Source organism: Phaseolus vulgaris, chromosome 2 (genome assembly GCF_051622355.1).
Source record: "Phaseolus vulgaris cultivar YP4 chromosome 2, ASM5162235v1, whole genome shotgun sequence".
Taxonomy (NCBI): domain Eukaryota; kingdom Viridiplantae; phylum Streptophyta; class Magnoliopsida; order Fabales; family Fabaceae; genus Phaseolus; species Phaseolus vulgaris.
In genome coordinates this window covers 4912718-5137185 of record NC_143499.1, presented here as the reverse complement: position 1 = coordinate 5137185, position 224468 = coordinate 4912718, and the positions used below count along the sequence as shown (strand labels likewise).

General features: G+C 34.3%; 32 protein-coding genes, 1 long non-coding RNA gene and 1 pseudogene across 75 annotated transcripts; 15 read left to right on the top strand and 19 right to left on the bottom strand.

The window, feature by feature from the left end:
- Positions 1–8460: 8460 nt before the first annotated feature.
- On the bottom strand, positions 8461–9033 carry LOC137809881 (uncharacterized). The gene has a single exon (XM_068610942.1). It carries the CDS (start codon positions 9031–9033, stop codon positions 8461–8463), a length of 573 nt encoding a protein of 190 aa, XP_068467043.1.
- Positions 9034–9715: 682 nt separating this feature from the next.
- On the bottom strand, positions 9716–10147 carry LOC137809880 (uncharacterized). Its single transcript, XM_068610941.1, has one exon. The coding sequence runs from the start codon at positions 10145–10147 to the stop codon at positions 9716–9718; it is 432 nt and encodes a 143-aa protein (XP_068467042.1).
- A 1496-nt stretch (positions 10148–11643) lies between these two features.
- Positions 11644–13754, top strand: LOC137810456 (Calcium-dependent lipid-binding (CaLB domain) family protein). Of its 4 annotated transcripts, none has more exons than XM_068611713.2 (6): positions 11644–12038; positions 12129–12360; positions 12434–12505; positions 12572–12623; positions 12715–13084; positions 13215–13754. In XM_068611713.2, exons 1-6 carry the CDS (start codon positions 11996–11998, stop codon positions 13238–13240), a joined length of 795 nt encoding a protein of 264 aa, XP_068467814.1. In that variant the 5' UTR covers positions 11644–11995; the 3' UTR covers positions 13241–13754. The 4 variants fall into 4 exon arrangements, with proteins under 4 accessions (XP_068467814.1, XP_068467817.1, XP_068467815.1 ...); XM_068611716.2 differs by having other exon boundaries at positions 11805–12038; positions 12718–13072; XM_068611714.2 differs by having other exon boundaries at positions 11805–12038; positions 12718–13084.
- A 1847-nt stretch (positions 13755–15601) lies between these two features.
- LOC137810455 (Spc97 / Spc98 family of spindle pole body (SBP) component) lies at positions 15602–31057 on the bottom strand. Of its 3 annotated transcripts, XM_068611712.2 has the most exons (14): positions 30790–31057; positions 29909–30604; positions 29096–29302; positions 28683–28994; positions 27163–27287; positions 25851–26993; positions 24597–24738; positions 24315–24474; positions 23675–23838; positions 23188–23270; positions 22609–22708; positions 20996–21057; positions 17388–17547; positions 15602–16137 (listed from the first exon to the last, which is right to left on the bottom strand). In XM_068611712.2, exons 1-14 carry the CDS (start codon positions 30964–30966, stop codon positions 15970–15972), a joined length of 3699 nt encoding a protein of 1232 aa, XP_068467813.1. In that variant the 5' UTR covers positions 30967–31057; the 3' UTR covers positions 15602–15969. The 3 variants fall into 3 exon arrangements, 2 of the variants coding, with proteins under 2 accessions (XP_068467813.1, XP_090155498.1); XR_011080905.2 differs by lacking the exon at positions 23675–23838; XM_090299372.1 differs by lacking the exons at positions 28683–28994; positions 29096–29302; positions 29909–30604; positions 30790–31057 and having other exon boundaries at positions 25851–27003; positions 27163–27275.
- Positions 31058–32019: 962 nt separating this feature from the next.
- LOC137810454 (Pseudouridine synthase family protein) lies at positions 32020–36402 on the bottom strand. 3 transcript variants are annotated; one of them, XR_016519016.1, is made up of 8 exons: positions 35915–36402; positions 35571–35618; positions 35413–35493; positions 34482–34595; positions 34260–34353; positions 33442–33553; positions 32773–32819; positions 32020–32654 (listed from the first exon to the last, which is right to left on the bottom strand). XR_016519016.1 is itself a non-coding variant. In XM_068611711.1 (8 exons), exons 1-8 carry the CDS (start codon positions 36353–36355, stop codon positions 32298–32300), a joined length of 1299 nt encoding a protein of 432 aa, XP_068467812.1. In that variant the 5' UTR covers positions 36356–36402; the 3' UTR covers positions 32020–32297. The 3 variants fall into 3 exon arrangements, 1 of the variants encoding a protein (XP_068467812.1); XR_016519017.1 differs by having other exon boundaries at positions 34280–34353; XM_068611711.1 differs by having other exon boundaries at positions 34255–34353.
- A 4755-nt stretch (positions 36403–41157) lies between these two features.
- LOC150028959 (uncharacterized) lies at positions 41158–44403 on the bottom strand. Its single transcript, XR_016519015.1, has 3 exons — positions 43088–44403; positions 42321–42497; positions 41158–41544 (listed from the first exon to the last, which is right to left on the bottom strand). It is a non-coding gene; the product is annotated as an uncharacterized LOC150028959 (long non-coding RNA).
- Positions 44404–44673: 270 nt separating this feature from the next.
- Positions 44674–47557, bottom strand: LOC137810453 (uncharacterized). The gene has a single exon (XM_068611710.2). It carries the CDS (start codon positions 47448–47450, stop codon positions 44982–44984), a length of 2469 nt encoding a protein of 822 aa, XP_068467811.1. The 5' UTR covers positions 47451–47557; the 3' UTR covers positions 44674–44981.
- A 2715-nt stretch (positions 47558–50272) lies between these two features.
- On the bottom strand, positions 50273–62067 carry REV1 (DNA-directed DNA polymerase). 14 transcript variants are annotated; one of them, XM_068611701.2, is made up of 25 exons: positions 61747–62067; positions 61473–61617; positions 61156–61271; positions 60992–61068; positions 60222–60739; positions 59292–59435; positions 59051–59183; positions 58868–58956; positions 58682–58732; positions 58399–58602; positions 57610–57729; positions 57306–57398; positions 56558–56617; positions 56377–56463; positions 56107–56190; positions 55915–55987; positions 54962–55030; positions 54643–54726; positions 54139–54429; positions 53985–54055; positions 52941–53530; positions 52219–52279; positions 51436–51612; positions 50547–50656; positions 50273–50454 (listed from the first exon to the last, which is right to left on the bottom strand). In XM_068611701.2, exons 1-23 carry the CDS (start codon positions 61947–61949, stop codon positions 51565–51567), a joined length of 3411 nt encoding a protein of 1136 aa, XP_068467802.1. In that variant the 5' UTR covers positions 61950–62067; the 3' UTR covers positions 50273–50454; positions 50547–50656; positions 51436–51564. The 14 variants fall into 14 exon arrangements, with proteins under 14 accessions (XP_068467802.1, XP_090155497.1, XP_090155495.1 ...); XM_090299371.1 differs by having other exon boundaries at positions 54962–55097; positions 61747–62061; XM_090299369.1 differs by having other exon boundaries at positions 54643–54717; positions 54962–55097; positions 61747–62057.
- Positions 62068–69778: 7711 nt separating this feature from the next.
- On the bottom strand, positions 69779–70284 carry LOC137810446 (complex 1 protein, LYR family protein). Its single transcript, XM_068611692.2, has 2 exons — positions 70099–70284; positions 69779–70008 (listed from the first exon to the last, which is right to left on the bottom strand). The coding sequence occupies exons 1-2, from the start codon at positions 70282–70284 to the stop codon at positions 69955–69957; spliced, it is 240 nt and encodes a 79-aa protein (XP_068467793.1). The 3' UTR covers positions 69779–69954.
- A 96-nt stretch (positions 70285–70380) lies between these two features.
- LOC137810443 (alpha-L-fucosidase 2) lies at positions 70381–76784 on the top strand. The gene is made up of 10 exons (XM_090298148.1): positions 70381–70993; positions 71081–71229; positions 71377–72287; positions 72528–72660; positions 73707–73865; positions 74279–74503; positions 74582–74683; positions 74784–74919; positions 75583–75778; positions 76329–76784. Exons 1-10 carry the CDS (start codon positions 70858–70860, stop codon positions 76657–76659), a joined length of 2478 nt encoding a protein of 825 aa, XP_090154274.1. The 5' UTR covers positions 70381–70857; the 3' UTR covers positions 76660–76784.
- An 8536-nt stretch (positions 76785–85320) lies between these two features.
- LOC137810441 (pumilio homolog 12) lies at positions 85321–88822 on the top strand. The gene is made up of 5 exons (XM_068611688.2): positions 85321–85850; positions 85922–86084; positions 87552–87715; positions 88052–88310; positions 88408–88822. Exons 1-5 carry the CDS (start codon positions 85345–85347, stop codon positions 88558–88560), a joined length of 1245 nt encoding a protein of 414 aa, XP_068467789.1. The 5' UTR covers positions 85321–85344; the 3' UTR covers positions 88561–88822.
- A 61-nt stretch (positions 88823–88883) lies between these two features.
- On the bottom strand, positions 88884–90388 carry AGP9 (arabinogalactan protein 9). The gene is made up of 2 exons (XM_068611689.1): positions 89650–90388; positions 88884–89132 (listed from the first exon to the last, which is right to left on the bottom strand). Exons 1-2 carry the CDS (start codon positions 90217–90219, stop codon positions 89061–89063), a joined length of 642 nt encoding a protein of 213 aa, XP_068467790.1. The 5' UTR covers positions 90220–90388; the 3' UTR covers positions 88884–89060.
- Positions 90389–103483: 13095 nt separating this feature from the next.
- Positions 103484–104414, top strand: LOC137810440 (SWIB/MDM2 domain superfamily protein). Its single transcript, XM_068611687.1, has 2 exons — positions 103484–103872; positions 104088–104414. Exons 1-2 carry the CDS (start codon positions 103573–103575, stop codon positions 104214–104216), a joined length of 429 nt encoding a protein of 142 aa, XP_068467788.1. The 5' UTR covers positions 103484–103572; the 3' UTR covers positions 104217–104414.
- Positions 104415–109389: 4975 nt separating this feature from the next.
- LOC137810439 (somatic embryogenesis receptor kinase 2) lies at positions 109390–111399 on the top strand. Its single transcript, XM_068611686.2, has 7 exons — positions 109390–109518; positions 110134–110266; positions 110349–110420; positions 110503–110646; positions 110753–110821; positions 110950–111006; positions 111226–111399. The coding sequence occupies exons 1-6, from the start codon at positions 109407–109409 to the stop codon at positions 111002–111004; spliced, it is 585 nt and encodes a 194-aa protein (XP_068467787.1). The 5' UTR covers positions 109390–109406; the 3' UTR covers positions 111005–111006; positions 111226–111399.
- A 3630-nt stretch (positions 111400–115029) lies between these two features.
- On the top strand, positions 115030–117024 carry LOC150028958 (leucine-rich repeat protein 2-like). The gene is made up of 6 exons (XM_090299392.1): positions 115030–115135; positions 115230–115362; positions 115456–115527; positions 116122–116265; positions 116369–116437; positions 116973–117024. The coding sequence occupies exons 1-6, from the start codon at positions 115060–115062 to the stop codon at positions 117022–117024; spliced, it is 546 nt and encodes a 181-aa protein (XP_090155518.1). The 5' UTR covers positions 115030–115059.
- Positions 117025–117373: 349 nt separating this feature from the next.
- PUT5 (Amino acid permease family protein) lies at positions 117374–119306 on the bottom strand. The gene is made up of 2 exons (XM_068611685.2): positions 118112–119306; positions 117374–117956 (listed from the first exon to the last, which is right to left on the bottom strand). Exons 1-2 carry the CDS (start codon positions 119068–119070, stop codon positions 117506–117508), a joined length of 1410 nt encoding a protein of 469 aa, XP_068467786.1. The 5' UTR covers positions 119071–119306; the 3' UTR covers positions 117374–117505.
- A 1628-nt stretch (positions 119307–120934) lies between these two features.
- Positions 120935–121771, bottom strand: LOC137810437 (histone deacetylase-like protein). The gene is made up of 3 exons (XM_068611684.2): positions 121692–121771; positions 121343–121614; positions 120935–121258 (listed from the first exon to the last, which is right to left on the bottom strand). Exons 1-3 carry the CDS (start codon positions 121713–121715, stop codon positions 121102–121104), a joined length of 453 nt encoding a protein of 150 aa, XP_068467785.1. The 5' UTR covers positions 121716–121771; the 3' UTR covers positions 120935–121101.
- Positions 121772–123049: 1278 nt separating this feature from the next.
- On the top strand, positions 123050–124523 carry LOC137810450 (small ribosomal subunit protein uS14z/uS14y/uS14x). The gene is made up of 3 exons (XM_068611697.2): positions 123050–123188; positions 124141–124240; positions 124332–124523. Exons 1-3 carry the CDS (start codon positions 123127–123129, stop codon positions 124338–124340), a joined length of 171 nt encoding a protein of 56 aa, XP_068467798.1. The 5' UTR covers positions 123050–123126; the 3' UTR covers positions 124341–124523.
- Positions 124524–125996: 1473 nt separating this feature from the next.
- Positions 125997–127573, top strand: LOC137810449 (uncharacterized). Its single transcript, XM_090299361.1, is given in 6 exon segments — positions 125997–126562; positions 126704–126904; positions 127002–127079; positions 127154–127219; positions 127342–127413; positions 127416–127573. Coding segments are annotated over 6 exon segments (879 nt in total). The 5' UTR covers positions 125997–126142; the 3' UTR covers positions 127458–127573.
- A 3769-nt stretch (positions 127574–131342) lies between these two features.
- On the bottom strand, positions 131343–135986 carry LOC137810448 (vacuolar-sorting receptor 1). Its single transcript, XM_068611695.1, has 12 exons — positions 135066–135986; positions 134074–134766; positions 133903–133991; positions 133753–133822; positions 133602–133685; positions 133426–133502; positions 133255–133336; positions 132973–133055; positions 132780–132846; positions 132083–132211; positions 131880–131989; positions 131343–131685 (listed from the first exon to the last, which is right to left on the bottom strand). Exons 1-12 carry the CDS (start codon positions 135361–135363, stop codon positions 131587–131589), a joined length of 1881 nt encoding a protein of 626 aa, XP_068467796.1. The 5' UTR covers positions 135364–135986; the 3' UTR covers positions 131343–131586.
- Positions 135987–138063: 2077 nt separating this feature from the next.
- On the top strand, positions 138064–138955 carry LOC150028957 (uncharacterized; annotated as a pseudogene). Its single transcript, XR_016519026.1, has 3 exons — positions 138064–138094; positions 138143–138481; positions 138573–138955. The product of XR_016519026.1 is annotated as an uncharacterized LOC150028957 (transcript).
- A 7605-nt stretch (positions 138956–146560) lies between these two features.
- On the top strand, positions 146561–149002 carry LOC137810436 (Radical SAM superfamily protein). Of its 2 annotated transcripts, none has more exons than XR_016518392.1 (7): positions 146561–146939; positions 147017–147127; positions 147205–147339; positions 147418–147522; positions 147872–147980; positions 148078–148177; positions 148454–149002. XR_016518392.1 is itself a non-coding variant. In XM_068611682.2 (7 exons), exons 1-7 carry the CDS (start codon positions 146655–146657, stop codon positions 148691–148693), a joined length of 1146 nt encoding a protein of 381 aa, XP_068467783.1. In that variant the 5' UTR covers positions 146561–146654; the 3' UTR covers positions 148694–149002. The 2 variants fall into 2 exon arrangements, 1 of the variants encoding a protein (XP_068467783.1); XM_068611682.2 differs by having other exon boundaries at positions 147811–147980.
- Positions 149003–149415: 413 nt separating this feature from the next.
- LOC137810434 (uncharacterized) lies at positions 149416–152394 on the bottom strand. 2 transcript variants are annotated; one of them, XM_068611678.2, is made up of 4 exons: positions 152244–152394; positions 151839–152019; positions 150887–150947; positions 149416–150559 (listed from the first exon to the last, which is right to left on the bottom strand). In XM_068611678.2, exons 1-4 carry the CDS (start codon positions 152300–152302, stop codon positions 149973–149975), a joined length of 888 nt encoding a protein of 295 aa, XP_068467779.2. In that variant the 5' UTR covers positions 152303–152394; the 3' UTR covers positions 149416–149972. The 2 variants fall into 2 exon arrangements, with proteins under 2 accessions (XP_068467779.2, XP_068467780.2); XM_068611679.2 differs by having other exon boundaries at positions 150887–150944; positions 152244–152393.
- A 1132-nt stretch (positions 152395–153526) lies between these two features.
- LOC137810433 (DNA/RNA polymerases superfamily protein) lies at positions 153527–158439 on the bottom strand. 4 transcript variants are annotated; one of them, XR_016519013.1, is made up of 14 exons: positions 158220–158439; positions 157919–158091; positions 157606–157779; positions 157358–157481; positions 157176–157276; positions 157010–157096; positions 156310–156405; positions 156033–156153; positions 155626–155754; positions 155261–155352; positions 154906–155017; positions 154482–154823; positions 154056–154366; positions 153527–153915 (listed from the first exon to the last, which is right to left on the bottom strand). XR_016519013.1 is itself a non-coding variant. In XM_068611676.2 (14 exons), the coding sequence occupies exons 1-14, from the start codon at positions 158311–158313 to the stop codon at positions 153807–153809; spliced, it is 2001 nt and encodes a 666-aa protein (XP_068467777.2). In that variant the 5' UTR covers positions 158314–158439; the 3' UTR covers positions 153527–153806. The 4 variants fall into 4 exon arrangements, 2 of the variants coding, with proteins under 2 accessions (XP_068467777.2, XP_068467778.2); XR_016519014.1 differs by having other exon boundaries at positions 153527–153912; XM_068611676.2 differs by having other exon boundaries at positions 154482–154759.
- A 942-nt stretch (positions 158440–159381) lies between these two features.
- On the bottom strand, positions 159382–168469 carry MEE13 (myosin heavy chain-like protein). Of its 15 annotated transcripts, none has more exons than XR_011080904.2 (18): positions 168090–168421; positions 167467–167525; positions 167193–167286; positions 166978–167086; positions 166862–166900; positions 166436–166519; positions 166276–166337; positions 165564–165666; positions 165172–165312; positions 164857–164925; positions 164708–164764; positions 164416–164628; positions 163572–163655; positions 163326–163436; positions 161737–161807; positions 160541–160765; positions 160073–160204; positions 159382–159891 (listed from the first exon to the last, which is right to left on the bottom strand). XR_011080904.2 is itself a non-coding variant. In XM_090299354.1 (18 exons), exons 8-18 carry the CDS (start codon positions 165588–165590, stop codon positions 159577–159579), a joined length of 1407 nt encoding a protein of 468 aa, XP_090155480.1. In that variant the 5' UTR covers positions 165591–165608; positions 166276–166337; positions 166436–166519; positions 166862–166900; positions 166978–167086; positions 167193–167286; positions 167467–167525; positions 168090–168469; the 3' UTR covers positions 159382–159576. The 15 variants fall into 15 exon arrangements, 13 of the variants coding, with proteins under 13 accessions (XP_090155480.1, XP_090155483.1, XP_090155486.1 ...); XR_016519012.1 differs by having other exon boundaries at positions 166978–167081; positions 167467–167570; positions 168090–168331; XM_090299354.1 differs by having other exon boundaries at positions 160073–160166; positions 165564–165608; positions 168090–168469.
- Positions 168470–176834: 8365 nt separating this feature from the next.
- On the top strand, positions 176835–178323 carry LOC137810428 (protein SOB FIVE-LIKE 5). The gene is made up of 4 exons (XM_068611670.2): positions 176835–177513; positions 177634–177717; positions 177792–177865; positions 177971–178323. Exons 1-4 carry the CDS (start codon positions 177145–177147, stop codon positions 178002–178004), a joined length of 561 nt encoding a protein of 186 aa, XP_068467771.2. The 5' UTR covers positions 176835–177144; the 3' UTR covers positions 178005–178323.
- Positions 178324–183322: 4999 nt separating this feature from the next.
- Positions 183323–186621, bottom strand: MGT4 (magnesium transporter 4). The gene is made up of 5 exons (XM_068611672.2): positions 185985–186621; positions 185766–185894; positions 185555–185700; positions 185286–185475; positions 183323–183801 (listed from the first exon to the last, which is right to left on the bottom strand). The coding sequence occupies exons 1-5, from the start codon at positions 186477–186479 to the stop codon at positions 183514–183516; spliced, it is 1248 nt and encodes a 415-aa protein (XP_068467773.1). The 5' UTR covers positions 186480–186621; the 3' UTR covers positions 183323–183513.
- Positions 186622–188630: 2009 nt separating this feature from the next.
- Positions 188631–190142, bottom strand: LOC137810429 (small ribosomal subunit protein uS10y). The gene is made up of 4 exons (XM_068611671.2): positions 190064–190142; positions 189850–189980; positions 189654–189767; positions 188631–188945 (listed from the first exon to the last, which is right to left on the bottom strand). The coding sequence occupies exons 2-4, from the start codon at positions 189959–189961 to the stop codon at positions 188803–188805; spliced, it is 369 nt and encodes a 122-aa protein (XP_068467772.1). The 5' UTR covers positions 189962–189980; positions 190064–190142; the 3' UTR covers positions 188631–188802.
- A 1838-nt stretch (positions 190143–191980) lies between these two features.
- Positions 191981–192385, bottom strand: LOC137809598 (uncharacterized). Its single transcript, XM_068610711.2, has one exon. The coding sequence runs from the start codon at positions 192228–192230 to the stop codon at positions 192063–192065; it is 168 nt and encodes a 55-aa protein (XP_068466812.1). The 5' UTR covers positions 192231–192385; the 3' UTR covers positions 191981–192062.
- Positions 192386–199971: 7586 nt separating this feature from the next.
- Positions 199972–200675, bottom strand: LOC137810427 (thymocyte nuclear-like protein). Its single transcript, XM_068611669.2, has one exon. The coding sequence runs from the start codon at positions 200529–200531 to the stop codon at positions 200076–200078; it is 456 nt and encodes a 151-aa protein (XP_068467770.1). The 5' UTR covers positions 200532–200675; the 3' UTR covers positions 199972–200075.
- A 1463-nt stretch (positions 200676–202138) lies between these two features.
- On the top strand, positions 202139–204023 carry LOC137810447 (uncharacterized). The gene is made up of 3 exons (XM_068611693.2): positions 202139–203030; positions 203240–203336; positions 203435–204023. The coding sequence occupies exons 1-3, from the start codon at positions 202563–202565 to the stop codon at positions 203887–203889; spliced, it is 1020 nt and encodes a 339-aa protein (XP_068467794.1). The 5' UTR covers positions 202139–202562; the 3' UTR covers positions 203890–204023.
- A 3840-nt stretch (positions 204024–207863) lies between these two features.
- Positions 207864–211795, top strand: EGY3 (ethylene-dependent gravitropism-deficient and yellow-green-like 3). Of its 2 annotated transcripts, XM_068611668.2 has the most exons (6): positions 207864–208545; positions 208764–208961; positions 209127–209351; positions 210076–210314; positions 210639–210793; positions 211308–211795. In XM_068611668.2, exons 1-6 carry the CDS (start codon positions 208015–208017, stop codon positions 211661–211663), a joined length of 1704 nt encoding a protein of 567 aa, XP_068467769.1. In that variant the 5' UTR covers positions 207864–208014; the 3' UTR covers positions 211664–211795. The 2 variants fall into 2 exon arrangements, 1 of the variants encoding a protein (XP_068467769.1); XR_016519011.1 differs by lacking the exon at positions 210076–210314 and having other exon boundaries at positions 207868–208545.
- An 895-nt stretch (positions 211796–212690) lies between these two features.
- Positions 212691–214959, top strand: LOC137810425 (ATP phosphoribosyltransferase regulatory subunit). Its single transcript, XM_068611667.1, has 4 exons — positions 212691–212942; positions 213012–213203; positions 213291–213356; positions 214396–214959. Exons 1-4 carry the CDS (start codon positions 212790–212792, stop codon positions 214546–214548), a joined length of 564 nt encoding a protein of 187 aa, XP_068467768.1. The 5' UTR covers positions 212691–212789; the 3' UTR covers positions 214549–214959.
- An 827-nt stretch (positions 214960–215786) lies between these two features.
- On the top strand, positions 215787–218183 carry LOC137810424 (Nucleic acid-binding, OB-fold-like protein). 2 transcript variants are annotated; one of them, XM_068611666.2, is made up of 4 exons: positions 215815–215925; positions 216933–217049; positions 217221–217300; positions 217611–218183. In XM_068611666.2, exon 4 carries the CDS (start codon positions 217639–217641, stop codon positions 218050–218052), a length of 414 nt encoding a protein of 137 aa, XP_068467767.1. In that variant the 5' UTR covers positions 215815–215925; positions 216933–217049; positions 217221–217300; positions 217611–217638; the 3' UTR covers positions 218053–218183. The 2 variants fall into 2 exon arrangements, with proteins under 2 accessions (XP_068467766.1, XP_068467767.1); XM_068611665.2 differs by lacking the exon at positions 216933–217049 and having other exon boundaries at positions 215787–215925.
- Positions 218184–224468: the final 6285 nt, after the last annotated feature.

Sequence of the window (224468 nt, the reverse complement as noted above, 5' to 3'; positions counted from 1 at the left end):
TGATGGGTTTAAAATCTTTCTGGGGGATTTTCTTTTACATCCAAAATAAATTTTGGATAATAGAAACAAACTCTGAAATTAAAGATTTGGAGTATGAGAATACAAATTTTGACTCTATTAAACCCTTAGTTGTTGTTTAACCTCACAACTCTGATAACATAATTGTTAATGACCCTATAAGTTTGATAGGGATTCACACACAATGATTGTCATAAAAGCGTTCTTTAACAAAAGATCCAACACTTAAAAGAACATCCATTGGTTGTAAAACGAGTCGAGCAGAGGACAACGTAACTTTACCCGACACTTCAACTTTTAAAAAATCTCACAAATCCAGAATAATACAATTATGTCTGACAATTATTTAGTACAATTAAGTCTGACAACTATTTAGTACAATTTTTCTGACAGTTATTTAAGGACTCAAAACAAAAAATGGAACAAGTAATGCATCGTTGACCATATACTAATATTATTGACCAAGTTATTACAAATATTATTCGTCTTCCTACAAATGCCCTTAAAATGACAATTTCTGCAAAGTGATGCATATCCGAAGCGGAAAAAGATAAGGAAATAAAACCTTGGGTTTCTAATAGAAAGACTTCAAGATACTATATTGACGTCAAAAATAGATTCAGAAAGTGGGTCCAAATTCGTCATCAAATATCCCATTTCTCGGGTTTACCATAAGTTAAGAATGGGGTTTAGTAAATTCTCTAAAAGTTTATTTCAACACTTATTAATCATTAATAAATATATTCAATCAAATTATTTAAAATCTTAATTAAAATTAGAAAAAAATACATATTTACAATTAAAATCTTAACTAATTGAAAATCTCTAGTCGATGTAGAATTTCCAACACATCCTCACGTCGGGAGTGATAACTTGTAGGATCGAAATGACTTTGATACCATATTACTAAGTATACTTTAAGCTTAAGTCTACCCATAAAACTGATTGAGGTTTGCACCCACTTATATACAATGAAATGTCATCATCTCTAGTCAATGTGATCTCCAACATTACAAACTTTAAATATTAAATAATATTAATTATTATTTTAAAAATTATAAAATACATTTCTTACATTTAGTTTGAATGTTCTGATTTGATGTTATTTAAATTTTTATCTAAAACAATGATACTCATTGTGGGAATAGATAAATGAAAATATATACTTTAATAATTAGTTAAGATTTAGAGATAGATAATTAACTAAAATTTATAAATTATTATGAGAATAAGATATGAAGAAGATACTCAACTTGAAAATTGTGATTCTGAGACCATCTTTAAGACCTGTTCCTGCTAGGGAGATGAGACCTAGAGAACTATTGAAGTCTTCTTCTCCTTCCTTCGGTCGGGTAGGTGATTGGATGATGAACTGTGATTCTTCTCGTCCCCTTCCTTATCCTTCGGTACTCGGCGCTCGGTCGTCGGGCGAATCACCGGATGGTGGGGGTACCTGCGAAGGCACTCCGACGCTCAAGTCAGTAAAGCGGGTGGTCAGCTCTCGGGTAGGTGAACAGTAATAAATGACATACCTTACTCCTTGGAATGCGTGCTATTTATATTATTCTAATGGGCCTACCTTGTTGGGCCCGTTTATCGAGGTGGATACCGCTTAGGGTTGCATTATCTAATTCTTGATGATGGATTAGCTTCACTGATCTCGGTTTGAGCGTTAATTGTAATGGGGTTCGGCCATCGGCCCAATTCTCATGGTGAGGGTCGGCCATCGGCCAAATACCTATGGTCTTCGGCTGTCTCAGTTAAGTCTTCTAAGGTCTTGGTCTCTCGGCCAAGTCTCCAAAGGTCTTGGCCTCTCGGTCTCTCGGCCAAGTTTCCAAAGGTCTCGACCTCTCGATCGCTCGGCCAAGTCTCCAAAGGTCTCGACCTCTCGGTCTGTCGGCCAAGTCTCCAAAGGTCTTGGCCTCTCGGTCTCTCGGTCAGGTTGACTAGGCATCGGGCAGCCAGGTGGGTCCCAGCCTCGCCTAGTACCGGTACACTTGCCCCCCAGGCTCAAGGGCAGATGCGTAAGTTATGTCCGATGAGTCTTTAATGATGGGAGTTGGTCGGCCTCCCTTGGACGTGCGGACGTTTCATTTCTCGAGGTATGACTTGACTAGGCGGCGTGACATGACCTCAAACGGCGCGACGTGACGTGCATTGATGAGGGGTTTTTTGGGCGGGGGAGTTTATGGACCGTTAGATCTACAAGATCCAACGGTTGAGATTGGTTTGATGTTTCGCATTCTGAGGCCCATGGGCCCTATATATAGGGGTCCACCAGTGTCACACTCTTGTATTTTCTATTGGAGTGAGCGAACTGGTAGCCGAGTGATCTCTCGCCCTCATCATGTCGAGCCGGTCTCGGCCTACATCCTCTTCTTCCGCCCATCCCATGTGTCTTATTGGTCATCCGATTTCCCCCTTCCGATTTCTTCTTCTTCTTCTTCTTCTTCTTCTTCTTCTTCTTCTTCTTCTTCTTCTTCTTCTTCTTCTTCTTCTTCTTCTTCTTCTTCTGACGGTTGCGTCGACGTTGTGCCTTGTGGGCCAACCGAGAGAGTGTGCATAGGGCGACCGGGCGACGGTCCCCCTTTCTTCTAATATGTATACTTGTTTCTTTTCCGACCTCCACGTGTCCTTGCCCTTTGATACGTTCACGATGGGCGTCCTTCGGGCGCTCAACGTGGCGCCCACCCAGGTTCATCCGAACACCTGGGTGTCCCTTTAGGCCTTCCGCCTGTTGTGCGACGTAATGCGCCTTCACCCTTCTCCCTCTTGCTTTCTCTGTTATTATGCCTCTCACCCTGCTAAGAAGGCCTCGTGGCATTCGTTGGTTGGGCGGACGGGTAATGTGTTGTTCGGCCTCTTTGTCGGTTCATATAAGAGGTTTAAGGAGCGCTTTGTAAAAGTGATCATTCGGCCAGAGGCGACGACCATTTTTTTCGACAAGTCCGGTGGATCGAGGTTCCCTCTCTACTGGACTCGCAAGCCTTGCGGGTTCAAAGAATGGCCGAGGCCGACAGAGGGTGCCGATGAGCTGGAGATTCTCTCGCTCTTTGACGCCCTCCCGAGGAGGCTTCCATGTCGGACGCTGATCGGGGCTTACGCTAAGCCTGGGCATTGGGCGGCCGTTCGGGGTATGGGGTTTTTTTTTTTTATCGTGTTTAGTCGGTTGGTGGGTCGTCCGTCATTACTTTGTTTTTTAACTTGTGTTTTATTTTTTCTCGCAGAAACCATGGTGAACGAGCGTCCAAATGCCGTTAGTGTCCTCGACAAACATCGGCAAAAAGCGGCCGAGCGTAAGGGCCGTCACAGCTTGGAGGTGATGCCTCCGACCGACGATGTGGCGGCCAAGTCCAAAGATAGGGCCGGCCCTTCCCAAAAGTCCAAGAAACGGTCGAGGGAGGGTAGCAACATTGCTACGACCACCCGATCGCCCGGCTCGATGCCGACGCCTCCTCCTCCTCGTCGAGAAGTGGTCGAGGTGGTGTAGCCTTCACCCCGCTCCCGCTCGGGTTCTTCCGACGCCGTGGCGAGATCCACGCCCACTCCTTTCGATCTTATGGGGCGTGGCCATCAATTTACGCGAAGGGTGCGTGTGGCGCTTCCTGACGAGTCTCGGGAGACGCTTCGAGACGTCCCCCCCATGGACCTCCTGAGGAGCGGCCTCGAGCTCATGTGCCGCTCGGTTGTTCTCATGCAGCACGGTCTCCAGGGGCGAGACCGACATGAGGAGGTCGTGTCGCAGCTGGAGCATCAGCTCTTGGAGGCCACCCAGTCTTTGAAGCAATCTATGGCCGCCAATGCTGACCTCTCAGCCAAGATTGCTAAGGAAGCGGCCGAGCGGGAATTGGCGCAATCTGAGGTCGTTGAAGTGAAGCGCCAGCTGGAGGCTGAGCGGAGGAGGGCGGCCACTGAGATCGCCCAATTGAAAAAAGTGGCCGAGGAGAGGGGTGAGAAACTAGCCGCCTCGGTTGCTGAGATGACCGCCCTTCAAGCGGCTAAAGACAAGGTCGAGGCCGAGTTGGATGAGAATTATGAGGAGGCTGAGGAGCTGCTGAAGCAATGTTTTGAACGAGCCGTGCGTCAAGCGCATGTGCTATATGGCGGGCCGCCGGCCACTGGTGAGTTTGACCTTGACTGTGAGGTCTACCAAGGTCGATTAATGCCAAGTGCTGAAGTGGTCGCCTTAACTGCTCAGGAAACTGAATCGGTCGGGACCGAGAAGGGGGAGGCCGAGGTTCGGGGTAAGGAGGTCGAGGCTGAGGAGGGTGAGTGCGTTAACATCCAGGATTAGGTTCATCTTTGGCCGGGTTGTGGCCTTTTCCTTTTTTTTTAGCATCCTCCGAGGCCGGGGCGTGACCTTCTTATTCTGTGTTTTGATGTATCACCCGATGCTTCTTGTTTATCAATATATCGTCCAACTTTTCCTTTATCAATTTTGGCATGAAAATTGACAAGTTAACCAATCGGTCTCCCATTGACTCGGGCGGTCGGTCGTGACTGCGAATGTTTAAAATATGAGTTAGTAAGACATGGGCGATCGACCATTAATTGCGAGCGTTAAATTTGAGCAAGTAAAATATGGGCGATCGGCCATTAATTACGAATGTTAAATGCGAGCAAGTAAAATATGGGCGAACGACCATCAATTGCGAATGTTAAATTCGAGCAAGTAAAATATGGGCGATCGGCCATCAATTGCGAATGTTAAATTCGAGCAAGTAAAATATGGGTGATCGTCCATCAATTGCGAATGTTAAATTCGAGCAAGTAAAATATGGGTGATCGGCCATCAATTGCGAATGTTAATTTCGAGCAAGTAAAATATGGGCGATCGGCCATCAATTGCGAATGTTAAATTCGAGCAAGTAAAATATGGGCGATCCGCCATCAATTGCGAATGTTAAATTCGAGCAAGTAAAATATGGGCGATCCGCCATCAATTGCGAATGTTAAATTCGAGCAAGTAAAATATGGCGGTCGGCCAATACTTGCGATGTTGATCGAGCAAGTTTGGCGAGCGGGCGGCCAGCACTTGCGATGTTAATCGAGCAAGTGGGCGGTCGGCCAATACTTGCGATGTTGATCGAGCAAGTTTGACGAGCAGTCGGCCGACACTTGCGATGTTAATTGAGCAAGTGGGCAGTCGGTCGGCGCTTGTTCGGTGGAATATTTTCAACAGGTGGTGGCAAAATATTTCCAATATTTTGATAAGAACGCCTCGTTAAAACCTCCCTGGTTGGGTGAGGAAAGAGTGCACGATTTTATTAATTTTTAGCTGTAATAGAACTTGAGGTGCATGGCATTCCACGTCCTCGGTACAATTTTCCCTGAAAGCCATTCTAGATGATAAGCTCCTCCTTGTGCGACTTCCCGGACTCGGAACGGTCCCTCCCAGTTGGATGAGAACTTCCCTTCATTTTTTCTTGCGTCACTGCGCATTCTCCAGACAATATCGCACTTTCTGGAAACCTCTCGGTCGGACTTTGGTGTTGTACCGTCTGGTCGCCCGGGCTTTGCAGGCGGCCTCCCAAATCTTGCTTTTGTCATGGAGCTCACTTATCAGGTCGAGGTTGACCGCTAGACTTTCCTCGTTTAGGGTGAGATCGAACATTTGCCGTCGCATGGTAGGCTCGGCCACCTCAACTGGGATCATGGCCTCTGTCCCGTATGTCAGGCTATAGGGTGTCTCCTGCGTGGTAGTTTGGGGTGCACCTGTACTCCCAAAGTACCTCGATCAGTTCATCGGTCCATCGGCCCTTTGCTTTGCCCAACCGCTTTTTGAGCTCGTTGAGTATGACTTTGTTGGCGGCCTCGGCCTGTTCATTGATTTGCGGGTGTTCCACCGAGGCTGTGATGGACTTGATGCCCAGGTCGTCATAGAAGGACTGTAGGCCTCGGTCAATGAACTGTCAGCCATTATCAGTTATTATCGTGTGCGGGATGCCGAATCGGCAGACCATGCTCCTCCATACGAAGTTCTGCACATTCTTCGCCGAGATGGAGGCGAGGGGTTCGGCCTCGATCCATTTTGTGAAGTAGTCGACTCCCACCAGGAGGAACTTGGTTTGCCCTTTCCCTGGGGAGAACGGACCGATAATGTCCATCCCCCATATGGCAAACGGCCATGGGGAGATGATGTTGTGCAGTTCTTCCGCCCTGGTGTGGTGGAGGGGGCCGAACTCTTGGCACTTGGCGCATTTCTTTACGTACTCGGCACAGTCGCCCTGTATGGTCGGTCAGTAGTAGCCGGCCCTTAGAACCTTGGCGGCCATCGTCCTCGCCCTGGCGTGGTTTCCACAGACCCCCTCATGGATCTCGGCCAGAATGTATTCGGCCCGTGTGTTTGTGATGCATTTTAGCAGGGGGGTCGAGTACCCTCTCCAGTATAGATCTTCGTTGATCATGGTGTATCGGGCGCATTGTTGCTTCATCGCCTTTTCTTGGCCGGCCTTGAATGTGTCGTCCGTTAGGTACTGAATTACGGGTGTCATCCAGTTCTCGGCCTCGGCCTCTTCCTCTTCTATAGCCAGGCACTCGGCCTCGGCCTCCGTCACACTTGGGTGTCTCAGCCATATTTGTATGACTGACCTCTGATGGCTTTTCTTTTTTGTGACCGAGAGCTTGGACAGGATGTCGGCCCTTTTATTGTCCTCCCTCGGTATGTGTTGCAAGGGTGCTTTGCTGAAGCGGGCGATACTGTTTTTGGCCGCATGATAGTACCGCTGCAGCAAAGGCTCTTTAACCTCGAAATCTCCGTTGACTTGGCCAACCATCACCATGTCGTAGGCTAGGTTCAGCCTGGCCAGCAAGGCCTCGTACTCGGCCTGGTTGTTGGTCGCCCGGAATCCGAACTAGAGGACTTGTTCCAAAAAAAGGTCGCCCGGCCCCTCCAAGACGACTCCTGCTCCACAAGCTGTTTTGTTTGAGGAGCCGTCCACATAGAGCGTCCACCCGCCCGAGAGGGTGGGTAATGGTGTCAACTCGGCTGAGAAGTCGGCCAGGCACTGAAAGTTGGTGGCGCCCCTCGGTTCATAGCGTATGTCAAATTCGGAGAGTTCGACTGACCATCCTATCATCCTCCCTGCAAGGTCTGGCTTAGACAAAATTTTAAAAATAGGGTAGTCGGTTCTTACAGTTATGAAGTGATTTTGGAAGTAGGGGCGCATCCATCTTGCCGTGAGGACCAGTGCGAGAGCCACCTTCTCAATCATCTGGTATCGGGTCTCGGCCGAGTGGAGGGTTCGGCTGACGAAGTATACGGGTCGCTCCTCGCCCTCCGTTTCTTGTACCAGGGCAGCGCTGACTGCCTCTTCCGAGACTGCCAGGTACACTAGGATTGGGTGGTCAGGCCTCGGCTTCTGGATGAGGGCCGGGGATGTGAGGAACTCCTTGAATTGCTTGAAGATTTCCTCGCATTGGTCGTCCCATGCGAACTTTTTGCCCTTCCGGAGGAGCTGGACGATCGGCCTCGTCCTCTCGGCCAGGCAGGGGACGAACCGGGAGAGGGCGGTCAGCCGCCCTAGGAGCTGTTGTACCTCCTTTACGCTGTTCGGGCTTCTCATGTTGAGTATTGCTTGACACTTGTCGGGGTTGGCCTCTATCCCCCGGTGGGTGAGCATGAAGCCTAGGAACTTCCCTCCCTCGACCCCGAAGGTACATTTTTCGGGGTTGAGCTTCATGTTGACTCCCCTTAAGGCCTTGAAGACCTCATCCAGGTCTTTCAGGTGTTGATCGAATGAGTCGGACTTCACGATTATGTCGTCCACGTACACCTCTACCGCCCGACCGATGAGGTCTTTAAAGACTTTGTCCATGAGGCGTTGGTAGGTCGTCCCTACGTTCTTGAGACCGAACGGCATGACCTCGTAGTAGTAGTTGACATCGGCCGTCATGAAGGCCGTTTTCTGCTTGTCCCTCGGGTGCATGCTTATCTGGTTATAGCCGGAGTAAGCATCCAGGAAGCTCATAATTTTGTGGCCGGCCGCCCCCTCCACCAGTCTGTCAATGTTCGGGAGGGGGTAGGTGTCTTTTGGACATACGCTGTTGATGTTTCTGTAGTCAACGCACATCCTCCAATTACCGTTCGGCTTGGTGACCATGACGACGTTGGCCAGCCATGTCGTGTATCGGACCTCTCTTATGAATCCGGCCGACAGGAGCTTGCCGGCCTCCTCCTTCGCCGCGAGTCGCTTTTCGTTGCCCAAGTCCCTATTCTTTTGGGAGATCGGGCGGGCTTCCTTGAATATTGACAATCGATGGGTGATGACATCCGGGCTTACCCCCGGCATGTCGGTCGGCGTCCATGCGAACATGTCGACATTCTTTTTCAGCGCGGCGTGCATGATCTCGGCCTCGGCCGCTGCAAAGGCTGTTCCTACAACCGTGCTGTGTTCTTCGTCGAGGAGGGGGACTCTCTTCAGCTCTTCTCTTGCCTACAGTCTATCCTCGGTCGTCCGGGGATCGAGGTCCACCAACGCCACGGTTGGCCTGATCTCCCTCGGTCGGTGGTCTGTCCTTCCTGGGGGAGCGGTCTTTTCGGGAGGACTTCCTCACTGTGATGGGAGAGGCGTCGGCCCTTAAAGGTTCCACCCGAAGGCTCTCGGCGTAGCACTCTCGTGCTTCTTTTTGGTCTACATGGACCGTGAGAATGTCCCCTGTTCTTGAAGGGAACTTCATTGCGAGGTGAGGGGTTGATACTATGGCCATCAGCCGGTTGATGGATGGTCGGCCGAGGAGGATGTTGTAGGAGGTGTTGGCGTCAATGACCAGATATCGGATTTTGATGGTCCTGGTGTTCTTCCCCTCTCCGAAGGTGGTGTACAAATCGATATACCCCTTGGTACCCACCCTTTCGCCCGAGAATCCTACCACGTGGTCGTCGTATGACATCATCTCAGCCTCGGTCATCCTCATGGCCTTTAAAGTTTTCCAGTAAAGGATATCTACCGAACTTCCTTGGTCCACGAGGGTCTTCCGTATGGTGAATCGGTCTATGTCGACCGCTATCACCATCGGGTCGTCTTGCTGGCGGTAGTCTACGCCCTTGAAGTCCTCGTCCGTGAAGGTGATGGGTGGCATCCTCGGCCGGAATGCCACCGCGTTCACCTGATGTACCGCCCGGAGGTGTTTCTTCCGGGCGTTGTTTGTGCTTCCTTCCCCGGCGAAGCCGCCGACTATAGTGTTGATAACCTCTCGGTTACCCCTCCTATCGGCCTCCCTGGGGGGATCGTCTCTTCGAGGGGGGTCGGCCCTGACGGGTTGTCGGTCGCCTCTGTTATCTCGGTCATTTCGGCCGCGTTGAGGAGACCTCGTCCGCCTGGGTGGATCCGCCCGGCCGGGTGGGTCTCGGCCATTCCTGACGAAGCGACGGAGATGCCCAGCCTGGATAAGTTCCTCGATCTTATCCTTAAGGGCCTGACACTCGTCAGTTGAGTGTCCGGTGTTTTGGTGGTACCGACACTGCTTCCTCCGATCGGCATTATTTGGGCTGGCCACCTTCCTTGGGGGAGGGATTAATTCGACATTGAGGGCCTCGTCCTAAATCCTCCCCCTCTCGATCGTCAGGGGTGTGTATCTTGAGAACCGGATCGGTCGGTCTCGGTTGTCCCGGCGTCGGTCGTTCCTTTGACTCGGCCGCCCCTGGCGGTCCTTTTCTTCCTTGTTTTTCTCCCCACCGGCCTCGACACGGGCCTGGTTACGGAATTCTCGTAGCTCTTCCAGCTGCATGTATTTGGCAGCTCTCTTCCTCAGCTCGTCCAAGCTGTCGGCCGGCTGCATGCACAGGTTGTCGGCGAAGAAGGGCCGTCAGCATGTGGTGCATGGCAACGTCCGGGCTCAGATTCCGGATGCTCATTGCCACCTTGCTGAACCTATCCACGAAGGTTCTCAGTGACTCTCCTTTTTCCTGGCGGATGCCTACCAGGGCGATGAAGGTCAGGTGGTGTGGCCGGCTGGTCGCGAACTGAGTTTCAAACTTTGCGACGAGCGTGGCAAAGCTATCGATGGAGTTGGGTGAGAGCTTGGTGAACCAACTAAGGGCTGCACCCTTCAAGGATGTGGAGAACACTCGACACAAGACGGCATCGTCCGAGGTGTACAGACTCATATGGGTGGTGTAGGCGTCCATATGCTCGTCCGGGTCGGTCGACCCGTCGTATCAGTCTCGGTTGAAACCCTTCCACTTCTCAGGAAGTGGGACTTCGATGATGTTGTTTGTAAAGGGATGTCGGCGGTTCGGGTCGGCCGTCAGGGTCGTCCGGGTGGACCTGATTAGGCACGACTCGTCGCCCATCTCAGTCTCTCGGGGAGGGGGTCGGCCTCTCGTCGGGCGCCAATTGTTCCTGCTAGGGAGATGGGACCTAGAGAACTATTGAAGTCTTCTTCTCCTTCCTTCGGTCGGGTAGGTGACTGGATGATGAACTATGATTCTTCTCGTCCCCTTCCTTATCCTTCGGTACTCGGCGCTCGGTCGTCAGGCGAATCACCGGATGGTGGGGGTACCTGCGAAGGCACTCCGACGCTCAAGTCAGTAAAGCGGGTGGTCAGCTCTCAGGTAGGTGAACAGTAATAAATGACATACCTTACTCCTTGGAATGCGTGCTATTTATATTATTCTAATGGGCCTACCTTGTTGGGTCCGTTTATCGAGGTGGATACCGCTTAGGGTTGCATTACCTAATTCTTGATGATGGATTAGCTTCACTGATCTCGGTTTGAGCGTTAATTGTAATGGGGTTCGGCCATCGGCCCAATTCTCATGGTGAGGGTCGGCCATCGGCCAAATACCTGTGGTCTTCGGCTGTCTCAGTTAAGTCTTCTAAGGTCTTGGTCTCTCGGCCAAGTCTCCAAAGGTCTTGGCCTCTCGGTCTGTCGGCCAAGTTTCCAAAGGTCTCGACCTCTCGGTTGCTCAGTCAAGTCTCCAAAGGTCTCGACCTCTCGGTCTGTCGGCCAAATCTCCAAAGGTCTTGGCCTCTCGATCTCTCGGTCAGGTTGACTAGGCATCGGGCAGCCAGGTGGGTCCCAGCCTCGCCTAGTACCGGTACGAGACCATCTAAACTACGAGGAGAATTTGATATTTCGACAACTTTTTATAACCTACCATTTTTTATAGTACAACATTAATAAATAGAAAGTAACAAAACGGAAAAAATGTTCCTTTTTCTTTCCATTCTCTCCCTTCTTTTTTTTAAAAGTTAAACCTCAAAAGCTATGGCAACATTAATTGAAAAAGTTAGCCCAAAGTTCAAAAATTAAATAAAAGCTGAAAAAGTAGTTTAGGATTTATTTCAGGAACTTCTTTATAAGTTCTTATAACAACATATAAGAGTAATAAAAAAATTGAAATTATTAATTTTTTCATACATCAAAGGTAATTTGTACGAATTGTTTTGTTATTTTTCTGTTATTTTAGACTTATACTTAAATTAATTTTAATTTATAAAAAAATCAGTTTTTCTTCTTTAGAAAAGCTGAAGCTCTTTCAAATAATCGAAAGTTGGTAACGGAGATTGGTTAGATTAGCTATTAAATTAAAAATGTTTGATAAAATTATCTACTAAATAACAAACCGATATAAATAAAACAATGTTTTATATATGTATTTTGAAATATTTGTAATTTTAGTTTCCTTTTTTTAATTTTTATTGGCTTATCAATCGTTCTAATAGTTTTTTATTTTTAATTATTATATTTTTCATATTATTCGATGCATTCTACTGTTTATCTTAAATGATATTTTAAGTGGATATAGAAATTATTAAAATATAGCATAACAATTAAAAAATATTAAGAAAATAATGTTTTGAAATATTTAAGAGACTTGTCCTAACAAACGTGGAGAAGCCAAAGACGAAGACGAAGACTTTGTATGTGATGCTGTAACGAATAATCAATATGACAGTGGAAAGGGGTTTCTGAAGGAGGCGTTGAATTCAACGATTGTGTTTGGAATTGCAATTGCAACTTCATCTTCCTCATGTCGATTTCGGGCATCCAGGGGCAGCCTCTTGAGGTTACGGGTAAGCAAATCCCTTCCATCAAATCGATTCCGTTGAATTAATTTCGGTCTGCGAAGTGAAAAAAGTGTTTTTGAGAATTGAAAATGGCAGTTGTGTCGTGCTCCAAGCTGAAGGACACAGAATGGATTTCAAGGCAAGATCCCTACGTTTGTGTTGAGTATGGCAGCACCAAGTTCCGCACCAGAACCTGCACAGACGGCGGCAAAAACCCCGTCTTCCAGGAAAAGTTCGTCTTTCCCCTCATCGAAGGCCTTCGGGAGATCAACGTTGTTGTTTGGAACAGCAACACTCTCACCTTCGACGATTTCATCGGAAGCGGAAAGTCTGTAAATGCTCTCTCCCTTCCTCTTCTCTCTCCTCTCATTCCTCTCATTCCTCTTTTCTTCCTTCTTCAGGATTCAGCTCCACAAGGTTCTCTCTCAAGGCTTCGACGACTCTGCTTGGCCCCTTCAGACCAAATCTGGCAGGTAACACCACCAACACCCCATTCTGTACGTCTTCTTATTTTCCATTTTTCACATTTCCTTTTGCAGATATTCTGGTGAAGTGAAAGTCATACTGCATTACGTAATTGCGAATCAAAGGGTATGTATGTCACTGCGTTTTCATTGCTTTTCTAGAATTATTAGGTTATTGATGTGTGTAGACTAGAGTGATGAATATGGGATTATTGCAGCAGAAATCAGGGTCAAGCCATGCTCCTTCTGCACCTCCCTATGGGTCAACACCAACTCCTCCTTACCCTTCTTATTCTAATCCTTCTGCTACTTCCTACCCACCTCCTTCTACTTCCTCATATCCACCACATTCCTATCCAAATCCTTACCATACAAATGGATCATACCCACCGGTGGCATCCACAGCCTCATACCCACCACCTCCTGCACCTTACTCACCATATCCCTCACATTCATCTCCCTATCCACAGCCCTCATACCCTCCATCATCTACCTATCCACCCTCCACATATCCTCCTCCCTCCTCCTATCCGCCTGCTTCAGCTTATCCACCACCTTCGTATCCACCGCCTGCAGGTTATCCTCCTGGTAACTAACTATTTTTCTTCTCCTAATTCATGTCCACTGCTTAGTTACTGATGCTATGCTCTTTCTGCCACCATTTTTTCTTCTTGTCATGTTTTTCTCCCTCCTGACTGCAAACTGGATTTTTATTCAGGAATATACCCTCCACCGCCTTACTGACAGGGATCTTCTACCCTACATTCGCAACCAAGGAAGCAACATAACGTGGCTTGTATATCACTTTATAACCCTTTCCCAGCTTTACTTGTTCTCAGAAACCCTGTTTTTGTTTTGTTTCTTATATTTTTCTTTAAGTAGTTTTTATTCAATACGTTTATTTAGTCACGAGTTTATCATATCTATAATTCTAGCCAAGGTTTGTCATTTGTGATGCTCCATATCCAACGCTGTTGCATGTGAGTTTCTCTTCAATTGCTACCAATATAAGGGATCATGCCAAAAAGGGATCATAGACGGATTTGGGGAACAAAACTTTGATGCAACAGTACACCTAACAGAGTATTTGTTTTTCATTTACTTTACTGCTTATCCCTGTTCAATGCACTTTGAAATATTATGCCAAAAGGGGCGTCGAAGTTCTTTTCCATGCTTGTTCAATTCAAACAGCCTGTAAAGAGTCATTAGTGTACATTTTGTTTCTAGTAAAATAAGAAAAAATATTTTAAAGAAAAAACTTTAATTTCGTAGTTTTGAGTTAAGTTCGTTCGTTAGTGAATGATGTAATTGGTCACGTATTTGCTATTTTTAACTGTTGCCATGTGTGTTTACACAATTAAGGTTTATTTCATTTTATATCAGACAAGGGCTTATATAAAGTTATTCCGATGTTTTGGATAAAATCCAGGCTAACGAGATTAATTTCGCGCGTAAATTAGAGCTCGGAGTTGATGCAGTTCGACAGGCTCCTGTAGTGGGGAACTTGAATAGTCCCTATGCACAGGTCACTGCGTTTTATGGATATTGGTAGGGTTTTGTACTGTGATGGAGATTTTTGTTGGGTGGATGAGTATGATGTTATAGCAGGGTCGAACTGGAAGTCAAGGCCGCTGGTGAGGAGGAAGGCGAGAAGGGAGGATAATGATACTATGAGGAGGTTGGGGGATTTTGTGAAGAAGAGGGTGTATAGGAGTGTGGAGATGTAGAGGAAGAATAGGTTCATGTCGTATGAAGAGCCTGATTGGCCTGAGGTTGAGGGGAGGAGGAGGTGGTAGTGGAGGAGAAGAAGAATAATGATAAGGAGCTTCCACCATTTTTTCTTCTACCCATAATCATGAGAATTCTTCTGTTGTTTCCTCTTCTCTTTCACATGTCTTCAACACGCATATCTGTTTAAATTCACTGGGCACAACTTTCTAATAAGGCAACAACAAGTGCGGCTACAACTATTCAAATTCTTGGAAACCATGACTATACTCTTCTTGATATCATCAATCAAGAATATCTCGAGTATAAGCAAAGACCAACTCTCAGTTGCTTGGCTTTTTGCTTCTATGTTTCTATGGACTTGTTCATTCTCACTCAAATGGCTACCCTCTTCTTACCAAATCTTGAATAGATTGCATGATTTCATGTTTCTCAATAAAGAGCCAGTGTTTCTCAATCAAGAGCCAGAGCGAAGAAATTAAAGATTCAATTATGTACACCTAAAAAAGGATAGAAATGTTACAACTTATCTTATCTTCTAGATATCAAGAAGATTACCTATTACCACAAAATTAAGTTGAAGTCAGCTTGGATGGTTTTCTAAAAGTTTTGAACATGAAATGTGTTCTAAAAATATCCTTTTGGAACAAGTTTTTTTGCAACATGTTCTCTTTTCTTCTTCCTGTGAAATGTTCTCCCTCTCTTCTTCCAACAACAATAGTGGTGATGTGTAGTGAGGAAGGATACTTTAGTTTTTGTCTATTTGTAATAGAGGTGCAATTAATAATAATGGGAATGGAGGAAGCAAAAGCCATATTGTGATGAGTATGTGTGTTTTAATTACATGATGGCTAATGTAAGTTGGACTCTCCAGTTGAGATGGGGGGACAAGTTAATGTGTCTAACAATATACAACTCCTCTTTCTCGCGTATCATTATAAAGATATGGTAAATATTAAATCTTAAATATGTAGCATGTTTACAGAAAAAATATATATTATATGCCAATGGAAATATCAGTAATTATTTAGTGAATATTACAAATATTATTTTTATAAATTGTGAAATAATTATGTATAAATAAGAAATAAATGATGTGTCAGTTGTCCTACTACAGTTCATAGGTGATTGGATCTGCTTTACAAATCAAGTCTTCCAATATTCGAGCGCAAAAATGCGTTCCTAAAATAATTAAATTTAAAGTTGATTATACATTTCGATTTGGATTCGTTTGCTGGTTTAAAATCGAATTAATTTTAAAGTTCACTAAATTATAACTGCAATTATTATATAGAAGATATATATAGTGAAAAAGACTTCATAAATGTTAGTTATGTAATTAATTATATATCAACGATTAAAAGGAAAATTCCGTAGTTATATAAACATATTTTTAATATTGATCATTCAACTATAATTTAAAATTACAACTATAATAAATATGAAGTAAAGAAGCTAGCACTCAACATCTCTCTCTCTCTCTCTCTTCTTTTATATCGTAACATTGTATCCATGGGAAAGAAACATATACAGTTGGCATGAAATATACAATAGATTATGATATTCCTCACAACCATGAATTGGCAAAGGCACCCACCAGCCACTTCTACCACATATCCAGTTGTCATTCTAAACTAATACGATCCAATCAAAGAATACTCAGTCACAGAGGAATGTTGACCTCTCAAACCTGGCCCTCAAGCTATATGCATTAAACTCTAATTCATCGTCAAAAATGGCATATTTCAGACAGCATAATACCCCATTTCATTGCTGACATTTGAATAATATTCGTTATAGGTGAGATAATCCCAAAAACGAGAAAGCCCGAAATTCCCATGTTTAGGTCCCTTAATATAACGTATGTGCAGTTCTTTTAGACTTCTATCAAACTTCTGCTTTATAGAAAGCACCTGCAAATAAATTCAAACTGCAGGTCAGCACATTTTACTAAGGAGTTTAAGACCATCTTATCAAGAGGATGATACTCTTTGGGTGTCGTATCAAAGAGATGTTGAATGTCATAAACAAAAATATCTTGGTCCTTCTTCCAAAAATGCCTTGAATGATCTTAGTATCAATTAAGACATTAGACTCAACTTATTGCCATAGAACAACACAGCTGGAAGTCAAGCCTTTGCCACAGATTTATTTTTTCAGCAGGAATAGCACTAGCTTCCTTCGCCAAATGATCATAGTATCCTTGATCAAGGAATCAAAACTCCACTGACATACCAAAATAATTTTTGCGGTTGTAACGGTATGAATACAAGAAAAAGGGAAAACAACACTTGTGGAGGCCAATTCAAGGGCACGAAACATACTATTTTAGGGAGAAAAAATGTCTAAACTTCAAGTCGATCAAAACAGAACCAAGAGGGTAAATGAGCCCAAAAGAAGCCAACAAAGCTATAGATCCAGAGAAGATCGACGCTTGAGGGCACATGCCTTAGTATTTGGTCAAACGACTTCTTAGGTTGGGTTGAGTTCCTCAAGACGCACTTACGGGAAAAAAGAAGAAGCAAAAGGAGGTGGCGAACAATGTCATACAGAAGACAGCAGGATCTTACCCACTTTGCTACAAACTTGAATTTAAAGGATGGCGGAAATCAGTGGGTATTGTCTTAGCTATTGCATTCTATAATGTTGTAAATCCTAAATTGACTAGATATATAACTAAATTATAAGGCGATTTTATGAAATTGAGTTATAATTAAAATTAAAATTGAGTTATTAAAACATATCTTAACGAGGTTTGTTGGATGTATTGGATCATTCATAAATATCTAATTTCATGCTTAAGATGTATGGCCCTCAATGTGAGTATATACAATGATTAGAAATATGACCAAACTATAGTATATAAGTAATCACACCTTACAGACTGATTTTTGTAAGGTTTCGAGTAAGAATTAAAATATACTTTCTAAAATAATATATATATATATATAGGTAGATATAAGAAAAAGGTGAGAACAAGTACAATCAAAGGAAAAGGCTACAACCTATGACCCTTAACGCTTAAACTAGATACAGCTGTACAACAAATAATAAACAACTATTTAACAAAGTAAACAGCCTATATTTTCGTTCAATTTTGTTTTCAAAAGCATAAATGTACCAGATAAGTGATGCAGTGATTCTAGAAAGTTGCCTGGTTTACCTGGGATATATTGATTCTAGAAAGTTTGCCTAACAAATCTTCTGGGTCACTTCCAGAATCCCAAGCACCAAGTGTAATACAGGACCGGAAATCGAGAGCACATTGCAGAATGCTCTCAATAATGCTGCCAACTCCCTTTGTTTCATCAGAGAGGAAACATCTGAAACATATATACACAAAAACATAAAATGAAACACCAACTGTCAGAGTCAGATGTGTTTTACTGTCTAAACTTAAGGGTTATAAGTATCAGCAACTTAATAAAAGTTTGAAACACTACACTAAGAGTTATGCAAGTTTCAAACGAATGAATTTCATGCAAGTTTCGTGAGAAAAAAAACCTTTTTGGTGGAACCTGCATGACGCTCACCCAATGATAAAGAATGCATTGTTAACATTTTTTTGCTTACAATGGGAATAGACACCTTATTATGATTTACTAATTCATCATGAATTTGATCACTCCCCAAATATTAAAGCCATGGTGAAAGTTTATAACAGATCATATCGAAAATCCTAAAAATCCTTTATAAAGTTATAACGGATATCATAACAGGTTATGTTTAGAATATTACTGGGTTACTGCATTCTAATAATAATATTATGTTTAGAATATTAATAGGTTACTGTGTTGTGTATAAAATGTTATTAGGTTAACTTATAATATTTTAATTGGGTCGGGTATGACATGGCCGAATTTATTTTAGAAGATTTTATGCAGTTATTAGATGTTGAAGAGGTCTTTCAAAAAGCACAACTCAAATCTTGGTTGTGGTTAAAACACAAGGTACCCCATTATGACTATTCTTTCGTAGATTGGGTTCTGAACCCACTTCCCTGCATTAGAAGCCTCAGATAATTTTATTAATGGGTGGTAGGCTGTATGGCCTTGTATTGAGGTGAGGAAGGGGTGGTAACTAATGGGAAGCTATGGTGGAAGCTCTGAAGGGTCTGTTAACAAGCTGTTGCAGCAAATAGGCTGCCTAGTTATGGTCTATTTGGTGCTCAGGACAGTAGAGTGAAAGTGTGGTCTGCTCTGGGGGCCAAAGTTGGTGTTATGAAGTAGGCTGATGGTGCTGTGGTGGAGTTATCTCTCTTTGTTGGTTACGGGTGGAGTAGGTTCATGGCATTCCTGCAGCTTTTAAGGGAGTTCGACACTCTTATTCGGTATATGGTTACTTATGTATGTGCTGATAAATCTTTTGCTGCGTTGCTGGTGATGTTTGTGTCAAACCCAGACTAGCAGTAACTGAAGCATTTCGCTATTAGCTACAATGTACTCTAAGTTCTAAAGTTTTCAAGGTTATGATCCTTGAAAGGAAGGGTGGTAGTTGCATTTGATATCTAGTTCTTCTTTAATTTCCCCTGTTGCCTGGTTGGAATAGACAGGATGTCTTGTGATGCTGCAAAATAGGGAAGTTGCTTTTGACCTCATGCTTGGTGGCACTGTTGTAATGACTATGTTTAGCTCTAAAGAAAGAGGATCAGGTTGGTTTGGCTTAGTTGTTGACCATGAGAAGTAGTGGTTTGGGTTTGTGCAGTTACTTTATGTATGCTGGAGTGGAATTTCTCTTTAAGGGGTGGTGAAAGAGGGGTGGAACTTCTCTAGCAGCTGTACTAGTCCCTCTGTTGCTTTTTGGGGAAGTGCGTGGTATGCGGTTGTGAAGGCTTGGGATTTGGGGCTGTTGATGTTGTCATTAGGAAAAACAGCAGCTGATCAGTTTCTTTGTGGATGGGCTTGTTCTGTTGCAGTTTTTTCCTTTTTGAGACAACAAATCCTTCACCAGTTATGTTGATTACTGTCATTTCGACAAGCAGCAGGATGTTTTGTTGAATCAGGGAGAGTATTATGGCCGTCTAAGTGCTTTAAGTTCTCTCTGGGCACCAAGACCACGAGGGTAACATTTTCTCTTGCTTTTAAGGATCAGTAATATATATATATATATATATATATATATATATTCTTTGGCTTGGATGGAGCTGGAATATTGGTGTAATTTGCTGCTTGGCAAAGTAATTGCTGCATTGTGCTGCTGTATATGTTATTTGGTTTGGTTGCTGCCGCAAAATCTTTCTTATTCATTTTAAGCTTCTATGATGCTGGTGCTCTCTAAGGATGTCCCATGTGGCTCTAGTTACACCCTTTGCTCCTCCAACAGGTTGTACTGCAGATTGGGGGTAGGTGTTAGCTTTGTGCTGATATAGGTATATGAAATCAACTTTGGATTTGTAATGATGTAGATTAAGTCATATAATGGTTTGTATTCTAAGCTGAGTAACATTGTGGTTTTTTATAAGGGTTGGGATACCCTATCCCTTTTAATTTAATTTATTCATTGTTGATAAAAAAAAATTAGATGTGTTTTATATAAAATATTATTAGCTTAACTTATAATATTTTAATTGGGCTGGGTATGACCTGGTCCAATTTAATTTAGGGTTTTTTTTCACTTATCAGGACAGCAATTGCTTGCTGTGATTAGGTTAACTTATAATATTTTAATTGGGCCGGGTATGGGCCCAATTCATTTAAGGTCAGCTTTGTTGTTAGGGATCCTCACTCACACAGAATCACGGCCGCCGCCGCACACACCGTCATCGGAACCTTGCGCCGTCGCAGCAAGCCTCATTCTTTCCGCCTTTTTCGCTTTCTCCGTTACCCGTTAGCATCCCGTGATGCAAAAAGCGGCCGCCATGAAAAACCCGCATCGCCACCGTCATGGTGTGGCGGTGACCAGAAAATCCGCCACCGCTTTCCGCCATGGCGACGCCATAACCGTTATTGATAACACTAAGATGCTATAATAAAATCACAACTACTGGTATTAGAAAGCAATTCATCACAGTTGAAATATTTTCAAGAAATGAGAAAGCAGCACAACTCCCCTGTATTTGGATGCCTTAGTAGGTGAAATTCTTTTAATACTTTTATAAAAAAACTCTTGATTTAGTTATGGAGGCAACAACAGATAACTCGACCATCATGCCAATATTATAGTCTACTAATAGGCATTAGGAAGTGGCACGTGGCAAATACATATTCAATCTTACAGACGAAGCTTCTAGTGTATAGAGAAGAGCAAACATTAACAATGAAACATGCTTAGGGATAAGTTTATAGGAAAGCAGTTTCACTTTAAATAAAAATATGTAGAATTTATTATCCATCTGTTTTAACACACAATACGAATAGGCCTATAATGATTCTTGAAAGTTAAGGATAAAATCAGTGGGTTCAAGTTACTCCACTGATGCACATATTTTATATACATTTGAGACTGAAAAACCTAGACATCTCTAGATACAATAATAAGCAGCTTTATAAGAGCTGTCTCAGTAGATAATAAACAACTATCTTAACAATGATCAAGCATTCGACCACACATCAAGTTCCACTATCCAGACGTTCCATGAAGTACCAAGATGTGTATCAATGACTTTGATAATATTAACTTCGTAGAAATTTAACATAGAAGAGGACTTAACAGAATTAATAATTGAAAATTTACCTTATTTATTCACTATTTGCACAAAATAAATGCACCTAAATTGACTTTTTTTAATAACTGACCCTATAGTTTTAATCAACAAATAAATGTAAAACTCACATGCATAATGAATCAGCAAGATATTCCATGTGCACTGATTCAAGATCCATCATATCTTTCACCTGCATAATAAATAGCAGGAATACCCAATAGGTTATAAAGAAATTGAATTCAAGGTCATGTAGACAAAATCTAGCCATCAAAGTAATAGTCCAAGTATCATGATTCGACTGTGACTTAGCCTACTTACCCTTCACCACGGGACAATTGATGCACCATGCAACAATTTCCCTTCAAAATTTGTGTACTAAATCAAATTCTTTGATTGTGACTTAGTCCACCTAGACTACACCTCAAGATAATTGTGCAACCTGTAATTGTCCCACTAGGAATCTAACCAGTAACCTTGACTCCAATGCCAATTGTTGAATTGAGCGTTTACTACTAGCCCAAAAACTATAACTAATATATAATCAAGGTATAACTCTTTCTAGTTAAGAGCGTAACAGTCCACGTGTCACGATTCATCACGATTCAATTGTGATTTGGCATACCTCATCTCGGGATAATTGATGCACCATGCAACAAATATGTGGTGCAATTTTTTTTGTATTTCTATAACATTTAAAAACTATAATGCAGATGCAGCTAAGATAACTCCAAAATTTGTTTATAAGTTCCCTACACGAGAATCTTAAAAGCATCCTACATAAACAAAATATTTCCAAATTTCCTCGTATGTCTCATGCTATGTATTAGCATTAAGCCTGTCACAAACTAAAGAAAATATGACAGATAGAAGATATATGAAGGAAATTGTTGGTGGAAAAAAAATCTACACAACAAAGGAGACAAGTCTCTCCTACAAGGTGCCCCGTAAAAAGAATTTATCCTTTCACACACAAACTATTATATTCACAAAATGACTCCCTCTAATCTGGTTTCCCCTATTTAGAACCAACCGCTTCTAACTAATTTAGTAAAAAACAGCTGCCCTTATTTAGCTCTAATTACAGTCATTAACCAATGCTGGATCTGCTGGACATCCTTGTTCAATAGAACCCTAATGAAATCAGAAATGTACAGGCATACAGCAAAGACAAAAATCAAGTCACCAAACTCAGCATGAGTTCTACCCTATGATCGTTATTAGATTTCTGATTTTAGAAATATACACGAGAATTACCATCACAAAGGTCAAAGGACTTCGAAATAATGAAAAATGGTATGATTTTGATTTATGGGCTTTACAATAAAAGATATTGACAAACTCACACCTCACAAAGAAAGAAGGGTGAATGGATTGAATTAAATAGAAAAAAAATGAAATTTGAGAAAAAGATGGGAAAACCCCTAAATTTACCTAAAAAAACTCTTTTATTTTGAAAAAACAAAGACCTATCTAATACATATGGCATACCTAACTATAATTCAAGTTGTGCTTAATTGTATCAGTCATAACTCATGCAATTTTTAAAAAAAATTAACTTTGATAATTTCCCAAGTCCAAGTGTCTCAATTTGTACCACCAGTACCCCTAAGAAGTAATTTTCTACAAAACAGAATGCATGAGCAATAACAAAACAAATTGTACTTTTAATTGAATAAAAAGATGCCCAGAGAATGATAACTAAATAAAATAGCTATACCAATTAGAAGAATTTGTCTCAAACCTTATGCTCAAGGGAATGAAGAAACCTGCACCATGATACATGAGATAATTGTGACTCTACATACTGCTGCAAAGTAGATACAAAATGATTTATCTGGTGCCTGTCATTGAAAGTGGAACAAGGACGCTTAGAGTTACAAATATCAAATCAAAAGTTCATCTTCAATATTTAAACTGTGCTCATTAAGTATCCCTTTATACTAAGTGGGAAAAAAATTGATAATTATTATCACTTAGAACCTACCCAGACCATACCATCTGAACCTCCAACATGCCTCCATCCATGAGAATAGTAACAAAATATAGTTGAAAGCTAAATAACTATTTTATTGATATCAATCACACCAAATTACATTCTCATCATTACTATTTCTAATCCAAAACCTTTAAAAAAAGGAAATAAATATATGTTGAAATAAATAGGAAGATTCTAAAGATATTTTTTCCTAATTATTATAAAGATATTGAGAATATTTTTCGTCCTAATAATTTGCTATTTACAACAGAATCTGAGAAAGGCCCCTGATATCAAATATTAACAATGTGTCCATGTATTTAGAAAAAGAACAACTTTCAGTACCTCATCTTAATCAATATATTAAGATGCCCTGTCTCAAGTTGTAGTTCAGAATTTCGATCTTTGTTGGTTGGATCCGTCAAATCCTGTTCACCAAAATTGAAAGAAAATAAGTTCCATTAGAATTTACACAATGAGAAGTCCTTGAATTCTTTTGGAAATCCTGAATGTAGGCAATTACGAGAAATAGAAGCAAATTGGGACACCAGACTATATTATAGTGTAACCTAAGTGCAGACTTTCTAACTTGGCGGCTCTCAAACATTTTAATAAATCTTAACTGTGATCAAGTATGAAGAAACATACCATGCAATATGCAAGTAAATACGAATATAATAATATACTTTTAGGGGGTAAATTGAAAAAATAAACTTCTTGATTCAAATATTCCCATTTAGAAAAATTAAGGCTTGTTTGTAAGATAACAAATGCATGTTTGTAACAATGACCACAAGGAAAAGAAAAAAGGAAAAACTCCAAGAAATGACACCTTTAATGAGCGCCATACATCTGTCAATGAAAAAATAGCAAGCTTCACTTGTATCAAAAAGCTGAATATATCAGCATATATTTTCAATGCAGCAGGTGTTAAAACAATACTGAGTGGCCAGTGCACACGGTAACCCAGCCCTAAGAAATCAAAAGAACGAACCCCTGCCAATATTTACAAATTCATTAATTGATGCCAAAGTGAGGATAATTGGTGGACGTGCTTATCAAACAAGCAATGAAACTAAAAAAAATAACAATAACTACTGCTATCAATAAAAGTACAAAAACCAAAAGCTAATCAAAAGTTGTTCTTAGTAAATTATTTTTGTGGCAATTGTTATTTATACAGGAAATGAGTACAGTAATATGCCATGGAGGCACTCAAATGGAAACTGAAAACCCTTTCTTATTTAATTATATAAAATGGCTGGACAACTTTTTAAAATTTAAAAATCAAATGAAAATTGTCTAAATCAGGAATATGTAATAGAAAAGTATCATTAAAAATATAGTTGCCGTTTGTAGTTAACTTGAATAATGTCCTTTCCATTGTAATGAAAATAGAATACTTGGTCTTTAGGAAAAGTAAAAATTGGTTATCAACTGGGGAATCCCCTTTCATAGTAGTATGGATGTACCAATAGCAGATGCGGAAAGAGGCAATTTCCCAAGTCCTTTCATGTAAACAAACAACATATCCTTGTGAGAATCTTGTTCACAAGAAGACTTCTGAATTGACGACTCAAGTAGACCTTGAATTTCCGAAAGTCTCTCATTTGCTTCAGTAACAGACCACTTCTGTAATTTCAAGTTAACCAAAGAATGAGTAAACATAACAATATTTAAGAACAACAGTCAGACTGCAGATATAAATCTATGAAATATTATAAAAGTCATTCAGAATCAGAATTTAGAAATACATGATGCCAAAGAGACATGATAAACAAATCTGCCCAATCTGCTAACTCCATAAAATGATACCGCCGCAGTGCCAAAAGATGATCTTGCAACTTAAATGCTTCCTCGAGCACACTGATGGTAAGCTTGCTGACATAATTGTATCTGACATCTATAAGGACAAGCAGCACTGGTACAGAGTGCTTACCTAAAAGCATTATATTGAGCATCTCAACTCATTTCAACTGTGGAATAAGGACCAAAAATGAAAAAAGATGAATCCCGAAAATATATCATCTGAGAAATTATTAATAAAGATCTTGCTAACCAATGCCCAGCATTTGTTGAAATTAAAAAAAAAATTGGAAATTATACAGGTGCATTGGAAATCATGGTGAGAGTACACTAATAACACTGTTTAATACAAAAATCTTTAATTGTAAGTCCTTTATCAATGTATTTATGGCACTTTACCTATTAATAAAATGTGTTAATATTCAACAAACTTGCATCTTAAAAACATAACTGTCATAAAAAACTTTCAAACTAATTTATCATGTACTTATATGTTACCCCACATACCATCACCATCTGTAATTATAACAACTGACAGTATAGCAAATTAGCAATTACTCCATTTCTCAATTTTTACACATAAAACCCTTCACATGGTCATGAAATTAGCATTATCCACTTCAACATATCATATTTTAAACAAGTTAGCTGCATAAATTGCATCTTGGTATGACAATAATACTTGAAACACATTAACTTTTATAGAGCAGAAATTTCAAATGCCATCAAATTGGTTTGAAATAGCATGTCCCACCTTAGGTACAAGGTTTGTTTGTTTTGGTTGAAGAAATATTGAAGTACCATAATCAAGCCTTCTCATATTTTAAAACACTCAAATAAAATACTAACATATAGAGATCCTTCATGGTTTTTCGCTTCTTGATCAGACAATTTTGAAACCCATTCCGACAGGTTACATCATCAAAACAATAAAAATTCCTTATAAGTCCATTGTGTTCCAGTTTTGCTATGTATTACGGCATCATAAGGAAGCCAATTGAGGTCGCATTGATCCATTACAAACACTGATACTACTGAGAAATAGTAAGATGGGATTGGAATGACCAGATTTAGACTTCACTGAACTGGGTATTCACGATAAATTCATACTAGTTTAATCTAAAGTACATCCAGAGAAATGGAAGCAATATACATAAACATAATCAGTCAATTTACCAGAATAAACATAAAGAAAAGGATACTGAAGCATGATTTCCTGCAGTAAGCACTTGTCAATTATAATATCAAGTGGCATCTCAAATGTTGATGACAAACTTTGTTTTCGAGTATCATCACAATTGACAGTTTCTCCAAAACTACTCAGCAATCTTTCCCAGCTGCTCCCACCAGACACAACATTTAAATGTTTATGGTCCATCAAGTCCGGTGAAGAACATAATTTTGGAACATCAACTAATCCATTCTCTCTAGCACAGCCAATTTCTCCTTGTTCATTATTCTCAGAATTACAAGGTGACACATTACTATGTAGTGTAAATGAATATGCACTACTACATCTACAGTTGGTGGGTATCTTGTCTGTATAAACCTTACACGGGTCCTCTACAGTAGAAAAGTTGAAGTAAGGCAAAGGCTGTTCATGTTTAGCCTTGTATTTTTCCCCATTCCCACTCCTCAGGTGAAGAACTGAATTTCTTGTCAACATAGGATTCACACTAAGGGGATTAATACCAGGATAATTACCCTGATGGCAATATTTCGATGGTTGGAAATCATACAAATGTGAAACGAGTGTACTATTGTCAGGTTGATCCCCATTCGTGGCCTCCCCACTCAAAGTATCACTAACAGGAATAACATCATGGCATAGCATAGAATATCTCAGGGATCCCAGGTACTTTTCAGTTACCTTTGGCTCAACAGCTCCAACATTATCAAATGACTTTTTCAAAAAGTCACCCACTGCAGAACAATGGACAATCAAACTCTCTCTATATTGAATACTGGACTTACATGAGCAGCTTGAATTCCCTGGTTTTAGAGAATTAGACAGGTGACTCAATATCACTTCCTCATGGGAGGACTTCACCAAGTGATCAGTAGCATCCCTTTTATCACAGAGTTCATGCGAATCACTGCCTGAGTTTTCATGATGACAGGAGTTTTGTATTGAATTATTTAAGGTAGCACTCTTCAAGAAGCTTAAAGCAGATAAATGATTTTGTTGCCCAACTACCGGACAAGACCAGCCACTAAGCTGATCACAATCCAATTGCTCCTCAGAGCTGGTTAAGGATGAACTTTCAGATAAATCACACATATCTTCCAGCAAGGTGAACTCATCTACTGTACTCGAGACATCAGAGCCCAAATCACCAATGCCCCTGCAAAAATCTATAAAACATCAATGAAGCAATAACAAAGGGAAATAAAGTTGTCAGGGAAAAAACTATGATGTCAAGCAGCAAATAAACAGAAGCATGCTACTCAGTACTTGTATCTTCATGCTCACAGGGAAGGGGGGATTGTCAGATGAGGGGAGTAGGAGATTACATATTTAAACTTCTTTTATCTGCTATAGTCCAACCGACAGAATTGTTTTCTGACATGATCTGGCCTAGTTTGTCTAAGGTACCTCCACCATTATCAAAAGAAGGTACTAAAGCATGCATAGCTACCTGCAAAAGAAAAATGTTTCCATGTAAGGAAAAAATGTAAAGAAATAAGCACCTGCCCAAAATGAAGTAGTCTGCTGTCTTAATCCCGCATCTATCTTATTTTATACTTCCTATGCTCCTTTTTTTGAAGTTGCTCATTCAAAAACTTATTGGCGATCAAAACACAGATATAAAAACATCACAGATGCAAATGGATAATGATGAAAAATAACTGCTATAACAGCCGCCTAAGCATTTTGGTGTGTTTTGGCAAATCAAATGAGACATTGTATTTGCAAGTAACAACAAATAAAACAATTACAAGAAAATGACACTCTATTTCAGCACTAGACTACATATCATCATGATGAAAAGAATCAAGATTTTAAGAAGGTTAAAGAAATACACAGTAATTTATAGCAGAAAGTAAAAATATAAAACAAAATTATAATTGTATCTGCAGAGCAGCAATAGTATGTGTGGTGTTAAAGATGTATAATTCTCTCCTAAATCATAGCAGGCATTATGAAAACAAGAATACCACACATTTTGAGCAATTCCACTTGATTATATTATATCAATGACTAACTCCCCTAAAAGTTTACCACTATTGGGTGAAGTGAAGGATCGTCATTGGCTTTATTACATATCCAAAACATGGCCAAATGCAAGAGCTCTGTAGGCTTGAAACATGGACAATGCACCTACCCATTTACCTGTGTTCAATTTCAACTTTTATTTAAAGAATTAGTGAAATGAGAATCATATTTCTGACCATTTGGTCATAAAGACTTAGTCAAGATCCAACTCTTGCCAAAAGCACAAGGCACTAGGTAATGGTACAAGACAGATTGTAATATCTCCTAACATACTAGAAGCAGAAAGCTCGACCGATAATTTATACAAAATTAAGCAGGGAAATATCTTACCAGAGGTGTGATTTAACAAAAGCAATAATTTGATTGCCTGAAAATGATCCAAGAATTTTTTTCCTTGATTATGGTGTTCAACTAATATGTTTAAGCAGGTTTCCTGCATTTTTTTTATTGGTGGTTGCACGAGATCATCTTAGAGGTTGGTTAGTTTGAGAATGTTTTCTATTTTCACCTTTAATTACAAAATATCACCTAGTTTTCATTTTATTTCTTCTTCAAAGGTTTATATAGAATTAGCAAAAAACAAAATACTATTGTTTTCATTATTTTCTGTACCAACTATTAAAACAAGAATAAAATGAAAACAAGGCAGATTTTGTAATTAAAATTAAAAACAAAAAATGAAAATAGAAACATCTTTTCAAACCAAAAAACTTAAACTTCTGGCCAGTTAACCCTTTGCTTCTATTATGCAAGTAAGCTATTTTGTTATTGCAAAATAATTCATATACGTTGAACCAAAACTATGGAGTATGACCACCTGCGCATTTCTAACTTCTAAACTGCTCAAAAGGCTTCCAATTTTCTCGTTCATCCTTTTATAATAATTTTCTCTTGCAAGCACCGTAGCTTCTATAACATCTTTGCTGAAAGCCAATGGAGATGAACGAGACAGACCACTGCTCGAAAAGCCACTCCAGCAGGGTACAAAGTCATCACAACTGTGTTCTCCAGAAGCAACATGAATGCACATTTCAAGCAATTTCAACAGTACTTGAAGCTGCTGACCAGCTCTAACAAGTGGGACCAATAAATCTTTGAGAAATCCAGGAATGGGAACTTCATCTCGCACCTGATGTTAGAAGTCCCCACCATGAGAATAAATAATATAACAATGTAATATAAGGTTATGATTCATTCGAAAACTGGTAGAAGCTAGCAGGAAAGAATTACCTTCACACTTGCTAATGGAAAGTCAATAGAATTGCCAACTTTATCATGTGACTTAGGAGGTAAACATTCTATATTTTCTACAATAAACTCCTTATATGGGTCATGAATTTCTGCTTTGAAAATCCATGATCTAATGAACCCACAATATGGTTCACATGTTTGAAGGAAGAGAAACTTGAGCAGAGTGCAGTGAGCAGGATCAGCAACCTAAATTGCAGAAAGCCGAATATATTATAAGATTTTTCAATAAAGAAAAGTTATTTTAAACGGAAATATCTTTTGTAGATGTAATGCAATTGTTCCGTTGCAACAAATATGTAAAATATTGAGTAGGTAAGCTCCTCATGACAATTATATGCTTTACTAGCCTGTCATTTCTCCAATTTAAATTTGTATTGATTATAATCTCTCTGCATGCTACAACTCTTATTGACCAATATCCCCCTTTGACACTAGAAAAAAAAAAGTAACAATAAAATCCAATAATCTTCCTACCATAATCTATTTTGTAATCCATTACTTATAGTGATGTCCCAAACTCATCTTTGTTTGTCCCCTTCTAAAATGATAATTAAGGGATTCGCCAAAGGATAAGTATATGTGGGTATATGCTGTGAAGTATCGATTTAATGGCGCCCTTGATTGATACTCCACAGCGTATGAATAAAATAATAACTAAGAGATAATAAGGAAAACAAGGAAAAGGGAAACAAATTCGAAGAGATAATTTAAAATATTACAAGATATAATCGAAGAGACTGTTTGATATTTTCCATATATTCTAACAATAGGTTCACATTCAAATAAGCAAACCTGTAATTGTGAAAACAAAAATGTCAATAGATTTCCCCCTCTGCAGAAATTACGAAATTCAGAAGTAGCTTGGGTAACCAGGTCCTCGAAAGCAGTATCTGAAAAGCAAAGGGCCCACTTTTGAAGGTTACATACACTGGCAAGCGCTTCAATCTGAGTCCTTAGTTCTTTTGTGTGCAGATAAAACTCAAGTAGTGTAATTTCAGAATGCACTACATTCTTTAAACACCCCGGCACAGTCAAATCCACATTTTTCGACGAACGCCTCAAGATTACAGATGTATGAATTGTGTCCAATCCACAGATGTACCCTTCCAAGACTTTTCCCACAGCAACAGCAAAGGCTTGATTAACAAGTGTAAATGGAGGCACCTGTTGTGCTCCCACTGTGTCCCCTTGGCTTTGGGAAACATCAGAATTACGATGATTGTGTCCAAAAGTGAGGTCCACATTCATATTTGTATAATAATCCACAAACGCACGAAGAAGAAAGACCAGAGAGGCGGTGCAACCAATGGATTTAAGTATATTCCCCAAAGAACGAGTGCTGGAAGCACGATTCCAGAGGTTGGGAATGTGGAGGAAGGTCCTGTCAGCTGGATCAGAACAAAAGATGGCAGATATCCTTTGAATGCTAACAAGGGATGATTTCGCACCTTGCATCGCATTCATGGCCAGCCTCACCAAACTCGATTCCTGGGAGCAAAGATGTCGATTCAATTAAGTTCAAAATGCATAGATAGATATACAGATAGATAGTGAGTGTTGCTAAGTGTTGCAAATTGAGTAGGTTTTCTGACGGTAAAAGGCATTGCAATGCAGTGGAAAGCAGAATGAAGGCGAATAGAATAGGTTAGTTTGAGAGAGGAAGAGGAACTTACGGAGAGAGTGGAGAGATGAGAGAGAGGTTGATGAGAAGAAGATGAAGATGAAGAAGAAGATGAAGAAGAGTGCAGTCCACTCTCAGAAGCTATGGACTCCCACGTGTTTGGGGGAAGCCATGGATCTTCTACCTTCAAATTCTGCAAAAACCGCGCAAATTTGGCATCAACCGTCATCGCTTCGCTTCGCTTCTCTTGGAGCGATGAAGTAACAAAGGAATTTCAAAATGGATTCAGATCGTATCTCTTCTCAATCAAATCCCTCCCCGCGGCTACTTTTTAAATAATATATATAATCAATATTTACTTTTTTAACGAATTTAGAACAATATTATAAAAATATATAAAATCAAATTCGTTTGTATCAAATTCCTCAAATTTTTACTTTAAACATGTTTGTAGTCATGTAGAAGATTTATTTTACGTGAATGATATAGTTGAAGAAAAAGAAGAAGAATGGCATAAAAATTTAACTTGGTAATAAATAAATAAATAAATCTAAAACAAAACATTACATTACATTATCTCAAGCTACGATGGACTGCGTCGTCTTTTCATTTTATTAAAATAAATATTTTTTAATAAAATAAACATTTGAAAAGATAATAACTTTTAAAAATAAATATGTTTCAATTTATTTAATTAAAATACAAAGCAAAGATCATGAACAGGTGATTTTACGAATTTACCATGAGGAGGAAGTTAAATTTATACAATTATAACATAGTATAAAATCAACTAATTTAAATTTTGATATTTTAAGGACGTTTTATTTTAAACTGTTTCGTGTTAAAAAAATTACTTGTACTAACATATTATAATGTTTTTTTCATTTTAATGGTAATTTTATTTCAACTTCAATTTTATTTTTTAAAAATATGTTTTTACATTTCATACATTAAAATAGATGATAATAGACAAGAGAGTTTAACCCTTCAAAGATACTAGCTATTAAAACGTCTCTTAATATTCAATTCAATTTGATTTTTAATACAAGAACAATTTAGTCCTTTTATAAATATATTAATTAAAATTATTTTTATTATATTAATTAAACTATTCTTAAAAAAATTCCAAACAACTTTATCTTTTTTTTTCTCTTTTTCCTTTCTTTTTTTTTTCGTTCTTCTTTCTAGTTTACCCTTCTGGGTCCAAACAAAACATTAATTTTTTTCTCAAAAGTAACTCATAAATCTTGATCTCACCATTTCTAAACCACTAACACAAATATAATAAAGATTCCTTATTAAAATATATGTTTAATTAATGGGTAATAACATATTTCTATAGCTTGGACAGCAAAAATATACTACTTATCATAATGTGGCTATGATGGACAAAATAATCGGATAAAAGGAACTGTTACAAAGTTAATTCAATGACACTGCTATGTAGAGTAGCACTGCTTAATGGTTAGGAAAAATGCAATGCCAAATGTGAGACAACAAACTCAAACCAAAATCGGGTGAATAAGAATTTTGAAAGGCTGAGACATATAAACCATTAACTCAATAACTTGTGATATCCCAACTTCTTTGCATGTATGGAGGCAAATCCGCGACCAACTGAAGCCCTTCCACTTGTGAAAGATCACAATTGGAAAATGATTGCACATTTTGCAGTGCTTCAGATATATTGGGTAAGACTATTTTCTTGCAATGAAGATGTAAACGAGGACGATTCTCGGAGATGCTCCCATTGTTCAAATTAAGGCCAAAGGGGAGTGTTTCTTCCTTGAGATGCTCTTCACAGGAATCCTCCACATTAGACAAATCAAAATTTCCCCACTTCCTGTGAGCTTGCCATCCATACTTGTAGTCCCCAACTATTGGTGTACCTAACACCTCAGCACAGTGCACTCGAAGCTGTGGCACCAGTACACACACTTAGAATAGAAATTGTGGTGAGCCATATTAAATGATTTTAACAGTTTATGTTCTTAGTAACACAAATATCAAATGATTCTTCCCTAGGTTTTGTTACCTGGTGTTTTCTACCAGTTAAAGGGGACAACTCCAACCATGTGTAACCTGCACTATTTGAGATGGCATAAATTGGGGGTTGCAGATAAGAAGAGCTGAGGAGAAGAACTTAGCAGGAAAATTCATGCCAGAGAGGGTGAAGAAAAATACACATAAATTTTTCTAAAAAATGTTGGCTCAAATACTGGAAAACCAGAAGTTGAGATAAAAATCAGACATCCCCTCCAGCTGGTGCGATTACTTATTTTGGCAGACTGTAAATTCTATTTCCCAAACATGAAATTAAGTTGAAATCATATTTGTTATGTGACCATTAGCTCTTTTTGTCAGGGACTCTCTGCCTTTCTAGTATCAAGTGAAAATGTTGAACACTATCTAATAAAACAATTTGTAAACTAAAATAGTTTGGAAGCATGCATATTTTGACATTGCAATAAACTTTATAAGCAGTGTTGTTAATAATTGTTTCTAGCTAGAACACTAATGTCATTTAATGACCCCAACCCATTAACAATTAGTGAGAAAGAGAGTGGCTGAAACTAGGGTCCTGACGAGTTTAAAATATCACAAAAACATGTAATACGGGGAAATTAATGGAATTTGTTCTTATCACTCTCAAAGGATTTGATGAAATTTAATCTTGGAATTAAAAGTAAGTTTCATTACCAACCTTGTGATGATGATGCAATCACTCGGTACTCTGTAATGGCATGCTGTGATGACAATGATGTAGAATTGTCAACTACAGTTATTCGATCAGATTTCCCATTGTCAACTACCACCTGAAAACAAATGAAGGGCAACAAGTTCACGACATTATAAAGCAAGAATAAGGAGCTTTCTATAGCTACTCAAATCAATGTCCATTTATTTTAATGCTAGATGTTAATTTAGGTTAAGAGCTATTGCATTGTAACTGTAAGGCCTAAGCTTTCATGTCATGCATTGCCAGATAGTTGGCGGCATCCATGAGTGTTGCATTTTATGGATTTTGCATTAAAGGAACTATTGGCTATTGCATTTTATGGATACTAACAAGTTTGTTTTGAACTTGCTTCTAAAGCATTAAAGGAACCACCGTGACTAAAACAAGGATTTATCAGAAAATCAGCTACCCATAAGAAGATAAAAGGATTAAAGGACTAAGGCAAATTCCTCATACATAACACTCCCCACCATTTGAGGAAAATGATTGTTCAAACTTCCTTTAACAGTGAAAGGCATGATAAATTTAGTAATTACTGACAGCATATACTACTGTACTGGTTGTTTAAAATGTTTGATAGTTCAGTTTTAAGACAAAGCTGTAATTCAGTGCAAAACTTTTTCGTTTATGCACATTATATACAAGTTATTGTTTTATAAGTTTGACATATCTGGTATGAAATGGATGAAGCATGCACAAAGCATAACATTCCAGGAATAAGATTGACCAGCTGAAAGCTCCTAGTAAATAGTTAACAAGCAACAATATGGATACAACCTTACCCAGTGAAGCAGTGACCAACCCCTTTGAACATCTAGGACGTCCAAGGACAAGTGCCCAATACCTTCTTTGTAGTATTCTCTTCTCTTCTTCAGTCTATTTAAGATCAAACAGCACAAAATTAAAAAAAGCAATGAAATGGACATAGACCCTAACAGACTACTATTCTGAACGTTTTAGCATGCATGAAGCATTTGATGTAAAAGAACAATTATTTTACTCACATCATCTAATGCCCTAGATGTTTTCTCGCGAAAGATGGAATGCAGGACTGTAGTACTTGTCTGTGTTCTTCCCATCACCAGAATGCCTGAACAGTCTCTGTCTAGTCTATGCACCTAAAAACAATCTTGTTCATGTATCAGACCAATATCTAGTTCATGCTTCATACATCCAAACAACCATCAATCACATTGGCACGGGACGAAAAGACAAGGCAAACAATCCCGCTAATTTCATGAAAGTAAGTTCAAGCTTTGCTTAATGATAACAGATGAAACGGTCTTTGATAGAAGAAGAATAAATAATAATGTTTACCACTTTCTGTTACGAAGATACCACTTGAATTTTAGTAACCCTAGAGTCTTGAGAATAAGAACAATTAAAGTTTATCTAATGACAAATTTAGAAAGAAAAAAATATCATTTCCTGCCCTTTTTATTTGATGTATCGTTTACAATTGCAAGCATCTCCTGATACTCCTAAAAGGGCTCCTAAAAGGGCATAAAAAATAAATATCTGTAATTAAACACTGGTGCAGGAAACCATATATTGCTTCGCAGAGGAAAAAGGCTTCATCATGCCATGGGTTCTTATATTCTTGTTATTATCACAAAATCAATGCAAAATTTGAGCAGTAAGTTGAGTGCATGATTATCTCGAGCTCTTTCCTCCCAGGACACAAACAGCTAGAGCCAGATTTTGATGTGAAATTATTAGCAAAAGAACAATAACTTGAAAAACAGATTGCATTTGCCAAACACTGTATTTAACCCTTTTTTATCATCATAATCTAGATTAAATAACAGGGTGAGGAAGAAACAAGGATAAATAATGCATTTGTAAATAGCTTGGTACTAGAGAAGGCATAAGAAAACGAATAATAAAAAAGAGATTGCACAGATACTGATATGAGAAAGATAAGAAAGAGCTCACCAGACGAGGAGGTTCAGAGTACTCATAATTTAAACATGCAGCAGCTACTACATCTAAGCTGTGTTTGATATTAATGCCACCCTAATGAGAGACATCGAAAGAATGTGTAAGAATTAAATGATGAGTATGGCATCCCAAATGAGAGAGGAGGCGCATACCTGCACAGGCATTCCTGGAGGTTTGTTGAGGACGAGAATGGCAGGATCCTAAGCACATTACAAAGATTGATCCTCTTAAATGGCGTTTCACATTCGTCCAAATAGTGAAGTGTAAATATTTGTTTGATTTCTGACAATTAGGTTCTAACACAATCTTAAAAATTTAAAAACTCAAACTTATTGTATAAATCCTTTTCAACTTTATACACATAAATCTTTATTATCAATTTATATAATTCATAATAATTATATATATGTTCATATGTCTGTGTGAATGTGTATGCTACATGAGAGGAAGATATGAAACAGGGAAAAGAAAAAAGAAAGGAGTTAACGTTGAAAACCTTGTGTATAACAAGAGTGCGGATGAAGTTGATTTGTTGGGGAGTGAGAGAAGAATGAGGTTTGCGTGTAGGCGTTGGTTTTTGTTGAACAGATTGAGGAAGTAAAATGCGATCTCCAGAGTTCAAGGTGTCCTTCGCTGCGACCCTTTTCAGTGTTTCCGTGTGAGGAGGAGAGAGAACTCGAACCTGTCTTAGACGGAAAAGCTTGTGCAGAAGGGATATGGGGGCGCTTGGGCAGCACCGAACAATCCATTTCAGGGCGGTGGTGGGAGTGGAGGAGACTTCGTTTCCCTTTCCCTTCGTCTTTCCCTTCACCTCCACACTCCCACTCGCCGCCACCGGAGGCAGCGTAAGCCATTTCTCCTCCCATTTCCTTGCCATCGACATCTGCCGCCGACCACTCCTCAACGCTCTGAACATCCATTCTGCTTGTGCCGCCATCGCCAATGGCAGCTTTTCAATTTACAAAACAGAGCAAATAATAACACGGAGAAAGTTATTTAAATTGGTTTTCTTAAGCGAGTAATTGGTAAAACAGTTATTTTGATTATTTAAGTTTTAAGAATGAAAAATAATATTTAAATTTACTCATTCTTATTTTATTATTGGTTATTGATAAATAGTTACTTTCGTGACAAGGAGAAACTAATATTTAATACAAGAAAACTAATATATACTGATCAAATTTCAACTGCTAATTAATTTTTTAATAGTGATATTATACATATATATATATATATATTATTTAAAAAAATTATAAATAAAAAAATTGACTTACATACAAATACAAATCGTGTTAACCTAACATAAGTTTAGTTTAAAATATTAAATAGAAATTGTCTAAGGATAAAATGAATCTATTGTAACTTACTTTAAATTAAAATTATATTACCTAAATACGACTTTATTTTAAAAAATTATTAATTAAAATTGTGTTATGTATACTTAATATCAAAATCGTATTATTTTAATATGTCTAAAATCATATCAATATGATGATATTACTTTTTTTCAATAAAGTCATGATACATTATCATGACTAAATAAACTCTAAATTTGTAAACCATAAACCCTAAATATATTAGTATGACTTACTATAAGTAATAATTATAAAAATAACTCAATTCTTTTTTTCTTTCCATCTAATCTATATTGTATGCTCTTAATTAAGTCTTTGTGATTTGTCCTTTTTTTTTATCTTCGGAATTTAATAACTTGTCGAGGGGTTTCTACATTTTTTGTTAGGCATACAATGGAACGTGTATTTTGGTAGTGCAACTATAATTATTAAAGAATAAAGACAAATATAATGATACAATTTGGGACAGGTGAAATCTCTTTATGTAGAAAATATTAGTTTATAGACATAACATATTACAAATTTATATTTTTTTAGAATATATGATGATACTGCTCATGAATTACATTAGATTGGTCAGTGTATCAGTGTATTTTTCTTTCTTTTTTGTTATTTCAAATTTGATGTTTAATCATGTTTTTAATAGTTTAATCCTAGATTAATTATGCAACATGAATGTATTGATGCCTCAATCGTGATTTAAAGATGATTATATAATATCAATTTTTACCAATAAAGTAATCAATAATTTGAAATTATATATATATATACTTTTTTTCTTTATACTTTTTCAATGACATTGAATTACTATATTGACTTAACCTTAATTGAAACATTGTTAGTTCAACTAAGAATGAAACATTTTCAACTTCACATCATTTTTTTCAGTTGAAGTTGGTAGAATTTATTTTTTCTAGCAAAATTCGAATATGGTTATTTTTGTATAGTTAAAGTTATTATTTAGTTTATGTAAGTTCGTGTTATACCTGAGTTTACAATATTTAGATTTTTTTTTGGCTAACAACATCATCATTGTTTTCCATTTTTTTTAATTGATATCAAGTAGGTTTAATATTATTTGGTCTAATATTATTTTTATAACAAGGTTTTTTTCGCTTGATATCTATCAAACTTATTTTTTGATTAACAAAATTATTTTTTATTAATGTTATAAAGATTTTTTTTTCTATTTGCATCACATATGTTATTTATTTTTTTCAAAGTTGATCAATATTTTTTTTTTTAATATCAAGTTTGAGCCAGAATTGATAGAATGTTCAACGGATGGGGGTGGTAGAAATTAAATTGCATTATATTTAATTAAAATTAACCCTTAAACACTTAAATTTTAATAATAAAAAAAACTAAGATTATGATTGCGATTAATAAAGAATAATCGTTCTATATTAATATATCATTTATCCTATCACGTCAATATTGTACATCAAATACACAACAAATTGTTCCATCTATTATTGAGGTTTTATTAACGTTTATGTAAAGAATATTTTCAATAATAAAAGAATAATATAGTTTTTTGTTGGGAAATAATGAATAGAAAAATCCATTAATCTATTTCTATTTATTAAAAATTCATTTATAAAGTCAAACTCTTTCATGATCTATTAATAAAAGTCCATCTAATTCATTCATTAATGTTTTTATAATTCTTCAAAAATACTCTTTTTGTCCACAGAAATATTTTAAAAAAATAACCATTTGTGATAAATTGTAAAAAAAATAATTGTTATTAAAATTTAAACTATCCTGATATACAGAGTATTATTTAGATGATCGATGCGTTTTTTGAAAATAAGATAAATAAAATTGTTGTTGGTTCATTCATTTAATTACATGGTACATATTACATGATTTAAATTACTAAAAAAAAAAGAATTGGATTGAATTTGACGTGAATGAATGATATAAATGAAGTATGTGAGAAAGAGAGTTAAAAATTGAGAGTGAAGAAAGAAGATTTAACATTAAAAGAGAAAGAAAGAATATAAAAATAGTAATAAAGCATTGAAGAGTTGTTGTTCAGTGACCGCGTCCTCTGTGGCTTGGGCCGGAATATGCTTTCTCCATTATTACAGTGAATAACGAATCATCTTTAAGCTCTCTCACTCCTTCAACGTTCATGGAGAACGAGGCCAACACCAAAAACATCATCATATAGTAACAATAACAATAATAAGCCCTCTTCATTTTCTTTCAGTTCTGAATCATGATGCTGTGCATGTACGTGTATATATATATATATATATATATATATATATATATATATATATATATATATATATATATATATGCATAAACACTTTGGTTGTTTGACTTTGGTCCTTGTGGTGTGGGTGGTGCTTTGAATTTTGAGGTTTGAGTGGTGAAAGAAAATGGTGGTTTTTAGAAGAAGTGAGAGTAAGAGTAGAAGACATTGTTGACTGTTGAAGGATTTATGGCTTCTACACTACAATCTCCTATTTCATAACCTAACCTACCCACTTCTTCAAGGAAGCTGTATTTTTTGGACTCAACTTCCTTTTCCATTATTGCATTACTAAAAAAATTATTAAATAAAAAATATTTTTTAAAGATTAAAAATAATTGATTTTTAAATTAATTTTTATCATTGAGAAATAATTTTTAAATTAATATTTAATTAGCTAATAAAGTTTTAACTACTAATTATTTAAAGTTTAACTACTTAAATTTTAAATAATTTTAACTATCCTAAATTTTAAATGTATAATTTTTAAATTTTTTAAAATAATATCTAATTTAATTAATATAACAAGTTTATGAACAAATTATTATTTTCAATATTTGACATCATCTTAGCTTTACACGTTTCTACCAAATCTTGCAAAAGCCTACCAACCTAACAACAATATCTCTGACCAAATTAGAATAAGTTATTTTTCATAACTTACTTTTCTTGTTTTCATATATTAGGAACTGAATCGGGTTTCAGTTAAATGGTCTTATTATTCCTCACCTTTTTATTTTTAATAATTCCAACTACTGCTAAAGTCAAACACTTTTACCTATAATAAGATATCAGAAAAGGTAGTTATCAATCATGTTAATATAGCACAGATAAAACTCGTGCCACTACATTAACTTCATTCTCTTTTTTTGTTTGGATGTAATTGAAAAGCTGATGTCGATTTATACTCCTATATTTTTTAATTAAGTTAGATCGGGCAAAACTTATATTGTTTATAATATCTGTAAATGATCAAATTTTGATTTTGATTCTCGATTTTTTTTTTTGATTTCTTTAAAATTAAAATTACTATTTCTTTAATTTCTAATATTGTATAATACTAATTAATAAATTATGCATAAAAATAAGTCAAATCTTCATTTCAAGTAACACATAATAGTATTGTGATATAAAATCGACATATAATACTTAAAAAACAAAATTATTTAAAATCTCTCAAATAAATTTTATTTCTCTAGCTTAAGATAAATATTAATAATTAAAAGTGGTATTTTAATAATTTAGAAGGATGAAAATTAAAAGCAAATAAAATTAAAATTTACACATTTTATAAGAATTAAAAAATAGCGATTTCAAACTTCGTAAACACAAGAAACAAAGAAAAAACTGTGACGATCAAAATAAAAAACTGAAAACATATCCATTTAAGATGAAAATTTTGTTGTTAGGACTTTCTTTTTTTTTTGGATAAATTGTTTAAAAAATTCGCAAAATCTGTAGATTTTAAATAAGTTATGAGATACAAACAAATAAAAATTGATAAACAGACAAAAATGGAATCTTAACTTCATTTTGTTAAAACGTTTTTTCTAAAGAAAGAAAAACAAAGATTTTATTGTTTTAAATTTATGGTAAGAAAAGTTTGAAGAGAAGGAATTGTTTTTCTTTCAGTGTCTAAGCCACAGATGTTAGGAATGTTTTATAATAATACTAGTAACTTATATATCAGAAAGTAGTTAGCTACTAATTAAACTTTTTCTTACTACTGTGAAAGAGTCAGTTTTGAGTTTAAAATGTTATGAAGCTAAAACATAAAAAGAGATGCAAAACTACTTATACTATACTCTGTTTCACTTAAGATAAGAAGTGAAACAGAGCATGCGTAGTTCTGCAGAAGTCAACAATCTCCCAATCACATTCTTCACATAAACAATTCTTCAAAGCAAAAAACTAATAAGCAAATTCGTCTTTTACTACCAATAGTTAAACAGCCGCTCTTAGAAGAATGAATTTGGTGGATCAAATTTCTCCGCTTCACGCTTCTTCCAACCTGATGCAACGGACACACCACTATTCACTTGCAAATTTTAAAAACAAAAACATACTTTGCCACCCTTTTTTAATAATAAAATATACAATAAAACACAAATCAAATTATTCAATAAAAGGTTACTGATCATATAAGAAATAATAAGATTTTTCACATATCATAACCCTTTTCTTCCTCTCTTACCATTACATCACATCTATTACATACTCTTTTTCTCTCTTTACCTTTTCTTTTTCCTCCCAGAGACTCTTTCTTCCATCTCAATCCACTCCCAAACGGAATGGTGGATGTTTATATTTCCCCAATAGTTGGTGCCAAGAAAACTAATCTTCCAAGAGAAGTCTGGGATTTGGTGTTAATACCCAGTGGTTGCCATCAAGTTACGTGTAATTTGACGGCAAAAAGACGGTCCCCAATCCCCCATATACCTTTAATTGCAGAAAATGCCTTTTCAAGTAGACTGAGCTACAGTCTTTCAATTTCAGCGTGACACCCTGTCCATATCCAAAGATAACCCAAATCTGTTAAAAACTATTGATGATTAATGCATAAAAATGACATTTGAGTACTGGACACATGTACAGCGGCTTGATCCTTCAGCATTTACACAGATCTATCAAAACTCACATCACCTAAGTAACCAAGAAGACTCACTAATATTTTCAATTCATGTTCAGTGACTGCAGGCCATAAATCCCAAGTTATACAGGAGAGGGATAACTAACTACACAATTTCAATCATAATTGTAAAAGATGACTGCATCCATAGAATTATCAATGTTAGATCGTTTGTGATGTGAATCACTATAATTTTCTTTTACAATCTTTTACCAATTTTAATTCCCAAATTAATTGCATTCAGTTTTCTGAATTGAAATAGTTTTAAAAGAACTTAGAAAGGGTAAATCTTTTGAAAAAGTTTTTAAAATCGATTCACCTCCACTCTTGGTTTATTAAAGCCATCTAATCTTTTCTAACAATTAAAACCAGTATAACTCACAAATTAGGATAGATGGACATTCAAACCAGTAAAACTCACAACTTAGGATATTTGAAGTTCAACATCACAAATAGGTCCTTTAAAATCAATAGAAGACAAAAGAACAATTCATACGTGTTGAACAGAAAGTACGAGGCAGACAATGGAACATAAAAATAAATTTTATCAACTAGTTCGATGTTTAATTAACTGGTTAGAAATGCAAGATTCATTAAGATGGGCACATATGCTGAAGAAAATGTTTAGGTATCAGATTAAAGTCGGACATACTCTGCAGCACATCAGTGGTGAATAGCAGCTTTTGAATTGGACCTGACCTCATTCGCTTATGCGGTTATACCAGTGAATTTTGCTCAAGTTTACAATAGCAAGGTAAGAATTTTATAAGTTTGAGTGCTACTATGATGGTAAAAGTAAAGTCCCTCCATAATTGACATCAACAGTTGCCTACAAAATTTGAACCAGGGTACTTTATTAATAGAGAAAAAAGGAAGAAGCATATGCTGAAAAACATGTGTTTCAACTACACAAACTCCTAATTAATATAAAATGGCGTAATAAACCAATGTTTCAACCCATATATAAAACTCTGTTTATACACACAAACAACTCTTTGGCACATTACTTAATTTGGAATAAGATTAAACATTTGTCCTTTCTTTAGCGTAAAGCACCTATTCCTAACACATTTTGTGGGCTTAGGTTCTTTCCATTGATTTTCTTTTTCTTGATTCATTTCTTTTTTGTAGTGTTATTTAGGAGTTTATCTGTTTGTAATGTTTTACGTTCAGTTGATCAGCCAAATAAATTTCATTATTTTATAAAGAAACACACTACTTTTGAAATTGTAATTTCAGTATTTAAAAGATTTTAACCAAGACTAACAAATACTAGTTTCCATAAATTATGTTTTGTTAAGTACGAACTGGTCTACATACAACCCTGTGCTCTGCCTGCTTTAGCCCTCATTTTAAAAAGTGTTGTTTGATTGATAGACAGCAGATGATGGTAAAAGAGAAAGTAGGCTGAATGCATACCTGAAGGTAAGGATATATACACTATTATATACTTGTAGGAAAAATTGGGACTTAACTGCAAACCTGAAAACAAATTATGTTTTACTCCACAGACTGTCACAGAACAATCTATAAAATCTAGTAAGTAAAATGACTTAGAAATATTACCACAGCTTTCACATTCCTTTTAATAGCTAATTGAAACGGGTTAGCTATATGAGAGGAAAAAAATCTTTATTGAATTGATTAAATTTAAAAACAATAAATGAGCATGCATACATATAGAGAACTCTGCCCCCTGAAGTGATGACTACTAAGATCTCTAATATCTATCTTTCAGTACCATACTCATAATTACAACATCATCTTGTAACTAAACAAAATATTTTCTCCTAATTCAATAGTAATGTAATTGTCATTAATCAAATTCAAAATATAACAGAATTCTAAGGAATTTACAAAAACTCCAAGCTCACATGACTTCACTGGATATGAGGAATTTACCGAAAGATGGTTGCTGGTACATACACACAGAAAGACAGTATGCTACCAATCAACTAACCTCTTTTTTAATCCATTCCAGCCTCTATGTCTAGTTTAGCACAATCTCCATTAACACTAAAGGACTAAATCTAGCAAACAAACTGAATAAAAAAATGTGGGAAGAATAAGGATAAAAGCACATGATTATGTATGAAAAAAATAATAAACAGAAGGGTGCCATACTAACTTTCAACATTAACATACCTTTTCAGAAGTCGAAAACAAATATAACTCTCTTCAATATCTCTTTCTATCCTCAATTTGATATACTCCCTCAGTAGGTCACACATAATGTTAACAGTTTCATCAGAAAACTGCTGGGCCAGATTTAGCTCACAGAATTCAGATATATTTTGGTGCAAAACTGAAGATAATGTGCTTGCCAACCCTGATCTGAAATACATTTTTGCAAGTTTCTTTAAAATTAAGCAACTGCTACCTTTGAACTTCCCAACCCAATTTGGAGGATTTCCAACCCATAGACTGTCATTATAACTAGATATAGGAGAATTATCAGAAATTTCAACACCTACTGACAACGAATTGTTTTCAATAGGAGGGATCACAACACTGGAGCAAATCTCTGTCCTTCTGTGTGCAGGAAGCTGCTCAAGAATGTCAGCTTTCAAATCCTCAGGCAATTGTTGAAACACTGAACCATCAACTTGACTCAAAGAAGAAGGCAATAAATCATTGTTTTCAAAACTAGAATGGTGTATAACCTTGAAATTGGGTCCACACGCTGAATATGGCATAGCTTCGTCTTCACTAGTGCCCGACACATACTGCTTTGCCTATTAGTAAACAGATGACATATGTTGCCAAATAAAACATTTTTAGAAAAACAGAGCAATAGATACAAATAAAAGTGCTAATATTTCTTCCAGTTTAATGACAAATTGCAGTACAAAATGCAAAACCATCAAAATAAAGGTAGTTACATAAATTGATATTATAAGGTATAAACAAGGAAATCGGGTCAATTCAGCCTTATAATTTGATTAACTGTGCATGGAAGTGGAAAACTTACAGATTTAGTTAGGGAAGACGAAAATAAGAGAATATAAATAAATAATATCTCGTGTATTACAATTTACAACGTGATACAAGATTCAAAGCTCTAAATAATATCTCTTACTATTCCTAAATTTCCATCTTTCTATACAACCAACTACACCTGCAAGCATCGATGAGGAGACATACTGCTACCTTTTTCAGCAGATAAACCCCATTAAAGGATCACCGTCATTTAGAGCTACACGCGGTGAATCCCAACCCCATACTCAATATTATATAACATATCAACCAAGGAGGAAGAAGAGACTAAGGGCATGGCATCCTAAATTTCGGAATAGGAGAGTCATGAAAAAACTTATGGCCACATTTTTACTATTCTCTCAAGTAACCTACTTTCCTCCTCCTTAGAAACATGTGGGTCAAGATCACGAAGGCTTTTAATAAAACTGTTGGCCTCATCCCGACGGTTGAGCTTACAATACCAATCAACAATGGAGTTATAAGTATTCTGGTCTGGTTTACATCCCTGCTTGATCATGTATCGAACTACATCAATAGCTTCAGCAAACATCGAGTCAGCAGCATAAGTTGCAATAAATGTGTTGAAAGTTACAACATCAGGAAGAAGTGCAGAGTCTTTCATTTCAGAAAATATTCGCGAAGCGTCCTTCATCCTACCATTTCTGCAATATGCATAAATAACAGTATTGTATGAAATTCTATCAGGTTTCATACCTTTCTCCAGAACTTCCCTCAAGATTTCTTCTGATTTTTGAAAGTTTTCAGAACGGCTGTGCATATACATCAAACTATTATATGTAGTCAAACTCGGAGAAAATCCCCTGTCATGCATGAAGTTCAAAATCTCGTTGGCTTTGGCCACCATCTGCTTCCTCCCATATATCGAAAGCATTGCATTCAGAGTAGTAATGTCAACCGAAACTCCTCTTGTCCTTAATTCCAAAAAGGCACGTTCTGTATCCATCAAGAGATCACTCTTGCTGTTTACTAGAACAAGGGTCTTCAAAAGAACAGGATGTGTTTCAATGGAGCCGGAGTATATCTCCTCGGCAAAAGCATTCATCCTTTCAATCTCCTTACCATTGGCATAAGCATGAAGCAAAGACGAATATGACATCTCACTAGGTTTACACCGTCCGTCCTTCATTTCAGCAAGGACTTTCTCAGATTGTTCCCAAAGCCCTCCTCGGGCCAATGCTGCTAAAACAGCATTGTAGGTAGAAAGATCCGGCACCACTCCAGCTTCGAGCATGCTCTTGTAAACGGCCATTGCCTGGTCAAAGGAACCACACCTGCTGTAGGCACTGATCAGAGTGTTGAAAGTATCCCTCTCGGGCACAAACCCTGCTCTCTTCATTTCTTTAAATATTCCAGACACCTGGGAGTGCATTCCATTTTGTCCAAACACAGCCAGAAGGGTGTTCCAAGTAACAATATCAGGGGAACAATTGCACACCCTGATCTCGTCAAAAACTTTCATCATTTCGGCAAACTTTCCTCGGTTGCCATGCATCTTAATAAGGGCATTGAAGGTACAAATATTAGGCTTGCATCCCACCGATCTCATTTCTTCAAAAACTTGGATGGCAAACTCATCTTTTCCGGCCTTCTCAAATCCAGACAAAAGGGTGGTGTAGGTAAAGACGTCAGGCTGAATCCCCTTGTCCAGCATTTGGGTTTTAAGCTGGAGTGCCTCCTCCAACAAACCACCTTTAGCACAAGCAGATATCAGGGAATTGTAAGTAACAATGGTGGGAGAAAAGGCATTGGCTTCCATCTCTCTGAGGACCTGCATAGCCTCTTTGGGGCGTCTGGACTTGCCAAAAACATCCAACAACGCATTATAGGTAACCTTGTCAGGGGCGAAACCCTCCAGCTTCATCTGCTCAAAGAGGTGAACAGCTTCTTCGTAGAGAGAACCGCGGCGACAGCAACTAATAAGCGTGTTGTAAGTGTAGAGATCAGGAGCAACCCCACGAGACTTCATGGAGTCAACAAGGGCCGTGACGTTAGACCAAGGCATGCCCATTTTGCCGTACACATTGAGAACGACGTTGTAGGTGATGAGAGTGGGATTGCAGCCGTCTTGTTGCATCTTGTTGAAGAGGTTGACGGCGTCCCTGTACCTGCCGCTGCTGGAATACGCATTTATCAAACAGGTGTAGGCATAGACGTCAATGTGAACGCCGTCGCTTTGGAGAGCGAGAAGCAGGGAGGCGGCGGAGGAGACCCGCCCCGCTTTTCCGAGAATTTTGATGATAACGGTGATTGCAGAAGTGGTGAAAAGTGGAACGGAATGGTGGGTGGTTCGAACCCATTGGAAGACGGCGAAGGCAAGGTCGTATTTGTTGCTAAAGCCTAAGGCCTTGATTATTCCCAATATATCGGAAGCGGGATTTGGTTGGTCCAGCAGAGGACGCAGAATATTATCTAAGTCAGTGGAAATGGCATTCGAATCGGAATGAATTAAGGTGCGCAGAATTTGCTGACCTGAAGGAGAAAGGCCGTGAGGAGACCATGGCTTGCCGCGGTTAGGGTCGAAGGACTTCCCCAGAGCTACGCGGTGTCGGGAACGAGAGCGAGAACTTGAATTGCTATTAAGGTCATGGATAAGGGTGCTCATTGGCGGTGCTGAGGTTGGAGTAGCAGGAGTAGGAGTAGGGGTAGTGCTAGGACTAGGGCTAGGGGTCATCACTGCAACAGAATTGGGTTTGGAAGAAGGGGACGACGGCGACGGTGACGGTGGTGGTGGTGGTGGGTTTGGGAGGAGCAGCGGAAGAGCCACCTTTTCTACCATCCCCATGTTCTCGCTACCTTGTTTGTGTGACGCTGTGTGGAATTGGCATGCGAAGCTGGGATATTTTATTCAAAACTTTTCCTCAACACGTGTCCCTCGTAGCTTCACACTCATACCATATCTTGCCAATTTCTTCTTCCACCGTATTAATTCTAACCTCCATCCTATTATTTTTCGAAATTTCCAAAATTACTCTTATTCCAAATTTAAAAATTCGAAAAAGTAAATATAATTCAAAAATAAAAAAATACATTTTTTTATAAAAAAATCTAGAATACAAAATTAAAAAATATATTCTGCATAAAAATTTCCAAAATTTAAAAATGTGTTTTGGATATCTAAATCAGAATATTTCCGGATAAAAGGTTCCAAAAATATATTTTATTTACACCCTTCTTTTTAAGGTTATTTTCGTCATTTTAAAAGTAATTTTTTGTCATTTTCTGTAATAGGTTAAATGCATGTTGAAATTATATGGTGCAGGAAGCATTTGTCCATATCTTGCCGCCTAGTAATGCACACAGGCCCAATAACCCAAAAAATGAAGCCCAATAGAGTCTGAGTTCTAAACTGTTACTTAACCAGACACCATTATCTGTAACTGGAGTTTTGTTCCCTGAACACTTGTCATCACATTCTCCACCAACCTCAATTCCAGTTTCCATAGTAGATTTTAGTTCACACTATATCACATTACGTGGACATTTATCTAAAAAGTCAATTCAAAATGTTTGGGACAACTCTGTAATAGTATCAATCAGTTTGAGTTTGGGTTGTTTCACTCCACTTTTATTTGGGTTGTTTCCATCCACTTTTAAAATTAGATTTTTAAATTCCGAATGCAAATTTTTGTTATGGATTGGTGGATCCGGAAAGTTTTTTTTGAATGATGAAAATGTGAAATGCATATTTTGAATTATGGATTGGTGGATCCGAAATTTTATTGGAAGTGCCAATCCAAAAAATTTCCGGATTCCATAATCCATAATGCAAAAAATAAATACAATTCAAGTGCATTTTAGGGTTTTTAAAAAATAATAGGGACAATTTAATCTTTGCATAACATTATGGGGGTGCAGGAGGAAAAATGTAGGGGTGCAGGAAGAAACTGCCCCACTTTTATTTGGGTTAAAAGCTGGGCAAGTCCTACTAAACTATGCTAAGGCAGTTTCTTCCTGCACCCCTACATTTTTCTTCCTGCACCCCCACAATGTAATACGAAGACAATAATATCTCTACTACTTTTTAAAAACCCCAAAATACACATAAAACCCACACTACTCTTTCTTCTTCCGGACAATACAATTCGGTAATTTTACAGAATGAGAAATCCGCATTTATTTTTTTGCATTCTAGATTGGAAAATCCATAAATATTCCAAATTGATGAATACGGTAATCTTCTGGATCCATCAATCCGTAACAAAAATTAGACTTCCGGATTCAGCAATCCGGAAATCAACAAGTTGCTTTCGAAACAAGGTAAAGGTCAGTTTTGGAATTTATAAATATGTGGGGGTGCAGGAAGAAAAACGTAGGGGTGCAGGAAGAAGAAGCTCTATGCTAATAACTTTTTTTCTTCTAATAATGAAGCGTGCATTACATAATTCAAGTTAGAATCCAGGCTGTTTGCAGTTACGATGAGGGCCGTGTGAAAATTTGTATGATGATGATAATAATAATAATATGGTATTGTAAATATAATTTCAATTAGTCTGAAGATCGGAAGATTTCTTATGTTTTTAAACCTAAAAGGATCGTCATGCATTGAACTAATGGCCATAAGAATACTGTACAAAACACTGATAAAGAAAAACATTAGCAAATACAAAAACTGTTTTAGTAATTACACAAAAAGTGTAGTGTAGTGGACGGTTTCTTCCTCAACCGTGGACCTAAAACGGAAAGTTCAGTTTGATTCAAAGGTTGCTGCAATAAATAGTACTGTGAAGAATGAAGTGAATCATAATTCAAACGTTAATATGATCTAGTAATTCAAAATGTGGGGGGCTAAAGCTGTATAATAGTAACTTAATCTAATTTCAACCGTAACTGTTATTCTTTCTTTGTTTCAAGAGTGTTATTTACAGAGAAATTGATATGAAAAAAATAGAGGCACATGATGTTGAAAGTAGTTGTGATAAGTTCATTGATCACAGTGCTACTCGTTTACCAGTTCGTGAAGCCCTTTACCAGTTATTATTAGATGATGATCGAATCGTTCAAATTTTGAATGCTGGTAAAATATAATTATTAGATCAAATATAATTCCTCGAAATTTCACCAAATGAAGAAGCAAAGCTTCATCTAAAGTATAAGCTTTAAACCGCGTTGAAATTACATTTTGAAATGGGGAGGAGACCATGCAATCAACCATGCAGTCATGATGCAACTGCATGATCTTACACATGATATTAACTCCAAAATTATTTCTAAAACACGAGAACAAGTCATAAAAAGGATGAAATAAGGATAAACTTCCAACGAGTGCAAAAAAAAAAAACATTTATAAATGGGTTGATTGATAATTGTGACACAATGCAGGTCCAGTTACATCTTTTATGGCCCTTGAGTTCTTTGAGGAGGCACTGTATCAAGTCAATCATTGCCACCAAAATACAAACCACAAATTCACCATGAATTTTAATATTAATCATGGAACACTTTTCTATATTATATAATTTAATTATTCTCTTTAAATAAAAATAATTTTACAAATTATTTTTCAATGAAAACATTTACAATTAAGAGAAAATTGCGAACACATGGAACTAATAAAGAAGTAGATATAGAAAATTGCAGAATTATAAATGGGCACAGAGAAAGATGTTGATAGCTCAAAACAATTATATAAAACAAAAATATTCTCAGTTCAACAACTGTAGAGTGTGATAATTAACTTGACTAAATGCCATAAAAATTCTTAAAATTCTTCAAACAATGAAATCATCCCCACGATAACATCACTAATGGCAGAAACCAAAACGGTTGGGGACGCTCATTCAGCGATACTGCAACCCAAAAAGACAAAGTGGTTATGAAAACCTGTGCAGAAATAATTCGGAAAATTTGAAATTCACACAGATGGTTAAAAAATATTTACCTTAATGATGCCAATTTTCTTCGCATTGCTGCGGAAACACTGCCTGCAGCACATAAGCCCATACTTCCTAATCAGTCCATGAGGGTTCCATAAGCCCAATACAGACGCGGCTGCATAAACAAGAAAACACATTCTCAATCAATCAACAAATCTCATCAGAAAATAAAGACAACAAACCATATCAAGTACCACCAATTCACAAACAGTATTATAATCTAAAACTTAAGAGAGACTAAAACTAGACAAACAATATCTATCAAAATTCACATCACCTAAGTGAACCAAGAAGACTTACTAATATTTTCAATTCATGTTCAGTGACTGCAGGTCATAAATCCCAAGTTATACAGGAGAGGGATAACTAACTACACAATTTCAATCATAATTGTAAAAGATGACTGCATCCATAGAATTATCAATGTAAGATCGTTTGTGATGTGAATCACTATAAATTTCTTTTACAATCTTTTATCAATTTTAATTCCCAAATTAATTGCATTCAGTTTTTTGAATTGAAATAGTTTTTAAAGAACTTAAAGAAAGGGTAAGTCTTTTGAAAAAGTTTTTAAAATCAATTCACCTCCACTCTTGGTTTATTAAAGCCATCTATTATTTTCTAACAATTAAAACCAGTATAACTCACAAATTAGGATAGATGGACATTCAAACCAGTCAAACTCACAACTTCGGACGTTTGAAGTTCAACATCACAAATAGATGGAAGACAAAAGAACAATTCATACGTGTTAAAGAGGCAGACAATGGAACATAAAAATCAATTTTATCAACTAGTTTGATGTTTAATTAACTGGTTAGAAATGCAAGATTCATTAAGATGGGCACATATGCTGAAGAAAATGTTTAGGTATCAGATTAAAGTCGGACATACTCTGCAGCACATCAGTGGTGAATAGCAGCTTTTGAATTGGATCTGACCTCATTCGCTTATGCGGTTATACCAGTGAATTTTGCTCAAGTTTAGCATAGCAAGGTAAGAATTTTATAAGTTTGAGTGCTACTATGATGGTAAAAGTAAAGTCCCTCCATAATTGTCCTCAACAGCTGCCTACAAAATTTGAACCAGGGTACTGTATTAATAGAGAAAAAAAGGAAGAAGCATATCCTGAAAACTATGTGTTAAAACTACACAAACTCCTTATTAATATAAAATGACGTAATAAACCAAGTGTTTCAACCCATATATAAAACTCTGTTTATACGCACAACTCTTTGGCACATTACTTAATTTGGAATAAGATTAGACATTTGTCCTTTATTTGGCGTAAAGCACATGACCTATTCCTAACACATATTTTGGGGGATTAGGATCATTCCATTGATTTTCTTTTTCTTGATTCATTTCCATTTTGTAGTGTTATTTAGGAGTTTATCCTTCTGTTTGTAATGTTTTACGTTCAGTTGATAAGCCAAATAAATTTCATTATTTTATAAATAAACACCACTTTTTTTAACTTTGAAATTGTAATTTCAGTATTTAAAAGGTTTTAACTAAGACTAACAAATACTAGTTCCCATAAATTATGTTTTGTTAAGTACGAACTGGTCTACATACAACCCTGTGCTCTGCATGCTTTGGCCCCCATTTTAAAAAGTGTTTTTTGATTGATAAACAGAAGATGATGGTAAAAGAGAAAGTAGGCTGAATGCATACCTGAAGGTAAGGATACACACTATTATATACCTGTAGGAAAAATTGGGACATAGCTGCAAACCTGAAAACAAATTATGTTTTACTCAACAGACTGTCACCAAACAATCTATAAAATCTAGTAAGTAAAATGACTTTGAAATATTAGCACAGCTTTCACAATACTTTAAATAGCTACACTTGAAAAGGGTTAGCCATATGAGAGGAAAAAAATCTTTATTGAATTGATTGAATTTAAAAACAGTAAATGACCATCCATACATATAGAGAACTCTACCCCCTGGAGTAATGATTACAAAGATCTCTAATATCTCAGTATCACACTCATAATGATTACAACATCGTCTTGTAACTCAACAAAATATTTTCTCCTAGTTCAATACTTATGTAATTGTCATTAATCAAATTCAAAATATAACAGAATTCTAAGGAATTTACAAAAACTCCAACCTTACATGACTTCACTGGATATGAGGAATTTACCGAAAGATGGTTGCTGGTACATACACACAGAAAACAGCATGCTACCAATCAACTAACCTCTTTTTTAATCCACTCCAGCCTCTATGCCTAGTTTAGCACAATCTCCATTAACATTAAAGGACTAAATCTAGCAAACAAACTGAATAAAAAAATATGGGAAGAACAAGGATAAAAGCACATGATTATGTACGAAAACAATGATAAACAGAAGGGTGCCATACTAACTTGCAACATTAACATACCTTTTCAGAAGCCGAAAACAAATATAAATCTCTTCAATATCTCTTTCTATCTTCACTTTGATATACTGCCTCAGTAGCTCACACATAATGTTAACAGTTTCATCAGAAAACTGCTGGGCCAGATTTAGCTCACAGAATTCAGATATATTTTGGTGCAAAACTGAAGATAATGTGCTTTCCAACCCTGATCTGAAATACATTTCTGCAAGTTTCTTTAAAATTAAGCAACTGCTACCTTTGAACTTCCCAACCCAATTTGGAGGATTTCCAACCCATAGACTGTCATTATAACTAGATATAGGAGAATTATCAGAAATTTCAACGCCTACTGACAACAAATTGTTTTCAAGAGGAGGGATCACAACATTGGAGCATATCTCTGGCCTTCTGTGTGCAGGAAGCTGCTCAACAATGTCAGCTTTCAAATCCTCAGGCAATTGTTGAAACACTGAACCATCAACTTGACTCAAAGAAGAAGGCAATAAATCATTGTTTTCAAAACTAGAATGGTGTGTGACCTTGAAACTGGGTCCACACACTGAATATGTTATATCTTCGCCTTCACTAGTGCCCGACACATACTGCTTTGCCTATTAGTAAACAGATGACATATGTTGCCAAATAAAACATTTTTAGAAAAATAGAGCAATAGATACAAATAAAAGTGCTAATATTTCTTCCAGTTTAATGACTAATTGCAGTACAAAATGCTAAACCATCAAAATAAAGGTAGTTACATAAAATGATATAATAAGGTATAACAAGGAAGACGGGTCAATTCAGCCTTATAATTTGATTAACTGTACATAGAAGTGGAAAGCTTACAGATTTAGTTAGGGAAGAAGAAAATAAGAGAATATAAATAAATAATATCTCTTGTGTATTACAATTTACAATGTGATACAAGATTCAAAGCTGTAACCCTATTTATGCCACTAGTTAAGAATCTTTAACAAAATCAAATAAGGAAAAAATTGTAACAAAATATGAAAGTCAGTTCTAAGAGATCATCCAAGATATAATAAAATAGGGAAAATTAATTACCTTATTTTTTGATAATAAATTGCTTTGAGGAATCGGCCCAGAATAGGAAAGTTCCTCTTCATTGTTTATTGCTGCCAACAAAAACAAATTGAAAGCATGTGTTGCAAGTTTGAGTAGAGTATATAGCTTACACTAATGAAACAGACAAACTTACCTTTTTGCTCCAAGAATGAGTTTCCTGAAGGGCTAGAACTCTCACTTGTGTCTTTCCAGTTGGCAATATAATCAATTAACTTCCCTCTGTAAATTTCATTTAATTCTGAAAATACTTCTGGGGGAAGATTCCTTATAACTTCCATGTCAAGGTTACATAAAGGAGGGGGTGTTGAAATTGGGTCAGTACTAGCTTCATTATTTGGTATTTTATTGTCCATTTCCACCGAAGACTCTGGCAGATTTACAGATGCATGACGGGAAGTGTTATCCCTGCTTTGCTTGTCATGACCTGAAGAAAGAGAAACCAAAAAAGTTTTTGTATTAATTCCATCATTCATAAAACCTCAAAATAAACAAAAAAAATGAAAATTCACATAAGTCTAACCAAAAATTATCCAAACAATAACAAGTATTGTCCATTACCCATAGAATAAAACAACAACAAAAGCCTTATTCACTAGATGAGGAAATTTAAGTGTGAACAAATAGGGGGTGCCATTACCTATAGGATATTTCTGATTTCCAACACTAGCACATCCAGAAGTGAGCCATGATTTCAAAGTATATTTTGTTGTACCTTCATGAACTAAATAACATTATACAACTATAGAGAAATTACATAAAAAAAAGAAAAGAAAAGCTCAAAACTAAGAAAAAGCAGTAAAAAGATTCTACAACACTAAATAGAAGAATGGAAAGATGAAAAACAAGGTAGCATATCTCAGCAACAGGCATTACAGATAAATTTAATTATGTGCACAACCAAATAATATGTTATTCCAACACAACTCCTTAAGATTCACTTTGAATAATACAGATACCTTGTTTAGAAGCTTCTGCACTTTCAAGTCTGGAAACTTGCAAACCAATACCTCGAATCTCCTTGACATCTACATGAAATCAAAAAAAGGAGAAGACAAACGTGAAGATATACGGATTCCCTTACAGAAGTCCAGGCTGAAACACAAATTAACACGAAAAAAATACCATCACAACATTAAAATATGAAGTCCAAAGACATAATCACGAACCAGCTTCACCATGCAAGCATTTATTTTGAAAAATAATACACATATGCAGCCTGAAGCCGTTAACCTAAGTGTCTAATGAAACTTTCCGTATAAACTCAAGGCCAATACTAACTCTGGTCAATCATCAGCTATGCATCTAAAAGAATGGTTTTACATCTCTACCACAACCCTCTTGGAAAACTAGCACTTTGAACTTGAATCATGGGTGAAGCACTGGCCAACTATACCTTCAAATGAAATTTTAATTTAATTAAGAATGTAAGTGGAAAGTATTGAATCCTAACCACTTGATAATATAAGCTTTAATACAATGACAGGATCAACAGCCCTCCTAAAAACTTAAACTAAGAGAAGGATATTGATTATATTAGGATTCCCTTGTCAGTACACAAAGCTTTTTATATTAGGATTCAAGTCATAAACTAGGAGATGAGTGTAATTGAGAAAAGTTTCATTGAGAAAAATGGAACCTAGGAGATTGATAAGCACCCAAACAATTGAGGTACTCACCCTCAAAAGTTAGCTATTGGGGAGGAAAAATCAATAGATTCCATTCTGCTTAGTTATACATTCATTAAAATGGCAGAAAACATGTATGTCCGTATTAGCTAATAGAAAAACAATACTTATATTTTTGGATGTTTCATGATAGAATTTTGAAAAGAAAAATATATATTGAGCCAGAAATATGCTTTGTCAAGCATGGCTACATTAAAAGAATAATCAGGTCTGAGTTAAGATACCTATGTAAAAACATCCAAACAGCTGCTTTACAATTCTTTGGAGTATTTCCACATTATCAGTAGCAAGGGGAACCTATGATGAGAATATCAAACAAAAAATTGGACACTACAACAATTAATAAAACACATTTGTAGAAAGAAAATATGACAGTTTAATATACACACTAACAGAATTGATTTTTCAATATTTACCGTTACAGAATGACTCAAATTTTCACAGTCCCCACAGCCCATAAACTTTACAGGTTCGTCAGCACCTTTCCTTCTCTTTTTGATCTAAGGAATGTTTACAATAATATTTTGTAGACTCAGAAGATATAAGAAACATCATGATAAATAATAATAATACATGAGTTTCAGAAATTTAACACGACATAAAAGGAAGCACACAAGCTAAAACAGAAAGCTCATTTCTGAATAATCTAAAAGACAAAACTTCTAAAGCTGAAGGTAAACGAATACCTTTAGAGTGAAAGTGCGCCCCTGCACTCCACAACACTGCAATCGTAATGAGACCTCCTTGCAAAGATTTATTAGGAAGTGTTCACACTGGAATAACTTTTATGTCAACATTTTGATTTATATTCTTATGTAGTAAGGTTTGGAAATATAAAAATATAACACATCGTATGAAAATACTAACATCTTTTGTATCTTTGAATCTTACACCCCAATTTACATCAGCACCAACAGTCTTGCTTTCCTGCAGAAATGTAGATATCATCATAAACAAGTTTATCATGAAAGAATAATAATCACTGGAAGAAAAAGTGACAGAACAACACAGTTAGAAAATTAAAAGTAGTGTGTGAAACCAGCAGCTAGTGGCACAATTACTTCACAACAGGTTGTGGAGCATAGCACAATCAACCATTTTGAAATGTACAATGACTGACTATGGTATTATTATTCATATTAACCTGACAATTTATAAACTTCAGTCATTGTTCACTATTATAGTCGTTAGTCAATCCCTAGACAAGGACTGGAATAGGTAAAAGTAAAAGGATATTGTTACAGAAAAAAAATGGCAGTGTAAAATGGAAGGCAAAAGAAAATAACATTCAGATGTGGATTCATATAGAGAAAGAAAGAAAAAGAAAAGCAACACACGCATACATTATACCATTATACAACAAATTGGAACAATTTAAAATGGAAGAAGAGAGATAAGAAGCAACATGTGCACAATCACGCACACACACATTACATACACCATTATACAACAAATTGGCACAGGGTAAAATGAAAGGAAAAATAAAAGAAGCAACACACACATGCTCGCAGACTGAGGCATATACATCTCTCTCTCCACATGCACATAGTGTACATATATACATATATCCAAAGTATATATCTGTATATGTACTTTTTAGACAAAAATTCCATACCTGAAAGTTCCCAACTAACCGGTTATCAATTCCTCTGCTATAATTCCACAGCATTTCTCCTGTTTTTATACCGTAGTCCCTCTGCAGTGAGGCCTGCAGATGCAAATAAATAAGGATATACTACAAATATTACAAACATGTACTTCCCCAACTCAAGGGAAAAGATAAATGTCTAAAAGCAGAGGAGGAACGCTTAGAACAGATTTAAAGACCTTCGGAAGAAAGTCAAGGAATAACAACTTTTATAATACAATAGAAGGAAAATCATAAACTATAAAATAAGTAAGTAAATGAATAGTAAAACCTTGGAAATAATGCGCAGTTGTCCACAAGTGTAAATATTCTGTTTCTTCAATTTCTCCTGCAAAACATGCCCAATTCCTGGAAGTGAATTAATTGGGAGTTGGTATAAATGATCTTCAACCTGGAAAGGAAAAACTAAATAAATGAGCAAGGTAACACATTCCACTCATAAACTATAATATCAAAATGCATAAGCTGCACAAAATATAAGTAGGTTTACTTATACAAGTGAACTACAGCAGCTAGAATCACACCTGATGCAATCAGTGTCCCCTTTTTTTAATAAGTTGATCATTAAGATTATCAAAACCAGAAAATATAAGTTGAAAATTGCAATATAAATCACAGTACACCTGGTGAAGTGTAAATTGTCAATTTCAATGCATCCAAAATACATGTCAAACCTAAAATTAGCACCTTTGAGGAAAATCCAAAGCATCAAGGTCTAGAGTAATATAATCCACATCTAGCATGGCACTACTCTGTAAGTTTTCATTGAACTTTATTTAAAATACAGAAAACCAACAATTGCAAAATACAAAATAAAATAACAAGAGCAACAATTAGCATTGATATTTGAATTTGAAATATCAAAAGATAAGCATAAGTTTTCAGCATAAAATTCATAAAAAAGACACAATTATGGCCACAGAAAAGACAATTAATTATAAAGAAAGAGGATGTATAACTTGTAATATGATTTACATCATACTTTCATTATGCCACAAATAAAAATTGAGAATTATGAAAACAACTATAACTTCGCAATAAAAGAAAATCCAGAGCATACCTTTTCTGTAGTTATGTGATATTGACCATTTGGTTTTGCAGTTCTAGTAGCAATACGAGCCATAAGCATATTTCCAGCTATACCAGCACTAGCTGTACATCCAGTGGTCTTATAGATCTCTTCTCTAATAGATGAAGCTAAAAGTTTGGGATCTTCAACCTCTAAATCTGTGACATCTAAAAATGCTTCATCACAGCTTACAGCCTGCATCAAGTAGCAATTATAGCATTAAGGACAAGTCAACTGAAAACTTTATGCACTTGAACAATGTCAATCATAAGACCTGCACTTTGTTGCAATGCTGGTGCAATATACTATAAAATTGATCAGCTACCTGCAAAATGTCAAAGACACATTTGTAAAATTTTATTAAAAGGAAAAAAAATACAAAGATATGATGACATAAATAAAATATTCTGACACTCTGCTTTATAAGCCATTCAACCACAGACACCCTACTAATTCTTACTTCCTCATAAGCTTCAAAGTTATAAGGAAAGATAACCAGGTCGGGATAAAGAGCCTTGGCATCTCGAACAAACATACCAGCCCTAATACCTAGCACATGATCAAAAGCAGAAGTTACATACAAAAAAGTCATAACATAGCTGAGTGAGTCATACTATCATGTATAATCTGGCATATAACCAACCATGACTACGAGCTGGGTAGTTTGCAGAAGAAATCTCAGAAGTTCCATTGGAATTATTTGAATGACATACAGCTACAGGCTGATCCGACAATTCAGGGTGGTTCCTGATAACAACTGAAACAAAAAAGCAGTCCTGGGCAGCATACAGCTATAGAGTTAAATGACAAATCTATCCAAAATCTAAAAAGAAAATTAGTTGACAGCAATAATTTTTCTGAACATCCTTGTATTTAAATCTTACCATGTCAACATGGATAATAACTGAATTATGAGAAATACTAGAGCCACTAATAATAGAATTTTCATTCTTAATCCCTGAAGAGGAGGCAGAAAAACGCTTTCGATACCGATTTCGCCAGGTTCCTATAAAGTGGAGTCGTGAGCTCTGCATAAACCAAACTTTAGTCAGGATATTGCAATAACAATAACAATATGATTACATGACAGGGTAAATCACATATAGGTTTACATACTTATAGGAAGGTCAATACCTAACCCCTGTTCCACATGAGCAGTTGCTTTTTTTCTATCTTTGTTTACTTTTTTTACTGATTCAGCTAACACAAAATATAAAGCATAGGAGTATTCACTTCATCAACCCTATCTATTGAAGTTCAAGAGATTATTGATATCTTTAGATGTAAGAAACAATTATCATTGACTTGAATGTTTGATTGCCAGTATATTTTGCAGAATAGTACAAAAAAATTTAGAATACTACAACTAGCAAACACATACGCTTCCGCGCATGTCTATTCACATTTCTAATACATTAAAATATATGTAATTTTTTTATTTTTATGAATAATTAATTAAAAAATTAAAAACTAATACAATTTAAAATATATACATAAATTTTGTAAAAATAGTATTAAAAAATTATGTAGCCACTATTTTTCAAAATATAAGTTATTTAGTTATTTTAAAATAAAGAAAAGTTATTCAATTATTTATTTTATTAAATAAATAAATAAATTATTTTTTTATTTATTAGAGGGTAAAATTATCCAATTAAAAGATGATACCAATACCAAATAATGTATCCTCTTTATATAATGGTATAAATAACAGCCACATTAAAAAGAAAATAAAGTGGATCATCAACAAGAAAGTTACCATTTCACCAAGCAATATGAAAACTCAAAATTCTTCTATGTTCTAACTTCACTACCTTAAAATAATTTTCCACGAAATTAGGGTCTGCAAAAGTTGAATGACACTGTTTAAAAGGCTTAGTGCCTGAAGAACTTGGAAATTCTCTTGCATTCTGCTCTTCTGAGCAGTGAGAACTAAATGATGTAGAAGGTGCTTGATTAGTGGATTCAAGTTCACCTTTGACATTACTCTCATCTTTCGTAGCAGCATTGCTTCCAGCTGCTTGGTCTTCATCAAACTTAATTCTAACACTATTCAACTCCTCCGTCATAATTGCATTACTATTCTCCAAGACAATATCATCAGATGCAGCACTGATTTGCCCACTATGTTCACTCATCTCCCCAACTTTGGATAAGTTTCTATCCTCAGAATCTGTTTGACCAACCCTAATAGATGAATCTTCAACATCTGACACTACTTGACAAAGGGAGTTTGTTAAAGCATCCTCTGACATTTTACTACTTTTGAATGTGAAGAAGGCCGACAGTTTTGATTGCTTATTAGCTAGTTGGTCGAGTTGGTAAGGTACCCCTGTCAAAGCAAAATTTAAATCACATGAGATACAACAACTTGGAAAGTCAGATATAATATTATCATACATTCATATCGCTAGGAAAAAAGAACTAAATAAGAAAATAAATAAAAGTCAGGATCAGATGGTAAAACTTTAATGTGTAGACGTCATTGCTCCCATCGTACTTCTCTTCCTCTCATAATACAAAGATGAAATTTGGCGTAAGAAAATGAAACTAAAACAAGTGGAAGAGAAATAAAAAAACTTACAGCTCAGAAGTCTATTAGCAGCAACAGAATCTAAAATCCAAGTGGGTTTCACCACTGGCAACCCTGCACTGAATGCTCTGTATTGAAGAATCCAATAATTAAATTAAAGTAATTCAAAAGAGTAGGACTCAACCTAAAATTTAAAGAAGGGTATTAAATCAAACCTGAGGTTCTTAACTTTACTATCAGGCAGATTACTGCAGATGATATGTGTTACACGATGTCTAGAGAAATAATTCTCAAATCTTCCACCATACTTAAGCATGTAGCTCCGCAGTTCCTGAAACACGTTTGTCACTAATGTCATGTAGGCTCTTTGTATATCTACAATTAAATCTGACTCAAATTTACAATTTCCTGTCACAATTGATCCCTGAGCCAAGGAACGGTGACTTCATATTTCCAGCCACGTTCACACATTCCAGTAATCGGGGGATAGATACAGAGAATCAAAAAAAACGAAAAACGAAAAACGCTTAACCTGGCTGGAAGGAACCGTGAAACCATCAACAAAAATCGAAACTCCACTGAATATAGGCTTCCCAGAAGCAGAGTCACTTAAAGAGGAAGTGGAAGCCTCGGCGTCAAACTGGTTGTGTAGCTTCCGATTCTTCTCCGTCATATAACTGCATTTACTCCACAATCAATTAACAAATTCAGGCTAAAGAGCAAATATGAAATTGACATCGTTCTTAAAATTTGATAAGACAAAAATTGATGATAATATTAAAACAAAACCAAAAAAAAAAAAAAACCTGGTGAAACCGGAGAAAGCGGAATTTCGTGAGGAAGAGCGAGAGCTTGCATTTGAGCCCCAGGCAGCGCCTAGGGTTTTCTGGTTGGTGATTGTCTTCGTCTTTTTGCTGTTCTTTTTACTGCTGTCGTTGGAGCGGTTGGAAGATATAGAATTCGAGAAACTTCGTTTGGAATTAGCTGAGCGAGACGAGTCTAAACTCATTCTGACACACAGAGAGTGGCGACGGTGAAATGAGAGGAGAAAGCAGAGTTACTCAGCGAGGTGGTTGCCGCTTCCACGATCTTTCGAAAGGGCGTTATTGTTTGTAGGAGAAGCTAACAAATAAATAAATTAAATAAAAAATATATCAATATATTTTTAATTTTCTTATGTCTAAGGGAAAAAAAATTATTTATTACATAAAAAAATAAAAAATTATGTTTTTTTAACCAAGTTAATTTTTTGAATAAAATGCATGTCAAGTATTTTTTTTAGTATCTTAGGATAATATTAAAACAAAGTTGTGTTTTGCTTCTAAAATTTAGAAATAGATATTTATAAACCCTTGTAGTATTGGTTACGAACACCAGCGTATGTCATACGAAACTATTTAGTATTTTTTTAAATATTTTATTGGTCACTTAAATTTAAATAGACTTGTCTTTTATTTCAAATTTTGGAAGACCTAATTTTTTAGAGATATACAATTGTAATAAATAAATAAATTATAAATAAGTTGTGTTGTGTTTAATTATAAAGGACAATATTAATAAGGAGGTGGTGAATCAAAATACCCTAAACTCTAATTATATTTATAGGTAAGTTAATATTTTCCTACCATTTCATTTATTGATTTTTTATTTATGATAATGATAAGATTATAGACTTGTATGATATATTTGCTTATGTATATTGTGTGTGAATGTTTGTATGATATTATGACATTGTATGATCATACATGTTAATACCTAATGTGATATTGTGATTATTTTATGAATATTTTAGGATTTAGGTCTAAAATTAGTAAAACGTACTTTGAATTATAATGTGTTTTTAAGGGTTGTAATATTAATTGTAGGAACTCGTCATACAAAGTAAATACAATGAATTACCTTAATATAAAAATACAAAGTTTTTCAATAAGTTATTGATGAGCCAAGTGTTAATATTTATTGGGACTCGTTGTTAATATGTTATTAGGAGATTGTAGCGTGAGGTTGAATAGCAAAACAAGGGTGAAGTTGGAATCCTTTAGTATCTTCACACCAAACTCTAATTCCACAATTATTATGTTCTTTAATCTTTTAACACTATATCATTTAATATTAATATAAAATAAAGAGAATTATGAACAAGATAACAATCACCTATATAAAAATAAAAAATAAAAGACAAAGACTCCATTAAAAATATAGAGAATCTTTTAATACTCAATAGATCAATAAATTTTAAGAAAAACCCAATTAATAATATTCAAATTTAGTATGGAGTTGAATGTTGATTAAACCTATATTTAATCTTCTCAAAAGACTCAATTAACATTAACAAGTAGTTCATTAAAATTACAATGAAATTGTTTAATTCGATTTATAATATTGAATATGTTTGGAAAAAAAAACTACCCTATCATATTAAACACTAAAAGTTAAATATATACATCCTTCTTCTTTTGAACTAAGATAAAGAACTTTAATTGGTTTTATAAATACGAAATTAATGTGGCGATATTACATATCAGTTCTTACAAAAATAGTTTTCTTAATTAGTTTATATATAAAAATAATCAAAGAAAGTACACAAAACATATTTTTAGCATAAAATGGAAAAACTGATAGAAGTCTACCAAGAAATTAAAAAAAAACTTTAATATAAATATAAATATCAATTACATTCCTAGTTTTATAAGAATGCGTATGTTTGGAACATTATTCCTAGTTTTATAAGAATGCGTATGTCCATGGGTTAGCATATTTTATTTTGCCGTCTTATAAATTTTTATAAATAAAATATACGTTTATTATTATTTATTTTATATGATTTTATCCATTATATAAAAATAAGGTAATTAAATATATTATGTATATTACATCATAAAACTATATTGTAATAAAAAATTAATTATATAGAATCAAACGTTCTTAAATACCTACAACTTACATACATTGCATTTCCATACCAAATTAACACAAAGCAAAGAAACAATAATTCTGAATGACATTTAGGCCCCGTTTGGATCTAAGGGTGGTACTGTTGTCGACGACGGAAGTCACAACACCACCCCGTTTGGATCCATGCATTGTTGCGGGTGAGCGTGGAAGGAAGGAGAAAGGTGAGTGAATTTTGCTTCTGCTCAAAGATGAAGAGAAAGTTGCACTGTAGAGTGGGAGTCCAAGTCATCCACAGGAACTTACAATGTTGCCCTTTCTTTTGTGCTGGAATCAAGAAGAACAGTGGCCCTGCATGCATGCCACATGAAACCATGAGATTCCTGACTTGGCTCAGGAATCGTTTGACTGTGTGTGAAACTGTGAAAGGTGAGTGAATGCAGTGGGTGAGGTAGGTGGGTGTGGAATGAAGCTGGCTATATAACAGCATGAAGGTGGTTCCTCCATTCACAGAAAAGCAAAGAAAGCGAGCCATCAGAGAGAGTGTAGTGTAGTGTGGTTGGAGAGATTCGTAAGCCATCATAGTTTGTGTTAGGATAGCTTGTTCATCTCACGTCCTGGGTTCATCTCTGTGATTCATCTGGGTTCATCTGTGGGTTCGTCTGAGGTGAGAGGGTTTCTTCGAATGGTGCATAATCGATTATGGCTGAATTAGAACTGGTCAGATAATCGATTATGGTGAAGATAATCGATTATGGTGAAGATAATCGATTATGGTGAAGATAATCGATTAAGCAAAGTTAGTAATCGATTATCTGTACAAATTTCAAGCCATAATCGATTACCTGAAGTGTGGAAAAAGGGCCATAATCGATTATTCATTGCCATAATCGATTATGCTTGATTTTTGCCTACTAACATAATCGATTATCCATGGATAATCGATTATCATATGTATATAACTGAATGCATAATCGATTATGTTCTAAATTTTTTGAAATTCTATGTTTCTTATTTTTTTATGTGGTTTTCAGGCACTGGTGTTCTTCATCCTATCAGTCATCCTATTGTGCTGTTCTTGCTTATCTTCAGGTTTTTTAATTTTTTATGTAAAGTTATTTTTTTTATTTCTGTTTTATATTTATGTTTGGATGATTATGGTTTTGTAATATAATTTGTTTAGAATTTAGTTTAGTTAATTATGTTAAGGAGTTAGTAAATTAATGTTGGTTGTAATATAATTTTTTTAGAGTTTAGTTTAGTTAATTATGTCAAGGAGTTAGTAAATTAATTCCTTTATTTGATTTATTGTTTTAATTTTTGTAGATAGTTATAATTGTTGTAAGATTTAAAAAAAATATTTATTTGTATGAAATGAATGATTTCCAGAATGGAAACAAAAAATTTGTAAAGTTTAGGTTTTTTTATCATAGTAAACATAAATTATTAATGTTATAATTAAATAAAATAAAAAAATGTTGTAGTGATTAAAGAAAACTGAAAAAATTTAGTTAAATATTGTTTATTAGAGAATAGATTTATTTATTTAAAATGATTGGACAAAAATTATTAATATTATCATTAAAACTATTAAAAAAAATGTTTTAGTTATTTTTGTTATAAGATTTAATTGTTTATAAAAAAAAATTAATGTTTTTAAAATGAATATTTTTATAATTGGAAATAGAAATTTGTAATTCGTAGGTTTTTTAAAAAGTAATTGATATTTTAGAAGTTGTATTTTTAATTAATATTTTAATAATAAATGTAGAAAGTTATTATTTATTTAAAAATGAATTGTTTATAAAAAATATTTACAAAATTTAATTTAGACAGAATGAAATTCAAAATTTTAAAAATATTTTTATACGGTTTTCATTTTTTAGATTTAAAATAATTTATTAATGTTATAATTAAAACATTAAAAAAATGTTGTAGTAATTAAAAAAACAGTCAAAGTTTTGAGTAAAAATATGATTTTGACTTAATTTTTTTTAATTTGTATTTCACATTAATTATTGGTGTTAGAATTAAATGTTATAAAAAATGTTATAGTAATTTAAAAAGTCAGAAAAATTTTACATAAGAAATATGAATTTTTAATAATAATTTTAGATAGTTATTAGTGTTTCAAAATTAAATTGTTTATAAGAAATAATATTTTATTTGTAAATAATATTTTTACAGAATACAAATAAAATTTGTTGATGTTTAGTTAATATTTTTTGAGATTGTACATAAATTATTTGGTTTGTTTATATTTATTTGTTATTTGATTAAATTATGTTATCGAATGATATAGTACTTTTTATGAATTTTTTATTAAAATTAATTAAAAGTACGTTTTAGGGTAATTGTATTGGTGTACTTTTACACTAATACGGTAACCGCATTCGGTATGAATTCGGAAAAAAATTATGACGAGGTAGAGATGGTACACTTTGAGGGAACAGTTGCAATTTATGACGATCTTGTTGCGGCGAACATGAATTTAATTTCACAAATCGAAGAACAAATAAAAAAAAATAATGAGGTGCATCAGTCATGATTCTTTGTATGATTGCTTTTGGATTGAAATTGTTACGCACGGTGCCTACTACAAGCAACTGTATCAGTGAGTCTCAACCACAAAAAGAGCGTCGCAGACAAGAATTGATGGAGTACTTGGTTCACACTGAACAATCTCGTCACATTATTCGCATGGGCCTGAAAACTTTCATTAAATTATGTGAACGAATACGGGGAATTGGACTTGTTAAAGATGCATATCGATCAACCGTGGAAGAACAAGTAGCGAAATTTCTGCACATTATTGGGCATAATGTGAAGAATCGAAGTGTGTCATTCTTTTTCCATCGGTCTGGAGAAACAGTTTCCCGTTACTTTCATAATGTTTTGAGTGCAATTTTAAGGTTGGAGGGGGAATTCTTAATTCAACCAAATGGAACGGTTGTAAAACCACACATCCTTAACAACAGTCGATTTTTCCCCTACTTTAAGGTTTGTTGATAAAAACATTACTTGAAATTATGTGTAATGTCTTCTTTAGTTTGTGGTTAATTAAAGTTATGAATTTTTGTTTACATTAGGATTGTTTAGGGGCCATAGATGGGAGTCATGTACGTGCTAAGGTTGCACGTGCTGATGCGCCTCGTTTTCGAGGGAGAAAAGATTGGCCAACCCAAAACATATTTGCAGCCTGTGACTTTGACATGAAGTTCACATATGTCTTAGCCGGTTGGGAAGGAACGGCCTCCGATTCAAGGATATTGAAAGATGCTTTGGTACGAGGCGATCCTTTGGTTGTTCCAGAAGGTTAGTTATAGGGGATTGGGTATGCAGAAGAATTAAAAGGTTGTAGTAATATATACTAACCCAACTTTCCACAATCTTTGTAGGAAAATACTATCTTGGTGATGCATGTTTTATGTTAAAACGAAATATAATAACACCTTATCGCGGGGTCAGATACCATTTGAAAGAATATTTGCGAAAAGGGCCACAAAATGCAAAAGAGTTGTTTAATCATCGATATTCATCACTTAGGAACGTAATTGAGAGAACCTTTGGGGTGCTTAAAAAACGTTTTCCAATTATAGCCAGTGGGACTGAGCCACATTATGATGTGGATACTATGACAAAAAATGTTTTAACTTGTTGTATTTTGCATAACTTTCTACGCGGGATCGATAATGATGAGTCTCTGCTTGAAGAAGTAGATAATGAATTGTTAGAACAAGATGTCCAACCAAGCACCACCCATGCTCGTGAACATGATTACAGGATAGGGTGTGATATTAGGGACGCTATAGCAAACGAAATGTAGCAAGATTAAAACAATTAATTTCATGAAATAATATATTTTCTACCATTTTTCAATGTTTGTCATCCTAACTTTATTTAAGTTAATTAGATGGATCGCGGAAAAAATGTGGCTTCAAATTCATCAGGTTCTTATCGAGAGTTCACCAAGTGGATGGCGGAGATGAACCTAAGGTTTTATGTTACTTTTCATGCTACTTATTTACATAATCATATTGTTTTTAATGCAACTTTTTTACCATCTTATTACTTTGACAACATTGGTTAAGTGTCACTAATGTCTGCGTATCACAACACATCGTCATCTAGTTGTACTGGTTGTAGTGTGCAAAAACGTGGTACTTTTACCCATGCTACTGGGAGCACAAGTGCCTTCGTTGATCCTATTTGTGATTGTGGACAATTTGTTGTTTTGAGAATAGCGACAACACAAAAAAATGCTGGAAATTTTTTTTGGGTTGTCCCAACTACAAGGTAAAATTTATTCAATTAGGTTTGAAACAAAATGTTATTTTAAACTTATTCATTGTTCAATTTTATTGTTTTCTTCAAAACAGATTAGAAGTGGCATGGTTCTAGGGTGTAATTTTTTCAAATGGTGCATTGAAGACGTTGCCGATGAAAAAGATGAAAAAGATGAAATTATTATCATACAACGGAATAAGATATGTCTTCTAGAAAACCATTTGAAGGTCTCCACAAGAAGGATTCAAATGTTATTACTGGAAATGTCTTTTCTTTTTCTAATTAACATTATTATGTTCTTCATGTAATGACTTTATATTATATATTTTGACACCTACTTAATATTCATGTTATATTCTAAATTTCTATTTTATTTTTAAAATAAATTCATTTTGCTATTCATAATAATGAAAATTATTATTAAAATTAATTTTATATATATTTGTATATATATAACATAACATAATTTATAACATCATTTATAATATTAAAATTATGTAAATAAATTAACTTAAATAAAAAATAATTCTTAATTAATAAAATGTTAAATAATATAATTATACTTTAATTTTAAATTATAATTAACTAAAATATGAAATAGGATTAATCATTATTTTATTTTTTTTATATTCAAGGGTAAAATTGTAATCTCACAAACTTTACTATTCAAAATAATTTATAATATTCTTACAACTATCATATCACTCACAATTTTTAATAAACTTTCCTCACACATCCACTCTAACATACCTCAATCCAAACAACCTCAACTTTCTTCACACTTCCTTCACACTTCCACTTCCACTCACCCTCAACTTTTCACTCCCCCACACCCTCTAATCCAAACACACCCTTAGTTATTTATTTAATGTGTAAATTTAATTATAAAAATAAATATTAATAAAATTTAATTTAGTTGATTAAATAAAGTGCGTAAATTATTCTAAATCTAACATGTGTTTAATTTTCTAATAAAAAAGAAATCGATTGCAAAGAATATTAATTATTGACAAAAAAAAATATTAATACTGTAAATGTGTTGATTGAGAAAATGGGTTCATCTTCAATGTAATATACACCATAATTTTAGAAAAGACAAAAAGTGCAGCAGTGAAATGGAAATAAGAAGAGAAAAAAAAAAACTATTGATAAAACATGAAATTTAAACTTGACTCAACTTTATCAACGATAACTATTAATGTGATATCTCTCATAAATGATAAAGGCGTTTGTAAAACTAATATAAAATATCATAAAAGAAAGAAGTCATTCATGAACTCAGAAAGAATAAAGTGAAAATGAGAATAGAGAAAAATCGTGAATGGTGAAGGAAATGAAAAATAAGACAAAGAAAAGTAATAAGACTTTCTTTTAGATAAAAGTTGAAGTAAGGTTATAGAAGGATAACAACTATATTTGGTTAGAGATACTTAAGTAGAAAATATAACCTTTTATGTGAGAAAGAAGCAATTATATTTTGAGGAAAGTTTTGAATAAGAAAAAATTGTGTACACCATTTTATCTTTATTACTATTAATTGTCAAAGATATGATTCCTGCTAGACAAAGTGGATTTGGATAGATGGAGAAGTTGATGATGGAAGTGGAAGATAAGTATTGCCATAGGAATGATGAAAAAAGGTTAAAATGAAGAAAAGTATTGAAAACAAACTAGTTTGAATTACCATCGTAAATCCTTAAACCCACCTTCAACTCAACTCTCCAACTTATTTTTTGTTGAATGTTACCCGAAAAAGTGTTATCAATAAATAAAACATGCACTGAGAATTAGATGGGGAATAACAACAAACAGTTGGGGGGCATTGCATGGAAGCATCAAGTGCAGCATATCCCTTTCAGCTTATCCGCAACAGATTTATCAATGGAATACTGGAATGGAATGAACAGAGAAAATTAGATTCAGAATGAATGAAAATAGTATATATATATTGTAGTGTTGTGTTGGGAAGATAAAGGAACCTTGTGAAGAACCCAGAGAGAGTGATCGTAGGTGCGTTGAAAGAGGTAAGAGACTTCAGAAGGATCGGTTTCACGGTAATTGACAAAGTTCTCGCGTGCATGCTTGGCGTAGTAAGCCCTGGTGTCCTTCGGCAACAGCCTCACCAATCTCAGAACCTCTGCGTACGCTCTCGCCGCTTTCTCCATTCTTCTCTTTCCAACTAACTCAACTAACTAATCTCTTATCTTATTAAATAAATACCTTTTCACTTTACTTTATTTTTAAATTAATTGTAAACGAATATTGTTTATGTCAATCCATAAACAATGACTTTCAAAGCGGATAATACTTCGGATACAGTGATTTCGATACTTTTTCCTCTTTCAATACATCTATATACCCATACATCTTTCAAGGATAAAATCTGTGACAGAACATCAACTTTCAAAGCGGATAATACTTCAGATATAATGATTCCGAATCTAATAATACTATGTCAAACTTTAGGTCAAATGAGAACGAAAATATTCCTTAAAACCACTACTTTAGACAACTGTAAGACTTATTTCGATACCACCCATGACAATATAGTCATCGTTCAGGAGAGTAGAGAGCAATGAGAATAAATAAAATTTATATGTAATCTCGAACTTGAGTTGAGAACATATATAATTTTCAAAAGAATACCTATATATAGGAAATTCCATTGCATAATGCATATATCTCTTTCTCTCTCCCACTGGTTACTTTATGAGTGAGTCTGGGTGGGAGTGACAGCCATGGAAGCTTCGGACTTGAAGATTAGGTTCGGAGAAGAAGGTGGGAAGCACTGGACTGATGCCCTTCCCATTGGCAATGGACGCCTCGGAGCCATGATCTGCGGCCACCTCCATTCCGAAACCATCCACCTCAACGGTACTCTTCATCTTCATCTTCATCTTCACCGGTTTCCTTTCAGACCACACAATCAGTGCATGTTTGTATGTTTTTTTTTGCTTTCAGAGGACACGCTCTGGACTGGTACACCCGCGGACTACACTAATTCCAAAGCTCCACAAGCCCTTTCTCGCGTTAGAAACCTCGTTAACCGTCAACAATATCCACAAGCCACTGCTGCTGCTTCTGCCTTAACAGGATCAAATCCATCCGAGGTATGTAATGTAACACTCTTGACAAAACCGTGACGGAGCAACGATTTCCAAAGCTGTCGTTTTATTGTGCCTAGCAATGTTATCTCTCGGAATTTGTAACACATTTCAATTTCGCCAATCATTCTGTTCATGAATTGTTATGCGCAGGCCTACCAACTTCTCGGCGATATAAAATTGGACTTCGATTATTCACATCTCACCGGCGGCCAACAAAGTTACCAGAGGGAGCTGGACTTGGATACTGCTACTGTCAAAGTCAACTATTCCGTTGGAGATGTTCAGTTCAAAAGGGAGCATTTTGCCTCCTACCCAGATCAAGTCATTGTCACCAACATTTCCGCCACTCAAAATGCCAGACTTTCATTCACACTTTCTCTACAGAGCAAAATGATTAATCAAACCTACTTAAACGGCACCAATCAGATTATAATGAAGGGATCGTGTCCTGGTAAAAGGGTCTCACCTCAACTCCAACACAGCCCACAAGATACTCCGCAGGGAATTCAATTCTCGGCAATTCTTGATCTGAAGATTGGTGGTAAAAATGGCGTTGTCACTGTTTTGGACGACAACAAGTTGAAGGTTGAGGCTTCAGATTGGGCTGTTTTACTTCTCGTTGCTTCGTCTTCCTTCAGTGACCCATTCACACCACCTTCAGATTCTAAAAAGGATCCTACTTCTGCGTGTTTCAGTACATTAAGCTCAATAAGCAATGTATCATATTCTGACCTCTATGCACACCATTTAAAAGACTATCAAGATCTTTTTCACCGAGTATCGCTGAAGCTTATGAGAAGCACCCAGCTGAATATTTCAGAAGACAGCTCTTTGGAATTGAAGAAGCTTGTGCCAACGGTTGCTAATCTGTCTCTAGTGGACAGTGTAACACAAGTTTCAACCTCTGACAGAGTGAAATCATTTCAGACTGATGAAGATCCATCATTGGTGGAGCTTCTATTTCAATATGGTCGATATTTGCTTATTTCTTCTTCGCGCCCTGGAACTCAGGTGGCAAACCTACAGGGAATTTGGAACAAAGATCTTGAGCCTACTTGGGAGTACGTTTACATTCTGTTTTATTTCAATGGATATGGTTTTAAACAAGAAGAATGATACTTTGAGTTGTATAGAATTATACTTTAAACAAGGCTTGCTATCTGTTATTACAGGATTAATCAGGTTTCTATTTTCATTTTCTTTGTATCTACCACAACATTTGGTTCCCGATTCACTTGCAAGGAAGCCTTGCATTAATTTTTTTAATCTGAGACTAATAATGATTACTTTGTTTTTCCTAGTGGAGCCCCCCACTTGAACATCAATCTTGAAATGAACTATTGGCCTGCTCTTCCTTGCAATCTTAGCGAGTGTCAAGAACCCTTGTTTGATTATCTTTCCTCTCTGTCTGTGAATGGCAGTAAAACTGCATATGTAAGTATTTATACTCTTTGCTTGTTTTTGTTGAAGGCCATCTTAATTATGCATGATGTTATCTTGTATATAGCCTAATTTTAAAATTCAACAGCTTGTATCTACAATCTGGCTATTTTTATTAAACATGTGTAGAAATGTAGATCACGACCTAAAATTGGACCCATAGTAGTGCTCTCAGCCTAAGCTGATTGAAATACCTTACCACTTAGATCGGCAAGACTGAACAACATAGAAGCATTTCTAAGTCTATTTAAGCCATTATAAGCTTTAGTATCAAACATGAACCAAATTCATTTCCAAAGATATGAGTCTCAATTTTATTTGTTTCATAATTTAGTGTTATCAAACCAAAATAAAACTATTTACATATTTTAAATTTTACAAATATAATCAAATTATTCAACAAAGGTAAACGGGTAATCATTTTGACTAATAATGATCTTGGACTGAAAATACTGAAAAAAAAATGAATTGAATTTAAGATATTATTCCCAACAATTGGATTTTTGGAGAGATATAATCAAAGGATCTATACATGCTCAAAGACGCAAAGCAATTACTTGGAAATTTTAAGGCTTTAGGTAGAAGTATGTTTTAAGATAAAATACTTAAATTTATACTACGAGCTAAAATGCACCTTCATTGAATGTGAAAAAAAATATCAAGAACTAATTTTCTCAAGTTTTTGAGTTGTGGGCATAGTTCAAGAACCCTTGTTTACATCATATTTATAGCTGTAACCAGGGACATAGGATTGTGCCTCAGAACTGTATGCCGAGTCACTTAACTGATTAACATTCTGAACTAATAGAAAGAAACTAACTATAACTTGGTGTATTGGTTGGAGTAGTTAAATTAATTGTAGTTGCTGCATCTTTTTTCATGCAAAAGGGCCAACAATTGGAAGCAATGCAAGATTGCCTTGAGCCACCTTGATGCCTGTTGTGTTTGCTTCCTTATTTTTGTAGTTCTCATGAATTATTTCCCTTGAGTTTGACATACTTATGTTCTCTAGCTTCTCATTCAATTATTGAACTCTGAAGGTGAATTACCAAGCAAGTGGGTGGGTGGCACATAGTAAATCAGATATATGGGCTAGAACATCAGCAGGTCATGGTGATGTTCTGTGGGCCTTATGGCCAATGGGTGGAGCATGGCTTTGTACCCATCTATGGGAGCACTATGCTTACACGATGGATAAGGTAACTGGTTTCTGAATTCTGAATCATTCAATGAGGTAAATCAGTGCAAAACACAATAAATTAAAAATAGAAAACATACAAAGCTAAGTTTTTAGAAACTCAGTAGCCTCTGGAAGAGTCCTTCTAAATTTTAATCCATTTTAGAATGTTGTGCTTGTTTGGGTAGTTAGTGCAGAATCTGCAGATAAACTTTTTAAAATGCTTATAAAAAATTTTATGATTGAGATATATTTGGATGATACTAAATAAAGTTGTTTTTTTAATGTGAAAATATACAAAATTTAATTTGAAATAATGTTTAAATACTGTGAGGAAAAATTACAAAATCATGTGCAGTGTGATGGAATGATTTTTGGCCAAACAAACATAAAGCTAGAACTAACAAAGGCAAATTTTGTTTTTTTTTTCTACAGGATTTCCTTGAATATAAAGCATATCCCATTATGGAAGGATGTGTCTCATTTCTGTTGAGCTGGCTGATAGAAGGCAATGAAGGATATCTAGAAACTAATCCATCAACTTCCCCTGAACATAATTTTATTGCTCCCAACGGTGAGCCTGCATGTGTAAGCCAGTCATCCACAATGGATGTGGCAATCATACATGAAGTCTTCTCCAAATTTCTTTCTGCTGCTGAGGTAAAATTGTGTAACTTTTAACTAACATACTATAAGATGTTCTGTTTACTCAAAAACTTGTGTGTACTTTCAAAACAGGTTATAGGGAGAACAAAGGATAATATTGTCAGAAAAGTTAGTGAAGCTCAACCACGGTTACGTCCACTCTATATTGCCCAAGATGGTTCCATTATGGAATGGGTATTTTCTTGAATATAGAAAATGCATGCTACTATATTGAATGATTAACTTTGATATGATAAATTGCTGGATAAATAGTGATTTTTTTTGTGGAGGACAGGTGAAAGATTTCAAGGATCCAGAGGTACATCACCGGCACCTCTCACATCTATTCGGTCTATTTCCGGGTCATACAATCACTCTTGAGCAAACTCCAGCCCTGTTTGAAGCTGCTGAGAAAAGCCTTTATAAACGAGGTTTGCATAAGCTGAATAATTATAGTACTTGTTTTTTTATCTTGCTAGAGTTCTAGGTAGAGTTTTCTTTATTGATTTCTAATAAACTGCATGCCTCACACCTCACAGTAATCAATTTTTGTGTACCCCTTTGACAATTAGAAATCTTAATCTTATCCATTGTGAAGGCCCTGTTTCTAAGTAACATAGTGTCTATTGGGGTAAATTTTTCTGCAAGTACTTCTAAAAGAGAAAAAACAGAAAGAAAAGATGAAATAAGTATCTTTATAGGCTAAAAGTAGTTTATGTATGAGTTAAAAATCTTTTAAAAAAGCCAACATGAAAGAGTTTCTACAAATTAGTTTATGCATAAAGTAATATTAATGTATTGAAAGAATCATCTAATTTTTTCTTCTTATTTTTCTTTTTTAGAAGTATTCATGCAGAAGTTTATCCAAACACATTCATAGTCTATAAAACTTCAATCAGCTGGAGTCTAATTTTTTTTGGGAGGGGTATCATGTAGAAGTATGCGAATGAAGGAAACACATTTCCTTTATTTTAAAATATAAGAGTTGTGCTAGATACTGAAACTATTACAGCTACTTGCTGGTTTTCTTAAACAATGTTTATCTGCCCTTAATAAAAACATTTATCTTAATAATCCTTTCAATTTGGAAACAGGAGAGGAAGGTCCTGGGTGGTCAACCACATGGAAAACTGCTTGCTGGGCACGTCTGCAGAACAGTTCGAATGCATATAAGATGATCAAGCGCTTGATAAACTTGGTGGATCCGGATCATGAGATACCATTTCAAGGTGGACTTTACAGCAACCTGTTTGCAGCACACCCACCATTTCAGATCGATGCCAACTTCGGGTAACTTGCTTAGGTGTTTTCTAGTGTTACTTCCCAACTTAAATATCTTGCTCACCTGTTTTTCATGTGATGTCATATGATTGTTGTTACTTAAGGTGTCAGTCTAACCGAGATTTCAAGTTGCATAATAATGTCTAACATGAAAATTTTTATTAAAAAAGAAATATATCTTGCCCACCTAAGTGATATGTTTGTGTCTTTATTTTCCCTCAAGTCTTTGACGTTATCAATAACTGGCAAAGACAACTACTTGCAAATGTAACAAGTTACTTTAGCTACTAAGCTTTTGTTTTACTTGGACTATAACTAATTACGCACCTAAACAACATACATGGAGTTGAATAGCTAATTTCAAATATACACTGTTGTCTTTTCTTTACATAGTTGTAAATGTGATTTTATGAACCATTAGATTTCTGTTTTTGACCTCACAATTTTTATGTTATCCTCTCTCAGACTTCTTGAACTTGATTTTCCCTAGGCCTTAGCTCAATGGGCAGTGTCTGTGTGTGATATATTGAGAGTCAACTCAGGATTATTTCGTTGGCAGTTTTGCAGCTGCAGTTGCAGAAATGTTTGTGCAGAGTACATTGAGCGATCTTTTCTTACTTCCTGCTCTTCCCTGGGAGAAATGGCCAAATGGGTCCTTGAAAGGCTTGAAGGCTCGTGGAGGAACAACAGTTAACATATGCTGGAGAGAAGGGGATCTTCAGGAGTTTGGTATATGGTCCGAGGAACAAACAAGAACAACTCTGACAAAAAGAATACACTATAAAGGAACCATGGTCACCACAGACTTAATCACTGGCATTTTCTACAAGTTCAACGGACAGTTGAAGTGTTTGAACTCATGCTCTCTTTCAGAAATGGCGTGTTCTTGAATTGCAGGGTTTGATAGTGTTGTTCATTATGTTTCTTTTAGTGCTCTTTATATTCTCTTTCATTTATTTCTTGGAATTTAAACAACTTTTATATTTAAAACTTTAAATATTAAGTTGATTAGTAATATGAATATTAGAATAGTCAAAAGTTAGTAAACTATGTATTATACTAAAGATAAAAATATAAAAATGTAATTTAAAAAAACATAAATATTTAATTATTTGCTATCATTAATATAGGCATTGAGTAAATAAATATTTATTGGTAGAGTCATAATATCTTCACAACTAAAAATAATAATATTTTAATAATATTTATTTTACTTTTGAATTTATTAGTTTAATATATTATTATATTATTAAAATGACTTTTTGGAGAAGTGTGAAAGTATTATGTTTGTTTGTTGGTTTTGTAGGAATTTTTTTATGGGTCGGTTGACACCGCTAAGCCTAATACATTATTATTTTCATTATATTTATTTATTTTTTAATTTAAAATATTATTATAATTGGTTGTTAAGTATATATTATTTACTTTTTCCGTGTCAAGTAATTTTTCCTTTTTTTTTATTTAAAGCATTTTTGGATGAATAAAAATAACGTCATGCATGAATTAACATCAATGAAAGATGTCAATATAACAATTAATACATTAATTTTCTTATTCATTATCAACTAAATAGTTTAATTATTTTTTTTGTTTATATGTCTTTTTTATTTTTTTCAATTGAAAAAAGATGTTACTAATAATATATTTTGTTAGTTTTTAATATTATTTTGCAATAATTAAGAAATACAATAAATTCTTAATTTTGTATTCTTAATAATTATACACCATATCTATTTTTTGTGACAATATATAATCTTCGATAAACAATGATGAAAAAAATGAAAGATTTATCAAGAAAACATGATGGCATTTCATGAAGGTCTTCTTGAATCATGTAAGAAAAAGTGGTGCGGAAGCTAAGAAGGTGTGTGAGCAAGATCCTCCTAAGAGTGGTGTTGATCTTGAAGGTGCATGATATGTATGAAGCTAGGGAGGTTCGGCCAACCCAAGGAGAGGTGAAGGAGATGAAGTTTAGAGCCTAGAATTCTAGGGAGAAGCAAAGCTTGGCACAAAATGACAGCATAACTTTACTCACAATAAACTTGGAAAATACAAGAGATAGCCTTCCTATTTATAGGCTATAGAACCGTAAAAGCTAAGCTAAGTGTAAATGAAATGAGAGCCAAATGAAATGCAAGAATGACAAGGCACATGGCACATGCTCATGACCGGCCAAACAAAATACATTCTAGAATATTCACTCATTTATGCTTTCTACACTACTCTAATTACTAAGCACCCCTAATGGGCCTCCATGTAACAATTACAAGGTTTCCCAAAACCGTAGCTTGATCCATGTGTGGTGAGCTAGACGGTCTAGGATTCCTTCTAGATGCTCCTTATGTAGCCACTCCTCATCATGGCCTAGACGCTCCTCATCATAGGCTAGACGCTCCATTTGAGACTAGACGCTCCTCATCATGGGCTAGACGGTCTAGTCTTGGAAGCTTTGGCTTTCATAGTGTGGTGAGCTTGGGCCCTCCTCCATCATCCCCTCCCTCTTGAAAAGGATTTGTCCTCAAATCCAAGGCTTTTGCTAAGGGGATGGTTGTGGCTGGATGGTGTCCATCATCTCCTCCTTCTTGAGAAGATCTATCCTCAGATGTGCATTCTTGATCTCGGATAGCAGCCTCTTGCTTCGTCAAGATGTGTCCTCCCGGATCAAATATCAATCTATGTGAATCTTGAAACAAAGCAAAGGAGTTAGGGTGAGCCTTTGGAGAACAATTAATTGTGTGAAGTTGCCATTTTTGTTTTTCTCTTGTTTTGGCCAACTTCTCACAATACCTCCCTTTTGAGGGTTGTAGGTGCCCTCTAATCCTCTTATATTTTCTAAAATTTCCAAAAGTAGTTACTTTTCCCTTAGGCATAATCCCTTGAAGAAATGGTAACAACTTTAAAAAGGCAAGAGGACATTGGGCACATACAACTTCAAATGGAGAAATATGAGTAATCTTGTGAACTACTCCATTGTATGCATGCTTATAAGGAAAAGGATTCTTATCCCAAGATTTGTGAGTATCTTTCATGATTTCGTGAAGCATAGAAGGAAGAGCTATGTTTGCAAATTTTGAAGCTCTATCATTTGAGAATAAATCATGGAAGCTTGTCACGTTTCTTAGGATGAGTTTATCCACATCCATGAAGAATGAAACAAGACCTTTTGTCGTCCTAGGAAGCTCTAATTTGAAATGTGTGTCTTCCCAAGGATCTTTTACAAAAGGTGAAGGAGTATAGAGTTCTTGGGACTTTGCTTTAGGTGTAGTTTGAAAACAAGAGTTATACCTAAAGTAATGTCTCTGAACTTCTTTTCTCATGGGTGACAAAAGTTTTCCTCTTAAAAGCTCTGGAGTTTCATCAACTCTCATTTGTCCCATGAGTTCTCCTTCTTGTAGACTTGTTCTCTTATGTGCAAAGAGAGTCTCGTTGGTACAACCATTGTTTATGAAAATTTGTACATCTTGCAATGGTTGTCTCAATAAGACATGACAAGTTGTTCTAGGCACTACTTCATACAAAAATTGGTAGGTGCTTATAGATAACTTGTCATTCTTTTGGGGTATCTTAACACATTTGAGAAATAGTCTTGATCTATGCAAGCTTCTTTTAAAGACTCTTCTTTTGTGCTCATGCTTGCAAGTTTTCCTTTACAAAAGGAAAGGCTAGGTAGTTCAACAAGAAGCATGTTTGTAAAGGTATTTTCAATGTGTTTGACTTGTTGAATGACCTTGTGGGAAGGAACACTAGTCTCCCACGCCTTTTGTTTCCCAAAATTTTTCTCTTTTTCTATTTTTTCTTCATCCCTTTTGCGTTTCATTTGTATTTGGTCTTTTACCACTTGGGAATGTGGTAAAGGGCTAAGTACAAACTTTTTGTGCTTGTGGATGAAAGAAATCTCGTTAGTTAGACCATTATGCGAGGTTTTCTTATCAAATTGCCATGGTCTACCTAATAAGATGTGACAAGCTTCCATAGGTACTACATCACATAAAACATTGTCTTTGTAGTTACCTATAGAAAACTCGATTTCCACTTGTTTGTCTACACGTAGTTCTCCATCCTCATTGATCCATTGTAAATTGTACGGTTTTGGATGAGGAACTACTTGTAGTTTTAGTTTTTCAATCAATCTAGTGCTACAACAATTGCAGCATGATCCACCATCCACAATAAGAGAGCATATATTTTCGAAAACATTGCATCTAGTATGAAAAATGTTCTCTCGTTGTGTCTCAGTGGATGCACTAGGTTGATTGTGGAGGATTCTTTGAATCATCAATAAGTCCCCCTCCAAAGGATTTATTCTCTCTCCTTCCCCCTTTTCTTATGTACTAGGTTCATCCTCACCACTTGTGTACTCATCTTTTCCCTTTAAAAACAAAACCCTTTGGTTTGGACATTGCGCTTGCACATGCCCTCTTCCAAAACATTTAAAACACTTGGTGTCCCTAGCACGGATGTATGGGGTGGAGGCATCTTTCACTAAGGGGTTGGTAGTTTCTTTGGATTCGTCTCTAGGTGTACTACCCTCCCTTTTAAAGTCTTTCTTGGGATAAGAGTTGGAGTAAGAACCCACCCTTTGACTTGAAGTTTTACGCAAATTTTGTTGTTCAACTTTAATGCAAAGTTGAACCAAATCATTCAAGTCTTGATAGGGTAATAGTTCTACTCTATCTCTTATCTCAAGGTTGAGCCCACTTAGAAACCTAGATATGATGGTGGTTTCTTCCTCTCTAATGGATGCTCTCATCATGTAGAGCTCCATTTTCTGCCTATACTCTTCCACACTTAAGTTCTTTTGTTGGAGTCTTTGGAGCTTGTCCATCAACTCCCTATGGTAGTAGGAAGGTATGTGGCGACGTCTTAGGGCTCCCCTAAGGTCATTCCAATATTCTATGGGAGGCTCCCTATGAAGACGTCGGTCTCTCTCTAGAGAGGTCCACCAATACATGGCATTGCTTTGGAAACTAAGGGTTGCTAAGGGTACCTTCCTCTCTTCACTCACCCTATGGCAAGCAAAGAGTTGCTCTACTTTCATCTCCCAATCTAGGTAGGCTTCTACATCTTCCTTACCATAGAAAGGGGGTAGGTCTACCCTTACTTCCCTTGGGCTCTCTTGCTCCCTTTCTCTAGTTCTTCTAGGGGGTGGTTGGTAATAGTCATTAATTCTAAGGCTTCCCTCCCCTAGAGTCTCATTACTTTTAGAATGGGATGCATGAGTTTTTTTTTTATTTTTGTGAGTTTTGTGATTTCTCTTCTTGAGCTTTAGCCAACTCATTGATTTTGTTCTCATTCTCCAATTGTCTAAAAGAAATCAATTGCACCGCTTGTGAAACTTCTTTCAAAAGAGTTTTCAAAGATTTTACTTCACTTTCAATAGACTTTGGAGAGTGAGAAGAAGAAGACATGGCTAAAACTTTGTGTATATAGGTGTTTGACCTTGAGAAAGTTTAGAAAAGTTAAAGAAGGTAGTTTTCCAGGTAAGGGAGGTGAGTCACAAAGGACTACTTAAGTACCAAGCCTTTTCCTTGCCAAAAACTATCCCCCAATGCCTTTACACAAAACTTTCTCTTAGTAAAGCACTTAGAACACAAGTAAGTTGAGAAAACAAATGCAATAAGAAAACAAATGTATGCTACTAATTTAACAAAGCTAGTCGGTTTAACACAAAAATAAGCATGCAAAGCGTCACTACTAAGCAAAAAGAAAGACAATTACCAACAATTAACAATTGCTAATTAAGAATTCTATACTAGTCGGCCCTAGGTGAGGCTTCTTGGACACTTTGAGCCCTTGAAGACACACTCACCGTCTAAAACGTAATTAAGAGGTAATTAACACAAATTAAGTTGTAAGGAAATTAAGAAAACTCCCTTTGTTGATCCTCTTTTTGCTAAGTGCACTTTCTTGTTGTCTTTGCTTGTTGATCCTCCAAGTGTTTGTAGTGTTTTTCAAGAATGCTTGTTTCGGCCTTGGCTTTGTTTCCCCTTAGAATGAAGGTTTTAATTCTCCAATTTCAGCACCTATCAAAAGACTAGACCTTACCCAAGTCAAGTTTCCATTCAATTAAGCACCAAAGGAGAAATAAATTCCAGCACCAAATTAGAGGTCAAAGAACAAAAGCAAGAAACAAATTAATTGAATAAAACAGTACCACCAAAAGGAGTTAGATTATGACAACTAGAAAGAGGTCAAAGAAATATTAAGCAAGAAAATAAAAGGTACCAAAATAAAGGTAGGCACACAAAAGAATCCTAAGAATGGCACTAGAATTAGATGACCAAATAAAAAAAAACAGCACCACTGGAAAATGTTGTGGGCCAGAAACGTGTTTTTCCCCAATTTATGCTGAGCTGTGTTTTTAAGATATGATTCTGAAATTTGATATGCAAGATATTCAAGATCTTAGCTAAATTCTGGCTTTGGAATCACTCAAAACGCATGCACCAATTTTTTTTAATAAATTTTGCAATTTTGGTGTTCAGTTACGCCAGCTGTAGCGCCTCAGATTTGCACACTGATTTTAAAAGATTTATCATTTTTTTCTGTTGATTCTTTTGGACTAATTCTTTTTTTGTCCTTTCTATAACACTTCAAACTTGCAAATTCCAGAGAATCAAATTTTCCTATGAGTGAAAATATTTTTCTGGACCAAAACAGCCAGCACAGAAAAGTTGAAACAGGGGATTCTGGAAACTGGAAACAAAAACAGCAAGATACCAAAGTTTAAACACAATGGAAATTTGTGAAATAGAATTGTGTAGGATCTAAACACAATATGAACTCAAACTAAAATTAAAAAGGCACCAAAAGATCAAAGAACAGCAGATTCAAAGCAAATAAAGATACCCAAAATCAAGAAACAATCAAGCCAAATAAAGGACTACTAAGAATTGTTGACATTGTGGATGAACATGACTTGACAAAACATATAAGATTCAGAAATTAAAGACTCAAAAGCATAATATGAACCAAATAAGAAAGCAATAAAGACTCAAAAGCCTAAAAGAAAATAGCAACTCAAAGGTGTATGGAATCCTATCACAATTTGCACAAGAACTTGTTCAAGATCAATTGAACAAAAGTGCTTCGGTTGGATCTTCCACAAAGCACACCAAAACAATTAAAATGTAAAAAACAGCAAGACAATTATGGAAAATAAGATGAACAACATGAAAGTAAAGAAGAACTAAAAATGAAAGACCAAAAGCAACTCATCTTGAAGAACCATAGCTCATGATACCAAATGATGGCATTTCATGAAGGTCTTCTTGAATCATGTAAGAAAAAGTGGTGCGGAAGCTATGAAGGTGTGTGAGCAAGATCCTCCTAAGAGTGGTGTTGATCTTGAAGGTGCATGATATGTATGAAGCTAGGGAGGTTCGGCCAACCCAAGGAGAGGTGAAGGAGATGAAGTTTAGAGCCTAGAATTCTAGGGAGAAGCAAAGCTTGGCACAAAATGGCAGCATAACTTTACTCACAATAAACTTGGAAAATACAAGAGATAGCCTTCCTATTTATAGGCTATAGAACCGTAAAAGCTAAGCTAAGTGTAAATGAAATGAGAGCCAAATGAAATGCAAGAATGACAAGGCACATGGCACATGCTCATGACCGGCCAAACAAAATACATTCTAGAATATTCACTCATTTATGCTTTCTACACTACTCTAATTACTAAGCACCCCTAATGGGCCTCCATGTAACAATTACAAGGTTTCCCAAAACCGTAGCTTGATCCATGTGTGGTGAGCTAGACGGTCTAGGATTCCTTCTAGATGCTCCTTATGTAGCCACTCCTCATCATGGCCTAGACGCTCCTCATCATAGGCTAGACGCTCCATTTGAGACTAGACGCTCCTCATCATGGGCTAGACGGTCTAGTCTTGGAAGCTTTGGCTTTCATAGTGTGGTGAGCTTGGACCCTCCTCCATCAAAACATGTATTATATAAAAGATGAAAATATAAAAAAAAAACGTAATTTTATCAAAAAAGGTAAAACATAAATATTTATTGGCTTGCAATCACAGCTAGACATTGAATTAGAAAATATTTATTGGTTTTGTAGCGTAATGTTTTTTCTTTTTATTTAAAGTGTTGTTGGGTTTGAGAAAAAGAGCTTCATGCATGAACCAACATTAATGATGTAATTCTAACAATAAATACATTGATTTTCTTATTTATTATCAACTAAATAATTTAATTAATTTATTCTATGTATGTATCTCAATCCTTTCATTTTGAATGAAGATGTTAATAGTAATGTACTTAATTACACATTTACCATTTAATTATAATTTTTCTAATTCTTCTTTTACCTATCCTTTAATATTATTTTAGAGAAATGAACAAATACAATCAAATTTCTTAATTACAATAAAATAATTTTACAAATTTTTGTCTCACCATTTTCTCTCTTCACCCCCACACGCGATAAATGCATGTATAAATTATCTAAAGATGAAAAAACATATAAAATTATAATTGGTATAAAAAAATTAATATGATCTTTGTAAATGGCAAATAAATCAGATAATTATAAAGACTGAGAATATCATTTACAAATTTTATCATGTAAGGTGTTTTTATCACGAAGGTTCAATTTCATACATTTTATAACATTTTTATCTACATATTTTTCACATTTTAACAAAACGATGTTGTATATGAAAATAGTAATAAAACAATTTAATCTTTAAGAACATGACAAATGAAGCTCGGACACTCCTCTTAAATGGTGTATCGGTGTCGACATTCGTATGACACTTGTAAAATACGTATCCGTGAAGTGTTCAATTCAAAAAGTATTTGTTGGATTTCTGACAATTCTAGTATAACTCTAACACAATTTTAAAAAAGAAAAAATACATTAATTTTTTAAAAACTCAAATTTATTGTATAAATTTTTATTATGATTATAAAAATAAGAAACAAATCATTTTGAACCAGTCATGAAAAATTTCTTTTTGCTCCAAACAATAATCTGGAACATACTTGTGCACATAAATGTTTATTGTCAATTTATATAATATATAGATTCGTGTCCCCGTGTCTTACATTTTAGATATTATATGTATCTTCGTGTCCGTGTCGTATCAGCGTCCATGTCCGTCTCTGTGCTACATAGATGACAAACATTTATTATATAATTAATGATAACATATATAAACATTAAAAATAGGATGATACAATAAGTTGAAAAAAATAAAATAAAATTGATAGTTAAATAATAAATTAAACAGTAAATATTACTTTAACAATCTCTATGTTGTAATCTGATGCAAAGTTGTCAACATATCATCACTCACTCGTAATAAATAGAAAAATAATCCTGAAATTTGTATAGAGAAATGATATTGTGATAATCCTGAAATTTGTATATAAGTCTTGATGTGATGAATTTAGATATAAATATATATATATATAATAAAAAATAAATTGTAATTAAATGATATGAAAAAGTATTAAAATAATATTAGGATTGTATAAAAAATGTGGGGGTGGTGAATGTATTATTACCCAATAAATAGATGAAACAGTATTATCTTTTGTGTTCCTCTGTCCATAGTTTGTGCATGGAGAAGTGTGTGAGCGCATCTTCTTCTTCTCCGTCGCCGGAGATCAAAGATGGTGTTGAATCAGCTGAGTCCACTCCGCAAGAGGGTTTCTTCTCTCCTTTGATTCAGAGTCACACCCCTTGGATGAATCCCATTTGCGTTGATGCGCTCTCGTGTTCCATGGCCACACTCTGCTTCACCGCCACCCCTGCACTCTGTTTCTGCTGCCACTGTTGTGGTCGATTCCTTCACCATCATCACACCTCCACTTCGCTTCAACATGCGAAGGCGCAATTGATCTCAGTGGCACAAATGCCCCGTCAACAATTGGGGGACCCAGAGGTGATGGAGATGATCCTTGGCCAACTCAAGGATCACTTCTGCGACCTAATGATGGACCAACACTGCGTTTTTTCAATTCTGGCCATTTTTCAAGCAAGCTCCGTCCGCCACATCACTCGGATTCTTCACTTGCTCATTCAAAACCACCACAAGCTTAAGGAAGTGTGCATGCACAATCATGGGTACTGTTACAAATTCTTATCACATCAATTATGGGTTCCATGTTTTGAATCTGAATTCTTGGTGACTGCAGGAGTGTGGTGATCCAGAAGTTGTTGGAGCATCTGAAGAGTCCGGAGCAGATATGTGGGGCTATATTCGCTGTGAAGCGGATCAGTGTGAGACTGTGTAAGAGCGTTAATGGTGGGCACGTCATTAACCACTGCTTCAAACTTTTCTCGCCTGCGCTTACAAGAGTAAGCCACCTCCATCAAATTTTGTAAGCTTGTGTTATTTTGATAAAGGGAGAGAAATTTATTTATTTTTTCACAAATTAATTTTAAAATTATATTGGTTAAATCACATTTTTAAACTAATGTTTATAAGTGTGATTTAGTCAATATAATTTCAAAATTGATTTATGTAAAAAATTGTTTCTCTGTCTCTAACAACATATCAACACTCATTTTTACTAAATTTCAATATAATATAAAAAAAATGTTATTTTGAAAATAGTGTAATTATAATTTTGTCAATGCAATTTTAAAATTATTTTATTTGTAAACATAAATTTTTTTGTCTAGTTATAATCTCGTGCAGGATTTTAAACATTTCAACACTTTCTTGTATTTGATTTACCATTTTTTAAATATAAAAAAGTAATATGTTCGTTATTGGTGTGCAAGTAATTGACTTAATTCAACATCATACTTATTATGATGCTTTTATAATATGTGTACAAACATGAAGAAAAAAAAAATAAGAAGCATATTTTAAACCCAGCAGCAACCACAAATATTATACTCAATTAACAATAGTTTTCACATTTTCAACACATTTATTAAACATTTTGAGTCTCGGTCGAAAGATTAACTATCATGATATTAATATAGTCTTTAAACACTGTCTTAAGCTTTTTCCTTCACAACAACTTAGTCCTTCAAATATTTCTTCTTAGGAAAGGAAAAACAACATTTTGCAAAGGTATCATATTACATTCTTTTTTAATTCTAAATCATATTCAGTATATTATGCGAGATTATATTTGTCTTGGAATTGATAATTCATGTTGAACAATTTTACATCTTCAACCTTTTTAGTATTTTACAGATATATATTGTGACATAGATCTAATAGTCAGTATAATCTATTTTGAAACATTTCTAATCTTATTATTAATATCGTTTAAGGTTGTGTATTGGATTATTTTTTTTTTTAATTTGCTGGTCATTTGTTTCTTTCTTCCAATAGAAAATCCTATAGGTTGGTCTATACGATGCAGCCACAAATTATAATGTGTTACTAGTTTGGTGATAATTATGATAAAATTCCTCTGTAAAACTGGAAAAACTTCTCTCTATCATCAAAGTAATATTTTCATTAAAATCTTTATAATAAATTTGAGGAAGTTGCTTTAAAGATTGTTGTAAGAGTCATCATAAAGACTCATTTACAACTAATTTTCAGGCAATTTTTTGGAACATTTACAAGGTTTCAAGTTTCCTATATTTTAACTTTTCTTTCAAGACATTTAAGCATTTTAGATTATTACTATGACTTGTGAAATGAAACTGGTTCATTATCATCAATACTTAATTCAATTTCTGTCTCGTGAATCATTCAAAATAGATTAACTTCTTTCTATTTAAGACCTTCTTAATAGGTGTTACTATTATTTAGCTTGTTTAGGTGTGTATATTTTCACTTGAAAACCTTTCTTTCAGTTCATTATAGATGAAGTAGCAAAGAACTGTGTTGAAATTGCAACAGACAAAAGTGGATGTTCTGTCCTTCAAAAATGTCTTCATCATGCAAAAGACAATACTATGAAGCGGCTCATTGAAGAAATAGTCTCACATGCTTCAGTCCTTACTGAACATCCTTTTGGGTTCATCTCAGATTCTTTATCTTCCTTTTTCCTTGGAGAAATATATGCTTTTGAACATGCATTCATTATTAGTTAAAGTATATTGAGGATCATAATTTTTCGTAAGCCTTACTTCACATTTAATGATTTTTTTTAAAAAAAAAATAATAATAACCAATAGAATGTACTGGATAAAGTGAATCAAGAAATGTATTATACATGAATTGTAACTTTATAAATGATGATGAAAGCGATATTTATAATAAGTTTTATTCAAGAGAATATGTTCAAAATTGTAATTTTCTTTGCTCGCACTTCATTCATTTTAAACTTAACTATTTGATTTGTTTTTGACAGAAATTATGCTGTGCAGTACATTGTTAAAATGAAGATACCTGGTGTAAATGCAGAGATAGTGTTACAACTTGAAGGTAGTTATGCTCAACTATCTATGAACAAGCATGCTAGCAATGTGGTAGAACACCTCTTAGAATTCTCAGAAGAGAAGGATGCTGCTAAGATTATTCAGGAGTTAATGTACAGTCATAATTTTTTGAGGATTATACAGGATCCTTATGGCAATTATGTTGTTCAAAGAGCTCTGCAAAATTGCAAGGTTCAACATTCATCTTTTTTTGTATCAGTGGACCTTTTTTGTATCAACATTCATCTTTTTTGGTTGCATTAATCAAGGATCTGTTATTTATTTGCAGGGAAGTGTTTATAAAATGCTTTCAACTGTGATTCTGTTGAACTATCCACATCTGCACACCCATCCTTACGGGAAACGGGTTCTGACATTTGTCCAAAGACGCAAGAACTGCGAACAAAGGAATATCTCAAAACAGGGTGGCTCTGCTTCTTGATGGATCGATGCAACTTGTATTATGAGAATTCCCCAAGGGAACAATCAATGAAGTGAGTTTTGTTGGCATTAATTTTTGGTGCTTCAGAATTCTGAATGAGTTTTGTTTCTAGTTATAACTTTGGGTATTGTTATTGTTAGTTTTTTTATTCGCCAATGAAACAAACTTTTGTATCTTGAATGGTGTTTGATTTTGTTCTTGACATATTCGTAATTTGACATGATTGTATTTAGAGGTTTGAACGTAGAAGTGATTTGAGTTTGAAAAAGAATATGTATGATAAAAAAGAATGAGGAGATGGAAGAAACTGGTGAAGAGCGAGATAAACTAATAATAGTGGCATACATGAAATACAAAACCTCCTCTGAAATCTCCCAAGAATACAAGAAATGTATATAACTCGAATACAGTAATAGAATCTCATATCACATCCACGTACAAAATAATATATAGAAGGTAAACAGCAAAAAAACATGAATTGGGTCCGAAGACAGAGATGTCTAGAACATCATGAACACCAAAGCGCATCCCAATACTATGCTCCCAGAGGACCACAACTTTTCAGCCCCACTCTGCAATGCCACAAATTAACTTGGATTCATTTTATGATCAACGTGGAGTGAATTCATTCTCTTAATGAAAAATGAGAAATTACAATAAGATACTATTTGTGCAATTCTCTTAAATGTACTTCCATTCAGACACCGATAATATAACACTGTATTTTGTGAAGTATTTAATTTAAAAAATACTTGACAATTTTAACATCATTCTAACATACTTTTAAAAAGAAAGATATTAATTTTTTAAAAATAATTTTAATATAGTTATAAAAATAAGAAACAAATGTTATAAGAAACATCTTTTGTTATAAAAAAAACTAAAACATTCTTATATACATAAATTTTTATTTATATAATTCATAATTATATGTTGTATATTTATACAGAACATTATTGTGAATTTATATAATTTATAATAGATAGTCATCTTTACCATTTTCATTTTAAAGATTAAACGTAGTTTTTTTTATGCATTCAATGTCTATGTATGTTACATAGATAAGATAGAGAGGAGTGAAGGACTTACATCATCACCAGAGGGAGAGATGGTGGAGAGGCTGGGACCGGGAGACAAGGACGGTGTGAGTGAAGGGGAAAGGAGCTTTGCAGGAGCGGGAGCTGGAGATGTGGCTGGTGGAGAGGAGAGAGGTGCTGGGGTCAATGCCGGCGGAGGAACTGCCGGTGGAGGTGTTGCCGGTGGAGGGGTGGCTGGTGGGGGAGTGGCAGGAGGTGGTGAAAAGGGAGGGGGAGAGGCCGGGGGAGGGGATGCGGGTGGTGGAGAGGCCGGAGGAGGGGAGGCCGGAGGAGGGGAGGCAGGTGGAGGGGAGGCAGGTGGTGGAGAGGCAGGTGGTGGAGAGGCGGGAGGAGGAGAGCTGAGAGGTGGTGGAGACTGAGCAGGAGGAGGTGAAGACTGAAGAGGCGGCGGAGAGGACTGAGCGGGAGGCGGAGAGGACTGGAGGGGAGGTGGAGAGGCCTGGGGAGTGGTGGGGGTGGGAGGCGCAGGAGAGGTGGTTGGGGAGGTGGATGGAGCCTGGGCTCCAACGCCGGCAAGTACAGTGCATGTGAAGGCAAGGAAGAAAAGAAAATGGTGGTCCATGGTGTGTGTGTGAGAGTGAGTTTGAGTTTGAATTTGAGAATGAAGGAGAAAGAGGTTATATAGAGAGAGTGTTTGGAAATTCTGGATCTAAACGCAACCAAACAGACACATCTGAGCATGAGAAGGAAGACCCACCACCACTCATGAAAGCAGGGCTCTAACCACCATAATCATAGTGCGATGTGCTACCTCAACTCAACTCTTTATTTACATCTTCTTTTACATTTTTTTACCTTCCTCTATTAATACATATCATAAACATCAGAAGAATATATCTGTGGGTCATAGGGAGGGGCATGTGTGATTTGTACTCCACGTTCATGGCTGTGCCAAAAGCCAAGGACTAGTTGGTAAGGTGGATCTCCCTCCCCACACACTCTTCAATCATCATGCTCCTCCTCTTTCCCATTAATCAACATGATTATAAGTAATTGGTGTTGCACTTTGTATTTTAGACATGTATGATATATGAATTATGAGTTGACTCTGATAGCAGCGTGGTTTCGTAAATAACAAGTTTGTTTGTTGGAACTTTGATTTCAGAATATGTAAGTAGCATAAGTACCTGGGTTAATCTCTGAAAGGGAGTATCTACCAAAACAACCCACTCTGCTACACATTTACTACAACCACCATCTCCTTCTATTGCTGCTAATTAATTCCCATACGAAGTTACAAATAGTGTTAAATGAGGTGAATATGTGAGCTTGCGGTGTCCTTTTGTTGGGTAACAGAAGTGGGTGAGAGAAAGCAAAAAGGTGGCTTCGTTAGGTCCTATCTTTTCCTACTTTCTATTCACTTCGTTAAGCAACGCCCTTCAACTAATTCTTCCTTAATGCATTCACGTCTAAATCTTCTAAATGCTCATTAATATTAACTTTTTTTTCTTATTCAAAAAATTATGCCACTTTCTAAAATATATTCCCAAACCAAATTATTTTCCTTTTCTTCTCTCGACTCTCAAGCTTTGAATAAATGTCATCTACAGATTACGATGGCGATTTTCAACACAACCACTTTGTGATTAGCTTTTCGTCGTTTTCAAATTGACGACCCAATGCCATCATTTCATTTGGTTAAGCGAAATATACATAACCATAATTTTCCTTTAGACATTATTATCCATTGCTTGAATCTATAGGCAATGATTGAGTAACTAATCATTGTGCATTCAAGCAGTGAGCTTGCACATGGGAAAAGTATTATTACCTTCGCTTTTGCCCTGGAATTTAAGGTTCTAAAACCGTTGTAACAGTTTGATAGCAAAATTCAATATACACATTGTTTGATACAAAAATTAAAACCATTCAAAGTTGGCTTGCTATCCGATGTTTACTTCTATAAAAATCCTTCATTTTAGATTGCTTTTTTTTTCTACCATGTTTATTTGCTTCTAAAGCTTTTAGTATTGTTCATGAGTAATTATATTGATTTGTTCCATATATTCACTTTAGTTGCTATTTATGAATGGATTGAAGTATTAAAATTATATCCACTTTTTATAGTTGTACTATGTCAACCAGTGATAATGGTTGTTGTACATTCATATGGATGTGTAGTTACATACATGTAGTGGTCTAAATCTATATCACTAAGGATAATAAAGTGGGTCGGGTTTGGCAGATGAGGTTACTTACCTGTCATCAATTAAGTGTAATAGGTCAACTTTTTGAACTTGTAAGTCCATATTGGCTTGACCCGTCTAATCCGCTAACTCGGCAAGCCACAAACGGGGCAGGGTGAGCTAGCCTATCATTCTTTATTTTTGACAGTTTTAAAAATGAATCTCATGCTTTTAGAATTAAAATTGATGATGGTTAATGTTTTTATGAATTTTATTTACTTTAACTTCTTTATACATCATTTGATTCATTAAAGTATTTTTTATATTTATTTTATTTTGTTAGACATTAAACCCTTTTTTGTTAAAATATTAAAGTTTGATTCAATTTTATTGCTTTTCCTTGCATTTTAATTTTTTAAAAAGTAATATCAATGACTACAACCAAATAAATAAAAACAATTACAAAAAAAAAAAAAATTGAAAAGTGGCGGGTCAGCCTACTAATCCACCCTATGATGGGACATATACCAATTTCAATTGGTATAACCTTGGCAGACCAACCCACCCCACCCTGCTTTTGGTGGGCCAATGACGGATCGAGTTGACCCGTTTTGCCACCCCTATGTGTCACACCCATTATACTTCGTATGACAGAGGAAGATCAACTAATTATATTATCGCGTTGTCACCCTCATAATTTAAGGGATGGAGATAAAGAACCACCATCACAATAGGAAAATGAATGTTCGATAAGTTATTACATTGTTGTGTATGTATTGTTCATTTATCTTGATTTTGATTTTACTATGTTCAATAACATTTACCATTTAAATGATTGCAAGGTGTATTTAGGCAAATCGTGAACGTATTGTAGATGATAATTGATTGTGGACATGTGTCAGAAGATACTTTAGCACGAGAAGGAACCCATACTGCACTCTAGTTTGTGCATGGAATGACGGATGGCAAGGTTGTTTACATTAGAAATGCACGTGCTCTTGTACATGGGAAGTGAATTAGGCCTAGTAGATAGGTTGTGATGCTATTGTATTTACATTTTTCATTTAATTTCACAAGCGTGTTATGTTCTTAATTTAGGGAATTTGTTATTGTTTGTGAGCATTGTGTCCTTTTAATTCGTATAAATGTATTATAAACCTCGTTGACGACTAATCGAACCATTGTTTTATACATGTGAGCTTGTTCTTGAAGAACCTTGTGCTGGATGAAGGTGCTGGTACTGTCTTGGAGCAAATAGAACAACTGGTTTATGTTCTTGCAACATTGTTTCAGGTGTAATCTTTTCCTTATTCATTCTTGTATTGGTTTTAAGTGTTAGTCACTCTAGATAGGGTTTCTTGGAGTGCAAGGTATGCTGGAATAGTATTTTTCAGCCTTGATTGTTGAGGTTCTTGAAGGGTTCAAGAACTGTTGTGTGTTTGTAATTGATTGTATCAGTTTTAGTGGATTACACATTGGAGTGAGGTGAACTGGACGTAGCTCTTGATGAGTGAACCAGTATAAAAATTCTTGTGTGTTTCGTTTCTCATCCCTGCTCTTAATTCTGTAATTTCACATAATCTGTCAAGAAAGGAATCTGTTATATTGAAACTAAATCTGTTAATTTTGGACCTGGTTAAATCTGCCGCTCTAACTTGTTAATCAATCCTCTAATCATAAATCAAGTTGTTGTGTGAATATGTAATAGGATAAGAAGGGTGAACTGATTCCTTTAACTAAACAGTGACGTTTGGTTCATTACTCTAGATGGATTATGCTAAGTAAAAATTGATTAATCTTGTACCTTAAACTGCAACTTTATAAACTGAGAAAGGTAATCAATTTGGTTCTGGTATTGCTGCTTGTTGATCTAAACTGTGCTGATCTTGGTTTGATTGTGCTAAATTCATCTGTAAAAACAATCTGTTCCATTTAATATCAATCTGTTGTTTTCACCCCTGTTACATAGTAAATTAGATTGTTTTGCGAAAATTTGATAAGCTCAATTCACCCCTCCCCTCTTGATCTTAGACACTGCTTAACTCTAACAATTGGTATCAAGTGTATGCATGATGTCTGAGTTTAAAATGCCTTTTGCTGAAGGTGCGTTTATTAATAGACCTCCTATGTTTGGTGGTGTTAACTATGCTTTCTGGAAAATCAGGATGAAAATCTTTATGGAGTCTATTGACATGGGAATCTGGGATGCAGTGGTCAGTGGACCTTTCATACCTATGCAGGTTGTCAAAGAAGAAACAATAAAGAAGCCTTGGTTTGAATGGAGTGAAACCGAGAAGAAGAAGGCATAATATGACTCCTTGGCCAAGAATATCATCACTTCTGCACTGAATATGGATGAGTTCTTTAGAGTCTCTAAATGCAACTCAGCTAAGGATATGTGGGAGGTACTAGAGGTAACTCATGAAGGGACTGATGATGTAAAACGGGCAAGGAAGCACTCACTAATTCAGGAATACGAACTGTTCAGAATGCAATCAGAAGAAAGTATTGCAGATGTGCAGAAACGATTTACACATATTGTAAATCACCTCATTGGCCTTGGTAAAGTCTTTGACAAGGAAGAGCTCAACATAAAGGTGCTAAAATGCCTTGATAGGAGCTAGCAGCCTAATGTAACAGCAATCTCAGAATCCAGAGATTTATCCAAGATGTCCACTGCTGCACTTTTTGGAAAGCTGATAGAGCATGAAATAGAGTTGAAAAGATTGAAAGAACAAGAAACTGTGGAGAAGAAAGCCAAAGGAATTGCCCTGAAAACCACCATGGAACATGATACAAGTGAGGAAGAAGTTGATCCTGAACATGATGAGACTTTGAGTCTGCTCACCAGAAAATTCAGTAGGTTTCTTAGAAAGAAAAATCGTGACAGAACTCAACAAAGAAAGAGGTACTCTAAACCCAATGATTCGAATTCTTCCAATTACACTTGTTTTGGATGTGGTAAACCAGGTCATATAAAGGTTGATTGTCCAAACAATCAAAACAAAGAAAAATCAGCAAGCAAGAAAAGTGAAAGAAGCAAAGGCAAAAAAGCATACATCTCATGGGAAGAAAATGATGTATCCACATCTAGTAATTCCTCAACCGAAAGTGAGGAAGCAAATCTGTGCTTTATGGTGAATGAGGAAGAATATAACTTTGATTCAAAAAACAACAGGAAAAATCAGTGGTACCTGGACAGTGGCTGCTCAAAGCACATGACTGGTGATGTGACCCAGTTCATAAATCTGAAACTCAAAGCTGAAGGGCATGTCACATATGGGGACAACAATAGAGGAAAAATTCTTGGAAGAGGAGATGTTGGTACTAAAGACTCAACCACTATTGAGAATGTACTGTATGTTGAAGGGCTAAAACATAGTCTTCTAAGCATTAGCCAGCTGTGTGACAAGGGATACGAGGTTAATTTCGAAGCCAACACCTGTACAATTTCAAATGAAATTTCTGGTAAGGTGTTGTTCACTGGAAAAAGGGTAAACAACATCTATCTCTTAGATATTATAAAGAGCTGTTCTGAAAATGAGTGTTTGTTGTCTAAAAGTGATGAGTCATGGCTGTGGCATAGGAGGCTAGCTCATATTCACACAAATCACTTGAATAAGCTAAAGTCTAAGGAACTAGTTTCTTGTTTACCAAACATAAAATTTCAGAATAACAGATTGTGTGATGCTTGTGTAAAGGGAAAACAGATAAGAACTACATTTAAATCTAAAGATGTGATTTCTACAAATAAAGCCTTGGATGTTTTACATATGGACTTGTTTGGACCATCTAGGACTGCTAGCTTAGCTGGAAATTACTATGCCTTGGTGATTGTTGATGACTTTTCAAGATATACATGGACTTTGTTTCTTGCTTCTAAAAATGATGCATATAAAGCCTTTAAGAAACTTGCTAAAGTTCTGCATAATGAAAATGAAAATAGGATAAAACAGATTCGTAGTGATCATGGGGGAGAATTTCAAAATGAAAAATTTGATAGATATTGTGAAAAACATGGGATCACACATAGTTATTCTGCTCCTAGGACACCCCAACAAAATGGTGTAGTTGAAAGGAAGAATAGGTCACTAGAGGAGTTAGCTAGGACCATGTTAAATGAATCTGGTTTACCTAAATCTTTTTGGGCAGATGCAGTATACACTACTTCTTATGTGCTTAACAGAACATTGATTAGACCAATTCTTAAGAAAACTCCCTATGAATTGTATAAAGGTAGGAAACCTAGCATTAGTCATCTTAGGGTCTTTGGTTGCAAATGTTTTGTTCTAAATAATGGTAAAGACAATCTGGGGAAATTTGATCCTAAATCAGATGAAGGAATACATATTGGATATGCTATAAATGGTCATGCTTATAGAGTGTATAACAAAAGATTGCTTGCAGTAGAAGAATCTATACATGTTGTATTTGATGAAACAGATTTTTCTGTGCCCAAATCTGTTCTGGATGAACCTGGTATGGATGATTTAAGAACCATTTTGCAAAAGAATCAATCTAGTGAGCTTGATGCAACTAATCAAAATTCTGTCAAAGAATCTACTGTGAATGCAGGATTGCCTAAGGAATGGAAGACACTCAGGGATCTTACACTAGACAATGTAATTGGTAAAATTGAGAAAGGAGTCTCAACAAGGAATTCACTTAATAATTTCTGCAGAACAGTGGCCTTTGTTTCACAGATTGAGCCTAAAAGTCTGGAAGAAGCACTGCAAGACAACAATTGGATAACAACAATGCAGGAAGAACTGAACCAGTTTGAATATAATGAAGTGTGGACTTTGGTTCCAAGAAAGCATGAGATGAATATCATAGGAACCAAGTGGGTGTACAGGAACAAGATGGATGAACATGGGGTTATCACTAGAAATAAAGCAAGGTTGGTTGCTAAAGGTTATAACCAAGAAGAGGGAATTGATTTTGGTGAAACCTATGCACCAGTAGCACGTCTTGAAGCTGTCAGATTACTCTTAGCATTTTCCAGCATACAAGGTTTCAAGTTATTTCAAATGGATGTCAAGAGTGCATTCTTAAATGGTTACATTAATGAAGAGGTGTTTGTATCTCAACCTCCAGGGTTCGAAGATCATAAAAATCCAGAGCATGTGTACATGCTTAAGAAGGCGTTATATGGATTGAAGCAGGCACCTAGGCAATGGTATGAGAGGCTAAGTGAATTTCTGCTCTCTCAAGGATATAACCGTGGAAATTCTGATAAAACCTTGTTCATAAAGAAGAAAAGAGAAGACATTATACTTGTGCAAGTCTATGTGGATGATATCATCTTTGGATCTACAAATGAAGAGATGTGTGAAGACTTTGTGAAAACAATGAAGAGTGAGTTTGAGATGTCAATGTTAGGAGAAATGAATTTCTTCCTTGGACTACAAGTGAAACAACTCAAGGATGGAATTTTCATAAGCCAAGAAAAATATTGCAAGGAGCTGCTTAAGAGGTTTGATATGGATCAATGCAAAGCAATCAACACTCCTATTTCAACAAGCTTCCAGCTGGATCAAGATTCTGCAGGAAAATCAGTGGATCAATCTAAGTACAGGGGTTTAATTGGTTCCTTATTATACTTAACTGCTAGCAGGCCTGACATTATGTTTGTTGTGTGCTTATGTGCTAGATATCAATCTGATCCAAAGGAATCACACTACAATGCAGCAAAGAGAATTCTGAAATACTTACAAGGATCTAAGGATGTTGGGTTATGGTATCCTAACAATGTATCTTTAAATTTAACTGGTTTTTCAAACTCTGACTTTGCAGGTTGCAAGGTTGATAGGAAAAGCACAAGTGGGACTTGTCACATGCTTGGATCAAGTCTAATCTCTTGGCATTGCAAGAAACAGGCTTGTGTGGCTCTCTCTACAGCAGAGGCAGAATACATAGCTGCTGGAAGTTGTTGTGCTCAAACCTTATGGCTAAGGCAACAGCTAAGTGATTTTGGAATTTTATTAAACAAGATACCTATAAATTGTGATAATACTAGTGCTATAAATCTGTCTAAGAATCCTGTCATGCACTCAAGGACTAAACATATTGAAATTAGACATCACTTTCTAAGAGAACATATAGCTAATGGAACTTGTGATATAAAATTCATTGGCACTGAATTTCAATTAGCTGATCTATTCACTAAACCTCTTGCTAAAGACAGGTTTTATTTTCTTCTAAATGAATTGGGTATCATTAGCTTAAATTGTCCTCTGCAGTAAAAATTTCAATCTGTTACTTTATTTTTTAACATGTTTTGTTCCCTGTTTCAGAATCACAGCTGTGACTAGGAAAGAGAAAGATTTGCTTTTCTCTCTCTCTTTATCTTTGACTGCTTTTACGGTTATTAACCAGCAAGTCTATGCAAATTAGCGTGTGGGTATCCTAACTGATTGGATATTGTGTAGGTGCAACAGATTTGATTTAACAAAATCTGGTTCCAATATATTCTTACGTAAATCAACACATGAACTTGCTGCACCACAAGAATAAAATCTGAAGCATGTCTGTTTGATTTGATTTTCTTTTAACCCATAATTCTTGAAATCTGATTAAATTGATTTCCTCTAAAATTTGTGATTTTTGAAATCTGAGTTAAAGCTCTATATAAACCTAGCACTAATCAATTATCTCTCACACCTTCTCATCTCTACTACGTGTTGTCCAGGTTCAAAACAGATTACTGTGCTTAATTTCTATTTTGAAGTGATCATGTGAAATGTTACTAACCCTTCTTCTAGCTGATTTATCTTTAGGTGACTAAGTGTAGATAACAACAGATCAAGCATGGCATCCTCCTCACACAGAAAGAAGAAATCCAAAGAACAACCTAACAGTAGCCAAGGCATCCTGGAAAAATGGTTTGCTGGAAATTCTGAAGCCATGACTAGGTTCATCCATGAGACAAGCAGAAAACAAGTCAATGCGCCCAAGGTGCTGGAATTTTCATGGTTAAGGGAAGAAAATTTGACTGAAGCAAAAACTCTGCTCAAGTATCAAAAGCTGAAAAACTTCTTAGAAATGACTGGAAATGTCTATCCAGACTTGGTGAAAGTGTTCTACAGCAATCTGGTTCAAGAAGGCAAAAATCTGGTTTCCCATGTGAAAGGTGTGAAGCTGAAAATTACAAGAGAAATATGGAACAATGTGGGAGGAATCAAGTATTCAGGAATGAAGGTTAGCAAAGGGAATACTGCTGGAATTCAAGGGTTTAACAAAATGCAATTTTATAGGAGTTGTGTTAGAAACCCTGCTGAACAAGTAGCCAGATTTCATGCTGGAAATCTCACAATAATTCCAAGACTCGTTGCCTACATAATTGCTTGGCAGCTTACTCCAAGAAGAAGTAATCATGCTACTCTTCATGAAGAGGATTTGATTCTGCTGTACTGCATAATGAATCAACTCAAGGTAAATTAGGTGAGTACAATGGTAGAGCATATGCTCAAATCCACAAAGCTTCCAGATTATCGTTTTCCATATGCTATTTTTGTGTCAAAGCTAATTGATTATTTTGAAGTTGACACTGCAAATGAAAGAAATGACACCATTAAGGCAGCAAGTGAAATAGACAACTCCACTCTCTTGAAGATGGGGTTCCAAAAGGAGGATGACAGCTGGGTATTTAGAAGGAATGCTGCAAATAGAGCTGAGAATGAAGCAGCTGATCCAACAAATGAAGAAGAAGAAAATGCTGATGGGGTGCAACACATGGATGAGTCACCAGTGCACTCTTCTGGAAATGAGGATGTTGCTGCTACAAGCCAAAATGCACTAGTTGCATATGAGGAACCTGTGTATAGAGGTGAACCTCTATCCATGTTCGAAAGACAAGTTCTAAGCAGGCTGGACATACTCACATATGACCAAAAGGCACATTATGAAATGGCTCAAGCCAGGTTTCAACACTTGGATGACCAAATTGAAGGAGTTCAAGAGCAGCTAGCTGAGCTCTACTACCACAACAAGTGATCCTATTTCATAGTCTCTATCTTTTATATCTTGTTGAACAATTAGGGTTTAGTCTGTTTGTCTTTATTCTGCACTGGTTTTAGTTTGTTTTATTTTGGGTTGTAATAGAACTCTATACTGGTTGTTTGTTTGAACTGTTATGAATGTCTATGGTATGTCTTTATCCCATGCCTTATTCTGTTTGATGAATCCAAAGGGGGGGAAGAACAGAGAAACAACTCACAAAGGTTGAGGCTCTGGTTAAAGTTGCAGGGAGGTAGCACAAAACTCACACACTGTTATATTCTGGTTTTATTTCTAAATGTTGTTGTACAGGTTTTGGCAGTTAGTACAGTGCAGGTTTTGATCATCAAAGTATGCAAAGCAAAGGTGTTTTTGTCTCCATCAAACAGGGGGAGATTGTTGAAGGTGGATGAAGCTCATCTCTACCTAGTCTTAGTGTGTTTGATGTAGATGTTAGCTAGGTTGCTTTGTAGGTTGCTATATGTCTTAGATGATCTCGTTCTTTAGGGTTGTGTGTATTCAAGGTTGCCTTTTGCTGCATGACCCATCCTAGATGCCAAATCAAGGTAGTAAGATCAAGCTCATGATGTGGTTAAACGGTTTTGGAAAAGTTTTTTAAAGTTCTCTTAAATGGTTTGATTCAGTACAAAAAATAAATCTGTTTTATTGAGAAGCAATCGGTTTACTTCTTCTCTGTTAAAGGCTTTTCGAAATTCTGTTAGGGCACCAAAGGTACAGCTCAGTCTGTTATTTCAGTTAAGCTGAGCTGGCAGCTTTATCATCTTTTAACCTGTTGTTTTTTAGAATCAATCTGTTGTTTTGCTAACTGCTCTGTAACTGTTTTTTAAAAGTGGTTAGAAACTGTTCTCTATAAAATAAAATGTCATTCTCACGTAAAGGGATGCTGAATAATCACAGTTTTAACAGAAATACAACATTTGTGTGTGAGAAAGTGAATTGAAAAGGTTTTTGCAAAGGTTTTTCAAAAGTGAAATACATGTGAGCTTGTTCTTGAAGAACCTTGTGCTGGATGAAGGTGCTGGTACTGTCTTGGAGCAAATAGAACAACTGGTTTATGTTCTTGCAACATTGTTTCAGGTGTAATCTTTTCCTTATTCATTCTTGTATTGATTTTAAGTGTTAGTCACTCTAGATAGGGTTTCTTGGAGTGCAAGGTATGCTGGAATAGTGTTTTTCAGCCTTGATTGTTGAGGTTCTTGAAGGGTTCAAGAACTACTGTGTGTTTGTAATTGATTGTATCAGTTTTAGTGGATTACACCTTGGAGTGAGGTGAACTGGACGTAGCTCTTGATGAGTGAACCAGTATAAAAATTCTTGTGTGTTTCCTTTCTCATCTCTGCTCTTAATTCTGTAATTTCACATAATCTGTCAAGAAAGGAATCTGTTATATTGAAACTAAATCTGTTAATTTTGGACCTGGTTAAATCTGCCGCTCTAACTTGTTAATCAATCCTCTAATCATAAATCAAGCTGTTGTGTGAATCTGTAATAGGATAAGAAGGGTGAACTGGTTCCTTTAACTAAATTGTGACATTTGGTTCATTACTCTAGATGGATTATGCTAAGTAAAAATTGATTAATCTTGTACCTTAAACTGCAACTTTATAAACTGATAAAGGTAATCAATTTGGTTCTGGTATTGCTGCTTGTTGATCTAAATTGTGCTGATCTTGGTTTGATTGTGCTAAATTCATCTGTAAAAACAATTTGTTCCATTTAATATCAATCTGTTGTTTTCACCTCTGTTACATAGTAAATTAGATTGTTTTGCGAAAATTTGATAAGCTCAATTCACCTCTCCCCTCTTGATCTTAGACACTACTTAACTCTAACACTAACATGTGTAGGGATAAGCCCTAACAGCTATGAAAAACTTGCATCCAACTAACATAAAAGGATTATCACAACTTAGCCTCTTGATAACACTAAGTGGACCACATAATGTCTAAAGGGTGTATGATACAATCATTCTCTAACTTCACATGCACAAGTTTAGAAAGTACAATGTAATCAATTTTAATTGCGACGGGAGTTGTAAAAGATGATGTCATATGTTTGAAAATGTATGAACAAAATATGAACCATACACATGTCTAATATGTATGACTCAATGTAGACTAACATACGTGAGGAGTTTACTTCATAATAGAAATATCGTGATATTTTATTTCGATCATAAAAACATTAATACAACATTGCATCTACCTTCTACCATCACTAGCAGTCACTACCAAACATGAGCATCACGGACGAGGCAACACCACAAACTCATCATAAACTTCAAAACACAAAAAAAAACACTCCAACTTTATGGATCCCTAATTTTATTTCCAGAAGGGTAATATTGGTATTTTGAAACGTACGGTGGTGCAAGTGGAAAACATGGGTGTAGGAAGAATTTACCTGAAAATCTAAGCCCTCCACTACCTGTTGGGCTTCTTATCACTCACCAACCAATGTCAAGTGTCATGGGGAATTACCTTTTGCGCCCTATAATTACTTCCTACACTTCATTGAAAATGATTTTTGAAAATGGGAATGTGGAGAGCTTTGATGTAAGTGTGCGTAGCAACACGCTGTTTCTTTCTCGTTGGTTGACTAAACCTCTTCTATTAGAAATAAACTGAAATATTATTAAAAAAACTTGTTAGATAAAGCATTTGAATTAAATTTGATTGTTTTCAACTGTTTCGGAACTTATTTCATAATAAGAAATTTAATTACAAGATGAATAATCTAGGAGAAACTAATTATAAAACATACAATTTTCAAAATAATTGTAAAACAGATTGCATTTTCTCACCTGTCCTCCTTTCCTCTAGATGTTCTCATTGTCCTTCTCGCACTTCTCCACTCCTCATCTCTGTAAATTCCACGCTCGGATGGGTACCTGCAAAAGGTACATCGATGTTTAAGTAAGAGTTTGGTATTTGACATTCGGTGCTATTAATACTGAATAATGACGTACCTTATTCTTGAAATCTATGCCTATTTATATGATTATCATGGACCATTTGTTATTGAGCCGAATTAGATCGTGATTAAGAGTATTTTCTATTGGGGTGTAATAATTTTGGTCATGTTGGTCAGTTTTGACCGGATACCGGACCTCCAAGTGTCGTACGGACCGACCGGTACAATATAAGAATTTAAACATATTACTTTCCTATTCCAGCACAATGAGGCATTGCAGAAGAAATTTTGAAGGTGTGGGAAGTAATTACCTACCAAGTTTTAGGAGCGAAGTAGATTTCATCTGGGCTGAGGCCTTTTTTCTCTTGGGCCTGCCTATGAGGAAGAGAAGGTACTTTTCTTAACAAATTTTAGGGCTTGGATAGGGTGCCATCTTTTTTTAATTTGAAATGCTCAATATTGGACGCGAAAAAGGTTTGGAATATTTGAAAGGGAAAAATTGTTGATCATTATTTATTTTAAAAAAAGAATCCTTTGATAACTACAAATTACTGATACTATTATACAATTATAATTTGGTCGAATATAATTTTAAAACTATTTTATTTGAAATATATATATATATATATATATATATATATATATCTTCTTCTAATTATAATATAACATTATCAATACATCAGCAGCGTTTGAAACTTGAAAAATACTTCTTTGTAAAAATTTGAAATGAGAGGGTATTTTAGTAAATGGAGATACTGGCGCAGGAGAAGAAGGGATAGAAAGAGTGTGGGAGGGTATTATCCTGTTTCTTTCTCTCTTTCTCTCTTTGTTTCTGTCTCTGGTTAGATAGTGTGGCTATGGCTGTAGCTATGTCTCTCTCTTTTGGGCTCTTCTCTTCCTCCATTCTCCCTCCAGAATCCCACACTCTGAGCTTGGCGAGGCCTTCGCGTTCTGCTTCTGCTTCTGGGCTGCGCATGGTGCGAACCGTTACCTCTTGCACCGTCTCTCACTCGGAGCAAGGAACCCGCAAAATCCGTGGCATCATGAAACCCCGCCGAGTGACCCCTGAGATGGCAGCCCTCGTCGGCGCTCAGGAGATTGCCAGAACCCAAGCCCTCAAACTCATTTGGGCTTATATCAAGGACAACAATCTCCAGGTTCCCTCCTTTTCCAAATACCTAATTTCTTCTCTTCTTTTCCACCACTGTCAAATTTTTCTTTCCTTATTGTTAGGGTTTGCTTCATTCTTCTTTTTTGAAAGGGGATTTTTAGTAGTTTGGTGCTGCGTTATTTTCATGTAGTATGTTGTTCTGTTTCTATCTGGCATTTACTTTGGATTAGTTATAACTGAATTGTGGTTGTTTTGTGATAGGACCCTGAAGACAAGAGGACTATAAATTGTGATGAGAAGTTGAAGAAGATATTTGATGGGAGAGACCGAGTTGGTATGCTAGATGTTGCTCGTTTGATTAGCCCTCACTTCCTTAAAGCTGAAGTTTAGGTGTTTGTATGAAGGTCGCGCGTTGCTGTATTCCACAATTATATTTGAGCGTTTACTTTTGTTAGTACTTGAAATGCAGAACCAGCATTGTTGAAGAGTTCGTTTTGATTTGTGTAGTCTCTTCAGCAACCCTTAGTGCTTACCTATTAGGTTTTTTCTAATTCACATCTTAAATATCATGCTTCTATGTTCTCATCATTATTCTGCTCTTCCTCTGTGTTTATTTACAACTCTTTACTGCTTGTACTGACTGCTTTCTCAACGTTAAAAGATGGTGAACATGAGATTTCATTGCACTATGTGTTACAACGTTGCATTGTAATCCATTCTGGTGCTTGTTTTATTATGCTAACGTTCGTTGTTAATGAAGCAAGAAATAAAAAATGGTCAAAATGTGAGTTCGAGAAGGGTGAATCTTAGGCCTTTTAATCTTGCACAGATAATTCATGTTGAATGCCTCCTCCTCTGACTCATTATTCTGTTGTTGGTAAGGTCTTTACAAGGATTATTCATTCTCACAAATAACCATAGTTGCATCGGTGAACATTGCCCACTTAAAGGCATCACAGGCTTTACAGTGATACTTTTAAATATTTGACAATATGATTGTTCTTTCTTTCTGATATTCAAAGCGTAATCAAAAGGGCTTGTTCTTTCTTTCTCGATCAGTAATGCTTTTCTACACAACTCTAGATTTCAAGAGGACTTTTCAGATACATTGATGAAACTGATTCTCAATGGAGTTGCATGGAAATTTTGTATCGTTCTAATCCAGTATACCTATTAATATATTTCATAATCTTGGGAATATGGTGATAGTATTTGTTGTAGGATTTGAACAATTCTGTCTCCTTGAAACTAATTTTTGGTTGAATTATTGTCGATATCCGTGGCACAATTTCAATCTTGGTAATGCGAAATATATCGTGGAATGTGGGTTCAGTTAAAACTATTGTTATGGTACTGCATAAGATACAACATTTAAGGGGTGAGTAAAACAACTCATTATGCAAACCAAACTAAATTATTCTACACTACTCGTTCATTGATTTGATCATAAAAGAATTGTTAAAGATATAAAATTAGCAGAGAAGCGACATCTTTGGTTTCTTGCCATGAACTGCAACTGAACCTGAAACTGGTATCTTTGTTTTGTCCAGAAACCCTGAACCATAACATATGGAAGCCTCCGGTGATGGCTATTAATAATTGCCCTAAGTAGAGAGAACAAGTTATGTAGTACTACATGCGATAGTGCATGCAAAAACACAAGTGCTGGTGTGTGTGTGAAAGAGATATATAGAAAGAGGGGTATGTAGAATATGTAGAATTTAAGCCTAATTTCACCTTATAAATTTTCAATGTAAATTTTTCGATGTTCTTATTTCTAATTGTGAGATCACCAACAGAAACTGCTCTCACTAATGGATTTCAGGAATGTCTAATTTTTCTCCAAAAACAACAAAAGCGAAGATCTATTTAAATTTAAATTGTTGTTGTGTTTATGCATTGTGCCCATTTGACACCAAAAAATATAACAATCCATGTAAAATGTTTTGTAATGTGTCCATTTGCCAGGAATAAAACCAAAAATTCACACTTAAGGACATTTAATCCTCAAATTATCATCCAAATCATCTTTTCATTTAAACTATCGCATATTCACTTATTCACTTTCTTTCCATACAAATCAATCCAAATACATTTAACCAAATCGTTACAGTGACTCAATTTTCTCAACCTGCAAAAAAGTAAATAATTCCAAACAAACACAATACAAAAGTTTAAACCGTTATAATTGTTTTGGATATGTAACTAACATAAATATTTAAACTAAAAATAATTACTTGAGGAGAAGGAATATTAAATTACTTGTTGTAGGCTTAATTTTCTTTGCTTGTATCCATAATTATAGTCTTTGAATTATGTTTTTTCCTTCTGATAAATTAAAATTTGTATCTGACAACAAATTACCCCACCACTATATTAAGAAATAGTCAAACATAATACAACAATAACTAATTTATAGTCTCTAGTGAAATGAAAGGTATACATTACTCATATTCACCTTAGATATATCACATTAAATCTATTCTTATTATGGTCCATGACACCAATCATATGTTTTTATAACAGCATAATCATTACTCAATAAAATAGTTTGAATAAATATATACTTAAAACTATAAAAAAAAATATGATTTATATGTTCCAATCAATATATCAATAGAATAATTTCTAATTATTATTTTGTTTATAGTTTTAAAGTTGTATACTTCCATATGCACATTAGTAATTTCTTCATGCTACATACCAATTACATCAATAAACAATAAGTTGCAGGGGTGTTTATATACTAAACCCAAGTAATTTGTTTTCACCATGAGAAATAGCATGTCAACCTACAAATATACATAAGAATAAACAAAGTCGCATTACTTAAATAGTTATGTTATAATTATTAATTAAAGACATTGGTTCAAGATTTACTCCTCGAACCAATACAAATATAGTTGTTTTAATAATTAAAATGAAAATACATAATATCATATGATTTTTAAAACTAAAATAAAACACAAATTTACAAACTTGTAATTTTTAAAATACATATAAAAGGTAAAATATAACGTGTATACTTAAATAGAAATTTCAATAATAAACATTAATATAAAATGTGTATATCATACTTAAATTGAAATTTCAATAATAAACGTCAAATTTCTTAATAATAACTATTTTATATGTAGACTAAAAAGGGCTAAAGTTATGATTTATTAATCTTCCAACTATATTTTATATTATCACCATTTTCCTGATTTTGTAGTACAAGCCAAAAAGACCAATTGGGTTTAGTTTTAAAATACATGCTAAAAAAACATAACAACATACTTACTATTAAGATACTTTCGATAGAAAAATTCATATTAAATTTAAATTAAAAATAGAAATTAAAATTAAGAATAAAAATTAATTAAGTAAAAATTTACATAATTAAAAATATCAATATATTTACAAATAAATAAATATCAATATGTCATTTTCAGAGTGACAGAAAAATTCTACAAAAGGCGAATATACGGCGAGTTTAACTTTTTTTTATTCCGCATCCTAATTTCCATTACGGTTTGGGTAATTTCTCACTCTATTGTTTAAATTTTAAATTTATATATACATTTAAATATTAAGTTATTAATTATACTTTATTAAAACATGAAAATAAAATTTACAGAAACTAAATGCTATGAATAATTGATTTAATTAATTGTAAAATATAATATCTAATGATAATAAATTAATGTCATGGGGAAAAACGTGATATATCAAAAAATATTTTATGTATCAATTTAAACTATTTTTTTAAAATTTAAAATATTGTTGCACTATATCATCAAATGAAAATTTAATTAAATCTGTTTTTATTTGAATTATATAAAAATTTAAACATAATATAATAAATAGTAAAAATAGAACAATAATTGATTATGTTTGTAAAATTGAAATAAACAGCAATACATAAAATATTAAAAAATTTAATAGACGACTATAAGATAAAACTAACTTAACTTATAGCTTATAAAATAAAAATTCCTAAAACTAATTACTTCAATATACATCCTCGAATATTTTTGTCTTTCATTAAACTAATTTTAGAAACTACTTAAATAAATTAATAATTAATTTATCTCTTGCTAAATAAATTCAATATAATTTATACAATAGTTATCCATATCATATATTTATATAATTTTTTATACATCTAAAAAGTTAGAAAATAAAATGAAATTAATGCGTTATATTTAATACTAACTTATAACATGAGAATTATCACCAAGTTATTTAACCGTCAAAATAACGTGTTTTTTCTGACACTTTTAATCAAATTATACATACTAAAAGTTAATTAACTGAGTTGACTTTGCTGTTTTTTTAAATAATTTTCTATGATTATTAAAAGTTGTTTTTAACGTCAAATTTTATATCTTTATTATGTAAAAAAGTAATTAATATTCAAAGAGTGTTCCCTCTGTTCTAATTTAATAATAGTGAAATTTGTTCTTTCTTTCTCTCGCTTTTAAAATTAAGATAACATGATTTTTTTTTTCAAATGTACCTTATTTATATTTTATTATGTATATTGTTTGGAGAGAGAAAACTGAAAAAAGTATTATTGATAACTTATTTAAAATTATATTAAAATAAAAAAATGTTCTCTAATATTGAGTGAAGAAACCTTAAACCAATATTAAATAAAAATATTAAATATTAACATCATAAATGCATGAAAATTAATATTAAAAAGAGCTTTTAATAATTATTAATTATGTAAGGAACACATATAGAAAAAATTCTTCACTTTATTTTTAAGTATCAACTTTTGTATAATTTTTTAAATTTTATTTGTCGTTAATGAAGTTGAAGTCACATTAACTAGTCGTTATTAACTAAGAAAGAAATAAAATAGAAAAATGTATCTATTCTTAATTTATAAAAAAAAAAACTTTATATTTCTTCTAATATTTAAATAATTTCATTGCCTTTATTGTGTGGTGGAAAAAATAAAATAAAATAAATGTACAATTATTTCTTAAAATTAAAAAATTGTTATATTATCAACCTTTTTTTAAAATAAAATAGTAACGCGTAGAGTAATTAAGTTCATTTAATACTCTTGTTTTCGAGTGACCAAACTTTTTTGTTTTTATATTTGACTCCATTTAGTTGACCTGTCCCTATAGAAGAGTCAATACGATATTTATAAAAATTTTCTTCTGAATGAAATTTAATGGAATCCATAAAAAATCATCTCTTAATTCATAAGATTCCAAGTAACCGAATCAATAGAAAATTAGGAAAAGTATAATATATAACTTATTTAAAATTGTATTAAAATAAAAAATTAAATATTTTCTTTTACATGGATTAAACAACATTAAACAATTATATCTTATATAGAAACATAAAAACTATTTATCTGCATTATTAATGACCTTTAAAATTCTTTGTCACTATTCATTAATAAAATAATAAATACTCTTAATATATTTAATAAATATAGAAAATACTATTAATGTATTAAAAAACGTCTTATAATTAATTAATAGGTGTATTTGTATTTTATTTACATGTTTGTTTTTAATTAATAATAAATATAAATATACGAGTAGCAGTTTAACAATGCACAGAAAGTGAATGATGAATTTGGCTATGGACTCACACATCGGAAAAATGCCTGGTTTGGTTTTGCTATCTGTGTTAGTTCTCCTTCTCCAACATCCCCTCTTATCCCTCTCAAATTCTGAAGGTATCAATCTATCTCTATTTATTCTTAATTCTTTTTGTAATTTCCTTTCAATATTATTTTACATCAAGTTTTCTAGATAATATTGTTAAAGTCAATTACTCATCGTATTAGATATTGTTCATTTTGGAGATCGGTGTTCCATTACAGTTTTATCTTAAAAAATATCTAAGTGGATTAAGAAAGGAAGGTGTATTTAAATTGTTTTTTATTTTGACTCCTAAAAGATGTGAGATTATATTGGCGGTACCGGAACAAGCCTCTCAGTCGAGATCTAAGGAGAAGTTGAAGGGATAATGAACCTTTTCGTTCCCACAGAGGACGTCAATGTTTTGACCTCTAGTTATTGACGTCGTATGTGGGAATATTAAACTTTTTTCCTTAGCTTTTGATGGGAACTTGTTCTGGTAAGTACAATATAGTCACACATCGCTTAGGAGTCGAGGTGAATATCAGTTTAAATACACCTTCCTCCCTTAATCTATCTAGACACTTTTTAAAGACAAAATTGTGATAAAACATTGATTTTTTCAACAATAATCTGAATGCGGTGATTGACCCTAATGATAATGACAATTAAATTTTTAATTTTATTTATATATACTTTTTTATTTGTAGGGGACGCTCTCTTTGCTTTCAAACAAGCACTTTCTGATCCCAAGAAGGTATTGGAGAGTTGGGACAACAGTCTGGTTGATCCTTGTACTTGGTTTCATATTACCTGCGACTCCAACAATCACGTCACTCGCTTGTAACTTCCGACATTCACTTTTACAGTTATTGGTTTAGGATTTCACTGTTTTCTTATCCCCTGTTTCTACTTTGAATTTCAGAGACTTGTTCAATTCTGACCTAGCTGGAAGTTTGAGTCCACAACTTGGCCAATTACCCTTCCTTAAATACCTGTATGCATGTTTGCTCTCTCTAATTTATTGACATGATGAGTGAGGGCAACACAATTTGGGATTAATAAATTGTTCATTGCAGGGAGCTGAATCAGAATAAAATATCTGGGAAGATTCCTCAGGAACTTGGCAACTTGAACAGCCTTGTCAGCATGGATTTGTCTCATAACCAAGTGGAAGGGAACATCCCAGTGTCATTTGGCAAATTGAAATCACTTAAATTTCTGTAAGCATCTCTATGTTATGCCCAAAAACATAATCTTAGAACAACCTTATCAAATCAAATGATGTCTGAATTCTGTTTTATGATTCTGCCTTGTGTATATATATAGATGGCTAAACAACAACCAGTTGACAGGTTCAATCCCAAAAGAGGTCACTGATCTTCATCTCCAAGTCCTGTAAGATTCTCTTTCTATATTTTTTTTTTATCTTTATTTTTGTGCTGGGGCATTGATTTAGAGAAAATAAAAAATCAATCTCAATTTTTATTTTATTATTGATTTATCAACAAATTTGGATTTTGCAGTAATGTATCTGGTAATCACATCAATACAAATGGCAACATCCCCAATGAAAACTGAAGGTATAGTAAGTAACCATTACAATTCCTAACAAAGATCATATAACCATGCTATGTCTAACATAATAATTGACTGAATTAATAAAATGAATTTGATTAATATATATTTGCAAGAAAAAGGATGACATGTTTACTATAGTAATTAAGTTTTTTGTAATGATAAATTTGTTCCTACTGTTAGATTTACATTTACTATATACATTTATCTTTCTTTGTTTTCAGATTTGAGAATGACAAAGCAGTCAAAGCTGAGAGAGTTCCCTGTAAACACTGCAAGAAGCTTTATTTAGACCTCAATTAATACCAGAAATGTATGGTAGCACAGATTTCAACATGTCTGATACACATACTAAATAAAAAAAATTGTTATTTCCTATATAAAAATTCATACAACAACACCTTGTGTCATCTTTTCATCACATTATTTACTATTTTTTTTTAATTGTCAAATTTCTTCTACAAATTGTTTTATGAATAACATGAAATAAAATAAATTTATGAACTGCCTCAGATTGCAGGCAGAATATAATAAATTTATGAAGGGGATAATGTTAAGAAAGCATCTCTGTGTGCTCAAAACTGTTTTTCATTTCTTACATCAATTATTTACAAGGCTTTATGGCTGATAAAAAAAAAAAGTAAAAGGTTTCATGAGTGAAACACTTGTTATATTCATTCCTACAGAACTTTGTAAACTATTTTTCTTACAGTCCATTCCTTTGGTTTGGAATCTGTAAGCATTATGATCACACTAAAATTGAACCAAATTAAGAATTTTCACTTCCACATTTGGAGGGACATTGTAAACCAAGTAAATAAGTCTATTGTGCATGAATTTATGATTTTTTATTTATTTATTTGGTAGGGGGCATTGTAGTTGTATAGCCTCTTATGTTGGCTAATATAATTGTATGGAACATTATTCACATCCATGCACATATTTGCCTTTATTTTTTTAACATTCCACTGAGTTTTGAAGCACCTATTATGCTTGCAACTGTAATTAGTTATAGGTCTCTCAATTTACTTTTGTAGTTTATCAACAATTATATCATATAATACTATATGAAATTATAATTTGCTTTCAATGTTTATCTATTATAATTCACTCATAAAGTATGTTATTGGTTTGTTTTCACTTAAAAATTATACATTTACTAAAGTTAATATTTGTGTGGTTACTAATTGTATATATGGTTTCCACTTAAAAATACTATTTTTTTTTTTATAAACACGCTATATTTTCTTTAATTAAAAATTTCATTCACAAATAAAAAAATACTAAAATCCTTTTCATCTAAACTTTTATATTTATTTTAAAACAAAGACATACCCAATTTTAAAGAAGGGTATTTAAAAAAAATAGAATTTTTTTTTTTTTATTTCAATCACACCAATTAAATAATCCACAAACTTTCATTTGAAGTCCACTCACTTTTTCCTAAATTCAAACAATTAAATTTTTCACTCACTTTCACCTCATTTAATTTAGTTTTTTTTCTTTTTCAGTCCCACTCCAAACCAAACAAAGGCTTAAGGTTTTGGTTTCCATAATTTTTAATAAATACTTATAAAAGATAAATCAATTTTGAATAAAATTCAATCAAAATTTGTACTTATTTTTCACACACAAAAATAGTTTAATTTATTTTAAAAAAATTAATGTGTATAAATTTAATTATTTTATTAAACTTTAGTTATACTTTTATTTTAATAACTATCAGAAGAATTAATATTTTTTATTATCGGAAGAAAAAAGTGGACACATATTAAATTCACTGTTAATAATAAAAGTTTACAATAAAACGTGAATATAAGTCATTATATTTTATTAAGAAAAGTAAACAAATGAAAAATTAATTTTTTTTGTCGACAAATGAAAAATATAATGATAAGTTGAGTCAAGAAAATCGTTTCTAACTTCACCTGAGGAAGAAAAAATGTTTATTATCACTAATATCTATGTTTTAAGACAACTAAGATGATGAACAAATAATATTAGTTTTATGAATAAATTTAGTAATAGTATAATATATTATATATGTTATGTAAGTCATTTCAAACTTGAAAAACAGTGATACAAACTAAATCAAAAGTTATTTCACATTGGACTCTATCTACAACTTTAAACAACTTCTGTGTCCCTGTATAATTTTCCCAAATCAAGAAAAACATTTAATTCTTATATTTTCAATGCAATTTTAAATAGCATTACACCATTTTAGTTGTTGCAATCTCCCAACTAATACCCTCACATAATTACTCTGTAAATTAAAATATTTTTATTGAGTTTGTTTTAAAGTATATTTAAAAAGGTAATTTACTTTAATATAGAATTTGAAATGAATTGTGACAAAATACATTATTTGGATAAATAATTTTAAAATAAATTATAATTTTATAACTTTATCAAAAGTAGATTGATTATTTAAAATTAAATAATTTTAACCTTTTAAAAGGTATTAATTTAAATTTTTCATATTTTTGAATTCACGTGTTTTTTTTTGTTTCATTCTCGTTTAATTAATATCAACATTGATTACTACTCTTTGTTTATTTTGATGATTGTTGTTGATATTTTATTTATATTTTAAATCGTTAGGATTATCTTTTGTAGTTGTTGTAAATATTGTCACTTCTTGCATATATTAATCAGTTTTTACGATCAATATTAGAGATACCATCTTTTGATAAATGTGAACTAAATTCTTTCCATTAACTTTGTGGATGTTTTTTTTGTTGTTGTTGGAAGCATTTAGTGATTATTTTGTTATCATTAATATTAATTTATTATTTATCAATATTTTTTTCTTATGTCGACTAGAACAACTTTTCACCAATATTAACAGAGAGAATTTCAGTTGTCACCGATAAAAAAAATTTGATAAAAATAAACTCCAAGAGACAAGACACTGGACATAATTCTCATTGATGTCGTTAAAATAATTGTGATTGAAATTAATTAAAATTAATCTTGATCAACTTCTATAAAGAAAAAAAAACTTGATTATATGAGTTAAAAAAATATTTAATACAAATATTCTTGAATTGTTAACAATTATTTAGTATTTAAATAATTTTTTATATTTGATGAAAATTGAAATATTTTATTTGATATAAAATTTAAAATTTAATAAATCTGATTTTTTATTTATTTAGATATTTAGAAGAATAGAATATAGTTTAAAAGGAGATGAATCCCATTCAAATGTATGAGAATGTGTAATAAATGGTAAAATTATATATATGAAGGCAATGTTAACGTGACTTTAGTCAGCTGAAGCATGTGAATGAATGATGATGTGAAAATGTAATTCATAATAATGAGCTTTTGTATCTTTCTAACATTAAACCACCTTTTTAACTTTAACTTCACATTTCTTCGATCATCTCTTTGTCTCTTCTGCCATCTATGTTTTTTAAACAAAAATCACAATCAAAGCAGAGAAGAAAGAAGACTAGAAACAAAAATAGGTGTTCAAATATTTATTTAAAATTTTATATATTTCAGATTTTTATTTAAATACAACATAAAATATTTAAGATTTATATTTATTTATAATTTTAAATATTTTAAGTATTTATTTTTATGAAATAATTTTTAATTTTACCATATATATCTCTAATTATATTTCATAGTATTTTTTAAAAAACATAATTATTTAACGATATCAGAAATAATTTACAGCAATTTAATTAACTTAAATTAAAAAAAATATCATAATTTTTATTCAAATGTTTTTTAATAATAATAATAAAAATAAACCTGGACAAAAAATTAAATTATCTCCTAACCATCACATGAGGCAAAAGTTTCAATAACTCATCCTTATAAATTTACTCTAATATTCATCAATCTCAACAACCTTACACGCCTTACATGTCTTTTAAAGTTATCAGAAATTCACTCTCTTCCTCCCTTTCCACGAATTCCTTTTCTTCCCTCTCACCTGACAAATTTCCTCTCCAATAACATTATTTGTGTTATTTAAAGTTAGTGTTGTGTACATTAATGGAAGTCGAATACCTGTTTCTTCTAACATACAAGAATTGAAGATGTCTAGATTGGAGTTGTTGTGTCTATTATGTCTCATTCTCCAATGTCCTCTCTTATCCCTCTCAAACTCTGAAGGTATTTTTATTCTTTATTCAAACCCTTTTGTTTTCACAAACAAATGTATGCATTTCACCTTAAAACTGATGTGAGGTTTGTTTGAAATTTGTAGGAGACGCTCTTCATGCTTTCAGCAAAAAGCTTTCTGATCCCAACAACGCACTGAAGAGTTGGGACCCTTCTATTATCAATCCTTGTACTTGGCTTCATGTCACTTGCGACTCCAATCATAACGTCATTCGCCTGTAATATTCCCTTTCTTTCTTAACATTCTTTTTCCTTTACCTTCTTCATCCCTTCATTTCTAATCACTTTTGTGTATGTTCTTTCAATTTTAGAGACTTGGGCAATAATGATTTCACTGGAACTTTGGGTCCAGAACTTGCCCAACTTCCCTCCCTTCAATATCTGTATGTATCATGATTCTACAATTTCTCAACACTCTCCATCAACTCCTATTCTTATTTGTCTTTCGATACAAACACAAGTTTCTTATTTGTCATAATATTCACATCCTATTAGTCTAAAAACGTTAAACTATCAACCATAAACGAATCATGTTAAGATGAGTGCGTATATAAAGAAAACAATTTTAGAAACAAAAAATAATTAGTTGCTATATTAACTAAATTAAATACTATTTTAGAGACAAAAAATATTATTGGTTTATAAATTAGTTTCTATTATTGATAAATAGTTTCTAAATTGGTATCTAATTAGCTACCAAGGTTTTGGTTACCAACCAAGGTTTTTGTTACCAAATTTAAACCTTGGTAGCTAATTAAATACCAATTTAAAAACTATTTATCAATAATAGAAACTAATTTATAAACCAATAATTTTTTTAACCTCTAAAATGATATCTAATTTAGTCAATATAGGGCAACTAATTATTTTTAGTCTGTAAAATTAGTTTATATTTAATGATTTTTTCAATATAGTGTATGTACTGATTTAATCCTATTGTTTTCCATAAAGACTGATAGTAAAACTTTTCATTTCAGGGATCTCAACGGAAATAAGTTAAGTGGAAATATTCCTGAAGAACTTGGTAACTTGGCAAACCTTATTAGTATGGATTTGTCTAATAATAAATTAGAAGGAAGTATTCCAAAATCTTTTGTCAAATTAACGTCTCTTAAATCCTTGTAAGCACGTTCATGTTGGTTGACCAGATTAAAAACTTAAACCATACACATTGTTTTGAATCAAACAATTGTGAATTAAGCTTTGTTTGCATTGATGATATAGATGGCTAAACAACAATGAGTTGTCAGGAACAATCCCAAAAGCGCTCATTCTACTTAATCTCGATGAATTGTAAGATTCTTTTCTTTACTTTTTTTTTTCTTATGCTTTATTTTGACATCTTTCTACGATGTGTTGAAGGTTTGAAATGGAAAAATCCAAAATCAATTTCTTTTTAATTTGTTGTTAATATGTCAACTAATTTGAAATCTCAATTGTACTATGTAGAAATGTTTCTAATAATCGTTTCTCAAAGTCATCATAGATGTCATCGCTCAATGATTCTCTATGCAAAGGTATGGTAACTCTCAAAATTCTTAAAAAAAAATCATATTACCATGCATGAGTAAGATACTCATCAATTCAAATAAAAAAGTTTTTAGAGATAAAACATATATTTGCAAGCAAAAGGGGGATTGGTACTAAATTAGCTTTGGTAAAAGAAGCCAAAGAAAACTTGTTCTCCCTTAAAATAGTTCATTCTCCCTCTCTCTACTTATGTATCCATTCCACAAATCATTGCTTTAAAGTATCTCCCTCTCTATGAGTACTTCAGATTTCTTGGTGCTCATAGATTAACTTTACATTTATCCCTTTTGTGTTTCAGTTTTGATAATAAGAAACTCAGCGGCACAGGAGTGAAAGGAGTGGTTCCTTAGAAGATACCAACCATCCTTACTTAAAAGCAAATTAACATGTCATACTTCAATGTGAAATATAGAATAAATAAAAGAGTTTTTCTACTTATAAATACTTCACATCTTGCTATACTTCCATAAAGAAAACATATTTGTCTTAATAAGATTGCTAAACGAAGCTGCTACCACGTTACAGTTCCAAAAGTGCATGGGAAACTCACCTCGTTATATTCACCAATTCATTCCTGTATAATTTCGTAATTCTAGCTTAGTAAGCACTACAGTACACTGTCAAAACAAATATTGAGATAATTAAGGTACAGACTCAGAAGCTCTAAAAAACTTGGTAATGAATAATTGAGACATTGAGTAGAACCATTGGAAAAAGGTTCTAAATTAAATCGCTCACTATAACTAAGTATTTTCAAAGGATGAAAATAGCTACAATTCTGTGTATAGTTGATGAGAATGATAAATATGATACAACATGTTGATTTATACTTTAAGAATCACTTTGCACTAAAGACAACTCCTCTTCCACACTAGCAAATGGTGAGCTTACAAGAAGCTCAACATCCTTATTTTCTACAAACAGAATCCAGTTCTTATTTTTGGCTTGAACTAAGATAGGGTAGAGGATGAACCCCAGGAGAATCACAGCTCCACTCACAAAGAACGTTCTCAAAGAAGCCAAACACATTACAAGAATAAGCAATAAAGCAGGAGGCAAACATAGTATGGCCGCCCAAAATGTTGGCAACGGAACTCTGTAAGGTCTGTGAAGATTTGGCTTGTTCAACCTCAAAGTTATGAAAGCTGCAAACTCAAGAAGCATTCCCACGGCATATAAGAAATTGAGGAACTCTATGATTTCCTCAAAGCTCATCCACGACAAGAAGATAACCCCAGTGGCAGAGAACAAAATGCTAACCGTGGGCGTTCCATACTTAGACCTAGAAGGTAACATAAATGTTAGATGGTTGAACCATTTTCACAATTAATGTGAAAGTTGAAAATTTTCATCTAGCTTTCGATTAAGTGCATAAATGGGGTGAGGAAAATGGTGAACTACTCTTAGGGGAAGGCCTGGGAAGAAGAAAAATCTGACCTTGAAGCAAATACAGCTGGAAGCATTCCCATTTTGCTCATCCCTTGAAGTTGAAAAGCATCACTACTCATTTCTGCTTCAAACAAGCCGAGGTTAGACATAGCAGCAGCCACTTGAATCCAGAGTTTGAGCCAAGAACCACCAATGAACATCCCCACCTGTGCAAAATAACCATCTTCCCACTCACTTGGCGAGGACTCCAAAGCACCTGTTCCAGCAAGAAGTGGGATCAAATAAGAGGAGACCACCAAGACTAGTCCTCCAACAAGTGCTTTTGGGAACGTTTTACTTGGATTTTCAACCTCCCCCGCAAGGGTACTTGCCTTATCCCAGTAGTTTAAATTCCAGAACATGCTATTGAAGTATCTTCTCCACTCCACCTTGCCAAAATCTGCAGCAAGCCAGCGCCTTGGTCTTATGAGTGGAATGGAAAGAAGGGCCATTATGAGAAATGGGGAAAGTGAGAAAAGGGCAAGCAGAACAGCTGAAAAGCCAACAATGTGAAGGCCACGGTAATTCAAGTATGTTAGTGAAAATGTGATCCCCAAGAGAGCAGGGATTCGGACAGCGAATCGGTCAAAGAGAGGCAAAGATTGTTTGATGTAGTCGAGGAACAGAACAGGGTACAGAGCATTGTCCATGACCCCACTGAACCATTTCCAGAAGCCTTCCTGAAAGCCCCAAAAGGGTCCAAAGGCGGCGGAAATCCAGATAACATAACCACCGTTTTGAGGGAAGGAGGTGGCGAGTTCAGCCGTGACAAGAGCTTCTGGTATACTCCATATTAGAGGGAAAATGAAGAATCCGAGTAAGGAGAAAAGAGGACCACCCCCTCCCCTCACCGAATCCTCTACTCCAAAAGGACCCCCTGATACTTCATAGAATATTAGAGCTATGAGAGGCAAAAGGGTTAGCTTGGGATTGGATTTGGTGCCCTCTAGACCCATCACCATCACCATCAAGAACCACACATGCACACCCACCCTTTCATCTTTTTATTGGCTGTGTATCAGAGATCCATGCCTGCCAACTGAGATCTCTTCACATGTTTGTTCACTGCCAACCTTCATCCTCATCCCACTTTGACCCAACTTCTTTCTTTTTTTATATATTCTATTCTTTTCTGTTCCAACTTCCAAGCATGCCACTTTCACTCACAGCAATGAAGGAGCCAATTATGCTTACATAAATTTCACTTCTTTCACAGAGGATATTTGTTTTTTTTTATTTCTTATGATAATTTTTTAAATTTTATTTCCTTTTATATAACTTAATTGACATTTTATTCCTCAAAATATATTATAAATATTTACTTTTATAGGATTATACTCGTAATAAGTATTTTAAATATACAAATCATATTTTAATTAAAGTTTATAAATACATATTTTAATATATAAAATATCTTTTCAATTTCTAATAAATAATTTAAATTATAATAAAATTATTTTAAGTGTTTAATTATACCCACACTCTTTTGAGAAAAAAAAAAAAAAAGAAAATAGGAGAAATTCTAAATCACCGGTAAAAAGGAATCTTGCTCTAACACTACTCTTTATTATCATCCATCCATCACTTTGACTTGTGACGGCTAATCATGTGATTGTAAAGCTTCCAAGGCTATCTTTCTTTCCATTTTAATAAGCCATAAATTGCAATTAACTCTATAAATGGAAGATTTTAGTTACTTTTAATCTCAAAGACAGAACTCTACCTATATTTTTTTACACAACTAATAGTTTATCATTATTTAACACCTAATTTATATTTTATAAAATAATAAACTAACTTAAAACTTCTTAAAATTTATGATGATCTCTTTCTTTATTTCAAATATTATATATATTTTTTAAACATTATACATTAAAATTTTCATTTTCATCTCCAACTTTTAAATACTAATACCTTCTTCATATTAGTTCTTTCCAATTTTCTTAAGAATTATTGTTTTCCTTAAAAAAATTAAGTCGTTTAATTTTTTCTTATTTATTTGAATTGATCATACATCTTCCTCGAAACTTTACTTTTTTTTAATTTATATTTTAAAATATTAACTAAATTAATTTATATGTTATGTTTGCATATATAAAGTGTTTTTCACTTTAATTAAATTTAACCGCATTGATTAAAAAGTAAACTATTTTTGTAATAATTAATGTGCACATTTGGATTTGGATTGGAAGTTTCAAACTTTAGTTCTTATGAAACCTTCAAGTTTATTTATCTCCTCAATTTTCATTGTCACCTATTTTAATCCTCAACATGACATCAAGCAAACCACTCGTGATCTTTAAGTCATGGACACTGAAAATGAAAGCTTTTTATATTTACGGGATTAAAAATAAAAAATGTTATATTTCACAGGAAATTAAAACGAAGTCACACGATGTAAAAAAATGTTTTTTTTTCACTAAGCCTTGTTTAGCCATGAACTGGGTTTACACTCGTTCCCTGATATGATAAATACTGTCTTGCAGTTAAATCAATTTTAAGTGCCAGCGATTATGAGAAGCAAAAGAAAGTTCAATTTTTTTTATCTTTTGGATTACACAGAATCAAATGCATACTAGGATTTCACAGAATCAAATGCATAACTCTGTGTTTAGTTTGGAGAAAGCAAAAAATGAGAAGAACATACTCACTCCACTCGTGTTTCTAGTAAACTCCAAAATCTGATGACTAGAGTTAGGCAAAATCAATCACAAGTGAAAAAATTCATGTTTAGCCGAAAATTTTGACACAAAGGAGGAAGAACTGAATTAACTATGAGGCTAAATTGAGTCCAAGACATCACCAACTAAGCTAATGCTATAAAATGTGGAGTAAACACTAGAAGGAAGCATTGGGATTGATGAAGTAAAATCTTACACTACAATTTCAAATTCCTTAATTACCACAGAGAGTGCAGATGAAATGAATTGTGAAAGAGAGCGAGAAATATACATCCCATCCAACGGCAACATCAGTGGTAAAAGGAAACATCAGATTTGCTAGTCCGAAGTGGCAGAGGAAGAAGGTTGATGTTGAATAAGTGGTGGAGGCTCACCGAATTTCATTATATAAGCTAGTTGATGAACAGGACGAAGTTGGGGAATGAGTTGAGCATCCAAATAAGCGTCGCAAGAGAAACACCAGACGGAGAGATCACTGATTCATAAAGTGGAGGCACGGATGAAGAAACGGTGGATGAATGAAAAAGGGGAAGCGATGCGTGAATAGCATTATGCGTACCTGAAACTGAGGGCGAGAAAGTGATTAGTGTGGGTGAAGTGATGGAGCATGTGCTTGTTCACGAAACGGCTACAGAGGACCTGCTTGCAAGAGAGGCAGAGCCAGTTTTCGGAGGGGTGGTGGCAGGTGTGGCACGGTGTGTTGGGCGGCGGAATGTGGCTGAGATCGGCGGATAAAGAAGGTAGATGATCGCAGGATGATCGAGCCTCCACCCATCCCGATTCAGAGCCATACATCACCTCGTAATCTTCTTCCGATAACCCTAAACCTCCCTGATCACACTCATCAAACTAACATCAGATGCATAAATATGAAGGGGCAATCAAATTCATAAGTTCTGGGAAATTACCGGCGCAGAAGAAGACGAAGCCATTATTCTTCAAATTTCAAACCCCTATCTCTCTCTGCGCTTGTGCTACTTCACAAAGAGTGTTTCCAAAACCAGGTATTTATAATCCCAGCCCGGCCCGGCCCGGCCCGGCCTGGCCCAGTAGGCCCAGAATCAAATAATAAGATTTTCTTTAGATAAAATTCTAATATTCTTATTCTCATTATTTATAAAAAAATATGTTCCTTTAAAATGTTGTATTATGTATAAACGTTTACAATGTTCTAAAATTAAACTTTAATGTTTTTCTGATTTGATATTTTAGATATCAGATCAAATTAAATTTAGTTTTATACTATAATAATTCATTTAAATTTCATATTTTTATATATTAGTTTGGGTAGTTGACTAGTTGTGTTGATGTTTTTTTTATTTTATATTACGAAAAATGATAGGGTCTATATTTTTTAGATTCCTCTTTTTTTTTAAATGGATTGAAAATAATTACTTTTGGTTATTCTTATATTTATCAATTAATCACTATTTTCTCATTGAGGGGTAGAAGATAAATATTTTCATATCTCATAGTAATTATGATTTTTAGGGATGACGATCAAATTTTCCTTATTTGGTAAATATATGAGATTATTCATATAACATTTTTATAACTAAAAAGCTAATGAGATGTATCTATCAATTTTTTAATATTTTTTTTACCACATTAAATGGGTTGATAAAAGTAACAGCATGATAAGTTATTTAGTAATTTTTTTTATATATAACTCTGAGAAATTAGTTTCTTTTCTCCCTATGTGAATATGTTTGAAACTTATCTAAACATAATTTATTGTTTAATGAAAATGTTAAATTTTAAAAGGAATTAAACACAAATAAACTTATTTTCGCAACTTTTTATCAATTTTTTTCTATCAAACAGATAGACTCACAAAGACAATTGTGTTATTATACTATTTTTTACAAAAAAATTATATACGTTTTAAAAATTTATTACCAGCTTATTGTAACAACTTTGCGTATTTAGAAAACAGAACGTATTTAGAAAAACAGAAGATATTGATACAATACAATCTTAACAAAATTACTCAGAATTTTACCAAATATTAATTTTAGCGCTTAAAATAAAAGATTTATAAAAATGAAAATAAAATATTTTCAATTATTAATTCATTTGATATATTTTAAAGTGTTTTGAGTTAATTATTCATTTAAAGGATTTATTTTCATTTATTTTCCTTTTTAAACTAGAATTTTATAAAATCTCTTAAAAATGTAAATAAAAGAAACAGTAATTAATAGTGGAGAGTGACCAAAAACGCCCTAGGGTTTTGACTCTACTATATATGTCAGAATTTGGGTCCCTGTTTTTCATATTTCTGTGGAACTTGGAGGCTAGGGTTTTGGGATTCTTGCGATTCCATCTTTGCAAATCAGAAGCATGGGGCACTCCAATGTGTGGAACTCTCATCCCAAGAGCTATGGACCTGGTTCTCGCACCTGGTACGTAATTCATCTCCCATAAGTGGTATTCCAGAATGGCAAAGTTGATCCTTTTCACTCCGTGTTCCTAGTCCTTTTGATTACGATTATTATGGTTTCATTTTTACTTTTGAGAATTGTTTTATCCCCCATTTGAGAGCCGTGAATCGTTGCCACGTTTTTGTGATAACTAGTTTTTTCCTCATCATTTGGGTTTGAATTAAGCTTTTGTACCATTCATATTTTATTTCGTTGAAGTTTTAGTGTCTTTGTAATATTGATTTTAAATATATTTAATTTTGCAAATTTGATTTAGGTTAAAATTGAATTTTGAAAAATTATATTTAAAAATAGTTGGCAGGAAAACTCAGTAAACATCTTTTACACAAATACAAAAGCTACCCAACTTAACATGTGACTATTTATCTAAAATCATATTATTCATCAGTGTATAGATGGGATTTTGCGTTCTTCTCTGAGGATGCCTTAGATTAGTGATTGAGCGTCCTTTTTAAATTTTTAACGATTTTGTGAAGATACTGAATCATAATGCCTGACATTTTCAAATTGGTATGTAATTGTCGATGGACCAATGAATTTCGTAAGTTGTATCGAGTGTTGATCTTGACCAGTATGATTGGAGATCATCATAGTGATTTTGTATAATTGCTTATGAAAAAGGTTTTGTGCATGCATTGTAAAATGTTTGTCTTACTTTAAGATTTTGTTGGGCATACATATGCTACTTTTAGTTTCCCTATGTTGCATATTCATATGTCAATAATTTGTTATTTGTTTTCGTCTGTTTTGAATTTTGTTTTTCGAACTATACTGATATTGTTTGTCTAGTTTTAGACTGTCTATGTTTCAGATTATAATTCTGTTTGTGAATTGGTGGTACTTGATATGGTTTGTTGTCTTTATTCTGATGAGATTTGTTGATTGATTGAGAATGTGTTTTCTTGTTATGCAGCCGAGTCTGTGGGAACCCTCATGGGTTGATTAGGAAGTATGGGCTTATGTGCTGCAGGCAGTGTTTCCGCAGCAATGCGAAGGAAATTGGCTTCATTAAGGTAAATATTTTTTACCTATCTGTGTGAATTTCAAATTTCCGAATTATTTCTGCACAGGTTTTCATAACTACTTTTTCTGTTTGTGTTGCAGTATCGCTGAATGATCAGTGTTTATCGTCCCCAACCGTTTTGGAGTCTGCCATTAGTGATGTTATTGTGGGGATGATTTCATTGTTTGAAGAATTTTAAGAATTTTTATGGCATTTAGTCAAGTTAATTATCACACTCTACAGTTGTTGAACTGAGAATATTTTTGTTTTATATAATTGTTTTGAGCTATCAACATCTTTCTCTGTGCCCATTTATAATTCTGCAATTTTCTATATCTACTTCTTTATTAGTTCCATGTGTTTGCAATTTTCTCTATGTTTTCATTGAAAAATTATTTGTAAAACTATTTTTATTTAAAGAGAATAATTAACTTATAGAATATAGAAAAGTGTTTCATGATTAATATTAAAATTCATGGTGAATTTGTGGTCTGTATTTTAGTGGCAATGATTGACTTGATACAGTGCCTTATCAATGAACTCAAGGGCCAGTGATAAAAAATGTAACTGGACCTGTATTGTGTCAAGCACAATCATCAATCAACCCATTTATAATTTTTTTTGCACTCGTTGGAAGTTTATCCTTATTTTATCCTTTTTATGACTTGTTCTCTTGTTTTAGAAATAATTTTGGAGTTAATATCATGTGTAAGATTGCATGGTCCCCTCCCCATTTCAAAATGTAATTTCAACGCGGTTTAAGGCTTATACTTTAGATGTAGCTTTGTTTCTTCATTTGTTGAAATTTCGAGGAATTATATTTTATCTAATAATTATATTTTACCAGCATTCAAAATTTGAACGATTCAATCATCTAATAATAACTGGTAAATGGCTTCACGAACTGGTAAACGAGTAGCACTGTGATCAATGAACTTATCACAACTACTTTCAACATCATGTGCTGCTCTTTTTTTCATATCAATTTCTCTGTAAATAACACTCTTTAAACAAAGAAAAAATAACAGTTACGGTTTAAATTAGATTAAGTTACTATTATACAGGTTTAGCCTCGCACATTTTGAATTATTAGATCATATTAACGTTTGAATTATAATCCACTTCATTCTACACAGTCCTATTTATTGCAGCAACCTTTGAATCAAACTGAACTTTCCGTTTTAGTTCCACGGTTGAGGAAGAAACCCTCCACTACACCACACTTTTTGTGTAACTACTAAAACAATTTTTGTATTTGCTAATGTTTTTCTTTATCAGTGTTTTGTACAGTATTCTTATGGCCATTAGTTCAATGCATGACGATCCTTTCAGGTTTAAAAACATCAGAAATCTTGCGATCTTCAGACTTTTTACATAAATGTGATATAGAGTGAACTAAAATCTACTATGGAAACTGGAGTTGAAGTTGGTGGAGAATGTGGAGGGAACAAAAATCCAGTTACAGATAATGGTGTCTGGTTAAATAACAGTTTAGAACTCAGACTCATCACCACGATCTCAAGCTGCCAGCCATTCTAAGTTAATTTTCAACGCATACATACCCCACGTCTCCCAATTACAGCTGCAACTCTCTTTCTTTATCTCCTTTCTTTTCCTACCTTCCAAACCATTCCTACAGTGTTTAATTTAATATAAGATGCAGTGGAATATTTTCATACCTATGTCTTTCAACACCTACTTTCAGACTTAGTCAGATGCTACATAATTATTGGCAAATTCAGTTCAGATGTTTTCGTATGGATAGATATAGAGCCAATCCCTCCATTAGCATTACTATAAATAGAGTGCTTTTCCAACTTCTCAGTTCAAGCATTTTAAACAAATAGTGAAGCTTCTTATTCTGCATTAACACACTCTCTCTTATAGTTATAGGCATCCAAAGAACAAGCAAATGGAGCCTATTGAGGAGATCTCCCAAGAATGGATGAGTTGTCATAGTGAAGTGTACACAGAGGAGGAAGCTGAGTTCATGAGCCAGTTCTTCTATGAACGTTTCAACATGGAAACAGAAGCTCCAAATGCAAATTCTATCTTCTTTATACAAGGGAGTGAGCCCTGTGCTCATAGTACCAAATATATCTTTCCCACAACAAATGCTTCCAACAATTTGGGCCACGTGTTTTCCTTACCAGGGAATGACGCCAAATTGATGAATGAAAATACTGACCAAGAGTTGGGTCTTGGGAGAGAGAATCTTGCTGATATGGATTTGCAGGCTCACAAGGCACGCCAAATATTAGTTTCTGAACCCGAAAAGGATAATACCAGAAGCATGGAGAAATCAGAAAAAAGGTTTAGGAGCTCACTTGAGGTAGAATACCACTAAGTGTAATTCTTCTTGACATTTTCTAGTATTATTACTATCTTTTTTCGCATTTCCTTCTCATGCAGAATTCATGATACGTGTTTGATTTTGTGAGTATGTCTTCATGAATTCATGATTTTCATACAGGGCCCAGAGAACAAGAGGAATGTGAAATCTAAGAAGAATCCCAAACCATCTTCTTTGAGGAACACTGAAGAGGAAGCAACTCAGACCTTAAGCAGTTGCTTTTCAGATGATGAATCCAAAGATTCTAGAGCAATGAAGTCAAGTGGAAAATCAAGATCTAACAGAGACGCTGCACTTGATCTACAGAGCGCGTATGCAAGAGTAAGTCCTTTGTTTGAAGTTATCCTTGCTAATTGCTGACATTTTATGATACTGTTTTGCTTGTGGGGGACTGGTTCTTATATTTTGCATTGTGCAGAAGAGAAGAGAGAGAATAAATGAAAGGTTGAGAATTCTACAAACACTGGTCCCAAATGGAACTAAGTTAGCATGCTCAGTGGAAATCAACTGTTGCTAAAAGCACTGGTTCACTCACAAAATTCTAAAGTTTGATTGCTTGATGAACTGCAGGTTGATATCAGCACAATGCTTGAGGAAGCTGTGCAACATGTGAAGTTTTTACAGCTTCAAATTAAGGTCACAACTTGGTTATCCTTCTTACTTTAGCTGCATCTAAAATTTAGCCAATATTATTATATAAATATGCATCTTTGAAAAGACAATAACTGATATGATTTCCAACATTTGAATTTTAACAGCTTCTGAGCTCTGATGATCTGTGGATGTACGCTCCCATTGCTTACAATGGAATGAGCATTGGCCCGGAACTTTTAACATCAACATCACCAAGCAACCAAAGAAATGCATAGCATAGCAATAAAGATTACTAAGAGCAGGCAGAATCATTCTGTGATGTTTATATATGCTCAGTTCACCAAACAAACAAGGACGCATGAAACTAGTTAAAATTACTGAACCACATCAATTTCAGTTCATTTTTTATTCTTTATTTGGGAATTTCAGAACATACTTCAATGGATAATTTTATTTCACTTTGAGTCTCCTCAGCATTTCATGCAGTAACTCTACTGGAAAAATAAAATATAAACAATCATATTTTTAACAATTAAGTGCTACTTTTAAAGCTAGTTACCAGATTATTTTATATATAACTTTTTTATCGAAACTCCTAGGATACTTATTGGTGAACTGTTCAATTCAAAAAATATTTATTGGATTTTGAAAATTCTAGCATGGTTCTATAACACAATTTTAAAAGGTATAAATGTTGAAAATCTCACATCAACTAGAGATTAGAGTCTTTCATTGTCCTAACTCAACCCTATAAAACCAGCTCATAGGGTTGAGGTTTGCACCCACTTATATACAATGAAAGGCTCTAATCTCTAGTCGATGTGGGATCTCCAACAATAAATACAATAATTTTTTAAAAACTCAAATTTATTGATAATTTTTTATTATGATCATAAAAATAAGGAACAAATTCTTTTGAATCAGTTATAAAAAATATCTTCCTGCTCCAAAAAAATTTGAAACATACTTTTTTTCACATAAATATTTATTTCAATTTATATAATTCAAAATTATATCATATATAGATCCGTGTTCTCGTGTTCTACATTTTAGAAATTATACGTATCTTTGTGTCCGTATCCATATCGTATCCGTGCTACATAACTTGTCTCACTTGAAACCGTTTATAACTAAAATCTTATTGCAAAAGTCTTTTTATCAGAAATGTTTTTCTAAAATTTAAATTAATCAGCGCACGCTATAAGATGTCGGCTCAATTCCCTATCTAGCACCATTTACATCTTTATTTCCCTATCTAACACCCTTTTGTTTTTATTTCCCTATCTAGCACCCTTTTGTTTTTATTTCTCTATCTAGCACTCTTTTATTTTTTATTTCCCTATCTAGCACCATTTTAAAAATAATTAAATAAATAATAAATTATTATTTTTTTAATAATTTTAATTTTGAATGCATTAAAAAATAAATATTTTTAATGTTTAAAATAATTAGAAATATAATTAATGAATAAATAAATGAGTTTTTACAAAATAAAAATAAAAAAGTAATAAATTAAAAATGTTTAGTTTAAAATATTTTTTTTTAAATGAAGAAAATAAAAAATTAAACTCTACAACAACATAAAAGTTGAATTTATAAACATAAATTAGTATTTATTTTTATTATTATTGATGATGTAATCATGTTAATTTCAAGTAAAAAATACAGGACATATTTATATAAAAAACCAAAGTCAATTAGTATTAATTAATAGTGGACACATAAATAATATTGAAGTATTTACCTAAATGCAAAATTCTAAAAAAAACTAATACAAATGTTACACTTAATGCTTAAAAATGAGACCAAAAAAATAAGTATAGAAAATAAAAACATCAACAATAAAATAAAAACAAAAAATAGATATAAATAAAGAATGACAGAAAAAAAAATAACAACTAAAAACATAAAAGATATAAAATAAAGGCAAAACAAAATAAGTAAAGATAAAAGATATAAAAAAATTCGAACAAGATAAAGATAAGAGATATAAAGCGATATTAAATAAGTATATGTTGATTATAAAAAGGAAAATAAATAAAAAATGATCATTCATTTGATATTTTCTTCAGTGGTACATTAAATAGTTTGTGCAAAATGAAACATAATTAATGACGAGGATTGTAATTTCTTTTATAATTTTAATTTTGAATGCATTAAAAAAATATATTTTTAGTATTTAAAATAGTTAAAAATATAATTAATGAATAAAAACATAAATAGAAATAAATAAAGAATGACAGAAAAAATAATAATAACTAGAAACATATTAAATGAATGATCATCTCTTATTTATTTTCCTTTTTATGATCAACATATACTTATTTAGTATCGTCTTATATTTCTTATATTTATCTTGTTTTGATTTATTTGATTTTTTTTATATCTTTTATCTTTATCTTATTTTGTTTTTCCTTTATTTTATACCTTTTATGTTTTTAGTTATTATTATTTTTTCTGCAATCTTTATTTATTTATTTATTTATGGTTTTTGTTTTTATTTTATTGTTGTTGTTTTTATTTTCTAGACTTGTATATTTTTGCATTTTTTTCTTCTCATTTTTAAGCATTAAGTGTAACATTTGTATTAGTTTTTTTTAGAATTTTGCATTTAGGTAAACACTTCAATATTATTTATGTGTCCACTATTAATTAATACTAATTGACTTTGGTTTTTTTTATAAATATGTCCTGTATTTTTTACTTGAAATTAACATGATTACATCATCAATAATAATAAAAATAAATACTAATGTATGTTTATAGATTCAACTTTTATGTTGTTGTAGAGTTTAATTTTTTATTTTCTTCATTTTAAAAAATAATAATTTTAAACTAAACATTTTTAATTTATTACTTTTTTGTTTTTATTTTGTAAAAACTCATTTATTTATTCATTAATTATATTTCTAATTATTTTAAACATTAAAAATATTTATTTTTTAATGCATTCAGTGTAGCATTAAGTGTAGCATTTGCATTAGCTTTTTTTTAGAATTTTGCATTTAGGGTAGACACTTCAATATTATTTATGTGTTCACTATTAATTAATACTAATTGACTTTGGTTTTTTAATAATTATGTCCTGTATTTTTTACTTGAAATTAACATGATTATATCATCAATAATAATAAAAATAAATATTAATTTATATTTATAGATTCAACTTTTATGTTGTTGTATAGTTTAATTTTTTATTTTCTTCATTTTAAAAAAAAATTTAAACTAAACATTTTTTAATTTATTACTTTTTTATTTTTATTTTGTAAAAACTCATTTATTTATTCATTAATTATATTTCTAATTATTTTAAACATTAAAAATATTTATGTTTTAATGCATTCAAAATTAAAATTATTAAAAAAATAATAATTTATTATTTATTTATTTATTTTTAAAATGGTGCTAGATAGGGAAATAAAAAATAAAAGAGTGCTAGATAGGGAAATAAAAACAAAAGGGTGCTAGATAGGGAAATAAAAACAAAAGGATACTAGATAGAGAAATAAAGATGTAAATGGTGCTAGATAGAGAATTGAGCGATAAGATACTAATAAAGAGGTGGAATGTAGTACTATACTTTAAGGATCCCAAATCCCAAATTTTTCTATGTCCAAACAATTTTGGATATTATTTTTTTAAAGTTTTCTAATAAAGGAGTTCACGAATTTCCAGTTACTAAAAATAACTTACACGGCAAATCAAAATTACATGTGACCACTATAACTTTGAATGCTATAAACCAAATTATAATTATAGACCGATGAATTTTTATTGTGTCACAAATATTTAACTTTCTCCTTTTACAACAGATAAATTTTTCATTTCTGAAAATGGTGAATCTTGTAAATTATGATTCGTATATTAGGAATGATTAAGTTTCGTTTAGTTGGTAAAAACTGTCAGAAATATTTATGTAGATTTTCATAGAAACCAAATGTCCCATTTTTTAGTAATCTTATTTTCCTTTTATCAATAAACAATACTTTGATTGGTGAAGATATTACCAATAAACTGTTGGCATTCAGAATGTGACAGTAATATTGAAATCATTAATTCACAGAAGTTGAGATCTCGAAGGCAATTTTGAGGCAGCCTCCACAAAGGTGGTAAAACTAAAACAGAACATGAGTAGTAACTACACACTACAGAGCAAAGGAACAAGTTTTAAAAGTTAACTTGCATGTATTACAGCACGATAAGTTACAATCTTGGCGTGGAAGAACGTTTCTGGTAAAGCAGAAATCCTAGAATCCAGAGATATAGCACCCCACTCTGCCCTCTAAGTATATAGAATGCTACATTTCCATATGATACAGTCTGCTAAATTCAAAATGGCTCAAACATGGTACAGGAAAAAACCACACCCATGCTGAAACCCCAGTAGAGTGATTGGCCTAGTTTTCCTTTCATGCTCTTTGATCATTGACATGATTTGGAACTTCTGCTTGGCTGTCCAGGGGCATATATTGTGCCATGATTGCTCTGATTTCGGAATCCATGTATTGCTGCAAAAACACAAAATAACACCATTAAATTTGTATCCTATAAAACTGAATAAATCATCATTGTGTCTTGATTTGAGCCAATTTTTTAGTTATATGCGTTTGGAGTGTTGGGCAACTCAGCACACTCTAATGCAGAATTCCAGCTTTATGCATCCAATAACAACACCAAAGTGAAAGAAAGCAGCAGAGCTTACCCTTATTCTATACTTGTACACAAGGAATGCCCCACCAGCAATCATAACTACGCCAAGTAGAATCAGCCAAAATGCAGCCCAAGTAGATCTTCCCTGACTTCCAGTTTTACCTGTAGGTAATCCAGTAGAGGGTATGAAACAGGCCTTATAACAAGCATATGCAAGTGAAAGATCGAGTAAAATGTCTTGAGTATTTAACTCACTTATGCAGGTATCGTGGTCCCTCATATACAGAAGATCTCCACTACAACTGCAGTCATAGCTGCCCCATGTATTCTTGCAGCTACAATCAGGGCACTGACAAGCCTTCTTCTCTTTGCATTCGTCAATATCTGTAAAGATGAAACATTTCAGGTATTCATTTTTCTCCAGTTGTATGGAAAACACTCACTAGGTATCGGCAGTTTCCCCTATTAAACAAACTCTGAGGACAATACATCTCATCAAGAAAAGATGGAGGAAGATAATTTTGACCAAGGTAGGAATGCACATAAATTTCTCTACGTATTTATAGAAAACATAAGAGTATTCGAGACATGTTTGGATGAACTTCTCCATAAGCTCCTTCTAAGAAATAAAAACAAGAAGGAAAGTTCAAATTGGCTTTTCTTCATAAACTAAAATTAACTTATGTATAAACTAATACGTAGAAGTTATCCCGCATAATTTTCCTATTATTTTAAACTTATGTAAGCTAATATTAGCTTAGAGAAGATAATTTCAAATTTTTCTTTTATTTTTCATGAGCTTATGGAGAAACTTCTTCAAACAGGCCATACAAACCGAATTCGGGATTCTATTTTGGATATGTTATGTATATAGTATTTACATGCTGTCCATAAAACCCAAAAAGGTTTCGGGAAAAATATTAAGAGAAAAAATAATACAAGTATCTCTCACCTTCACAATTTTTGACACCATCACCTTTAAACCCTGTGGGACACTGGCATTTGACCCCTCCGTTATCCTGTTCCAATAACAATTCATGAAATATGGGTATAAAATCCAATAGATCTTCAACCATTAAAACAACATTTATTGGAGAATAAATAAGTTCAGTGGAGTTGGGTCCAGAAATTTAATATTTACTAACCAAACAAGCAGAAAATGCATGTCCATTCCGGGACTCATGCCAACAGCCTCCATTGTTTATCTTGCAACGCCCAAGTCCTCTTGCTGCAAACGCAGAAGACACTAGTTATAATTAAAATGCTCAATAGGAATAAAAGAAAAGCAAATTTCCCACAACAACAAAAGGATCATCGCATCCTGCTCCACACAGCATACAAGTGAAGGAAATAAACATGGAATGCCAAACAGAACCCTCCTGAAAGTAAATTATGCAGACAGAAAAGTGAAGTTTAAAGCCTTTAACCTTCGCAAGTAGTATAACCATCTCCCTTGAATTGGACACCATCCACCAGGGGGCATTCACATACTCTCCCACGGAATGTATCCTGATCAGATACAAACATTCGTAAGAAAATAAAAAACTATAACCCGACTTTGCTCTTTCTTCAGTAAGTTATTTTCACAGATAAATTACCTTGCATGCAGTGATGTTAGCTGCTTTATCCTGCCAACAACCACCATTGTTTGCCAAGCACTCATTTGTCTCCATATCTGCCCCAAAAAGGTATACCAGTTGGAAAGAATCAAGTCTGCACCTAAACAAGTCTACAAAGTACATTTATGTGAACCAAAGAAAATAAAAAATTGTACCAGTGCTCAGGCAAACAGCTGGTTCAGTAGTTTCCTCAAAGCCAGAACATACAGCCTTTAGAACAGCCCCTTTCTCCAATTTTCCTGGAAAGATTCTGTTTAGCATTCGGAATCCAGATCACAAACTATCACAGTAGCATACAGTACAAACCTCGATATTGTCGATTATTGACCACAAGAGTAGGCAAGATCGTAACATCACCTCGTGATCCCTTTCCAATCTAAAAAAACTAGTTCTGTTAGATATCTATATATTACTGCATTGATATAATGAATTAATAGCAATTACAAAGGAAAGTACTTGGGCATCTTGCTCTTCTTTCAAGACAGGATTATCAGTATCAGCATCTGGATCTCCCATGCATTTCCCAATCTTTTCAATATTAAGACCTGCATGTATTGAATAAATATTATTGTAAACTCATGATCAACAAATGTAAGAAAAAATAACACGCCATGATGATTCATTTACCCAGTGATTTAATTACAGCATCTGCACATTCCTTATTGTATTTTTTCTCCTTCATGGGGCATCTAATTTGAAAATCAGTGACATAGTCCCACCAGACCCAAGGCTTTCCACTTTCATTTGCCACCTTGAAAACACATAGCTGTCTTAAATTTTCAATAACCACATCTTTCCCGTCATAACCTGTGCTGAAGTCCTGCTCAGGGTCTGGAGCGCAATATCTTCCATGATTTATGCATTGAGACTTGCACTGTTTGCTCAATGTGAAAGCATGAGGACAGTACCAAGTTATATAATGGGGTGTAAACAGAGTGTAACCACCTTTCTCGAGTATCTGCGCAGCACCCTTGAAATCCTTCACAAATTCCATCAACATATCACACTTAACTCCACACTCATCATTGCTGTTGCTCCACAACTCATACTCCACACGATCATCTGGGTGAGGGACAGACTCTCTCCAATCAAGATTTACATTGACCATGTCCCCACCACTTATGGCATCCTTTAGTTTTTCACCAAAACTTTTTCCAACAAGAGCAGACGGTATAGTTATGTTCGCCACATATTTAGCAGATGAACCATCCTCTTCAGGCGTGTCCATAGTTATTAAGGGCTCCTCAACATCATCTGCAACAAGAACAGCAGAAGCTCCAGCCTTCTGGGCATTCCAAACCTTCAATGCAAAGAAGCAACCTGCAAAGGACACAAAGAACACTCCTACTCATGAGATGACTAACATTTTAGTTCTAGGTCACACAAACCAAACCAAACCAAGCATGCAAATTTCTAACTTTTTGCTGCTATAAAACAAAAGCTCAAGACATAAATGATAAATATCATTATCCAACTTTCAAGTAAACAAATTGGGGCAACCGGGGCCCTCTTTTTACCCTTAAAATAGAACTTCATCCAAGTATAATTAGAAATTGTTTGTGAAGAAGACAATGAATGAAGTGGGAAAGAAAAAAAGCAAAAAAAAGAAAGAAACTTACTTCCACGATCGAGCAGAACAAAGGTGGGAAGAGCACCGGGGGTTGATTTGAAGGAAATTCCAGAGTCTTCAAACTCTTTGCAACCTTTCTTGTTATCCTTTGGGTAAACGACGTTCCCCGCCATGCTACCACCGTATTGAGGGATGCCGAAGTTCCCGATGGCACTGTCGTGAGTGCCTCTTATTTTCTCCGGCGACGTCACTCTCAGGCTGTTCTTCTCCACCACGAATCGACCCATTATTGACACAGGCAACACTAGCCCCACAAACAAACTCACCAACCATCTCCAAATCTTCATCTTTTCTTCTTCTTTTTCCTCTTTTCAACACCAACCACTCTCTCAAACAACCTTATTTGTTGCAACTGCTGCTTCTAGTACTGTGTTCTTTCACAACAACAAAATCATTGATCATCTCTATCATCAGCTGTGTTGTGTTTTGTGTTGCCTATTTTTCCACTCTTCGTCTCAATGCTTTCTCAACTCATAATCAATCTCTCTCTCTCTCACCCTTTCTATTTCACTGTTCTTGTCATAACTAAAAATATACCGAACCCATGTTTTTTTCGTGTTATGCAAAAATTAATATAAATATTCATAAATTTATAAAATTTTACCACAAGGAAGACTAAATTTCTCTCTAGTTCATAATTCAAATCAGAATATATGATCCACAATAAAGCAACTGATTATTTGAAAATTAATAATATTAATAAAGGTATTTTTCTTTTCTGTTGAATCAAAAGATATTCCTAAAGTAGTAGCCAAGCATAAAATTATGCCAAAATCAAACACTGAAACAAAGGTAATTGCATATATATTTTCATTGGATAAACTATTTATATATTCCTCAACAAATAATAACATTAAATGTTTATTGATGGAAAACTTTCTAACGAATATTTCATAAATTATTTATCTCTAAAAAGAGAATCAGATGTAATTGTTTAAGTAATAATGCCCAAAAGTTTAGTAACCACTCCCACTCTATTACTCATACATGATGATAACAAATCTTCAACTAAGATTATAGATTTTGTCTCTCCTTAAATGTTTATATTACTGATATAATAAGAAGGAAGGGAAATATAAGACAATAGCAGTTAAGGTTGTTCTTACAATATCATGCATTAAAAAATTATAAGGATAAATTATTCAAAATGTATATTTTATTTAATCGACTTTTAAAAAATATTATTAAATATTCTCTAATCAATTAATAGGATGAAACGTGATGCTGTTAACTTTTGAATTATAAAATATTGAACTTTTTTTTCCAGAAAATTTATTTGGGGGTAAAAGTGAAATATGAGAAAAGTTATATACATGCAATACTACTATAGTAGTTAGCCTAATGACTTTCTGGGTTTAATTTGATATAGTGTTATATTCTGAATTATTAGTGTACCAAATAGGAGATTGACACGTGCACGCAATGACTCACTCCCACCAATCGTAGCCAGACACGTGTTTTTGTCGGTCATCTTCTGCAATATTTTCTGCTCGCTATATCCATTTATTATTTTATAAATAATATATATATATATATATATATATATATAATCACGTGGTTCTAACTAAAAAAATGTATTCGAATGAGTAGCAGAAGTGGTCCCAACTGCTGACATTTATTAACAGATATTTTTATGGGTATCAGAAAAAGCAAACAGATATACAGGGAATTGCTTCCTGCATTCTCTAATTTTCAAATTGCACCCACACAGCTATCAAAAAGACTCTTTTATCCTTTTTAAATTATTTATTCTATAAATTTTTCCAAAAACAAATTTTTCAGAAAAAATAAATAAAAAAAGAATAATTTTTTAGAACATATATAATATCTTCCGAAATATATTTTTTGAAATGAGCTTTTTACAACACATTTTTGTGTGTTCTGCGGTGATGGGCGAAGTACGAGAGAAATGGACGGGGTAATTTGGTCATTTAGTGGGTGCAGGTTTAAAAATAGGGGTGAAGGAAGTAATTCTCAGCATACCATTCATGGGGCGGAAACAATTTACCGATCAAATAAAATCATCCAAAGTCAAGAACTTGAATGATGTCGAACAAAATACTCGATCCACTATTAAAAAACAATCCAAGTCAATAATAATTTGGATGATGTCAACTTCATTGTCAGTCCAATCAAATAAGAAGCATCCCATGTCAAGAACTTGGATGGTGTCCAACACAATGTTGAGTTCACTCAAATAAAATCATCCCAAATAAAAAATTTGGATGGTGTCAAGCCCAATGCTCAATCCACTCAAATAAAATCATCTCAAGTTTAGAACTTGAATGATGTCGATTCCAATGTTCAATCCACTAAAACAAAACCACTTCAAGTTAAGAACTTGAATGATGCTGAACTCAATGCTCAGTCCAATCAAAATTATCACCAAGTTATACTTTACGATGATTGCCTTTTCTCCAAGGTATGTTGGAGCAAGAGTAATATATTATAAAGTTAATGAGTTTGAAAGATAAAATAAAATGCATTAAGTATAAAAGTCAGTTTAGGAAACATAGAAGTATAAAGTTAAGTTTAAAAAATAAAAAGTAGAATGCTGACTTTATTAAAATAAGTCTTCATTAAGACTTGAGAGAGTTGTGTAGTGTCATAGGTGGAATTCGATTAATAAATTTCTAAGACTTGGACATGAGATTGGAGGATTGTGTGGAGTGATAGATCGGATCCAATTAGTTAAAAGCTTATATTGATAAGATAAAAACCAATTTAAAAAATATCTTAATAAAAAATAAACATTAAATATATCAATTCTATTATTTTCTTTCTCATATCAAAATAGTTTAAATATCTTGAATGGATACTAAAAACAAGTTCACATAGAGATGAAAAATAACACAAAATATAAAAGAGATGCGTAAAATTGGAAAAACAATAACATAAACTCAACTAGAAATCCATGGATTACTGGCTCAAAGTGAATGCATACTTTTAGTTAAGATCTATAATTGAAGAATATAACAAAAACTACTATGACTTTTGATAATTCTGCTAAGATGCAGGGTGTTGTATTCTGAGTCAGCATTTGACTGAGCATGTGATTGAGTGTAGAATTGAATGAAAATAGGGTGAGCCACAGGGAGAAGTCAGAATGTGATATCCATTGGTGATGGTTGTGAGAGTGATTCTGTGTGGAGACATAGAATGATGACAGTGTCACACATGTGGGGGCCATCTTGACCATTTCCTTTGACACAAATGTTTCAACTGCTCCCAACCTGCTCCATATAATATTCACATGTAACTCAAATACCAACCAAAACCATCTCTTAAAGAGACATGGAAGTAGCAGCAAAGCCTACAGCACTCACTGTCATCATCCTCATCCTCCTAAACCATGCTTCCCAACTCCATTCCAGAAACCTCTCAACTTCTCCTTCACCTGCACCAGTTCATCTCTCATTTCCCATCAAACTTCTCTCTCTTTTCATTTCTTATTTTTCACCACTGTGTTCTTCTAAGTTTGAATGTCCTCTTTCAGGAAAGTGTTGCCCCAGCAACATACAAGAGGAGCTTGAACCCACATGAAGGAAGGAAAGGAAATCCTAGGTTAGGTTCATTTCCTGCTACATGTCAAACAAAGTGCAACCATTGCAAGCCCTGTGTGCCAGTTGAGGTGACAATCAAAACCATGGCAGAGGAAGAGAATAAGTACTATCCCATAGCGTGGAAGTGTATGTGCCAGAGCAACATTTTTTCACCTTAGGCAACACTTTCATTTTATTTTTTCATTTTTATGCCTGTGGCTAGCTAGTTACTTCACTTCTCATTATGTTACCAAAGTTATCGTATACCTAAACTAGTTTTCTTTCAAGAAACACATTTCAAGCTATCTTAATGAAAAGGGTTTCTATTACATCAAAACCAACATTTGAAAAAAACTGAGATGAAAGGAAATTGTATTGGAGTAAGAAATTGTTCCATCGACTAGAAATTAAAATATTTTATAAAATATAAGCGAATGTAAATCTTATTTTATAAAGTTGAATTAAATTTAAATTTATTTTTTAATATGGTATTAGACTTAATTTTAAACTCTATTTTAATAAAAGTTTATTAATTATCAGGCCACCAATTTTTTATTTATGAAATTTCAATTTATAAAGTCAGGTAGTAAATTAGTGTCATAATATGATACTAAAAGTTTGCACCTAACAAAGTAAATATTAGATAAAACTATAATCTTCTTATTTCAAATTAGATCTACATTGTTGGACTATTACGGAAATAAAGGAAAGAGAGTGCATGTTGTGGATTCATGATAATCATTTGTTATAGTCAAGTAATTCCTTTGAGTTATAATTCTTTTATCTGGAGATTAAGGTTTACATATTTTATTTCTTTAATATTTTATTACCTTAATTTAAAAATTATTTGCTTTAAGATTTATTATATTCTTTTTTAGATTTATTCTATAAGATGTATATATTTTGTGATAAAATATTTATATATTCATATAAGATTAATATATTACATTTATTTTATTATTTGTAATTATTTTGGTCGTCAAAATCCTACGTATTATTATCCATTTTATAAATAATTTTTATTTTTTCCTAATTTTAAATATAATCATTTAAAAATTATTGTTTCAAGTATAAATTCAAATAGAAAATTTACGATAAAGTATAATATAAATATAATTTTATTCTAAAATATTTCTTTTATCAACATTAGTACCAATAATTTTTTTTTTTTCTAAAAGAAATTTTAAATAAATTGCACACTAAGTATAAATTGAAATAAAGTTAATTTCTTTAAAAAAAACAACTTTAATTTTTATAAATCTAAATAGAAAACATAAATTAATAAAATCAAATTCTAAAAACTTATTTATTACTAATAAGTTTGCTTTGATGATTTGATTATAAAACGCATTAAAATAGAAGTCACCACTAATTGATATAAATACGTTAGGGTTAAAATCAAAATTACATATTAAAAAGGTAAAACTTAAGAAGTTAACATCCCATGTAAACTATATAAATACAGATATTTCAATATAACAAAATCGGTTTACCCAAAAAAAAAGTCCTAGTTTTCTTCCATATATCTCCTTTTTGTGAATTTTTTATGGACGTACCTCCTTAGCAGAGTGCAAACAACATATGAAAATACTTTTGTAATTTTTTTTGAAAATTTTCAACGTAATATGGACCAAGAAAAAAAATCAGAAAGTAGGGCGAAATTTCACAAATTTTTCTAAAGGACAGCCTTGGGTTTTCACAAAATTTCAGAAAAATTGACCCGAAATAATTTTTTCCTGAAATTCCACATAAGAATCTGGACTGAATTTGGGACAAAACGCGATAAATTTCACATCAAACGGATGAGTATTCACCTAGGAAAAAAATCAAACAGTTTTACACAAAAACGAACCTTCCTTTCAACCCTGGCAGTGATGAATAAATTTTTTATTGAAAATCTTGTGGGACGAATTTGGGGCTCAAATCTCACCCAAAACTCAATAGACACAATGACCAATGTCGGGTAAAATTTTCAGACCAAAAGACCCAAGGAATAGGGCGTACTCAGACCTAGACCGAGAGTGAACAAAACCTCTTTTCCGAAAACAACATGTCCTACTTTTCTTCCCTATAACTAATTTTTGTGATTTTTTTGGACGTGCCTCTTTAGAAGGGTGCAAACAACATATGAAAATATTTATTCAAATTTTCAACGCAATATGGACCCAGGAAAAAAATTGCAAAAACTAGGGCGAAATTTCACAAATTTTTCAAGAGGTAGCCTTGGTTTTTCACAAAATTTCAGAAAAATTGACCTGAAATAATTTTTTCCTGAAATTCCACATAAGAATCTAGATTGAAGTTGGGACAAAACGAGATAAATTTCACGTCAAACGGATGAGTATTTACCTAGGAAAAAAATCAAACAGTTTCACACAAAAACGAACATTCCATTCAACCCTCATAGTGATGAATAAAAAATTTATTGAAAATTTTGTGGGACGAATCTGGGGCTCAAATCTCACCCAAAACTCAGTAGACACAATGAAGAATGTTTGGTAAAATTTTCAGACCAGAAGACCCCAGAAATAGAGAGTAGTCGGACCCAGACCGAGAGTGAACAAAACATGTTTTCCGAAAACAATATGTCCTAGTTTTCTTCCCTATAACTCATTTTTGTGATTTTTTTTGGACGTGCCTCCTTAAAAGGGTGCAAATAACACATGAAAGTACTTTTGTAAATTTTCAACGCAATATGGACCTAGAAAAAAATTGCACAAAGTAGGGCGAAATTTCACAAATTTTTCTAGAGGGATAGCCTTGGTTTTTCACAAAATTTCAGAAAAATTGACCCGAAATAATTTTTTCCTGAAATTCCACGTAAGAATCTGGACTGAATTTGGGACAAAACGCGATAAATTTCATGTCAAACGGATGAGTATTCACCTAGGAAAAAAATCAAACAGTTTCACACAAAAACGAACATTCCTTTCAACACTCGCAGTGATGAATAAAAAATTTATTGAAAATCTTGTGGGACGAATCTGGGGATCAAATCTCACCCAAAACACAATAGACACAATGACGAATGTCTGGTAAAATTTTCAGACCAGAAGACCCAAGGAATAGGGCGTAGTCAGACACAGACCGAGAGTGAACAAAACCTGTTTTCTGAAAACAATATGTCCTAATTTTCTTCACTATAACTCATTTTTGTGATTTTTTTTGGATGTGCCTCCTTAGAAGGGTGCAAACAACATATGAAAGTACTTTTGTAAATTTTAAACGGAATATGGACCTAGAAAAAAATTGTAGAAAGTAGGGCGAAATTTCACACATTTTTCTAGAGGATAGGATTTTTCACAAAATTTCAGAAAAATTGACCCGAAATAATTTTTTCATGAAATTCCACAAAAGAATCTAGACTGAATTTGGGACAAAACGCGATATATTTCACGTCAAACGGATGAGTATTTACCTAGGAAAAAAAATTAAACAGTTTTACACAAAAACGAACATTCCATTCAACCCTGATAGTGATGAATAAAAAATTTATTGAAAATTTTGTGAGACGAATCTGGGGCTCAAATCTCACCCAAAACTCCATAGACACAATGACGAATGTCTGGAAAAATTTTCAGACAAGAAGACCCCAGGAATTGGGCGTAGTCAGACCCAGACCAAGAGTGAACAAAACCTGTTTTCCGAAAACAATGTCCTAGTTTTCTTCCCTATAACTCATTTTTGTGATTTTTTTTGGATGTGCCTCCTTAGAAGGGTGGAAACAACATATAAAAGCACTGTTGTAAATTTTACACGCAATATGGACCTAGAAAAAAATTGCAGAAAGTAGGGCGAAATGACAAAACGCGATAAATGTCACGTCAAACGGATGAGTATTCACTTAGGAAAAAAATCAAACAGTTTCACACAAAAACGAATCTTCCTTTCAACCCTAGAAGTGATGAATAAAAAATTTATTGAAAATCGTGTGGGACGAATCTGGGGATCAAATCTCACCCAAAACACAATAGACACGATGACGAATGTCTGGTAAAATTTTCAGACCAGAAGACCCAAGGAATAGGGCGTAGTCAGACCCAGACCGAGAGTGAACAAAACCTGTTTTCCGAAAACAATATGTCCTAGTTTTCTTCCCTATAACTCATTTTTGTGATTTTTTTTGGATGTGCCTCCTTAGAAGGGTGCAAACAACATATGAAAGTACTTTTGTAAATTTTAAACACAATATGGACCTAGAAAAAAATTGCAGAAAGTAGGGCGAAATTTCACAAATTTTTCTAGAGATAGACTTGGTTTTTTACAAAATTTCAGAAAAAGTGACCCGAAATAATTTTTTCCTGAAATTCCACATAAGAATTTGGACTAAATTTGGGACAAAACGCCATATATTTCAAGTCAAACGGATGAGTATTTACCTAGAAAAACAATCAAACAGTTTCACACAAAAACGAACCTTCCTTTCAACCCTGGCAGTGATGAATAAAAAATTTATTGAAAATCTTATGGGACGAATCTTGGGCTCAAATCTCACCAAAAACTCAATAGACACAATAACGAATGTCTGGTAAAATTTTCAGACCAAAAGACCCAAGGAATAGGGCGTAGTCAGATCTAGACCGAGAGTGAACAAAACCTGTTTTCCGAAAACAATATGTCCTTGTTTTCTTCCCTATAACTCATTTTTGTGATTTTTTTTGGACGTGCCTCCTTAGAAGGGTGCAAACAACATATGAAAGTACTTTTGTAAATTTTAAACACAATATGGACCTAGAAAAAAATTGCAGAAAGTAGGGCGAAATTTCACAAATTTTTCTAGAGATAGACTTGGTTTTTTACAAAATTTCAGAAAAAGTGACCCGAAATAATTTTTTCCTGAAATTCCACATAAGAATTTGGACTAAATTTGGGACAAAACGCCATATATTTCAAGTCAAACGGATGAGTATTTACCTAGAAAAACAATCAAACAGTTTCACACAAAAACGAACCTTCCTTTCAACCCTGGCAGTGATGAATAAAAAATTTATTGAAAATCTTATGGGACGAATCTTGGGCTCAAATCTCACCAAAAACTCAATAGACACAATAACGAATGTCTGGTAAAATTTTCAGACCAAAAGACCCAAGGAATAGGGCGTAGTCAGATCTAGACCGAGAGTGAACAAAACCTGTTTTCCGAAAACAATATGTCCTTGTTTTCTTCCCTATAACTCATTTTTGTGATTTTTTTTGGACGTGCCTCCTTAGAAGGGTGCAAACAACATATGAAAGTACTTTTGTAAATTTTAAACACAATATGGACCTAGAAAAAAATTGCAGAAAGTAGGGCGAAATTTCACAAATTTTTCTAGAGGATAGCCTTGGTTTTTCACAAAATTTCAGAAAAATTGACCTGAAATAATTTTTTCCTGAAATTCCACATAAGAATCTGGACTGAATTTTGGAAAAAACGCGATAAATTTCACGTCAAATGGATGAGTATTCACCTAGGAAAATAATCAAAAAGTTTCACACAAAAACGAACCTTCTTTTCAACCCTGGCATTAATGAATAAAAAATTTATTCAAAATCTTGTGGCACGAATCTAGGGCACAAATCTCACCCTAAACTCAATAGACACAATGACGAATGTCTGGTAAAATTTTCAGACCAGAAGAGCCAAGGAATAGGGCGTAGTCAAACTTAGACCGAGAGTGAACAAAACTTGTTTTCCGAAAACAATATGTCCTAGTTTCCTTCCCTACAACTCATTTTTGTGATATTTTTTGGACGTGCCTCCTTAGAAGGGTGCAAACAACATATGAAAGTACTTTTGTAAATTTTCAACACAATATGGGCCCAAAATTTTTTTTGTAGAAAGTAGGGTGAAATTTCACAAATTTTTCTAGAGATAACCTTGTTTTTTCACAAAATTTCAGAAAAGTTGACCCGAAATAATTTTTTTCTTGAAATTCCACGTAAGAATCTGCACGTAATTTGGGACAAAACGCAATAAATTTCACGTCAAACGGATGAGTATTCACCTAGGAAAAAAATCAAACAGTTTCACACAAAAACAAACCTTTCTTTCAACCCTGACAGTGATGAATACACAATTTATTGAAAATCTTGTGGGACGAATCTGGGGCTCAAATCTCACCCAAAACTCAATAGACACAATGACGAATGTCTGGTAAAATTTTCAGACAAAAGACCCAAGGAATAGGGCGTAGTCAAACCCAGATCGAGAGTGAACAAAACCTGTTTTCCGAAAACAATATGTCCTAGTTTTCTTCCCTATAACTCATTTTCGTGATTTTTTTTGGACGTGCCTCCTTAGAAGGGTGCAAACAACATATGAAAGTACTTTTGTAAATTTTCAACGCAATATGGACCCAAAAAAAAATTGCAGAAAGTAGGGCGAAATTTCACAAATTTTTTTAGACGAGATAGCCTTGGTTTTTCACAAAATTTCAGAAAAATTGACCCGAAATAATTTTTTCCTGAAATTCCACGTAAGAATCTGGACTGAATTTGGGACAAAACGCGATAAGTTTCACGTCAAACGGATGAGTATTCACCTAGAAAAAAAATCAAAATGTTTCACACAAAAACGAACATTCCTTTCAACCTTGGCAGTGATGATTAAAAAATTTATTGAAAATCTTGTTCGACAAATCTCGGGCTCAAATCTCACCCAAAACTCAATAGACACAATGATGAATGTCTGGTAAAATTTTCAGACCAAAAGACCCAAGAAATAGGGCGTAGTCAGACCCAGACCGAGAGTGAACAAAACCTGTTTTCCGAAAACAATATGTCCTAGTTTTCTTCCCTATAACTCATTTTTCTGATGCTTTTTGGACGTGCCTCCTTAGAAGGGTGCAAACAACATATGAAATTACTTTTTTAAATTTTCAACGCAATATGGACCCAGAAAAGAAATTGCAGAAAGTATGGCGAAATTTCACAAATTTTTCTAGAGGATAGCCTTGGTTTTTCACAAAACTTCAGAAAAATTGACCCGAAATAATTTTTTCCTGAAATTCCATGTATGAATTTGGATTGAATTTGGGACAAAACGCGAAAAATCTCAAGTCAAACGGATGAGTATTCATCTAGGAAAAAATTAAACAGTTTCACACAAAAACGAACATTTCTTTCAACCCTGGCAGTGATGAATAAAAAATTTATTGAAAATCTTGTGGGACGAATCTAGGGCTCAAATCTCACCCAAAATTAATTAAATTTTTAATAAAAAATTTCATTTTATTAAAAAACAAACCTTCCTTTCAACTCTTGCAGTTATAAAAAATTTATTAAAAATCTTGTGTAACGTATCTAGGACTCAAATCTCATTCAAATTTCAATACATACAATTACGAATGTTTGGTAAAATTTTCAGATCAAAAGACCCAAAGAATAGGACGTAGTAAGATCCAGGCTTAGAAGTGTTTTCCTTAATATAAATCAAAATTATTCATTGTAAATACCCTAAATATAACATGCTTGTACTTCTTCTCATTTCACATTTCTAAAAAATAAAAACAAATTAACATGTTCAAATGATCTTAATTATTTTATACATATCTCATAATTCTACATACCTTATAAACTTGAGTATCTTTAATTTTAATTAAATTTTTAATAAAAAATTTCATTTATTAAGTGTTATTATATTTATTATAAACACTATTATCTCATATTGTCATGAACAAAATGAGATGAAGGTTCTGTTATCATCTTGTTAATCAACTCGTTTTTTTTTTCTAATTTTTAATCAATTCAATTCTTGAAAGAAAAAACAAATTGACTCATAACTACGACAAAATTCCACATTAATAATGTTTACTTTATCTCATTAACCATAAAATCAAACTAAAAAATATATTTAGATATTTTTTTTAGAAAATTAATGAAACAGAAATGTTAATTTATGATATAGTTAAAATATAATTAAGTAAACAAGATATATACAAAATCTTGAGTTTTAGTACCTAAGAATTAAAATAAAGGGTTTGTTTAATAGTAAAATATCTGTTGAGGATTGAATAAAAGAAAAGGGAGGAGAGTGAAGATTGAGAGGGAGGAGAATGGGAATCCGATCGGTGTTTGACGGCGGCGAGCTGAGAAGGGAATTCGAGAAAAGGGGAATCGACGGAAAATTCGTCGGAATAATATGGAAGCATGTAATTGGGAATAATGCGAAGGGAGAAAGGGAAGAATGGAATTGGGAGAAGCAAGTGCCGTCGTTACCTTCTTCAGCATACGCTGTCCTTCGTTCCAACTTCGGAGGAACAAACCCTCTCTCTTCTTCTCTTCACTCTGTTTTCCACTCTTCCGACAACCTCACCTCCAAGCTTCTCATCAAGCTCAAGGTCCTCATCAATTCTTTCAAGCATTTTTTCAAACAATTGCAACTCATTCTGAATCGATTTAAATTTTTGTTTTGCAGAATGGAGCATTCGTGGAGGCTGTGATAATGAGATATGATACTCGTTTGGGCATATACGCTGGCAAACCGCGTCCCGGTGGGCTACGAGCAACTTTGTGTATTTCATCGCAGGTTAGGTTACGTTGCAAATTTGCAATTCGTTTACATTTCTTCCTCTTTTCTTCTGCTAATGCTTTTCTTTTGTGCAGGTAGGATGCAAAATGGGTTGCAAATTCTGTGCCACTGGATCCATGGGATTCAAAAATAACCTATCCTCTGGGGAAATTGTGGAACAGCTCGTCCATGCTTCTGCTTTTTCACAAATCCGTAATGTTGTCTTCATGGTAATTATTTTAACCTCTATTTCTGCACGAACTGTGGTTTTCTTGTTTGCAAATTAATCTAATGTTTTGTTATAACAGGGAATGGGAGAGCCTCTCAACAACTATTCTGCTGTGGTAGAAGCGGTTCGCATCATGACTGGATTGCCGTTTCAATTGTCCTTGAAAAGGATTACCGTATCAACGGTAAAATATGCATGCACAATGCAATTGCATTATTTTCTTCTTGTTCTTCTGAAATCACTTCCTGTGTAACCTGGTTGGTTTGATTCCAATATTAGGCGGGTCTTGTATTTCATGCCCGAAACTTTACAACTGTAAAACTAACACAATTTACACCTTTTTCTGTGGGTGTTAGTTTCTGTTAAGGGCACTATGTATTGTCTGTTGTGGTGTTAAGTAATCTCTTATACAAAACATTGTTGAATACTGGAAATTTCTGGCTTATGAAGGGTATGTTTGCATCTTTAATAGGTTGGTATCATTCATGCTATCAACAAGCTTCATAATGACCTGCCTGGTTTGAACTTGGCAGTCTCACTGCATGCACCAGCCCAAGACATTCGTTGTCAGATAATGCCTGCTGCTCGTGCTTTCCCTTTGGAAAAACTTATGAATTCACTGCAAGAATATCAAAGGAAAAGGTGATTACTGATCATTCATAGTGGGTATTATCATGTAAACTTTTGTGAACAATTTCAGTGATTTTGGAGGCTTTTAATAGTTTATCCTTGACCACAGTCTGCAGAAAATACTGATTGAATACATAATGCTTGACGGAGTGAATGATGAAGAGCAACATGCCCACCAATTGGGAAAACTATTAGAGACATTTCAAGTGGTAAGCACTCGATATTTCTGAATTTTGAGTAATTACTCTGAAATGCATTTATAGATTTGAAAATTGGTTGTTCCTTTCTCTATTCAAAGTCTCTGACAAACATTTATGCTCTGCCACTATTATTCCCATGCCACCCTTCTGCTCTAAAATGCAGCCACTGATGAATAGTGGTGTTTATTTCTCAGAATAAGAGTTCCTAAACACGATCTTCATTCTCTGCTCCATTACGCAATGTTAAATACTAACCTTTTCCACATGGTCTGAATTATGAAACAGGTAGTGAACTTAATACCTTTCAACCCTATCGGTATCTTGAGTCAATTCAAACCTACCAGTGAGCAGAAGGTCTCAAATTTTCAGAAAATTCTCAGAGGTACATATAACATTCGAACAACAGTTAGGAAGCAGATGGGTCAAGACATAAGTGGTGCTTGTGGGCAATTGGTGGTTAACATACCAGACAAGTCTCTTGCCAGTGCAGAACCCCTAACAGACATAGAAGATCTTGTTATTTGATATCATATAACTTCAATTTAATTTTTGCGCCCAATTCTCAAATGTCTCCTAGTTTGTGTATTTTTTTTAGTTTAGAAATTAGAATTAGAAGTGTAGAACTAGAGGTCATGGTGCACTGGCTGAAGTGCGCCAAGATGATTGATATGAATGTGTGAGAATCTTAGGTTTGACAGAATTGGAGAAGGAGAATTGTTTGAGAATAATATTTCAAAAATTTTTAAGTATTTATTTGGTTTAAATAGTAAATTATAGGGTCACTTTCTAGTACTCACAAGTTTATAAAATTACAATACTTATTTGTTTCTTCCAGTCTTATTCTAAAATTATGTCTTATTATTTTAATGTATTTTATGAGTTTATTCATTTTAAATTAATAAATTATGTGTCGGACATTTTTATTTAAAAAAATTGATTTGTTGAAAGAAAAGGAAAGGAAATGAATTTAAGATTTAATTGTAGTTCTAGTTCCTGTACTAGTTTGAATGTGATTCATTCTCTCCCGTGGTTAAGCTCACTGTAAATTCATTTAACTTTTACACTGTATCATATTTTTGTACACAAGTCTTCCAACATTAGTCAATAATACAAGCTTTTTTCTCCTTATTCTCAAATAATATAAAACACAATGGTTAGAGAAACAATATTTTACAATTAACAATGATTTTTTTTAGTTAGATATTTAAATTTGCGCGCTTTTGGAGTGATTTTCTATACCTGCAATCTAATTTAAAATGCCAATATATAACATTAAATGAAAGTGCAGATGTCCATAACTAGTGATCATGCTGCCATTTGTTCCTAAAATGGCTAATTTGTTCCTAATTGTAAAGGATTTTTACCAGGTCGTATTCAACCCAATCACGAGCTTGACATACTTGACAGGGGTACACATAAATAGACCAAAATACAAATCCTAGACATTGACATACCTTGCAAACTAGAGATTGTCTAAAACAAGCAAAAAGATTGATAGTTTATGAGAATTCGAGCATTTCAATTGCAATTTACTCGAGTGGTAACAAAGCCAAGGTAATTTCACTTTCAAAAGCTGTCTGAGCGAGGATTGAATCCAGTTAGCTTCTAAAAAACTGACAGCTGTTCTGCTTAACATCCCTGGCATGTTGAAGATGGTAATAACTTGATACTGAGACAAACTCAGCAGCTTAGAGCAGCACATGCTTATAAACTACACACCTAAACCGTCTATGGAAATTGTCCCATAATCTACAAGTTGATAGGGATGAATTAAGATCTCAGAAATATTGCCTTCTGTTTGCTATTATGATGCCAAGAGTGCTTCCAGCTTTGCAATCTGGTCATCCTCATTCTGTGGAATAGGATCCTTAGTTACCTCTTGATACAAATCATGCTTCCACTTCTCAGTTTGAATCTTATCCAGACGATAACCTTGTCTTCCATTAAATTGATCTCTTCCCCTATAACTGTCACTGCCCCCATATCTTCTTCCTCTTGATGGAAACCCATCTCTCCTAGCTCCAACCTTGTTAGGTGCTCTGTCATCTGCAAAAGGCTTCTCAGGTCTATCCAAATGGTGTGGATTGCTGCTTCTTTCCTCCTTCTTCCTGTCATTCCTTCCTGAAGGGTGGTCAATCTCGCTTGACTTTACTGCCACTGCTGCAGCCAGATTAGCATCTCCTGATTCCATTGGAATCCTCTTCTCCCTAAATGCAGGTCTTTTCCTTGAGGTAGAAGGTGGATCATCTTTCCTTTCAGAAAAACCATCTCTTCGTTGGAAAGTATTATCATCTGGTTTAGCTTGTGATTTATCATCTCTCTGCTCTCTACGGTGACTTGTCTCTGCCCTTTCATTAAGCTGCTTGCTTGAGTCCTTCCACCATCCACGCTCTAGAATAAAAAAAAAACTAATTAGATTATATTTCGTGAACAAGTAAGTTTTTTATGAGTTATATTTCCACTTCATGCAAAGAAGGCACGGGTGGCTCAAAACTATAAAAACAACTTTTGTAATTCTCAACCACATTTTACAACAAAACGAATACAACACATTATAACTGAAAAAAAAACATTTTTTCTAGCATAAAATGAAAGAAATATTGCACTTGTATGACAATAGTCAATATACAAATCATCCCATCACGACTAATGACTGAAAAGATAACAGAAAATACGAAGACAATACAAATCCAAAATAAATAAAAAATGGAAACTCACCACTTGCTTTCCTTTGACCCGAGCTTTGGCAAACCTGCCCAGTGCTACCTCGTTTCTCCTGCTGTTATAAAACATGCATAGGCAAGCCTTAGATGAACACGAACCCCACTACATCACCCCCAAAAAAATAGATTGCGTACACTGAATAAAAACCAAGCACACAAAATTTAAAATCTCTAGTTGAATGGAGACATTTTCTTTCATATGAGAACACAACCAAGTGACTACAAATATTCCAAGCGCTTACAAATTTGAGACCGTAAGAATCATTTTCAACAACTATTATGCTATAATGGAAATAAATGTTTATATATTCAGCTAAAATAATCACATATACACGCATAAACTATTCATGCAGCTAAACTAACACTACTACAAAATCATTAATTAGAAACCAATTTTAAAAATAAAAAATTGTTAGTTTCTATATTAACTAAAAATATTATTGGTTTTTAAATTAGTTTATGATAAATAGTTTCTAAATTGATATTTAATTAGCTACCTAAGTTTTAGCTACTGATTGTTTAAATTCTAAAGTTGATATCTAAAACATTGATATCTACTTAGATACCAATTTAAAATTCATTTATCAATAATAAAAACTAATTTAAATATCAATAAACTTTTTAGTCTCTAAAATAATATCTAATTTTGTTTAGCAATTAATTATTTTTTATTTTTAAGATCGGTTTCTCTTTAATGATTTTTTTTTAGTGTAACACTCAGAGTAAACATAACCAATTGCATGCAATCCAATGAAAATATAATAACTAAGCACTGAAGTTAATCAAGAAGGGGGATGTTCGGTAGCGGTATGCAATCCTCTTGAAGCTTATGAACGATTATTGATGTACATACTTTTAGCAAGAATTTTGTGTAGTAATTCTAACAGTGTGAAAAACAAATTAAAAGAGGAAGAAAGTAATAATGAAAATAAGGGAGATGTGGGTACTTGAGTGGGATGAGGTGCATGGTGATCATTTGGTTTATTGTGAAGAGAGGCAGATTGTTGCTTAGCCGAAGGAGGATCATTTTCATTCAGCCGCCGATGGTCTCCATTTTGTTCGCTAACGCTGCTTGCCACTCTCTCTTTCTCTTCTTTTCCATATCCATCCCTTCTATATCTCTTCCCGCTGCAACACAATACAATACAATGCATCCATTACAACTCATCATTCCAAACTCAGGTTGCAAATTTAGAATTATTGATTGGCTTAAACGCATAAAAGACCGATAGGCATTACTGCTAAACACCGCACAACGCAGAATATGAGAAATAGACCCAGAAAATTAAGCATTAAAAGTGTGAGGAGGCAGAAAGTGAAAGAGAAAAGTTGAGAAGAAAAGAGAGAGGAACCTGGGTTGAGGATCGAATCTAGAATGGCGTCGCTTGGAATCGGAGTGACGACGAGACATTCTCAGAAGTCTTAGGTTTCTTTCTCCCTTTGTCTCTTTTGGGGATATACCTCTCTCTTTTCATCCACACAATGCACGCACTCTGCTTTTCAATCTATTCTTTTTTTATGAATATTCAATATATTTGAAATTTCAATAAAAAAAACTTTATATAATTTTAAAATAATTAATCTTTCATTAATTAATTTATTTTAATGTTAGTATGTTGTTAACATATAAGTGAAAGTTAACTATAAGATTACATGTATTTAACTTCTCAACGAGGTATTTGTGAAGTTTCGATTTTTTTTGTTCCAAAAAATTCGAAATTGGTATACGATATTTTCATGGATTTTTGTTTGATGTTAAATATGTTTTTGTCTCATAAGAATATTTCTAATATATGTGCTTAAGAGGGTTAATTAATGTTAAACATGATTGCTTAGATTCTTTCGGTGTTGGAGAATATCAGATGGTGTTCCTCATATAAGCATCATAGCTTAAAAAACGAAGTGGACAAAAAGAAAGCTATTGGATCAACAAGGAAGTAGAAACAAAAATAAATAAATAAATAAGAAGCAAAGTTTATATTGAAATCCAAATAAAAAATTAGAGATTGAGACATTAAATAAAAAATTAATTATAGATTTATAAAATTAGATTAAGCAACTATTTTTAACAACTTACTATTAAAGTGAATATCATGAATAGTATTTAGATTTACGTGGCACTTAAGACCAGAAAATTAAACTAACCAATCATTACAAGACCCACAATAAACATGATATTATATAAAAAATTTAATCATAAGTAAAATAAATATCTACGACTATTTCCTAATTTTTTGTATAACCAAAATATTATTCATTTTCACTTGATGGATAACAAATTTATTCATTTTTGGCTAATGAAAGTAACAAGATAAGTATTTCCAAATATGACAATACCTAAAATTTGTGACATTCTTTTTGCTTGTTTCCCGTGAGGCGATTTTTTTGTTCATTACCAAAGAAAATCACCCCAAATCAAACATGGAGGAGACTGATTTTTTTGGTATTTGTCAAACACAAAATAGGTAGATTTGAAAATTTTACACTTAATGTGTCTCTCTCAAATTTTATTGGGCTTGAATAACAAATTGAAAATTCATCACACTTTTTTTAAAATGTATCCCTCATCTCTCTCCTTGAATTGTATTAGAAAGTGTGCTCCAATAAACCAACTCCTGTTTGCCAGAGAGTGCACTTTTGAAAAACAACTTCTTCCCTATAAATTTAGGTCTCTTCAATTCAACTTGGAGATAGTGTATTGTGAACGGATAACAATACGCTCACAGAACAATATGTGGCGTGAAAAAACTATTTTACACAACTTAAATTACAAGGTTTCTCTACAACAGAAGTTACAAGCAGATGAATTTATTATTTTGTACATGTTACAAGGAAAAATAGCATGCATATAATACAATAAAAGACAAAAATTGAGTTATTCTGTACATTATAATAAATTTGACAGCTGTGATTGATTACTTTTTAACAAAAAAAGAATCAATGGGTGTATATTTGCCTTCTTTGTTGGACAACTTTTGCTTCTTAGATTTGCTTTGTCTAGTGATTCCATCCTTTTGATTCCTACTGAAAAACATTTGTTAATATCTTACATTAAAGAACACCTTAAGCAAAAAATGTGAACACATGCTTGCACTCTGTCAATTCTTATCTATCAACTTGTAATTGTAAAAGGTAAAGCAAATTGTAGAAGATAAACATTGTACCTTCGACTCGGAACATATGGTTGGTGAATCCTAGATTCTTCCTTTTGAAGCTTTTCAGCAAGATGAAAATCAGAGTGTTCCAATCTTTCCTCAACAAAACTTGGAGGTAGTTCTATTCCACAAAGTGAACATTTGTAGTCATTCAACCACAACATTGTCGTCTCCTGACAACAAGAATTAAGTCTCGCACCCTCCCGTAGCTTAGACTCATTCAACACATTTATGCCTTCGAACTGCCCCTGGAAAGAAGTAGATCCTTCTGTAAATCCACTGTGGTGAGAACTTGTAGCATCATTACTAGGTGTTTGTACCTGGTAAGACAACAGAAAACACAATAGAAGTGACAGGAGAATGCTCCTCAAACAATTTCTGAATGAATTTATATATCTGCTACATGGCTAAACAAGTAGGGAGAAAAAGAGAGACCTCTTCTACACCATTTTTCTGGACAATACAGCTTTGGTGATCTCCATCAGACAAATAGTTACCAACAAAAGGATCTCTCCAATCAAGTTGACTTGTCTGCCGATTGTCAATGGAAAGATTGGTTTCTGCATCACTAACAAAGTCCAGATCTGCAACATCTGGAAAAGAACTACAATTTCTATTGACATCTCCTGAAGTAATGAAGTTGGTAATGGTCTTCTGAGTAGGGTCAGGCGCAGCACTACATTTGTCTCCATTAAACTGAGATACTCTAAGGCCTAACAGAAGAAAAATCTTTGTTATGCTGACACAGATGAGGCACCAATGTGACTCATAGTCTATCTGTAAGCAGTAAGTGCCTTTTTACTTGGCCAGCACTGTCTGGATAAATCTCAACAATAACAAACCTAACAGAAACACATACCTATCAATCTTACTGAAATAGGAAGTTCAGCTTTTAGCAACTTCTTAGCATGCTTCAAGATATCCTCACTCGAGCTGATGTACTTTTGTAAAGTCACAGCTCTGGTCCGAACCTATAGGTTGTGCATTTATTAGCACTTGAAACAAAATATAGCATTTCAAACGGGACTAGAACAAAATTCAAGAAAAACCAGCAAATCATAATGTCCTTGAGGTTAAGTTAATTTCTCTTCAACAACAGGTGACTTTTCTTTTCCAATCAAGTTTCATACACAGGTGACTAAGCAACTAAATTACTCTCGACTATTAGGAAAATGTTGAGAAAACAGTGTCAAGGCATCAATAACAAGTAATACCTCAAAAGAAGCAGTTTTCAGCTTAAGAGTCAATGTTCGCCCACACAGACCCTCTTTCTGCATGTCGACCGATAGCATTTCAGCAAGCTCCACTGCAAAAGTAAGCTTGCATGGTTCATATGATGATGTGTCAATATACCCAAAGTCTTATCTAATTCAGAAACTCAACGTGATACAGTCAACTGCTAAACTTTTTGAAAAGTCAAGTATATGTAGTGGATTGAAGGCTGCAATCCAAATCAATTGAAACCCAGATACGAGTTTCAATAATGAGGTACTGCAAAGCCCAAATAATTTACGATGACCACATTTACAATCAAACAATTTTCCTTTAAAGGTAAAACGGTAATAGGCAAGATGGATACCCAATTTTTTATGCAATAGCACCTCATCTTCAGTGGCAGAAAATGTTCTTTCATTACTAATACTTTTCCGAAATCTCACTTGGGGAGAATCTTTCTGCCCAAGACCTAAGCCTACAGAGCAAAAAAATTCTGCAGCAAATTGACAAAAAGTCACAAGTTATTAAAGGAATCCCATAATTAATTCGGAATGGAACATAAGACCAAAACAAAAATTATGGTCAGAAAACCTAAACTACATAGTTGCCAAATACTATAAGTAGAAAGCAGAAGATATATAATTTTCAGAATAGACATCAAAATACCAAAATAAATGCATAATTTGTATTAAGTTCAGCTGAATTTCCATGTAAATATAACTTGCACATTGATAACAAAAGCAACAACCCCTGAACAGATGGCTGGCTAACCTGCTGTTGGCTGAGAGAGAATTGCATAAAGGTAGCTACTCTTCTCTAGCATCTGCTCACATGTGTTAATTTCAAAAACTCCCTTTAAAATATGTTCTGTGACCTTACCAATGCCCCCAATCTGTCAATATCATTACCGATTATTAATCACAAAGTAATCTCTTTAAAGACAAGCAAGTGCATATAAAACAGTCCTGCCCAAGTCTAGAAAAAACCAGTAATTTTGGAATCAGAAAACCCCATTGATGAAATCAGAATACAAAAAACTCAAGCACACCTTTCTGATAGGAAGGGAGGATACAAAGGTCATAACAGCCATGCGGTCATTTGGCAAAATATACTGTCCATTTGGCTTGTTTATGTCTGAACAAACCTATATGAGACTAAATGTCAATATTATAAAGTCATAGCACGAAATTTCCCAAGCAGAAAAAATAATCACTAAACAGTTTATCAAGAAAATAAGAGTTAGAAAGAAGTATTGTTCCAGAGCCTCTACTTGACAATATTTGAAGTAGAAAACATTGGCCATGCAAAACGTTAAAACAAAAAAACCAGATGCATAAAGCTAACACCCCATTAGGTGTCACCAAAAATTCTAATTTATGACTTATAAACTTGGGTAATGATTTGTGCGTGGGAGAGTGGGACTATGGCAGCAAAAATTCAACCAAAAAACTAAAAAAAGACAACTGTCACGGCCAGTTATGAGAGAATTGAAAAGATACACAGAAAGAATTCAAAGAAAATCGAAAATGAAAGGGGAAAAATCATGTACGTTGTCCATTCCTAATTAATGTGGAAGTGCAGCATTCCTTAATGAATTTCATTTGAAAACAGAAAACAACCCCAGGCAATCACAAAAGTGAATGCACAGGGGTTTAATATCTCAAATGTAACATGATAAGGTGCTTTTGAGAACAAATGGGCTGATAACATGGTCATGAGAAACATGTTTGGCAGATAGTATCCAGAACCTTAGCAAGTAAGCGATTTGGTGCCACTCCAGCACTACATGTGAGACCAGTCTCTTCATAAACACCAGCTCTGAGTTCTTGGGCAATCTACATATCCAAATTCACTAAATCAAGAGATTTAATACATAAAAGGTCTTCTATTGTTAATTTAATTGTGCCAACTTACTTCTTCACTATTGACATTCCTTTCTTTGCAAACTTCAGTTATATCAAGGTATGCTTCGTCCAGGCTACCAGCAATGAAATTGGGATCGTAAATCCGGAAAACTAACGATCACAAGTTTATGTCAAGCTAGCATCAATAATTAAAAGGAAAAGATACAAAATTAATCACAAAAAGAAGAATACCTTTTCTAGTCAAATCACTATAATAAGTATACTTCTTGAAATCTGTTGGGACAAAGATTAATTCTGGACATAGCTTACGTGCAATGAACCCAGGCATGGCAGCACGAACCCCAAATTTTCGGGCCTTGTAAAGACCAAAGCAGGATCAGGAACTCCATAGTTCAGTGGAATAACCCACACCAGATCATTTCAGATTCTAAAATACTGAAAAAAGAATATCAAGATTATAATGCATTGGGAAAGTAAACCTCATAGTTGGCAGTGGATATCATGGACATGCTCCCAACAGCCATTGGCTTGCCCTGTAACGTAGGGTTACTTAAAGTCTCAACTGCAGCATAGAAAGCATCCATATCTACATGTAACCAAATCCTCGAAAGGTCACGCGAAGCTTCTAGCTCAACAATTCTTCTATCCGCCACCTATCATAATAAAAACTGATACATTAAACTAATATACGTTAAAACCATTAAAATTCAATGACCTCTCCTTTAAAGAAAGAGAACCAACAAAATGGGAATTTGTTGGAAAAAAAGAGAAACGGTGATTTCATTAAATTACCTTGCGATAGTGGACCAGGTCTGCTTGTGTGAGCTTAGCACATTGAATTCGCAGGTTTTGAACTTTCTGGTTAATAAAAGCTTCCTTGCGTTCCTCGTTTTGAAAATATTTGGATCCTTTACTCATTTCGTAAACTACTCTCTGCACTTTCTCCTTGTCCACCCCTTCCATTCCTTAACAATAGGCAATACCAAAGCAATAGTGTTCATTTAATTCAAATGTGAAATTCAGATAAACACGATTCAATTAGTGTTTGTGAAAGTGAATTAAAGAGCAGAAAAGAAACGGGAGGCCATGAGACCTGCTTTAGCGGTTGTGTAAACAGTGTGGTAAGATTGCCATGGACGATCGCCACCATCGCCATCGCCATCGCCGCCACCATTCGCTCCCTCCATCGCCTTCCACTTCGCGCACTCACTTCTGTGATACAAATTATATCAGACTTCATAAATCTTGATGACATTTTAAAATTGTAATTAAATTTAATATATAAAAGGAAAACATTTCTTTAACACAAAAAAGTAAAATACATATCTTAACAAACCATTATAATAATATATAATATTTTAATAAAAAAAATGTGAGTTGTGAATGTATTATTACTCTTAATATATATAGTGTATAAATTAATTTCACCGTGAATTGAAATACTAAATATTTGTTAAGATTAAATTTTATTAATTTAATTTTAAATATTTTAATATTGACTGTACAATTACTTGAAATAAATTTCAAATGTTTTTTATTCTGAACTTTGAAGATATATATACGTTAAATAAAATTTATTTAATGAAGTATCAAATAGTTTTAAAAGTTTATTAGAGTAAATATTTAATTTGGTCTTTAAAAACTTGAGTGTCATCAGTCCCTAAGTAATTTTGTCACCCAAAATGAGTTTATGAAATTTTTTCCGTCCTACATCTATGTTCTTCCTTTAGTTAATTCTTAACAAAACTCTACATCAAAATTTAAATGGTATGATGACGCATTTCTCACTCTATGTATTCTTGGGTAGATATGAAACAAAGTGACATAAGACTTAAATGCATTTTAAAATCTTTTAAAAAAATCACTTATAATAAACTAAATTTCATTGTTTTTTTATTCTCGACCTTTTCCGAAGTTGTTAAGTTTGGATATATGGTCAAAAAAATACACTTCAAAGAAAAAAATTGTACTTTTGCACATCTTGTTCTGTATGTTCTCAAACGGCAAAAGGATAATGTAATCACATCTTGTTGATACACAAAACAGCTAATTAAAACATGATAAATGTTAGTTCTACCTACTTTTTTTTCATTGAGTCTCATTTTGATTTGAATTCAACTTCTCAATAATTTTAATCAACCTTAATATATAATATGTGGTTTAAATTTACGTTAAGGTATAATTGAAAAATAATAGAATTTTTTTTCTTGTTGATGGAACCAGGTTAAAATTACAATCAGAAAAGTATCACAGACTAACATAAACACAATATAATAGAATGAATAGAGTGATAGAAGCCATAAGTAGTGAAATATGCGACTGCATGAGAATTATAGACAAACATAACATGATTCATGACCCTGCGGGATCAAAGCAGCACAACGGGCTTCAACTATCAGCCAAATACACAAAGCACCTAAGATGGCTTATATTATCACACAAGGAGCAGTTCATTGAACTTCTATACCAGGAACCAATACCATCCTGGTTTGCAAGTCCCTCAAAATCTGAGCCGAAAAAATCAGAAGCTCAACCATTTCAAGCCCTGCAGCAGAAACAGTATCCATCTTCTCATCAATGCCTTCCTGATCCCCCCTGTCACTGCTCACGCTGTATCCAATGTAACTAATATCTGCCTCAACAGACCAGCTGGTTGGCAAGGAGCTGCCAAGAGCAGTCCTTAAAAGTTCTGCTTCACGAATAACGTCACTAAGGATTTCTGAAACACCGGAAATTGTACCTTCCGAAGTCACACACTCCTTGGCCTAAAAACCATGTTAATACATTTTAGCAAACAGGATATGGTTTCTGGTTAATCCGTGCTAAAAGAGAGCTTAAGTTAAACAACTTCCCTTTATGGCCCAAAAAAATGAAGAGCCCCCTTCCCCTGATCTCTCTCTTTCAAATATTAAAATTTTAACAGTTTGAAAGAAAACAGTATGATACCTTTGAAAGAGAGAGACGAAGCCTATGAATTGATGAAGTTAAATGTTCCATGCTTTCCATGCTTTCCTTAAGAGTTGCATTTTCAATCTTCATTCTGATAAGCAGAAGTAAACTATGCAAGTAAACAGAAGGCTGAAAAGAAACACCATACGTAATGCTATCTCAAAAATAGATAGGACATGGTTTAAAGCTTAAACTCTCCAGAACCCCAAGGGATTAACTGAGTGGAGTAAGGCAAAATCTTGTGTTTGACAAATCAAAGTATAAAACCCTACTCATCTACTTGGGGTGAATTAAATGTAAGTCCGCTTAAGTATTTTGAAATGAAAGGCTTTTTGTAATTGTACTTGGACTAAGGGTATTATCCCTCTACCCTAAATTTAAATTACCCAAAAAACGTAGTCCAGCCACAATCATCCATTAAAGGAATAAAATCAGATAACACAAATTCCCAAATTTAATACATGCCTTGCAAAATCCATACTGCTACTGGATTGATGATTGAAAATTTTCCCTTCATTGTTTGAACTACTGTCAACTTCATTTCCACTAACATCCAGGGGGGCAATCCATCGTCTCAGATAGGATTTCTTCAGTAAGTTCTTTAAAGTTCCATCTCTTTCACGAGTAACAAGATTTCTGTCTCCGATGTTGACCACACATTTCCCTTGATTAGGTTCACTACCCAATTTTCTGCACATGCATTAGAACGAAATCAAAATGGCATTCCACATTAAAGGAGAATATTTTGAAGTAGCAGCAGAAAGAAACACAAATAAAGAGGGATAAAATTCAACTGATAGCTAATGAATGATGAAGAATCCAATTGCTGGTAAAAAAAGGAGTAAATTGAATAAAAATAAGATTAAAGGTGGAGACATGGGTGAACTCTTATTGTTGCGTAAATGTATTCTATTACTTTGTTTGCATGCAATTCAATAAACTATTTCTTATTAAATTTTCAAGATTGAAAAGAAACACCAACAGTGTGCCAGAAGGGAGTAGTGGCGGTGTTTGAAGGATCAAAGCCAATTAGACATCATGAAGACTCTGTAATTTCTATAGCAATAAGGTGGTGGTATGGTTGTTATGTAGTTTAAAGCAACAAGTTTCAGGAAAATAAAAAATAAAGCACACTTTTGAGCTTCATACTTCAGTGTCATAAAGATACCTAGTGTTACTTTTAAACCCAAAAAAGGAAAATAGTATACTATTGTAGCATATTTCCACGATGTCCAGTTGCTAACCATGAAGAGTTAAAGACAATCAAAATCATTAACTTGTGTAGTATTTTGCCCAACTTTTTTTTAGCCTCCTTTCCTTAAATGGAGAAGCCGAGCCATAACTTTTTTCAATGAACAAAAAATATAACTTTTACAGAAGTTAATTAGAGGACTTCTATTTTTAAGGACAATGAAAAAAAAATGAAAAAGCCAAGTACTACGAAAAATAGAAGACAGCAAAGCATGTTAATGCAATGTCATCCTTTAAAATAGTAAAATGACACAAGAACCAAAGTATAAAATTACTATATTTTTTATTGAAGAAAACAGGAAAAATGTTTTGAAAAAAATTCACTACAAAATAACAGAGCAACTGCGAAAAAATATACAGTGATGCAAAAATTATTGAATTAGCAACTGTCAACATTAAAGTAATCATACTCCAAAAGTAATTGATGCTCCTGCTTCAATTGAGCCAATTCCATGAGAGCTATGACCTTTTCATTAGTAACCTGAAGCAAAAAAAAAACCTTGCAAGTAAAAAACTATTTGTAAACAGTGGATAATATCAAAGGATACTTGCATGTACGGTTCTAAATTTTATTGCTTCGACCCAGATAAGACACGCATTGACTGGTTTAATGATACGGTGATAGAGGCACTAGTTTTTTCCATGAAATTGTTAAAACGAGAAGGACTGGTAACAATATCTCTGAACTGATTGATTCTGAAAATATTTTGGATAGTAAACAACAAATTGAGACTCATATTTTGAATTATTATTCTAATCTTTTTGATGCTTCTAATGATCATAATCTGATTAATGTGCATAACTTTGTTGATTCTCATGTTTCTCATATGGTGACAGCAGCGGAAATGATAGTCTTGTTGCTTGCTCTTCTAATGATGAGATTAAGAATGCAGTTTTTAACCTCAATGTCAATAGTGTCCTTGATCCAGACAGTTTTGGGGGGGTGTTTCCATCAGACTTATAGGGGTATCGTTGGAGATGATGTTTGCAAAGCAACTAAGAAATTTTTCTCTCAAAATTGGATTCTTCCTAGTATGAACTCTATCCTCTTTCATTCTGCTCTTCATTGGAATGTTCAAATGGCAGGTATATGAATAATAATATGACTGGCCTTTTAATTTATAGATTTTTTAATGTTCAGACCGAACATCCAAAGGTCTTAGAGTTAAACAGATTGACTGGATCATGCCTGAAGTTAGCTGGGCCAAGGTTAATAGTGATGGTGCTGCTAGAGGATGTCCTGGCCATGTCGCTAGAAGGGGAATTTTCATAGCTAGAAGAGAGGAGTTCATTGGAGGTTTTACGGGGTATTAGATCCTCCTTTTATGCTAAGTTGATGGTCTCCATTTATGCTTTAAAAGAATTTGGCTTGAGTGTGATTCTACATTGGTTTGTCATCCGTTTGAGAACCCAAAAGTTGTTCCTTGGAAGCTGAAGACCCATGGCAGAAAGCTCAAATCACATGCAAAGCTTTGAAGTTTAAATTTTCTCATATTTTTCACGAAGGAATATGTGTTTTGATGCTTTTGCTAACTTTGGTGTGGATAATAGACTTGATTTCTTTTGGTTTGACAATTTACCTTCTAACATTAGGTTTGATTTCTTTAGGAATCGCTTAAGCCTCCAAATTCAGGTTCTTTTAGTCATTTGGTGGTATCTTTTTCTTGCATGAGTTTTGGCCTGTGCCCTCGTGCCTTTTGTATCTTCTTTTTTCTTTTATGGATGGCTCATGTGGTGGCAAATGATTGATAAAACTTTAAGGTGGCAACCTAGGTGGGATGTTAAATTTCATTATGATGCTAGACATGGTTTATAAAAAAAGTAAAAATAAAAAAAACCAACAATCCCGATATTGCAAACAAACAACTAACATTCTTCTCAGACCAAGATAGTCCAAAGAGTACACTTACCACGACCATAAACCATTTTCTAGACCCTACAAGCACCAAGCAACCAGAATATCAGTAATTGCAGTGTTCTAAGTGTTACAGACAAGTACCTGCAACAAGGTCCTCTGAAGTTCTTCAGTTTTTCCTTGTAGGGCCGAATTCAAATTTCTCTCCAATAAATGTCTTTCTTCCTGCTGTGATAAAAGCAATAGTGCAGAAACCTGAAATATAAAGCATGGTAAATATCAGAAAGCAAGATTGCAAGAAATTGGAAGCACAAATATCTTGATTAGAGATGAGAAAAAGAGAAACTAAATACACAAGATTTTTAACAAACGTGAAGATAATAAAAGTACCTTCTCTTGCAAAGCCATTGCTAAAAAATCAGATGCGTCACCTTCTAAACCAGCACCCACTGACAGTGCCCTAGGACTGTTCCTCTGTGAAAATGTAATAAAAAAATTAATAAATACCTAGGCTTGCATCTTGTAACTATCACACACATCAGTAAAATGAAGACAGACTGTAAACTAAACCATGTTAACACATATATGTTACTACTTTTATAAAAGCACTGTCATTATTATACCATCATAATTAAGTTGTTTAAATTTAAAAATAAAAAGTAAGGAACTTCTTTATTATATTAAACTAGTTTATTTTACTGATAGAATACATTGTAAAAGCTGTAGGAAAACCTACTGCATTCTTTGGTATAAAGTTGGCCTGTTTTCAGCTTGGAAGTAATCAGGTGAGTATCAGAGTATTACATCTGCCCAAATATCGCTAAACATGATCCGGCTGGTCACGTTGTCCTTGAAAGTGACTAGCCCAATGTCAGCTTGACAACTATTGAACTGATTAATTAAAAAGCTCATTTTCCTAGGATTTTATGTCATTTTTTCCCCTCTACATCTCTTCTTATTAGTCCACTGTTTTAATTTGTAATTGTAAGTGTAATACTATAATATTATTAATTCTCATCCATGAAAATCCTCAAGAAAAGTATGTTACAGTAAGTCTGTAACTTGAAATATTAAATAAATCATATTCCTTTACTGCACTGTGCACTATCTATAGCTCTACAAGTCACAAATTTCTACAAGTGCACTATTTGCTATTCCCTTTGTAAAAGGGATTCATTATTAGCACGGAGTTTCAAACCTTGGACTCTGAGACAGGTTTAGCTTGATTGCTTACATGTATATCAACAGCTTCAGATACTTCTAGTTTTGCATCTCTTTGAGGGATCAAATTTGGTACGGTGCTCCAAATATTTTCCTCAATCACATTGATTATGGATTTAATAACGGATTCTCCATCACAAAGTAAATTCATAATTTCATCCCTACACTTTGAATGATAATGTTTCAAGTCTGCTATTCCATTCTCAACCACTTTGTCCATATAAATCTGCAAATAAGTCATCGGAATCCAGAATAAACAGATGTATTAAAATGACATTTTTATTCCAAATTTTGAAAGTACTCACTTGTTTCTTTTCCAGTACGTTGACTCTCTTCTTCAAGTGATTTTCGATTTCCAAGCCCTAAAGCATCCAAAACAGATAAACAATAACTGATAATTGAAAAATAAGGTTAATTAGATATAAGCTGATAACAGAGATAAATTAGATCATACCACCCTAAGTTTATTTTGAAGATAATCCATGGAACTCCTAAGTCTCTCCAGCTGTTCTTCTAATGCACTCTGTCTGAGAAAGTGTTATTCACAATATGTACAGAATATATAATCTCAATACAGTAATCTCTTAAGTAACAGCAGTTATCTGTAATCACATAAGTGAATAGCATGCCAAATCAAACTACGTTCCAAAGGATGTGGTGAGTTTTAGCATATGTCACGCTGGATAGCATACTGAATAACCAGCATAACATAAGGAACACATCACCTGATAATCAAGGAAAGAGAATACCAGGGTTTTCGAAATCTTACAACGTATTTAGAGGTGGAAGCATCATTGAAGCTCCACACCTCCTCAGGGTCACCCAAAAGACATGCACATTTTTCATCCCAACTAGTATCTTCAAATTCCTTCACAGAATGTTGCCTGATCTGAAAGAACTTGTTAATTACCTGAAATTCATAAAAATATACAGAGACACCCAAAAGTTGAGTCATGTATTTAAGATCCATTAAATACCACAACAAATATTTTGTTATAAATTGCATAATGAAGAAATTAATAGGAAATAAGCAGGATAACTCTTTTTTAAGTATTATTTTTGTATCCTAAGAAACCATTGGATAAGCTTTGTACTGACTAACAAAGTAAATAAAAAATGAAAGATAGCAAGTCACAGAGGGGGGGAGAGCGAGAACACTACTTTCTTGAAGTCTTCACTTTGCTTCATATGTACTGCTTGATCAATCTGCAGAGCATCATTAAATTCCTTTAGTTTAAGACAATCTGCGGTGAGCTCCTCTACCCTGTGTTGAAGATAGATTGCAAGTAAAATAAAAAAAATGTTTTCCCACGTAAACATATCCTACATGCATAAAAAAAACAAGATCATACAGAACCGAGGTATAGGTAATCATATAATAGGCACATAAGTTTTAACCTTTCAATCTTGCTCAAGAATTTACCTTACAGAAAAGCAATTAACACCTCCAATAGGGAGCTCATATGGCCCTCCATGTAAAGAGACCAGACACACTAACAACTTGCAAGAACAGTTTCAACTAAAATAAATGTAGACTATATGAAAATACAACATCCCAAATTTGCCATGCAAGATGAATAAATCACTTAAAATGGAAAATCATAGGTGAGAAAAATTAAAACATGTCTCTTCTGTTAGCCATAGTTGTTATAATTCTTGGGATGATCTCAGTGTGTTCGTCCACTAGCTTATTTGTTACACCAAACATAATTAAGGAACAAGTGCATCATGTCATCATCATTGTCTACTTACATAAAATAAAAACAGGATCTTTTCTCAGACCTCCTAAGTCACCTATCTTTCTATTTCGGCTTTCCTTGGTAATTATTCGTTATTGATATGTAGGCACTAAAATGACACAGATTGAGGATACCTCTGGTGGATGCCATGTACTTGTTGCAACATTGTCTCCTCCTTTTCTTTGGCCTTTTCAGACTGTTAGTATAAAGAGAAATTTAGAAAATATCAACTACAAAAAAATTTACACAGTACTGAAAACAATATTTATTAAGGAAAATGGCCAATATTGTAACCTCAATAATTGCTTGATCCCTTTCAGCGAAAGCAGTAGCCATACAACATTGGAAAAATTTTACCTGCTTCTCAGCTTCCATGTTCTGGACATTAAATTTGAAGTCATTATTAGTAACATTACTTCTCTTGGACAACTAAGTCAAAGTACAAACCAAAACCATAAATCTCACAAGTCACATCAGTCAAAACACGTCAACTCTTTCAACAAACTATAGCATGATCACAATTAATTTATAAATTGGATTAAGAATGTTTTCCTTCATGTTCTCACCATAAATCCATTATAAAATTTTCAATTAAATGTAATAATTTTGATCCAGCAACTCTCCACAAGTTGCTAAAGCGGGACAACAATTGCCCATGCAATCTCAATGCTAGAGTGTAAAACAAAATGAAGAACATAGGGTGAGAAGAAAGAGAGAGACCTTTGAAACCTCAGCGCTGTGCAGATCTGCAAGTTGACCCTGAATATAGTAAAGTAAATATGTAAGTAAAATAGAAGGAATTTTAAGCAACAAAGTCAAAATATTCAATAACTCACTTTAATTCTGTATGCCTCAGAAAGCTCATCTTGCAGATTTAGATTTTCCCTTGAGCAAGCAGCCAACTTCGTTTTCAAACTCTCAATCTCCTGCTCCAATCCAGCTGTCCTAATTGGGGATAGATTTGAATATAGTGGATATCCTTTGTTGGGATTAAGACAATATACACGTTCTGTATGTAGATTGCCTTAAGAGTAGGAAAATAAACAGATACCTTTGAAAATGCATTCGAGTAGCCACAGCAAGATAGCCAGGCCCGGCTTGCTGCATGCATAACTGTTCGATGTCCTTGTGTAATTCATCACGCTCTAAAAAATTACATACTTTGTAAATTCAATAACTATAATAAATAACCTCAATGCCAAGCAAAAGTTTACAGGAGACAACAGTTTAAACAATTCAACATCAGTCTAGTGTTCTCACTAAACCTAAAACCACCCATTGTAAGAGAGTTAAATTAACATGTACAGGAAATAAAATGCACATACCATGTTCCAGTTGTTGTATACGAGCCAACAACGATTCGTCATCTGTATTCTCTGCCATTCTGGGGGAAAAACCATTAAACCAACAAAATTTGAAAGCTCGATTACTGTCAAAACCCAGAGCTCGTAGTTTATACCATCGAATAAAACACAAAAGATTCACAAAGAGAATGAAACCAAATTCGAAGCCCTTAAGATTGCAGTTGAAAAGCTAACTCCACTAAGCCTTTTTTAATGAAGAACTGATGAGTTTATATAATGCTTCCTATTACGTGTCTTTTAAGTCGAAAGAATATAAGAACGAACAAAACCAGCAAAATTTCACCACGCAATTATACGAGGGTGATGGATTCTAAATTACAAAAAAATGCACTTCTGTTTGCTGAAAATTCTGCAAATTACTCCATAAAAGGGGTCAAAGAGGCAAAAACCAGGAGTCAATACATGAATTGGGTTAAATTCCTCCGAAACCGAAAATCTAACGAAGAAGCACAATCCGTGTACTCCCAATCCCAAAAAACAAAACGAACCCTATTCTACAAAATCAATAGTAAACAGCAACAATATAATATTATAAGGATAATTATAAAACAAAAAAGTATGAATGATGAGAACATGGAGATGACCTGGAATTGGAAAATTGAAACGAAGACTCTTCAAATCGGCGATAAAGCACAGCGAACTGCGATGATTTCTGAAATTCTAGCAGCTTCGGTGAAAGGTTTTGGTAACAAATGGGAAAACGAAGGCGTTACCAAAAGAAATGCTAATTAAGCCGTTTAAGATAATCTTATTGTATTTTATTTTATTCACAAACTTGTTTATTAGAAACTCAAGAAAAGAGTCATGACGCTGATGAATCTGTTCCATTTCAATAGTAAACCTTTTGTTCTTCTTTTTAGGTAAAAACTCAAAAGGGATGCTTCGAAGAACTTGCACAATCTTTAAAATTTTAGATGTATCTTCTTTCCCTGTTTCCTTAAAATAATGTGTTTTTTTTGTTTTAGTTCATCTAACAAAAATAAACATTCAGATTTTTATTTTTTTATATATAAAAAATATATATTATGCGAACATAATTTTCATGCATATTACACAATTCTAGATAACTACGTGTTATTTAACACGCTTCTAATAATATTTTTAACCAATAATTAAAATCCATAAAAGATTATTTATTTATAGTTAATATATTTCAACCAATAGTAATATATATATATATATATATATATATATTAAAAATATGCTTTAAATGTGTATTGCTAACACTTTTCTTGAGTGAACTATTGGTCAATTAATATATAGTCAAATTAAATTGTTCTTGAAGTAAACAAAAAGTTGCAATTAAAAATAAGTATTGGTTGATGAACAAATGTTTTACTAATGACCTTGTATTGGAATAGGAAAAGGTTTTTCTTTTAAGATACCATTTTGAGCCTATATTATCTTAATTGTTGTTGAAAAAATAAGGTATATTTATGTATATAGTTACAAAATTTTGAACATTTAGTATTTATAAGCTTATACAAATAATTATTGGTACTAACTCAACTTGTTTACCATAGTGTGAATAACTGCCATAAATCAAAGTATATAATACTTTGTTTTGTCATTTACTACTTCATTTTAAGCATTTAAATTGCTAAGTACTTTATTTAATGAGTGCCTTTCAGGAATTTAATACTCAAATAACAAAAAATTATCTTTTTTTTTTATGAAATGGTTTTGAATTTCTCTGTTGTGTTTTTTTTTTCATTTTTATTCAACAACAAATGCATATTAATCGTTTATATGTTAATTAGTAAATAATAATAAGGATACACTTGTAAAAAAAATAGAACATAAATAAAAAAATCTAAAAAATGTCCTTAAAAATAAACAGACTAATTACATCACTTCATTCACACACCTTTATGCCTTTATTCCTTAATTGCATTTGAACCCTTTGACAAACCCAATACAATTTCAGTCCAACCATTTTATAGAACACTGTCCACAGTAAAAACAGACATTCCTAATAAATAAATAAATTAATATTTTAACTATTTCCATTTTCCATTTTAATTTTTAATTTTTAATTTAAAATATTATAATATTATTATAAAGAGTTGTTGAATAGTGTTATTCACTGTGCAGTGTTATGAAAACTATGATCGACACTAAAAGTTAGTTAAAGTAAAAAATGCATAATTTCTGAGTTTAAATTTTGATCATTCATAATAATATTAATATTTATTATTCTTGTTGTCGTAAAATTAAAATTATTTTTTTATTTGTCGTGTTTACTAAGGCTTTGTTATTTGAGTTGCATGTGTATATAAGACATATAATGAAAATATAAGATTTAATATTAGTCGACATTATTTTATTTAAATTTTTTGTTAATAATTTGTTAGAGAAAATGGTGTTTCAATTCCTCGAGTAATTAAATTTTGAATGATGAAATTGATTTTATTTTTGCAAGATATGTGTTCTGTACTCTTCTATTCGTCAATTTATCTTTAAGTATCAGCAAAGGTTGGGGTCAATTGCATAATTTTTTTATTTTTTTATTGTTTTATTTTTCGTGACGCAACTTAACATTGTTTTTGTAAGGATACTGAGATTAAGAAGATAAAGACAGGTTTATTGGTCTGCTTAAATTAACCTGATATTTCAAACATATGCATTCCTCAATTAGCATCGGATCAATTAATGACCCATTTAATGATTGGAATGACATGATGTTTGCAAAAGCAACACTACCTAATACGACACGAAAATACATATAATCTCTAAAATGTAGGGTATGGAGACACAGGAACACAGATACACGTATAATCTCTAAAGTATAGGATACGGGAAGACGAATGTATATATTATATAATTATGAATTATATAAATTAAAAATAAAGATTTAAGTATACAAGTATATTTTAATTTTTTTTAACAGAAAAATGAAAGTTCAAAATGATTTGTTTTAGATCGTGTTAAAATAGTAAAAAATTCAACAATTATTTTTTGAATTGGACACTTCCACTAAATGTCGTAAGAGTATGAGTATGGTTGTCCAAGTGTACAAACTTCATAAGTGAAAAATAAAATGTTTGATGAGTATCATGCCTGGTACTTAAAAAAAAAGATAGAACAAGCAATTTTTCTGTTCATACAAGAGCTAACCTATGAGAACTGTGTATAGCTCTAACAATCATGCCCATCAAGTATGTTCAAATTGAGTTGCGACAAGCAAGCATGATTCTCCCCGGCCCCATGCAAAGGCAAAGTAAACGCAGATTCTATTACAGACAAAATTTGCAAGTGGAGTCATTTTAGTGCTTTCATTTTTTAATCTGTTGTTGTTTATGTTTTCATGATGGATGAAGGGGCGAAGGAGATGAAAGAAACGGGAAAATATAAAATTCTTAGCAAGACAAAGCATGTGAATGAAGCAATTTGACCTTTGGAAGCAAGAAATAGTTCATATTATTTAACAAAAATAAAGAGTAAATAAAGGGTAACGTAAAGCAAAGAAAAAAGAAAAAAAGACACAAATTTAATTGAGTTGAATGCTCTGGAATCCAGTTTGTGCAAACCAAATGTCATCTCAGAAACAAGCATCCAATAGGCAGCAGCAACATAAAGCAGCCAAACTGTACAATTCAAAAATTCCAAAAAAAATCAACATCATCATACATCAATGCAATGCAGTGCCATGTTAAAAGAACAACACTAATCAAACATGTAAAATTCAAAAGCCATAATTAAAAATTAGTTATTTAGATGTTATGTAATATAACCTACTTACTATAAACATTTACACACATACAAATATGAAAATATATATAATTTCTAAAATATTAAATACGAACACACAAATTTATATAATATATAATATTACGTTATAATTTTCAGAAATAACAAATAATTTTTTAATATCACACTTAACTTATATGCATAGTAAGTAGTATGAGTGTAAGTGTGTGTCTAATAGGAGATACCATTTAAGAGTTTCTAATATAACGTTAAAATATAGTATTTTATTTAAAAATTGGGTCCACAAATAACAAATCCGGTAGGAGCAAACACAGCATAACCGAGTCTCCAAGAAAAGAATGTAAAACAGTTACGAATGGTGCGCATAATAGCCAATAATGTGTAACGTTACGCTGACATCGAGTCAAATCGGAAAAATCCGGATCGGATCTGAGTCAGCGATCGAAATTAGAGAGAGAAAGATAGAGAAACGCACCAGCCTTCCAAGCAACCAGAGCTCTGTGAATTTTGTTGCTGCTGAGGCGGGGGCGGAGCGTATTGAGGAGCGTAGGGCGGAGGATAGCCTTGGGCGGGGTAGGGCGGTGGAGGATAGCCTTGCTGTGGTGGATATCCGGGAGGCGGGTATCCCGGCGGCGGGTATCCGGGCGGTGGATATCCTTCCTTTCCGTAGCCCTCCGGCGGATAACCTAAGGATGTGAATTAGAATGAGAATGTGAAAGAAAGTGAAAATGAATAAAAGGAAGGAATTAGAAGGAAAGAGGAACCTTGCGGCGGTGGAACTCCGACCGGTGGTTGCTGGTGCTGATTGTAATAACTCATTGGGAATGAGATGATTGAATGAAGAAGTGAATGAATGAATGAGAGAGAAGAAGAAGAATTGGGGTATATCTCCTCACAAACAATAAATTAATTTCTTATTTTCTCACACTTTATTCTGCATTCTGTCAAATACCTTTACAACAAACAATCATATTATTTTTTTTATCACTCTCTACACTACAATATCATTACCACAAATTGATTCTTATAGCTACGTAATTTGCTCAAATGATATACTTCTATTTTAATATTAATAAGACGGTTATATATTTTTCATTCAATAAATTAATTTTGACATTCATTTTATTAAATAAAAATCATAATTCATTTATATGCATGTTTTGTGTATAATTTTTATATTGTAATTTTAAATGATTATAAAGTTATACTAAAACATAATGTAACTCCAAATAACAACAATTAAGTTTTGAAATAATTATACCAAAGCTCGTACCTATAATAATAATATATATTTTTTAATTAAAAGACAATAAAACAATTTTACACTAACAAGAGGGTATATATAACTACTGATATATCGATTGTTTTCTCTTTTTTCATTTTAAGTCTTCACTTTAATTTTTGGTGCACAGTTAGGGTTAATCTAAAAAATGTACTCTAACGATTAAGTAAGTACTTCGTGTTAAGGGTGTATAGTGAAAATTGATTAAAACGTACTTTGTCTTTGTAGAGGTTTTATTTATAGTATTTAGTCACGAATCTTTGTTGTAATTGACTGAATCTATCAAATATTAGTGTTAATCGATTTCTAGCCTAATCTTTGATTTATAGAGAGGTATATTCGTGTATTGATATGTTGGTATATTTGAAAAATTTCTTTAATAAATCAATATCTTCCACTAAATCAGTGTTAGTTAATTTTTAAGAAATATTACCCAAATTTGGTGAGACACGATTATGGTTCACAGAAAATTTTCATAATTGACATTGTTGTTATTTATTGAGAGTCTTTAATATATTTACACCATCAAATTAAATTGACTATGGGATATTAAAGTCTAATGCAAAGACATGAGAGCATGATTTCGAAGAGAGTGGGATTAAAAGAAATGGAAAGAAATTGGCAAAGTGATGCAAGGAAAGGAGAAGAATGATTGAATGAATTGATATGATAAGTGGAATGGTGTGTTTTTATAGGCTGTCACAGTGACATTGTTAGCTTGGCCATGTGCATCAACTCCACATTTCGCTGTGAATCTTCAAACTTCCATTATTGGATACTTATCAAAATAACACTGCTCTTCTCTCATCTATTCTTGTTTCAATTTAGCATTCAGGTCTCAAACTTCACAATTTTACTGCTTCAGTAAATACTCGTTAATTAATATATCAAATTAACATTTTAAAACTCTAATTATGTCAAAGTAATCAAAATACGAATGAACACTCAACCTGTAGCGTGATGTTGGTCAACCAAGACTATCACATAATTCTTATATTTGCATTTTGTGTGTAAGTAATTATCATAAGTGCCAAATAGAGTTAATTTTCAATTTGATATCCAACAAGGTGTATACCTCATTATCGTCACAAAGAAAAAAACAAACAGAACAAACAAATTGAAACACAATTAAGCAAGGAAAACAAAAGTTAGCAAATTCTCCCTCCACAATATGCATTTACATCTCCATCCGATTTTTCAATAAAATGATGAAAATGCTCTTGCGAAAAAGCAATAATGACCTTAAATGAAATAAGGTTGCAGATAAAAAGTTACTTCTGAAATTACTTTTTTTAGAATATACCTTTTTGGATTTAAATTTCAGTCTTTTCAGACGTGTTCTGAATTTTATTTTTCAAAGTGTGTTTTTAGTATTTTGGATTCAACTTTTTAAATGAAATTTGGATTGTAGAATTGTATTACTCCTGCACTTCCATATATTCTTGTAGCATGCATATAAAACATAAAATACATTTTTATCCTTATTATTATGTCATTTTCATATTTCGGATTAGATAATCCAAAATGGTATTTTAGATTATATAATTTGGAAGTCTGGATTTGATAATAGTTTCTGGATTATGTAATTTGGACACGCATTTGAAAAAAGGCTTTAGGATTACATAATCCATAAGTTAAAAAAAAGACTTATGGATTATGTAATCTAGAAACTAATTATATATCTCAAAAAAGACTTTCGGATTATGTAATCCCAAAGCTAATTACGAATTTAAAAGATGACTTATGAATTATGTGATTCAGAATATTACAAAGGAACATTTTTGGAAATATGAAAATATATGGAGGTGGCAGAAGAAACAGTGTGTGTATAATTGTCCATTGTTGGGTTAGGTGGAGGCAAATTCTTCCTGCACCATATCAATTTTAACCTCCACCATATCAATTTTTTAAATTTCCAAAACTACCCTCCTGCACCATATCAATATTAACCTCCACCATATCAATTTTTTAGATTTCCAAAACTACCCTTATTCCAAATTAAAAAATCCAAAATAATAATTATAATTGAGAAATAAAAAAATACATGCTGAAAAAAAAATTATGAAAAAAAAACTAAAAATACATTCTGGATAAAAAATTTCAGAATTCAAAAATATGTTCCGAAAATTGAAATCCAAAATATTTCAGATAAAAGTTTCAAAAATAATTTTTCCTATTTTTGTGTAAGATTATTTTCGTCATTTAAAAGGGATATTTTTGTCATTTTCTAGAGCTGATTGGGTGCATGCTGAAATTGATATGGTGGAGGAGAAATTGCCCTAGGTGGATATAGGAATGGGCTTAATTTCCCATATGAGTAAATACAAGTTGGGCTTTTGCTTCATGCACAACCATAAGAAAAAAAAACTAAAATACTCTTCCACACTACACCATGCTTACAGTCATTGCTATCCTTATGTCTTCTTCTTCTCCACTTTTGAGTGCACATTGCTCTCTAATACACTAATATAGTATGTTATGAAATTTTATTCCAGAAACTCATTTTGAAAAACACACCTATTTATTTCAAAACGTTTATTCTAAAACGTTTATTATGAAAAGCTTGTTTCAGGAAGTTCATTTTAAAACATTTCATATATTCGAAAGTTTGTTCCATAAAAGTTCTAAAAATTAAAATTTGAAAAGTTTTTTCTAAAGGTTTTTGAAATAGATAATTTGAAAGTATGATTGAAATATATATAAAGAGTAGAATGATTATTTTAAAAATTATGAAGAGTGAGATGGTAATTATGGAATAATTGTGAGATAGTAGATATGCATAAAAGGGTAATTAGTTTGTGATTAAAGGTTTAAACAAGTATTAAAGCAATTGGGTGAGTACTTCTTAGGAGTACTCTACTTTGACCATCAACACGTGCACAACACCTTTTAAGATTACAAAGAATCATGCCTCATCCAAACTATTTTCACACAGTATTTCTTTATTGCCAAATCACTTCTCCATAAATATTCTAACGCAAATTGTCTTTCTGATGAAAATAAATAAACATAGTGAGTTTTATTTTAATTTATAAACGAGTGTGATGAGTAATAAAAAAGAGTTTCATAAATTAAAATTAAAAAGAAAAGGTTTAGAAGAGGGATATAGATAAAAGTGCGTGTGCACGTGGAGACATGTGTTTGAATATGTGGAAGCCCGCATATGAATATTATGCACACGTGCCCACATGGTTGTGTGAATGGTAACAGAGAGTAAATTGTTGAAAAGAAGAGAAGGATTGTGAATGTGATTGCATGTGGATTCATAAAATCCCAGTCAACTGCACTGTGCCCCAAATACTTTACACTCTCCATCGTCTTACTTCTGCCAAACCCATCTTTATTTCTCTCTGAATTTTGCTTTGCATGCATAGTCATAGAATCTCTTCACACACACACAAATTTAAATATTACTTCTTATTTGAGAATGAGAGTGACATGAAAAAACAACCCGCACATTTTGGTCTGCAGCAATCTAAAGAAATGACAGTACAAACTATAAAAGAGGGTGATGTTTCCGTTGAGTCATTCTTTAGTCGTCACACATGATGGGCACAGAAAAGGAAAAAAAGGCACAAGGATGATAAATTATGTGTGCTGTTTATGTCCACAACACCTTCATTTCCTTTCCACATTTGAACACTAAATCAGACTTATGGGGCACTAAATAACCCATTTTTAAGCTTGGACCACTTCTGTAATTGTATAGGTAAAGGGGGCCTTGTAATTGTACAGGTACAATTGCTCGGTAATCTTCTATTTCCTTCCTTCAAAACTCCTTTCTTTAAATGTCTCAACTAAGTACTCTTATAGTAAAAACATAACTTGTTCCTTATCAGATAACTTTAATTATAGCTGCGTTGTGGTCCTTATTAATAGGGATATATATCTTTTAGTTGATTTGTCGAAAAAATCTCTCACATATTTAAGATATGATCTTTAAGTATTATTGTAATTGTCATTATTATGATTTATTGTGTCTTTAGCACATTCTTTCCGATTTGAGATTGACTGATGTGATACTGACATATTACTGTTCCAACTAATATTTTGTTCTCAAATACAAGCACCACCCTTTACATGTTTGTAGTAATCTTCTCCCAAATAGGGACATATAATGCGTGCAGAGAGAGAAAAGAGGCATCACTGCTGAAGGGATAGGTGTCCATACAGTGTGGAAGGGGAAATGGACGTGTACCTGGTTTTGTTAAGAGGGTACACAGTGCATCGCTGTCTAGCATGTGAAGGGTGTGTATGTGTGTGCTTCATCTCTCTCTCTCTCTCTTTACATGTATCCCTCTACATCCCACCCAACTGCCACTTTGCACATATGGGAGGAGAATCAGGACAAAACTAGTCTAGGATTTGAGTCCGATTCTCTTGGTTTTCTCCAACACTTTATCCAACTTGTTGCTGACCCCAAACCAAAACTATAGAGCCACGTTGCCACGCAGTTAATAATAGGCTACACCATGTAGTGCCATGTTTCATCAATGTTTGTTTAACCCTCTCTCTCTTTTTTTATCCTTTTTACCACTTCTCTCTTCATCATAAATTGGACTCTCCTTCATAGTAGTGAGTAACCAACCCACCCCTCTTGGATTTCATTACTTTGGGAACCTGCAGCAGCACCCAAAGAAAGGAAGATGAATGCATTGGCATCACAATGCAGCAGTGGGTGTGAGTCTGGTTGGACTCTATACCTGGACCACTCTTTCCAGCTGAAGAACCACAATACCTTCTCACATGCAAGTTCTCAGTTGATTGGTGAAGATTACAAAGACAAGAAAGCCAAAAAGGAGGAGGCTGACGAAGAGGATCTGTCCATGGTCTCTGATGCTTCTTCTGGGCCTCCACACTTGCCAGAAGCACAGGATGATGCCAGTTTTTACTCTGCATCTAATTCAGCAAAACTTGGCAAGAGAACTAGAAAGAGGCAGAAGGTTAAGCAATACCAACACCTACCTTCTTTTCTTGATGACACTGCTAGCTCTCTTGTCTTTGATTTCTCCATGGTGAGTCTTTAATTGCATTCATCTCATTTTTCTAGTACTAAAAATAATCATGTGTTGTAGTTGTAGTTGTAGTTGTATACTATATAGATGATATTTTCTTTGCTCTTGATAATTTTTCAGAACAATGTCACAGTGACCAACCACCAAACTTCCACAGAGAGCATGCTAAATTACTCACAAGGTTTCTCTGCTACTTATTTTGAGGTACTTCACTGGCCTGATTCTTTCTTTCAAGGTTACATTTTATCCCAACTCATAAAATATTCGTGTTCTTATAGGAGAGATCCTCGTTGCAAGACCACTTCGGCTTTTTAGAACCATCCCTATCAGAAAATGGAGTTGAAAACAACAAGTAAGCAAATGCTTGTTCTGCACACTGGCCAATCTTTTTGACTGTATCCCCCAGAAGTATTTTAATTTATCATGTGGCCATTCCACTGCATTGTGTTCTTAACAGATGGTATGGAGGGAAAGAGATGGGAATGATATAAAGATCAGTTCTGTTTCTACTAATAGCTATCTCTGCTATTCAACAAAGATACTGAAGATCCATGAAGGGCATAGAATCATTGATGATGTAGAAGGAAGCTGACCACAAAAGGGATTCTGTTCCTTTGTTTTCCTTTATCCTATATTTTAGCTGTCAATGCAGTGATAAACAACCTGAAACGGAAATTTAGAAATAAACCTGTTTTTTTTTTCATTTTCTTTGATAATTTAGTTTTCTTGTCAAAGAATAGTTCACACAAGACAGATAAGTTAGGCAGGTTCTGTGTAATGTAAGCATGCTCAATTTTTGTTTTTGATGAAGTCCCATGCTCCATTTATATAAGCAAAGCAGCACTAGCAACTTTTGTCAATCAAATAAATGAAACAAATATTCAATTCTTCAACAGCATATTCTCCAAAAACAAAATGAACAAACTTTTGTTTGTGTCGTCCGGGTATAAAATATTCAGTAATAATATTTTGAAAACCTGCTCCAATATACAATATACCAACTGTGATTGATAATATGAAGAAAGTGTATTTTTGTCATTTTAAACAGAGAAATAAGATTGTAGGCTGCTACAAGTTTACAAGTTGTCAATATATCACTTGTCTAAAATATTAATTCAAATTTTTTTACAACAAGGACTATAGTTGCAGATGCCTGGTTAGATTTTTAAGTGGAGTGGAACTCGTGGCCATGTTCAAAATTCAGGGGTGCAGAGTCACCTGTTTTCAGTGCTTTGGAAATGCAAAATAAGTGCAATGAAGTCACGGGTTTGACAACATGGTCCTCAATCTTTGTGTGTAGTTTACATCAATGTTACGCACAGAATAGTCATCTTAAGTGAGTCCTAAGTAATACTGCTGGAGATGAATCTCAGAAAAATTTGTAATAAAAGATCATACATGCACATTTCAAAATGCTAAATTATGGATTTAGCAAACAAATTGCAGGTATTTTTCAGCTCTTTTAATTATAAAATCCATTTTGTTAGTGAAGGGAGACAAAATGTAGTGCTGCCCACTATTGAAAGGGCAAATTTTGATGGATCTTTACGTTATGTCTGTGAATATAAGTTGAAAAGAAAAGGGTTTAATCATAAGGACAAGACCTTGTTCATACACGTTTGCAAGAGTCTAGACAGGGCTCTACTTATTGTGGAAGTTCTAGTGTTTTCCTATGTATGGACTGAAAATTAAGGGCAAATGCTTGATGTGTTTCCAAAAGATAAAAGATGATAAAGTGAGTTATGTAATGAGGAGAGTGTAGAAAGATGAAGGGGAAAATGGTGGTGTTTTGTGTTGGAATATTTCATATGCATCTCTTTAAATCTTTTTCCAAGCACAGGAGATCCTGCTTGAGATTTTCCTGACCCAGAGGAACATGCCCCATTTTGTGTAGTATGCAAACTTTATCTCATTTGGAAGGATCCCTCATTTTAAAATATCATGTTTTTGTATGTACCTTTGCTCCCTTCAACTCTGTCTGTTTGGAAACTGTCATAGGACTTAATCTCATGCACAATTATGTGTTCCTTTAAACTTTTCTTTATACCTTATTCATTCCCAGTCAGTTCTGTTGTGAATAAAAAAATCTAGGGAGGCTGAGAATTTGGATGTCAGAATAAAAAAATTGGTAAAAATAAAAGATGAAGCTAAGCTAAAGAAAAATAAGAATACTGATAAGTTCACAACAATGCACACACATTATAACTGGAAAGACAAATAACTTTTTGATGAAATGAAACAATTTTGAAATTGTATTAACCAGATATCATAATTGTAAAGTGATGTCTTTGGATCAGCATTTGTAAAAGTAATATTTTTCGAAATAGTCACTGTGTAGTTGCATTCCATGAAATGGGATAAGAGTCCAAAAGAGTATGGGGGAAAATTTTGTGCCTTTCCAACCACCGCCAAACCAAACCCTCCCTCTATCCCCTTTACACAGAGAAGAGATATAGGGATAGGAGGGGACTTTATAGCTTTCAAACACGTGGTTCATGCTTCATCTTCTATTTCCTTCACCATGTTCCCATTTCTCAGGACAATACAATGCATGCCAAATCATGAATAAGAGTGAGTGAGTAAGGTGGTAAAAACAAAAAATCTACAAAATCATGACTCTAATAGTCTTATTACGTTGTGGGTTTCTAAATTCCCTACGAAGAATTTTGTTGAAAGCAATGTTCTTACGATTATCCGAGACTGAATGTTCTCAATCAAATTTTTCCAGTTTTTATTTTAATTTTGACCGTTATTTTAAGATGTCCGAGAAAGTACTTACAAAATCACTCCAAGAAAATCAAGTCAGCTAAGGTCAATTTTAGTAATTCAGTTAATCAAAATTCAGAATAACATTATATTTCACCATGAGGATCTTCTCTTATTTATACTATTATGGTGGGTCTGTTCTATGGCTAAATCGGGTTCAATAGATGTTAATCCTGTTTTGCTATCTCTTAATTGTAATTAACGTCTTTATTTCGCAATATGACTGGATACTGATTTTTACCAAAAGACCGTTAGATCGTCTAGGTGGCCAGCCATCCGGACTTCCGGTTTCGTGGTATAACAAGCAAGACTACTTCGAATCTCGTAACAAAATTTTACAGTTCAACATAGGAGTTCACATCACGATGCAGCAATGTGGGGGTGATCTTGTATTTGTTTACTTGATGATATAAAAATTGATTCCTGATAAAGGAAATTCAAGTTTGGAAGCACAGTTCCTCCCAGAAGCTACGTAATGGCAATCACAACAAGGCACGAAGAAAATCTGGGAGTGCAGAGATGTTACCAAAGAGGCAAAAACAAAGCTTAGGTGGTGTTAGCACATGTGCAAAACTTGATTTTGAACTGTGAAAAACACCACTAGCTATAGTGTGATGAAACAGTAGGTAGGTGTTGTTTGGGAAGTAACTATTGTGAGGCTGTGTTGGCCCACTTGGGAAAATAAAACAAACAACCTCATCCCATCTAATGTTACCTTACCAAACTCAATCATCCATTTTCTTGTTCAATGTCCCTTATGCCTTCAAAACCTTCCAAGCCTCATGGAGACACACTGCACATAAAGATATTCAACTAAGAGGTGCCTTGCACACATCATCAACAACAATCACCATCACTTTCACTTTGTAGTATCATAAACCGAATCCGATTGTGGATATAAACGGTCATCTATCGATTCTTGTATTTAAAGACATTCGAGATCCTAAATTTTGGAATTTCGAATATTTAGTCTTGAATATATCAATAACAAAATCAAATACAGATAAGTTACGGCGAAGATTTTAATATAAATAAGATGATACCAAGAGAGAAAAATAAATAACATACTAACTAAGAACACACTTATTATTATTTCGAATATTTTAGATTTGAGATTACTTGTGCTCTTCTCTAGAACAACCTTCCCATCCTTACTCTTTCTAGGTAATCACATTACAACTCACTTATGAGGGACCATTGCAAATTCCAGATTCATCCACTGTTCACTGTTCGCCTCCTGCTATAACCAAAACCATAATTTCACTTCAACTCATTCACACGTCAATGCAAGTGAAGACAAAACGTATCTGCAGTCACATAACTTTTGCTTCTACTATTGTAAAATTTGAACAGTTATTTATATTTTGATAATTTATAAGAAGGTATTGGACCCCAGAAACCTATTTGCTACTAAAAGAGAAAAAAAAATGGTAAATCTTAATAGGTATTTAAAAACGCTTCCATTTTTTTTTTCTTTTTATCTCTCTTTTTTCAACCATACACCTAAAAATATGAGGATACATTAACCTTTTTCTTTGACTCTAGAAAAATTATGGTCGTGTTTAACTCTGGTTTAGTCAAGTCTCTAAGATTATTAAATTATTGAATCTTAAATGAATACCTTATCAATTCAACTACCATTCCAATTTTAAAATTATCGATACTATAAAGAACTTTACTTATATTTACATGTAAGTTTAATGTTCCACAATACTCTTCTGGAGTAAAAGTTTTTTTCTGTTTCGTTGAAGTTCAAGACTTTATTATATTTTTTTGTTTATATTAAAAATATTTTTATTTTTGTAATATAACTTCCATTATTGTTTCCCTGGTAGATATAACATATATGAAAGTGAAATAAAAAAAACAAGAATATACATGAAAAATAGAACAAGACTTCCTTAAAATATCAATTAATAAATAATATAAAAAAAGAAAGAAAAAAATAATTAGTAGCATGTATCTAGTGCTCCCTTGTAGTGCCTGAGTGAAACATATGGGTAGGGTAATGGGAAATTGCTTCTTCTCCTTGTCTTCTATTCACTGCTAACAAATTAATGTAAGATATTATGCCACCAATAATATGATTTGCCTCTTTCAAAATGAACAAAATTTTGATCTAGTCCTACTCCAATCACACATAGCTCCACCTCATTTTGCATTGGAATTTGTCAAGAATTTGAATGTGCAAAATATAATTTTCTTTGTTATAAATTATCTTCATAGATTTGTTTATTTGTGCAACTATCATTTTTCTTCTTCTTATAATATATTTATAAAGTTATTTGTTTATTCTTGAAAAGTTTAACCACTCCATTGGTCATTTAAATATACTCGGATTACGATTAATGAAATACTTCTTATGACAGCAAATATCTATAAATTCTTTAAGGGATTTAAAGCAACTATTCAAGAAAAAACAGAAAAATGGATATGAAAAATTCAGTCATAAGGTAAAATAGAAATTGATACAAGGGGCAATAGGAAAGAGAAAATCACACTACCTAGAAAATAATTCAAATGTTCATTTATAACTTCCAAAACTCCCCAAAATAAGAATCTTAATAAAATCAAATCAAATTCTCGATAGACTCAAACTCATATTCATATATTTTGGTATACTTTGAGTGTGAATTTTACCAAAAATAATACTTCTTTTTCCAAAGAATTAGTTAATAACATTTAATTATCACATTCTAAGAGATGCTAGAAACTTTGAGAAAGAATATTTGTTTTGGAATGTAAAATATTTTGAAAATATTCTTTTGCATTATTATTAGAATATTCTAAAAATTTCTTTAGATGAATATAACAAAAAAAAGTAACTTTTTTGGAAAGAAAAATTCTATTCTAAACTATTTTTTTCTATTTCTCTTTAACTCTCTTTATCACCCAAGATCCAGTAGAACTTATACATTTGAAGGAGAAAAGTTATTTTTCACAAATTGAAGATATAAAATAGACTAGGGATAGATATTAAAATGGAAGATAAAGAATGTAAAAAATAATAAATGTAAGAAAAAGAATCTTGATACTTTGGAAATTTTGCTGCTAATAACAAAACTGTTATTGTAAAGCTGTCCACTGAATAATTTACAAGATGACTAACACCATTGAAGCTGAAACATCGTATGAGTACATGCAATGATCTGGCTATTAAAACTTATTGCATATGAATGAAAAGTGATTTGGAAATTACATTTCTTTATGAAAGACTATTAGAGGCCTGGTTAGTTATTCTAGCAAGCGTTTGTGCTTACACCAGGCAATGGCAACTACATACAAGAATATGGTCCCTGCAGTGCTACCACCAACAGTCCAGAGGAATTCTGGCATTCCAGCTTTGTCGGGATCAAAAAGCTCAATGTGAATATTCATGCCGAAAACTCCGGCCACAACAACAAAGGCACTCACTACTAGGGTTGCTGTCGTTAACATGACTCCCATTTGGAGAAGATGATTCTGTTTGTCATCAAGCATGATGTTGATGTAATCCTCCGTATCATCGACATATTCTCTCAGCTTCATCAAGACAAAGAAAGAGACAGTAACAGATAAGTCAACTTTCACTTCTTTTTTCAGGTAAAAGATAAATTATAATAGCATGGCAAATTGTATCAGAAATGTTCAAAGATCATAACCTAAAGTTACCAACTACAGTTACCAACTAAGTGATTTGACAATCTCCCTTACATACAATTCATCGATCTTACAAACCTTATTGGCCTAGTCCCCAACATTTCAAAAAATAGGACAGTTTGTTAAGAAGGTTTGAAATAAGATGCATCTTTAATCCAGTATGTAACAGCATGTTAGCCCCTAAAACATACGGGCCCGTCAAGGTGCTTCCTTAAAGCTGGAACTTGTTAAATACAGCCTTGAAAGACTAGTTTGTCAGTGAAATTGGTCCCCAACTCCCCATGTTAACTTTAGTTCCAAAAGTCTTCACTATCAAGGTTGGACAGGAAGCAAATGTTGATTTTGGGTGATGTGTTTGTTGCCAGTTTCAAGCAACGTTGTCACTGATTGCTATCAGGGAGCAGTGTTGATGAGTTTGGCCATTGGTGGATTCAATTGTGGTTTGGTAGCAAATGCCAATTCTGTTTCAGGTGTGATACCAGAGAGGCATGGCAGTTAATAATGGGTTTAGTTTGCCTGCAAAAAAGGGTATAGTGACTGGTTTTTGGGGAGGTTTGACATGAGTCCAAGCACAATAGTGTCTGTTTTGGGTCTAATGGTTTGATTTAAGAGTAAGTTGAAGTTGCTTATAGAAAGCACGGGGATAGGAGGAGGTCATAGGTTAATGAGTTTCTCGATAGGTTTTTAGTGTGATCAGTTTCCTGTGTTTGATATGTGCCAATTTACTTCTGAATCTTTGTAGTGCCTGATGTTGGAGGCTATTAGATATAGTAAATTTCAGGTTGTTTGATGTTATTGATGGTGAAGAGTAAAGAAAGTTGATAATTAAAAGATAAGACTGAGTTGGCTTGGAGAGATCAAGATGAAAATTTCCCGGCTCCACAACCAACAAAAGTCTCTTTTACCTTCAATAATAGAAGATTCAATCAACCAAAAATTTTATCTCAACCATTTTAACTAACCATTGTGTCTTTCCTCTCTGCTCTGCTCTCATTTTAGTCCTCATTTATGTCCTAGTCGGTATTAAATTAAGGATTACTAATTTGACATACAAAAAATGTTGTCATGAAAGATCCGTAGATGACAATTAACATGTATGTGAGATTTCTGTAAATGTTAACTCAAGTCATGGAGACCAACTGAACCGTGTTTTTGAAGGACAAAATTGATGATTGACACTAAATTACTTGTTTCCTATGAAACTCTTCCACCACACTTCAAATAAGGTGTCACTTTAATCAGAAAAGTAACTGGTACATTTGTGGTGGAACTCGTTGGTGTTTGTAGGCAGTTAGAGGGGAATGGAAAAGTAATAAAATAAGGGCTATAAACGGATGGAGACATATAAGATGAAGGGACGTGTATACCGTCGAGAGCTTGTTCAAGGTGCCATCAATCTGCACAAAATAAGCTTCCAAAAGCATTTCAAGTTCCTCCACATCAAGTTGCTTGGTGACGGCACTGTAGGTGCTGCCGCGGGTTCCATGGCTGTCCCTGCCAAGAACATTGTAAGCATTTCGAGGATCCTCAGCATCAAAGGATATTTCAGGTGCGGTCCTAAAAACGGTAGCAAAATTCACAGTCAGAGAAATAAAAGAGAGTTAAAAGAGGTAAAAAAACAAAAAAATATGAATACCTGTCGCCTATATCCTCCTCGTCTTGGTCATTCATGGAGGATCCAGAAGAGCTTTGTTCCAACTGCTGTTCTGCTAACTTTTCTGTCAGATACATCTCAGCCATGTCTTCATCGTCGTCCAACAAGTGCTCCAATTCATCCCTTACCTGAACATTAATAAAACAATCAAACCACAGTAACACCATGTCATGCATCAATCACATCAACCAACCTTCTGAACACGTCCAGTGATGGCAACTAATCGACTCTTGATTTGACGAACGCGTTCCAAATTGAGAGTACTGATCTTGGACGTGAGTTTGTCCAAGGCGGGATGAGCCTCCTGTTCCAAGGTTTTTGCCTGTGAATTGGCAGAGAGAGAGAGAGAAATTTAGGGCAAAGGCAGAGGAAAATTGTTGGCAATGAATGAAAAGAAGAGAAAAGAACCCACCTCGTTCTCCAATACGCTACAGGCGGCTTCTAAGCAGGCCTCAAGGGCTACAAACTCAAAGGGGAGAATCTTGATGGCATCGGGGTCGTGGTCGCGGTCGGGATCAGAATCGGGGTGGTGGTGGGCGTGGTGTTTGGAAGAAGAGGAAGCCTGGTGGTGACGGAGGATCCTGGCTTGGAGCTCTTGGACGAAGGGGGTGACTGAAGGGTCACGTGAATTGAGGAGTAAGACCTGTTGGGCAGTGATGATGGCCTTGATGTGCTCCAAGTTGATGACGATGGCTCTTTCACGGCCGAGAAGGGTGGAAGGATAGGAGAGGAGTGGGTCCAATATGCGGAGGTCACGGGCGGGGAGGCCGGTGCGCCTCATGATGGCGTGCTTCCCGGCCTCCACCACCTCCGTCTCCCCTTTCATGTCGAGCAGCAGCCATTGTCGGACTCCGGTTCCCTTCTTCCGAATCCCCGTCGCCGTCTGTCTCTCCTCTCCGCCTCTCATCTCATCCTCCTTCTCAGTCTCTCCTTCAGCATATTCAACCTCTTAAATTTACTTTCCAAATTTCTTAGCTTTTACCTTTAACCTTTTTCTTTAACCAACTTATCTTTCCCTCTATTCTGTTCTGTTGATTTTTCTATTTCATGTCTTATCATATACTGTTACTATCAATTCCTTTTTATCAAAAACTATCATTTATTTATAAAACTTTACCCTATCAAAATAATAAAATTAAACTCTTTATTTTTTTATCTAATTCATAATTCATAATATATAATGTATTTTTCAAATTTAATTTTCTTTCAAAAGTTTAAGACCAACTTATACCTGATTTGCTATTGTGATTTATATAAATCATTCAATGATTTTAAATGTATATATTTATATATGTAAAATAAAAAATTAACATCTTAAATAAATATACCATTAAATATTAAATTTCATCCTGTGTTGTCTGTGTTGTCCGAATTATATCTGTAAAATGATCAATATTATCTTAATAGGATATTAATAGATGTGAGATAATAGAAAAAAAAATAATTGTTATTATTTAATTTATTTGATATTATTATAAAAATAAAATATATAATTGTTATTATTTAGTTTGTCACGATATTTTTCTCAAGATAAAAGATATGATTATTATTATTATTTTAAAAATAAAATATATAATTATTATTATTTAATTTATTATAATATTATTTCGAAGATAAAAAATATTATTGTTATTATCTGACGTGATATTGTTTAAGAAAAATTAAAAATTGTAAATAGAGAATGACCAAAAAGCAAAGGCATGTATTATATGTAACAGACTTGGTATGAGGACTCTGTTAAAATAGAATTGATAGGATTCTTGTATGCAAGCTAAATATCTGGAGGGATTGCAAATAATATGGTCTTGATAGAATGGTGTCTGACCATTGCTCTTTTGATTCGTAAGAATAATTTAGTTGATTGGGGACGTAGACTTTTAGAACCCTGGATATTTGGGAAGACAATAATGAATTTTCAAATTTTATTAAGGAAAAATGGGCTACATATACCTAGAATGGGAATCCAATTTGGGAACTAAAAGAGAAATTAATATGCATGAAAATAAACCTGAAAGAATGGGACAAAAACATCTTTGGTGATATTAATAAAATAAAGGAAAGAGTAATCACTTCCATAAGAGAACTAGATCCAAAAGATGAGGATGATTATCTTGATCAGAACAACAAGGAAATCAGGGCTAATCTGTTTACAAAACTTAATAAATTAAATTTCCAACAAAAGGCACTTCCAAAGCAAAAGGCAAGGATTAATTGGATTGCAGAAGGAGATTTAATACAACATTTTTTCACAGATATGTCAAATGGAGAAGAGCACAAAACTCTTTTAAAGGTATCTATATAGAAAACTAATGGTGTGAGGAACCAAGGAAAGTGAAACAGGAAATCCATGATAGGTTTAAAATTAAGTTCTCCAACCAAGAAGATATCAATGTTAGATTGGGCAACGTTGAATTCCCTTCCATTAGCATGTAGGACAACTATTTTCTAAGAGGATATAAAATTAGTTGTGTGGTTTTGTCCGGGTCACAGAACCCAGGACTGAAGATAGTATTGACAACAAACTCGTACTAATAGTATCTAATAATACAATTGAAAAATGTTTTATATATTAAATATTTCATTTCTTGGATTTATTAACTTTATCATGTCTTATCCAAATTAATCATATTCAGTATATGGAAATGGTTGCCACTGCAAAAGATAAATTTCTTAATAACATGATACAATTATTTTCAGTTCAAAACCCCACCCCCGGCCGATTCTGAAAAATCGATTTCACAGTATAAATTCAAATTAAAGAGAACTTTAACACACGAAAACAGTAATGCAAATAAATTATTTGTAAAACATATCATTTGGCCGAAATTACATTTTTGTTTTGAAAATAAACTGCAAATAATCACCCTGTGTGCACTTTCTTTGCAGTGTCCATGACCCTAAATCTAAAATTAGTTCTTCATAAAATTTAATATAAATCTATATTCTAAAAGTCATATACAACCAACCATGTAGGACACGGGATTGGTTAAAATCATGGCTACCTGAAACAAAAGTGACGTAGTTTCTATCTGAAACAAAAAGTTTTTAAAGGAAAACATTTCGCAACGAAAAGATAATCGATCAAATAAATTCCCCCTTCACAACAATCCAACTTAAAAAAAAAATTATCGGCAAAAATGCATTAACCCTAATGAATAGGACTCAACATATCCCTAACCAAGAGGATAAATTACAAATTAAACTAGCGAGCGGAAAGAATTGGGCCAAAATCAAGCATCAGCAATGGTCACCTCTACCTCTACACCAGGTTCAATTGTGATTGAGGTAATCTGCTTCACCACATCAGGGGAACTGTAGAGGTCAATGACTCTCTTGTGCACACGCAGCTCAAATCTGTCCCATGTGTTGGTGCCTGAAACCAAAAGCAGGTCATAAACAAAAGGCTGATTTTCATTCATTTCAAATGGAAAAATATTCACAACACACCAAGACCAAAATATTGCTTGCTCCTGCATTCTCATCTAACTTATAGGCATTTCTAAAATCATCAACACAGTCAAGTCTCTTGAAGTCTGGTCGGCCTATTAAGCTAACATTTTCAAAACTTTCTCGTGATTCATAGGTTGTTAATCAACCTTCCAAACATGAACACCACGCTCTTTTAACCAAAAGTCAAAATATTTGGATTGATTTTTCATTTAATTGTCTTGATAAAAACAAAAACTAAAATAAATGGTAATGACTGTAAAACAGATGAACACCACGCTATTTTCACCAAAAGTCAACCTGGGATTGATTTTTCATTTAACTGCCTATATCCTATGTTTAAACCTTACTAACATTATTTTTCTCTCTCAGGAATATATAGAATTATCTTCTACGCCTCAGTTCTGAACAAGCTAAGGTTAAGCATACCACAATTTAAGATATCTGTCAACTGTTAGGGTTTATTCTATAAGAGTGAAGCTATCAAAAGTTTGGTGCAAAAGTAGGACGATAGCGAGTTGCAATTCACATAAACAGCAGGAAATACACACAAATGGCGAGAAAATAAAAATTATACAGCAACATCTGTGATTGGATTGTAGCAAAAAAGCACCTAAAGATTGAAGAAAAGTACCTTCACCGCAGGGGGATTTCCTGGTGGTGATGAGAAGAACCTTGGTTGGCATCCTAACAGGTCCCTTCACCCTGAGGCGCTTGTCCCTGGCACCACGAACCAGGTCGGCACAAACTATGACGATTAAGAAAAGAAAAGAATCAGAATGTGAAATAGAAAATGGCGAAAAAGAATTGAAGAGTAGAGAAACATATACCTTTTTCGAGATTCTTAACGTTCTTAGAGGAAAGAGTGATTCTGATCTTGTGGATCTGCTCCTCACTCTCCTCCAAACCGGGTTTCGTTGGCTTCATTGCAGCGTACGCCATTGTGTTCGTATGATTCCTTCTGCGCACAGAATGAACAATGCAAAGTGAACGAAAAGGAAGAGAAGAAGATATGAGAAAACATTGGGAAGGAATCAGAGGTACCTTTCACAGTGCCAAACAACGTGCGCCTCTTCAGAATTCAATTTCAGGTTTTCTTAGGGTTTTTCATGCCTTCAACAAATGGGCCGGATCATTCACTGGCCCGCTTCTAAAATCACCCTTACTTCTTCAAAACCAAACAAATCGGGCTTTTGCTTCATGCACCCCATCAGGATATCTTAATAGAAATTTGGAGTGAAATGGCGAAATTAACCTTTTCAGAATGCAAAATCCATAAATAACCTTTTAGAGTAGACAATCCAGAAGGTGTTTTAGGTAATTACGTTACAATTCTGAAGTTAAGTGATAGGTTTTAGAACAATTGATCCAAAAGTATGATTGTGTTTTAACATTTTATTGTGGAATATGATTTTTTAAATATATTGATATGTATTAATGGATTTGTAAAATAGAATAGGAAAAACAATACAAAATTCTAGAAAAAGAATTTCGAAATAGACAAAAAAAAGCATTTCATAATAATAGGAAATCTCAAAAATAGTAGGGAAGCTGCAAAATACAGTGAAACACGAGAAGATCGCTGCACATCTTTTATAATCTATCTATTAATAAAAACACTGCATTTTTTTTCAAAACAATTTTAAGTTTAAACATATGCTTGCATAATATAGTAAATATGATAATTAAAATTATTAACTTGAGTATATATTTAGATTAAATCGTTAATTTTTAAATAGACTTTGATTTTGTATATTATATATGTAATTTAAATTGAATTAAATTAAATTATATATACAAACTAGCAATCCGTTTATTTATATTGTGGTTAAATAAATTTCATTCTTGTCCAAAGCCAAGAACAGTGACCTAAAAAAAAGTCGTTGAGGTGCTTATAAATGTGATTAAACATTTTCAGCTGATAATGAATAAATATTCATGAAGTTGAAAAGTAATTTTACTTGTAACATAATAAACTACTTTTGATTTTATATGTTTTATGTTGGACATGTGTTTTGGAATTTTCTTAGAACACAGATTTCCAACATAAAATATGAATTTGGTTGCAGTGCACGATATGAACTCTGTTTTACAAACTAAAATATTCTATGCGTGCATTCAATCAAAACCAAACTCCATCAATCCAAGAACAAAAAATACTCAATCATTTTTCTTATCAGTTTCATTTTGTTCTGCCTCCTTCAGGAAATATACATGTATATAATCTTGCAGAATAAAAGCACTGCTATCAAATTTGTTTCTTTTGTAATTTTATTTTATAGTGAGTGGTGTGAAATCTAAAAGAATTCGAGAGAATTCACTAATAACAGTGAAGAAAATTGAAGAAATGAATTGAACAACGAAATTTGATTTGAATGTAGCTGCAGTCCTCAACAAATTAACATAACTTCTTGGAAAGAACGTTATGTTTGACGAAGTCTAAGTCTCCCTTTGTTTTTTTGTTTAAAATAAAAGAATCCGAAGAGAAAAAAGATGTGGATGAATGTTGAAAATGTAGACTATAAAATTATTTATTTGCAGGAATGTTAAAAATTATTAGTAAAAAAGTTTTGTAGCAAAGAATGATGTTTTCTTACTATAATATACAATTAAGTTAGAAATTGTAATTTTTGTGTCATTTATGTCAATATTTATCCGTTTACTAGTCGTATTAAGTTATAATAATTTTAATTCATAATTATCATGATTTCCACTTCATTATTTATAAATATCATGATTAAGAATGATTTGACCATAAAATTCGACTAATGATCATAAAATCCTTAGTTTCAGTATAAGTAGGTTGATTAGGTTTAAAAGTTTCTCCAAACTCAAATCCTTACGATCTCTAACAAATAAAAAAAATCGAAAATGATTTGAGCATAAACACTAGACTCGACCCATAAGCATAAAAAAAAGAAAGAAAGAAGAGTAAAAAAATGAATGCACGAAGAGAGAGAATTGAGGAGAATGTTAAGGTATTGTTGTTTGATTAAAATGTATGAGATACAATGAATGATGAGAGAAGGAAAGAAGGTTTTTGTTAATGAACATCAGCAGCCTTCAATGTCTTCTCTATGAGCTTACGAGCTTTTCTGCTGCGAATCTCAACCTTCACGCTCGCGCTCTTGTCCATCTTCACATAAGGCTTTTTCCCCTTCTTCAGCTTCAGAGACCGAACCTTTGACTTTATCGACTCCACCAGATTCATCCCTCTCTCTCTATCTTCTCTCTTTCACAACCCTCATTCTACACTTTCTGCTGCAACCCACAACCATTCATATATCTATATATATACACACACCTTTCACCATCATAATTGAAAATCAAAATGAAAGGTATTTGGAGTGCTAAAGTCAATGAACATTATCCTGAGAATACAGAATTCATATTTGAAAAGAGGAGTAAATGGACCGGCGTGTGGAGGGAAGTGCACGTGTCACTGTCGCCCTTCAACTTCAACACATGCTTTGTGTGGCACGCTTTTCTGCGTACATTATTTACAAATAAATGTTGACCACCTCCATCGCTGCCTCATGTCTCTCCCAACTACTTCTTTGTCTACCTTCAACTCTTCATACCCACACACATAAAAAAAAATAAAAAAATGCAAGGCTGAGTTCTTAAATGAAACAAGATTTCGTGGAAAACACAAGGTAAACTAACTTGTCAATTATCATGTACGAGATGATTATTATAATTACTAATTATCGTCAACTAATTGATTTTTTTTAAAAGAAACTGTAAATTAGATAGTAACTTTCTAAAATTATTTTATGATTTTATGTTGTGATAAATTGACTATAAATTGATCTTTATAAATAATTCATTCTAAATTTTAGAGATTTGAAGTGGTTAGTGGTTCATCCAATTATTTACCTTAATGATTGGTGTTGAAGAGATTACCATTACAGAATCTGTGTAATGGGTAGTTAAGTAATCAAAGGAGTTACAAGGAAGAAGAATAGGCGAGAAGGGGTAGGTCGAAGAAAGCTATAAGAGGAAGGGAGACTCACTAAGAAAAAAAGGAGAAAAACATAAAAAATTAGAGTGTTGAACAATCTTGATGTTCTAGGTCAGGGGTTATTTGTCTTGGCTTATTTGTCTTGATGTTCTTGTGCCACTATAAAACATCGATAAGAATGAGTGATTTGAGGGTAGAAGATAATGGAATGGTGTTTGATGCGACACATGATGGAAATTATGAGGAAACGAAACAAGGAACAGGCGGAGAAATTTAGAAGGGTCCAGGAGGAGATGAGAAGGGAAAGCATCCAAGCAAGGGAAAATTTGGAAGAATCACTGAGATTTTAGGATCGTTTACAAAGAAGGGTGGCAGTCTCAAGATGGGATGTAACTTGGAGTCGGAGTTAGAAGTAAGCATAATTAGATGTCTTAAAGAGCACGTGGATGCATTTACTTGGTTGGTCGCCGACGTGCCTGGAATCAACTCTGATGTAATATGTCATAAATTGTCCATCAATAGCAACGAGGCCAGTAGTACAACAAAGGAGAAAGTAGGTTGGAGAAAGGAATGAGGTGGTAAGACAAGAAGTGGAAAAAATAAGGAAGGTGGGGCACATAAGGGAAATTCAATACCCTTCATGGTTGTCCAACATAGTTCTGATAAAAAAAGCCAACGGGAAGTGGAGGATATGCTCAAACTTTACTGACCTAAACAAAGCTTGTTCAAAAGATGAGTATCCTTTGTCGAATATCGACTTGTTGGTAGATGGAGTTTCGGGGTGTGCATTCTTAAGTTTTATGGACGCCTATTCGGGATACAATAAGATAAAAATGCATCCAAATGATGAAGAAAAAGAAACGTTCAGAGGAGATTTGTTAAATTTTTGCTACACAGTAATGTCATTTAGTCTGAAAAATGCAGGTGCCACGTAGTGGCGTTTGATGGATCGGATTCTGAGTGGAATGATTGGGAGAAATATGGAAGCTTATGTGGATGATATGGTGGTAAAGTCGAAGGAAAAAATGTCACATGTAGAAGATTTGAGAGAGTTGTTTCAAGCCCTGGATAAATATAAGCTAAAACTTAATCCATAAAAGTGTGTTTTCGGAGTAAGAGCAGGCAAGTTTCTAGGTTTTATGCTCACTCAAAGGGGTATAGAAATGAATCCAGAAAAGTGCACATCCATTATAAATATACGAAGTCCGACAACCATAAAAGAGGTACAACAATTAACAGGAAGGTTGGATTCTTTGTCTAGGTTTATCCCGAAAGCTGGAGACAGGGCCTAACCTTACTCTCAATGTTTGAAAAGCAATAGTCGTTTCCAATGAACAGAAGAATGTGAACAACCTTTTACAAGGCCGAAGGAAATGTTGGTCGCACTACCAATCCTTATAAAACCAAAGAAAGGCTTTGCAGTATTCTTGTATTCATGTGTGACAGACTGGGCAATCAGCACGACACTAACTCATAAGGAAGGGTTGGATCAAAGGCTGATATACTTTGTGAGCAAAACATTACATGGAATAGAATTAAGATATCAAAAGTTGGAGAAAGCGGCATTAGCAATTGTTATCACCACAAGGATATTGAGAAACTATTTTCAAAATTTCCAAATCATTGTTACAACTGATTTTCCTGTTAAACAATTTTGCAATACATTGATTTGGCGGGGCGAATGATAAAGTGAGTGTGGGGTTGGATTCAGTTCATGGTTCTTCAAAACCTAAACCCATCTCTGAATATTCGAGGTGTTTATCCAATGTTTCCCCTGTGTTAAAAAATGAAACATTGATGATGGGAAGTATTCTTGTATTTATGTGTGATAAACCAAGCAATCAGCACGACGCTAACTCAGAAGAAGGGGTTGGAGCAAAGGCCGATATACGTTGTGAGAAAGACACTGCATGGAGCATAATTAAGATATCAGAAGTTGGAGAAAGCGACATTAGCAATTGTTATCATTGCAGGGAGATTGAGGTACTATTTTCAAAATTTCCAAATCACTGTTACAACTGATTTTCCTTTTAAACAAGTTTTGCAAAATATTGATTTGGCAGGGCAGATGATGAAGTGGGTGTGGGGTTGGATTCAACTCATGGTTCTTCAAACCCTAAACCCATCTCTGAATAGTCAGGATGTTTATCCAATGTTTCCCCTGTGTTAAAAAAATGAAACATTGATGTTGGGCAGTATTCTTGTATTTATGTGTGACAGACCGGACAATCAGAACGATGCTAACTCAGAAAGAGGGGTTGGAGAAAAGATCGTTATATTTTGTGAGCAAAACATTGCATCAAACAGAATTAAGACATTAGAAGTTGAAAAAAGCGGTATTAGCAATTGTTATCACTGCAAGGAGATTGAAGTACTATTTTCAAAATTTCCAAATCATTATTACAACTGATTTGTCTGTTAAACAAGTTTTGCCAAAGATTGATTTGGAGGGGTGGATGATGAAGTGGGTGTGGGGTTGGATTCAACTTATGGTTCTTCAAACCCTAAACCCATCTTTGAATAGTCGGGGTGTTTATCCAATGTTTCCCCTGTGTTAAAAAAATGAAACATAGATGTCGTGCAATATTCTTGTATTTATGTGTGATAGACCGAGCAATAGGCAAGCCGCTAACTCAGAAGGAGGGGCTGGAGCAAAGGCCGATATACTTTGTGAGCAAGACATTGCATGGAGCAGAAATAAGATATCAGAAGTTGGAGAAAGCGGCATTAAAAAATGTTATCATTGCAAGAAAAAAGAGGTACCATTTTCAAATTTTCCAAATCATTGTTACAATTGATTTGCTTGTTAAATAAGTTTTGCAAAAGAGGATTTGGCTGGGTGGATGATGAAGTGGGTGTGGGGTTGAATTCAGCTCATGGTTCTTCAAACCCTAAACTCATCTCTTAATAGTTGGTGAGTTTATCTAATGTTTACCCTGTGTTAAAAAAATGAAACAATGATGTTGGGCAGTATTCTTGTATTTATGTGTGATAAACTAGGCAATCAGCACGACGCTAACTCAGAAGGAAGGGTTGAAGCAAAAGTCGATATACTTTGTGAGAAAGACACTGCATGGAGCAGAATTAAGATATCAGAAGTTGGAGAAAACGATATAAGCAATTGTTATCACTCTAAATTCATTGATTTTGATTTTGATGATGATGGTTGCGGAAGCTTAGTTGAGGAGAGTGGAACAAGGCCTTCCTAGGAAGTATGGGTGCCTTGAAGGTGCATGAGGAGTAGTGAGGGTTGGAGTGGTTCGGTCATCTCCATTTGAAGGTGAAGGTTGAAGACTAAAAACCTAATTCTAGAGAGAATTTGGCAAGGGAGTAATTTGAATGGCACTTGGGTAGCATTTCATTACTCAAAATAGTCTTGAAAATACAAGGTGTTGGCTCCTCCTTTTATAGGCTAAGGAGGACCATAATGCAACCCTAATGCTAAGCAAAATGAAATGCAAATTACATCACATGGCACATGGTCGCCCTAGTGGGGAATCCTTCTAGAACGTGACCAAATCTTTAGCAAATCTAGGTCAAGTCTCATGGAATCAAGTTTATGCTATTTACACTACACTAATACTAAGCTACCCTTAACGGGCCTTCATGTAACATATACAAGTTGTTTTCTCTCCCATCCGTAGCTTGGCCCAAGTCTTCATGGATACGCTTGGCCATGGACCTAGTAATAGGTCCTAGATGCTCTCCCCTTCCTTCTAGACGCTCTCCCTCTAGACGCTCTCCACCTTGCGCTAGACGCTCTTCACTTGGCTCTAGACGCTCTTGATTTGACTCTTGTCTTTTATGGGGTGTTGAGCTTGGCCCTCTTCCATCAGAACCCCTCAAGGAGATCGGAATTAGGGAGGTCACTGATAACTTTAAGAAAGTTTCCTTTATAACTTTTATAGGAAGACTGAAATAGAGACAAAAAACCTCAGCCAGAAGCACCGTTTAAAGCAACCCAAGAGGTCCTTTTGGAGGGTTGAAACTCAAAAAAATAGAAAAACATGTTGGGTGTAGGATCGATAACGAAATGGGTGCAGAGAATTTGGAAAGTGCGGACGAAAGCCCAACTATTAGGATGAAGTTGAGCGGGAGCGACATCCATCATGGTTAGGATGCCCCGTTCAAACAATGATAAAGGAAGACGAACGCCTAATTTAGTAAAGGGCGTTTCGTAAAAGAAGCAAAACGGTTTTTCATTTCGACAATCTTTACAGACAGGTTCTTCAGAAGAAAAGGGAACGACAGTGATTTGTGTTTCAAGACCAGAACGACTCAAGGCTTGAGCATGACGAAAATATTTAACTCGATCAGGGGTAGTGAAAATGAAAAACTCATGGAGAATATCATGTTGTGATAACTCATGTTGAGAATGAAAGAAGAACAGGAAGAAGGGAGCAACCACAGACTCAGAACAAAGCGAAGACAACACGAAAAAGCATATGTAAAAAGAGAAAGGTTAGAAGGATGGACTGGGAAAAGGTGCGTACCTGCGAACGTGAATGCGAGTTGGGGGAAATGGGAAAAGCAAGGAAGAAGAGGAGCAATTGAAGTGTTAGGGATGGGAGACGCATGAAGGTGAAAAAGCGAGAAATTGATTAGGTGGAAGAGAGGAAGAGTGTGGGGCACGTTGTTTGAAAATAGGCAAATCAAGGTTGGCCACGTGTAGGAAAGAGGACGTGTTTTCATTTAATGCATATGGGACGGGCAATAATCAGGTGTGTTAATCGAGGAAGGATTATCGAGGTGTTCGTCTAGAGGCATCAATAACATCAAACACAATGTTGCTTTTTGCGAGATGGGGAAACTCTAATAGCCTCTTTGGCTTATGCCAGAGGTTGAGGGACTGTGTGGTCATGGACCGACCCTGAAGACTGTTGTGTGGTCATGGGTCGACCCTAAAGCCTCTTTGGCTTACGCCAGATGCTGAGGGGTTGTGTGGTCAAGGACCAATCCAGTTATTTACCTTAATGATTGGTGCTAAAGAGATTACCGTTACAAAATATGTCTAATGGGTAGTTAAGTAATAAAAGGAGTTACAAGAAAGAAGAAGAGGCGAGAAAGGGAGCAGGTCGAAGAAAGTTATAAGAGGGAAGGGAGACCGACTAAGAAAAGGGAGAGAAAAACATAAAAAATTAGAGTCTTGAACAATCTTGATGTTCTAGTTTTCTGCCGATAGATTCACTCTTGTGTTTAACATCTTATGAGACTACGACATGCTTCTTAAATGGTGTGTCCATATCGAACAATCTTGATGTTCTAGGTCAAGGGTTATTTGTCAACAATTTCAAAATTTTGAATTCTTATTTTTCACCAACAAATTTATTCTCATTTAATTAAGTTATATTGAATTTGTATGGTTATGGATCGAGCTCGTTGGTACCTAAAAAGTAAATATTTTTGATAGTTTTAAAGTTTCATTGACTTATGCCAAAGGTTAAGGGGGTTGTAGGGTTATGGGTCAAGCTCATTAGTATTTATGGACAAATCATTCTCGATCATAATGTTTATGAGAGACAAAGAAGAGATCATGATAATTAACATATATGTGAAAGCAGCGCGATGACCAGGACATAACATTCTTTAGGACTAAGACTATTGGTTCTGAGTCAACTGTATGCTTCGATAAAGAGACATATCTCTTGAATAAAACAAAATTCAATCATAATTTTAAAATATATTTATAATTTTTAAATTACTTACAATTTAAGGAGAACTTTCAATCCATTTAGATAAAAAAATAGAACTTTATGCGCATCTCAAAAATACCATTTAGATAAAAAAAATAGAACTTTATGCGCATCTCAAAAATAGCATATACTTATTTCCTTTTTTAAAATACTTGTTTAAGATTTTTGAATTAAAAAAAGTTAATTTAATCAATTATTTTCTTAATATAATTGCAAGTTTTTTTATTCTGTCCTTTATGTTTTTCTTTTTACAAGTCGGTTGAGTGTTTAGATAATAAATTAGAAAGCTAAATTCGGTCAAATTTAAATAAATTTATGAAGAAACAACTTATCGTATGACTTTTAATTCCACTATAATTTGAGATGAATTACTTAAAAAAAAATGTCAAACGTCCTCGTAATAGTTCTTTATAAATTGCAGTCTCTTTCTCCTTTTCACAAATGTGTGTGAAACTCTTTATGTGTAAGTTTGGTTGACCATTAAATAAATTAGTTTTTCTCCTTTCCCCCAAACAAACGTTGTTGTTATTTGTTGAAACAGCTCTTTTTCTTTTCTTATTGCTACCACTTTGTTTTTACAAAATTAGCCTCGTGTCTATAATTTTTAATCATAACATTTTCACCCCCGAAATCTTCGATTTGAAGAATTACATATATTATTAACATGTGTCAAAAGAAAGATGTTAGTTAAATTAAAAAAAGAAAATAAAAAAAGAAAAAGGTTTATAGAAATTTATGATTGATTTGATTGATGTAGTAGATTAACATTATTTGTTTAATTAAATTTTTATAAAATCACTTTGTTACCTTTATCTCATTCAAATAAAAATATTAAACTTTATTAAAACTTAATTAGGATAGTCGATTATATGATAATTTACATTTAAAGTATAATCAATTATATAACATATTTGATAATTTATTCTCTAGTGTACAATATAATACTCACTTAGTGTCCAAAAATAAGGTTAAATAGGTATTACTTTCTCTTTCATGTTGGTTTTCTTCACTTTTCAAGTAGAGAATGTGAAAAACAACTTTCGTAGTGAATATGACTATGCATTTTGTTGGTAATTAGCAGATTCAAACACAAACGTAACCTTTTCACGATAGGAAAGAAACACAGCTTAAGTAATTTCAGGAGTAAAGCAAAAGCTAAGAATCTTTGAAGATTTCAATGCAATTCATTAAAATATAAAAATAATTTATATTGTAATATTGAATTTTGTAAAAGATTATACTAATAGGTGAGGGTTAGGGTTGTTATTTGTTAAATTGTTGATTGCACATTGCACTGAGAAGTAGGAACTGAAGAAGAAATTTATGAGCAGGGAAAGGAGAATGGCAACGAAAAGTGGTTACTTAATGGAAAGCTGAAAGCAAAAAAGGAGTTGTTAGTTTACACGGAATCGGAGGGAGGGGAAGAGTCGCCGTGGTAGCCACCTCCCAAAAGACAGATTTGGTCCCAAATGAGGTCGGGAACAGGGACAACAGAAAGCCTGGGCTGCCGGAGGAGAGCAAAACCCTTGAAATGCTTCATCTCCTTCAAGTCCACGGGCCTCCTCATCTCTCCCACGGCCTTCACGTCCACTGCATTGCCGTCCCACTCGCGGACGACGGAGACAACGCCAACGATACGGCGGGCCTTGGGACCGGAGTGGTAGAAGAAGCAGAGGTCGCCGAGAGACATGGACTTGAGATACTTCTGAGCCTGCTTGTTCTTTACCCCATCCCAATTGCTTATGCCTCCGTTCGCCGCCTGGTCCTCCCACGACCACTCCGACGGTTCCGTTTTCAAAAGATACATCTGCTTCTTCTCCTTCTCCTTCTCTTTCTCTTTCTCTGTCTTTCCCATTTCTCTCTTCTCACTTTTTCCCCAAATCTCTTCGCGCCTTCTAACCCTACTTTCTCTCACTTAAGATTTCTTTTGATTGGAAATTAAATGGATTTCATAATTGGATTGTGTAGAAACCAAAACGGCCAAGACAAAAACTCCTAATATGTGAAATAAATGAAACCCTATAATCTAACAAGTTAAAAGTTTGTATTTATAAATGTATTTTAAAAATAAACTATTTAATTTAATATTAGCCAGTGTTTTTTTATACATTATTTGTAATTCAATTATTTATAAGATCATATAATGACATTTTTAACATGTCTTTCGTAATAATTATTAACATTTTCAGAATAAGAAAATAATTATATTTTAAATGACCGTTTGTTATAGAATAAATCCATTGCAAATACATTATTTAAAATTTTGAAAGTGAAGTTTAAAAGAAAATTGAAATAATTTATATTCCACAGTAGTACATGATCTTAATTCAGAGCTTCCCTTCATTTGGCTTCCTCTGTGTTTTTATAAGAGATTCAAGTAATCACTGTTATTTGATAAAAAATTGTTATTTTCATTATTTTGCAAAAACTACTTAATTTGTTCATTACATTGCATCACATTAGATTTATTTTTTTAATCTGTACAATTTTTATCATCTCACAACCACATTTTCCAATTTCTGTCTCGTGAAATCCCATTCTGTGACGGCATGCAGTTGTATATGATTATGAATCTGGATTTTAGACACTTTCATTGCTGTAAAAAATCAGGTTTGGACAAAAACTGTAAGAAGCAATTAGATAATAGAGATTCCAGAAGAAACGCGTGCAAGAACCCAACTTATAGTTCCACGTTTACAAGAGGCGCCAATGCTATGATTCACTCACTATTAAGACGCTCTTACCTCAAACGGTTAATTAATGTACTCAATCTCACTACTATTAATCTATCACTTTAATTTTAGTACTCACAAAGATGAATTTTATTAACCTTTTAGTATATGATTCAAATGATGTCCTTTTATTTAGCTCAGTATTTTTATCAGTACATTTTTATCAGTACAACTGTAGAGGTTAGAAGCAGCAGTGGTGATGAATCATTGCTGGTGGACTAACATGTGTATAACTGAAATGATGAAGACATAAAGATGGTGGTTATCTTTTTCTTATGATGAAAGGTAGTCACAAGAAGGCAGAATTAGAGGGGAAAAGATAAGGGAGTTGGGGATGTAAATGCAAATGAGTGTGATTCAAAATTGGAAATGTTCACCAATACAATTTTAGTTGTTTCTTTAGTTGTAATTTGGTGCATAATTATTAACATATCATCATTCTTAACAAAATTATAAACTCCAAAAGGATGTGAGCTTGCTTGTTGTACAATGGACAGACCCACTTTGCCCACCTTTGAAGGCTAAATTCTCCTTTTAACAACTCAGAAAACAATGTATTGGATGGCTATACCTGATGGCCCCTGATATATCTCACTCCTCATGCTTTGCTTTGGCCAAAGGATTAAAGTAATATGGCTATTGCCAATTGCAAGACCCACCCACCCACATGCTCCATTTTATATAATAGTCCAAAAATATTCTCATTCCTAAAACAAAATAGACAGGGAGACATGACAGAATGATAGAGCCTTCCTCATGTACGAAACCAAACTCCTAAAGATTCACATAAGGAAAAGCCATTGGAATTAGAATGTCCTATGGTATTTGTGCAACACATGAGCCTCAAGAAAGCAAAGCAATAATCAAGAGATTGCAAACATTAAACATGTTGGCACCACCATTTGATTGCTATGTTACCAAGCTTTAGCTTTCTGGTTCCCCGGTCAAATAAACTATTTGCTATACTTAAATGCCTCTTCCCCACTCCACCAACCTCTTGCTTTATTCTCCCACTCACGCTCTTCCCTCCCTCCATAACAACCATGTTCTATTAGCTTCCACTGCCCATTCGTGCTCCCCATCTTTCACAAAAAAGTATCATTCATATTCACATCTTTTCTGCTTCACAAGGTCCTATTCCAGTACTCCTTTCAATGGATGCTTCCCACCAACAATCTACAAAACAGCTGAAAGATCATCTCCTACACCACCAAGAGCCTTTTTCGCTGCAGAGTTACCTCATCGAAAGAAGTTACATGTTCAACAACCTCAGCTCTGAAAGTACCAACATTCACCACCTTTATTCAGCCAAGAATCTGAAATGGTCAATCAAATATGATTTACACAAGATAAGGAAACGGCTATTACATGCTGCAGTGATACTAAGATCACTACTATCCACAGAAGACAGTCAGGAGTTCTCAAACTGGGATGAAGAGCACAACAGTGACCTGTATTATGTGCATGAATATTTAACAGCACACACTCAAGCAACTCAACAAGCATCTTCACCGAAAACATTGCCTATGTCTCATCATTTTACTAACAATGAGGTTCACCACAAGGTTTTGCCGACAAGTATGATTCAGACATTCACACTCCCAAAATTGAAAAGATCAGAGGTAAGTATTAGATGATAAAAATGATGTTATATAATATTTATATTTTAGATTTTTAGTTATAACAGTGTGTGTAAAAAACAAAAGGAAATTCGTGCTGGCATCACCTTATTGTTAGTAATAGTATATAATAATTGTATACATGCAATGAACCACAATTCCATTACCGTCTACAGTATAAATTAAGCAAACTCACTCATTAAGCTAAACAGGTAGACGCAGGAACAAAACCATATTGGATAAGCTCAAAGGAGAATAAGCAGGCGTGTAGCAGAGGACCAGAATGGAAAGCACCATTACCCAATGCAGGTTCGACACTTTTACTAAAATCAGGAAAGGAGGAAAGTGTTAACACGTTTGCATTGCTTTAATTTTTAACTTGCAACATTTGGGTTGTGATGGAACAGTGTGTGACTTAAAAAGTTCAGATGCTGTTCCAACTTTGTCTCAGAAACTTGTTAGAGACTATGTGAGAAAGCTAGTGACGAGCTCAAATATTTTGAAATTTAGACGTGCAAAAAAAGAGAAACTAGAGGAGATGGTTGAGACGGGTTCTTTGTGCGGAAGATGCAGAAGGGGCTTTGACAAAAAAGACAGAGGGTTTGATGGAAATGAAGGTAAAAGTGTATCAAGCAAAGCAGTTTCAGAAGCTGAGGGGTTTGAGAGTATGATAGATGAGCATTTTAACGTGTTGCAGAAAGAATATAGAGAAGGTAAAAAGATGAGGCACCTGGTTCATGCAGAGTCGTGTGTGATATCAGAAGAGTGGAAAAGCTTCGAAATCATAAATTTGGAGATATACATGGAAATAGGAGATTCAATCACGGATGACATTGTTAGTGAAATAATTGATTTATTTTAAACAGCTCATGCCCATGAACATGTTCACTGGAACTGTACTTCGCTTGGTTACATAATCAGGCTTAGTTGAATGTATAAACAAACATTCGAATAAGGATTACCCTGTTGCTGTAAATTCACGTTGCAGAATTTAGTTCAAATGAAGACATATTTCACAATTTTTTAGCTTGAATCCGACCCTGGTTGCAGTTCTAACCATATTTTATGTACATTTAGCGTCAACGATATTCAATAAGAGTATGACAATTTTAAATTCAGGATATTTAGAATAGTAAAAAATAATTGTACTCTTAACTTATTATATAGTTTTCAACTATCATCACTCTAATAATAACTGACACCTTCGTGAAGGACACGAAATTAGATTTCTAAAGATGCATTTTTGCCTTTATATGAATGAAATGAAATGATGTAGGTGCATGACTCCACATAGTATCTCTTGCCAAATCTCAATTCATCATTAAAATATTTGAATTGGTCCGAAATTCATTAACGAGATTTGTGTTTTTTCCTACCATATACAAACATCAAAATTATATATATACCACACCAATAGGAATATTTTAGCCATTACACCGTTAATAATTTTATTTAAAAAATAAATTTGGTTGATCTATCTGTATATGTAAGTTAACTCACGGACAAAATATTGAAATAATGTAATTAAAATGCAAGAACATTTGTAACTGTGCAAATGATTTAAAGTCTAATTTTACAAAAGTAAATAAATGAATTGAAGTGTCTTAACAAACTTACGTGTATATTTATATAAAAAAAGACAATTATATCTTGACATGCTTCATTATACAACTTCTTATTAATAATATAAAAAAAATATTTTTATCATTTTATGTAAAATTTGAAATTTTAAGAAAAAAAAAAGTTGTATACTGCAAAAAGTTGTCCATGTATATTTTTTATTAAATATTTAACTTGAAAGAGACTATTCTGGAATGGTAAATTGTACTATGGATCAACTGTCTTCTTTATTAAATTGGATAATGTGTAAAGTAGGAAAATAAATAATAAGGTAAATCTTAATTTGGATTTTTCATAGATTAAACAAAATTATTATTCCGTTTTCATCCATAAAAAATGCTTATGGATTTGATTCATTTTATGCTTCGTATTTATTAGCATTTTTTTCTTAAAAAATTCAATTTATCTAAAATAGTAATATTATCTCAGGTTATACGTATAAAAAATAAATATAACTCTTGAAAACGAATAAAAATAGTTAAATTAGTTAGCTTTAATTAAAAAATACATATTTAATTTTTATTGAAGATAAGTCCATAAATTAATTCATTTTAGTAGTATTTATGTTTAATGATATTATTCACAGTTTAATGATTTTTTTTCAACTATTAAGGACCCCCAATTTGACCAGTATAGTCCAATCCATACTTTCATGAGAAATTAGTAAATGCCTCATTATTTATAAAAACCTAATGGAATAAAAGAAAATTTAGCAATGTATTTGAAGTTGTTATAGGTTTCTTATATTTTAGGCAAAAATATTTCATGTGTTTCTTATATAGAAACGAGGTAATATATTTAAAAATTAACTATAGTTTATTTTTCAAATAATTTTTAAATTTTTTAAAATTAAAAAGTTCCATAAAGATTTAATCATACAAAATATAGGTTGGACTAATTTCAATTTATTAAAATTGATTAGATGATACATTGAATATTTGAAAGATAAAAAATGAATTACAATTATTCATAAAATTAAATGAATAGGTTTGATTGGATTTGTTTATATATTTTTATAATGAATAAGTTGAATGATTTATTTGGGATATATAAAAAATGAATGGAAGATACTTATGCTTCTTCTCTTTCTCTTTCTCATTCTCTTTCTATGTCTTTCCCATCCTTCTCTTCTCACTTTTCTCTTCACTCAACATTTCTATTAGAGCCCATTTCTTCGTGTACGATATCAATTTTAACATTAACTTATCATTTTTTTTAAAATTTCAAAATTATCTTTATTCTGCATTTAAAAATTCAGAATAATAAATATAATTTAAAATTAAAAAATACATTTCAAATAAAAAAAAATTGAAATATAAAATTAAAAATGCATTCTAGATAAAAAAATTTGAAATTAAAAGTTGTGTTTCGAAAATCCAAATCTACAATATTTCTGAATAAAAGATTTTGGAAGTAATTTTTATTTACACTTTTTTTATTTATTTTTTTTATCATTTTGGAGGGAGGGGTCTATTTGTCATTTCCAATAGAACATTGAGTGTATATTGAAATTGATATGGTGAAGAGAGAATTTGTCATCTGTTGATTATTGGAAATTAAGTGGAATTCATAATTGACTGTGTAGAAACTAAAAACGCCAAGAGAAAAACTTCTAATATATTTCATGTAAAATAAATGCCTATAATCTAACAAGTTAAAAGTTTGTATTTTATACCTGTACTTTAAGAATAAATTATTTAATTTAAATATTAACCAGTGCTTTTTATATATTATTTGTAATTAAATTCTTTATAAGATCTTATAATAAAAATTGTAACATGTCTTTCATAATAATTCTTAACATTTTCAGAATAATAAAATAATTATATTTTAAACGACCGTTTGTAATAGAATAAATCCATTGCAAATACATTATTTAAATCTTTGAAAGTGAAGTTTAAACAAAAAATAATAAAATATTGAAATAATTTATGTTCCACAAGTACAAAATCTTAATTAAGAGCTTCCCTTCATTTGGCTTGCTCTGTGTCTATTTGATTAAAATTACAAAATTTCTGAAAAATTTGTTTTTATAATTTTTTTCTTAAATTTTACTTAAGAATATGCACTGAATTTAGGACAAAACGCGAAAAATTTTAGGTCAAACGGATGAGTATTCACTTAGGAAAAAAATCAAACAGTTTCACACAATAACGAACTTTCCTTTCAACCGTGACAGTGATTAATAAAAAAATTATTGAAAATCTTGTGGGACGAATCTGGGAGGCTCAAATCTCAGCCAAAACTCAATACATAGAATGAGGAACGTCTAGAAAAACCTTGAGACCAAAAGACCCAAGGAATAGGGCGTAGTAAGACCAAGACCGAAAGTGAACAAATCCGATTTTCCTGGCTTTTCTTCACTTTATCTTTTTTTTTGTGATTTGTTTATGGACATGCCTCCTTAGCAAGATGCAAACAACATATAAATGTACTTGTGTGAATTTTTTCGAAAATTTTCAATGCAATATGGACCCAGAATAAAATTGCATGAAGTAGGCGAAATTTCACAAATTTTGGTAGAAGATAGCTTTGATTTTTCACAAAATTTCAAAAAAATTGTCCCGAAATAATTTTTTCTTGAAATTCCACATAAGAATCTGGACTTAATTTGGGACAAAACGCAACAAATTTCACGTCAAGCGGGTGAGTATTCACGTACGAAAAAAAATCAAACAGTTTCACACACAAACGAACCTTCCTTTCAATTCTGAGAGTGATGGATAAAAAATTTATTTAAAATCTTGTGGGACGAATCTGGGTCTCAAATCTCAGCCAAAACTCAATACACACAATGACGAATGTCTGGTAAAATTTTCAGACCAAAAGATCAAAGAAATAGGACGTAATAAGACCAAGAGTGAGCAAAACCAGTTTTCCAAAAACTAAATGTGCTACCGATATTTAGTATCAACCAATACAAACAACTACCACCACTTAAAAAATCACTTAAAAAATAAAAAGAAAAAAATACTATACTCAAGTGAATTTAACTTAATTAAAGCTCCTAAAAATAAATATGATTAATTCCATAAATGTAAATTGTGATTCATTATCATAATTGAAAATTTGAATGTTACATTTTGAAGGTAGAAGGGGGAAAAGGACAAAATGAGGCACCAGGTGGCAGTATCCGAAGGAGGATGTTCTCCGAGGACAGCGTGTGATGTCGTGTCCTACAAAATCAGGAAGAGAAGCAGTGAAGTAGTGAAGTGTGGGGTCGCCTTCTCTTTCACTTTCAATTCGTCACTTCACTTCTCCACACTTCTGGAATCAACTTCTGCAACTCACTACTCACAATAACTCTACTCATACATATTCATCATCATCTTCATCCCACACAGCAATTATCCTTTCTTCCTTTCCAATGGCAGTGCCAATGCCAACTCTTTCTGCTCTTTCTTTCACTGCTCTTCTCAACGCCAACACAAACACCAGCAGCAGAACCACCTGCACTTTCCCTCTACATTCCAACATCCACACCCGTCTCTCTTTTTCTTTCTGCTCCAAACGCACTTCCCTCACCTGCGCTACCTCCTCCCACAAAGACGACCAACAAACTGACTCCTCCTCCACTGCCACGGTTGCCGTTGCTCCAGAAAACGACGTCGACCATGATTCTGGTTCTCACTCTGATTCTGATTCTGACACCCAACAGGAAATGGACTGGAAGAGCGACGAGGAGTTTAAGAAGTTCATGGGCAACCCTTCCATCGAGGCCGCCATAAAGCTTGAGAAGAAGAGGGCTGATAGAAAGCTCAAACAACTTGACAGGGAAACCACCAACTCTAACCCCCTTTTGGGCCTTTTCAACACCTTAGTGCGTGACAACTTGCTCAGGGAGAAGGAGAGGCTGCAAAAGGCTGAGCAAACTTTCAAGGCTCTTGATCTTAACCAGGTCACCCCATCACTCACTAATTCGTATCTGTTTCATGTGTTAGATTCATACTAGAATTTTCAGAATATTTTTTGAATTGGACACATATTATACGAGTATCGTGTTGGTGACCATTTATGAGGAGTGTTAAAGTCTCATAGCTGCTCTATTATGCTATTACCTGGACTTGAATGATGACTACCTACTAATTAAATTTAGTGTAATTTGGCGTTATGCAGTTAAAGAGTTGCTTTGGGTTTGACACCTTCTTTGCAACCGATGTTCGAAGATTTGGAGATGGGGGCATTTTCATTGGCAATTTGAGGAAACCCATCGATGAGGTCATTCCCAAGTTGGAGAAAAAGCTCTCTGATGCAGCAGGACGAGATGTGGTGGTCTGGTTCATGGAAGAAGAAGCAAATGACATTACCAAACAGGTACTTACCTTCCCATCGTTTATTTCAATGTTTTTAAATTCTTGGTTTCTTCGTTCTGGCTTTGCATGTTCTTTAGTTTCACTTGCGCGTATCATAAAGAAAAGGCTGTAAAGTTGCTTTGCTAGAGGACCAACTGATAGATAAAAGTCATGGGCATTGTTTCAGGCTTGTGTGGTGCAACCCAAAGCAGAAATGGATCTCCAATTTGAGTCTACTAAACTGAGTACTCCTTTGGGCTATTTTAGTGCAATTTTATTAGCTGTTACTACCTTTGGAACAGTTGCTTTGATGAGTGGCTTCTTCCTTAAACCTGATGCTACATTCGATGACTATCTGGCTAATGTTGTGCCTCTATTTGGTGGCTTCTTATTTATTCTGGGAGTTTCAGAGGTATGCTATATTTCAGAATTTCCACCAAACGTGGTAGTTTATTCCACACATTTATATCATGTTCTGATTATGACTTACTATGCCCTTACTGATAATCCTCTAACTGATAAGTAGCTTGTTTATCTATTTATAAGCAAGAAACTCACACAAAAAGCCTAAAGAAAATTTGAGAAAGTTTTCTTGCCACATGGTGTTGTAGTTTACGCCATAGACAGTATTATCTGCAAGGAACATTGTGACAGTAGCTCACTAGTTCCTCTTTTTGATGATTTCAGTGGTTAAACAGACAATTCCAACACCAGACCGGTACATTTGTGTATTCATGCAATTTTTTTTTATCAACAATAATGAATAAATAAATATGGATCACTTCAAAGATTATTCAACCCTTAACAACTTACCAAAAACAACCAGCCAACAAAAAACTAACCAAACTACTTAAAAGTCATCCAAACCAAACTACTATAAAACCAGAAACCAACAAGCTAAAACCAAAGTTAAAACGAGTTTAGACAAATTATAGATTCAAAACATCAATCAGAATAAGAAAAACAAACAGATGATTTTAGAGGAAATCAAAGACCAAACCTTCAATTGAGCTAAAGAGAAAATTTCTGAATGATCGGCCATTGTATTCATGCAAATTATGTTGGAGTTTTATCTGGCCATCTTTGACATTCAATTCATTCCTTGGCTGACTGACTGTATCCTTTTCATTATGTAGATAACCACCAGGGTAACAGCAGCCCGTTATGGTGTTAAGCTTAGTCCTTCCTTCCTGGTGCCATCGAATTGGACAGGGTGCTTAGGAGTGATGAATAATTATGAATCTCTCCTCCCAAACAAGAAAGCTCTTTTTGACATTCCTGTAGCCCGTACTGCTAGTGCATATTTAACTTCACTACTGCTTGCTATTGCTGCGTTTGTGGCTGATGGAAGCTTTAATGGGGGTGATAATGCATTGTGAGTGCTGTATATAATACCTTCTCTAGAAAACGAAAGGAAACTTAAATTTAAGAGAACATTGTTTGCCAGAACCATAAACTTATGATCTACCCAATATCTTTATTTAAAGGCCTATAATACATGGACTAGAGATACATGTTATGAAATGTATTATGGAGTATATTGGGGTTATAGCATTGGGAATGTAAGTTCTATACATTAAAATTTACGACAATAATAATATAATATGGGGAGCAAGCACAACAGAAATCGTTGTCTGTTCTCAATAGTAAATCCTAAACCCTAAACTTCTCATGATAATAACTTCCTGTTTATTTTCAGGTACATACGGCCTCAATTTTTCTATAACAACCCTTTGCTTTCTTTCATCCAATACGTTATTGGACCTTACACAGATGATCTTGGAAACGTATTACCTTATGCAGTGGAAGGTGTTGGAGTTCCTGTTGATCCGCTTGCATTTGCTGGGCTTTTAGGTGGGTTTGTTGAGATTTCTGTCTTTAAAACCTCCTTTTTGACAATAATTTTTCAATAAACAATGCAACTCTACATTCTTTACGACCTAAGATCCAAGATTTTATAATGTTCAGGCTACTTGTTTGACTGAAGCTCACTTTGTTGCAGGCTAAATGGCATTTGCTAAAATTACTTAACGTCATGAACATGGTTAATAAACTTATACTTCTAGGGAAAGGAGCAATTATTTGTAATCTTACTATATCTAGAGCGCGTTAGATGCCCACCATTGAGTTTTTACAAGTTTTGCTTTGACAAATTTGATCCCTTTGCGTTGGTTTGAAGTTATAGGTGAATTACAATGACATATTTGTGGTGGTTGTGTTGGTTTTGTGGAATAAAAAATAGCCATCAAAATAAAGAGAATAAAATACTAAAAAAGGAAAATATATTAAGTGAAACAAAACGGAACAAGACATTCATTATCTTTGTTAACCATTACATTTATAATAATTGAATTTGATGGTTATGCAGGGATGGTGGTGACTTCTCTGAACTTGTTGCCATGCGGGAGGCTAGAAGGTGGTCGCATTGCTCAAGCCATGTTTGGCAGAAACACTGCCACACTCTTATCTTTTGGCACTTCACTGTTGCTGGGTGTTGGTGGCCTCAGTGGTAGTGTTCTGTGTCTGGCATGGGGATTGTTTGCAACCTTTTTTCGGGGTGGAGAGGAAATACCAGCGAAAGACGAGATCAGCCCTCTAGGGGAAAGCAGATACGCTTGGGGCATCATCCTTGGCCTCATATGTTTCCTCACACTTTTCCCTAATGGTGGAGGCACATTCTCCTCTTCATTCCTCAGTGCTCCATTTTTCAGGGGTGACATCTAAATGTAATACTTGTATGTATTTATACGTAATTATAGTGTCATTTTCATTTTACATATTCTCGAGAAGATAGAACTGTGTTTCTTTGTCATGTAATCATAATCAAGAATTCAAGATGGCTCATTGTAATTGTAATTATAGCTGCCATTTAAACGTTGAATTGCAAATCACGAGCTCCTAGAAAGCGTTTCCATCATCATCCGAGAAAAATACTCCTAATTCTTCTATTGATAGTTGAAGATTCCATATCGATTAGAGATAATGATATTTGTTCTCGTCGGCTGACTTGGATCGGGTTTTGTTGGTGGATTTTGGACCAACCTTTCTTTTCTACGTGGTGAGGAAAATTAAAACCTGTTCACAAGACTTCGATGATCAAGTCAACATATAATTATGAGTATACTCACTCACAAGACTTCGATGATCAAGTCAACATATAATTATGAGTACTGTATTACCTTTGATATCTGATCTCTAAAGTTCTTTTATTAGATCCTTCCTCTAGAGTTAACAATCATAAAAATATTCTCTTAATATATTCCCTTATTTTAGAGATGTGGGCTGAGTATTATCTTGTTTATTTTCATTTAGAATATAAATACATATGCTTAATTGATTCGGTGATATTTTTAGTTGTTTTTATATTTTTTACTGCCTTTGTAATATATTTTTATTTTGCCAATTGTTTAGGTTGATTCCTTAACACATAATTGAGCCGACTTTTGAATTTATTATCGTTTTGGGTCAAATTAAGTATATAACTTTTTAAACTAATCAGATCATAATAGCGTACTTAAGTGATCGGGACCTTACCATATTTTATATACAGTTTTTTATATACAGTTTTATAAGATTGAATTTGGTTTAAAATAAGATTGAATTTGTTTTAAAATTCAATGTAAAAATTACTTAAAACTTCATAATTGTTATTATTGGATTGGAGCAGTTTTTGTTTGAATAAGATATGAGAGATACTTGATGTCATGAGCTAGAGGTGTAAGAAGAAAAGTTTTGGACTAAGAGATGCTTTACTTGAAACATTCGCACTCAACCTGTATATATAAATAGAAGGAGAATCACTGTAGTTTGTTGTGATTGTTATTATTAGAGTTGAGGGGTGAAGTTAATTATGTTATTCTCAGCAGTGACGGTTAAATCTGCTGGTCTTCCGTTATTTAGCTCTTTTACCCCTAATTCTCACCTTCGTCCTTTCCCCAACGCCCTCTGCACTCACCACGATTACATTCCTAGTCAACGGGTCTCCAGCTTCTCTCAATCAAAGGTGCCTTTTTCGACAATTCCATTTTCCTTTCTGTTCTCTTCTTTGTGATTACAGTTCAATTTGCTTCAGAGTCGCAGGACTTTGGTCCATGATCCTCGCAAGTGGGTGCATCCAAACAGCGACGACGATGACGATGAAAACGACGAGGATCGGAGTCTGGATCTACTGGTGAGGTTCGTTCAGAATGTCTTCAAGAAGGTGTCGAAGAGAACACGAAAAGCAGTTCGATCCGTTCTCCCTTTCCCCATCTCCACCCATTTGGTTCGGCTACCTAATCTCTTCTTCTGCCACTTCTATTGCAATTCTGCATTTTTTAGGGGTTGAAATTTAACATCTCTTTTAACACAGATCGGATTTTCTGTGAATGGGACACTGTTGCTGGCCTTCCTGTGGATTTTGAAGGCGTTTCTTCAGGTACCGTTTTTCATTTATTTATAATTCGCATTAACATTGTTAAGATCATTACTTTTGACATATTTTCTGCTTAGGAAGGCATCTTTCTTTTTGGGTATTCAACAATGATTGTGGATTGTGGACACCTGCATTATTTTAGTTCATGAGATTTTGACATTCTATACGATAGCATTTAGTGAGTTCAACTTGTTTAGCTGTTTTCGACCTTTGTTTTCCAAGCTTTTTGTTACTGAGTGGAAAATGGTTCTACATACTCTCTAGGCTACTACTTTTCAGAGCATCATAGAACATGAGAATTCGCTAACGATAGAGGGGTGTCTTAGTTCACGGGGTTCGTCTGAGTAGGGTCTTATGCAGCCTTGTGCCACTGTGGAAAGGCTGTTTCCTTGATTAAAACCAAGGAAAAGATTTTGTTGACACGTAAAAAACTTTTTGGTATGTGAAGTGAATGTTTGGCACTGTGTGTGGTGCTAATGTATCATCACTCTAAAACCAATGACATGGTCTTAAAGCAACAAATGAATCATGTCCTGTTTTGGAAGAGTTTTCTTTATAGGAAAAATGACAAGGCGCGTAGGTGGGTCGCCTATGGTTCAGATATATCTGCAAAGGCAGTATTTATTAAAAGGTTTAACTACTTGTTTGCTCCATTATTTGCATGATCTTTGTTTAAATTTGAACATCTAAAGTTTCAATTCATAGACATTGTTTTTAATCTGTTTTCGACTGTGTAAAGACTAAAACGAATTAAAAAAAAGTGTATATCAGAGTAGTAAAACGAGTAATTTCTAAGTGTATAGATTAAAACATAAAAAATGTTCAAGTACGAGGATGAATAAGTAGTTAAACTTCCTTACAATATACGGGTGATGATTTTTCCAGTTGATATTTGCCATGGAGCAGGGAGTGAAAAATAGATGCATTCTTGTTCTGAACTCTCAGACTTTTAGCTTTGCAGTACCCGGAATATCTGTACCTATATCTTTTGAACTTGTTGTATACCTTAAACATTTTGGTACTGATGTATAATTCAATGCAGGTGTTATGCACGCTTGGAAGTGTAGTGTTTGTGAGCATCTTATTAATCCGTGGAATATGGTCTGGTGTTAGCTTTTTGCATGAAAGTCGACACCAAGAAATGGATCAACTATATATGCACCATGCTTGGAATGGTGGGCAGCCCGTGACTTGAGCAGTTCATTTACATTTACTCATTTTGATTTTGAGCACAAACAAATCTCAATTAGGAATTATTATTACTACTCCTTATCAAGATGGGGAAGTCGAATAAAGGAAATAATACTAGAAAAAGCTTTACACTGCTAGTGGAAGCATGCATTGCTGCAATTCTTATTTGGCAAAGAATAAAGAACACGGGAAGCTGCTGAACAAGATTCCTTTGAAATACTTGTAACTCGCTAACTTTATGAGCTCTTTCATGATTCATATATATTCAATTTTTTTCCTTATAATATGTTTTCACCCTTTTTACTGTTAAGAAAAGGGTGACTCACTTGAGAAAATTCATATCCAATGTATAAGAAGTGCAGGAAAATTCATGTATCTGCGTTATAGCCAGTAAAACTATGACTTTTTTTTTCCAGATGTTACACTCAAGTTCAGTAAATCTTTAAGATAATACAAATCTAGAAATTAAATTCTTTTAGATTCATGAATAATGAACAACTTGTAAAATGATATTGATGGTTATCCAGATCATTTTAACTTCAATTGATTTTTTAAAATTTAAAATTAATAACTTTATCTTCTTTTTAAATGTTTCGTAAAATATTTAATAATTAAATATTGGGGATAACAGTGTGAAGGTCCAAGAATGGTGATACAATTTCCAAGAAGTATGCAATGGACGCACATCTTGGAAGAAATAAGATTGTGGTTGTGAAACCTATTTCACTCCTATGGATCTTAATGTAAACTTATGCCAAACCAATGGCTCCTTGTATACTCAGAGTCTACGTATTGTGAATGATGTGGGTATAAACTTCACTTTCCCAGCCAAATTTTCGTAGTTGAATTAGACATAAAAGTTAACTTTTTAAGAATTTCATTGAAATTAATGATATTTACGGGCATAGAAGACAACACTTTTTAAATAGTGTTCATAAATAGTTATGCTTTTGAATTAGAAGGAAAAAATGAGGACGTAAAAGAGTGATAGTACGAAGATTTGAGACGAAAGTGTGAAGAAAGTTGAGAATATTTAAATAAGATATTTTAAAATGTATGTGTGAGGAAAAAAGAAAAATTTATTGAAATATATAAGTGATGTAATGATTATAAATATATTTTAAATTATAAAATTTAGTGTTGTGTAAAAAAAAAAATAATAACTAATTTTGTGTACCTTAACGGGGAAGACATTGCATAAGGCTTTTACATTTTATCAGTATTTCTAAATCAATAGAAAATGTGAAGGACGACGTCGTATCATATGGTGGAAGAAATTCATATACTCGCGGTCTGAAGATTGAAGAACCTCGATCAGTGTAAATTGCGGTAGCTAAGAGACACAGATTTCTTCATTTTCATCTCAGTAGAAACGGAACAGGTCAATTAACCTCTTTCTCTCCAATTGTTTATGCATGTGCATCACACAGAATATGAATGCTTCTAGTTTCAAAGTTTTTATGATTTGAGTGTTAGGTTTTCGCTACATTCCTTTCATTCTTCACTCCTCATTATTACATTCTCCCAGTTAGCGACACTGTTCCGATAAAATAAAATTAGAATTGCATAATAAATACTTGTGAGTGTACACAACACTCCTCTGTGATTTTTTGGTTCACGGTTTACGTTATCAGGTTAGTTATGCATGCAAAAACGTGGACAATAGTTAGGTCATTTTTGTGTAAGTATGAACTACGTTTCTTGAATATTTGTAGCATGCTCTGATAAAAGTGCTTCTGCATTTGGAGAAGCTAACATTTATGACGGTGAAATCTGGAGCAAGAGCTTTCATGTCTGTTTTGTTTGTCTATATGTTGGATGGATTTATTGCAAGTGCGTAAATAATACATGTAGCTCTTCTGTAACAGTGCAGAGCATAGCGAATATGTAAAGTATGGTTCAGGGGAATTATAGAGACATAGATGAGTTTATCTGTTATTTGAATTGTTAATTGGAACTGCCTTTTACTTCGAAGAATATGGGAGGGAGACATTGTCGAATTAGATTTATCTGGTTTAGCCATGGTCTTTTGATGTTAGAAATTTTTGGATGTGGGTTATTATAGTTCATCGTGTTTAATGTTGATGACATAGTCTCCATTTTTAGAATGCTTGTGATTACTTGCAATCAGTATTCTGCAATGGAAGGTAGTTTAATGATATAGTAACCCAAATACCCTAGGCTCTAGGATTGATATAGTTAACTTTAGTTTATATGATAAGTTTAATTTTGTTTATGGGTAAATTTCATTTAAAAATAAATTCTGTATTTAAAATTACCATTATTATCTCAGATAAAAAAAACAGTTATCTCTTAAAGTGAAAAAAGATTTTGCTTATTTTTAATTTTATCCTTCTGTTAAATTTATTTTGCCTTTTTTATAAAAAGGAAATAAATAGAAGAAAAAGTTTCCTTTTATTGGAACAAGTTTTGGATTGAGCATAGTGAGAAGGAGCTTGAATGAGGGTAGGGTGCACAAAACAGAATGCATACTGAAGGCGTGAGGTATTGGAATGAGTTATTGACATTTCTTCTTCTATCTCTGTTTATTTCAAATGATAAAATTTGTTCCCTTTCTATATAATAAAAAACCCTAGCGTGAGTTATTGTTCCTATGGTCTTCTTCAATCAATCGTAACCTAACCTAACCTAACCCATTCTTTTGGCCTTATGCAGGGAAGAAGGGGAAGTTGGATTGGGTGTTAGTGGCTGTGTGTTCGCCAAAATTACAGAGCCACAAAGGCCTACTTCATCAGGTCAGCGTCCTTCCACCTCTACTGCATTTCCTAATATGCTTCTGCTTTTGCATCTTCTTCAATGTTAACATAGTCATTTCAACAGTTAGATAACAGTTGCACATGTAACATTCTATCTCCTTAGTGCTATGTGGGGAGGAAATGAGATTACTGCATTTTGATTTGAATAAAAAATCATATTTCTAAATTTTCTTTGAAAACCTTTTTGTGTGTAGAAGCAGTACTACACTGGTGCTGACTTTTATTGCTGATTGATTTTTTCCATTCTAAACCAAAAGCTATTTTCATGACATGTATGTATTAAATGAAGTGGAGGTTCTTGGAGGAACACACCAGTGATGGTTCTTCTCAAAGACATTATGCCTGCAGCTCAGAACAACATAGACACTAAGTTTATACTTTTGGAGAAAGGCAACACAACACTAGAAGGGAAGAATAGGAAATGCTTGACTCTTGTAGCTGATGAGACTGCAGCAGTTCATCTTCAGCTTTGGGGAGATGAATGTGATGCTTTTGATTCAGGTGACATAATTCATTTGAGCAAAGGAATTTTTTCCTACCAGCATGGTAATCTTGTACTCAGAGCAGGCAAGAGAGGGAAGCTAGAGAAGAGAGGAGAGTTTACCATGTCCTATGTTGAGATACCAAACATGAGTGAGATTCATTGGATCCCTGACCCAAGTAATTCTAAAAATTATATCCAGGACTATGCAATATCTCCCCAGTCACGCATCTTCCCACCAATTCCTTAGAGGGATGTGCTCTTCTATACTTGACACAATTTTTTCAGACTAAGATCTTCAACATGTTTTAGATTAAAAAAAATGGCTTTTATTTAAGTACTTCTGTTTATTATGATAAGAGGACAGTCTTCTTTTTTGTATTTATTTTATCATTTGGTGGTTGATGTTATGGAATGGAAGACATTTTTTAGATGAAAAATTGCTGACAACGGCATCAAAAGGACATTTTCAATGAAGTTCCTGAAAATACAATCCGTCAGTCACACTAGTTCAGAATTTTTAAGAAGTTGTGCAGCTTGAATGCAGATATTATGTGGGTATTACTCATTCTATAGCGTCCTTAAACGCAGAAAATTCCAAGCAAAAATCATTATACTCATGTTCTTAATTAATCCATGTGGAACACGTAAACTAATTTTTCGATAAAGAATAAATAAAACTAGAAGTGTCTTGAATGATTTAATTTTTCATGGCAATAAACATCTTTAGTGATATGTTATGCATCTTCTCATAAGAATTATGTATTCTGTACCGTCCCCGAGCGTTGACCAAAGTCGAAGTCAAAGTCAACATATGGTGGAACCCCTCAAGGGACCCAAAGGGAGATAGTCAACAAGTTGACCGCTTAAGGCATCGCCTGGTGTAGAAGTCGCTAGGTGTAGGCGTCGCCAAGATGAGGCGTTGTCAAGATGAGGCGTCGCCAAGATGAGACGTCGCCAAGATAAGACATCGATGGTGTCACCCCTCGATACCCAGGGGTAGGAAAGACCGTGGAGGGGACGACACCACGAAAAGCCTCGGTACCTTAGAGCAGTAGTAAAGAGAAGAAATAGGTGACTTCAAGGCCATAATTCTAGTACCAGTAGGGAGTAACCTGACTCGTGAAGTACTCATGCCACCTCTGGGAGGCCCCTGGGATAGATACGAACCATGAGAGGGTCACGCCCAGGGGCAAACCACGTGCGTGGTGCGAGAGGAAGGTAGATGCACTCCCAGGACAAGTGACTAGAGGTTGGGGCACATGAGTTGGCACCCAAAAAGTCACCCCTTGCGCCAGATGCACTCCAAGAAGGAGGACTTGCACGATGGATTATCCTAAGTTGGGTTACAACGCTGTAAAGGCCCTCCACGGAGAATAGCGATCAAGTCAGAAGAACACATGGCAGTAAGTACCGAATCATTAAGGGGTACATGTTGCCCTGAAAGTTTGCTAAGGTACGCGCTTGTTTATCTTACGTTTCGAACGTTTTAAAGCACTTTAAACGCTTTAAATGCTTTGAACATTTTAAAACATGTAGAACGTTTTTAAGCGCCTTAAATGCGCTTTAAAACGCTTCCAATGCGCTTTAAGACGATTTGAATGCTTTAGACATTTAAAAGGAGCTCGAGGGGTTTGAGACGAGGGGGGAGTTTTTCAGTTGACACACCCTAGTTGTTTTGCTCGCGCGCCCATTGTACGCACAGGCAATTAGGGCAGCATTCAGTATTCAGTTATTAGGCCACCTTCAGAGCATTCATTCACGGTGCTCCGATACAGAGGTGTGCCACTTTGATGTTTCTCGCCAGCTGACTTGATCGTCGGAGCGCAAACGGTCGCGAGGGCGCCCCTTTGTTCACTTCTTTTCGGGTACACACAGATGGTGCAAAACGAAGGTGCCTTGGCTCGCGAGGATAAGCCACGCGCAAAGACGTCCCTGGTCAACCGGCGGGAACATTTGGCGCCCACCGTCGGGCCGATTTAAAGATCAGTCCCATCACAAGCACAATTCATCAGTTCCAGCTCTCAAGGTACTTTCTCTAAGATTTCTCCAAGACCCACCGTTCGTCGCGAACTTGGAGCACTTGCACCAAGTGCTCTGGGTTCAGTCCATTTCCCTTAAAGTTGCACGACAGTCAGGAAGGTTTCCAGAAACCACAAAAGATGAAACCCGCAAGGCAAGGTTTGGCGCGCGCCAGGAGTGAAGACCTAACCATGCAGCAGGTCATGGACATGGTGCAGGGATTGCAGGAGGCAATGGCGGCGTCGAAAGTGGAGCAAGAACGCATGCAGGCGGATCTCGCGACATCTCAGACGATAAATGAAGAGCTCCACCTCGCAAATGAGGAGTTGCGCAGCATAAATGAGCCTGAGCAGTTTACTCCACCAAGGGGGTTTTCCGCGCCGCTCTCACAGCCAAATCTGGGAACAAAGACGAAGAGGGGCGTGATCACGGTGGTCGAACGGCCACCCATTTCAGATACCCTGATGGAGGTAGAGCTTTTGGAGGAGGCGACCCCCGCGGAGTCGACGTCTGTCGATGCCACAACCACAGAGGCGACGCCTAGAGAAGGTTTGTGCACAGAGGAAAGATGTGGCGACGCCTCGTCAATGGAAGAGGTATCCGAGGGGGGCTCGCCCATGGGGAAATTAGCGGAAGAGGCTTCGTTCGGGGAAGCCAACGAGGCGACGGCTAGGAGAGAATGTAGCGGAGACCAACCGAAGGACAACGTGGTGGTGAGACAGATTGGCGGCAGGATATTCAAGCTAGGGCGCTCACTGAGGCAGGAGGAACAGGATGAAGTGGGGGTCGTGATTGCAACCACCTAGATGCCTTCGCATGGTCCGCCTCAGACATGTCAGGCATCGACCCAGACTTTTTGTGCCACCGCTTCACCATGGACGCTAAGGTTCGCCCCATACGATAAAGGAGGAGGAAATTCAATAAGGAAAGGTGCCTCGTAGTAAAGGAGGAAACACAGAAATTGTTAAGTGCTTGTCACATTAAGGAGATACAATACCCTGAGTGGCTGGCCAACGTCGTCCTGGTGAAGAAAGCAAGTGGGAAGTAGAGGATGTGTGTCGACTTCACTGATTTGAACAAGGTCTGCCCCAAATATTCGTATCTGCTACCCAGCATCGATGCATTGGTGGACAAACCTCGGGTTGCAAAATGCTGAGTTTCTTGGATGCATTCTCAGGTTACAATCAGATCAAGATGCATCCAAGGGATGAGAACAAAACGGCGTTCATGACGGAGACGTGCAATTACTGTTATAAGGTGATGTCATTTAGGCTGAATAATGCAGGCACCACCTACCAGAGGCTGATGAACAAGGTCTTTGCGCCCATGCTGGGAAGGAACGTGCAGGCCTACGTAAATGACATGGAGGTGACTTCGCATGAGAGAGGGCAGCACGCAGCAGACCTGGAAGAGCTGTTTGCTACAATATCAAAGTACCGCCTCAAGCTGAACCCTGAGAAGTGCGTCTTCGGGGTCGAGGTGGATAGGTTTTTGGGGTTTATGCTCACAAAAAGGGGGATAGAGGCAAACCCTGGTAAGTGCGCAGCCATCATTGCCATGAGGAGTCCAACCTCAGTGAAAGAAGGGCAACAACTAACTAGGCGGATGACGGCTTTGTCAAGATTCGTGTCTGCCGGAGGTGAGAAAGGTCACCCCTATTTCCAATGCCTCAAGAGAAACAACTGTTTCGCATGAATAGATGAGTGCGAAACAACATTCCTCAAGTTAAAAGAGTATTTGGCGACGCCACCAGTGCTTTGCAAGCCACAGACAGGCGTCCCCCTTCGTTTGTACTTCGCTGTGACTGAGTGGGCCATCAGTTTTGTGCTGGTCCAGGAGCAGGATCAAGTGTAAAAGCTCATCTACTTTGTCAGCAAGGCCTTGTAAGGTCTGGAGACGAGATACCAGTCGTTGGAGAAGGCGGCGTTGGCAGTAGTGTTCTCGTCAAGAGGCTACGCCACTATTTTCACAGTTTCACAGTGTTGGTGTTGACGAACCTCCCTATTCAGAAAGTACTTCAAAAGCCAAATGTAACTGGGCGGATGGTTCGCTGGACAGTGGAATTGTCAGAGTTTGATATTCAGTATGAACCCAGGGGGTCCATCAAGGGACAATTCTATGCAGATTTCGTCGCAGAACTCTCACCCGGGGGCACCCTAGAGTTGGGGTTAGGATCGCAGTGGTTGCTCTCAATGGATGGGTCCTCCAATCAACAGGGAGTGGTGTGGGAATAGTTTTGGAGGGGCCTTACGGGGTGTTGATCGAGCAGGCCGTACGCTTCGCCTTCAAAGCAAGCAATTACCAGGCGAAGTACGAGGCGCTGATAGCTGGAATGCTCTTGGCCAAAGAGATGGGCGTCTAGAGCCTTGTGGTGAAGAGTGATTCACAGTTGGTCACAGGGCAAGTGATTGGGGAATACCATGCAAAGGACCCACAGATGGAGGCATATCTGAAGTAAGTCCAGGTATTGAAAGGAGCGTTCGTTGCTTTTGAACTGGTGCACGTCCCAAGAGAACTAGAATGCCAGAACTGACCTGCTTGTCAAGCTGGCCAGCTCAGGCAAGGGGGAAGGCAGAGGACAGTCATCCAAGAAACGCTCAAAGCGCCGCGAAGGTTTGTGGAAGATAACAGGGTGGATGTTCTTCACATTAGCACAGCAAGGGGAAAACCAAGGAGTCATCGTTCCTTGACCCAAGATACGGCAAGGGCACCCCGCATTAGCGCGTATGCGACCTCACTCGAGGAAGAAAAGCAGGTGCATGTATGTGTCTTAGAAGAGGGGGACACGTGGATGACGCCTTATAGACGATATATTGCAAATGGGATCCTCTCAGTAAAGCCTGGAGAGGGAAAGAGGATAAAGAAGAATTCTGTAAGATACATTCTCGTGGATGGAGTGTTATTCAGGCATGGGTTCACACACCCAATTCTGACATGCGTGAGTGGTGACGAGTGTACGAGGATCATGTCGGAGCTGCACGACGGAATTTGTGGATGTCATGTGGGAGGAAGATCATTAGCTTCGAAGGTGGTTCACGCAGGATTTTATTGGCCCTCGATGAAGGAAGATTGTGTAAGATACGCCTAACGATGCAAGCAGTGTCAGATGCATGCTGACTAGCATAAGGCGCCTCCAGAGGAGTTGAGATTGATTCACAGCCCATGGCCCTTCCACACATGGGGAATCGACATTCTGGGGCCTTTCCCGTGGCGATAAGGCAGTTGAAGTACTTGATAGTAGCCATCGAGTACTTCACGGAGTGGATAGAAGCAGAACCGGTGGCCCAGATCACTGCACATAAGGTACAACACTTTATGTGGAAGAACATTGTGTGTCGTTTCGAGGTGCTAAGGCATCTCGTTTCAGATAATGGCACTCAGTTTTCGAGCTAACAGTTGGGGAAGTTGTGTGCAGAGGTAGGAATCAAGTAAGTGTTTGCATCAGTCGAACACCCCCAAACGAATGGGCAGGTACAGTCAGCAAATAGAGTTTTGCTGAGGGGTTTGAAGAGAATATTAGAGAAAGCCAAAGGAGCGTGGGCAGAAGAAGTGTCAAGGATTGTGTGGGCTTACCACACCACGTCTCAATCTTCGACCATGGAAACACCTTTCAGCTTAGTATACGGGTCAGACGCTATGATCCCAGTAGAGATTCACGAGAGTTCTCTGCGTTTCCTAAGTTTTGTGGCAGAAGAATCCGATGAAGAAAGAGAGGTGAACCTAGATCTGTTAGACGAGGTCAGAGAAGAGGTGAGAATAAAGGCTGAGGCCGTGAAGAGAAGAGTGGAGTGTCAGTACAACTTTAAGGTGAAGCGACGACAATTCCAAGTTGGTGACCTGGTCATGAGGAAGGCCCATCCGTATGAGTTGGAGAATAAGTTGTCTCCCAAGTGGATCGGACCCTTCAGAGTGACCGAAGCCAAGGGAAATGGTTCGTATAATCTAGAGACTCTAGAAGGAAGCACCATCCCACGCAGCTGGAATGCGGCAAATTTAAAGTTTTATTTCAGTTGAATTGTAAAGGAACACTCTTTTTCCCTCTCCGAGGTTTTTAATGAGGTCGCTCAAGTAAAAAACAAAATTCAAAGCAAACCTTGTCTTAGTCTTTCCCCTCACACGATGTAAGATCAAAGATTAAGAAACAGGGTACAAAGAATCAAGGCGCCGCCAAGATGGGGTGTCACCAAGCTAAGGCGTCACCAAGATGAGACGTCGCCAACGATGCAGCGTCGCCAGATAAGGGAGCAGGCGTCAAATTCAGGGCAAGTAGCAGGAGCGCCCACTCATGCCCAGAGATCAAGACAAAAAGTACATTCGGTATAACTTAAAATCTGGGTGCCTAGTCCATGAGCAGGGTTAAGGGATTCCTTCGGGACACCTCCTCCTCAAGTATGAATAGCTAGCTCCGGTGTCAGATGTTAGACACGAGTTGAAATCCGGGTGCCTAGTTCCTGAGCAGGGGTTAAGGGATTCCTTCGGGACGCGTCCTCCTCGGGTATGAATAGCTAGCTCCTGTGTCTGATGTTTAGACACCTCTCAAGGAAGTGGCAGGGGGCGTTTTCTTCGAGCGTGGGCATCAGACGGTAAGAAGTTACGGAGCAGTGGAGAATCAGGTCACTCGGTGTTTTCAGACACCCTGAGGAC

Coding starts and splice junctions, on each gene's coding strand:
- LOC137809881 (XM_068610942.1), bottom strand. CDS start 9,033: ATGGTGATAGCGGTCGACATAGACCGATTCACCATACGGAAGACCCTC.
- LOC137809880 (XM_068610941.1), bottom strand. CDS start 10,147: ATGGACGCCTACACCACCCATATGAGTCTGTACACCTCGGACGATGCC.
- LOC137810456 (XM_068611713.2), top strand. CDS start 11,996: ATGTCGATTTCGGGCATCCAGGGGCAGCCTCTTGAGGTTACGG. Junction 12,506..12,571: donor CTTCAGACCAAATCTGGCAG/GTAACACCACCA, acceptor TTCCTTTTGCAG/ATATTCTGGTGAAGTGAAAG. Junction 12,624..12,714: donor ACGTAATTGCGAATCAAAGG/GTATGTATGTCA, acceptor GGATTATTGCAG/CAGAAATCAGGGTCAAGCCA.
- LOC137810455 (XM_068611712.2), bottom strand. CDS start 30,966: ATGACGGTTGATGCCAAATTTGCGCGGTTTTTGCAGAATTTGAAGGTA. Junction 27,288..28,682: donor TAGAAGTTAGAAATGCGCAG/GTGGTCATACTC, acceptor TTTCTTTTGCAG/GTAGCTATGCATGCTTTAGT. Junction 26,994..27,162: donor GATAAAAGAAGTTTAAATAT/GTAATCTCCTAC, acceptor AGATTTTTGCAG/GGGCATTGGTGATTTGGGCT.
- LOC137810454 (XM_068611711.1), bottom strand. CDS start 36,355: ATGGCGGCACAAGCAGAATGGATGTTCAGAGCGTTGAGGAGTGGTCGG. Junction 34,354..34,481: donor CATCTAGGGCATTAGATGAT/GTGAGTAAAATA, acceptor GATCTTAAATAG/ACTGAAGAAGAGAAGAGAAT. Junction 32,655..32,772: donor TAACTGGTAGAAAACACCAG/GTAACAAAACCT, acceptor CTGGTGCCACAG/CTTCGAGTGCACTGTGCTGA.
- LOC137810453 (XM_068611710.2), bottom strand. CDS start 47,450: ATGGGGATGGTAGAAAAGGTGGCTCTTCCGCTGCTCCTCCCAAACCCA.
- REV1 (XM_090299362.1), bottom strand. CDS start 61,949: ATGAGTTTAGACTCGTCTCGCTCAGCTAATTCCAAACGAAGTTTCTCG. Junction 56,191..56,376: donor GGCGCACTTTCACTCTAAAG/GTATTCGTTTAC, acceptor AACATTCCTTAG/ATCAAAAAGAGAAGGAAAGG. Junction 55,988..56,106: donor ATTTGAGTCATTCTGTAACG/GTAAATATTGAA, acceptor TTCTCATCATAG/GTTCCCCTTGCTACTGATAA.
- LOC137810446 (XM_068611692.2), bottom strand. CDS start 70,284: ATGGAGAAAGCGGCGAGAGCGTACGCAGAGGTTCTGAGATTGGTGAGG. Junction 70,009..70,098: donor CTCTCTGGGTTCTTCACAAG/GTTCCTTTATCT, acceptor ATTCCATTCCAG/TATTCCATTGATAAATCTGT.
- LOC137810443 (XM_090298148.1), top strand. CDS start 70,858: ATGGAAGCTTCGGACTTGAAGATTAGGTTCGGAGAAGAAGGTGGGAAG. Junction 72,288..72,527: donor GATCTTGAGCCTACTTGGGA/GTACGTTTACAT, acceptor TGTTTTTCCTAG/TGGAGCCCCCCACTTGAACA. Junction 74,920..75,582: donor GAAAAGCCTTTATAAACGAG/GTTTGCATAAGC, acceptor ATTTGGAAACAG/GAGAGGAAGGTCCTGGGTGG.
- LOC137810441 (XM_068611688.2), top strand. CDS start 85,345: ATGGAGAAGTGTGTGAGCGCATCTTCTTCTTCTCCGTCGCCGGAGATC. Junction 85,851..85,921: donor GTGTGCATGCACAATCATGG/GTACTGTTACAA, acceptor TGGTGACTGCAG/GAGTGTGGTGATCCAGAAGT. Junction 88,311..88,407: donor GAGCTCTGCAAAATTGCAAG/GTTCAACATTCA, acceptor ATTTATTTGCAG/GGAAGTGTTTATAAAATGCT.
- AGP9 (XM_068611689.1), bottom strand. CDS start 90,219: ATGGACCACCATTTTCTTTTCTTCCTTGCCTTCACATGCACTGTACTT. Junction 89,133..89,649: donor TCTCTCCCTCTGGTGATGAT/GTAAGTCCTTCA, acceptor GTGGCATTGCAG/AGTGGGGCTGAAAAGTTGTG.
- LOC137810440 (XM_068611687.1), top strand. CDS start 103,573: ATGGCTGTAGCTATGTCTCTCTCTTTTGGGCTCTTCTCTTCCTCCATT. Junction 103,873..104,087: donor TCAAGGACAACAATCTCCAG/GTTCCCTCCTTT, acceptor GTTTTGTGATAG/GACCCTGAAGACAAGAGGAC.
- LOC137810439 (XM_068611686.2), top strand. CDS start 109,407: ATGATGAATTTGGCTATGGACTCACACATCGGAAAAATGCCTGGTTTG. Junction 110,647..110,752: donor TTGAAATCACTTAAATTTCT/GTAAGCATCTCT, acceptor GTATATATATAG/ATGGCTAAACAACAACCAGT. Junction 110,822..110,949: donor GATCTTCATCTCCAAGTCCT/GTAAGATTCTCT, acceptor TGGATTTTGCAG/TAATGTATCTGGTAATCACA.
- LOC150028958 (XM_090299392.1), top strand. CDS start 115,060: ATGTCTAGATTGGAGTTGTTGTGTCTATTATGTCTCATTCTCCAATGT. Junction 115,136..115,229: donor ATCCCTCTCAAACTCTGAAG/GTATTTTTATTC, acceptor TGAAATTTGTAG/GAGACGCTCTTCATGCTTTC. Junction 115,528..116,121: donor CTTCCCTCCCTTCAATATCT/GTATGTATCATG, acceptor TTTTCATTTCAG/GGATCTCAACGGAAATAAGT.
- PUT5 (XM_068611685.2), bottom strand. CDS start 119,070: ATGGTGATGGTGATGGGTCTAGAGGGCACCAAATCCAATCCCAAGCTA. Junction 117,957..118,111: donor CCAGCTGTATTTGCTTCAAG/GTCAGATTTTTC, acceptor GTTACCTTCTAG/GTCTAAGTATGGAACGCCCA.
- LOC137810437 (XM_068611684.2), bottom strand. CDS start 121,715: ATGGCTTCGTCTTCTTCTGCGCCG. Junction 121,615..121,691: donor CTTCGTCTTCTTCTGCGCCG/GTAATTTCCCAG, acceptor GAGTGTGATCAG/GGAGGTTTAGGGTTATCGGA. Junction 121,259..121,342: donor TTTCTCGCCCTCAGTTTCAG/GTACGCATAATG, acceptor TTTATGAATCAG/TGATCTCTCCGTCTGGTGTT.
- LOC137810450 (XM_068611697.2), top strand. CDS start 123,127: ATGGGGCACTCCAATGTGTGGAACTCTCATCCCAAGAGCTATGGACCT. Junction 123,189..124,140: donor GGACCTGGTTCTCGCACCTG/GTACGTAATTCA, acceptor CTTGTTATGCAG/CCGAGTCTGTGGGAACCCTC.
- LOC137810448 (XM_068611695.1), bottom strand. CDS start 135,363: ATGAAGATTTGGAGATGGTTGGTGAGTTTGTTTGTGGGGCTAGTGTTG. Junction 133,503..133,601: donor AGCTGTTTGCCTGAGCACTG/GTACAATTTTTT, acceptor TTTTTGGGGCAG/ATATGGAGACAAATGAGTGC. Junction 132,212..132,779: donor TGGTGTCAAAAATTGTGAAG/GTGAGAGATACT, acceptor TCATCTTTACAG/ATATTGACGAATGCAAAGAG.
- LOC137810436 (XM_068611682.2), top strand. CDS start 146,655: ATGGGAATCCGATCGGTGTTTGACGGCGGCGAGCTGAGAAGGGAATTC. Junction 146,940..147,016: donor AGCTTCTCATCAAGCTCAAG/GTCCTCATCAAT, acceptor TTTGTTTTGCAG/AATGGAGCATTCGTGGAGGC. Junction 148,178..148,453: donor TATTAGAGACATTTCAAGTG/GTAAGCACTCGA, acceptor ATTATGAAACAG/GTAGTGAACTTAATACCTTT.
- LOC137810434 (XM_068611678.2), bottom strand. CDS start 152,302: ATGTCTCGTCGTCACTCCGATTCCAAGCGACGCCATTCTAGATTCGAT. Junction 152,020..152,243: donor AGATTCGATCCTCAACCCAG/GTTCCTCTCTCT, acceptor ATTGTGTTGCAG/CGGGAAGAGATATAGAAGGG. Junction 150,560..150,886: donor GGGTCAAAGGAAAGCAAGTG/GTGAGTTTCCAT, acceptor TTTTTATTCTAG/AGCGTGGATGGTGGAAGGAC.
- LOC137810433 (XM_068611676.2), bottom strand. CDS start 158,313: ATGGAGGGAGCGAATGGTGGCGGCGATGGCGATGGCGATGGTGGCGAT. Junction 156,154..156,309: donor CCTCCCTTCCTATCAGAAAG/GTGTGCTTGAGT, acceptor TGATATTGACAG/ATTGGGGGCATTGGTAAGGT. Junction 154,760..154,905: donor TATTTCAGTAAGATTGATAG/GTATGTGTTTCT, acceptor TTCTTCTGTTAG/GCCTTAGAGTATCTCAGTTT.
- MEE13 (XM_090299351.1), bottom strand. CDS start 167,541: ATGGTTTTTCCCCCAGAATGGCAGAGAATACAGATGACGAATCGTTGT. Junction 167,287..167,466: donor TATACAACAACTGGAACATG/GTATGTGCATTT, acceptor GTAATTTTTTAG/AGCGTGATGAATTACACAAG. Junction 164,765..164,856: donor TTCAAAATAAACTTAGGGTG/GTATGATCTAAT, acceptor TGGATGCTTTAG/GGCTTGGAAATCGAAAATCA.
- LOC137810428 (XM_068611670.2), top strand. CDS start 177,145: ATGAATGCATTGGCATCACAATGCAGCAGTGGGTGTGAGTCTGGTTGG. Junction 177,718..177,791: donor TCTCTGCTACTTATTTTGAG/GTACTTCACTGG, acceptor GTGTTCTTATAG/GAGAGATCCTCGTTGCAAGA. Junction 177,866..177,970: donor AATGGAGTTGAAAACAACAA/GTAAGCAAATGC, acceptor TGTTCTTAACAG/ATGGTATGGAGGGAAAGAGA.
- MGT4 (XM_068611672.2), bottom strand. CDS start 186,479: ATGAGAGGCGGAGAGGAGAGACAGACGGCGACGGGGATTCGGAAGAAG. Junction 185,476..185,554: donor GAGGAGGATATAGGCGACAG/GTATTCATATTT, acceptor TACCGTTTTTAG/GACCGCACCTGAAATATCCT. Junction 183,802..185,285: donor CCTTGAACAAGCTCTCGACG/GTATACACGTCC, acceptor GTCTTGATGAAG/CTGAGAGAATATGTCGATGA.
- LOC137810429 (XM_068611671.2), bottom strand. CDS start 189,961: ATGGCGTACGCTGCAATGAAGCCAACGAAACCCGGTTTGGAGGAGAGT. Junction 189,768..189,849: donor CGTTAAGAATCTCGAAAAAG/GTATATGTTTCT, acceptor TAATCGTCATAG/TTTGTGCCGACCTGGTTCGT. Junction 188,946..189,653: donor GAAATCCCCCTGCGGTGAAG/GTACTTTTCTTC, acceptor TTTTGGTTTCAG/GCACCAACACATGGGACAGA.
- LOC137809598 (XM_068610711.2), bottom strand. CDS start 192,230: ATGAATCTGGTGGAGTCGATAAAGTCAAAGGTTCGGTCTCTGAAGCTG.
- LOC137810427 (XM_068611669.2), bottom strand. CDS start 200,531: ATGGGAAAGACAGAGAAAGAGAAAGAGAAGGAGAAGGAGAAGAAGCAG.
- LOC137810447 (XM_068611693.2), top strand. CDS start 202,563: ATGGATGCTTCCCACCAACAATCTACAAAACAGCTGAAAGATCATCTC. Junction 203,031..203,239: donor CAAAATTGAAAAGATCAGAG/GTAAGTATTAGA, acceptor TAAGCTAAACAG/GTAGACGCAGGAACAAAACC. Junction 203,337..203,434: donor AGCACCATTACCCAATGCAG/GTTCGACACTTT, acceptor GTGATGGAACAG/TGTGTGACTTAAAAAGTTCA.
- EGY3 (XM_068611668.2), top strand. CDS start 208,015: ATGGCAGTGCCAATGCCAACTCTTTCTGCTCTTTCTTTCACTGCTCTT. Junction 208,546..208,763: donor AGGCTCTTGATCTTAACCAG/GTCACCCCATCA, acceptor GGCGTTATGCAG/TTAAAGAGTTGCTTTGGGTT. Junction 210,315..210,638: donor AATGGGGGTGATAATGCATT/GTGAGTGCTGTA, acceptor GTTTATTTTCAG/GTACATACGGCCTCAATTTT.
- LOC137810425 (XM_068611667.1), top strand. CDS start 212,790: ATGTTATTCTCAGCAGTGACGGTTAAATCTGCTGGTCTTCCGTTATTT. Junction 213,204..213,290: donor TCCCCATCTCCACCCATTTG/GTTCGGCTACCT, acceptor CTTTTAACACAG/ATCGGATTTTCTGTGAATGG. Junction 213,357..214,395: donor TTTTGAAGGCGTTTCTTCAG/GTACCGTTTTTC, acceptor AATTCAATGCAG/GTGTTATGCACGCTTGGAAG.
- LOC137810424 (XM_068611665.2), top strand. CDS start 217,639: ATGGTTCTTCTCAAAGACATTATGCCTGCAGCTCAGAACAACATAGAC.